This window comes from Salmo salar, chromosome 02, assembly GCF_965601325.2.
Source record: "Salmo salar chromosome 02, fSalSal1, whole genome shotgun sequence".
In the NCBI taxonomy this organism is placed as follows: Eukaryota; Metazoa; Chordata; class Actinopteri; order Salmoniformes; family Salmonidae; genus Salmo; species Salmo salar.
Genome location: NC_138292.1, coordinates 21,021,595 through 21,306,872, shown reverse-complemented (window position 1 = coordinate 21,306,872; position 285,278 = coordinate 21,021,595). Strand labels below are relative to the sequence as shown.

Genomic DNA, 285,278 nt, shown 5'->3' with positions numbered 1-285,278 from the left:
CAGCTGCAGTCAACATGCTTATGTTTTGTGTATTTTGTCTATCAACAGGGTTATTATGAGCGAAGGAGAGGTATTCCATGAGAAGCAGCGACTGGAGTTGTGCGCCATTCATGCTCTGAACAACGTTCTGCAAGAACAAGTGTTCACCAAGGAGACGGCAGATGACATCTGCAAGCGGTGAGGTCACTTAGGTCAGGCGATGAGTGTGTAATGTCATCTTTAGGGGGCGGTGTTTTGGCTAAACAGGGTTCTTTGTGTCAATGATAACACACAGGCTCTTCAATATGCAATCTCTGCATGTAAATCATCAAGTACTGCTATTAGCCTGTGATCCAAAGAGCACCCACCACACTTTCTCCATGAGTTCCAAGAGCATGTGAATCTGTTTTTACCATGTTCCCCTCTTTCCCCTTCCTCCCCAGGCTAGCTCCACAATGTGTGGTGAACCCTCACCGCTCGATGCTGGGCACAGGCAACTATGACGTCAACGTCATCATGGCTGCCCTACAGAGCAGAGAGTTGGCTGCAGTATGGTGGGACAAACGCAGGTCAGACTTCAATACCTCAGGGCCAGACAGATTCGGAAGAGATGATTGGCAATGAAATACACCTGTGTAATAAATTCAAATCCAACCAAGTACTACTACAGGTCACGAAAATCTACTGATAAGGAAACTTCGCCACAGATTCTGTCTACTCCTACTGTTCATCACTGTTCCTACCCTTCACCACCACTCGTGGCTGTTGATTTTAACCCAAAATCTCCTTCCCTTTTTTTCTATTGCTCCCTCAGAACAGTACAGAGTCTCTGTGTTGACAAGGTCCAGGGGTTCATCCTGAACGTTCCGTCACGTGTCTCTCTCGGAATTGTGTCCCTCCCCGTCAAGCGGCGGCACTGGCTTGCAGTGCGCCAGGTTAATGGACACTACTACAACCTCGACTCCAAACTAAAGAGTCCTGTCTGCATCGGGAACGAAGCAGATCTCCGGTGAGTGAAGGGAGCGATGACGACTATGCAGACATGTATTGTACAACTCCTAATCAAAGACACAGTATCCAACTTTACACTCAACTTGTCATGCTTGTTGTTTACAAACAGAAATGTCCCTCCTGTAAAAAAAAAATCATAGTAATCCTGTCAGGAACTCTTGAACGCAGCCCACAATTTCACTGTGGTAGACTACTAGTCAGTTAGAGTTCGATCTCATCCTGTTAGAGGAGTGGTCACATGGGGCTTACCACAGTGTCTGTTTGTACTTTGCACTCTTGTAAACCAGTCTCTCTCACTCTCCCAATTGCTCTCTCTCCTTCACCACACTCCACTTCTCTCTCAGTACATTTCTCAGTGAACAGCTGTCTCTGGACGTGGCAGAGATGCTCCTAGTTGTGAGGAGGGACGTGGAGGAGTACGGAACCTGGCTGAACTCTGATGACCTCAGGAAGTGATTCCTCTGGCCTGAGCATTCCATTCATTCAGCATGGGACTCAAACTCCTGCTCTACTCTGGAAAAACAAATAACATTTTTAGAAAACAAGAGACGCTTAACAAAAAGTACATATTTCAGGAAATGCATTACCGGTTGCTGAGGAGTGTGGGCACTCTTATACACACACACACACACGAAGTTCCAAAGAGAATTTAAGATGACGAGGGATTTCTGTCCCAAATGGCTTGTTTGTAACAGTTTACTGTCCGTTGTTTGGATTTCTACACTACAACTGCATCTATATCCTCTTTCCTTCTCTCTCTTCCTTCTTACGCGGCTATGCACTGCACTGTCGAGGTAGACCAGTTGGAACTGGTTTGTCTTTTAGTTATTCTATGCACTGAGGAGGTACAGAGGAGGTACTGGATGTCATGTTGACACCTGACTGTGTGAAAATAATGCTTCTGTTTGTGTTCTGTCTACATCTAACTATGCATATCCAAGTGAATGGGAGCACTGTCTTTCTGTTACACGTGCTCAAACTACACACAGAGGATATAAAGAAAATGTTATTTATATGTAACGGTGTGTCTCGTTGTCTTTCAGTGTGCATACAGGTCTTTCAGAGGTTCAGCAGTACAGTTCATTCACAGTTGAGTGATTTAAACAAGGCCAAACTTTATTCATTGTTATCATTTTATTTATATTAGACTCTGGAGTGAAAAAGGATGCCATTCAAAAGGAGCATTGATTATAATATACAAACGCAATTCAAGGGTTAACAAGGTCAGTAGGCAAGGAGGGTGTTCAATGAAATCTGACATCACATATGTACATAACATCCTATAAAGACCCCAGAAACCCACTGCTATATAGTTATTATTGCTATTTACGGTAGGGCTACTGCAGCACCAGTGGCAGGAGTTTTATTGCTATGTGCCTACTGTCATTGCACGGGATTTGTAGTTCTCTAATGGTATCGGGTTGGATGGGAGTTGTAGTTCACCATTCAGCCTACAGAGAGGAAGTACTATAGCCCTCTCTTGAATGTTCTTTTTAAGAGCAAAGTTTCATGAGGGGATGGGCAACTCCAGTCCTTGGGGACTTGGTGTCCCTTCTGCACCTGACTCCAATAATCACCTAATCATGATCTTCAGTTTAGAATGCAATTAGTTTAATCACCACTCCAGCCCCAAGGACAGGAGTTGCCCATCCCTGATTTAGATAATGTCATTAACAGTGAAAAGTATAGTATCAGAAGGTAATACAAGGGAGGTACAGAATTTTCACCTATAAAAAGTAAATCAAATAAAAATTGCATGTTGAATACCAAGTGAAGAGACTGCATATTCATTCACCCAAAAATGTGTCTTGTTTCTATGTGTCAGTGTTTCTCTACAACAAGATATAGATATAAAAACGTGAAAATAAATTGATGCTACATTTAAAAAACATAGAACTACAATGTCAATACCATTCTGGCTCGCCGCGCAACTGTTGACACTGGACAGACAACGGGGATTGTAAGGGGTGACTTTGACCAAGTGAACCTGGTTCAGACCTCTTCATAATCATGCGACCTACTGTATCTATCTGACATTAGCTTACTGTGAGGTTCTACAGCAGGCCATTCAACCTTGTTGGTACTGATGTTAGGCACCTTTAATTTACATCTAAAGCTCATATTTTGGGTATTAGTTATTTTTTCTTAATCTCAGTAAAGTGTCCATTCATAAGAAAACGAAGAAAAAAAATCGGTACTTTTTTAAACCAAACAAAATTAGCGTGAATACAGGTTCCTTGAATGGGCGGAGTTGGGGTGTGTTTGACTACCCCCGTAACCAGTCAGCATGCTGGGAGAGTACTGTACTTTCAGAAACAGCATTTTGATTCGATATGGGGGAGCCGCCATTGAAGATCCACAGAGGAGGGTGTGCAGAGAGAAGGGAGACAAGAAAACAACAAGAAATCTCCATTATTCAAATTTGTTTCAAAATCATCTCATGTATGAAGATGAGCACTCACATGGTCACATTATTCCCCTAACAACAGGGGTAGAGGAGGAATAAGTTATTCACAACCACTGATCCAGGGTCTTTACCTCCAAATGGTTAAGGTTAGGAATGGGTGTCAGGTAATCTGATCCCAGATCAGAGGTGGATGGAGGCAACTTCTACCTCAAGCACCAGGGACTGTTGTAAAAGTTAGAACTGGGATGGTAATGCTAGAAAGGACAAAGGTAGGGTAATGGTTAGGGTTAGGTCTCAGGTTTGTGGTCAGAAAGCACTGTATTTACGTCCTTTCTAGCATGTCCAAAGTCAGAGAGATGACAACCGATGGAGTTAGTTGTTAGGGGCAGAAAGTGAGCTTTCCCATTCAAGCGATAGTACACATACTTTAGGTTAGTTGAATAAAAAAAGAATGCCAGTTTACAGCAGGTGCGTAGTCAGAATTTAGTTGGTAGATGGGCCTGCAGAAATGTGGATGGGCCAACACCACCCAGGCCTACACTCCTGCCTTACAGGGTCCTGTGAGGTTGGAGCCACACCATCACAACCATCCCCACTACCATCACCACCATCACAACCATCCCCACTACCATCACCACCACTACCATCACAACCATCATCACCACTACCATCACCAACATCCCCACTACCATCACAACCATTATCACCACTACCATCACCACCACTACCATCACCACCACTACCATCATCACAACTATTATCACCACTACCATCACCAACATCCCCACTACCATCACCACTACCATCACCACCACAACTATTATCACCACTACCATCACCACCACTACCATCACCACCATCCCCACTACCATCACAACTATTATCACCACCAACATCCCCACTATCATCACAACCATTATCACCACTACCATCACCACCACTGCCGTCACCACCATCCCCACTACCATCACCACCACTACCATCACAACCATCATCACCACTACCATCACCAACATCCCCACTACCATCACAACCATTATCACCACTACCATCACCACCACTACCATCACCACCACTACCATCATCACAACTATTATCACCACTACCATCACCAACATCCCCACTACCATCACCACTACCATCACCACCACAACTATTATCACCACTACCATCACCACCACTACCATCACCACCATCCCCACTACCATCACAACTATTATCACCACCAACATCCCCACTATCATCACAACCATTATCACCACTACCATCACCACCACTACCGTCACCACCATCCCCACTACCATCACAACTATTATCACCACTACCATCACCACCATCACCCCATCCCCACTACCATCACAACCATTATCACCACTACCATCACCACCATCCCCACTACCATCACAACCATCACCACCACCACCACCATCATCATCACCACTACTACCATCACCATCACTACCTTCACCACCATCCCCACTACCATTACAACCATCATCACCACTACCATCACCACCACTACCAGTTAGTTAGATCCAGAATGTTTATTATCGACTAACAACAAACGTACAGGCAAATAACACCTCGAGGGACGGTTTACACGCATAGTGATGACAAATGCCACAGATTAGGATGTCACGAATACAAAGGAACTCACAGAGGGGGGTGGGGACTGCCTGTCAGTCAGGGCTAGGCTCTCATAGCCAGGGTTGCCATTGGAGGAAACGTTTGGAGTCCTGTATAGAGACAGAAAGAGAGAGGAAACGAAAGGAAAAGGTGGAAGGCAGAAGAGGAGGAGTAGGAGCAGGAGTGGAGAATGAGTGAGAGAGAGGGGAAAAAGGGATAAGACACATTGAGAAAGACATAAAGAGGGAGGTGGACCAAAGGAGGGAACCGAGGTGGGGTAGGAAGAGAAAGGGAGGAAGAGCGATTAGCGAAATGGTGATGTAGAAACGGACCTCCTTATAACTGGTGGCATTAGTGTTATTAGGGCACTACATCTACGTAGGCAGCGGGATAGCTGGTGGTTTCAGCATGGGGGACACAGACATTATACACACAGTCAACTCCTGATAAGTGCACTTTGGGAAATGCAAACTCATGTACAATGATGAAGTGCACATTTGTGTACAACGTGTACGTGCATTGCAACTTAAAACTTGAGACTTCACCAGTCCCAATTCAAAATACATTCATTTTTAATTGCTCTGGATGTCCACATGCTCCACTTTAGTGCGTGCTTTCCAGACGGCCCCAAACCAGAGAATTTATCAGGAGTCCACTGCATTCTTATTGGTTATTGGGTACCTGGAATCTGAGTTACTTTACTCTGGGCAGTTTGGTCATGATACTGTTACTATTAGATCTAGGCTAGGGCCACTGACGATCAGTGTTTACAGCACCTGAATACAACAACTGGACTTGGCATTTAGTTATGTTCTACATGCTAAGGCATAACGTAGGAAAGTACACTTCTTAGGGCATTAACTGGACTTGCAAAGTATAGAAAGAGAGTGAAAGAGAGGAAGAGAAAGACAGAGAGAGAGTGAGAGAGTGATAAAGAAATAATAAAGGACAGAGACGGAAAGAGAGAGAGGTGAGAGTAATTTGAGAGACTTGATAACATGAGACTTGGACACCACAGTGTGGATGGTGGGTGGGAGTGATGGAGTTTTACCTAGGTCAACTTGAGCCTCATATCTCCGCAGTATTAAGGCCTGTGTCTCAAATGATACCCTATTCCCCATATAGTGCACTACTTTCGGACACTTGGCCCAAAGTAGTGCACTATATGGTGAATAGGGTGTCATTTGAAACACACTCAAGATCTGCGAGTGATCGATCGGACCGGTCTATGTCTGTCTTGGAAGGCGCGACAGACCGATAGACAGACACACAGAAAGACAGACTTCTGGAGTTGTGTCTGTTTCTCTGCCTACCCTGCAGTCCACAGCAGACCTGTCTGTGTGTCTGTTTCTCTGCCTACCCTGCAGTCCACAGTGGACCTGTCTGTGTGTCTGTTTCTCTGCCTACCCTGCAGTCCACAGCAGACCTGTCTGTGTGTCTGTTTCTCTGCCTACCCTGCAGTCCACAGCAGACCTGTCTGTGTGTCTGTTTCTCTGCCTACCCTGCAGTCCACAGTAGACCTGTCTGTGTGTCTGTTTCTCTGCCTACCCTGCAGTCCACAGTAGACCTGTCTGTGTGTCTGTTTCTCTGCCTACCCTGCAGTCCACAGCAGACCTGTCTGTGTGTCTGTTTCTCTGTCTACCCTGCAGTCCACAGCAGACCTGTCTGTGTGTCTGTTTCTCTGCCTACCCTGCAGTCCACAGTGGATCTGTCTGTGTGTCTGTTTCTCTGCCTACCCTGCAGTCCACAGTGGACCTGTCTGTGTGTCTGTTTCTCTGTCTACCCTGCAGTCCACAGTGGACCTGTCTGTGTGTCTGTTTCTCTGCCTACCCTGCAGTCCACAGTGGACCTGTCTGTGTGTCTGTTTCTCTGCCTACCCTGCAGTCCACAGTGGACCTGTCTGTGTGTCTGTTTTTCTGCCTACCCTGCAGTCCACAGTGGACCTGTCTGTGTGTCTGTTTTTCTGCCTACCCTGCAGTCCACAGTGGACCTGTCTGTGTGTCTGTTTCTCTGCCTACCCTGCAGTCCACAGCGGACCTGTCTGTGTGTCTGTTTCTCTGTCTACCCTGCAGTCCACAGCAGACCTGTCTGTGTGTCTGTTTCTCTGCCTACCCTGCAGTCCACAGTAGACCTGTCTGTGTGTCTGTTTCTCTGCCTACCCTGCAGTCCACAGCAGACCTGTCTGTGTGTCTGTTTCTCTGCCTACCCTGCAGTCCACAGCAGACCTGTCTGTGTGTCTGTTTCTCTGCCTACCCTGCAGTCCACAGTAGACCTGTCTGTGTGTCTGTTTCTCTGCCTACCCTGCAGTCCACAGTAGCCCTGTCTGTGTGTCTGTTTCTCTGTCTACCCTGCAGTCCACAGTAGACCTGTCTGTGTGTCTGTTTCTCTGCCTACCCTGCAGTCCACAGTAGACCTGTCTGTGTGTCTGTTTCTCTGCCTACCCTGCAGTCCACAGCAGACCTGTCTGTGTGTCTGTTTCTCTGCCTACCCTGCAGTCCACAGTAGACCTGTCTGTGTGTCTGTTTCTCTGCCTACCCTGCAGTCCACAGTAGCCCTGTCTGTGTGTCTGTTTCTCTGTCTACCCTGCAGTCCACAGTGGACCTGTCTGTGTGTCTGTTTCTCTGCCTACCCTGCAGTCCACAGTGGACCTGTCTGTGTGTCTGTCTGCGTTGCGTGTGTTTGATTCCCCTGATGAAGCGATCCGTATGTGTCTATATGGAGGCAGAGTGAATCTGACTACTCCATCACTGTACATGTATGGGTGGGTGTGAGGTAGAACTATATCCAATGTATTCCCAATGTCAAACGTTTGCCATGTGTGTTCATGTATGCTGACATTACAGGGTGTGGTAAAGTAAATATGTGTGTCTTTTCAAGCTGTGCATCTAAAACCTCTGTGTGTCTCTGTTTTGTGCCTATCCTTTACTTTTGCTCGTTAACATAGCAGACTTAGTCAGTAGGTCTGTGTGTGTTCATGCACACTCCACTACTCTATACTGGGCCTATATGAGTGTCCTAATCTTGTTGGCTTCAATTGGGAGCTTCGAGTTGAAGTTACACCAAGGATCAGATCTAGGATCAGCTTACCCTCCCCCAAGTCTTCATCCTCAGCCACTATAGTAAAAAACTGACCTTAGATCAGTGACTGGGGGAAACTTCCTCTTATTCCCGGGGGGTCTCTCTGAGGCAACTCTGTCTGTCTGTCTGTCTGTGTGTCTGTGTGTCTGTGTTACTCACGGGAGGGGTGGCGCACTAGAAAAGGGAGGAGTCCACCCGGCCCCCTGGTAATTATAGAAGGGGGGCAAGGCCCCTCGCTGAGACCCCACGGCCGGCTGTCTACATGCCTGATGGGAAGTGAAGGGGTCCTCGCTCTCGCTGTCCGAGTCTTCATACTCCTCGGAATCACTGTCGCCCGTCGGAGAGAGGGGAGAGGAGAACTCATGAGAACAACAATTAGGGGTTTTGGTAACACTTTGTTTGAACCTTTAAATCCTATGGAACAGATACGGAACACACTCTTCATGTGTGGAAGACAGACACAACATCGGTGTACTTTTACCCTACTGTACAAGAAAACAAAAAACAATTGTTGTAAAATAGTAGTATATAGTACTGTGTAAAAGTTTTAGGCAGGTGTGAAAAAATGCTGTAAAGTAAGAATGCTTTCAAAAATAGACATGGTAATAGATTATATTTATCAATAAGCAAAATGCAATGTGAGTGAACAGAAGAAAAATCTAAATCAAATCCATATTTGGTGTGACCACCCTTTGCCTTCAAAACAGTATCAATTCTTGTAGGAACACTTGCACAAAGTCAGGGATTTTGTAGGCATATAGTCAGGTGTATGATTAAACAATTATACTAAACAGGTGCTAATGATCATCAATTCATTTCTGCAAATGTTGGGGATTTGGTCAGAATTAATGGTCTCCTCAATACTGAGAAGTACAGGCAGATACTTATCCATCATGCAATACCATCTGGAAGGCATCTGATTGGCCCCAAATTTAATCTGCAGCATGACAACAACTCCAAACATACAGCGAAAGTCATTAAGAACTATCTTCAGCGTAAAGAAGAACAGGGAGTCCTGGAAGTGATGGCACAGAGCCCTGATCTCAACATCATTGAGTCTGTCTGGGATTACATGAAGAGAGAGAAGCACCTGAAGCTGCCTAAACCCACAGAACTGTGGTTAGTTCTCCAGATGTTTGGGCCAACCTACCTGCCGAGTTCCTTCAAAAACTGTGTACAAGTGTACCTAGAAGAATTGATGCTGTTTTGAAGGCAAAGGGTGGTCACCCCAAATATTGATTTGATGTAGATTTTTCTTCTGTTCGCTCACTTTGCATTTTGTTAATTGATAAATATAAACTATTAAACATGTCTATTTTTTTTTAAGCATTCTTACTTTAACAGCATTTCTTCACACCTGCCTAAAACTTTTGCACAGTACTGTATATATATTTTTTTTATCTGTTAAATTAATGGGTTTGTGATGGTGCATTCAGCAATGTCCTTTGGAATACAGACCTCCTGTTAATTTGACATCGATATTCGCAAATAGAAAAAAATGAATCCCCTTGTTGATCCCTGAATCTTTTTTCCCTTCATGTTTCTGGCTGTGACACAGTTGGAAGCTGTTTACTACAGACAGACAGAAGCTCTGACAGACCTGGAGGTACAGTAGTGAACTACATATCCATCCAGTACGTCAACCCACACCTAGAGATGCACCTCAATATAGTACAACCTTACCTTACTGCTGAGCATGTTCAGAGGAAATGTTCAACTATGATGTAGAAAACTTCAGCAACAACATTATGACATCAATAACATATCTCGTTCTCACGCGCGCGCCGCACCACACACACACACACACACACACACACACACACACACACACACACACACACACACACACACACACACACACACACACACACACACACACACACACACACACACACACACACACACACACACGCACACACACACACACCCCGACACACACAGACACACACCTGGGGAAGCTTCTCCAGGCGCCGGGCAGGGAACAGAGGATGGCAGTGAAGGCCAGAGCCGAAAGGAAAGAGTAGAGGGAGAGGTAGAGCAATCCCTCCATCCCGTCATAGCACAGGCCTTTCAAAGAGTCAATATAATCCTAAGAAACAGAGACAGAAAGAGCAAAAAGACTTGAGAAAACAGCAAGAACACACCAGAGCCCATTACACCCCATGTTAAACACTAGGCCTACCTTGTTGAGACCTCGACAGCTGAGTAGAGCCACTAGCTGGTGAAAGTTGCCCTCTGTGGCATTGAGAATCTGCTGAACCTCCCTGAGTGACTTCTACAACGACAATAGGTAAGGATAATATCACACTTAGTTTCATAAACATGTCACTGTGCTTTATATATTTGACAGCCATTTTGTGTCATAGGTTGCACCCTGGCCCAGTGTGACGTACCTCTGCCTTGGGGACCTGTGGGAGAGCATTCCGGTCCAGGCTGGATAGGTGTGTGTGGATGCTGGAAAGGGCCCTCTGTGACTGGGTCAGCAGCTGCAGACAACAGGTCATTGAAAATATTGCTTAGCTTAGCATCATCATGCTAAAACTGTATAATCTATAAACATCCTGATCAGTACCTATCAGAAAATACAAGTTTACTTACTGTCTTATATCAGTGCCACCAGGGTTGGAATTATAGAGCTGCCCAGAAATAATACTAACCCCCATATATTTACATTGGTCCAGCCCACTCATTTCAGGGCACTCAGAAGAGTCCATGTGTTATTGAAACCCTGATCCCCTAACACCACTACGTGAGACACAGCATCTACAGAGAACAGTTCCTACCTGCTGGAATGGGCTGTTCATACGTCTGCTGCAGGTCAGGTAATAATCCAACACGTCTGGATAGGACAGAGGACAGCAGCAGACCATCAATCAGCAATGAATACAGTGTGTCAGGGCATTTCAGCATCAAAATGAATGGCTATATGAATGAAATGATCAGAGACTCTTTGTTAGTGTGCAGCGATGCACTACTGTACCTGAGCTGGTCCCAGAGTTGAAGTGGGTGGAGTTGAGCACAAACGTGTTGGGATCTGTACAGAAGTCACTGACAGCCTGGAGATGCAGAGAGAGGTAGAGGGGGAAGAGAGGTAGAGTGGGATATAGAAAGAAAGACATAGAAAGAGAGAGAGGTGAAGGGGGAGAGAAATTGAGGGAGAGATCATAAGGGAAAAGTTAACAGAGACACACTGACTGAATGACACAGATATCTGACTGCAACACGTGGCCCACTGCCTGCTCTATTGACTTACTGAGTGAATCACATGCAGCATAGATCTACTGTCCCTCTCCATGCTGCATAGACCTACTGTCCCTCTCCATGCTGCATAGATCTACTGTCCCTCTCCATGCTGCATAGACCTACTGTCCCTCTCCATGCAGCATAGACCTACTGTCCCTCTCCATGCTGCATAGACCTACTGTCCCTCTCCATGCTGCATAGACCTACTGTCCCTCTCCATGCTGCATAGACCTACTGTCCCTCTCCATGCTGCATAGACCTACTGTCCCTCTCCATGCTGCATAGATCTACTGTCTCTCTCTACGTTGAATAGATCTACTGTCCCTCTCCATGCTGCATAGACCTACTGTCCCTCTCCATGCTGCATAGACCTACTGTCCCTCTCCATGCTGCATAGACCTACTGTCCCTCTCCATGCTGCATAGACCTACTGTCCCTCTCCATGCTGCATAGACCTACTGTCCCTCTCCATGCTGCATAGACCTACTGTCCCTCTCCATGCTGCATAGATCTACTGTCCCTCTCCATGCTGCATAGACCTACTGTCCCTCTCCATGCTGCATAGACCTACTGTCCCTCTCCATGCTGCATAGACCTACTGTCCCTCTCCATGCTGCATAGACCTACTGTCCCTCTCCATGCTGCATAGACCTACTGTCCCTCTCCATGTTGCATAGATCTACTGTCTCTCTCTACGTTGAATAGATCTACTGTCCCTCTCCATGTTGTATAGATCTACTGTCCCTCTCCATGCTGTATAGACCTAGTGTCCCTCTCCATGCTGTATAGACCTACTGAACCTTTCCATGCTGTATAGACCTATTGAACCTTTCCATGCTGAAAAGACCAACTGTCCCTTTATATGCAGTATAGACCAACTGTCCCTTTCCATGCAGTATAGACAAACTGTCCTTTTCCATGCTGTATAGACAAACTGTCCCTTTCCATGCCTTATAGACCTACTGTCCCTCTCCATACTGTATAGACCTACTGTCCCTCTCCATACTGTATAGACCTACTGTCCCTCTCCATACTGTATAGACCTACTGTCCCTCTCCATACTGTATAGACCTACTGTCCCTCTCCATACTGAATAGACCTACTGTCCCTCTCCATACTGTATAGACCTACTGTCCCTCTCCATACTGTATAGACCTACTGTCCCTCTCCATACTGTATAGACCTACTGTCCCTCTCCATACTGTATAGACCTACTGTCCCTCTCCATACTGTATAGACCTACTGTCCCTCTCCATACTGAATAGACCTACTGTCCCTCTCCATACTGTATAGACCTACTGTCCCTCTCCATACTGAATAGACCTACTGTCCCTCTCCATACTGTATAGACCTACTGTCCCTCTCCATGCAGCATAGACCTACTGTCCCTCTCCATGCTGCATAGACCTACTGTCCCTCTCCATGCTGCATAGACCTACTGTCCCTCTCCATGCTGCATAGACCTACTGTCCCTCTCCATGCTGCATAGATCTACTGTCCCTCTCCATGTTGCATAGATCTACTGTCTCTCTCTACGTTGAATAGATCTACTGTCCCTCTCCATGCTGCATAGACCTACTGTCCCTCTCCATGCAGCATAGACCTACTGTCCCTCTCCATGCTGCATAGACCTACTGTCCCTCTCCATGCTGCATAGACCTACTGTCCCTCTCCATGCTGCATAGACCTACTGTCCCTCTCCATGCTGCATAGACCTACTGTCCCTCTCCATGCTGCATAGACCTACTGTCCCTCTCCATGCTGCATAGACCTACTGTCCCTCTCCATGCTGCATAGACCTACTGTCCCTCTCCATGCTGCATAGACCTACTGTCCCTCTCCATGCTGCATAGACCTACTGTCCCTCTCCATGCTGCATAGACCTACTGTCCCTCTCCATGTTGCATAGATCTACTGTCTCTCTCTACGTTGAATAGATCTACTGTCCCTCTCCATGTTGTATAGATCTACTGTCCCTCTCCATGCTGTATAGACCTAGTGTCCCTCTCCATGCTGTATAGACCTACTGAACCTTTCCATGCTGTATAGACCTATTGAACCTTTCCATGCTGAAAAGACCAACTGTCCCTTTATATGCAGTATAGACCAACTGTCCCTTTCCATGCAGTATAGACAAACTGTCCTTTTCCATGCTGTATAGACAAACTGTCCCTTTCCATGCCTTATAGACCTACTGTCCCTCTCCATACTGTATAGACCTACTGTCCCTCTCCATACTGTATAGACCTACTGTCCCTCTCCATACTGTATAGACCTACTGTCCATCTCCATACTGTATAGACCTACTGTCCCTCTCCATACTGTATAGACCTACTGTCCCTCTCCATACTGTATAGACCTACTGTCCCTCTCCATACTGAATAGACCTACTGTCCCTCTCCATACTGTATAGACCTACTGTCCCTCTCCATACTGTATAGACCTACTGTCCCTCTCCATACTGTATAGACCTACTGTCCCTCTCCATACTGTATAGACCTACTAACCCTCTCCATGCTGTACGGGCCTACTGTCCCTCTCCATTCTGTACGGACCTACTGTCCCTCTCCATACTGTATAGACCTACTGTCCCTCTCCATTCTGTACGGACCTACTGTCCCTCTCCATACTGTATAGACCTACTGTCCCTGTCCATACTGTATAGACCTACTGTCCCTCTCCATGCTGCATAGATCTACTGTCCCTCTCCATGCTGCATAGACCTACTGTCCCTCTCCATGCAGCATAGACCTACTGTCCCTCTCCATGCTGCATAGACCTACTGTCCCTCTCCATGCAGCATAGACCTACTGTCCCTCTCCATGCTGCATAGACCTACTGTCCCTCTCCATGCTGCATAGACCTACTGTCCCTCTCCATGCTGCATAGACCTACTGTCCCTCTCCATGCTGCATAGATCTACTGTCTCTCTCCATGTTGCATAGATCTACTGTCTCTCTCTACGTTGAATAGATCTACTGTCCCTCTCCATGCTGCATAGACCTACTGTCCCTCTCCATGCAGCATAGACCTACTGTCCCTCTCCATGCTGCATAGACCTACTGTCCCTCTCCATGCTGCATAGACCTACTGTCCCTCTCCATGCTGCATAGACCTACTGTCCCTCTCCATGCTGCATAGACCTACTGTCCCTCTCCATGCTGCATAGACCTACTGTCCCTCTCCATGCTGAATAGATCTACTGTCCCTCTCCATGCTGCATAGACCTACTGTCCCTCTCCATGCTGCATAGACCTACTGTCCCTCTCCATGCTGCATAGACCTACTGTCCCTCTCCATGCTGCATAGACCTACTGTCCCTCTCCATGCTGCATAGACCTACTGTCCCTCTCCATGTTGCATAGATCTACTGTCTCTCTCTACGTTGAATAGATCTACTGTCCCTCTCCATGTTGTATAGATCTACTGTCCCTCTCCATGCTGTATAGACCTAGTGTCCCTCTCCATGCTGTATAGACCTACTGAACCTTTCCATGCTGTATAGACCTATTGAACCTTTCCATGCTGAAAAGACCAACTGTCCCTTTATATGCAGTATAGACCAACTGTCCCTTTCCATGCAGTATAGACAAACTGTCCTTTTCCATGCTGTATAGACAAACTGTCCCTTTCCATGCCTTATAGACCTACTGTCCCTCTCCATACTGTATAGACCTACTGTCCCTCTCCATACTGTATAGACCTACTGTCCCTCTCCATACTGTATAGACCTACTGTCCCTCTCCATACTGTATAGACCTACTGTCCCTCTCCATACTGTATAGACCTACTGTCCCTCTCCATACTGTATAGACCTACTAACCCTCTCCATACTGTATAGACCTACTAACCCTCTCCATGCTGTACGGGCCTACTGTCCCTCTCCATTCTGTACGGACCTAATGTCCCTCTCCATACTGTATAGACCTACTGTCCCTCTCCATTCTGTACGGACCTACTGTCCCTCTCCATACTGTATAGACCTACTGTCCCTGTCCATACTGTATAGACCTACTGTCCCTCTCCATGCTGCATAGATCTACTGTCCCTCTCCATGCTGCATAGACCTACTGTCCCTCTCCATGCTGCATAGATCTACTGTCCCTCTCCATGTTGCATAGATCTACTGTCTCTCTCTACGTTGAATAGATCTACTGTCCCTCTCCATACTGTATAGACCTACTGTCCCTCTCCATACTGTATAGACCTACTGTCCCTCTCCATACTGTATAGACCTACTGTCCCTCTCCATACTGTATAGACCTACTGTCCCTCTCCATACTGTATAGACCTACTGTCCCTCTCCATACTGTATAGACCTACTGTCCCTCTCCATACTGTATAGACCTACTGTCCCTCTCCATACTGTATAGACCTACTAACCCTCTCCATGCTGTACGGGCCTACTGTCCCTCTCCATTCTGTACGGACCTACTGTCCCTCTCCATACTGTATAGACCTACTGTCCCTCTCCATTCTGTACGGACCTACTGTCCCTCTCCATACTGTATAGACCTACTGTCCCTGTCCATACTGTATAGACCTACTGTCCCTCTCCATGCTGCATAGATCTACTGTCCCTCTCCATGCTGCATAGACCTACTGTCCCTCTCCATGCAGCATAGACCTACTGTCCCTCTCCATGCTGCATAGACCTACTGTCCCTCTCCATGCAGCATAGACCTACTGTCCCTCTCCATGCTGCATAGACCTACTGTCCCTCTCCATGCTGCATAGACCTACTGTCCCTCTCCATGCTGCATAGACCTACTGTCCCTCTCCATGTTGAATAGATCTACTGTACCTCTCCATGCTGCATAGACCTACTGTCCCTCTCCATGCAGCATAGACCTACTGTCCCTCTCCATGCTGCATAGACCTACTGTCCCTCTCCATGCTGCATAGACCTATTGTCCCTCTCCATGCTGCATAGACCTACTGTCCCTCTCCATGTTGCATAGATCTACTGTCTCTCTCTACGTTGAATAGATCTACTGTCCCTCTCCATGTTGTATAGATCTACTGTCCCTCTCCATGCTGTATAGACCTAGTGTCCCTCTCCATGCTGTATAGACCTACTGAACCTTTCCATGCTGTATAGACCTATTGAACCTTTCCATGCTGAAAAGACCAACTGTCCCTTTATATGCAGTATAGACCAACTGTCCCTTTCCATGCAGTATAGACAAACTGTCCTTTTCCATGCTGTATAGACAAACTGTCCCTTTCCATGCCTTATAGACCTACTGTCCCTCTCCATACTGTATAGACCTACTGTCCCTCTCCATACTGTATAGACCTACTGTCCCTCTCCATACTGTATAGACCTACTGTCCCTCTCCATACTGTATAGACCTACTGTCCCTCTCCATACTGTATAGACCTACTGTCCCTCTCCATACTGTATAGACCTACTAACCCTCTCCATACTGTATAGACCTACTAACCCTCTCCATGCTGTACGGGCCTACTGTCCCTCTCCATTCTGTACGGACCTACTGTCCCTCTCCATACTGTATAGACCTACTGTCCCTCTCCATTCTGTACGGACCTACTGTCCCTCTCCATACTGTATAGACCTACTGTCCCTGTCCATACTGTATAGACCTACTGTCCCTCTCCATGCTGCATAGATCTACTGTCCCTCTCCATGCAGCATAGACCTACTGTCCCTCTCCATGCTGCATAGACCTACTGTCCCTCTCCATGCAGCATAGACCTACTGTCCCTCTCCATGCTGCATAGACCTACTGTCCCTCTCCATGCTGCATAGACCTACTGTCCCTCTCCATGCTGCATAGACCTACTGTCCCTCTCCATGCTGCATAGATCTAATGTCCCTCTCCATGTTGCATAGATCTACTGTCTCTCTCTACGTTGAATAGATCTACTGTCCCTCTCCATGCTGCATAGACCTACTGTCCCTCTCCATGCAGCATAGACCTACTGTCCCTCTCCATGCTGCATAGACCTACTGTCCCTCTCCATGCTGCATAGACCTACTGTACCTCTCCATGCTGCATAGACCTACTGTCCCTCTCCATGTTGAATAGATCTACTGTCCCTCTCCATGCTGCATAGACCTACTGTCCCTCTCCATGCAGCATAGACCTACTGTCCCTCTCCATGCTGCATAGACCTACTGTCCCTCTCCATGCTGCATAGACCTACTGTCCCTCTCCATGCTGCATAGACCTACTGTCCCTCTCCATGTTGCATAGATCTACTGTCTCTCTCTACGTTGAATAGATCTACTGTCCCTCTCCATGTTGTATAGATCTACTGTCCCTCTCCATGCTGTATAGACCTAGTGTCCCTCTCCATGCTGTATAGACCTACTGAACCTTTCCATGCTGTATAGACCTATTGAACCTTTCCATGCTGAAAAGACCAACTGTCCCTTTATATGCAGTATAGACCAACTGTCCCTTTCCATGCAGTATAGACAAACTGTCCTTTTCCATGCTGTATAGACCTACTGTCCCTCTCCATACTGTATAGACCTACTGTCCCTCTCCATACTGTATAGACCTACTGTCCCTCTCCATACTGTATAGACCTACTGTCCCTCTCCATACTGTATAGACCTACTGTCCCTCTCCATACTGTATAGACCTACTGTCCCTCTCCATACTGAATAGACCTACTGTCCCTCTCCATACTGTATAGACCTACTGTCCCTCTCCATACTGTATAGACCTACTGTCCCTCTCCATACTGTATAGACCTACTGTCCCTCTCCATACTGTATAGACCTACTGTCCCTCTCCATACTGTATAGACCTACTAACCCTCTCCATGCTGTACGGGCCTACTGTCCCTCTCCATTCTGTACGGACCTACTGTCCCTCTCCATACTGTATAGACCTACTGTCCCTCTCCATTCTGTACGGACCTACTGTCCCTCTCCATACTGTACAGACCTACTGTCCCTGTCCATACTGTATAGACCTACTGTCCCTCTCCATGCTGCATTGATCTACTGTCCCTCTCCATGCTACATAGACCTACTGTCCCTCTCCATGCAGCATAGACCTACTGTCCCTCTCCATGCTGCATAGACCTACTGTCCCTCTCCATGCAGCATAGACCTACTGTCCCTCTCCATGCTGCATAGACCTACTGTCCCTCTCCATGTTGCATAGATCTACTGTCTCTCTCTACGTTGAATAGATCTACTGTCCCTCTCCATGTTGTATAGATCTACTGTCCCTCTCCATGCTGTATAGACCTAGTGTCCCTCTCCATGCTGTATAGACCTACTGAACCTTTCCATGCTGTACAGACCTATTGAACCTTTCCATGCTGAAAAGACCAACTGTCCCTTTATATGCAGTATAGACCAACTGTCCCTTTCCATGCAGTATAGACAAACTGTCCTTTTCCATGCTGTATAGACAAACTGTCCCTTTCCATGCCTTATAGACCTACTGTCCCTCTCCATACTGTATAGACCTACTGTCCCTCTCCATACTGTATAGACCTACTGTCCCTCTCCATACTGTATAGACCTACTGTCCCTCTCCATACTGTATAGACCTACTGTCCCTCTCCATACTGTATAGACCTACTGTCCCTCTCCATACTGAATAGACCTACTGTCCCTCTCCATACTGTATAGACCTACTGTCCCTCTCCATACTGTATAGACCTACTGTCCCTCTCCATACTGTATAGACCTACTGTCCCTCTCCATACTGTATAGACCTACTGTCCCTCTCCATACTGTATAGACCTACTAACCCTCTCCATGCTGTACGGGCCTACTGTCCCTCTCCATTCTGTACGGACCTACTGTCCCTCTCCATACTGTATAGACCTACTGTCCCTCTCCATTCTGTACGGACCTACTGTCCCTCTCCATACTGTATAGACCTACTGTCCCTGTCCATACTGTATAGACCTACTGTCCCTCTCCATGCTGCATAGATCTACTGTCCCTCTCCATGCTGCATAGACCTACTGTCCCTCTCCATGCAGCATAGACCTACTGTCCCTCTCCATGCTGCATAGACCTACTGTCCCTCTCCATACTGTATAGACCTACTGTCCCTCTCCATGTTGCATAGATCTACTGTCTCTCTCTACGTTGAATAGATCTACTGTCCCTCTCCATGTTGTATAGATCTACTGTCCCTCTCCATGCTGTATAGACCTAGTGTCCCTCTCCATGCTGTATAGACCTACTGAACCTTTCCATGCTGTATAGACCTATTGAACCTTTCCATGCTGAAAAGACCAACTGTCCCTTTATATGCAGTATAGACCAACTGTCCCTTTCCATGCAGTATAGACAAACTGTCCTTTTCCATGCTGTATAGACAAACTGTCCCTTTCCATGCCTTATAGACCTACTGTCCCTCTCCATACTGTATAGACCTACTGTCCCTCTCCATACTGTATAGACCTACTGTCCCTCTCCATACTGTATAGACCTACTGTCCCTCTCCATACTGTATAGACCTACTGTCCCTCTCCATACTGTATAGACCTACTGTCCCTCTCCATACTGTATAGACCTACTGTCCCTCTCCATACTGTATAGACCTACTGTCCCTCTCCATACTGTATAGACCTACTGTCCCTCTCCATACTGTATAGACCTACTGTCCCTCTCCATACTGTATAGACCTACTGTCCCTCTCCATACTGTATAGACCTACTAACCCTCTCCATGCTGTACGGGCCTACTGTCCCTCTCCATTCTGTACGGACCTACTGTCCCTCTCCATACTGTATAGACCTACTGTCCCTCTCCATTCTGTACGGACCTACTGTCCCTCTCCATACTGTATAGACCTACTGTCCCTGTCCATACTGTATAGACCTACTGTCCCTCTCCATGCTGCATAGATCTACTGTCCCTCTCCATGCTGCATAGACCTACTGTCCCTCTCCATGCTGCATAGACCTACTGTCCCTCTCCATGCTGCATAGACCTACTGTCCCTCTCCATGCTGCATAGACCTACTGTCCCTCTCCATGTTGCATAGATCTACTGTCTCTCTCTACGTTGAATAGATCTACTGTCCCTCTCCATGTTGTATAGATCTACTGTCCCTCTCCATGCTGTATAGACCTAGTGTCCCTCTCCATGCTGTATAGACCTACTGAACCTTTCCATGCTGTATAGACCTATTGAACCTTTCCATGCTGAAAAGACCAACTGTCCCTTTATATGCAGTATAGACCAACTGTCCCTTTCCATGCAGTATAGACAAACTGTCCTTTTCCATGCTGTATAGACAAACTGTCCCTTTCCATGCCTTATAGACCTACTGTCCCTCTCCATACTGTATAGACCTACTGTCCCTCTCCATACTGTATAGACCTACTGTCCCTCTCCATACTGTATAGACCTACTGTCCCTCTCCATACTGTATAGACCTACTGTCCCTCTCCATACTGAATAGACCTACTGTCCCTCTCCATACTGTATAGACCTACTGTCCCTCTCCATACTGTATAGACCTACTGTCCCTCTCCATACTGTATAGACCTACTGTCCCTCTCCATACTGTATAGACCTACTGTCCCTCTCCATACTGTATAGACCTACTAACCCTCTCCATGCTGTACGGGCCTACTGTCCCTCTCCATTCTGTACGGACCTACTGTCCCTCTCCATACTGTATAGACCTACTGTCCCTCTCCATTCTGTACGGACCTACTGTCCCTCTCCATACTGTATAGACCTACTGTCCCTGTCCATGCTGTATAGACCTACTGTCCCTCTCCATGCTGCATAGACCTACTGTCCCTCTCCATGCTGTATAGACCTACTGTCCCTCTCCATGCTGCATAGACCTACTGTCCCTCTCCATGCTGCATAGACCTACTGTCCCTCTCCATGCTGCATAGACCTACTGTCCCTCTCCATGCTGCATAGACCTACTGTCCCTCTCCATGCTGTATAGACCTACTGTCCCTCTCCATGTTGCATAGATCTACTGTCTCTCTCTACGTTGAATAGATCTACTGTCCCTCTCCATGTTGTATAGATCTACTGTCCCTCTCCATGCTGTATAGACCTAGTGTCCCTCTCCATGCTGTATAGACCTACTGAACCTTTCCATGCTGTATAGACCTATTGAACCTTTCCATGCTGAAAAGACCAACTGTCCCTTTATATGCAGTATAGACCAACTGTCCCTTTCCATGCAGTATAGACAAACTGTCCTTTTCCATGCTGTATAGACAAACTGTCCCTTTCCATGCCTTATAGACCTACTGTCCCTCTCCATACTGTATAGACCTACTGTCCCTCTCCATACTGTATAGACCTACTGTCCCTCTCCATACTGTATAGACCTACTGTCCCTCTCCATACTGTATAGACCTACTGTCCCTCTCCATACTGTATAGACCTACTGTCCCTCTCCATACTGTATAGACCTACTGTCCCTCTCCATACTGTATAGACCTACTGTCCCTCTCCATACTGTATAGACCTACTGTCCCTCTCCATACTGTATAGACCTACTGTCCCTCTCCATACTGTATAGACCTACTAACCCTCTCCATGCTGTACGGGCCTACTGTCCCTCTCCATTCTGTACGGACCTACTGTCCCTCTCCATACTGTATAGACCTACTGTCCCTCTCCATTCTGTACGGACCTACTGTCCCTCTCCATACTGTACAGACCTACTGTCCCTGTCCATACTGTATAGACCTACTGTCCCTCTCCATGCTGCATAGATCTACTGTCCCTCTCCATGCTGCATAGACCTACTGTCCCTCTCCATGCAGCATAGACCTACTGTCCCTCTCCATGCTGCATAGACCTACTGTCCCTCTCCATGCTGCATAGACCTACTGTCCCTCTCCATGCTGCATAGACCTACTGTCCCTCTCCATGCTGTATAGACCTACTGTCCCTCTCCATGCTGTATAGACCTACTGTCCCTCTCCATACTGTATAGACCTACTGTCCCTCTCCATACTGTATAGACCTACTGTCCCTCTCCATACTGTATAGACCTACTGTCCCTCTCCATACTGTATAGACCTACTGTCCCTCTCCATACTGTATAGACCTACTGTCCCTCTCCATACTGTATAGACCTACTGTCCCTCTCCATACTGTATAGACCTACTGTCCCTCTCCATACTGTATAGACCTACTGTCCCTCTCCATGCTGTATAGACCTACTGTCCCTCTCCATGCTGTATAGACCTACTGTCCCTCTCCATGCTGTATAGACCTACTGTCCCTCTCCATGCTGTATAGACCTACTGTCCCTCTCCATACTGTATAGACCTACTGTCCCTCTCCATACTGTATAGACCTACTGTCCCTCTCCATGCTGCATAGACCTACTGTCCCTCTCCATGCTGCATAGACCTACTGTCCCTCTCCATACTGTATAGACCTACTGTCCCTCTCCATGCTGCATAGACCTACTGTCCCTCTCCATACTGTATAGACCTACTGTCCCTCTCCATGCTGTAGACCTACTGTCCCTCTCCATGCTGCATAGACCTACTGTCCCTCTCCATGCTGTATAGACCTACTGTCCCTCTCCATGCTGCATAGACCTACTGTCCCTCTCCATGCTGTAGACCTACTGTCCCTCTCCATTGTAGACCTACTGTCCCTCTCCATGCTGCATAGACCTACTGTCCCTCTCCATAGTAGACCTACTGTCCCTCTCCATAGACAAACTGTCCCTTTGACCTACTGTCCTCTCCATTGTAGACCTACTGTCCCTCTCCATACTGTATAGACCTACTGTCCCTCTCCATACTGTATAGACCTACTGTCCCTCTCCATACTGTACAGACCTACTGTCCCTCTCCATACTGTATAGACCTACTGTCCCTCTCCATGCTGCATAGACCTACTGTCCCTCTCCATGCAGCATAGACCTACTGTCCCTCTCCATGCTGCATAGACCTACTGTCCCTCTCCATGCTGCATAGACCTACTGTCCCTCTCCATGCTGCATAGACCTACTGTCCCTCTCCATGCTGCATAGATCTACTGTCCCTCTCCATGTTGCATAGATCTACTGTCTCTCTCTACGTTGAATAGATCTACTGTCCCTCTCCATGCTGCATAGACCTACTGTCCCTCTCCATGCAGCATAGACCTACTGTCCCTCTCCATGCTGCATAGACCTACTGTCCCTCTCCATGCTGCATAGACCTACTGTCCCTCTCCATGCTGCATAGACCTACTGTCCCTCTCCATGTTGAATAGATCTACTGTCCCTCTCCATGCTGCATAGACCTACTGTCCCTCTCCATGCAGCATAGACCTACTGTCCCTCTCCATGCTGCATAGACCTACTGTCCCTCTCCATGCTGCATAGACCTACTGTCCCTCTCCATGCTGCATAGACCTACTGTCCCTCTCCATGTTGCATAGATCTACTGTCTCTCTCTACGTTGAATAGATCTACTGTCCCTCTCCATGTTGTATAGATCTACTGTCCCTCTCCATGCTGTATAGACCTAGTGTCCCTCTCCATGCTGTATAGACCTACTGAACCTTTCCATGCTGTATAGACCTATTGAACCTTTCCATGCTGAAAAGACCAACTGTCCCTTTATATGCAGTATAGACCAACTGTCCCTTTCCATGCAGTATAGACAAACTGTCCTTTTCCATGCTGTATAGACAAACTGTCCCTCTCCATGCCTTATAGACCTACTGTCCCTCTCCATACTGTATAGACCTACTGTCCCTCTCCATACTGTATAGACCTACTGTCCCTCTCCATACTGTATAGACCTACTGTCCCTCTCCATACTGTATAGACCTACTGTCCCTCTCCATACTGTATAGACCTACTGTCCCTCTCCATACTGTATAGACCTACTGTCCCTCTCCATACTGTATAGACCTACTGTCCCTCTCCATGCTGTATAGACCTACTGTCCCTCTCCATGCTGTATAGACCTACTGTCCCTCTCCATGCTGTATAGACCTACTGTCCCTCTCCATTCTGTACGGACCTACTGTCCCTCTCCATACTGTATAGACCTACTGTCCCTCTCCATACTGTATAGACCTACTGTCCCTCTCCATACTGTATAGACCTACTGTCCCTCTCCATACTGTATAGACCTACTGTCCCTCTCCATGCTGCATAGACCTACTGTCCCTCTCCATGCTGCATAGACCTACTGTCCCTCTCCATGCTGCATAGACCTACTGTCCCTCTCCATGCTGCATAGACCTACTGTCCCTCTCCATGCTGCATAGACCTACTGTCCCTCTCCATGCTGCATAGACCTACTGTCCCTCTCCATGTTGCATAGATCTACTGTCTCTCTCTACGTTGAATAGATCTACTGTCCCTCTCCATGCTGTATAGACCTACTGTCCCTCTCCATGCTGTATAGACCTACTGTCCCTCTCCATGCTGTATAGACCTACTGTCCCTCTCCATGCTGTACAGACCTACTGTCCCTCTCCATGCTGATAGACCTACTGTCCCTCTCCATGCTGTATAGACCTACTGTCCCTCTCCATGCTGTATAGACCTACTGTCCCTCTCCATGCTGTATAGACCTACTGTCCCTCTCCATGCTGTATAGACCTACTGTCCCTCTCCATACTGTATAGACCTACTGTCCCTCTCCATACTGTATAGACCTACTGTCCCTCTCCATACTGTATAGACCTACTGTCCCTCTCCATACTGTATAGACCTACTGTCCCTCTCCATACTGTATAGACCTACTGTCCCTCTCCATACTGTATAGACCTACTGTCCCTCTCCATACTGTATAGACCTACTGTCCCTCTCCATACTGTATAGACCTACTGTCCCTCTCCATACTGTATAGACCTACTGTCCCTCTCCATACTGTATAGACCTACTGTCCCTCTCCATACTGTATAGACCTACTGTCCCTCTCCATACTGTACAGACCTACTGTCCCTCTCCATACTGTATAGACCTACTGTCCCTCTCCATACTGTATAGACCTACTGTCCCTCTCCATACTGTACAGACCTACTGTCCCTCTCCATACTGTATAGACCTACTGTCCCTCTCCATACTGTATAGACCTACTGTCCCTCTCCATGCTGCATAGACCTACTGTCCCTCTCCATGCTGCATAGACCTACTGTCCCTCTCCATGCTGCATAGACCTACTGTCCCTCTCCATGCTGCATAGACCTACTGTCCCTCTCCATGCTGTATAGACCTACTGTCCCTCTCCATGTTGCATAGATCTACTGTCTCTCTCTACGTTGAATAGATCTACTGTCCCTCTCCATGTTGTATAGATCTACTGTCCCTCTCCATGCTGTATAGACCTAGTGTCCCTCTCCATGCTGTATAGACCTACTGAACCTTTCCATGCTGTATAGACCTATTGAACCTTTCCATGCTGAAAAGACCAACTGTCCCTTTATATGCAGTATAGACCAACTGTCCCTTTCCATGCAGTATAGACAAACTGTCCTTTTCCATGCTGTATAGACAAACTGTCCCTTTCCATGCCTTATAGACCTACTGTCCCTCTCCATACTGTATAGACCTACTGTCCCTCTCCATACTGTATAGACCTACTGTCCCTCTCCATACTGTATAGACCTACTGTCCCTCTCCATACTGTATAGACCTACTGTCCCTCTCCATACTGTATAGACCTACTGTCCCTCTCCATACTGTACAGACCTACTGTCCCTCTCCATACTGTGCAGACCTACTGTCCCTCTCCATACTGTGCAGACCTACTGTCCCTCTCCATACTGTACAGACCTACTGTCCCTCTCCATACTGCAGACCTACTGTCCCTCTCCATACTGTATAGACCTACTGTCCCTCTCCATACTGTACAGACCTACTGTCCCTCTCCATACTGTATAGACCTACTGTCCCTCTCCATACTGTATAGACCTACTGTCCCTCTCCATGCTGCATAGACCTACTGTCCCTCTCCATGCTGCATAGACCTACTGTCCCTCTCCATGCTGCATAGACCTACTGTCCCTCTCCATGCTGCATAGACCTACTGTCCCTCTCCATACTGTATAGACCTACTGTCCCTCTCCATGTTGCATAGATCTACTGTCTCTCTCTACGTTGAATAGATCTACTGTCCCTCTCCATGTTGTATAGACCTACTGTCCCTCTCCATGCTGTATAGACCTAGTGTCCCTCTCCATGCTGTATAGACCTACTGAACCTTTCCATGCTGTATAGACCTATTGAACCTTTCCATGCTGAAAAGACCAACTGTCCCTTTATATGCAGTATAGACCAACTGTCCCTTTCCATGCAGTATAGACAAACTGTCCTTTTCCATGCTGTATAGACAAACTGTCCCTTTCCATGCCTTATAGACCTACTGTCCCTCTCCATACTGTACAGACCTACTGTCCCTCTCCATACTGTATAGACCTACTGTCCCTCTCCATACTGTACAGACCTACTGTCCCTCTCCATACTGTACAGACCTACTGTCCCTCTCCATACTGTACAGACCTACTGTCCCTCTCCATACTGTATAGACCTACTGTCCCTCTCCATACTGTATAGACCTACTGTCCCTCTCCATACTGTATAGACCTACTGTCCCTCTCCATACTGTATAGACCTACTGTCCCTCTCCATACTGTATAGACCTACTGTCCCTCTCCATGCTGTACGGACCTACTGTCCCTCTCCATGCTGTATAGACCTACTGTCCCTCTCCATACTGTATAGACCTACTGTCCCTCTCCATACTGTACAGACCTACTGTCCCTCTCCATACTGTATAGACCTACTGTCCCTCTCCATACTGTATAGACCTACTGTCCCTCTCCATGCTGCATAGACCTACTGTCCCTCTCCATGCTGCATAGACCTACTGTCCCTCTCCATGCTGTATAGACCTACTGTCCCTCTCCATGCTGCATACGGGCCTACTGTCCCTCTCCATGCTGTACGGACCTACTGTCCCTCTCCATGCTGTATAGACCTACCGTCCCTCTCCATACTGTGCAGAACTACTGTCCCTCTCCATGCTGCATAGACCTACTGTCCCTCTCCATAATGTGCAGACCTACTGTCCCTCTCCACTGTACAGACCTACTGTCCCTCTCCATAATGTGCAGACCTACTGTCCCTCTCCATACTGTACAGACCTACTGTCCCTCTCCATAATGTGCAGACCTACTGTCCCTCTCCATAATGTGCAGACCTACTGTCCACTCTCCATAATGTGCAGACCTACTGTCCCTCTCCATAATGTGCAGACCTACTGTCCCTCTCCATAATGTGCAGACCTACTGTCCCTCTCCATACTGTATAGACCTACTGTCCCTCTCCATAATGTGCAGACCTACTGTCCCTCTCCATACTGTGCAGACCTACTGTCCCTCTCCATACTGTGCAGACCTACTGTCCCTCTCCATGCTGCGTAGACCTACTGTCCCTCTCCATAATGATGCAGACCTACTGTCACTCTCCATAATGTGCAGACCTACTGTCCCTCTCCATACTGTATAGACCTACTGTCCCTCTCCATAATGTGCAGACCTACTGTCCCTCTCCATACTGTGCAGACCTACTGTCCCTCTCCATACTGTGCAGACCTACTGTCCCTCTCCATAATGTGCAGACCTACTGTCCCTCTCCATAATGTGCAGACCTACTGTCCCTCTCCATAATGTGCAGACCTACTGTCCCTCTCCATACTGTATAGACCTACTGTCCCTCTCCATAATGTGCAGACCTACTGTCCCTCTCCATGCTGTGTAGACCTACTGTCCCTCTCCATACTGTATAGACCTACTGTCCCTCTCCATACTGTATAGACCTACTGTCCCTCTCCATACTGCATAGACCTACTGTCCCTCTCCATACTGCATAGACCTACTGTCCCTCTCCACGCTGCATAGACCTACTGTCCCTCTCCATGCTGCATAGACCTACTAACCCTTTCCATGCTGTATAGACCTACTGTCCCTCTCCATGCTGTACGGGCCTACTGTCCCTCTCCATTCTGTACGGACCTACTGTCCCTCTCCATACTGTATAGACCTACCGTCCCTCTCCATACTGTGCAGAACTACTGTCCCTCTCCATGCTGCATAGACCTACTGTCTCTCTCCATAATGTGCAGACCTTCTGTCCCTCTCCACTGTACAGACCTACTGTCCTTCTCCATAATGTGCAGACCTACTGTCCCTCTCCATAATGTGCAGACCTACTGTCCCTCTCCATAATGTGCAGACCTACTGTCCCTCTCCATAATCTGCAGACCTACTGTCACTCTCCATAATGTGCAGACCTACTGTCCCTCTCCATACTGTGCAGACCTACTGTCCCTCTCCATAATTTGCAGACCTACTGTCCCTCTCCATAATGTGCAGACCTACTGTCCCTCTCCATAATGTGCAGACCTACTGCCACTCTCCATAATGTGCAGACCTACTGTCTCTCTCCATAATGTGCAGACCTACTGTCCCTCTCCATAATGTGCAGACCTACTGTCCCTCTCCATACTGTATAGACCTACTGTCCCTCTCCATAATGTGCAGACCTACTGTCCCTCTCCATACTGTGCAGACCTACTGTCCCTCTCCATACTGTGCAGACCTACTGTCCCTCTCCATGCGTAGACACTGTCCCTTCCATCTTATAGACCTACTGTCCCTCTCCATAATGTGCAGACCTACTGTCCCTCTCCATAATGTGCAGATCTACTGTCCCTCTCCATACTGTGCAGACCTACTGTCCCTCTCCATACTGTGCAGACCTACTGTCCCTCTCCATGCTGCGTAGACCTACTGTCCCTCTCCATAATATGCAGACCTACTGTCACTCTCCATAATGTGCAGACCTACTGTCCCTCTCCATAATGTGCAGACCTACTGTCCCTCTCCATAATGTGCAGACCTACTGTCCCTCTCCATAATGTGCAGACCTACTGTCCCTCTCCATAATGTGCAGACCTACTGTCCCTCTCCATAATGTGCAGACCTACTGTCCCTCTCCATAATGTGCAGACCTACTGTCCCTCTCCATAATGTGCAGACCTACTGTCCCTCTCCATACTGTATAGACCTACTGTCCCTCTCCATAATGTGCAGACCTACTGTCCCTCTCCATGCTGTGTAGAGCTACTGTCCTTCTCCATACTGTATAGACCTACTGTCCCTCTCAATGCTCTGTATACCTACTGTCCCTCTCCATGCTGTGTAGACCTACTGTCCCTCTCCATGCTGTGTAGACCTACTGTCCCTCTCCATGCTGTGTAGACCTACTGTCCCTCTCCATGTTGCATAGACCTACTCTGCGTTTCTCTTTCCATCTCGCTCTCTCCCTCTCTCATCCTGCTTTTCTCCTCTCTCAACGGTTTCCTCCCTTTCTCTATTACTATCATCCTCTCTCTCTTTTCATTTACATCAATCCCTTCCTTTTTCCTCTCTCCTGACTGCCACAATGTAAAAAGAGCTGCAGGCACACAGACACAGAGCAAGGGGCAGGCTGACCAGGAGAGGGAGTGAGAGACCCAGACACACACAGAAAGAGAGAGAGTCGGTCCAGGGCAGTTTAGACCCACAGCTGGGTCATTGTTTGTCTGTCAGTGGCCAGGGACAGAAGGGCTCTGTGTGGACCGCTGGACGGGCTCTGAGACGTCTCCAGCCAGCTCCACATGACACTGGTCTGCTTGAACCCCTCTCCCTCCAGTCCTAGCCTTTCAACCTTCCTTCATAGACACAGGGGCGCGACAAACTTCCAAGGCATGGATTTGGAATGGGACAGTTTCAAGAAAGAACACTCCCTGGCAGTTCTCAGCAAATGTCATCAACAGTTCTATATTCTTGGCTCGCTGCCAATTCCTTATCAAAGCAATATTGAATAAAGATCTCTATTCCCTCCAAATGTTTATTTTATTTTTATTTAACCTTTATTTAAATGACATAATAATTTGTTGCTTTGCTGTAATGATGTGTTATGGTCTGTGGTGTTGTGGTAGGCATCAATCAATAGAATGGCCAAGATTGTGTCATAGCATAGAATCAAATGGCGTTTTTACTGTCACTGGCTGTCCCACTTGTCCCATTTCTACACCACCCTAAACAAACACTTTCTCCAACCCCCTCTCTTTCTCTCTGTGGGTTCTGGTGAGTATTTGGAGAAGTTCTCCCTACCTCTCTCTGGGACTGACTCACTCACTCACTCACTCACTTACTCACTCACTCACTCACTCCCTCACTCTCTCACTCCCTCACTCTCTCACTCCCTCACTCTCTCACTCCCTCACTCTCTCACTCTCTCACTCTCGCTCTCTCTCTCGCTCTCTCTCTCTCTCTCTCTCTCTCTCTCTCTCTCGCTCTCTCTCTCTCTCTCTCTGAAAGCACTTATGTTCTTCTTCCATCTCCCTCCAAGCCATACGCCCACACACAAGTTAACATACATTAACATGTACTACTTACATACACACGCGCCCACACACACACACTGCTCACAAACACACAGAAAATACACAGAACACACCTATACACTAATTTCTGCCCCATTTTCCCTCCTTCTTGGTCCCCTGCCATGACTACAGTGTTCCCTAGGAGGCTAGTCTTTTCACAGTTTAGCACAATGGGCACAGAGACACACTGAAAGCAATACAGAAACACATACACACACATACAGACAGACACCAACAGAAGTACACAGCCATTCTGTTCTGCTCTGGCCGGGACTTCTTTAAGACATTCCTGAGATACTCTCTAGCCAGCCATGAACGATCAACTCCCTCCCTTCCCCTCATCAACACACACCACCCTTCCTCCTCTCCTCCCTTTATCCATCAGTCCTCACCACCACAGTGGCAGTCTCCAGGCCCAGGGAGCCCCAGCTCAGGAACAGAGCCAGCCAGGCCAGCACCGTCATCCTGGGAGGAGAAAAACCACACACACAGGGGTCAGCTAAGCACCAAACACACCTCCTAGGAACCATCATATATTACACAGCCTACATGACACAGAGTCACAGAGCATTACAAACGCAGTGTTGTTCGATGCAATACAACACACAGGGTTTAACTGTCGGTCTGTCTGTGTGTGTGTGTGTGTGTGTGTGTGTGTGTGTGTGTGTGTGTGTGTGTGTGTGTGTGTGTGTGTGTGTGTGTGTGTGTGTGTGTGTGTGTGTGTGTGTGTGTGTGTGTGTGTGTGTGTGTGTTGTGTGTGCGTGTGTGTGTGTGTGTGTGTGTGTGTGTGCGTGTGCTTACAGGATGAGGAGCCAGCGGACCTGTTTGGCTAGCCCCAGCAGGATGAACAGACACACTAGGAGGTCCAGCAGCAACAGCAGCACGTAGGACAGCCACCTACAGCCCAGGAGATAACAGCCATCTCAGCAATAGGACACCATAGAACCACACAATGCAGGGAATACACTTCCAAATACATTTCTATGGTGCTGAACGCAAAACTCAATCTTTCAGCAAACCACAAGGGAGTGATTTACTGGCACACCCTATGTGTGTTCTTAACACTCAATTTAAAACCTTGAAGAAGAAGACACTCCCACTCCCTTCTCTCACCTGTAGTCCTCGTTGACCATCAGTGTGTTGGCTGCCCAGCCAGGGGAGAAGGGGCTTGGCATGACCCCTCCGACTGGTGCCACTGTGGGGGCCATGGAGGGGGGCACAGGGGTGAGGGCCGCTATGGGAGGATCTCCGCTATTGTTACTGCTGTTCCAGGCACCCCCGTCAGAGGAGCGAGCCATGGTCAGAGAGGTGAGCAGGAACACCACGTTCTCTGACAGTCTCCTACAGTTCCGGGTGGACACCAAGTAGGGCTTACTGCCTGTAAACAGCTCCTCCATGGTGGTCAGGGGCCCAGCGATGGACAGCTGTAGCCCAGAGATTGTGTCTGAAACCTGGGGAGGCAGAGAGGGAGGGGTGGGGCAGGACAGAGAGGTGGAGGTTATAAGTCATACAATCAATCTCATGGTCATGTAATCATAGAGAGTTTGTAGTTGTATAATCAACAACATGGGGTGGGTGGAGATTGAATTACAATGAAAAACATGTACAGAGGAAAGAGGGCATCCATCACCCAGACATATAAACCACTGAGTGACCGCGTGGGGACAGACATATAAACCACTGAGTGACCGCGTGGGGACAGACATATAAACCACTGAGTGACCGCGTGGGGACAGACATATAAACCACTGAGTGACCGCGTGGGGACAGACATATAAACCACTGAGTGACCGCGTGGGGACAGACATATAAACCACTGAGTGACCGCGTGGGGACAGACATATAAACCACTGAGTGACCGCGTGGGGACAGACATATAAACCACTGAGTGACCGCGTGGGGACAGACATATAAACCACTGAGTGACCGCGTGGGGACAGACATATAAACCACTGAGTGACCGCGTGGGGACAGACATATAAACCACTGAGTGACCGCGTGGGGACAGACATATAAACCACTGAGTGACCGCGTGGGGACAGACATATAAACCACTGAGTGACCGCGTGGGGACAGACATATAAACCACTGAGTGACCGCGTGGGGACAGACATATAAACCACTGAGTGACCGCGTGGGGACAGACATATAAACCACTGAGTGACCGCGTGGGGACAGACATATAAACCACTGAGTGACCGCGTGGGGACAGACATATAAACCACTGAGTGACCGCGTGGGGACAGACATATAAACCACTGAGTGACCGCGTGGGGACAGACATATAAACCACTGAGTGACCGCGTGGGGACAGACATATAAACCACTGAGTGACCGCGTGGGGACAGACATATAAACCACTGAGTGACCGCGTGGGGACAGACATATAAACCACTGAGTGACCGCGTGGGGACAGACATATAAACCACTGAGTGACCGCGTGGGGACAGACATATAAACCACTGAGTGACCGCGTGGGGACAGACATATAAACCACTGAGTGACCGCGTGGGGACAGACATATAAACCACTGAGTGACCGCGTGGGGACAGACATATAAACCACTGAGTGACCGCGTGGGGACAGACATATAAACCACTGAGTGACCGCGTGGGGACAGACATATAAACCACTGAGTGACCGCGTGGGGACAGACATATAAACCACTGAGTGACCGCGTGGGGACAGACATATAAACCACTGAGTGACCGCGTGGGGACAGACATATAAACCACTGAGTGACCGCGTGGGGACAGACATATAAACCACTGAGTGACCGCATGAGGACAGACAGATAAACCACTGAGTGACCGCGTGGGGACAGACAGATAAACCACTGAGTGACCACATGAGGACAGACAGATAAACCACTGAGTGACCGCGTGGGGACAGACAGATAAACCACTGAGTGACCGCGTGGGGACAGACAGATAAACCACTGAGTGACCGCATGAGGACAGACAGATAAACCACTGAGTGACCGCGTGGGGACAGACATATAAACCACTGAGTGACCGCGTGGGGACAGACATATAAACCACTGAGTGAGGACAGACAGATAAACCACTGAGTGACCGCATGAGGACAGACAGATAAACCACTGAGTGACCGCATGAGGACAGACAGATAAACCACTGAGTGACCGCGTGGGGACAGACAGATAAACCACTGAGTGACCGCATGAGGACAGACAGATAAACCACTGAGTGACCGCATGAGGACAGACAGATAAACCACTGAGTGACCGCGTGGGGACAGACAGATAAACCACTGAGTGACCGCATGAGGACAGACAGATAAACCACTGAGTGACCGCGTGGGGACAGACAGATAAACCACTGAGTGACCGCGTGGGGACAGACATATAAACCACTGAGTGACCGCGTGGGGACAGACATATAAACCACTGAGTGACCGCGTGGGGACAGACATATAAACCACTGAGTGACCGCGTGGGGACAGACAGATAAACCACTGAGTGACCGCGTGGGGACAGACATATAAACCACTGAGTGACCGCGTGGGGACAGACATATAAACCACTGAGTGACCGCGTGGGGACAGACATATAAACCACTGAGTGACCGCATGAGGACAGACAGATAAACCACTGAGTGACCGCGTGGGGACAGACATATAAACCACTGAGTGACCGCGTGGGGACAGACATATAAACCACTGAGTGACCGCATGAGGACAGACAGATAAACCACTGAGTGACCGCGTGGGGACAGACAGATAAACCACTGAGTGACCACATGAGGACAGACAGATAAACCACTGAGTGACCGCGTGGGGACAGACAGATAAACCACTGAGTGACCGCGTGGGGACAGACAGATAAACCACTGAGTGACCGCATGAGGACAGACAGATAAACCACTGAGTGACCGCGTGGGGACAGACATATAAACCACTGAGTGACCGCGTGGGGACAGACATATAAACCACTGAGTGAGGACAGACAGATAAACCACTGAGTGACCACATGAGGACAGACAGATAAACCACTGAGTGACCGCGTGGGGACAGACAGATAAACCACTGAGTGACCGCGTGGGGACAGACAGATAAACCACTGAGTGACCGCGTGGGGACAGACAGATAAACCACTGAGTGACCGCGTGGGGACAGACAGATAAACCACTGAGTGACCGCGTGGGGACAGACAGATAAACCACTGAGTGACCGCGTGGGGACAGACAGATAAACCACTGAGTGACCGCATGAGGACAGACAGATCCATATCACACCTGACAAGTTTACACCCCACTTTCTCTCCCTCTCCACCAATATATCAACCACACACACACACACACACACACACACACACACACACACACACACACACACACACACACACACACACACACACACACACACACACACACACACACACACACACACACACACACACACACACAGCAGGATAGATATTGTACATGTCTGAAATTTGCTGGGAGGGAGGAGCCAGAGTACTCACCAGCAGATCGATGGAAGCCAGTGTGTAATTGGCTGTGAGAAGAGACGAGGTCAACTGATATATCCCATCATTAGCCTCACTGTTGCCATAGAAACCAACGCCTACAGCAACACTGCGAAAAGGGGAACAGGGATTGAGGGAGAGAGATTCATGTTTAATTCAGTTTGTACTGTAAGTACATATAAAATGAATTTGACACAAGATGGAACTGGTAAGAGTGATGTGAAATGTGAGAAATGGATGAATGAACGATCGAACGAACAACCACAGGAAAACATAAGATAGCTTGGAAGAGTCTTAGCAGTGCCTGCATCTGCAGTCTTCAGTCGGCGTGATATTAAAAACGTAAAAAATAATCACATATATATCTCTCTGTTATTCAAATATTCAGATTAAGGCTTAGGCCAGATGTTCACCAAATCCCCTTGCACCCGAGAGCAATGGTATGACCCAATCTCCCTCAAAGTATGTGACCCAGATTAGAAAGCGGGAAAAAGAGGAGGGGGTGTTTCATACAGTCAAACGTGTATGTTTTCTATGACAGCATCATGTGTGTCATATATGTGCTCTGATGCACAACTTGAAGAATAGGATGTCATTTGAGATTTTCCCACAATGCATTTCTAAAACTAAGATGTCTACTACCATGTCTCCCTTTTTCATCTAAACAGCAAGAAGGTCATGTATCAGAGAGAGAGATGACATCATCACGGCCACAGGGGGGAACAGGACCACCATAACACAAACACCTGCAAAATGATGACATCACTGAAGTGGAAATCAGATCTGGAGCACATTGTGCTGTTTGATAAAGCAGTGACATCAACTCAGGCTGACAATGCAATCCGATAACATGTGACATATGACAGCGCTATGCTGCTGAGACGGGAGGGGACATCCAACATCACGCTGCTGAGACGGGAGGGGACATCCAACATCACGCTGCTGAGACGGGAGGGGACATCCAACATCACGCTGCTGAGACGGGAGGGGACATCCAACATCACGCTGCTGAGACGGGAGGGGACATCCAACATCACGCTGCTGAGACGGGAGGGGACATCCAACATCACGCTGCTGAGACGGGAGGGGACATCCAACATCACGCTGCTGAGACGGGAGGGGACATCCAACATCATGCTGCTGAGACGGGAGGGGACATCCAACATCATGCTGCTGAGACGGGAGGGGACATCCAACATCACGCTGCTGAGACGGGAGGGGACATCCAACATCACGCTGCTGAGACGGGAGGGGACATCCAACATCACGCTGCTGAGACGGGAGGGGACATCCAACATCACGCTGCTGAGACGGGAGGGGACATCCAACATCACGCTGCTGAGACGGGAGGGGACATCCAACATCACGCTGCTGAGACGGGAGGGGACATCCAACATCACGCTGCTGAGACGGGAGGGGACATCCAACATCACGCTGCTGAGACGGGAGGGGACATCCAACATCACGCTGCTGAGACGGGAGGGGACATCCAACATCACGCTGCTGAGACGGGAGGGGACATCCAACATCACGCTGCTGAGACGGGAGGGGACATCCAACATCACGCTGCTGAGACGGGAGGGGACATCCAACATCACGCTGCTGAGACGGGAGGGGACATCCAACATCACGCTGCTGAGACGGGAGGGGACATCCAACATCACGCTGCTGAGACGGGAGGGGACATCCAACATCACGCTGCTGAGACGGGAGGGGACATCCAACATCACGCTGCTGAGACGAGAGGGGACATCCAACATCATGCTGCTGAGACGGGAGGGGACATCCAACATCACGCTGCTGAGACGGGAGGGGACATCCAACATCATGCGGTGTCAGAGCTGAAGGTGTTTAACTGTGGGTTTACTATACGAGAACCCAATCTGACTCAGTAAACCCTGCAAATTCTAATCTGGACCAGATCCATTTCATTATTCTCCTCTAATCAGGGACTGATTAAGACCTGGGACACCAGGTGGGTGCAATTAATAATCAGGTAGAACAGAAAACCAGCAGTACTCCGGACCTCGTAGGGTAAGATTTGAATACCTGCTGCCATCTCCTCATGCAAACTTAAAATGAACATCCTGCCACAATGTGACTAAATGCCCTCATGACAGTGGATGACAACATAGTCACCAGAGAGGGAACAGAGGAGAGAGGATTCAATACGCTGAGATGGAACTTATGACATCATCGTCACGGTGATAGGAAACCACGATTCAATTTCCAAACCACAAACATGCTGTCACAAGCCCAAACACCGAACCTCAGACGCCTGGTCCCTGTGGTCAAACCACAACTTGACCACGGTCAGTTAGGTCAACTGTCTGTGTCAGATATTGCCGGGAACAAAATACTAACACATTGTAAAGCAGGGACTGGACACTACTTTCTACAGTGCTCTGAAAATAACTTACATCAAAACACACACATGGTTATTGGACTATTGGGAAATAACGAAAGTTAGAAGATGGTACTTCTGTATTATAAAAAGGATTCCCTTTCCTCTATCCTTGTGACAAATGGTCATATGGTTTGGTCACAGTTCATGAATACAACACTCATGACACTGATGTCACAAAGACGACAGGACATCACAATGACCCTCATGACATCACAACATCCCAATGGCCCGCATAAAGAGGTCACAATGACATCACATTGACCCTGGCAGTGATGTCACAATAACCTCTCTTACTCACCAGCACAGTGTGACAGCCGCCACCGACACCCAGGTGATGCAGCAGATACCCCGCCCTTTCTTGCCTCCGTATCCGTGGCCCGTGCTGCCCTCTTCATCCTCCTCCTCTTCCTCAGATCCCTCGCTCCGGTCACCACGGCGACAGCAGCAGTAGTGTATAAGGAAGGAGATAATGACGAGGAGGGAGAGAACGAGAGCAATGGCCGAGAGACTAGAGAGGACCAGTAGAGTCTGAGAGAGTGGGGGGGGGGGGGGGTCAGAAAATCAAATTAAACACAGCACTTTACAGACTGATTCTTATGGTAACACTGTCACTGTACTTGATTGCACAATGGAAATGCATTGCTAAGTAACATTATCCCTCTGGGCAAAAACCGGACATAACGTAAAATCAATGTCCATATTCGGTTGATATTTAATTGCATTGCTAACGTGAATAAATCAACCCTTGAAATTCTGTTGTTGATTTACGGTGGAAATCTGGTTCAAATTTGTGTATGTTTTATTTCTTCATTTTTCAACACATCATGCACCACTGTCTAACTAATAGAAGGAATGAAACTCCCATGAGCCTCCTCCACACCATTTGAGAGTCAAATATTGAGCCCAGACTGTAGCAGCTAGGGCTGGGTAAATGTATCAATATACTGTGTTATGAATAACAACAGGGATTCAGAGCAGCTGGGAGGTGCACGTGTTAGTCATGAGGACATCAGTGTAGTCCCAGCCTTTAACATGGGAACCTCAATATTCTGCAAGAATCCCTACAGTGTATTTATGCAAAAGAGCTAAATAACAGGTTGATATTGTGATACTGAAAATCACAACTTTTATTCAAAGCAACTTACAGTCATGGGTGCATACATTTTATGTCTGGGTGGGCCCGGGAATCGAACCCATTACCCTGGCATTACAAGCGCAATGCTCTACCAACTGAGCTACAAAGGACCACAACAACGTACCACAATATTTTTTGGTCCTATAATTCTACCGTGACAAATGGCATACAGCCTACCTACCCAAGCAGTGGAAGTGAAAGGTGATTAGAACATAAAGTGTATAAAGTTATCCAGGGGACATCAACTAAAAAGCTGGAGGCTTTTCACACACACACACACACACACACACACACACACACACACACACACACACACACACACACACACACACACACACACACACACACACACACACACACACACACACACACACACACACACACACACACACACACACGTATGACTCCATTCAGAAGAGCATACCTACTGCATTCATTAACCAGTAATTGAATGTAATAATATCATTCCTGACTGTTTAACATACTGAACGTGATAAAGGGTGAAAATCTACCTTGTATCACCACGCTACTACCTCAGCTGCAAGCTGTAGTGAACATTAACATTAACGTTACTAAGCCCTGTCACATCTCTCCTGTATCTCATCATCAGCCTGCACTCTGACATACTAACATCTATCATTCTCAACTTTACTGGAGAGCGCATTTAGCCAGAACACATATCTACAACATTATCCCTCTCCATCTGCCTGTCTCACTCTCTCCCTCCCTCCCTCCCTCCCTCATTTTCCTCTCCTCCACCTTATCTCTTATCCCTCTCTCCACTGCCTCCTGCTCTCTATAGCCCCCCCACCCATCCATGTTCCCCCTTTTCCCTCACCTACTTTCTTTCCCCCACTCCCTCTCTCTCTCTCCCCTCCCTCTCTCTCCCCCCACTCCCTCTCCACACTCCCTCTCTCTCTCCCCCTCCCTCTCGTCCGCCTTCCTCTCTATCCCCCTACCTCTCTCCCCCTCCCCTGCTCTCTCCCCTTTCCTCTCGCTCTCCACTCTCCTCTCGCTCTCCCACTCTCCTCTCGCTCTCCCACTCTCCTCTCGCTCTCCCACTCTCCTCTCGCTCTCCCACTCTCCTCTCGCTCTCCCACTCTCTCTCGCTCTCCCACTCTCCTCTCGCTCTCCCACTCTCCTCTCGCTCTCCCACTCTCCTCTCGCTCTCCCACTCTCCTCTCGCTCTCCCACTCTCCTCTCGCTCTCCCACTCTCCTCTCGCTCTCCCACTCTCCTCTCGCTCTCCCACTCTCCTCTCGCTCTCCCACTCTCCTCTCGCTCTCCCACTCTCCTCTCGCTCTCCCCCTCTCCTCTCGCTCTCCCACTCTCCTCTCGCTCTCCCACTCTCCTCTCGCTCTCCCACTCTCCTCTCGCTCTCCCACTCTCCTCTCGCTCTCCCACTCTCCTCTCGCTCTCCCACTCTCCTCTCGCTCTCCCACTCTCCTCTCGCTCTCCCACTCTCCTCTCGCTCTCCCACTCTCCTCTCGCTCTCCCACTCTCCTCTCGCTCTCCCACTCTCCTCTCGCTCTCCCACTCTCCTCTCGCTCTCCCACTCTCCTCTCGCTCTCCCACTCTCCTCTCGCTCTCCCACTCTCCTCTCGCTCTCCCCCTCCTTCTATCCACGCCACTGCAACTCTATTAATAATCTGTGACCTACTTGTATACATTCACTGCCACCCTCACTTTCTCTATCCCTTTTTACTCTCTTTCTGTCCTGTCTTCTGTTCCCCACTACCTCCTCACGTTACTCATCCTCTCCTTTTACTCTCTCTTTCTGTCCTGTCTTCTGTTCCCCACTACCTCCTCACGTTACTCATCCTCTCCTTTTTACTCTCTTTCTGTCCTGTCTTCTGTTCCCCACTACCTCCTCACGTTACTCACCCTCTCCTTTTACTCTCTCTTTCTGTCCTGTCTTCTGTTCCCCACTACCTCCTCACGTTACTCACCCTCTCCTTTTACTCTCTCTTTCTGTCCTGTCTTCTGTTCCCCACTACCTCCTCACGTTACTCACCCTCTCCTTTTACTCTCTCTTTCTGTCCTGTCTTCTGTTCCCCACTACCTCCTCACGTTACTCATCCTCTCCTTTTACTCTCTCTTTCTGTCCTGTCTTCTGTTCCCCACTACCTCCTCACGTTACTCACCCTCTCCTTTTACTCTCTCTTTCTGTCCTGTCTTCTGTTCCCCACTACCTCCTCACGTTACTCATCCTCTCCTTTTTACTCTCTCTTTCTGTCCTGTCTTCTGTTCCCCACTACCTCCTCACGTTACTCACCCTCTCCTTTTACTCTCTCTTTCTGTCCTGTCTTCTGTTCCCCACTACCTCCTCACGTTACTCATCCTCTCCTTTTACTCTCTCTTTCTGTCCTGTCTTCTGTTCCCCACTACCTCCTCACGTTACTCATCCTCTCCTTTTACTCTCTCTTTCTGTCCTGTCTTCTGTTCCCCACTACCTCCTCACGTTACTCACCCTCTCCTTTTACTCTCTCTTTCTGTCCTGTCTTCTGTTCCCCACTACCTCCTCACGTTACTCACCCTCTCCTTTTTACTCTCTCTTTCTGTCCTGTCTTCTGTTCCCCACTACCTCCTCACGTTACTTCTTTTTCCTCTCTCTTTCTGTCCTGTCTTCTGTTCCCCACTGCCTCCTGTCGTTACTCGTCCTCTCCTTTCTACTCTCTTTCTGTCACTGTCTTCTGTTCCCCACTACCTCCTCACGTTACTCACCCTCTCCTTTTACTCTCTCTTTCTGTCCTGTCTTCTGTTCCCCACTACCTCCTCACGTTACTCACCCTCTCCTTTTACTCTCTCTTTCTGTCCTGTCTTCTGTTCCCCACTACCTCCTCACGTTACTCATCCTCTCCTTTTACTCTCTCTTTCTGTCCTGTCTTCTGTTCCCCACTACCTCCTCACGTTACTCACCCTCTCCTTTTACTCTCTCTTTCTGTCCTGTCTTCTGTTCTCCACTACCTCCTCACGTTACTCACCCTCTCCTTTTTACTCTCTCTTTCTGTCCTGTCTTCTGTTCCCCACTACCTCCTCACGTTACTCATCCTCTCCTTTTTACTCTCTCTTTCTGTCCTGTCTTCTGTTCCCCACTACCTCCTCACGTTACTCACCCTCTCTTTTTACTCTCTCTTTCTGTCCTGTCTTCTGTTCCCCACTACCTCCTCACGTTACTCACCCTCTCCTTTTACTCTCTCTTTCTGTCCTGTCTTCTGTTCCCCACTACCTCCTCACGTTACTCATCCTCTCCTTTTACTCTCTCTTTCTGTCCTGTCTTCTGTTCCCCACTACCTCCTCACGTTACTCATCCTCTCCTTTTACTCTCTCTTTCTGTCCTGTCTTCTGTTCCCCACTACCTCCTCACGTTACTCACCCTCTCCTTTTACTCTCTCTTTCTGTCCTGTCTTCTGTTCCCCACTACCTCCTCACGTTACTCATCCTCTCCTTTTACTCTCTCTTTCTGTCCTGTCTTCTGTTCCCCCCTACCTCCTCACGTTACTCACCCTCTCCTTTTACTCTCTTTCTGTCCTGTCTTCTGTTCCCCACTACCTCCTCACGTTACTCATCCTCTCCTTTTACTCTCTCTCTCTTTCTGTCCTGTCTTCTGTTCCCCACTACCTCCTCACGTTACTCATCCTCTCCCTCTCATTCTCTCTCCAAGTGCTTTCCATTTCTTTTGTCTTTCTCTACTGGCGGATCATTTGAGAATCCCTCTCTCGGTACCGTAGACATGTTGTAAACATGCAATGTGTTTGACGTAGGGAGTAGAGACATAGAGCCACTGGAAGGGAATGGTGAAACCTAGAAATGAACAACAACACAACAAAATGGTGTGTTTTCTACCACAAAGACAATATAACATGTTGCTGTTACTACTACAGTCTCCAGATTAAAACACTCAAACCAAATCCTGCTCAAACCGTACTGTGGAACTGCATGTGGAATTGCATAACGATGATGAGAATGAATGTGAAATAAGATGGCGTCTGTAGTGGAGCTGAGTGATGTAAACTGAACTGTGCTGGAGATGAGACAGAACAGTGTAATTAAGTGCTAACAGTTTTGAGGAGAGACAGCCAGGTGATGTAATATTTCTGACGAGTTGAAATCCAGGTCAAGATTCTTCTGAGTGGTCTGGGCTCGTTTCTCTGTCAATAACTAGGCCACTTGCACCACTAGCATGAATAAGCTGTTTAAATGTTCTAATAATACCACTAGGATTCTGCAGATGTCGCTGTGCAAAACAGAGAGGGTTCTTTATGATGCAGTATTTAACATGAGGGGTGGGGGGGTTCTGTATCATTGCGGTATCAGACTTGGTTCTCATTCTTACCAAGTGCAATACATCTTTTTCATTGAATCTTAGCTGTCTTTTATTGTCGATCTTGTTGTTTGAACCAAGAGATAACTTGAGATAAATATGAATCAATCAGTCAACTGTGATTGGCCAGTTGTAGTTTGCGATGGATGTGATTGTCTGTGGGCGTTTTCTGTTACCTGTTGGTACTCCCAGCTGTCGGGGATGAAGAGGTTGTCTCTCATCGTCATGGTGAGGTCCAGCCGGGGGAGGGCGTGGCACATCCTCACCCATAGCGAAGGGGTGTAGCTGGGCACGGTCGCCATGGCAGCCATACTCTATCGCCTAACCCCCCCTCCTCCACCCTGTTGAAAGGAACTAAGAGGAGAGAAGGGTTAGAAAATCAAAGGTGTGTAAGTGATAGACATATTCCACATTTCCACACCAGTGGCGGACCAATGATAAATACTATGAGTAAACAAAGCCTTATGCTGTATGTGGTGCCGGGTGATGGCTATTGCAACTGAAATGTTGTCTGTCTACCACTCCTTCTTACACACTGTGGTCGAGCCAGGGAAGAAAGATAAGATGTTTCAGAACAACCCTGCTGAGGAGGGAGGGAGGGAGGGAACTAGGGGACATCACCTCACCAACCACCCCCCCAGTCTGTGGGAGAGCCAGCCAACGGTTGAACAGTTGTCAGACATGCTCATGTTCACTGAAACTTCCTATTTCATCAATCAGTGTACTGTAGGTGGGTCAGGACAATGTGAAGTTTCTCCTAGACTCTGATCTAAGGTGATGTTTACACTGTCTTCTCCTAGACTCTAATCTAAGGTGATGTTTACATTGTCTACTCCTAGACTCTGATCTAAGGTGATGTTTACATTGTCTTCTCCTAGACTCTGATCTAAGGTGATGTTTACATTGTCTTCTCCTAGACTCTGATCTAAGGTGATGTTTACATTGTCTTCTCCTAGACTCTGATCTAAGGTGATGTTTACATTGTCTTCTCCTAGACTCTGATCTAAGGTGATGTTTACATTGTCTTCTCCTAGACTCTGATCTAAGGTGATGTTTACATTGTCTACTCCTAGACTCTGATCTAAGGTGATGTTTACATTGTCTTCTCCTAGACTCTGATCTAAGGTGATGTTTACATTGTCTACTCCTAGACTCTGATCTAAGGTGATGTTTACATTGTCTACTCCTAGACTCTGATCTAAGGTGATGTTTACATTGTCTTCTCCTAGACTCTGATCTAAGGTGATGTTTACATTGTCTACTCCTAGACTCTGATCTAAGGTGATGTTTACATTGTCTACTCCTAGACTCTGATCTAAGGTGATGTTTACATTGTCTACTCCTAGACTCTGATCTAAGGTGATGTTTACATTGTCTACTCCTAGACTCTGATCTAAGGTGATGTTTACATTGTCTACTCCTAGACTCTGATCTAAGGTGATGTTTACATTGTCTACTCCTAGACTCTGATCTATGGTGATGTTTACATTGTCTACTCCTAGACCACATCAAACTCATTCCACAGAGTTCTGAGTGTCTGCGGGTTTTCGCTCCTCCCTTGTACTTGATTGATGAATTAAGGTCATTAATTAGTAAGGAACTCCCCTCACCATGTTGTCTAGGTCTTAATTGAAAGGAAATAACAAAGACCTTCAGAAACTAGGCTGTCCGTGGAATGAGTTTGACACCCCTGTCCTAGACTCTGATCTAAAGGTGAGGTTTACATGGTCTTCTCCTAATGCTTATTAAAGTAAGGAATTGTGAAAGTCAAGGTAATCTAATCCTAGATCAGATCTATGCCTAAGGGCTTGTACCTGGAGCGAGGAGGTATGCAGGGTGAAACCCTGTGGAGCAGAAACCACAGAGCAAGAGCAGACATTGCTAGTTATTTTTGCTCAGCTTCTAAGCTACATTTGGATGACGGTCGTGGTCAATTCCATTCCAATTCATTCAAGAACTGAAGTGAAATTCATCTGGCTGAACTAACTGAATAGAAATGGGACCTGCCCACACCTGGATTGGATGTGCGTGATTCCTCTCTTATCCAGGGGACATCAACTTAACCAACTACCCTGTCGTCTCTACTAACAACCTACTTCATCATGCTCCTCCACCTATGGGAGCAGAGGAAGGGAGATAGTGGGAGGTCCAGTGGCAATCTCAGCCACACCACACAACCAGCACTATATAATGGAGGCAGAGTTGGGTCAATACAAGAGGGAGATTCAACCCCCCTCAACCATCCTGGAAATTAGAAGATACTATGACAGATAGTATGTCTACAACAATGATGCACTGTAGCAGCAACCACCCTCCAAAGGGAAGGAGAGGGGGGGGGAAACAAGGGAGAATAGGCCAGGCTTCGTAGCCAAACTCCACCACCACACCCTGCTGAGAGACACTGCTTCCCCTCCTGTCCTAAAGCCCAGCCAAGGGGAGAAAGTAGGGTAAATACAAAGGGAAATCCGGTTATCCCAGATAGACACCGCAATCTACATTACAATCACAGAGCTATGAAGAGGGGATGAGGGGTGATGGTAAGGGGGCCACGACACTGATTGTGCAGATTAAGAGAATACCAGGGTTTTACAGTTGAAGACAAGAGGGTTTCAATAGAGCCTATAAAATGAGACCAGCACAGACTAGACCATTGACAGGAGTTGTACTGAGGAGTAGAGACAGGGAGTTGTACAGTAGAGCAGTACATACAGTGAGACACAGACGAACGTTGAGTAAAGACACAATAGTGTACTTGATAGCATCTAACAGGGAGGGATTCTTAGATTTGGATTCTGCACCAGGCTCCAATCTTGGTTTTGCTGTCTTTGAATGTTTAGAACATTCAGCACTGTATCACATGAATTCTCAGCCTTTTTAATGATCCATCTGTATGAGCACACAACACTACATTTGAATAGAAGCACTACACAATACTAAATATGATCAAGAATCGCATATGACCATATCTGATCTATTTTACAAATATCAATCCAGTCTTTTTACTGTAGCAGCCGTTTCAAATCAATGACGTCTCAATGGACATAATAAGTCCAGGTGTTGGGGTCATTGTTTGAGATGTGTGTGTGTGTGTGGTGTGCGTGCATGTGGATTTGGGGCATCCCTGGCCCAGAGAGGGTTAAACAGACAACCCAGACAGTCAATCCCAAGCTCATTAGAATAAGCCTGTTCACCTTAATGGCTCCAAACCCCCAACTGTCAGTAACAAAAATCAATGACAACACTCTGTTTCACTTCTGAACAGTGGGAGCAGAATGGTTTCACACACTGCCGTCCATCCCCTCACAGTGAGGCTGTCAACAGACTGGTGTTATTGTTGTAGTCTCACATTGTTATGACCAGACTCTTATGGTATATCAACAAACAGGATTTTTCATGTTATAGTCTTGAATTATTCGGCTGTGAGGGTGGTAGAGGATGTTGTCACATTAGGTGAATTATAGGAATGTTGTTGTGTGGTTAGACTACAGCGTGAATTGAAATTCAATTCATGTTACTTGGAAAAGTCTACATTAACAATATTTGGCAATTATCATAAATCTGTCTGTCTGTCTGTCTGTCTGTCTGTCTGTCTGTCTGTCTGTCTGTCTGTCTGTCTGTCTGTCTGTCTGTCTGTCTGTCTGTCTGTCTGTCTGTCTGTCTGTCTGTCTGTCTGTCTGTCTGTCCACAAGCAGATGTAGTGTCAACAATGGGAACTAGTGCTAACATGAACCCAGAAAGGGGATGAGGGGGCACCAGGGAGGGAGCACCTTGTAGGGAGCAGCCTTAGCTGATCAGTGGTCCAGCAGTAGTTGTCAGAGGGAGGCAGGGAGGCAGGCTCAAGTTGACGTGATGCTTCCTGCCAGCTTGTTATCATGCTGGTTACCATTGCATAACTGAAGGAAAATAACAGGGAGTTTGCACTCATGTGATAGGGGGAGCAAGGAGAGAAGGGGAGAGGAGAAGGAGACGGAAGAAGGAAACCCAAACTACAGCCTTCTGTGCTGTGCACTAGCTGCTTCAAAACCAACAAGAGACTCTCAGGAACAACAAAGCCGAGGAGAAATGGATAGAATACAGTAGAATAGACGTCAACTATCTGTCACTGCACTGAACCAAGCTGACCGACTCAGCCCTGGGAATGGCTCTGTTATGAAACAGTCACTCAGCTATTTGTATTGAGGGAGACTCCAGAATATGTTTCTCCACGAGGCCATTTTGTAAGGCGGTTAATGAGGACGACTGAAGATTTGCAGCTGGGAAGAAAATCCTCTTTGGACAGTAAAGCCACCTTCTCCTTTATCATGTATTGCACCACATATTCTCATTACTACACATCACAAACAACAGCTTTCCTCTGGGCCACTGGGTATGAATAATGACATGCAAAAGAAATCATCATGCCACACGTTAAGGCCCAATGGTCCCCCTAACGACCACTTAAGGACACTCTTAATGATTGGAGTTTGAGACAGTTATATGGCCCTGTGATACACACCACAGCCCAGTTATCATCAGTCAGTGGGGACATGAATGGCCATTCAGTGACGACTAATGTATCTACACTACCGTTTAAAAGTTTGGGGTCACTTAGAAATGTCCTTGTTTTTGAAAGAAAAGCATTTTTTTGGTCCTTAAAATGACATCAAATTGATCAGAAATACAGTGTAGACATTGTTAATGTTGAAAATGACTATTGTAGCTGGAAACGGCATATTTTTTTATGGAATATCTGCATAGACATACAGAGTCCCATTATCAGCAACCATCACTCCTTGGTTCCAATGGCACGTTGTGTTATCTAATCCAAGTTTATCATTTTAAAAGGCTAATTGATCATTAGAAAACCCTTTTGCAATTATGTTAGCACAGCTGATAACTGTTGTGCTGATTAGACAAGCAATAAAACTGGCCTTCTTTAGACTAGCTGAGTATCTGGAGCATCAGCATTTGTGGGTTCGATTACATGCTCATAATGGCCAGAAACAAATAACTTTCTTCTGAAACTCATCAGTCTATTCTTGTTCTGAGAAATGAAGGCTATTCCATGCGAGAAATTGCCAAGAAACTGAAGATCTCGTACAATGCTGTGTACTACTCCCTTCACAGAACAGCGCAAACTGGCTTTAACCAGAATAGAAAGGGTAGTGGGAGGCCCCGGTGCACAACTGAGCAAGAGGACAAGTACATTAGAATGTCTAGTTTGAGAAACAGACGCCTCACAAGTCCTTAACTGGCAGCTTCATTAAATAGTACCCGCAAAACACCAGTCTCAACATCAACAGTGAAGAGGCGACTCCGGGATGCTGGCCTTCTAGGCAGAGTTGGAAAGAAAAAGCCATATCTCAGAATGGCCAATAAAAGATTAAGATGGGCAAAAGAACACAGAACCTGGACAGAGGAACTCTGCCTAGAAGGCCAGCATCCCCGAGTCGCCTCTTCACTGTTGATGTTGAGACTGGTGTTTTGCGGGTACTATTTAATGACAATAGTCATTTAGGGGTTAGGATAACAAAGAAAAAATAAATCCATTCAAAATCCTATTTTCCCTAACCTTAACCCTAACCCTTATCCTAATTGTAACCCTAACCCCTAAGCCTAAAATAGCCTTTTACTTGTGGGGACCAGCAAAATGTACACACTTGTCCAAATTTTGGATACAAGGATAGTTAAACCAAACCATACCATACCCACATTCACACACATTTCCCCAAATCAATGAAAGATTGAGTGCATTCAGCTGCAGGCTACTCACTGCTTGTAGAATCAATAAATCCAACATGGAGCTTTGGAGTGAACAAGAGTATAACATACAACCTCATTTAGAAGCTTGCACAAAGTCAAATGTAGCATTTGAGAGAGGTTTGCTGAAGATGAAGCTAAGCAAACTATTCAGTGACATACAATGTGATATTTTATTAATATAAATAAAATATCTCTTATCAACTATGATAAAGTAGAGAGATGGACAAAACAATCCAAAACAGAGTGAATCAAACTAACATGGTTCAACCTCAATGTTTTATAAATCATTTCCTAATTGCAACATCAGCCAATGCACACACATTGCGTAAATATCCAAACATTTGATGTAAAACCCAGGCTTCTCTCCACTTTCCATCATTGAACATAAACTGCAGTGGTCTAACAGTGCATGAAGAATCTATTTCACTTGACTGCCCATTAATCTTGTAGAATACACAGACAATTCACCCATGGTGAATGAGTGATCCGTTTCTTACCTTTGACTGTAGCGTTGGGAGGGTGTTCTGCTATCTCTTGCTCTTCTCTGGTGTTCCGTCAAATATCTACACTCACTGAAGTATACCGTTGCCAACCATCAGCGCTGGATCCTCTTGGGAAAAATACTCATCCTGAAATATATTGGTTTAGGGACATGAACCCCAAAAATATGTAAAATGTAAATAAATAACAGGGTCTGTTTTTGTTTTTGAAATATTAAACCCGCCTTTGATTGTATGGTTGTCTGGTAACAGTGGAGAGGTGCTTGTGTTGATGGATAAGAGAGGAGCCCTCAGCGCAAGAGAGAGAGGAGAGAGAGGAGAGAGAGGGAGGAGAGAGAGGGATTAGGATTGAGAAGACACCCCAGAGGGACCCTTATCGTCATGTCAGAACCCCATGCAGGCAGCAGATCGCTCAGCCAGGCGACTTCACAACAAGGCAGCGACACGATTGTGCCCAGCGATAATGAATCTGTTAACGGGGACTAGGGCTCCGTCCACTCTCAGCTCACACAAAAGATGATGCTGCTGGGCGATACAGACACAGCTCTAACTGAAACCCCCATCAACACCCAGTCACACACACACACAACATACCAATCTCTACACTCTCAGATTAGGAGGCAAAAAGATGACCAAAATCAACAAATCATCACAAAAAAAATCTACGATTGTCTAAATGCAAAAATACAAAACGAGAAAAAGGTCAAATTATTCAAGTTTGAGTCACATTTCAGATTTGTGCACAAAAACTCCACAAAATATTTGTTGAAGAAATCTCCTGTGTGGTTAGGCAGGGCAGTGTTTGGCTGTGTTGTGCAGAGAGGAAAAGAGAGGGAGAGGTAGAGATCAACATATATTTAGGCAGAAGCAAATAAGCACACCACTTAGATGGATACTGAGAGCAAGAGAGAAGGGGAGGGAGGGAGGGCAGGATGGAGGGTGCAACAAAGATATTGTGAATAGGAAAAAAGATGGGTTGTCAACTGGGCAGTGAGTGAGCGTGAGAGAAAGAGGGAGGGATGGAGGGTGAGCGATGAATAGAGGGAGGGGAGTTGCAAAACCAGTTTCGAGTGGAGACTGCAAAATAGTATCAACACCATGATTCAACAACAACCAGAAAAAGCAGAGAATGAGAGATGCTCTTCCATGATTGTGGGTGATTTGACTGAAAAAGAGGGGGATTACAAATAAACAATAAAAACAAAGTGAGAGCGGGTGGAATGAGAGACCAGGGTGTTTGTGTGCCATTGGAGGATGGGGGAGAACGAGAGAGCGAGAGGGAGGGGTGGCGTTCGTTTTTCTGTGTCACTGAAAGGGAGTGGGGGAAGGGAGTCAGAGAGATAATGCGAGCAAGGGAGCGTACGGGAGTGAGAGAGAGAGAGAACACACTAGTGTGCGTGTATCTAGGAGGAAAACGGGGGAGAGAAAATTATATTACGTATGCAAGAGTTACTCAGAGAGAGTTAACCGTGCCTCCATTCAGTCCCAGCACTATACTGTAGCAGCCATCCTCTCTCCTCTATTTCCTCTCTCAAGCCCCTCATCTTATCCTCCCTTTATCATACATCCCTCTTCACTCTCCATCCCCCTCTCTCCATCTATTTCTCCTCTACATCCCGCTCTCTCCTTTTTCATCCCTCCCGCTCCTCTCTCCCTCTCCCCCATCCCTCTCTCTCCTTTGTCCATCCAGCTCTCTATCCCTCTATCCTCCCCCCATCCCTCTGCTGTTACACAGAAATATCACCACTCAGACATTCACAAAAATTACAAGTTCAATATTTAATGTCCTTGGCAATCCAAATGTCATAATTCTTTGTAAAAGCAGACATTTTACATGATCAACGTAGCAGCGATCAGTGGGTTTCTGTTGGATTATATTAAAATATTCATATTAAATTCATCTTATTGCAATTATAAAATCATGTCTGTAGACGCAAAGTAAGAATTGATTGGTTGAGATGCAGTTACCCTGATGGAAGTAAAAGACACAACAATGAAACTTAAGAACAGTGCTATTTCTATGCTTCCCGTTCTTAAGTTTCATTGTTGTGTGTTTTACTTCCGGTTTTGTACACCAGCTTCAAAAAGCTGAAAATACAATATTTTGGTTATTGAAAATATATTTTACAGCGGTTTAGATGGTACAATGATTCTCTACACAAAACCAGCAATGATTGCTTGTTTGGTCACAAACTGAAATTAGGCATTCTATTTGAATTTCAGCAACCAGGAAATGGCGGAGCGATTTCTGCATATCGCACCTTTCAATATAAAACTATGGAGACTGTGAGGTGTGGAAATGTGGGTTCTGTGCTTTGTAAAATAGCACCTCCATACCTAACCAAACACAAACACAGACCAAACACAGTGTCTCATAAAACCCATCCCCAGTCATCCCCATGCTACACAGGTGTAGCCTATTTATAGGCAGTCACCCATAATTCACCCCCTTATCCACCTTCAGCTCCCCCACCCCCTCAAACACCCTCGCCCCCTCCCGGTCCTTCACCTTGGCCAGGGTGAGATGGTAGCGTGGGTTGAAGGAGTCCCTGTGCAGCCAGCCCTGCTCTCTGAAGGCCTCCTGTAGGCCAGCATTTAGCTGCTGGAGGTGGGGCTGAGGCTGAGGGCTCAGGTAGAGAATCTTCCCACCAAAGTGCTTCAGTTTCAGGGGGAAGGAGACGGCCACAGGGGGGTTGCGGTCCAGGTAGGCAAAGCGTTGGAGCATCTCCCCAGCGCCAGTGACCTCGGCTGGGCCGGGGAGGACCAGGAGACAGAGGGTGACGTGGAGGGAGGAGGGGGGCAATCAATGAGGGGTGGATGAGGGGAGGAGGAAAGTGAGCTCCTCCTGAAGGTGCTGGAAGGAGGGAGTGTTGGCCCGGAAGGTGATGAAGTGGGTGGGCTTACGTTTGGAAGGCCGGCCTCCACCCCTCTCTGTTCTCTGCTCCACAGGCACAGACGGACACTGGGCTAGGTCTGGGCCTTTCTCTCCATCCCAGTAATCTTTCCATTCTTCCTCCTTCTCACCTTCCTCCCCCCTGCTCTCGCTTTCTCTCTGGGATACTATGACGACTAAAACGGAATCCTTCCCAACGTCCTCTTCCAAGGGTTCTGATTATTTTCCTGCTTCCTGTTGGTTCAGTGGAGTACTTCCTGTGCCTGGTCTGGTCGACTCAGGCATCTGAATAATTGTCTTGCTCTGATTTCTTTCCTCCAAGTGTCCGTTTTCAACATCCTGTTTTATCAGGGACTCTTCACCCTCCTCTGTAGTGATGACTCCATCTTGTTCTTCTCTTGATTCACGGTGGTCGTTTTTGGGGTCTTGTTGTTCAACATCTTGTGTCCCTGTCCCTGCCAACAAGCAGATTTTGAAGGTTAACCAAACATAATGACAAAAACATGTTATAGACTAACAAAGTGAAGTAGAACAATATGTTAATCCAGGTTCTAGAGCTGTGGAACTCCCTACCTTCCTCCCTTCCCTCCCTCTCTCCCTTCCTCTCTCTCCCTACATTCCTCGACCTCTCTCCCTACCTTCCTCGCCTCTCTACCTACCTTCCTCGCCCTCTCTACCTACCTTCCTTGCTCTCTCTACCTACCTTCCTTGCCCTCCCTCCCTCCCCTCCTCCCTCGCCTTCTATCCTTCCTTCCTTCCCTCCCTCGCCCTCTCTCCCTACCTCCCTCCCCTCTCTCCCTACCTCCCTCCCTCCCCTCCCTCTCTCCCACCCTCGACCTCTCTCCCTACCTTCCTCCCTCTCGCCCTCTCTCCCACCTTACCCTCTTGCCTTCCTTTCCCTCACCCTCTCTCCCTACATTCCACCCTCCCTCGCCCTTGCTTCCTCCTCGCTCTCTCTTACCCTGCTCTTGCTCCTCCTCCTGCCCAAAGGGGGCCACCAGACACTGTCCAGTGGATCCAAACACCCCGTCAGTCCTGTTGTTGCGGTCCCAGACTCTACGCCCTCTATGGGTGAAGTAGTGAATCCTGTGTCTGGGCAGGAGTAGCTCAGAGGAGTAGTCACAATCGCAGGGGTCGATGTCCCAGTTGAACTCAGAGAAGGGCCACTCCAGCACCCCAAGCGGTCCACGTACCCCACCACAAAGTCCGCCGGCTCCACCGACGGGTCTCACAGTATCCGAGAGATGACATCATCGGCTGTACACATGCAGAGCTTCTTGGTTGATCCTGAGGGGAGAACAAAATAGCATATTGTTCTGTATGTTATTGCAGTCCCTGAAATAAATATTAAAGAGCTGAAAAGATAATATAGAATTTGTATTTATTTATCATTGTAACAGTTTAAGGATCTACAGCTCTCAAAATATGTTCTCTGTTTTTGTTCTTTCTAATTCCAGGCCAAGCAGCAGACCTGTCAGCCATGCAGGCCAGGGACAGCCAGTGAGAATGAGAACTCAGGTACAGTATTGAAAGGGCTTAATGATGACAGATCTTTGAAGAGTTCATATTTGCTCTGAAGTGTCTCTCTAGCCCAGGAGGCCAGACTGAGTGCCAGTGAGAGAGGTGGAGGAGCTGAAGAAGGAGAATGCTGGTTAGAAAACACACAAAATGTAGTCACTGCGCCACATTTACATTTTCTTTACAGGTGTAGGATTACTGTGTATACTATATCATATAATGTGAAATAACATACAATGTGAAATAACATACATGAAATTGTATTCACAGACAGGCCAGAAGTGGCATTCTACGTTGCTTTGACTTACTCTGGGAGGATAGGACCCTTCAATGCTGACATCCCACTGGTCTACAGTAAAGTCTTCCCCAACAAATCAGAAAGGCCTACAACTCACTTACAGGTAATAGCTACAACTACCTACCTACCTACCTACCTACCTGTATGGACATGAGAGTACATTCTGGGCCAGCTAACGTTACTGAGTGCTGATGGAAATTGTTGATCTCTTCCTGTTTCTGCTCTGGTGCAGATATAAGTGATAAAAGTCGACTAAATCAGATTCACTTTAATGAGCCTGTCGTTGTGCAACTTCTGATTAGGACAAGCAGGACTCATTATGTCAGGGGTGTCAGACTCATTCCATGGAGGACCTAGTGTCTGCTGGTTTTTGGTTTTTCCTTTCAATTAATACCTAGACAACAGGGTTGTTAATTAATCAACAAAGGAGAGAGAAAGACAATAGAGAGATAATAGAAAAGTAATAACAGGTAATAATACAAGCAGATCTCAGAGAGATCATACTGTCTGATGAATACACTGTTAGATTCTGGGTTAAACTTGGAACATTGTTATACTCAGAAGTATAGTATCTGAGGAGTGATAGAGACTGGTTTTTACATCAGAAGTTAATGGTTATCTATAGGAGTCAGATGGCTTTGGAATGTGTTGGGTGGACAGGAGGAAGTCACAGGATTGCTATAGGGGATACGGGTGGAGATCTTTGGATTAGGCATCAAGGGGGCTGAGGTCAGGTCAGATCCCCTTAAGGGAGAAACAATGGTTTATTACCCTATAACTTCGTCTTCCTGTCGAACCATAAAATATGTACCGATTAGAGAGAAGGAAGAGTGCCTAAATTGGAGTATATATACTTGTGTTGGTGGAATCATGTTTTGTCTAATGCAGCTGTATTGATCCTCTGGGAAGAAATAAACTTGGTTAAGCTTTCATGGTGTCCGTTGAGTTATTTACTCTTGAGAATTAGAACTTAACAACACAAATCAAATCAAATCTTATTGGTCACATACACATGGTTAGCAGATGTTATTGCGAGTGTAGCTTAAGATACAATCAGTGTGGAACATATCGTTACTCAGGCAAACCCAGACTTCCTTTAGAGAAGATGAGGATGGGGTGAACACCAGTGGAGGCTGGTGGGAGGAGCTATGGGAGGATGGTCACATTGAAAAGCCTGGAATGATATCAAGCACATCGCACATATGAAAACCACGTTTGACTCCGTTCCATGTATTCCATTCAAGCCATTACAATGAGCCCATCCTCATATAGTTCCTCCCACCAGCCTCGACTGGTGAACACCCAACTTCCTAGGTACCACGATATTAAAAACGGTCCTTCATAATTTGACCATACCTAGATAAACTTCAGTATTGTGTAATTATCAAAATATGAACACTCTCTTTCACCGTCATTTCTGCTCTGCCTCTAAAGAAGCGTATATGCCCTAGTTAGGCCTACATCTCATATGTGTACACGTACCAGCAGTGCACACAGAATCCAACTGAATGACAAAACATTACCTGCCGTCACCTGAGGTCCATCTTGGCTGGGACTGGCTGGGACCTCTGTCTTTGGCCCCTCTGTAGCTCTATGCTCCTGTGCTCTCCTGTCCTCCAGGTTCTCAGCAGTCCAAAGGCACACCTGTCTCCTCTGACGCCATAGTCAATCAACCTGTGGGTGTAAAAGATTATTATACAAAAGTGTTAACTCTGTTTTTTTTGTTTTTTTCACCTTTATTTAACCAGGTAGGCTAGTTGAGAACAAGTTCTCATTTGTAACTGCGACCTGGCCAAGATAAAGCATAGCAATTTGACACATACAACAACACAGAGTTACACATGGAATAAACAAAACATACAGTCAATAATACAGTAGAACAAAAGAAAACAAAAAGTCTATATACAGTGAGTTAAGGCAATAAATAGGCCATGGTGGCGAAGTAATTACAATATAGCAATTAAACACTGGAATGGTAGATGTGCAGAAGATGAATGTGCAAGTAGAGATACTGGGGTGCAAAGGAGCAAGATAAATAAATAAATACAGTATGGGGATGAGGTAGGTAGATAGATGGGCTGTTTACAGATGGGCTATGTACAGGTGCGGGGATCTGTGAGCTGCTCTGACAGCTGGTGCTTAAAGCTAGTGAGGGAGATATCTCTGAAGCTGGAGACTCATGTTTGCAGTTCGTTCCAGTCATTGGCAGCAGAGAACTGGAAGGAAAGACGACCAAAGCAGGAATTGGCTTTGGGGGTGACCAGTGAAATATACCTGCTGAGAGGTAGCCTGCCCTAATGAGGATGTAACTACAACACACCCAAGAGTTAAGATAACAAGTTATACAATGCCACCAACATGTTAAACATTAATAAAACGATACTGTAGTACTGTATAATATATGCATTATGACACATTATTGTTGTTAGTTACCTGAATGTACACCCTCTAACTTGTTCACAGATTCTGTCTGAAGCTACCGTAAATGTGCACTTTGACCTTTGGTATGTTTGTACTGAGGGGGCTTGTGGGAAATGTAGGTCTATGTACGTCAGTGATGAGAACTGGCTTTCTTCTCTTCGTTTAAATAATCATTCAAATCCTCAAAACAATTGATACTATAATATTTTCTATACTAGGCCGTTTATAAATTGACAATAGTTTGTTATAATTTCTTACCGAAGAGAGTATACCAAAACTGTGCGTCATCTGTGCGGTCCTCCTGGATCCAAAGCGCGTGACTCCCCTCATCACATGACGACAACCACTAACCTAGAGAGCGAGCGTACCAGAGCAGTGAAAAAGTATAAACAAAGGCTAATACAGCAACAAGACTACTTTTGTGAATAAACTAGAAATTAGAACTTGCGTGTGCATTGGCGACTTATTTCCCATGCTTTTAAGAAAAATGATCATGATCTGTTTTCGGGACATTTGTTCGTGCTGTGCTAGGGGTTAGCTTGTCAGTAATGTCCTTTTGTGATGTTTTGATGCAATCTGATCGCCTGTAATTTGTTGCAGTGATTGTTCACGCTGCTTTAATCAAGGTAAGTGTGCTTGATTTATAGGTTTCCATTTAGAAAGGTTGTAGGAAACTTTCCCCAGCAATTCAACTTGATTACACAGAAAGGTAATACATCATCAATGTTTACACTGAATCCAAAGACAAAGTATTGACAATAACACACCTCTGATCACCAGTCATCTCTCCCAGGCCAGGTGTTGGCCGTTCTCTCCCAGGCCAGGTGTTGGCCGTTCTCTCCCGGGCCAGGTGCTGGCTGTTCTGCCGCTATAGGCCAGGCAAAACAAATTGTCGACCTCCTATACCCCCGCCAAACTAGAATGGTCCCAGTAAACAAAATTACGTTAAAAAGCCATCTAACATATATATTTTCCAGACGTTGAAGTTAGGTTTATTTTAGGTTAGGAATGAAAAGTGAAGTACATCGGTGGAGTACATTAGAGTAAAGTAGGGTACAATACAGTATACTGTACTGTGCTACTGTACTGAACTATACGTTCCTATACTGTGCTCTGCTGTATTATACTGTACTCTAATTTTCTTTACTGACCAAACTTGTGAAACATAGATGTCTATGATTGGTACAGATTTGGTCTGGTAAAATGTTTGGGTCCGGACCGGATCTAATCTGAACCAATTATAGATGTCTATGTTTGAGCCAAATATAGGCTGGTCAGGACCATATGTCCGTGGAGGTTGAAATCAAGCCTGGACCGGACCAAATATAAATGTCTATGTTTGGTTCAGATTTGTTTTGGTCCATGGGTGTTGAAAGGCTGGTCCTACATTTTTTTTTTTAAAGATGCGGGTTCGAACAGCACCCAAAGAAGACGTTCAAAAGACATTGACCCATGCTTACTGAGGTGTAGCCTACAGTTTAGGCCCCCCTTACATTTTTAGAATGCCCATCCATGTGGTAGGCCTACCTTTTGTAAAACAGGCATTTGCATTGGCTTTATTAATCCTGATTCCTGTGACTAATCATTTTGGCTCCTTAAGCTCTGAATATCAACTACCAAACTTTATCAGAAGTTGTCCAGAGCCTATATGTAATGAGAATCAATGTGTTTACACAGCGGGAAATGCAGAAGTATTTTATTTTTCGCTATGATCATCTCATCAAAAATGTATGGATACAAACATGAAGCCACTGATTATCATGACAATTTAGCCCACTGGGTGTAACTCCTAGACAGTAAGTAGGCTTGGGTGGTATCCAGATTGTCACAACTTCGTATGGTCCCGTGTGGCTCAGTTGGTAGAGCATGGTACTTGCAATGCCAGGGTTGTAGGTTTGATTCCCACGTGGGACCAGTATGAACAAATATGAAAATATATGCACTCACTACTGCAAGTTGCTCTAGATTTCTTTTATTATTTAACTAGGCAAGTCAGTTAAGAACAAATTCTTATTTACAATGACGGCCTACCCTGGCCAAACCTGGATGACGCTGGGCCAATTGTGCACCGCCCTATGGGACTCCCAATCACGGCTGGTTGTGATACAGCCTGGAATCGAACCAAGGTCCGTAGTGACGCCTCTAGCACTGAGATGCGGTGCCTTAGACCGCTGTGCCACTTGGGAGCGTCTGCAAAATAACAAAGAAAAATGTTTTTTTAAATACCAACCTTGTGCGATTCCAGGAAATTCGGTAATAGCGGCATTGAACATGGGGTGCTTTTTTCAAACCCCACTAATACACTGAAATCCGAAGGTTAGCGTGTTGTTGGTACTTGGTCAGTTTAGCTTTGAAAATGCCGCCCTCGTCAATCTGCCACTGTAGGCGGCCTAATCCTGCCTAATGGGTGGGCCGGCCCTGTTCTCTCCCCCTTCAGATGAATGCTCTGGTAGCTCTCTGTCATTTCTGTGAGCTCCATGGCCCCCGAACCCTGTTCTGCACCGAGGCGCTGCACCCCCCGTCCCCCACACCCTCCCAGGCTGGTGCCCCCATACCCGGGGACAGGGAGTCGGACAGAGAGGGAGAGGGACTCACCATGAGGGCAAACAGCTCAGCTACACAGAGAGGAGACATGTGCGAGGTGAGGGAGATGTGTGTGTGAGATGAGTGAAGGGCTGAACAGACAGAATAGAAATTACATTGACTAATTTGTTTTGTCTAATAACTATTCTTTCTGGCCATCTCGTTTTCTCTCCCTCTTCCCCCCACTCACTCACTCACTCACTCACCTCACTCACTCACTCACTCACTCACTCCCCCCCCCACTCACTCACTCACTCACTCACTCACTCACTCACTCACTCACTCTCTCTCTCTCATTCACTCCCTGTCTCTCTCCATCTCTTTGTCAGGGCTGCCGGTCTCTCCCAGCGTCTCACCCTGGCTTCGTCAGTGTGGACAGTGAGACAGGCATCCGGTTCCTCAGCCACCAACACCCCAGGCAACCCCAGCTCTTCAGTGTGGTCCGCCAGGCCTGCGTACGCAGCCTCAGCTGTGAGGTAACCACCTGTGTGTTTGTTTGTGTGTGTATGTGTGAGCGTGCGTGTTGCCATTTTTCTTGCATTAAGACTCATGACTGTTTGTCAATACACAAGCCTTAAGTTAAGGGTGGCAGGTAACCTAGCGGTTAGAGCATTAGGACAGTAACGAAAAGGTTGCTGGTTCTAATACCCAAGCCGACAAGATAAAGAATCTGTCAATGTGCCCTTGAGCAAGGCATTTAACCCTAATTATCTCCAGGGGTGCTGTACTATGGTTGACCCTATAAACAAGACATTTCACTGCAGCTATTCGGTGTATGTGACAATATATAACAGGGGTCTCCAACCTTTTCTAGCGTGAGAGCTACTTTAAAAAAAAAAAAGTTTTTTTTCTCAAGCTTTCAAATAGGCACATTCTTCTTCTCTCCCCTGCAACTCTTCCGTGTCCTTACTGTACAATAGAAAGTAGTGCACTATGTTTTCTGTCAATATACCTGGTAAAATAATGGTTAAACAACTCTAAGGGGGGCCCTATAAAATATTTTATATATAGTTGAAGTCGGAAGTTTCCATACACTTAGGTTGGAGTCATTAAAACTAGTTTTTCAACCACTCCACAAATTTCTTGTTAACAAACTATCGTTTTGGCAAGTCAGTTAGGACATTTACTTTGTGCATGACACAAGTCATTTTTCCAACAATTGTTTACAGATTATTTCACTTATAATTCACTATATCACAATTCCAGTGGGTCAGAAGTTTACATACACTAAGTTGACTGTGCCTTTAAACAGCTTGGAAAATTCCAGAAAATGATGTCATGGCTTTATAAGCTTTTGATAGGCTAATTGACATCATTTGAGTCAATTGGAGGTGTACCTGTGGATGTATTTCAAGACCTACCTTCAAACTCAGTGCCTTTTTGCTTGACATCATGGGACAATCAAAAGAAATCAGCCAAGACCTCAGAAATAAAATTGTGGACCACCACAAGTCTGGTTCATCCTTGGGAGCAATTTCCAAACACCTGACAGTACCACGTTCATCAAACAATTCAAATCAAATTCATTCAAACAATAGTGCGCAAGTATAAACACCATGGGACAATGCAGTAGTCATACCGCTCAGGAAGGAGATGCGTTCTGTCTCCTAGAGATTAACATACTTTGGTGTGAAAAGTGCAAATCAATCCCAGAACAACGGCAAAAGAACTTGGTACAAAAGTATCTATATCATCAGTAAAACGAGTCCTATATCGACATAGCCTAAAAGGCCGCTCAGCAAGGAAGAAGCCACAGCTCCAAAACCGCCATAAAGCCAGACTACGGTTTACAACTGAATATGGGGACAAAGATCATACTTTTTGGAGAAATGTCCTCTGGTCTGATTAAACAAAAATAGAACTGTTTGGCCATAATGACCATCATTATGTTTGGAGGAAAAAGGGGGAAGGTTGCTAGCCGAAGAACACCATCCCAACCGTGAAGCACAGGGGTGGCAGCATCATGTTGTGGGGGTGCTTTGCTGCAGGGGGGTCTGGTGCAATTCACATAATAGATGGCATCATGAGGAAGGAAGCAAGGAGGCCTACAAACCTGACTCAGTTACACCAGCTCTGTCAGGAGGAGGGCCAAAATTCAACAAACTTATTGTGGGAAGCTTGTGGAAGGCTACCAGAAACGTTTGACCCGAGTTAACCAATTTAAAGGCAATGCTACCAAATACTAATTGAGTGTATGTAAACTTCTGATCCACTGGGAATGTGATGAAAGAAAAAAGCTGAAAGAAATAATTCTCTCTGCTATTATTCTGACAGTTCACATTCTTAAAATAAAGTGGTGATCCTAACTGACCTAAGACAGGGAATTTTTACTATGTAGTAAAAATTATGTAGGATTAAATATCAGGAATTGTGAAAAACTGAGTTTAAATGTATTTGGCTAAGGTGTATGTAAACTTCTGACTTCAACTGTATATTCCCAAATTATGTTCTCAGTTTGAATTTTCACTCTGAAAATTACAATTGTTCATAGAGAAACAATTCAATTGGATGTACTGAGTCCATGTCAATGCTTAAATCACAGCAGAAGACAATTTTTTGGGGGGTCTGGAAGAAAACAAAAAACGAATTATTTTGGAGTGTAGTTCCACTTTGCGCCTCTGGCCCTTTTAATCGTGCATCTAGGGTGTGAGGAATGTGCCGGTCAAGCGATGGTTCTGCGCTGCTGCTGCTCATTTCATGGCAAAGTTAGCAAATAACCAAATAATAGATACAAATGATATACTTACTCATGATATACTTCTGCCAGGTAAGCCTGGAATTGAGAAGGTTTTTGGGGAAGTGTTTCTATCAACCCACGAGATGGTTATCACATCAACTGGCTACACACGGAGTGATGAACAAATCTGTTCACCACACAGACAGACCGGTACAATATTGATGGAAATGAATTGGCAGCTATTGGGTGTGGCTTTTTAAGCCAACAGGGCATAACATTTACTTTTTAAGCCAAAATAACATTTACTTTTTGGGCCACCAGCCATTGTGGCAGGTAGATAAAAAAAATCTACCAGCCACACAGAATTTTGACCAGGCAAAATATTTTTTCCCCCGCTAAAATTACACCAACCAAACACTCAAAAAGAGAGCGCGCAACAGGACACTGTACTGTCTACACTTGGTTTGTTGTTTACATTAAAACGTTTTCATTAAATCGATTTTAATCCGAACTAAAGTTTTGTTACTAAGGATTCCACAACGCGGTTAGCCTTTACGGCTGGGACTGCAAGTTTGTGTTCCTTTTTTGTTGTTGCGTGGATTCCGCGAGTGCTAGCTGGCTGTACTACAGACACCTGTCGTCATCGTGGGAAAGACTCATTGTTATCTTTTTGTAAAACAACTGGTTGCAGTATAGAGCCAATCTGGATACCAAGCAGATCCTGAGGGAAATCGACGAGTACCAACAGCTTTACGCTATGGAGGAACAACATACCCCTTCGTGGAAAGATCCAACCACCTCACAAAATAACTTTAACACGACAAAAAAAAAGAAAAACAGATTTATCTACAGACACGGATGATTTACTTACCATTGAGGTAGAGGCTAGTGCTCTGGCTGGAATCCATGCAACAATGGAAAAGTTGTGTGAGGAGGTAGCAGGGCTGAGGGGGAGTTTGGAGTTCAGCCAGAGTGAAATTCTCAAGCTCCAAAGAGAAAACAAGACACTCACAGCCAAGGTAAAAATACACGATTCCAACATGGATTGTCTACTCAGGGAAAACAGGGTGATGAAGGAGACACTACTAGACATACAAAGTCGTAGCATGCGTGAAAATCAATTTTTTTCTGGTATTCCTGAGGACGCATCTAATAATCCAGAGGGCGCGATCAGAGAATTCATGTAATCCACATCGAAACTTCCTATAGAGACAGTAAACAAGGTGGCTTTCCACCGAGTACACAGACTTGGAACTCGGAGCGACAAGACCAAGGGTCCCCGACCGATCATCGCAACATTTGAACACTACCAACAAAAGGAGCTGATCAAAAGCAGAGGAAGGGAGCTTAAAGGGACCAAATTCGGTCTCAGTGACCAATTTCCAAAGGAGATAAACGAAAGTCGTAAGAGACTGTATCCGGTACAAAGACAACAAAGGATGGATGGTAGGCGTGCCTTTATCATTGTGGACAAACTCTTTATAGATGGACAGCTATTCTGAGACAGCTCCATAACACCATGGCTGTACTAAATTCTACAGGGACTTCAGGTTACGAAAAAAAAGAAGGTATGGGAACTGTTTAAAATATCTGAACATTATGAGGTGGATATGAACACACACGTACTCAACTACATGCTTGCTTACACATACGGACCTATACATACACACACACCTGATCTCGCTCTCTTCTCTCACTCCCTCTTTCTCTCTTTTCTCTTCTCTTCTCTCTCTCTATTGTCGAGAACTGTTTTATAATTCAATGTGTTTATTGTTTGTCTATCTTTTTATGTATTTGTCAACAAGTTTATATATATCAAAATAGGGGCATTGGTGAATAATAACATATTGTACGGAATACATTTGTACTGTTGTGAAGCCATCTCTAGAGTAATGCAAGGTCTCTCATGATCATGTGAAACGTCAATTGCTATGGAAATGCTGGGATGTGTTTTTCAATTATGTTAAAGGTAATTATGATGCAACTATGATGGTGATACGATATGGATTACAATTATGAATATTAAGGCTATGCGCACTACATGTTACACACATAGACACTCAAACATGCAAATTGGCAGAGTTATTATTTATTTGGACATCACACATTATAGTCTTACTCTTATACAGACATCATACACACTCTCATTATATCATATCCAATATCATACACGTCAACCTACTCAGATTTGTTACACACATAATTTGTCTAAATTTTCGAACATCTGTGGCATTGGCTCACAGGCAAACAGGCAAGGGAATAAAAAGAATATTGCTAGAACCTATTTCTTGAATTCTAAATATCAGACATTTGAAAGCTCTAGTTATGACCTTCAATATACCTCTGGTGGCAGTAACTTTACAATCACTAATTATGGTAAATTTAGCCTGAGAATAGTATCTAGTTATGGTAAGGGGTGAAATAAGTATAGCTAGTTATAATTGTAACGGTTTGGCAGATTATTAAAAAAAGATCAGTCTTTACATGGCTAAAAGAAAAGGAATATAACATATACTGTTTACAGGAAACTCACTCTACATCTTTAGATGAAGTTGCATGGAAAAAGGAATGGGGTGGTGAAATAATGTTTTGTCATGGACAAAGGAACTCAAAGGGTGTGATGATATTAATTAACAAAAATTTCGATCTGAATGTGCAAAAAATCAGGAATGATTCGCAAGGAAGGTGGATCCTTTTGAAAATGAAAGTGGACGAAAAAGACATTTGGCTCATTAATCTATATGGTCCAAATCAGGATGATCCACACTTATTCGAAAACATTTATACCAATTTATTGAACTTACAGGCAACAAATGATCTAATCATTATGGTAGGAGACTATAACACAGTGTTAAGTACCTCAATGGACCGTAAAGGTAATCACTCTACAAACTATCATCACCGTGCCCTTAAGGAAATCACAAATATTATGGACACATTAGAAATAGTGGATATTTGGAGACTAAAAAACCCCGACCTAGTGAGATATACATGGAGGAGACTTAATCAAGCTAGTCATCTTGACTACTTTCTTGTCTCTTTCTCTCTTGCATCAAAGGTTACAAAAGCTTGTTAATGGAATTTTATATCTTAATGATAATAATTAGCAATCAATAAACTTTGACTAATCCCCAAGGTTTGTAAGACAATGGGTTAATAATTAGACAAAGACTCAGCATCTGCAAAAGGTACATTCGGCTTTATTCAGAGAACGTTCTGAGGTCCAAATAACAAAGACATTTATTTTATAGTTCCCTCCCTGCTAAAGCACATACAAACTTCACAAGCACTAGATATATGAAACACTCCTCGGATTTCTCACAACCCAGCGCTGTCCGTGCTCCCCCCCCCCCCCCCCCCCCCCCCAGATTAGAGAAACCTTGGAGAGGTACCTCCCGGTTTTCTCCAAAGTCTCTCCAAGTTTCTAGGTCGGGTCAAACAGATGCCTACTGTTCTCTTAGGCCCACTAAAACACATACACATTTTGTCCCGGGCCTCTACTAGGCCTTATGGGACTAGCCATTCAGTACCTTAATTATTCATTATCCATGCTACATAACTATTAATTAATAATGGATTATTGATTAATTTACCTTTATTAGATAATTCTCTTATCATTCCACCCTTAAATGATTAAATAATACACTTTGATAATCACACGCTATATGAAAACACTATTAATCACACGCTATATGTAAACACAATTAATCACACGCTATATGTAAACACAATTAATCACACGCTATATGTAAACACACTTAATCACACGCTATATGTAAACACAATTAATCACACGCTATATGTAAACACACTTAATCACACGCTATATGTAAACACAATTGTGATACAAGAGTTAACAAAACCAATACATGAATATACATCTGATACTCATCAATGACTGTCCTGGACCTATTTCCAATTATGACACTTCATTTACAGGATTTTCATCATAATCATCATTAAAGGAACAGTCAACCTAAACGTTGAAAACGGTTTCATCAAACATTGGCTCCTCATGGTTAAAAGAAACAGAGCCATCTTCAAGGCCTGGAGGCCCGTATTCGCCATCCCACTAGTCGGAGCGCGGAATCGGTCCATATCTCACCATCTGCTGCGTCATCGATCTCTCTGAAGCTCTGGTGATTAAACCTCTCACACATGGGACAAGACAACATCCACACAACACAAGCACACTCACACAGGTGAAAGCAGCCCACAACACAGTACTCACAACACCTTTCCATTTCCCGAACATTTTATCAAACCATCCTGTCAGGGAAGTATCCACCCCCGAATTCTCTGCTAACTCATGAGCTAAGGTGGTTAAGCCAGCCAGGGCCTTAGTCACTGATCCGTCTGGAGCTGTGTTATCGGGGATGAAAGTACAGCATTCAGGTCCAAATATCACACACACACCACCCTTCTCAGCCAGAAGCATATCCAAAGCTATCCTATTCTGCAATACCATTAAAGTGGTCGCAGCTGTCTCTTCTGCTAACCCTTGAATCGCATCCCTGGTATAGTTGATGAACCGCTGTTGATTATAATAAATTTATCCAATCCACATTTTTATTGGTGGTCGACCACCAAAAAAAACTTGATTCCAATCCAGCCCATATCTGATTCCTAGCTTTGAACTCATCAGGCACCCCCCTTGGAACCGCAATGCTATCAATGTAAATTCTATCGTCGAAGGATCCTGACGGAGCACTCCTTCTCTCTCTTCTACCTGGCACTAGGTCATTGTCTTTGATAAGGGTGAGAGGCATTCCGAATTGTACCAATGCACAAGTAGTGGTCCAATTTGTAGGCAGGCTAGGCCACAGCTTCATACCCCCACACAACCACCAGACATCCGCTCTAGGCCTTTTTATCTCACTAAAATCCTCGAGACTCAACCACCCAGTCAGATCCCTCATTGTCTCAGTTGTCGTCACGTTCTCTGTCCTATTGCATGTCCTTACAGCACTCACGGGTGGGATGTAGGGGAAGTATCGGGCCAGACAATAATAGTCTCCTCCCGCGACTGTGAAAGAGGGAAGTCGAGACCTAGTGGGCACATGGGGATACAAATAATGCAATTCAGTACAACTGTCGTTGTCTGGCTTCCCTGTTTTCATGAACAGCTTTACCATACACGCCACACCCCTGGGTGAATTACTTCCATCGAGTGGAAAGGGAATGGTTGTCAACTGAGGTTTGGCTGTTGCGCATGCATAGCATTCTTCCTTGACCACTGACCTAGCGGTATACTGAATCCATTCCAACCATAGGTTAGAATCCCCAAACCCGGTTTCCACCTCTATCACTTTCTTTAGATTTTTCGCCTGAATTATTCCTACCGGTCTTTTGACTCTGGACAGCACCATGGGGGATATCCATGTCCTCAGGGGTTGTGCTTGTATTCTGGCTAGTCATGGAACTATCTCTCACCTCTAGCTTTCCTACTCTGAATGATACCATAGTGTCAACCGACGTCTGGTCAAATCCAACATACCATATCCCTAAATCCTCTTTCTTTACACTTTTAATGGCTATCCGTACCTTTATGCAATACTTCCCTTGCTCTGGGTTACAGTCAAAAACCCTGACCTTTACGATGCTCCATCTGTTTCTATATTGGGTGTGTGGATTGACATAGCCCTCTTTTTCTGTGTGAGCTATGACCTGATTCCATGAGTTACACAGGGATTTGCACAGATATCTTCCCCATGAAGTCAGAGTCCTAGACTGCCAGGAGGTTAAGGACCCCATTTGATCTACATAGAACTCTATTGAGACATCCTTCCCTAACTCTACTCTTACCTCCTTTCTGACCTGGTTATCGGTTCTTCTCCTAACTCTGTGTTTGTTCGACAGTGTCAGTGTGTCTTACCCTCTTGCAGTGTGTAATATGGACCCATGTGGCTCTTTCTGCTATTCGTACTGCAAAGGCTGTCACCAGTAGCACCTGGTATGGTCTGTCCCACCGTGGCTGTTTCTAGTCCTTTTTCTTGAGGGATTGGACCCAGACCCAATCTCCCGGTTGGACCTTATGCGTCACCTTACTCTGCTGCTCACCTGTTGGGCATAAAATCTTTGACATACGGGTGTGGTTATTAAATAATTTCCTCATGTGTTCTGTAATGGTATCTTCTGATTCAACATGACCCTGGTCCAGCTCTCCTAACTCAGGCATTCTATAAGGCCTCCCGAACACCTTCTCGAATGGAGATAATCCATCTTTGTCAGGGGTTATCCTTATGGTCATTAACACTATGGGTAAGCATTGTACCCAATTTCTACCGGTGCTTATGTGAGTCTTTCTTAACCTGCATTTAATAGTACCGTTCATGCGCTCGATCAGTCCGACGGATTTCGGACTATAAGAACAATGTTTCTTCATATTTATACCTAATTTCTGTCCAATGTTATCTATAATTTGATTGGAAAAATGGGACCCATTGTTGGAATAAATGGTTTCTGCTAGACTAAATCTAGGAATGATATCATGGCATAATTCCCTGGCCACTGTCATTGCATCTGCGGAGGAGGTGGGAAAAGCCTCTACCCATTTAGTGTATTTATCTATGATAGTTAGACACCACTTCTTTCCTTCACTTTTAGTGAGTTCAATAAAATCAATTTCTAGTTGTTGGAAAGGGTATTTCGCCTGGGGATATTCTCCCTGTTGTACCCTTTGTCTACCTTGGTGATTATTCTGTGCACAAATAACACATCTGGAACATTTTTTTAAAGTAGTTTGTGATTCCGTATGCTACAAAGTGTTTTCTTATTATTTCCACCATCCCTCCTGTTGACACATGGCTTTGCCCATGTATCAGTATTGCTGCATATCTAAACAATGACTTAGGTAATATGGGCAAGTCATCATGATACCAAATCTCATCCCATTTCGAAATCTCTTTTACTGGCGCTCTAGACTGGCAATCTTTTAATATGGTTCCATCTATAACTGCTGCCTCTTTTAAGAACTGCTGTGTCGGTGGCTGTGGCTTGAGGCCTGCCTTCTTTGCTTCCTGATCAGCTCTTCTGTTACCATTGCTAATACTATCTGTCCCTGTAGTATGTGCATCACATTTACAAATGGCAAACTTTTCTGGTAGAAGTACAGCATCTAAGAGATCCAAAATCAACTGGGCATGCGTAATTGGTTTACCAGAAGTGGTTACCATTCCTCTGTTTCTCAATTGGGCTGCAAAGACGTGTACCGTATTAAAAGCATAAGCACTGTCAGTATAAATGGTTACTCGTTTACCTCTCCCCAACTGACATTCACGGGTGAGTGCAACAATCTCAGCCTGTTGTGCTGAATAGTTTCTAGGTAGGGGCTCTGCTTCCAAAACCTCAACTTCTGTTACTACAGCATAACCTGTTGCATTTGTGCCGTCAGGGTTCTTCCTTGATGAGCCATCTACAAACATAGTCAGTTCCCCGTCAGGTAAGGCTAGATCTGTCAAGTCAGGTCTTGGTAAAACAACTTTCGCAGTCTCCGTTACAATCATGTGGGCTGCCATCTGTTTCAATTCGAACCAATATGGAGGGGTTCAAAGTGGTACAACGTTCAATTGTTAAATTAGGCATATTTAACAAAATTATCATACATGACAGATGTCTTGCTGGTGACATGTAAGCCATTTTGTGTTCTAATAGCAAAATGGATACTGCGTGCGGTACCTTTAGGGTCAGATCATGATAAAGTACCACTGAAGCAGAGTCTTCTACTGTCTGTGCGGCTGCCACCACAGATTGCAAGCACTGTGGCATAGCCTGGGCTACTTCATCTAATCGGGAGGAGTAGTAAGCGATTGGCTTATTTTTCCCCCCATGTTTCTGTGTTAATACAGACGTCATGAACCCCTCCCTACAATCCACGGTTTGTGTAAAGGGTCTATCATATCTGGGAAATGCTAAGACAGTGCTGGAAGTTAACAGCTTCTTGATGCTAGTAAACTGCTCTTCTGCTTCTCTAGTCCATGCTATCTTCTCTCTGGCTGCCATAGCTTTACCATATATTAGCTCACTGAGCTTTCCAGTCTGTAATGCAAAGTGGGGTATCCACGCACGGCAATAGTTGATCATACCAAGAAAACTCATCTGTTTTTTATTGAGTGGTTTCGGTGCTCCTAAAATTGCTTTTTTCTGGTCAAGTTGAGTGTTCTCCCTTCCTGTGTTATGGTGTGTCCGAGGTAGATGACCTCCTCCCTCCACAGCTGCAACTTTTTCCGGCTGACCTTATGGCCCTGCTCAGCCAAGAACTTTAACAGAGCTAGAGTGTCAGCTTTACAGCCCTCTTGAGAGGGGTTCGCCACCAAGATGTAGTCTACATATGTCAAAATGTGGCTTCCTTGTGGAGGGTCAAACTGGCCTAGGTTTCGGGTAATAGCCTGATTGTAAATCGTCGGACTTTCCGAAAATCCCTGGGGAGTCCTCGAGTACGTCCATTTGCTCCCCAGAAAGGTGAACCCAAACCACCCTTGACTATCGGGGTGTACTGGAATGCTAAAGAAAGCATTCGCCAAGTCTATCACTGTGAAGTATGCATTCTCGGGTTTCAATTGGTTTAACAATGAATGTGGATCTGGTACACATGGAGCCCGTGGAATGATACTCTTGTTAACCCCTTGTAGATCCATTACCATCCTCCAATCCGTACTTGGAGCTGCTTTTTTAACTGGGAACAGGGGAGAGTTACAAAATGCTTCATCACCTGGGATGATTACCCCTCCTTTCCTTAATTGCAAAAAAATTGGAGTAATACCTTTTATTGCCTCGGGTTTCATGGGATATTGCTTCTGATACGGCCTATGATCCAATTTAGGTACAACCTGTATTGGAACTACCCCTTTAATTAATCCTACATCTGCTGGACCTTTTGACCATAAGTGTTCAGGGACTTTTTCCAAATCTATTTCCTGTTCTTCTGTTAACAGGTACTCCTCCCCTCCAGTTTCTGACACACTCATCCAGATGTACAGCAGGAACACTATTTGCTCTCCAATTTAGTTTCCTGCGATACCTCTCGGTTGAGGGACTGTGTTGATCTCCACTACTCATGTCTACCCAGGTCATGATTCTCCTCCCCTGTGACACCCACTGGCCCATGTCCTCCCACCTTTCCGAGGGCTCCATGGCAAGAGATACATGGGGGCTCCATCTTTCTCGGAACAATGTCTGGTTCTGTGGAAGTAGCGCCACTTCCGCAGCAACATGAGTGCTGTCATAGTGTAACCACTTTAACCCTATAGTTCTCTCTGGGGTTTTAAGTAATGCTTCCTCATAGACAGGATCTGGACCTGGGTGTTTGTTATAGCAGAGAGTACAGTGTAAGTCATCGGGAGACATTTTAATTAGTCCTGGTACCAGTTGGTCTGAGAGTTCCATCAAGGTTTTAGGAATATCTGTTATCCCCCCCCCTCAGCAAATCCTGACTGTAACAATAACATGGTTCCCCGTCCCCACAGACGACCATATTGTCTCTAACAATGTATGCCTTCATTCCCCTCTCAGTGGGAGTGACTGCCACATTTAGTTTCGTCATCACATCTCTGCCCAACATGTTTACTGGGCATAGTTTAGATATTAGAACAGGGACAGTGGCTTCCCCCCAATTTCTAGCAACTTGTCCTATCTTGTGACAATTGAAACACTTGTATTCCTCTTTCTCTCCTGTCCTGCTATTCCGTTCTCTTTTGTCACCTCTACCCCTCTCTGAAATCTCTCCTAGAGTGGCCATCAAATACTCTGCTCCATTCCGTTCCTTCTCTTCTTTCTCACTTTTTCCATGCTGCTCATAGTGTACTGCATATCTCTTTACTTCTCTCAGATCTGCTAGCCCCCACCCTACGAGGTTCTGTTTGATGGCACGACTTATCTCGGGACACATTCCACTGAGGAAAGCAATTTTTAATTGCTGATAATACGGGGCATCAAATCCATCCACTACCGGGGGTTCTATTAACCCACTATTTGCGTTGAACACGTCCTTTAATCTCTCTACGTATTGGCTTATAGTCTCACTGTCTTCTTGTTTACACTCATGAACCTTAGAGAAATCTGCATGTCGGTGATAGTGGTCCCTCAGATTATTACACAGCTGTGTGATTTTCTCGACATACTGTCCATCTATCGCCCAGGGCACTACTATCAAATCACCATGTCCTGGTACCCAATTTCCCTGAACTGCTGCCCAATCTTTTCCCACCAGCTGTCTAACTGCTCTCTCTACTTCACCCGTGTTAAGTTTAAAGCTGGCTGCCAGAGCCTCCAAATAGCTCTTGAACCCATCCATTCCTGTCTTGGGATGTCCTACCCCTTCTACTGCCCTGGCTATATCCCTCTGAGTCCATGCTCTATATACCTCTAGTGTCGGCCCCTGTCCGTCATCCCCAGCTCGGGGGTTAGGTAAGGCTATCGGAGCGTACTGTCTGACTGTCCTCTCCTTCTCTTCTATCCATTCCGAATCATCCCCACTTTCCTCTTGTCTATTCCTATCCGGACTTTGGTTATGGGAAACGAGTCTACTGAGGGCTCTGGGTTGTGCAGCACCACTAACACGCTCTCTTCCCCTAGTTCCCATCTTTCTCCCTTCCTCTGTTTCTATCCACTTTCTCAATAAAGTTGCTAAATCCTGTCCTCCTTCCTGTGTCTCTTCCTCTCTAACTCCCTCAGCTCCCCGAGGACCAGCATACGGGGGAGGGGGTAACGGTACGGGCGGCACTTGATGTGGTTGTCTCCGTCTCACTACCACCACCTCGTTATCTGGGTTTTCCCGCCACCCCTGGTCTGCCAGGGAAGGGTACAATTTGGGCTTAGGTGGTGTCTCTGTGGGAGCCGTGGGAGTCCTCTCTGTCTGCTCCTGGCTACCCAAATCTTCATTCTTAGTAACTCCCTTACTCTTGGCCCCCTCCGCTCTTTTTCTAGCTTCTGCCAGCCAAACACGAGCGGTGTCAAGGCCTTCTGTACGCTGCTTCTCTGTCTTATCCCCACAGACCCTATGTATTTGTTTAACCAATGATTCCAATCTTTCAACATTTAAACAGCCATCAAAACCGTACTTCTTCCTCCATTTCGGCCCAAAATAGATGTTCCTCTTATCTTTTCCCAGCATAAAACGTTCATCTCCCGTTAGTACCGGGATCCCCTTAGAGGATTTACTACCCATGTTTGTTAAATTACTATCGTAGTTATTCTGCTCCTTCTCACAATCTAGAATTTTAGAAGGAGTATTCGTATGAATCCTGAATTATCTTTTATTCTATGTGTCTTTTACAATCTGTGTCTACTTGCAATTAATCTTTATGTGTATGCTATTTACCGTTGTTAATCTAGAATTGAAGAATAATTATTCGTATGGACCCTGACACGTTGTTTATATCTCACGCGTAGACGAACCAGTACCTGTCTTTTCTCGCGACTGTTGACTGAACAATATATTCACCTCACGCACGACTAATTATCTTTTACCGTTATTAACCTAGAATTGAAGAATAATTATTCGTATGGACCCTGACACATTGCTTCTATCTCACGCGTAGAAGAACCTGTCTTTTCTCGCGACTGTTGACTGAACAATATATTCACGCAACTAATTATCTTCCCCCTCCATGTGTGTGTTTCTAAAATTCTGATTATAACTCAATTTAAAACTTCTATCTGTAATTATCATATGTATTCCCTTCTCACAATATAGAATTTTCCCTCTAGAATGATCATTGTATGGACCCTGACACACTGTTTATATCTCACGCGTAGACGAGCCTGTCTTTTCTCGCGACTGTTGACTGAACAATATATTCACCTCACATGCGAACAATCATCCCAGGATAATCACTCTCTCTCTCAACTTTTTCTACAGAGGTGTCTGTTGATCGGACACTAGGTCGCATACGACTATGCTATTTTCCAGGGGTCGTAAAGCCCTAGTTAACAGCCTACTTTTCTGTCGTTCCTTGCAATTATTGACTCTAATATCCTGTATCTCACTCCTCTATATTAGGTTTCCCTTCACAATGGATAGGGGTTCCGCTAGCGGAACGTCTGTCCTCAACAGGTTAACTACTCCTATAGAAATGGTAGTCTGTCAGGTACTCAGCAGGAAGATCTGATTTCTCTATTATTAAAACAAGACCCAGATGGCAAATATAAAGACCCGGTCTATCTAAAAAAAAGCTGGAGGCCCCTTACCCAATGTTGTGATGCAAAAATACTAGCAAAATGCATAGCACTAAGAATTAAAAGGGTTTTTACAAGGTATTGTTCGTCCTGATCAGTTTTTTACATGGATGATACATTGGAGATAATATACGACAACTACTAGAAATAATAGAACATCATGAAACATATAAGAAGCCAGGAATGGTATTTATAGCAGATTTTGAAAAGGCATTTGATAAAGTAAGACTGAATTTTATTTATAAATGCCTGGATTTTTTCAATTTCGGTAATTCTCTTATAAAATGTGTAAAAATAATGTATAGCAACCCCAGGTGTAAAATAGTAAATAACGGCTACTTCTCAGAGAGTTTTGAATTGTCAAGAGGAGTTAAACAAGGGTGTCCGCTGTCACCATATCTATTCGTTATGGCCATCGAAATGCTAGCTATTAAAATCAGATCCAATAACAACATTAGAGGATTAGAAATCCAAGGCTTAAAAACAATAGTGTCCATGTATGCCGATGACGCAAGTTTTATGTTAACCTGTTATGGCTAGGGGGCAGTATTTTCATGGCCGGATAAAAAACGTACCCGATTTAATCTGATTATTACTCCTGCCCAGAAACTAGAATATGCATATAATTATTAGCTTTGGATAGAAAACACTCCAAAGTTTCTAAAACTGTTTGAATGGTGTCTGTGAGTATAACAGAACTCATTTGGCAGGCCAAAACCTGAGAAGATTCCATGCAGGAAGTGCCCTGTCTGACAATTTCTTGCCCTTCTTGATTATCTCTATCCAATATAGGGGATCTCTGCTGTTACGTGACACTTCCTACGGCTCCCATGGGCTCTCAGAAGGCGGCAAAAAGCTGAATCGTGGCTTTGCAGGCCCCGACTGAAAAAAAGTAGCGCGTTTGGATAGTGGCTAGAATTTTAGAAGGAGTATTCGTATGAATCCTGAATTATCTTTTATTCTATGTGTCTTTTACAATCTGTGTCTACTTGCAATTTTTCTCTCTCTTTGTACGTATACACGCTTTCCCGGTCGGAATATTATCGCTTTTTTACGAGAAAAATGGCATAAAAATTGATTTTAAACAGCGGTTGACATGCTTCGAAGTACGGTAATGGAATATTTAGAAATCTTTTGTTACGAAATGTGCCATGCTCGTGACCCTTATTTACACTTCGGATAGTGTCTTGAACGCACGAACAAAACGCCGCTATTTGGATATAACAATGGATTATTTTCAACCAAACCAACATTTGTTATTGAAGTAGCAGTCCTGGGAGTGCATTCTGACGAAGAACACCAAAGGTAATCAAACATTTCTAATAGTAAATCGGAGTTTGGTCAGGGCTAAACTTGGTGGGTGTCTAAATAGCTAGCCGTGATGGCTGGGCTATCTACTCAGAATATTGCAAAATGTGCTTTCACCGAAAAGCTATTTTAAAATCGGACACCTCGATTGCACAAAGGAGTTCTGTATCTATAATTCTTAAAATAATTGTTATGTTTTTTGTGAACGTTTATCGTGAGTAATTTAGTAAATTCACCGGAGGTTTGCGGGGGGTATGCTAGTTCTGAACGTCACATGCTAATGTAAAAAGCTGTTTTTTTATATAAATATGAACTTGATTGAACAAAACAAGCATGTATTGTATAACATAATGTCCTAGGTGTGTCATCTGATGAAGATCATCAAAGGTTAGTGCTGCATTTAGCTGTGGTTTTGTTTTTTGTGACATTATATGCTAGCTTGAAAAATGGGTGTCTGATTATTTCTGGCTGGGTACTCTGCTGACATAATCTAATGTTTTGCTTTCGCTGTAAAGCCTTTTTGAAATCGGACAGTGTGGTTAGATAAAGGAGAGTCTTGTCTTTAAAATGCTGTAAAATAGTCATATGTTTGAAAAATGGAAGTTTTTGTATTTTTGAGGAATTTGTAATTCGCGCCACGCCTATCATTGGATATTGGAGCAGGTGTTCCGCTAGCGGAACGTCTAGATGTAAGAGGTTAAGCCCGCAAGCTAGATCCCAACAATGTCTCATTAAAGATCTAAACTTTTCTGGACTAAAACCTAATTATGATAAGTGTACAATATTACGTATTGGATCCTTAAAAAATACAACTTTTACATTACCTTGCAGCTTAGCTATAAAATGGGCTGATGGTGAAGTAGACATACTCGGTATTCATATCACAAAATATATAAATAAGCTCTCCACAATGAATTTCAATAGAAAACTTGTAAAAATAGACAAGATCCTGCAACCATGGAGAGGTAAATACCTGTCTATTTATGGAAAAATTGCCCTGATTAACTCCTTAGTCATTTCTCAGTTTACTCACTTACTTATGGCGCTGCCTACTCCTGATGATTCGTTTTTCAAATCATATGAGCAAAAAATATTTTGCTTTATCTGGGATGCTAAACCAGACAAATTAAAACAAGCCTATCTACATAATGAATATGAATTGGGTGGGTTGAGATGATTAAATATAAAAGCACTAAACCTCTCTCTAAAAGCTTCACTCATTCAAAAGTTTTATTTGAACCCTAAATAGTTCTCAAGTAGATTAATAAGAAAAGCTCATCCATTGTTTAAAAATTGCCTTTTTGCCTTTGTGCAGATTGCCATGTCTCATTTTCGATTAATTGAAAATGATACTTTTTTCAAAGTATCTGTCTTTTTCAAACAAGCATTGCAGAGCTGGCTACAATTTCAATTTCATCCCACCGAAAAGATAGAACAAATATTATGGCTGAACTCAAATGTGCTGGTTGATAAAATACCTGTATTTATGGGAAAGATGTTTGAAAGGGGTATTTTGTTCTTAAATTATATTGTAGAGTTATGTCCTTCATGGAGTTATCAGAATTGTACGGGAAGGTCTGCTCAATCCAAGAGTACAACCAATTGATTACAGCATTGCCCCAAAAATGGAGGAGGCGGGTGGCAGCGGGAGGAGGTAGGGAACTGGTCTGTCTGCCCAATATAAAGGATCAAAACTAGCGGAGGAATAAAAATAGCATAAATAGGAAAGTATACCAGTTTCATTTGACGACCAGGATGTTGACAACTGTGCCATACAGATTGCAAAATAGTTAGGAACAGATTTTTTATGTACCGATTCCATATTGATATATAAAACAACGCAACATTCAAGACATATTATATATGTTACGGATACAGGTATCCTGTGTGTGTTTGTTTTCTCTCCTTCTGCCCTAGTTACAGGTGGCAGTCATCAGTCGCCAATCTGAAGACACACCTGCTCCTTTTCCCTTACCCAATCACATCCCCTTTCCCTTGGTTTAAAAGAAACCCAATCAGTTGTCTCGGGAGCTATCTCTCTTTTGTATTTGCGCCTACATCTCACATTGTCCGTTATCATGTGAGTATGTTTTGCTGTGGTGTATGGCTGTTTGTTTGTTGGTGGGAAAAGGGGATACCAAGCCAAGTCACCCTTGGGCATACATTACCCGTAGGAAAACTTTGTCTAAGTACCCTAGTTAGAACTGGGGTACTTAGAACTGGGTGGACCACCCACTGTATTTTATTGGTTAGTTGGCTAGCTGTTCTTGAAGCAGGCAAGACTAGCCTAGGTTTCTTTTTTAAATATTTCCTTGGGTCCAGCTCAGCGCCCCCCCCCCCCCCCCATTACCGTATGTTTGAAAAATAAACCTAAAGTGTTTGACAGTAGGTTTAGGTTGTCTGTTTTTAGTTCTCACTGTTCCTTTTCACTGTTATGATTTGCATGAGATATGTTACGGGTCTTGTTTCCATCCCCCCCTAGACTGCAGGGCCAAAGGGGTTCGTAACAATATAGAATTCTTGCCACCAACAAAATGTTGAATATTTGGGGAATAAAATCATCGAAGCTCAGCAGATTTTGTTGTGAGGATACAGAATCAATAGACCATTTATTTTGGTATTGCCCTCAGGTAGCCTGTTTCTGGTCTCAGGTTCAGGAATGGCTGAAAATGCATAGCATTGATCTAAAATTGACCCTAGAAATAGTACTGTTAGGAGATCTGGAGAGACCGGGTCAGTCAATTACTAATATACTAATACTCTTAGTAAAAGTATTTATCTTCAACACACAATCTGTAGATTCTATTCGATTGGATAGATTGAAATTGTACGTTAAACATCATAGCATAGTTGAAAGATATGTGTTGTGTAGAAACACGAAGTGGGTGGCCAGCAGAGATAGATGGGATGGGCTGAGGGAAGCTGAGGGTTGGTATGTGGAATTGGAGACAAGTGGGAGTGGAGTTGCTGTGTGAGAGAGAGAATGATGGTCAAAAGATAAAGGGGGGAAAAAAGTCAAAATAAAACATAATAAAAGTACATTTGAATGACACTAAGTGGCAGTGTTTTTACAACTTTTTTATTTTTTAAATTTCACCTTTATTTAACCAGGTAGGCTAGTTAAGAACAAGTCTATATACAGTGTGTGCAAATGGCATGAGGAGGTATGGCAATAAATAGGCCATAGTAGCAAAGTAATTACAATTTAGAAGATTAACACTGGAGTGATAGATGATGATGAGCAGATGATGGTGTGTAAGTAGTGATACTGGTGTGCAAAAGAGCAGCAAAGTAAATAAAAACAGTATGGGGATGAGGTAGGTAGATTGGATGGACTATTTACAGATGGACTATGTACAGCTGCAGCGATGGGTTAGCTGCTCAGATAGCTGATGTTTAAAGTTAGTGAGGGAAATGTAAGTCTCCAGCTTCACCGATTTTAGCAATTCGTTCCAATCGCTGGCAGCAGAGAACTGGCAGGAGAAGCGGCCAAAGGAGGTGTTGGCTTTGGGGATGACCAGTGAGATATACCTGCTGGAGCGCGTGCTACGGGTGGGTGTTGTTATCGTGACCAGTGAGCTGAGATAAGGCGGAGCTTTACCTAGCATAGACTTGTAGATGACCTGGAGCCAGTGGGTCTGGCTTTAACTAAGGCCGGTTTGCCTGAGGCTGATGCCATGCAGGTGTTTGTACACATGCATATACACACACTCTCATTCAAATAAACTCATACAAGAACACACACATACATGTAATAGTGCCAGACATGCACACAAACATATAAAGTAGGCATTGCTGTTATGATTTCAGTTGTCCTTGATGTCCTTTGTTTTAAATTCATTCTTTTTTTCTATTTTTTTTTCATTGTTGTTTGCTGTTTTCTTCTGTCTTTTCCTTTTTTCTCTTTAGTTCATTCTCTTGGTTGTTGGTGCATTGGGGGGTTCTTGGGGGTGGGGAATGGAATTAATTGTATTTTTTTATTTATTTTCTTCCGGGGGTGGGGGGTGACTGTGGAAGGGGTCTCGAATGGTTGAGGGACAGCTATTGGGGAACTGTGGGGGGATCTTGGAGGGTTCGGGTTTCACAAGATTGTGCATGAAAAAGGAAACTATGACATACATATATTTTATATCACTATCATGCACACGCACCCTCACACATAAGGATGGCTCTGTTGCAGAAAAAGACTGGTACATGTTTGATAGTGTCTTGATGCTGTAGTGTTTGTCCTTCATGTTCTAATACTTTAATGTTACCCCTTCCTTGTGTTTTTTTGTAATAAATAATTATAAAAATGTAAATAAAAAAAAAACACTCAAACAGATGACATTCTTTTTAATGTTTGTAGTAAGAAGTAATTATATTGTTTAATTTCATTCTTTTAACCAAAATATCACAGATGAGACAAAAATGTTCACCTGCACCTTTATGGTAACGTGACTTTAGGCCCTGGTGACTAACCAGGGGTGGGATAATGTCAATGTTGCGTTGATTAGATAGTTGCTGGGTGCTTGCGGTGTCTGAGTCTACTTCTGAGATTTGTTTGTGGTGGAACACGTGAAAATTGCATGTACTTTCAGAATTGTTTGGCGAGCTACTTATTGGTGGGCTGCGAGCTACTGCGTGATCTACCTGTTGGAGACCCCTGATAGATAGATAGATAGATAGATAGATAGATATCACAGGAGGTTGGTGGCACCTTAATTGGGGAGAACGGGCTTGTGGTAGTGACGGGAGCGGAATCAGTGGAATGGTATCAAATACATCAAACATGATTTCCAGGTGTTTGATGCCATTCCATTTGCTCTGTTCCTAATGTCTGTTCTCCCCTCAGTACCCTCCCTCTCTCATCTGCCTCTCTCCCTCCCTGCCTCTTTAGGTGTGTCCAGGTCGTGAGGGTCCTATCTTCTTTGGGGATGAGCAGCATGGTTTTGTGTTTTCTCACACATTCTTCATCAAGGACAGCCTGGCCCGGGGCTTCCAGCGGTGGTACAGTATCGTCATGGTAGCCATGGACAGGATCTACCTCATCAACTCCTGGCCCTTCCTGCTGCGCCACCTCAGACTCACTATACAGAGTCTCCAGAGCACAGCACTGAAGGTAAGGACACACACACACAAACTAACACACCATGTTAAATGTATGGGACATAGATATATACACACACATTAAAACACACTTACTATTCATAACGTGAACATAAAACATAAGACAAATAAACATGAACACTAACTCTTACTATCAGACAGAATAGGGGGGCCATGTTTGACTTCTCTCCCTCTTATTTCTCCCCCCTCCCCCTATCCTCTACAGGTGTTTGACAGTGAGCAGTGTGTGTGTCCTCAGAGGGCGGTGAGGATGAACAGTGTGTTCTCTCCTGCTGTCTTCCCCCACCAGAGGAGTGGTAACGCGGCCCGCTCCCTGCCCTCCCTCACACAGCACACCAACCTCTGGGCCAGCCTGCACTCCTCCTTCAGCTGGTGAGACAGCTAACTGTCGCTAATGATCACTAAGGTTAATCTAAACAATAGCAGACATACAGTCAACATCAGGGGTGGTCGTGCAGTGTTCTGTCTATCCCAGTTGTTTGATACACTCTCTTGTGTTTTCTCCTCTCCTGCAGGTTACTGAAGGCCTGTGGTAGTCGTCTGACAGAGAAGCTGCTGGAGGGAGCTCCCACAGAGGACACACTGGTGCTCATAGAGAGACAGACAGGTACGCACTGGTGCTCATAGAGAGACAGACAGGTATGCACTGGTGCTCATAAAGTGACAGACAGGTACGCACTGGTGCTCATAGAGAGACAGACAGGTACGCACTGGTGCTCATAGAGAGACAGACAGGTACGCACTGGTGCTCATAGAGAGACAGACAGGTACGCGCTGGTGCTCATAGAGAGACAGACAGGTACGCGCTGGTGCTCATAGAGAGACAGACAGGTACGCACTGGTGCTCATAGAGAGACAGACGGGTATGTGCTGGTGCTCATAGAGAGACAGACAGGTACGTGCTGGTGCTCATAGAGAGACAGACAGGTATGTGCATGTGCTTATAGAGAGACAGAGGTATGCGCTGGTGCTCATAGAGAGACAGACAAGTAGGCCGAATGTTAGACAGGTACACGCTGGTGCTCATAGAAAGACAGACAGGCAGACAGACAGGATAACTCTAGAGGTGGGAGACACCGTGAGACCAGTTTAACACTAGTCAGAGAGACATATTACCCCATATGGCTCAAGTTAAAAGAAGTGAATAAAAAGGGTGTGATCTGATATCAGGGTAAAGCGTTCCTGACTGCATTATCATGAGAAGTCATGTGTTTTCCCAGTGTGTCAGAGTGGAACAGGAGTCTGTATCTACAGTAAACGTGTGATTAACACGGTTAGACCATGAGGACAGAGAGCTACAATGTGATTCACTCAACCATATCACACACATTCCATTCTGATTACCATTTTTGGGACAAAAATGTTTCCATTGCTCCCCCCTGTTCAGCTCTATTATTGCAAGTCACTATGACACTTGAATACTTCCAATCAGGAAAATAGTTGCAATTGTTACTTTGTTCACTATCCTGGCTAAATCAATTTAAATAAAATAACAGTATATATACAGTATATATCTTGGAATAAGTCCCGATATTGGGTGTTTTGTAGGTCTTTTTAACAATGTCCTGTTGTCTTCAGAGCAAGAGGAGGAAATGAGTTGCTGGGAAGGAGCAGAAGGGGGCGGGACTAGACCCCAGTGCCACCAATCGGAGAGCGAGCTGTACAGAGACTTCTTGTTTGACGAGGGGAAAGCAGAGGGGTATCCTGGTCCAAAGTTCAGGTCCTTGAGACATTTAAGACAGGTAAACATTGGTGTGCCTTTCTCCCTACCACATCATGAACACTTTCATTTCTAGCACATCATATGTCATACTTAATTCTGTTAACCACTTGGTTTCAAAAGAAACAACTTTGTGAACCAATTGGTTAAAGAGGGAAACCAATATCAACTTATTTTGTGAATGCATTTCCTGGCTGTTTCCTTGTGATGATATCTGTTATCTGATTGGTACACAGGTACTCGGTACCACTGATTTCCGCCAGCTAGCATGGCACGTGCTCATGGGAAATCAGGTCATATTGAGAGGGGCTGACCCAGGGCTCATCCATTCAGCATTCACCATGTTGAAGGTCAGCCAATCAAAAGTTTACTCATCGTATCCCCCTTTAAAGAATATTCCTCCTAACATTCATCGTTAATCACATGGTTTGGTATATATCCCATCAGGCCTTGCTCCCGGTGGGCTGTGTCCGCTCTGTGACGTACAGCGCCCAGTATGAGGAAGCATACCGATGTAACTTCCTGGGCCTCAGCCCTGACGTGCCCATCCCCACACACGTCAGCTCCTCAGGTACACAAACCCAGAATACATCACTGTGGTTACTGCTCTATTTGGAGGTCTGCTTATAATCACTATTACATATGATAGTAATATGCTAATAATAAAATACTGCGTGATAATGATATTAGTTATAAGTGCGAACAGAACAATTTAACAAATAAAAGGTTTTCATAAGGTTTCAAATCCTAAAATACGTCCATCTTGCTGTGTCCCTTCCCAGAGTTCTCAGTGTTGGTGGATGTGGTCAGTGTGGAGAGGGGCTCTCTGTACTCTGCTGCTTGTGGAGAAAACATCCTCTCACTCTATCAGTTCAACATCAGCAGTACCAACTCACAGCCTACAGATAAAGGTGAGGATATACCCCATCTGGACAATATACATCATCAACATGAAGGTATACATTATACATGTCTTCTTCAAGACGCCTCTAGTTGTTAACAATCATGGCAAAGGTCAAAGAGATGCAATTAGTCGTGTGAAATTTCCCTCCATTAACTTTCCAGTTTCAATCTATTGACCTGCATCTCTCGTGCTCTCTCCCTGTCTCTCTTCACCCCTATCATTCCCTTGCTCTCTATCCTTCTCTTTCTTCCCCCCACCCCTCTCTCAGGTCCCACTTTGTTGAATAAGATCGAGGTGGCGTTGTCCAATGAGAACCTGTCAGTGGATGTGGTCTCTCACTGTCTGCTGTGTCTGAAGGAGGAGTGGATGAAGTGAGTAACAACAACCCCTCTGATAATCAGGGAATTTCCCTAAACTTTGAAGTTTCATTTCTTTGGCTTTTTCTAAACAGAGGTATGTAGGTATGCAACTGTAGATAGTGGGGCATTAAAGAGTCAAACAAGTCCCCCTATGAAACCCCCCAAAGCCCCAGCCTGGTTACATTGGCTGTGCAGTACAGGATGATGTGGAATGCTTAATGTAGTCCAGAATCATTGGGAAATTCCAATAACTCCTCTCCCTCCCACTTCTCTCCATACCCATCCTCCCCTTAACCCCCCCTCTCTATCCCTTCAATTCCTTAGTAAAGTGAAGGTGCTGTTTAAGTTCTCCAAGGTAGATGGGCGTGGGAGGGAGGACACCCAGAAGGTGTTGGCCCTGCTGGGTGCCACGGGGCCTGGGGAAGAGGACAACGTCAGGCTGCTCAAGTTCTGGATGACGGGACTCAGCAAGACCTACAAGAGCCATCTGATGACCGCTGTCAGAGGAGGGGAGAGGCCCCTTAGCCAGTGAGAGAGCAGTGGAGGAGAAGATGAGAGGTAGTGGGAGAGACCATACAGCTGGAGTGAAATATACTGTATCTCAGTATAGGAGGCTGGTGGGAGGAGGTATTAGGAGGGTGGGCTCATTGTAATGGCGGGAATGGAATAAATGGAACGGAGTCAAACGGGATTTCCGTATGTTTGATGTGTTTGACACCGTTCCATTATTCCTTTCCAGCCATTACAATGAGCCGGTCCTATAGCTCCTCCCAGCACCCTCTGCGTGTATCTACTACTGTATTTCGAACGGACAGAGAGAAAGGGAAAGAAAATGAGTGTGAATGAGTGAGTAATGACAGATCGACTGACTGAGGGATATGTTTGTGTCCAGGTGCTGACTTGATTAAAATCCATCCTTCACAATAAAGAACAAAAAGCCACTTCATGGGTCAGTTTTAAATTAATAATTTATTCAGATACATTATGTAAAACGTAATAAGTAATTAGTATCTGTTTTTTTTGTATTAATCAAAGGGAATTATTATTGGAACACTATCCACAACTTTATGTCTAACTTATTATAAAAGTTTCAATAGTTTGTTAACACATTGTACAGAGATATTCAAATAAAAGAACTGCTTGAGCTGAAACAGTGGTGTGTCATTCATCCTTTTCCCAACTGGCACCATCTTGTGGAGACTCATTAAATCAAAGAAAGAAGGGAGAAGAAAAAGAGTGGAGGGTGAAAAAAACTTGTGTCCTTTGCCAGTTTCCTCTCACATGCTTTTTTACAATGAGTGGCTGTCAGCCAAGAGACCTCAAGTGGTGTAAAACAACAGTTCTAGGTCTTTGGGTGACACGCAACATAAAAACCCTTGCATAACGAGCTCTGTCCCTCAACATATCATTGTGTTGTACACTATCACATCAGCAGGAGGCTTCTTCACTAACGAGCTAGTAACTCATTATTAAAACTAAATAACTGCAAAGCTTTTTTTGTTTTCGCAGTTATTTGATCCCTTTCAGAAGACTTTTGGTGAATTCTGCAGACTTGTAAAATCCACTGGCAGGAGGCTTTGTTTTTATTATTTTTACCTCGTATGTACAGTACCACTCAAAGGTTTGGACACACCTACTCATTCAAGGGTTTTTCTTTATTATGACAAATTATGAAATATAGATTTTAGATTCTTCAAAGTGGCCACCCTTTGCCTTGATAACAGATTTACACACTCTTGGCATTCTCTCAACCAGCTTCACCTGGAATGTTTTTCTGACAGTCTTGAAGGAGTTCCCACATATGGTGAGCACTTGTTGGCTGCTTTTCCTTCACTCTGCGGTCCAACTCAGCCCTAATCATCTCAATTGGGTTGAGGTCAGGTGATTGGAGGCCTGATCATCTGATGCAGCACTCCATCACTCTCCCTCTCGGTCAAATATCCCTTACACAGCCTGGAGCTGTGTTTTGGGTCATTTTCCTGTTGAAAAACAAATGATAGTCCCACTAAGCGCAAACCAGATGGGATGGCGTATCGCTGCTGAATGCTGTGGTAGCCATGCTGGTTAAGTGTGCCTTGAATTCTTACAAAGACACGGCGGTTGGAACCAAAAATCGCAAATCTGGACTCATCAGACCAAAGGACAGATTTCCACAAGTCTAATGTCCATTGCTCATGTTTCTTGGCCCAAGCAAGTCTCTTCTTCTTATAGGTGTCCTTTAGTAGTGGTTTCTTTGCAGTAATTTGACCATGACTCCTCTGAACAGTTGATGTTGAGATGTGTCTGTTACTTGAACTGTGAGGTGCAATCTGAGGTGAAGTTAGTTGCCAATTTCTGAGGCTGATACCTCTAATGAACTTATCCTCTGCAGCAGAGGTAACTCTGGGTCTTCCTTGGCTGTGGCGGTCCTCATGAGAGCCAGTTTCATCATAGCGCTTGATGGTTTTTGCGACTGCACTTGACAAAACTTTCAAAGTTATTGACATTTTCCGGATTGACGACCTTCATGTTTTAAAGTAATGATGGACTGTCGTTTCTCTTTGCTTATTTGAGCTGTTCTTGCCATAATATGGACTTGGTATTTTACCAAATACCACCCCTAACTTGTCACAACACAACTGATTGGCTCAAACGCATTTAGAAGGAAATAAATTCCACAAATTAACTTTTAACAAGGCACACCTGTTAATTGAAATGCATTCCAGGTGACAACCTCAAGAAACCAGTTGAGAGAATGCCAAGAGTATGTGTGCAAAGCTGTCATTAAAGCAAAGGGTGGCTACTTTGAAGAATCTCAAATATATTTTGATTTGTTTAACACTTTTTTGGTTACTACATGATTCCATATGTGTTATTTCATAGTTTTGATGTCTTCACTATTATTCTACAATGTAGAAAATAGTACAAATAAAGAAAAACACTGAAATTAGTATGTTTCCAAACTTTTGACCTGTACTGTATATAATGATTGTGCAAATTACTGCATATTATAACAAACATTTTTGTGTATTTCTACTTATATTATAGTTCTTAAAAATAGTGGGAGAGATTTGCGAGCTTCTTTTTTTACATTTTTATAAATGGTATGTACCAGTGAATCATACTTACTTAAAGGATGTTTCCAACACAGAACAAAGGAATACAGTTGGTAACACATGACCCAGTCAATGTTTGATTTGATATTGTAAACTGCTGGTGGAACGTTAGGTCTTACAATATAGTAGAGTAGACAATAAAACAAAGTTACAGACACAGAAATATCATACCCCCAAGACATGCTTACGTCTCACCATTACAATAACATGGGAGGTTAGCATTTTTGGGGGTGTGATATTTTGAGTCTGTAACTTTGCCCATCATTATTTACGACTAATTCAGGACTATCTGTAATCATGGTAGCATCCACATTAATGTAGAAGTGTTTATAAACATGTTATTCTTATTTACAATAAAAGTGACTCCAAGTCACAAGCTTGATGTAATCATTGCGTGCTAGGAATATGGGGCCAAATACTAACTACACTTTTGACGACTTTAATACACATGTAAGTGAATTTGTCCCAATACTTTTGGTCCTCTAAAATGAAGGGACTATGTACAAAAAGTGCTGTAATTTCTAAACTGTTCACCCAATATGGAGGAAAATACCTTCAAATTAAAGCTGCCAGTCTGCACTTTAACCTAATAGTCATTGTATCATTTCAAATCCAAAGTGCTGGAGTACAGAACCAAAATAATAAAAAAAATGTTTCGCTGTCTCAATAATTACAGAGGGCACTGTATATACACTCTGGGTAGAAGCTCTTAGACACAGATCTCGGACCATCTTATCCTTCCCACATCTTAACCTGAACCATAACGGAAGAATATGCTAAACTGACCTGAGATCAGGGATGATCCTACTGCCCTATGCAGAGGACCAAGGTGAAAAGAGTTAGGACTGATGGTGCCTCTTGGAGGCTAAAGAATGTTGGTCTGTTGGACTGCAGAACTCTGTCTTCCTTTTCCCTTTGGATCTCTGGAACATTCACTGTTTCTCTTGGCCCATGTTCAAAATGGAAGTGACACAAGAAGTAGTACTACAACAATGACTACGTAAAACCTGAACATGACAATGTACTAATTGATCTACTTCTGATCCCCACTCACTTTCCCAATACTAGTTTGTCATAACAAAAATATCTGAGTAGCACTTTAAATAATAAACTAGTGTACCACAAATTAAAGTGCTATCAAAATGTGAGGAAGTATCTAAGCCTCCAAACTGTAGGATATTAAACTTTTCCACTTCAAATCAACTGTCATCAGCTTCACTGTCATGATTATTATTGACTTTGCACACTTGAATGACTTGCAGCCTAAAAAAAATACAAGATCATTCTTGATTTATGAGATTCCGTCTGTGTGGTGACTCAACAGGGTGAGTATTACTAACTAGCTCACTGGAGACAATGAGACAGGCACACAAGCTCATGGGTGTGGGAGGTGGATTGAAAACATATGGCATGACTTAAGCCTTCTGAGGCCTATTTTGGATTGGGGGTGGGGGGGGCAGAGAGTGAGAGGAACTTTTGTGAGTGTACTGTTTACTGTTTATTTTGTATTGTTTATCTATTTCACTTGCTTTGGCAATGTAAACATATGTTTCCCATGCCAATAAAGCCCCTTGAATTGAACTAAGAGGGAGAGGGGGCTTGGTCAGTCAATAGGGAAGTGAAATAACTGGTGGTGGGAGGGGCTGAGAGATTTACAGGGAGCAGATATCAAGCACTTTCACTTTCAGGCTAGTCTCTGTCTGAGTTCACACAGACAGACTGCCCAGAGGGCGAGAGAGAGAGAGAGGGTCTGTTTCTCTCACTCTGTCCATTAGCCAATTTAAAGGGTGAGCAGAGAGTGAGGTCTGTAATATACTGGGTCAACAGGGAAACAGAAAGGGAAAGGAGAGTGGGAGAGAAGGAAAGGGAAAGGCTGCAGCTTGACAGGCTGAGAGGTCGGAAAATCCAAAGTGAGAGCACAGTGCAGATTGCGTGAGAGAGAGAAGGGGGTGAGGAGATTTGGAAAGTACCAGGGAGACAAAAGGAGGAATTCTAAAAGAGAGGTCAACTAAACTGGAGTCTCAACAGTAGAGGAAAAAGAAAAGACTCAGAGCTCTCTCGCTCTCTCTGTGTCACACACTTGACGGAACTGCTGAGGAAACTTTGTCTACTCAGACCAGAGGACTTATTTGATCTGCGTATTGCATGCTTTCAACCACAGAAATGGAGAAGTGGCCTTTCTCATGAAGATAAAAGGATGTCACGGTCAGGTAAGAGGAATTCAGTGTTTACATCAATTCAGAGTATACAAAAGTTAATTGATTGATTCGTGGATTTGTACTTGTTTGATTAATTTCACCACATTACCATTGTACTGTAATTCATATAGTGGTTCTGTAATTTAGGTTTGTAGTTAATTTTCGCAAGTTAATATGAAGTCATGATGTTTCTCATTAAGCATGTGGCTGGAACCACATGGGCAGGACACAGAAATGTTCCATCCATTAACCTGCTGCATCGCACTCTCTCTCTATACTTCAATCTCTCTCACACAGTTTTACTGTTGCTATCAATATTGACACTCCAAGGTAGTGGATGTGATGACTTTTTGAGGGATGTTGTCAAGAATCTTCAAACCACCCTTAACTCAGACCACGCTGGATTTGTGAGTTGAACATTGTGGCAATCCTTTTGTACCTGCATGCACCCTGAGTAATGACAGTGGTTTAAACAAATATGCTTTCACTTCCTAGTGGTTACATGTTTTATCAATTTGATGTTTTGTCTATTGGCATAGATACTTTTGTGAATACTGTGATTCCTGAAACTGTTTTTTCCTCCAAGCGTAAGGTGTTTCCTAAAAACTATTGGATTTCCCACCACTACAATGCCAACCTGCTGTGCAGCACTGATCCGGTGAGGCACCATCTATTGATTAAATGACACCATTTTAGTAAATGATTTATTCTCGTGTTTTATACAAACATGTCACACTTAGTGTATCTGCTATGTCTATCATTAAATCCTTCATTCTGATTCTCTGTTGAGCAATGCGGGAGGACCGGCTCATGGTAATGGCTGGAGCGGAGTTTGTGGAATGGTATCAAATATACAGTATCAAACACTGGTTTTCCATGTGTTTGACGCAATGCCATTCGCTCCCTTCCAAACATTATTATGAACCGTCCTCCCCTCAGCAGCCTCTACTGGTTCCAGTAATCTAAAGTCTAAATTTGTGTTGTCAGCGTTACTGGGCAGGATAATCAATAACTATGATCAGCACAATGATGATCAGCTCTGTGTTGTGCTCCGTTTATTCAAATCATCAGCGTAACCTCTGTCTAAAATCCTACTTCTGCCTCGGCTGTCCCTCCAGTGTTGTGTGTTCCGAGCTGCGACTGTTCTCTCTGACTCCTGGCTCCAGCTGCGCAGCCAGCTGTGGCCAGAGCACCATAGCTTCAAATACATCTCCAATCTCATACAAGCCCTGGATGACAGGGGCATGACAAAAGGGGTAGGTATACTTTACAATGTCGTGGACATACTCTAGTCATTGTCGCAGGAAGTATGCTATAGTAGTCTATATGAACTGTTTTGGAAAGAGAGAGTGTACTGTAGGTTGCCAGAGGGGCTGAACACGTAGCAGCATGTACTCAAAAGAGACGCACACAGCAGCCTTAAACATTTTGAACTAAGTACTGTAAAAATAAAACATAACTGTGCCCCTGCAAATGCAACAAAACACTATAAAGATGCCGAGAGAAAAGGGCTAAAACAGGGGAGAATAAAGGGTTTTTTCCTGACCATGTGGCTTGACTGTGCTATAACCAGTGCATAGTTTTCCTGTTCAGGTCACCGATAATGTACGCAATGTATATCAGAGGTTAACTCCCCAGAGAAACAGCTATCAATCAATGACAGTGCTTGCACTGTATGTTTGTTTAATAACAACTCCTCTCCTCCCTTATCCCCCTTTCCTCTCCTCCCCTATCACATCCCTCTCTCACAGAGATTTGAGGATCCTGACCCTTCAGTTCTTCCCTCTGTCTCCTCCTCTCCAGAGAAACTTCTCAACTTCACTTCATCTGTTTTCTCCAAATGGCTGGAGCTGGGGTGCTCAACCCCGGTGGATACTTGTCCCTTCCCCACTCTGGCCTCTCCTGCTGGGGAGGAAGAAAGGCCAGCTCTGGAAAGTAAAAAAGTGAGGTTATTAACCACACGAGCAGTTCACATACAACACAGGGAGAATGAAGGGGAAACAGGGATGAGGTTACACACACCTCCACCAACCAATAGGAGCCCACCATCCAAAGGTGGGCTCCTATTAGTTCTTTCTGGGTCTTTATATATATTTTTTTACCTTTATTTAACTAGGCAAGTCAGTTAAGAACAAATTCTTATTTACAATGACGGCCTACATTGGAGCCTCCTGTTATGTGGACTGCCCTGGATGCTACTGTAGAGCGGTTGCTATAGTTACTGAACTGACATGCACATGTAATTGTTGCACTGAAAGTACAAATGCAGTCAAGATTATGTATAGAATAACAACCTTTTAATTTACTGTCTGCACACCAGAGTTCTATTATCATAGCTATAAGAAACCGTTACATACCCATACAACATAGCCATATGTATAAAAAGCCATATTCTATGCAAGCTAACTAAACACTAACAAGTGTTTTATATTGAGCAAGCTACAGCACATAAATTATTGTCCAATATTTCTGATCAAATTCATAGGATGTTTACAATGCAGTGGAATGTGAATATTTTTTTGTTGGTCTTCAATGAATGTTTTTTTTTCTTTTTCTATGAACTATTGTACATACTGCATCTTGTAAATAAAAACCATGCAGCCGTTATGAGTTTCTCTGATGTAGTCTTGTGTAGAGATTCCTGAGTGCTGACTGTTACCATCCCCAGTGTGGGGAGTATTGTGCAATTGCTACAGAGCTGCACTGCTGTCTGATTCTCAACAGCTATCATTTTTCTTTCTGTCTCCTACAGGAAGACTTCTGTCAAAAGTAAGTTGTAGTTCAATAGAATTTTTATATCTGCAATTACTGGGTAGGCCTACAACTGAGCCAAATCACTCACATTAATCACACCCATCAGGTATATGTACAGGTATATGTACAGTTTACATACATTTAGGTTGGAGTCATTAAAACTTGTTTTTCAACCCCTTCTCAAATTTCTTGTTAACAAACTATAGTTTTGGCAAGTCAGTTAGGACATCTACTTTGTGCATGACAAGTCATTTTTCCAACAATTGTTTACAGACAGATTATTTCACTGTATCACAATTCCAGTGGGTAGACGTTTACATACACTAAGTTGATTGTGCCTTTAAACAGCTCGGAAAGTTCCAGAAAATGATGTCATGGCTTTAGAAGCTTCTGATAGGCTAATTGACATCATTTGAGTCAGTTGGAGGTGAACCTGTGGATGTATTTCAAGGCCTACCTTCAAACTCAGTGCCTCTTTGCTTGACATCAAGGGAAAATCAAAAGAAATCAGCCAAATAATTGTAGCTCTCCACACATCTGGTTCATCCTTGAGAGCAATTTCCAAACGCCTGAAGGTACCACGTCCATCTGTACAAACAATAGTACGCAAGTTTAAACACCATGGGACCACGCAGCCGTCATACCGCTCAGGAAGGAGACGCGTTCTGTCTCCTAGAGATGAACGTACTTTGGTGCGAAAAGTGGAAATCAATCCCAGAACAACAGCAAAGAACCTTGTGAAGATGCTGGAGGAAACAGGTACAAAAGTATCTATATCCACAGTAAAACAAGTCCTATGTCAACATAACCTGAAAGGCCGCTCAGCAAGGAAGAAGACACTGCTCCAAAACCGCCATAAAAAAGCCAGACTACGGTTTGCAACTGCACATGGGGACCACGTCATACTTTTTGGAGAAATGTCCTCTGGTCTGATGAAACAAAAATAGAACTGTTTGGCCAAAATGACCATCATTATGTTTGGAGGAAAAAGGGGGGGGGCTTGCAAGCCGAAGAACACCATCCCAACCCTGCCACGGGGGTGGCAGCATCATGTTGTGGGGGTGCTTTGCTGCAGGAGGGACTGGTGCACTTCACAAAATAGATGGCATCATGAGGCAGGAAAATTATGTGGAAATATTGAAGCAAAATCTCAAGACATCAGTCAGGAAGTTAATACTTGGGTCTTCCAAATGGACAATGACCCCAAGCATACTTCCAAAGTTGTGGCAAAATGGCTTAAGGACAGCAAAGTCAAGGTATTGGAGTGGCCATCACAAAGCCTATAGAAGATTTGTGAGCAGAACTGAAAAAGTGTGTGCGAGCAAGGAGACCTACAAACCTGACTCAGTTACACCAGCTCTGTCAGGTGGAATGGGCCAAAATTCACCCAACTCATTGTGGAATGCTACCCGAATCGTTTGACCCAAGTTAAACAATTTTACGGCAATGCTACCAAATACTAATTGAGTGTATGTAAACTTCTGACCCACTGGGAATGTGATGAAAGAAATAAAAGCTGAAATATATAATTCTCTCTACTATTATTCTGACATTTCACATTCTTAAAATAAAGTGGTGATCCTAACTGACCTAAGACAGGGAATTTTTACTAGGATTAAATGTCAGGAATTGTAAAAAATTAAGTTAAAATGTATTTGGCTATGGTGTATGTAAACTTCCGACTTCAACTGTATGTATGCCAATACATGCACACACCCTGACACATCCATGCATGCACACGCACACTTTAGACAGAACACTTGCAACATCTTTGATACAAAAAGGAGCCCCTTTTTTCTTGCTTTTTAAGACAGGACTTCCATTAAACTCAGCCAGGTGCTTTCTTTAATGCACACAAACTTTAAAAAGCAAGGCTCAGAGACCGACAACAATACCCCCAAGGCATGTCTCACTTCCTTTTGTAAATGTAGAGGCAGCAAAATGAGCATCAGCCTTTCTGAGAAACTATGATAAACCTCTGCAGACACAGTTGAGAGAGAGAGACACAGTTGAGAGAGAGAGAGAGAGAGAGAGAGAGAGAGAGAGAGAGAGAGAGAGAGAGAGAGAGAGAGAGAGAGAGAGAGAGAGAATGTTGCACAACATCAAAACAGACAGAGTCAAACAAACAGATGCACACAGATAATGTTTGCTGTCCTATCATGAGGAGAGGACAACCACAGAGAGGACAGAGAGCTTTCACTTATTTGTTCTGTTTTAATTAACTGCTTCATAGCCCCGGGTGTTGGTAAATAACATAAGACAGCAAAAATACACATTTCCTATGCAAATTTGACAATAAAGTTGTGTAGGGCCAAGGGAGTTCAGGGGGACTGCAGTAAATACCATAGAGATAGATAGAGGACTCATCTTTGTATCTGTGCAGTTATTGCATCTGTGACAGCATGGGCAGCGCCATTGAGGCAATCTCCATTTTGAAATAGCAAATTTTCTTCTTCAAGGTTGACTGATCCCTCCTGATGATGTGGTTGAACATGACTCCAACAGGGTCACCAGGAGGGATCAGCAAATGAAGTTGGAAGTCCCACCCAGTTGACTACATTAGAGAGAGATAGGGGGCGGCAGGTAGCCTAGTGGTTAGAGCATTGGGCCAGTAACCGAAAGGTTGCTAGAATGAATCCCAGAGCTGACATGGTAAAAATCTGTCGTTCTGCCCCTGTCCTAGGCTGTCATTGTAAATAAGAATTTGTTCTTAACTGACTTGCCTAGTTAAATAAAGGTAAATAATAGTAATGGTGTCTTCTTGTAGGCATTAACTCCGCCATGGTTGGACAAAGCCTATGGGGAAATTAATGGACTTTTTGGAGGATCTTTGTATAAATGCCGAAAATAAGGTCTGTGGTAAATACAGGCTTGAAACGTTTTGTTCCATGAGGTAATCTTCATCAGCTAACAGCACTTTTTGTGAATTTTGAAGCATTCATGTAATCAAAAACGCACTTAAAGCACATAAAAGGCTTCATAATTCATAAAGATCATGTTAACTGACTGATATTATCTCAGAACAAAAAGTATAAGATCTCTGATCTTCAAAGCTTGTGTTAACCTTATTTGTGGCATTTATTACAAAACCTTATCGTTTCCCCATTCATTTTCCAAATAGAAATGGCTCAAGGAATCTGGGGTAACTCATTTCTGTTTTTGAGGACTACAAGCTGGCAAGCTCTATAGCGCTGCCTATTTTAATATGACCTTTTGGCCACTAGAAACCTCAATCCTTCTCCACAGTAAATACCCATCACCATTACACCAGAAGTAAACATGATGATATGTGGTATAGTATTGATATTGCATGACTGAAATTGCAATGATAATGCTCAGGTTCAGCAATGCAAGTGGCTGGAGTTTGGACAGTAGTCTCAGTGGCGATTTTAGCATGTAAATCTTGGTGGGGCAAACTCCCCAAAAATGTTTTTGATGCATGCCAGCAAAGCCAATACACAACACAACACAAACAATACATTAATTCCACTATAATGGTAACAAACGGTGCCACAAAAACTGTTAGGGCCTACATGAAGCTGTCCCAATAGCAGAGCCTTCCTTTCAGCACCATGGAGTGAATCCTTACCACCGCTACACCTGGCTATCAGCTGTGCCTTGTCTGGCAGCGAAACAGTTAATTCAGCCTAATTGACTGCCTTTTTAAAAAACATGCTGATATGGCTGACTTGTTTAAACAAATGTGGTTTCTACTAACAATTGATAAGCGCAAACTATGGCATAAGGGAACGATAAGTGGATAAGAGGCAATCCTTAATATCGATTAAGACAATGAGTGAGCTAAGACGGATGTAATCAACAAAACTATTTGTTCAGCACTTTTGAAATGTAGAGCCAAAGAATTCAGAACCTGGGCCGTTCTCCCTGTACACAAAGTTAGAACCGTAAGATAAATAAAGGGGGCATACTGTATAAGCAGACAATGAAAGCTCTTAAAATATTAAATAATTACATCTCTCTAAAACAGGCTATATGCTACATGTGCACCATCAAGTCAGAACAGTAGGCTAAGTTATGAGGGGGAAAGGGACCAAGTTATTAGTGTGAGGCACATGGGCTGCTAACAGCTTACTACACTTATGTATACTTTAGCTAAGAAAGTAATTCTATCTCCCTGGCATATTACATCATTTATGCAGCAGCATACAAGACATTTTTGGACTTACTGTTGTGCTGTGCTCACTTGAACAGGAAGGTGGCACGGGGATCCTTCTTGTGGGCAAATTTTGTCTGGCATTCTCTGGATTTATGGTGCTTCAAGACAACTGGGAACTCAGAAAAAAACAAGGTTGAATCATGACGTCAGTGATCTTCAGGTCGGAGCTCCCGACTTGGAATTCTGAGTTGGATGACCGTTGAAAACATATTTTCCCAGTCGGAGCTTGTTTTTTTCCGCAGAGTTCCCAGTTGCCTTGAACTCACTAAAGTCTGAGATTTCCCAGTTCCGAGTTTCCAGTTGTTTTGAACGTGGCAGAAGTCATTCTGGGTGGACAGCATGGACAATGTATTCAGCCTTTTCTGGCCTATTGTGCTGCGTGTGAATGTTTATCCTTTTAAGCTTGGAATAGAGACCCTTAAACCCAGACTTGGACCACACACCCTGTCCACCGAATAGAAGGCTAGTGATTGCTTTGCAACACTTGCAGTTAGCCACGGATTCCTTCCAAACCACTCATTGTTGAATTTGCGATTTCCAACTTTCTGTGTAATGTTTGTCCAATGGCCGATGAGCACCGATATGTTTTTTCTATAATTCTCTTCATATGACAAGAATTGAAAAGGATTTTCCAGTAGATTGTCGACTTGATTCATGATGATGCCTGCTTGTCTAACTTGCTAGCTAAGATTTTTAAAGCATGATGTTGATTTTTATCAGTCCAATCAAAGCTACAGTAGATATAACGTGATTTTACGTCATTTTATCTGTGGCCAATGACCTTGAGCCTTCTTGGATGGGCACTTTTAATGTAAATTTTGGGCAGCACCCAAGGGGCTTGAACTTTCTAGCGCTCCCTGTAGATTTTGCGGTGACGTAGTGTCCCCATGAGTGACAGAACACTGAGCAAATCATGGCACAACTAGAGAAGATTACCAACTCCTACGCTCTGTATTTTTCGCTGGCTGCCCCTCCACCACACAAAGCACTGAGCTATGCTGAAACACCTGCATTTCTGATCTGCCTTATTCAAGAAAGCAAAAAAGAGACTGTTTGTATTCGGCTTTATTAACCCAATATTTGTTTTACATTGTTTGCAAACTGATATGTGACACGTACTAATGCCAAAATAACATGCGAAACAGGGGAAAAAATATTTTAGCTAAACAGGTGGGGCTCAAAACCCCACCTGCCCTGAACGGGTGGCCACAATCAGCTGTTTTCAAAGCTTGTTCACTTTACATTTTGTAATACTTTTTGTTTATCCATAAGATTACAGTAATTCCTTCCTTGGTTAGATGCTTATAGAATTAGTGGACTTTACTGGCAGTAGCAAGGGTCAGGCAAAATTCCAGACTGTCTGCCAAAAAGGTCAGGAACAGAGGGGGCACATCAGCTGAATTATCGTTAATGAGCGAGAGAGTGAGCGAGAGATAAACCACGTGACCAATCCACCGGAAGTAAGCAAAGCCTGGCCCATCTCAAAATGTCGGCGCCCGGAGAAGACACGCTTCCGAACGAAGATGGAGGAAATGGAAGGGGGTGGCAGCGACGAAGACGAAATGGAAGAAGAGGGAAAGGATGGAGAACAGGAAACTCAAGTTTATGTCCCCGGAAAACAGCCTCTCCAACCCGGAGAGGAGCTTGAGATGGACCGGTCAGCTTACCGCATGTACCACGAGTGTCAGACAGGTTGGTCTAACAGTTAACTAGCTAATAGAGCTATTTTATTGCCCATCAAACAAATTAATTTGAATGTTTTAAACTGACAAGTGCTTCTTGCCTGAGCTTCGACGTGTTGAAAGATGCGAATGGAGACGGCAGGGAACAGTATCCCCTCTCTATGCTGCTCTGTGCAGGCACACAGGCCGACGCTGCCCTCAGCAACAGGTAGCTGTCACACCCACCGATCCATAACAATGACACTCAGCATACCCTCAGACTGCCAACAAGGGTTTTTCCACGAAGTACTAAGTCATGTTTTGCAGAGGTTGCTGGAATACCCATCCACGACCCATTTTCAATGCCCTGGCTGAGGGAAGGATGTTCTCACCCAAGATTTGACGGTACATGGCCCCGTCCATCGTCCCTTTGATGCGGTGAAGTTGTCCTGTCCCCTTAGCAGAAAAACACCCCCAAAGCATAATGTTTCCACCTCCATGTTTGACGGTGGGGATGGTGTTCTTGGAGTCATAGGCAGCATTCCTCCTCCTCCAAACACGGCGAATTATTACATACATTGCAAATTATTACATACTTCCAATAGAAATGTAAAAAATGATTTTAATTATGAATTGAACTTTTAATTAAATGAGTTGACTCTTCACATGGAATGATTTCACTGAACAACAAAAGAAAAGGAATATTGAATGATCCCCAATGAGCCATTGCAACCAAAAATGTTTTCAACATACATCTATCTGTAAAATGATATTCTAGAAACAAAATCTTTGGTTGTCTTCCTCTCAGACTTCCACGTCTTCTTCCTGGACCTCATCATTGTTCACCTCTTGAACATCAGACTCTGAGGCCTCATCTTCACTGTCACTTTCCAACCTTGTTGAGGATGGCTCGTTGTCAGGCAGCCAATTTGGGTGGTCAATCCTTGTATTGGTCAGCCTGCTGCGTGCTTTGGTGTGTGTGTTCCCAAACAAGGACCAGTTGCGCTCTGAGGCGGCTGATGTTGGTGGGATATGGAGCATGATGGAGGCAACGGGAAAGAGCCTCAGATCCACAAAGTCCCTTCCACCAGGTGGCTGATGAGATTTGTTGGCACGACTGTCATATTGCATCTCCATCCCAAAGCCCTTGCTTGGAAGTGTACTTCGCCAGACTGCCAAGAACCTTTCCCTCATCCAGGCCAAGGTGGTAAGACACGGTAGTGATGATATCATAGGCCTTGTTGATCTCTGCACCAGACAGGATGCTCCTGCCAGCATACTTGGGGTCCAACATGTACGCTGAGGCGAGTATGGGCTTCAGTCAGAAGTCTTCACGCTTTTTGATGTATTTCAGAACTGCAGTTTCCTCTGCTTGGAGCAACAGTGAAGTGGGCAGGGCAGTATGGATTTCTTCTCTTACATCTGCGAGCAGAGTCTGAACATCAGACAGGATGGCATTGTCTCCCTCAATCCGTGCAATGGCTTCTGCTATAGGTTTCAGGAGTTTCAAGCCGTTACCACACTCTCCCAAAATACATAATCCAGAAGGATCCTCTTAATGGGCCTGTCCATATCGGCAGGCTGTGATATGGCCATTTCTTGGAGAGGCTCCTTCCCCTCCAGGAGACTGTCAAACATGATGACAACACCACCCCAACGGGTGTTGCTGGGCAGCTTCAATGTGGTGCTCTTATTCTTAGCACTTTGCTTGGTGAGGTAGATTTCAGCTATAACTTGACCCTTCACATACCTAACCATTTCCTTGGGTCTCTTGTAGAGCGTATCTATTGTTGTCAGTGCCATGATGTCATTGAGGAGCAGATTCAATGCATGCGCAGCACAGCCAATGGGTGTGATGTGAGGTTAGGACTCCTCCACATTAGACCAAGCTGCCTTCATCTTCACAGCATTGTCTGTCACCAGTGCAAATACCTTCTGTGGTCCAAGGTCATTGACTGCCTTCAGCTCATCTGCAATGTAGAGACCGGTGTGTCTATTGTCCCGTGTCTGTGCTCTTTTAGAATACTAATTGAGGGGTGGAGATGATGTACTTAATTATTCCTTGCCCACGAACATTCAACCACCCATCAGAGATGATTGCAATACAGTCTGCTTTCTCGATGATTTGTTTGACCTTCACTTGAACTCCGTTGAGCTCTGCATCCAGCAAATGAGTAGATAAAGCATGTCTGGTTGGAGGGGTGTATGCTGGGCGAAGAACATTCAGAAATCTCTTCCAAGACACATTGTCTGTGAGCATCAGAGGGGAACCAGTTGCATACACAGCTCGAGCAAGACATTCATCAGCATTTCTCTGACATTCCTTCATTGAGTCAAAAAAACAAATGATTCCAGAAGGACCATGAGCTGTTGCTATTGGTAAGGTGTCTGATTCATCATTTTCACCTTGAATAGAAGTAGAGGGACTTTTGTCAACGGTTGCTTGTTGTGAGCACTGAGGGAACTTTATGCACTTGGCCAAATGATTCTGCATCTTTGTTGCATTCTTCACATATGATTTGGCACAGTATTTGCAAATGTACACCGCTTTTTCTTCTACATTAGCTGCAACTTTAAATAGCATTTCCGGGTTAAACAGGAATACCAGGATGGTTGCAATTTTCTCAAAGGTATTTTTAAAAATATTTTCAGGAAAATATTAAACCCATAAAAAGGAATGGAAGCAATGCAAATACCATAAATACCATCTTTGCATCATTATTGCACCATCTGGGTTGGTTTGTTTGGGTTTAAAATGGCTGCAGGCCTAACACTCTAACAGATTAATCCTCACTGCATGCCACTGCTGTTGAACAATCACACACTGACATCAATCTATACCTGTGTTTTCTGTGCATCGGACAATAATCAAATCAAATTTTATTAGTCACATACACAGGATTAGCAGATGTTAATGCGAATGTAGCGAAATGCTTGTGCTTCTAGTAACGCCCGTGCAGTAATATCTAACAATTTCACAACAACTACCTTATACAGTGGGGCAAAAAAGTATTTAGTCAGCCACCAATTGTGCACGTTCTCCCACTTAAAAAGATGAGAGAGGCCTGTAATTGTCATCATAGGTACACATCAACTATGACAGACAAAATGAGAAAAGAAAATTCCAGAAAATCACATTGTAGGATTTTTAATGAATTTATTTGCAAATTATGGTGGAAAATAAGTATTTGGTCACCTACAAACAAGCAAGATTTCTGGCTCTCACAGACCTGTAACTTCTTCTTTAAGAGGCTCCTCTGTCCTCCACTCGTTACCTGCATTAATGGCACCTGTTTGAACTTGTTATCAGTACAAAAGACACCTGTCCACAACCTCAAACAGTCACACTCCAAACTCCACTATGGCCAAGACCAAAGAGCTGTCAAAGGACACCAGAAACAAAATTGTAGACCTGCACCAGGCTGGGAAGACTGAATCTGCAATAGGTAAGCAGCTCGGTTTGAAGAAATCAACTGTGGGAGCAATTATTAGGAAATGGAAGACATACAAGACCACTGATAATTTCCCTCGATCTGGGGCTCCACGCAAGATCTCACCCCGTGGGTTCAAAATGATCACAAGAACGGTGAGCAAAAATCCCAGAACCACACGGGGGGACCTAGTGAATGACCTGCAGAGAGCTGGGACCAAAGTAACAAAGCCTACCATCAGTAACACACTACGCCGCCAGGGACCCAAATCCTGCAGTGCCAGACGTGTCCCCCTGCTTAAGCCAGTACATGTCCAGGCCCGTCTGAAGTTTGCTAGAGAGCATTTGGATGATCCAGAAGAGGATTGGGAGAATGTCATATGGTCAGATGAAACCAAAATATAACTTTTTGGTAAAAACTCAACTTGTCGTGTTTGGAGGACAAAGAATGCTGAGTTGCATCCAAAGAACACCATACCTACTGTGAAGCATGGGGGTGGAAACATCATGCTTTGGGGCTGTTTTTCTGCAAAGGGACCAGGACGACTGATCCGTGTAAAGGAAAGAATGAATGGGGCCATGTATCGTGAGTCTATGAGTGAAAACCTCCTTCCATCAGCAAGGGCATTGAAGATGAAACGTGGCTGGGTCTTTCAGCATGACAATGATCCCGAACACACCGCCCGGGCAACAAAGGAGTGGCTTCGTAAGAAGCATTTCAAGGTCCTGGAGTGGCCTAGCCAGTCTCCAGATCTCAACCCCATAGAAAATCTTTGGAGGGGGTTGAAAGTCCGTGTTGCCCAGCGACAGCCCCAAAACATCACTGCTCTAGAGGAGATCTGCATGGAGGAATGGGCCAAAATACCAGCAACAGTGTGGAAAACCTTGTGAAGACTTACAAAAAACATTTGACCTGTGTCATTGCCAACAAAGGGTATATAACAAAGTATTGAGATAAACTTTTGTTATTTACCAAATACTTATTTTCCACCATAATTTGCAAATAAATTCACTAAAAATCCTACAATGTGATTTTCTGGATTTTTTTTCTCATTTTGTCTGTCATAGTTGAAGTGGTGACCTGATGATGAAAATTACAGGCCTCTCATCTTTTTAAGTGGGAGAACTTGCACAATTGGTGGCTGACTAAATACTTTTTTGCCCCACTGTACACACAAGTGTAAACGAATGAATAAGACTCCTTTACATATAAATATATGGATGAGCGATGGCCGTGCGGCATAGGCAAGATGCAGTAGATGGTATAGAGTACAGTATATACATATGAGATGAGTAATGTAGGGTATGTAAACATTATATAAAGTGGCATTGTTTAAAGTGACTAGTGATACATTTATTACATCCAATTTTTAATTATTGAAGTGGCTAGAGATTTGAGTCAGTATGTTGGCAGCAGCCACTCATTGTTAGTGATGGCTGTTTAACAGTCTGATGGCCATGAGATAGAAGCTGTTTTTCAGTCTCTCGGTCCCAGCTTTGATGCACCTGTACTGACCTCGTCTTCTGGATGATGGGTGGGGTGAACGGGCAGTGGCTCGGGTGGTTGTTGTCCTTGATGATCTTTTTGCTGTCCCTAGGAGGTGTGCGTCACTTCAGTGGGTTGAGTCACTGACGTGGTCTTCCTGTCTGGGTTGGCACCCCCCCCTGACACTTACTCTTGAGTTGCTGACTTGTTGCACCCTCGACAACTACTATGATTATTATTATTTGACCATGCTGGTCATTTATGAACATTTGAACATATTGGCCATGTTCTGTTATAATCTCCACCCCGGCACAGCCAGAAGAGGACTGGCCACCCCTCATAGCCTGGTTCCTCTCTAGGTTTCTTCCTAGGTTTTGGCCTTTCTAGAGAGTTTTTCCTAGCCACCGTGCTTCTACACCTGCATTGCTTGCTGTTTGGGGTTTTAGGCTGGGTTTCTGTACAGCACTTTGAGATATCAGCTGATGTAAGAAGGGCTATATAAATACATTTGATTTGATTTTGTCCTTCCTGTGACATTGGGTGCTGTATGTGTCCTGGAGGGCAGGTAGTTTGCCCCTGGTGATGCGTTGTGCGATAAGTCCTCTTGTCTCCCCCGCCCCTTCTCCTCTACACCCACAGTAATCCTGTCCTTTCCTGTATAATGGCATTTCAAGATGTAGGTGGAATGTAGAGGAAAAGTTGGCTCCCACACACTGGCCCTCTTTTTTTAGCTTCGAGGTTTAGAGATGTGATATTACTCTGATGTGCTGGAGGAGCACCAAATCAACAGTGGTTACATGGTCTGACTCGTATTGCGCTTTAGAACCCTTAACTTGGGAGGTTGCCCATAGGACTGGTCTGGGGTCAGTGTGTGTTTTGACAAGGCAGATCTTAGAGATGGTTATGCAGTTATTCTAAACCAGAATGCTCACAACAGAAGTGAGGAGAGATGATTCTAAACCATAATATTATCTACCTGTGCTTTCAGTCGGGCCGGCCGGTGGCTAACTTCAAGCAGCACAGCGCGCCAGTGACATCAGTAGAATGGAACCCTGTGGACTCCAGCGTGTTCGCCGCCTCTGGAGCGGACGACGTGGTCAGCCAATGGGACCTATCGGTAGAGTCATGTGATGTGGGTGCGAGGGCGGAGGGGGTGAAGGACCTGCCGCCCCTGCTGCTGTTCCTGCACCAGGGTCAGACAGAGGTCAAGGAAATCCACTGGCACCCGCAGATACCCGGGGTGATGGTCTCTACTGCTCTGTCAGGCTTCAACGTGTTCAGGACCATCTCTGTATAGTTGTGTGTGTGTGTGTGTGTGTGTGTGTGTGTGTGTGTGTGTGTGTGTGTGTGTGTGTGTGTGTGTGTGTGTGTGTGAGAGAGAGAGAGAGAGGGCGGGAGAGGGTGTGTGTGTGTGTGTGTGTGTGTGTGTGTGTGTGTGTGTGTGTGTGTGTGTGTTTTTTACTTATCAGTCCCCTCACTGCTGTGTTGGCATGCATTTACCACGTACTGTGCATGCATGTTATTCCTTCTGGCCTTCACATGTAGCATGTGTACCAACATGTTCCAAATAAAATACTACCAAATTACTGTTTTGTTGTATATTTTTTCTCAACCCAACAAAATGCCTGTTGGTTGACATGAAGGAATGAGATCATGAGCTATTCATTTCCATTAATGTACACCACCCTTTGTCTGTATTTGTAGAGTGATGCTAAAATTACATTTTGCTTTTAGATCAAAGGGTTTAGTACAGTGACACCTTTTATTTGAGGGTATTTTTATATATAGCTGTGGAAAAAATGAAGAGACCACTGCAAAATTGTCAGTGTCACTGGTTTTACTATGTATAGGTATGTGTTTGGGTAAAATGAACATTTTCTTTTTATTTGAAAGTCTACTGACAACATTTCTCACAAATAAAAATATTGTCATTTATTTGCAGAAAATGACAACTGGTCAAAATAACAAAAAATATGCAGTGTTGTCAGACCTCGAATATTGCAAAGAAAACAAGTTCGTATTCACTTTTAAACACCGTACTAATGTTTTAACTTAATATTTGATGGAATAACCCAGATTTTTCAATCACAGCTTTCATGTGTCTTGGCATGCTCTCCACCAGTCTTTTTCATTGATATTGGGTGACTTTATGCCATTCCTGGTGCAAAAATTCAAGCAGCTTGGCTTTATTTGATGGCTTGTGACCATCCATCTTCCTCTTGATCACATTCTTGATCTGGTGGTCCTCCATCCACACCTTGATTGACCTGGCTGTGTGGCATGGAGCTGCTGGATAAACCAATCCTCGCATTACTGATCCTCCACCAAATTTCACAGTGGGTACGAGACACTGGCTTGTAAGCCTCTCCAGGTCTTGCACCGGTGTGAAATTTGGTGGAGGATCGGAGATGATCTGGGGGTGCTTCAGCAAGGCTGGAATCGGGCAGATTTGTCTTTGTGAAGGACGCATGAATCAAGCCACGTACAAGGTTGTCCTGGAAGTAAACTTGCTTCTTTCTGCTCTGACAATGTTCCCCAACTCTGAGGATTGGTTTTTCCAGCAGGACAATGCTCCATGCCACACAGCCAGGTCAATCAAGGTGTGGATGGAGGACCACCAGATCAAGACCCTGTCATGGCCAGCCCAATCTCCAGACCTGAACCTCATTGAAAACCTCTGGAATGTGACCAAGAGGAAGATGGATGGTCACAAGCCATCAAACAAAGCCAAGCTGCTTGAATTTTTGTACCAGGAGTGGCATAAAGTCCCCCAACATCAATGTGAAAGTCTGGTGGCTAGCATGCCAAGACGCATGAAAGCTGTGATTAAAATCAGGGTTATTCCACCAAATATTGATTTCTGAACTCTTCCCAAGTTAAAACATTAGTATTGTGTTTAAAAATGAATATGAACTTACTTTCTTTGCATTATTTGAGGTCTGACAGCACTGCATATTTTTTGTTATTTTGACCAATTGTCATTTTCTGCAAATAAATGCTCTAAATGACATTTTTATTTGGAATTTGGGAGAAATGTTGTCAGTAGTTTATAGAATAAAACAAAAATGTTCATTTTACCCAAAACATACCTATAAATAGTGAAACTGATAATTTTGCAGTGGTCTCTTAATTTTTTCCAGAGCGGTATATGCATACACTGGTCTTATCCAAATACCCATAATAGCGTACTACATACTTAAAACTCCATACTATTCACTCACCGTTGCATTCTATTTTGCATGTACCGTTTAGTAAAAAGTATGCGGTATGCCACAGCTGCAACTCTGTAGCGGCTCCTGATTGGCTGAGTAGGTGGGGTAGAGTGTGGTTGGATATTTTCCAAATTCAACAGACATGCATTACATTAACCAGCCTGATAATAGTTCATTTCCAATTCGATTAATTTCTCTAAAGTCTGAGTAAAATAGGAATGGAGTTATAGGCCTACTCAGGTTGCTTATAGTAGACTATCACATTAGACCTACACCAAACTAGACCATATAGCTCATCTATCCTATTTAAGGACTGAAGACAAACTAATTTGGTTCCATTTCAACAAAGTGCTGTAACGTATAATAATGAAATCAAACAGCCTAGTAGTGCACACAAACGTTTAAAATGTTCAAATCAAAGGGCTATTGCACATAAAACGTGGACAGTTGGGTGCATGCAAATTCAGAACTGCTGGACAGCACCATAATAAACTAAAGTACTGATCATTGAGAACAAGATGAAGGCTTGATCCATTAATTAAATAGATAGCCACGCCTACAACACTAAAACAATCCATATGTTCAAATCAAAAGGCCTGATTAATATGACATCAATAACACGGCCACATCCCAAGTCCCTGGTGCCTACACATTCACAAATCAAAAGATGGTTTAGTATTTAAAAGCTCTGACGAAGGCCAAGAGAACAATAAACAGTTTTCAATTAGAAAACATCACTCCACGTACTTTTTAACCTCTATGGGCAAGGCGGGACGAATTCGTCCCACCTACGTAACAGCCACCTGAATTCAGTGGCGCGATTTTTGAATGTTTGAAATACTATTACTTCAATTTCTCAAACATATGACTATTTTACAGCATTTTAAAGACAAGACTCTCCTTAATCTAACCACACTGTCCGATTTCAAAAAGGCTTTACAACGAAAGCAAAACATTAGATTATGTCAGGAGAGTGCCCAGCCAGAAATAATCAGACACCCATTTTTCAAGCTAGCATATAATGTCACAAAAACCCAAACCACAGCTAAATGCAGCACTAACCTTTTATGATCTTCATCAGATGACACACCTAGGACATTATGTTATACAATACATGCATGTCTGTTCAATCAAGTTCATATTTATATCAAAAAACAGCTTTTTACATTAGCATGTGACGTTCAGAAAAAGCATACCCCCCGCAAACTTCCGGGGAATTTACTAACAGTTTGCTAAATTACTCACGATAAACGTTCACAAAAAGCATAACAATTATTTTAAGAATTATAGATACATTACTCCTCTATGCACTCGATATGTCCGATTTTAAAATAGCTTTTCGGATGAAGCACATTTTGCAATATTCTAAGTACATAGCCCAGCCATCACGGCTAGCTATTTAGACACCCGGCAAGATTAGCCTTCACCAAAATCCTATTTCCTATAAGAAAAATGTTCTTACCTTTCCTGTTCTTCGTCAGAATGCACTCCCAGGACTTCTACTTCAATAACAAATGTAGGTTTGGTCCCAAATAATCCATCGTTATATCCAAATATCCTCTGTTTTGTTCGTGCGTTCTAGACACTATACGAATGGTAAATAACGGTCGTGCGCATGGCGCATGGCGTGACAAAAAATGTCTAAATATTCCATTACCGTACTTCGAAGCATGTCAACCGCTGTTTAAAACCAATTTTTATGCCATTTATCTCGTAGAAAAGCGATAATATTCCGACCGGGAATCTGCAATAAGCTAAACAGCCGAATGAAATTTCTCCACGTGGGCGAATCGTGCACGCGCCTCATTCAATGGTCCTCTGATCGGCCACTTGGATAAGGCGATAATCTGTTTCAGCCAGAGGCTGCCTCGTCATCGTTCAGGTTTTTCCCGGGTTCCGAGAGCCTATTGGAGCCCTGGGAATTGTCACGTTACAGCTAAGATCCTTACTCTTCAATAAACAGATGCAAGACGCACGACTCCTTGTCAGACAGGCCACTTCCTGCATGAAACCTTGTCAGGTTTTTGCCTGCCATAGGAGTTCTGTTATACTCACAGACACCATTCAAACAGTTTTAGAAACTTTAGGGTATTTTCTATCCAAACCTGAACAATAATATGCATATTCTAGCTTCTGAGATGGTGTAGGAGGCAGTTAAAAATGGGCACATATTTTTTCCAAAATTCTCAATACTGCTCCCTAGCCCAAACAGGTTTTAAGGAGAAAAAAAGACTAGTCTACGTTGCGATACTCGTTATCATTGTAAGAACAAAAACGGCATTTGAACAGCACCGCCAACAACCTGGTCTCAGAGCATTTTGTAGTATTCTGTATTTAAAGCAGACACTCCATTTCGAACGATGTATGTATTTATTTTTGGACGTCCATTACCGATTTCATAACTTACGAATTTGCAAAACGTATGATATGTTACGAATTCTAGCTAGGTAGCTAACATTAGCTAGTCAGGGCGTTTGGGTTAAGGTTAGGGTTAACGAAAGGGTTAACTAACATGCTAAGTAGTTGCAATGTAGCTCAAAAGTAGTTGAAAAGTTGCTTTGGGTTGCCAGACGTTCACGTTATATGCCAACCCATCCTAACCACACGACCAACCACCCTCCTTTTGTTTTTGACTTAAGTAACCATCTGTCTTATGTAACCATACCAGACGTAACATATACTAAATGAAGTGTCCCGGATAAACATACAGAATAATATGAAATGTTCTAAGACCAGGTTGTCGCAGAAGCTTGCTATTGGGCATCTTCCCAATTAATAATAGCCTAGTTTTGTTGGAAGAGAACTAGGGGCTTATCACTCGCAGCCCACCTCTTCCAATGCATTGTGGAAAAGTGTGCATCGAATTTTACTATATGAAGAGCCAAAATTAGCACAACATCCTGGCATTTAAACCATACACGATTTAAGAAAATTCACATAATATAACGCTTCGAACACACCGACTGCGTCATGGCATCACTGCTAAGTAACATTTTGCGCAGCTAGGCAACAATACAATACTGATGCAGGTATCTTTTGCAGATGGTCGCATGCGGTTGGACACATGGAGGAGAGAATCATTTTCGCAGTACCCTCAAAACCGTTTCTTTTTGACACAACTGCTGACAGCTACATAAACACAGAAAATGCTGCTTGGAGACAAGTGTCCACGATAGTAGGATTGCCAGGTCAGTTTAGTAGTGAGCTTGTGCTAGATGTGGCTAGTTAACGTGACCCACAACAATGGGTCCTGGAGAAGATTAGCCTACCTTCATCAGAGCAGAAGGCACACCAATTTTCTTTTCATTTGGTAACATTGCATAATTAAAAAAGGATTCTAAACCAACTTTGGGAAAAGTTATAGTCCTACTGAACATTCTGTAAAAGTACATCTGATGTCAAATAGGGATTATTAACTAGAGAGCCCTTTAGCTAGCTAGGTTGCACATAAAAACAATGTCAAATATCAATCAATTATGGTATCAAAGGCTTTAAAAATGTACTAGAATGTATCTTACCGGAGACAAATCGCCAGGCGTTCAACTGGGCTAATGGACTCCCGGTAGTTGGTATCCATCCGGATGATCCTGGCTCCAACCATCTGGAGCAGGTGATCGAACTGGCTTCGGTCCAGACGAAAGTAACTTCGGAATTCCTCTCCAAACAGTCGAAGCTCTTGAATGAGACGGTGGAGCTCCCCTGCCTGCTTTCGGGACTTTAACCATCTCTGGACCCACACAGACCTGCGCTTTTGGCGGGGCTGGTCCCGGCCCAACAGCGCGATCAAGACCATCTTCCTCAACGTTGGCCCCATTGTTGAAAGAGCCGACTCTGCTATCTTGACTAGTATGCATTTCGCTCCAAAGCTGCATTTTGGAGGGAAATTATATTATAGGCTCTCACAATTAATTTGTGGATGTCATCGAATAAATAATATACTTGGCAAATAAATGTATAAAAAATATAATGAAATTCTCCAGTCAAACTGTTTTTATTATGTAATCCAACATTTTTGTTTTACTGGATATGTGTGCAACAAAAATTCAACATTGACATTTTGCCACTTTCTGTCGTCTACGCATACAATTTGATGCATACGTTCGATAAATCGAACATATGCACCACACAGAACGCACTGCAACGCAATGCTGCAAGGCAAACGCAGCGTTCCATTGGAAATGAATGTACTTCTGGTGTATCGAAACGTAATAACACAGTCGGTGTGTTCGAAGCGTGAAACGTGCTATTTTCGCATACTGAGAATGCGTCATGCTGGACTGCATGGTTTCGCATTATTGACTAATTTCGGTAGCACATCCCTATTGATTATCAGCTGTTGTCAAAGCCGAAATGAGTATGACATCTGCGCATTTAAAGTATACTCGATTTTGAAACGTCACATACTATAAAATTGTATATATTTTTTTGCATACTCAAACGGCCTATTAGCAGTTGTGGAAAAAGTACCCAATAGTCATACTTGAGTAAAAGTAAAGATACCTTAATAGAAAATCACTCAAGTAAAAGTGAAAGTCACCCAGTAAAATACTACTTGAGTAAAAGTCTAAAAGTATTTGGTTTTAAATATACTTAAGTATCAAAAGTAAATGTAATTGCTAAAATATACTTAAGTATCAAAAATAAAAGTAAAAGTATAAATCATTTCAAATTTCTTATATTAAGAAAACCAGATGGCACCATTTAATATTTTTATTTACTGATAGCCAAGGGCACACTCCAACACTCAACAGACATAATTTACAAACGAAGCATTTGCATTTAGTGAGTTTGCCAGATCAGAGGTAGTACCCGGATGACCAGGGATGTTCTCTTGATAAGTGTTTGAATTGGATCATTTTCTTGTCCTGCCAAGCATTCAAAATGTAACGAGTACTTTTGGGTGTCAGGGAAAATGTATGGAGAAAAAGTTAATTATTTGCATTAGGAATGTAATACAGTAAAAGTTGTCAAAAATATAAATAGTAAAGTAAAGTACAGATACCCCCAAAAACGACTTTAGTACTTTAGATCAGTGCCTATTAGGACACAAGTATGGGTATTCTGACATGACCACTAACTACACCAAGTTTGTGACTACAAACTTCTTGGATGCATAGACCCTTTTCCAGTACACGACACACTGACGTCATGCACAAGAAAGCCATCGCCATCTGCCCATTCGACATACCCTAGATTTACGTTTTTATTACTTCTAAACAAAATAACTTTTTGGGGTTCTCATACGCTTACAATTACGTTTTTATTCTTGCTTGAACAGTCGTTAAGATTATATTTGGGTTGGGATCTTTGCAAAATAACTCATTTTGGATGCAGCAGTTGTTAGCTAGAATGCTAACGCTCGTTGATATAGGCTGTAGCAAAAGCTAGCCGAAATATCAATTTTACTGGTTGAAGTATAATGCAGTTGATTTGCGATGATGACACAAACATTATATTAAGCAGGACATTCATACGAGCCTTATAATCCAATCATAATCCATAAGTAGTGTGAAAGTCACTCATAAACTACATGTAAATAGGCTTTTTTTGTTGTTGCTGGTGTTCTATAAGAACTCCCCCTTTTTCTGCCACCAACTTGCACAGCTTGCGCACAGCGCCCTCGTGCGGCAATATTTGTAAACACAGAAAGGGGTCTATTTACAGCTTGTTTTGGTTGTGTTTCGGGCGATGTTTGTCCAATAGGAAGTGAATGGTGAATAATGTACTGTCATTTGAGACACTTTTATCGTAAGAATAGGTGTTTGTGAACACCAACATGAATAAGAATGCTAAGTTTCTCACTCATTATTCATTAATGATTTTTCTTAATCATGGTATTATCAGGATTGATTTAGAAGTGTTCAGAAACATTGTATCTACTCACTTAGAAAATTACTCAAGTCATCATTCTATTGGGCAAAACAAAAACAAAACAAACTGCAAATGCATCCAATGAGTTTGTAGTCACAATTTTGATATAGTTAATATGTGCTAGGAATTTGGGACCAAATATTAAACTTTTGACTACTTTGGTAGACTAGAAGTGAAATTTGTCCAAATGCTTGACATCTTCAAATGGGGGGAGGAACTAGATCTATAAAGTGCTTTAATTTCTAAACAGTAAAATACCCTCAAATAAAAAGGGGACATTCTGTTCTGTCACCTCATATGAAACATTATCTCAAATCCAAAATGCTGGAGAATATAGCCACATTTTAAAGGTTGGCATCCCTGTCCAAATACAGACGTAGGAGAGTGTATTCTCGCATTCATATTCCTGCCATCTTTCCACATAAGTTAATGAGTACACTGACACAAGGAAACACTTTGCTGAAACATTACGCTTTAAGGAAATATGTTTATTGAAGTAACCAGCATATCCAAGAGGATCCATCAGGAGATAAAGAACATGTCCAGAGGCATTTCTTTCCAGACCCCCTCCCCTACTCCCTTCAGCATTACTTGTAAGGGGAAAGGGGGATACCTAGTCAGTTGTACACCTGAATGCATTCAACTGAAATGTGTCTTCTGCATTTAACCCAACCCCCTTGTACAATGTTGGTCCAAAAGAAGCATTAAATATAAGGTCATTCATGCTTTGCAACTGAAATTCAAAACATGAGATGAAGCACATCAATTTCAGAGATTGTCAGTGGTTGTTAAAAACAATACTAAGAACTTTTGTAATTTGACTACACAGGCTAAATGCATTAAAATAAAAATAGGCCTACATTGGATGTAATTTAGGTCAGAAAAATTCTGACTTGAGAAATTAAATATTGGAATGTGAACAGTTCACAGTAAAAAGAAAAATAGGAATGATAGATTTATTTCATAAAAACACCATAGATATTAAAGCTCTAAATAAGAGGAAATTCTTAAAGTGAGGTATCCATAAACAGAGTAGGGTTGTTCCATGAAATGAGATGCTTTTGCATCCTTTTGATATTTTAAGTAGAAATTGTGCACCAATATTGGATTTTAAAAGCCTGTTATATTAAATGAAGTAGACCACATGGAAAATTCTATAAATCGGATTTTTTTTATATGAATAAAATTCAGCATTGACATGTCCCTTTGTGCACTGACTTCTCAGAAGATTTTAATCCGCTTCTCCCCAAAATTGTAAAACCCTAGTTATTCTGTTGCTTTGACAGTAATTTATGAATAATTTTTATTTATTTCATGAGATTAGTGAATCATTAAGGTAAAAAAAATTAAAAAGTAAAAGAAAAATAAAGAAAAGTCCTTAATTTTAAGGTCAACCCTGTTACGTGAACCGAACTTGTCTTAATATCATGAAACTATTCCTTTTTAAATATTTTTTTCAAAAATAAACTAATAGCCAAATCATAGTGTAAACGCAGGTGAGCTGGTTCTACTCTTTTTGGCCATTTTCTGGTGTTGTGGTGGAAAACTGAGTGGGTCGAGATTTAACTCGTCAACCCTGCTACCCATTGCTACAGGCTAATAATGCTTAATTTAATAAAATGTTGTGAACCTTGCATTCAATTGCCCCTCCCTGTTGCACGCAACAAGCTTCCATTCCCCCTGTCACAAGGGGATTTATGGCTGATTTAAGATGAAATCATTAACCCTGTTACGGTCAACCCTGTTACTTTATTTGGCAGTTATAGTATTTATTTTTTATTTAACCTCTTGAGATGGGAAAACATGTTTTATTAAGTTGAAAATGTGCTCATCGTTACAGAATGTTATATATATCTCCAAATTACAGTACCTAAAAAGGACTCATTTCGTGGAACAACCCAGTGGCATTTAACAATAAAATCACTCAGAAAAAAACTTTCCATGAATTAGGTGGAGAAACAGGTGGCAAATAATTCTATATTTGTCCTAAAAAGGCTGGTTCATTTAGTTTGTTTCTAAAGAGCATTAAGATGCAATGCAAAACGGACAACAAAGCAATTTGCTCTGAGCAACATGATATGAAAATACAACATAAAGAAGGAAGACATGGCTATAGTAAGTTAAAGCACAAGGATATGAACAATACAACTCCCTTTAAGGCACCGTCAGCATAAGATACTAGTCTTTCTGTATCATATGCACTTTCTCTTAAGAAACACCTTTGACCTGGTAAAAACTAAAACATGTTTGTTAAAACATTTCAATTTGCCTTAATCATTGTCATTTAAAAAACTGTCATCATCTTTTACTGAGCATTGATTTAACAGTAAAGCTTCCAGTTTCTTGAAATGAATTAAAGTGCTGCAAACTAGGCTATTTATTCACTGAAAACCTGCTTGGCCTAAAACAATACTACACTATTCTTTGTGTATTTTGAATTGAGACATAATAAATTGAAGTACAGTGTCTGTTAAAAATGTAGCATTTCAAATCTGATGTCAATACTAGGTGGCTATTTCAAAGGTCAACATTTTTCTGTCCATTCATTGGAGCTTATAAGATTGATTCAATGAAACGGATTCCTGTAGTAACTGTTGACTAACTGCATGTCTATGACTGAGGATCAAAAGGAGCAATTTGGTCCCAAAAACATTTCAACAGAGACTCTTCAAACAGTTGTTGTTCTGAAATACTTAGCTTTGCTTAAAGCTCTCTTTTGAATGATAATTTGCAGAACAATGCATAGAGGAAGTAAACTGTACATAGTTCACAACCAACGAGGAACCATTTTATCCTCTGATTGATTGACGTAAGATGCCCAATAGCACACTTATAGGCCGATTTCATCATCAAACTCATCTTCAAATGTGTAGCCCCGTCCATTGTCTTCCTCTTCCTCGGAATCAGTCTCTGAGTGACAGTTGTCAACCCTCCTCCTGTCCAATGGGGTGACACCCTCATACTCTGAGCTGTGTGAGGAGGCGGGACTGGAAGGTGAATCTGCCTTGTGATTGGTGGGCTGTACCTCTATTCCCGCGATTGACACGCTGATGACTTTGTTCCCCCTCTCTCGATCTTCCTCGGTGGGACTCACACACTCTTCCTCAACATCTAACCCCTGACCTTCCTCCTCCGACGCTTGGCAAATTATCTCCTCTCGTTTGTCGCTGAATCTCACCTTCGGCCTCTGCCCTTTGGCCTTGATCCCTCCAGTCCCCTCTATTATCCTTCCATCTCCCTCGATCCCTAAAAGCTTCTTCTCATTCAGCTCGTTCCTTATGCTGACAGACTGATCCTCCGCCGCCATTTTAAAATTCTCCACTTCCACGACAAGACTTTTGCTTGGACTGAAGACGTCTTCCTCATTAGCGCGAGTCCTAGTCCAGTCTGAGTCCAGCCCCAGTCCATCCATCACCCCCAGCACATCACCCATGATGGACGGACCCAGGTCGAAATCCATATCGAGTGTGAAAGACGACACCGACTCGGAATGCTGAAGCTCACTGTTCAGTGGGCTTCCGAAGCCATCCGTGACATCATCAGTGTGGTTAAGTGGCGTCTCGGAATCAACGGGCGCCATTGAGTCGTTTGTTGCCGTGGCACCCGGAGACCCAGGTTCAGGGCTGGGGCCGACAGTAGCCAGGAAGGAGGTGTCACCGAAAGCATCTCCGCCCCTCCCGATGTGCATGGTGTGGCGGAAGTCCCCCAGCGGAGCTGAGATCATGGTGGGGTCCAGGCGAGGTGCCTTGTGGGACGACTTGTGGAGTGGCATGACAGCTGAGAGAGGGAGAAAGAATTATGGAGAAAGGAGGCAAGAGAGAGAGAGGAGATGGGGTTCAGAGGAAGAGAAAAAGTGGTGTAGAGAAGAGAGGGTGGGAAAAAATGAAAGAGTGACAGAAATAAAGAAAGAGGCCAGAGACGGGAGAAAAGAAAACCATTTGGATGAGACAACACGTCAAGCAGAAACATGATATTCTATGCATCAGAAAACACACGGGAAGTCTAAATGAAACTAACGATCTACCTTGATGTTCTTACTTTGACGTAATCTATTTATGCGGACACTGAGCCAAGTTCAGTCAGTGTGAGACAAATACCAACTCAATAAACCTATTTAGAAAACACATAACAGAAATAAAATACCTTCACAAAAAGGTATTGTGCCAGTATATAAACCTACAGTGAACAGAGAAGTCCATTCTAGACTGTCAACATAGATAACAGAGAGAAAGTGAATATGAGGGGCCCAGAGCCAAACTGTCACTGAGGGGCCATTTCCCTTGATTAGTGTCACTATACAGGGCAGGACTTCTATGGTCTTATATACAGTGACCTGTCATGACAGGCCTACATGAAAACATCACTGTTGTGCAAGAGTGTGAGAAACCAACGAGTCGTTTGGCATTGATATTTATGCCAAGGCCATGCTGGGACTTGCAAGTGAAACATACTCATGCAACACAAGAACATACTTCTGGATTCCTTCCCTCGGGGTAGGAGACTTTAAAGCCATAGACAAACACCATCTAGGGCAATACTAAAAGCAATTACAATGATTCCCTATTGCATTGAATTGAAAACTATATTGAAAACCGGTGTTGCTGAGCTTTTAAAAACAATGAGGTAACCCACATTTAAAAAGCAGTCTGACATTACTGTCATATGTTTACTATTTACCAATAACTTTCATCAGAGGATGAAACAGTAAGCGGGTGAAAGTTAATTAGTCCCTATGTGCGTCCCCTTGTCCTTGCAAGTGACATGCCTCATCAAAACAAAATCAACAACTCCTCCTAAAACTGATCGCTTTTATGCGGCAAGGCAGGCTACATTATGTCATACTTACTGCCAGACATAGCTCGGGACCCCATTTCAACAAATAGCGAATGTCTGCTAATTGAACTCTAAAACGTATCATATAGATTGTTTAGCAGTAGTATTCTATGTAAGGCCATATTGAGTGATGTGAATGGGGAGGAAAGGGGGCAAAACTTGAGCTCCGCCGATCAAGTTTCTGAGTGGAATGTTTCCAAAGCAGAAAAAGTATGGGAAACTTACTTTGATTACGCTCGTGTTTCGCTTCCTCCCGCCTCACTATCCCTCTTTTCATCAGTCTTTTCTTCTTTATCTTCTCTTCTGGCTTCTTCTCGCTCTTTCCCAGCGTCGTTCGGCCCTTTCTAATATTTATTTTTCTAAGGGATTGGCAAGGAAGTGACGCGATATTTTATTAGGGAGTGTTTTACAGGGGGAATGACGGGGTCCAGGGTCCACATCAAGTGCACACGTAATCAAACAATCAATAACTAAATGTTTTTGATACAAGGTTTTTGTTACTGGTATGATGCATAAGGGGCTCCCGAGTGGCGCGGCGGTCTAAGGCACTGCATCTCAGTGCAAGAGGCGTCACTACAGTAACCTGGTTCTCTACAGTAACCTAGTTCGAATCCACCCAGTCACTACAAAGAGACAGGAGTCCTTCATGACTCAGTTGCCGGAGAGGAAGGAAACTGCTCAGAGATTTCAACATGAGGACAATGGGGACATTAAAACAGTTAGAGTCTAATGGCTGTGATTGGAGAAAACTGAGGATGGATCAACATTGTAAGTTACTCCACAATACTAACATAAATGCCAGTGAACAGAAGGAGGCTTGTACAGAATATATTCCAAACGTGCATCCTGTTTGCAATAAGGCACTAATGTAAAACTGCAAAAAATGTGTCAAAGAAATTTACTTTATGTCCCGAATTCAAAGTGTTATGTTTGGGGCAAATCCAATACATCACTGAGTACCACTCATCATATTTTCAAACATGGCGGTAGCTCCATCATGTTATGTGTATGCTTGTCACCGGCAAGGACTTGAGTTTTTTTTTGTTTGTTAATAAAAATAAATGGAATAGAGTTATGCACAGGCAAAATCCTAGTGGAAAACCTGGTTCAGTCTTCTTTCCAACAGACACTGGGAGACATTAATCTTTCAGCAGGACAATAACCTAAAACACAAGTTGCTTATCAAGATGACATTGAATGTTCCTGAGTGGCCTAGTTACAGTTTTGACTTAAATCGGCTTCAAAATCTATGGCAAGACTTTAAATTGACTGTCTAACAATGATCAACAATCATCCTGTCAGATGTCAGAGCTTGAATAATTTGTTTAAGAATGTGTAAATATTGTACAATCCAGCTGTGCAAAGTTCTTCGAGCAGGTGAGTCAAACTCATTCACATGGAGGTCCTAGTGCCTGCTGTATTTTGTTTTTTTTACTTTCAATTAAGAAAAAGGTATGAAATGGTATGAAATGTATGCATTCACTACTTTAAGCCGCTCTGGATAAGAACATCTGCTAAATGTCTAAAATGTAAATGTAAACGTATCACATCCGGCCGTGATTGGGAGTTCCATAGGGTGGCGCACAATTGGCCCGGGGTAGGCCATCATTGTAAATAAGAATTTGTTCTTAACTGACTTGCCTAGTTAAATACAAATAATTAGGCTACATTAATGAGAGCTCTTCTCTCTGTCTCTCCCTCAGCCAGTCAGGTTGGTGTCATTCCTGTACATGATAGAAACTTAGCTAATTACTATGGGTGTAAGAAATTGGCTACAATGCCTCCCTTTTCGGGAATGCTGTCAGGCAAGTCAGTCATCATACTCAACCACTGAGCAGCACAACATGCTTTGTCCTAGAGAGCACTGCCTGTGGGGTCTAACACTCAGTTCCTCTTCGCTCATTTGGATCAGTCCGCTATTATCCATCTTGAAAGGGGACTTGAGGAAATCCTGCCCGCTGCTGTAGGAAGACCTTCCGTTTGCTGTGGGACAGGAGAAACTATCTCTCATCTTCCTCCCCATTCAGCCCCATATCACTCATACTTCAGGGAATCACACAATGATGAGGCATGGAAGTGACTCACTGTTTTGTGGGATATCGTCACCCAAGGTTTACATAGCTGTGGGAGGTGTCCAAAGGTTCAATTGAATGGCACACCGTGGGAATTGAATTCAATCAGGGAAAAGTAAAGTGTCTTCTACTACCCATCAAGTCCCAAATACAACCTCTGGATGAACCAGTAGACTATCAGGAACCAGTGGTTTGTGGTCAGACTGATGAGTGCCTATGGGAATGTTTTAATTTTTTTTATTTAACATTTATTTAAATATTGATATAGGATATTGCATCTGAGTCCTTGCTCTCTATCTCTGTCTCTCTGTGTCACACACACATCATACAATAGTAAGATATCCTCCTTTGCTGACCATTTGTGTGCGTGTGTGTGTGTGCGTGCGTGCGTGCGTGCGTGTGTTTTGCAAAGACACTGTGCTTAGGGTTGTGAGTATGAAAAGACGTACATCCTGCAGCAGTCGAGGTGCAGGGCAGGAAATAGAGGGAACAGCAGGGGGAAGGAGGAAAAGGGGAAATGAGGTACAAATGTATGTGTGTTTATTACGCCATAATACTCACCTCTCCCGTGCTCTATTCTGTTTGCCAAACATGACCTCATAAATAGAATAGAGCCATTTGGGAAATCAGAATTTGCTCAGTAATAAAAAATATATAATTATTTGCTCTTATCTGACAGAAGTTGGACTTCTGTCTCGGGTGACATGACCTAGCCATTAACCCAATAATGTTTAAAATGAAAGCCATGGGATTAGTGGCCCATATAAACTTTTTTTTAATCGTGTCTGCTGTTCAGTTCAATGCCACATGAGGACACTATTAATCTTTTATAGTGCTTGATTCCACCCGATTGTATTATCTACTGTCACTGTAAATCAACTATTATGGTTCATGAGTCAATGCATTTAAGACACTACAACATAGTGTCAATGTGTCTGATAAAACAGTGTAGGTTACGCATCAGTCATAATTATTTCTATGTCTGTCCTTATATTGTTCATGTGTGGCTCCGTAGATGGGCTCATCGCTATTAAGACACTGACGTCTTGCTCCCAGACAAATTAAACAACTTCTTTGCTCGCTTTGAGGACAATACAGTGCCACTGACACGGCCCGCTACCAAAACATGTGGGCTCTCCTTTACCGCAGCCAATGTGAGTAAAACATTTAAACGTGTTAATCCTCGCAAGGCTGCCGGCCCAGATGGCATCCCTAGCCGCGTCCTCAGAGCATGCGCAGACCAGCTGGCTGGTGTGTTTACGGACATATTCAATCAATCCCTATCCCAGTCTGCTGTTCCCACATGCTTCAAGAGGGCCACCATTGTTCCTGTTTCCAAGAAAGCTAAGGTAACTGAGCTAAACGACTATCGCCCCGTAGCACCCACTTCCGTCATCATGAAGTGCTTTGAGAGACTAGTTAAGGATCATATCACCTCCACCCTACCTGACACCCTAGACCCACTCCAATTTGCATACCGCCCCAATAGGTCCACAGACGATGCAATCGCAATCACACTGATCACTGCCCTAACCCATCTGGACAAGAGGAATACCTATGTAAGAATGCTGTTCATCGATTACAGCTCAGCATTTTACACCATAGTACCCTCCAAACTTGTCATTAAGCTTGAGACCCTGGGTCTCGACCCCACCCTGTGCAATTGGGTCCTGGACTTCTGACTGGCCGCCCCCAGGTGGTGAGGGTTGGAAACAACATCTCCACCCCACTGATCCTCAACACTGGGGCCCCACAAGGGTGCATTCTCAGCCCTCTCCTGTACTCCCTGTTCATCCATGACTGCTTGGCCACGCACGCCTCCAACTCAATCATCAAGTTTGCAGACGACACTACAGTGGTAGGCTTGATTACCAACAACGACGAGATGGCCGACAGGGAGGAGGTGAGGGCCCTCAGAGTGTGGTGTCAGGAAAATAACCTCACACTCAACGTCAACAAAGGAGATGATCGTGGACTTCAGGAAACAGCAGAGGGAGCACCCCCCTATCTACATTGACGGGACAGTAGTGGAGAAGTTGGAAAGTTTTAAGTTCCTCGGCGTACACATCACGGACAAAGTGAAATGGTCCACCCACACAGACAGAGTGGTGAAGAAAGCGTAACAGCGCCTCTTCAACCTTAGGAGGCTGAAGAAATTTGGCTTGTCACCGGAAACACTCACAAACTTTTACAGATGTACAATCGAGAGCATCCTGTCAGGCTGTATCACCGCCTGGTACGGCAACTGCTCTGCCCACAACCGTAAGGCTCTCCAGAGGGTAGTGAGGTCTGCACAACGCATCACCGCGGGCAAACTACCTGCCCTCTAGGACACCTACACCACCCGATGTCACAGGAAGGCCAAAAAGATCATCAAGGACAACAACCACCCGAGCCACTGTCTGTTCACCCCGCTATCATCCAGAAGGCGAGGTCAGTACAGGTGCATCAAAGCTGGGACCCAGAGACTGAAAAACAGCTTCTATCTCATGGCCATCAGACTGTTAAACAGCCATCACTAACATTGAGTTGCTGCTGCCAACATACTGACTCAAATCTCTAGCCACTTTAATAATAAAAAATTGGATGTAATAAACGTATCACTAGTCACTTTAAACAATGGCACTTTATATAATGTTTACGTACCCTACATTACTCATCTCATATGTATTTACTGTACTCTATACCATCTACTGCATCTTGCCTATGCCGCTCGGCCATCGCTCATCCATATATTTATATGTACATATTCTTATTCATTCCTTTGCACTTGTGTGTATAAGGTAGTTGTTGTGAAATTGTTAGATTACTTGTTAGATATTGCTGCACGGTCGGAACTAGAAGCACAAGCATTTCACTACACTCGCATTAACATCTGCTAACCATGTGTATGTGACCAATAAAATTTGATTTGATGTGTAGGGTAACGTGAAGGTAACTAGCTCCCCTAAGAACAAAGTCCAATTGCTGACACAAAAAGCAATGTTTTTTGTTTCAGCAAAAAAATGATCTCCAAATCATGTCAAAATCATCCTAAAGTATCGGGGAAAAAATTACTGCGTAACTCAATGAAGTGAGTTGTAGATTATTTGGACATGATTTGGAAAATCCTAATTTGGAGCAAGTTGCCGCATTGGAGGATGGGCCAATTGCCCCCAACACACTCACCTTAAATGTTAGTGCTCTATGAAACATTTATTAAAATGTGTATCTCTAAACAAGTGGCTAGTTTTTTTTAGGCTCCCCTAATGGTATATATATATATATATATATATATATATATATATATATATATATGTATATGTATATATATATACGAGGACCAGCTGCCTCTAATTGGAGATCATCCCAAACAAAACCCCAACATAGAAATACAAAACTAGAACCTAAACATAGAAATAGAAAACATAGAGAGAGAAAAAAACCTGTCACGCCCTGACCTACTCTACCATAGAAAATAACATGGTCAGGACGTGACAATTAAGTTAGATCTATCAATGTTTATACACACAGATCCCAACTTTTCTTTTTATAAAAAATGTATTAATTCAGGCTACAAGAGCATAGACCCAATGACAATCGCTGAATGTCATTACACTTTTTGGTGTTTTGTAACAGATTCATCAAATTGCGTGAGTGCACAGTGCATTGTTTCGATGCTTGAGTGGATGAACATGCGCAGGTAGCCTACTTTTTTAAGTGATTTGTTTGACAATAAGATGAAAACATCATGACTGGTTGTGTTCATGCTAAATGAAAAACAGACAGTTAAATATCATGTCTTTACTATTAGGCCCATAATTTTTTTGTGCACACATAGGAGGTCCCATGAAATAAATAGAGACTCCCGAATGTCACGGTATAATTCACACACTGCGAACAATGTTGCTATGACCCAAGTCAAATATTAAAATTGAACTGGCTGTATTTAGACCAGAGTTTAGACTAGGGATGGGCAACTGGCAGCCCCCTTTTGTAGGCCCATGTATCCAGGACTAGGAAAGGCCCAGTGGGTTAAAGGCCCAGTGCACTACTTTTAGACTCCAACCACCCAAGCCATAGACAATTTTTTTCTGCTGCCGCACGGCAAGTGATGCCGGTGCATGAAGTCTGACACCAACAAGCTCTTGAACAGCTTCTATCCCCAAGCAATATGATTGATAAATAGCTAACAAACCTGCTTCATGGACTATCTGAGTTAACTGTGTAACTTTATTGTCTCTATGCACATTCACAGGACCCTACACACTAACACACACTGTCACTCCAACACACTCACAAATACTCACTCCATCATTTGCTTGCTCACACATAATATGCACAGACATTTATATGGACTCCACACACTTGCACACCCACTCACATACAAGTTGCTGCTACTCTGTTTATCTTATATCCTGTTGCCTAGACACCTTAACCTTTTACAAATCTACCTCCATCACTCCAGTATCCCTGCACATTGTAAATATGTTATTGGAACTGACTTTTAAAAATATTCTCTGTATATAGTATGCTTACTTACTTATTTTATTGTGTATTTCTTATTTCTTATTCTTTTTTCTTGTGTGTTTAAAAAAAATAGTAATACATTGTTATTGATTATTGCATTGTTGGGTTTTGAGGTTGCAAGAAAGGCATTTTACCATACTTGTGCATGTGACATTAAAACATCTAACTTTTGTGAGAATTTTTTTTTTATTAATACTTTTTTACTTTCAGATTTTTCAGGGGGCACCCTCAGCATACCTGCTTCCCACGGCTATATGCGGATCAATTTTCCAAAACGTAATAATAATAATTTATTTTTTATTCAGAAACACTGTCGGGGTCTCGAATTACTGTTTAGAGTTAGAATAGTAGAATACACAAGGTGCAATTTTTGGTTGTGGATCAGCAGTTTTTCTCTTGTTATGTCAGTCACTACACTGTCACTCAATTAGCTCATGTCAGATATTTTTTTTAGATTGGTAAATTAGTCGAGCCAGCTATCTAAACTTGTAGTAATCATGGTCGAATTACCGACTGGGGGGCCACTTAGGGCCCCCAAAAGGCTATGGCCGGCTCTGACTGCACGTGTGGGTATGGATTTGGGTACAAAGACCAGCGAGCTACTGCGGCCCCTCATGATGAGTTCAGATTTTTTGTGGCCCCCACCCCCATCAAAGTTGCCTATCCATGGTCGAGACTATCTGATCACATTCACCTTGCTTGACAGTTGTGTGGTGGAGGATGAAGAGTCTTAAATATATATATTTATTTTACTTATAACAGCTTTTCACCAGAAGGGAGAGTAAAAACATGTTTTATTCAATATTATTCTGCAACATCAAGGGTTACGGTGTAACAACAATAACTTTATTACGCAAGTAGTAGCAATAGTGATAATGAGAAGGCAAAACTTTGAAATCTAGGAACAAAGTAGGTGTGTATTTTCCTCCAATGAGAGGAGGCGAGGCAAAGGAAACGGAAAGCGAGGCATACGTTCCATATCTAATGCAACTGCCATTTTGTTTTTCAGTTGAAGATCCATTGCAGCTACGGTTGTTCTTGTGAAAATGGTGTTATTCGACGTTTAGATATTGCTTTATAGTGTGTTTTTTTCTTAAATTTAAAGACTGTCTTGTTGAGAAGTAGTGGATGGTAGTGTAAAAGACCAACTTTCCTTGTATATTGTGATTTAATTGTTCTTGTTTACGTTAGGGTCTTCTGGCCGACGACGTTCTATTATATTGGTACTGTAGCCAGCTAGTTATCTCGGTGGCAAAATGGCGTCGAATACGACCCAGACAGCTCCAGCTGCTAACTGGTAAGACTTACAATTATCAAGTTAAACATATCGAGCTTTCGAATATGTTCTCACTTTATTTTGACCTGTATTCTAGCTAGACATTGACATTTAATAACGTTCGAAGAAAGCCTGCGATTCGCAGAGTTCTTCTCGTTCCGTTAGTTAACGTAACTAACGTTACCTAGCTAACGCTAACTAGCCAGTACGTTAACGTTAGCTAACTCCTACTTTCCTGCAGCTTTGTATTTGCTAGGCTTCTGTACTAGCAAACACCACCAAGTATGTAGTTATGATAGACAAGGTAATTAGTCCAGTAACCTAGTAACAGACTCTCACTAAGTTTACGTTATCTTCCAGGCCGGGTCACAACTTCTAGTATCAACACGATTTTCATGTCTACGATGGGTCATCAAGAACTGGTGTAATAGGGCTAATGGGTTGATTCCGGACCGGGCAGTTGAGCTACTCTCTCAAGGCTTGGGCAATATTGTCTAACTTGTCATTGAATCACTTCTATAAGATTTGGAAATGGTCTAGTTAATTGTCAGAAAAGTTATTGTCTCTTAAATATAGGCAGGGCCAGGCGATGACTGTTTTATTCTGTACGAGCCAGGGGTTCTTGCTATTCTTCATGTGGAGTCAAAGCACTCTTATTTTGAGCTTCGCTCAACATACCCTCTGCTGACAGACATTTATTTCCCATCAATGAGAATGTCCCATTTTATTTAGGGGCCACAGAAATAGCAGGCTTTGAATTTTATGTGTCTGGCAGGGCCATGCTCAAGCAGCTGAGATGCTCATTCAACAGGTTACCTTACTAAAATGTATTCATATACACTGAGCAAAAATATGAACGCAACATGTAAAGTGTTGGTTTCATGAGCTAAAATAAAAGATTCCAGAAGTTGTCCATATGCACATAAAGCTTATTTATCTAAAATGTTGTGCAAAAATGACATCTGTTAGTCATCATTTTGCCTTTGCCAAGATAATCCATCCACCTGACAGGTGTGACATATCAAGAAGCTGATTAAACAGCATGATCATTACACAGGTGCACCTTGTGCTGGGGGCAATAAAGGGCCACTCTAAAATGTGCAGTTTTCTCACACAACACAATGCCACAGATGTCACGTTTTGAGGGAATGTCCACCAGAGCTGTTTCCAGATCATTTAAGCTTTATTTCTTTACCATAAGCCACCTCCAATGTCGTTTTTAGAGAATTTGGCAGTAAGTCGAACCGGCCTCACAAACGCACACCGTGTAACCACGGCAGCCCAGGATTTCCAGCTTCTTCGTCTGCAGTATCGTCTGAGAACAGCCACCCGGACAGCTGATGAAACTGGGCTTGCACAAACTGTCAGAAACTGTCTCAGGGAAGCTCATCTGTTTTTATGGTGTCATTTGGGCAAGTGATTTGCTGGTGTCAGCGTTGTGAACAGAGTGCCCCATGGTAGCGGTGGAGTTGTGGTAGGGGCAGGCATAAGCTACGGACAACGAACACACAATTGCTTTTTATCGATGACTGTTTCGATGCACAGAGGTACCATGACGACATTCTGAGGCCCATTGTCGTGCCATTCATCCGCTACCATTACCTCATGTTTCAGCATGATAATGCACGGCCCCATGTCGCAAGGATCTATACACAATTCCTGGAAGCTGAAAATGTCCCAGTTCTTCCATTGCCTGTATACTCACCAGACATGTCACCCATTGAGCATGTTTGGGATGCTCTGGATTGACGTGTATGACCGCGTGTTCCGGTTCCAGCCAATATACAGCGACTTCGCACAGCCATTGAAGAGGAGTGGGACAACATTCCACGGGCCACAATCAACAGCCTGATCAACTCTCTGCAAAGGAGATGTGTTGCGCTGCATGAGGCAAATACTGGGCACACCAGATACTTACTGGTTTTCTGATCCATGCCTTTTTTTTAAGGTGTCTGTGACCCAACAGATGCATATCTGTATTCCCAGTCATGTGAAATCCATAGATTAGGACCTAATACCTTTATTTCAATTTAGCTGCTGGGTTCCGTTTTAGCTCGTGGTGTTCTCAATTTTTATTAATCATCTGGGAAATGGGATGCAACCAGCAAAGTTGCATCTATATGCAGATAGTCATACAGTACCAGTCAAAAGTTTGGACACACCTACACATTCAAGGGTTTTTCTTTATTTTTACTATTTTCTACAGTGGTGAATAATAGTGAAGACATCAATTGTGAAATAGCATATGAAATCATGTAGTAACCAAAAACGTGTTAACCTGTTAGGGCTAGGGGGCAGTATTGACACGGCTGGATAAAAACCGTACCCGATTTAATCTGGTTACCACTCCTACCCAGTAACTAGAATATGCATATACTTATTACATATGGATAGAAAACACCCTAAAGTTTCTAAAACTGTTTGAATGGTGTCTGTGAGTATAACAGAACTCATATGGCAGGCCAAAACCTGAGAGATTCCTTTACAGGAAGTGGCCTGTCTGACCATTTCTGGAACTTCTTTGCCATCTCTATCTTTTACTAAGGATCTCTGCTCTAACGTGACACTTCCTACGTCGTCCATAGGCGCTCAGAGCCCGGGAAAAACCTGAATGTCGTCATCCCAGCCCCAGGCTGAAACACATTATCGCCTTTCTCAAGTGGCCGATCAAGGGACTCTGGGCTTAGGCGCGTTACCTGACCACCCCCGTCTTTGATTTTTTTCCTCTGTTTGCCGAAAAGGAGATTCCCGGTCAGAATATTATCGCTTTTCTATGAGAAAAATGGCATAAAAATTGATTTTAAACAGCGGTTGACATGCTTTGAAGTACGGTAATGGAATATTTAGAATTTTTTTGTCACGAATTGCGCCATGCGCACGACCCTTCTTTACCATTTCGGATAGTGTCTGGAACGCACGAACAAAACGCCGCTATTCGGATATAACGATGGATTATTTTGGACCAAACCAACATTTGTTATTGAAGTAGCAGACCTGGGAGTGCATTCTGACGAAGACGACAAAAGGTAATCAAACTTTTATAATAGTAAATATGATTATGGTGAGTGCTAAACTTGCCGGGTGTCTAAATAGCTAGCCCGTGATGCCTGGGCTATGTACTTAGAATATTGCAAAATGTGCTTTCACCAAAAAGCTATTTTAAAATCGGACATATCGAGTGCATAGAGGAGGTCTGTATCTATAATTCTTAAAATAATTGTTATGCTTTTTGTGAACGTTTATCGTGAGTAATTTAGTAAAATGTTAGCGAATTCCCCGGAAGTTTGCGGGGGGTATGCTAGTTCTGAACGTCACATGCTAATGTGAAAAGCGGGTTTTTGATATAAATATGAACTTGATTGAACAAAACATGCATGTATTGTATAACATAATGTCCTAGGGTTGTCATCTGATGAAGATCATCAAAGGTTAGTGCTGCATTTAGCTGTCTTCTGGGTTTTGGTGACATTATATGCTGGCTTGAAAAATGGGTGTCTGATTATTTCTGGCTTGGTACTCTGCTGACATAATCTAATGTTTTGCTTTCGTTGTAAAGCCTTTTTGAAATCGGACAGTGTGGTTAGATTAACGAGAGTCTTGTCTTTAAATAGCTGTAAAATAGTCATATGTTTGAGAAATTGAAGTAATAGGATTTTTAAGGTTTTGAAAATCACGCCACAGGCTTCAAGTGGCTGTTACGTAGGTGGGACGAATTCGTCCCGCCTAGCCCATAGAGGTTAAACAAATCAAAATATGTTATATTTTAGTTTCTTCAAAGTAGCCACCTGTCATGACGTTGGCCTGTGGGTAAGGTTTATGGACCCCCCCCCATAACTACCTTTCTCCCTTCCCTCTGACTCTACTGAAGGACTCTTGAATAGCCTTTGTTAAACATAGAGAGTCAGGGAACATCAAACAAGTGGGGGGAAAGGAACCATATTTCGGTAATAGAACCAGTTGAAAATATGCGTTGGTACTTAATGAATATGATGTCAGTTCGGTTGTCATCTGAGACATTATGACGACTGACAGGACGCCATAAACTGTATCTGGGAAAGTCGACACATTCTAGTTATCAGATTCACATGGAATTGTTGTGTAATTTAAATGAAACTATTTGCGAAAAGATTAAATGAAATTTTAGCAATTTTAGAGAATTGGGTTTTCATAAGGTTAGAGCCCTGCTCAATCAGTGGCCCACCCCTGTGAAGAGACATGGGTTATAAACTATGAAACGCACACTTCTCTCCCTCCACTATATAAGCCCTTGACGAAAATGTAACCACCTGTTCCGAGGACGATAGGACGACGGTCCATACGTTAAAAAGGACTAACATGTCAACTACAGAACTAAGCCAACCTCGGCGTGAGCTTTGGTTGTGAATGGTATGAACTTTGAACTCTAATTCACTAAAGAAGTGAGACCTCCTAGCTGTTGAGTTAGCAACAGCAGCTGTAAACGTGGGCTAGGAAAGGACGGACGACATATCCAGTCTAACACACAACGAAGATACTACAACGTATCCAATTTACCACCAGAGACATTCTTCCGAGGACAGGAAGATCTCTGTTGGCCAGCATCTACGACCAACCTACCGAAGCGCAGCTTAGAGTAAATATTTATTGCATTTTCCTTTTCCAAATGGGCGGTAATTTAGAATGCATATGATACTGTATTTACGAAGCTTAGCTTCTCCCTTTGTTCCTCAGTCTCCCGCTCTTTCATTCAAGCCCAACCCCCTCTCTTTGTGTAACAAGCCTTCATACAGGTTCGTCCACCAGGGACGTTTTCTGTATGACATAATTTGCATTCTGTGTATATGTAATTCTCTGTGATTAGTTAGGTATTTAATAAATAATTAAACTCAATTTTGTATTGCTGATTCAACTTGTTAGCCAGGGTTTGTGAAGATAACCAATAATTTACAACTTTCAGATGAGACTGAAATAAGGTGACTATTAATATTGACTGCTATTGATGTAAAATATTACTCGATCTTTAACCTGTTATGGATAGGGGGCAGTATTTTCACGGCCGGATAAAAAACGTACCCGATTTAATCTTATTATTACTCCTGCCCAGAAACTAGAATATGCATATAATTATTAGCTTTGGATAGAAAACACTCCAAAGTTTCTAAAACTGTTTGAATGGTGTCTGTGAGTATAACAACTCATTTGGCAGGCCAAAACCTGAGAAGATTCCAAACAGGAAGCGCCCTCTCTGACCATTTCTTGGACTTCTTGATCATCTCTAACCAAAACGTGACACTTCCTACAGCTCCCATGGGCTCTCAGAAGGTGGCAAAAAGCTGAATGGTGGCTTTGCAGGCCCTGGCTGAAAAACATTAGCGCATTTTGATAGTGGTCAATCAGAGACTGGAGGCGCGTGCACAAGGCGACCCCATGTTTTTATTCTTTCGTCTTTGAACGTAAACAACGACTCCCGGTCGAAATATTATCGCTTTTTTACGAGAAAAATTGCATAAAAATTGATTTTAAACAGCAGTTGACATGCTTCGAAGTACGGTAATGGAATATTTAGAATCTTTGTGTCACGAAACGCATCGGGCGCGTAACCCTTCGTCACCCTTGGATAGTGTCTTGAACGCACGAACAAAACGCCGCTATTTGGATATAACTATGGATTATTTTGAACCAAACCAACATTTGTTATTGAAGTAGCAGTCCTGGGAGTGCATTCTGACGAAGAACAGCAAAGGTAATCAAACTTTTCTAATAGTAAATCGGAGTTTGGTGAGGGTCAAACTTGGTGGGTGTCAAAATAGCTAGCCGTGATGGCTGGGCTATCTACTCAGAATATTGCAAAATGTGCTTTCACCGAAAAGCTATTTTAAAATCGGACATAGCGAGTGCATAAAGGAGTTCTGTATCTATAATTATTAAAATAATTTATGTTTTTTGTGAACGTTTATCGTGAGTAATTTAGTAAATTCACCGGATGTTTGCTAGTTATGAACGTCACATGCTAATGTAAAAAAGCGGGTTTTTGATATAAATATGAACTTGATTGAACAAAACATGCATGCATTGTATAACATAATGTCCTAGGGTTGTCATCTGATGAAGATCATCAAAGGTTAGTGCTGCATTTAGCTGTGGTTTTGTTTTTTGTGACATTATATGCTAGCTTGAAAAATGGGTGTCTGATTATTTCTGGCTGGGTACTCTGCTGACATAATCTAATGTTTTGCTTTCGCTGTAAAGCCTTTTTGAAATCGGACAGTGTGGTTAGATTAACGAGAGTCTTGTCTTTAAAATGCTGTAAAATAGTCATATGTTTGAAAAATGTAAGTTTTCGGATGTTAGAGGAGTTTGTATTTCGCGCCACGCCCATCATTGGATATTGGAGCAGGTGTTCCGCTAGCGGAACGTCTAGATGTAAGAGGTTAAAGATGCACTTCTCGTTAATCCAATCACATTGTCCGATTTCAAAAAGGCTTTACGGCAAAAGCATAACATTAGATTATGTTCGGACAGCGCCTAGACAAGAAAAACCACGCAGCCATTTTCAAAGCAAGGAGAGGCCTCACAAAAACCAGAAATACAGCTAAAATGAATCGCTAACCTTTGATCTTCATTAGATGGCACTCATAGGACTTCATGTTGCACAATACATGTATGTTTTGCTCGATAAAGTTAATATTTATATCCAAAAACCCAATTTTTACATTGGCGTGTAATGTTCAGAAATGTTTTGCCTCCCAAAACTTCCGGTGAATGAGCACATCAATTTACAGAAATACTCATCATAAACGTTGATAAAATATTCAGCTGTTATTCAAGAATTATAGATACACTTCTCCTTAACTTCTCTAGGGCCAGTGGGACGATTTCGTCCCACCTACGTAACAGCCAGTGGAATCCCGTGGCGCGTTATTCAAATACCTTAGAAATGCTATTACTTCAATTTCTCAAACATATGACTATTTTACACCATTTTAAAGACAAGACTCTCGTTAATCTAACCACACTGTCCGATTTCAAAAAGGCTTTACAACGAAAGCAAAACATTAGATTATGTCAGCAGAGTACTCAGCCAGAAATAATCAGACACCCATTTTTCAAGCTAGCATATAATGTCACATAAACCCAAACCACAGCTAAATGCAGCACTAACCTTTGATGATCTTCATCAGATGACAATCCTAGGACATTATGTTATACAATACATGCATGTTTTGTTCAATCAAGTTCATATTTATATCAAAAACCAGCTTTTTACATTAGCATGTGACGTTCAGAGCTAGCATACCCCCCGCAAACTTCCGGTGAATTTACTAAATTACTCACGATAAACGTTCACAAAAAACATAACTATTATTTGAAGAATTATAGATACATTACTCCTCTATGCACTCGCTATGTCCAATTTTAAAATAGCTTTTCGGTGTAAGCACATTTTGCAATATTCTAAGTAGATAGCCCGGCATCACAGGGCTAGCTATTTACACACCCACCAAGTTTAGCCCTCACCAAAGTCAGATTTATTATAAGAAAAATGTTATTACCTTTGCTGTTCTTCGTCAGAATGCACTCCCAGGACTTCTACTTCAATAACAAATGTTGGTTTGGTTTCAAATAATCCATAGTTATATCCAAATAGCGGCATTTTGTTTGTGCGTTCAAGACACTATCCGAAAGGGTAAAGAAGGGTGACGCGCCCGACGCGTTTCGTGACAAAAAATTCTAAATATTCCATTACCGTACTTCGAAGCATGTCAACCGCTGTTTAAAATCTATTTTTATGCCATTTTTCTCGTAAAAAAGCGATAATATTCCGACCGGGAATCTGTGTTTTAGTACAAAGAGAGAGAAAATAAAAACATGGGGTCGCCTTGTGCACGCGCCTCTGTGTCATTGTCCTCTGATAGACCACTTACCAAAGGCGCTGATGTTTTTCAGCCAGGGGCTGCCTCGACATCATTCAGCTTTTTCCCGGGTTCTGAGAGCCTATGGGAGCCGTAGGAAGTGTCACGTTACAGCAAAGATCCTAAGTTTTCAATAAAAAGAGTCAAGAAGCTCAAGGAATGGTCAGCGAGGGCACTTCCTGTACAGAATCTTCTCAGGTTTTTGCTTGCCATATGAGTTCTGTATTACTCACAGACAGCATTCGAACAGTTTTAGAAACTTTAGGGTGTTTTCTATCCAAAACCAATAATTATATGCATATTCTAGTTTCTGGGCAGTAGTAATAACCAGATTAAATCGGGTATGTTTTTTATCCGGCCATGCAAATACTGCCCCCTACCCTCAACAGGTTAATGCAACCGCTGTTAGATTTCAAAAAAGCTTTACGGCGAAAGCAAGTTTTGCAATAATCTGAGTACAGCGCTCATATCAAAACAAGCCATATAGATACCCGCCATTTTGGAGTCAACAGAAATGACAAAAATTACATAAATATTCACTTACCTTTGATCTTCATCGGAATGCACTCCCAGGAATCCCAGTTCCAGAATAAATGTTTGTTTTGTTCGATGAAGTTCATCTTTATGTCCAGATACCTCCATTTTGTTCGCATTCAGTCGAGTAATCCAAAACCACTGTGCTCGCGCAGTGAGTTCAGACAAAGTCAGTTATATTACACTTCGTAGAAACATGTCAAACGATGTATAGAATCAATCTTTAGGATGTTTTTATCATCTTACATAATATTCCAACCGGACAATTCCTTTGTCTTCAGAAATTAAAAGGAACACAGCTAACTCTCACGTGTGAGCGCGAGATTGAGCTCATGTCATTTTCTCAGTCAGATTCCAATGGCTCTTATTCTCTCCCCATTCACAGTAGAGGCATGAAACAACGTTCTAAAGACTGTTGATATCTAGTGGAAGCCTTAGGAAGTGCAAAATGACCCCATTGACACTGTATACTGGATAGGGAATCACTTGAAAAATTACAAACCTCAGATTTCCAAACTCCCTGGTTGGATTTTTTTCTCAGGTTTTTGCCTGCCATATGAGTTCTGTTATACTCACAGACATCATTCAAACAGTTTTAGAAACTTCAGAGTGTTTTCTATCCAAATCTACGAATACTAATAATATGCATATCCTACCTTCTGGGCCTGAGAAGCAGGCAGTTTACTACGGGCACGCTTTTCATCCGGACGTCAAAGTACTGCCCCTACCCCGATGAAGTTAGATAAAAAAATATATTTCCTTTATGAACTGTAACTCAGTAAAAGCTATGAAATTGTTGTATTTATATTTTTGTTCAGTGTAGTTACACATTTCCAAAAATAATCAATCTTATCTCTTGAGAAATGGTGTGCTGTAAATATTGCTGGTTTGGTGGTAGTATTTTCCAAGTTAACAAACCTAAAACTTGGTCATGTTAAATGAATCAGACATTTGTTTGCTTTCCATACTGAATGACTGACAGTCACGTGTCTCCTGTCTGTTGTAGGTCGTATGGCGCAGCAGCAGGTCCAGAGGGCCAGACAGTCTCGGAAAACCCAGAGTGGGAGAAGGCCAGACAGGCACTGGCCTCCATCAGCAAGACCCAGAGCGCCACCAAGACCGCTCAGGCCAACCGGACCACTGCACAGGTGTGTGTTAGCTTATGTGTCTGTGTTTTCCTTCTTGGATGCGTTTGTTCACTTACTGTAAGGCACGTTGCCTACGATAATGAAGTAAAATTCTGCTTAGGAAGGGGTTTCATATCTGGCAGATGGCAGTTCTATTTGTCTAATTCAGGGGTTCCTAAACTGTTTTGGCCCGCGACCCATTTTGATACATATAAAAATGCGACACAACCATGTAAAAAAAGTTATGTCATCAACTGCAAATGTTCACTTTTTAAATTGGGGCTATGACAGTTTATTACAAATCAGCCTGACAGTACTTTTGACTAGGGATGCACGATATATTGGTGAACATATCGGAATCGGATGTTATTAGCTAAGAATGCCAACATCGGTATCGGCCCGATGGCAAAACCGATGTCAAAGCTGATGTGCATACCTATATAACGTAGGTACATGACGTAATGACGCCACGTAAAATTTTGCGCTACACATGCAACACAGCATTCCTAACCTAGCCCACAATGTCTGCTGGTGTGGCTCGAGCAGTCAACAAGTCAAAAAGTCATTTGAAAGAGTAAGAACATTTCAGAGAGAGAACTCAAAGGCGAAATCCATTTACGCCAAGATAATGGAACTCATTGCCTTTGACAGTCAACTGTTCTCTGTCGTGGGTGATGTTGGCTTTCGCCGACTGGTCGAGCACCGGTACACATGTTGCCCTACCGGAGTTACACAGTAATAGCGTCACTGCTATTAGCTTCACGACGTACTATGGAACACCGTTTGGGTCTTTGCGTGTCAAAAAAGATGAGTCAAATGACACTATTTGACGAGTCAAATAAGCTTTTAATTGGTGATGCACCGATATGACATTTTTGGCCGATACTGATATCTGATATTTTCCTTACCAAAAAAAAACGATACTGATAACCGATGTTTAACATTTCTGTGGCCTTTTAAGCATATTAGTACAGTTAAATAGTTAACCTCTCTAGGGTCGGCGGGACGAAATCGTCCCACCTACGTAACAGCCAGTGGAATCCTGTGGCACGTTATTCAAATACCTTAGAAATGCTATTACTTCAATTTCTCAAACATGACTATTTTACCATTTTAAAGACAAGACTCTCGTTAATCTAACCACACTGTCCGATTTCAAAAAGGCTTTACAACCATAGCAAAACATTAGATTATGTCAGCAGAGTACCCAGCCAGAAATAATCAGACACCCATTTTTCAAGCTAGCATATAATGTCACATAAACCCAAACCACAGCTAAATGCAGCACTAACCTTTGATCTTCATCAGATGACACACCTAGGACATTATGTTATACAATACATGCATGTTTTGTTCAATCAAGTTCATATTTATATCAAAAACCCAGCTTTTTACATTAGCATGTGACTAGCATTCCCACCGAACACTTCCGGTGAATTTACTAAATTACTCACGATAAACGTTACCAAAAAACATAATTATTTTGCAATATTCTGAGTAGATAGCCCGGCCATCACAGGCTAGCTATTTTGACACCCACCAAGTCTGGTACTCACCAAACTCAGATTTACTATAAGAAAAATTGGATTACCTTTGCTGTTCTTCGTCAGAATGCACTCCCAGGACTTCTACTTAAACAACAAATGTTGGTTTGGTTCCAGATAATCCATAGTTATATCCAAATAGCGGCGTTTTGTTCGTGCGTTCAAGACACTATCCGAAGGGTGACGCGCCCGGCGCGTTTCGTGACAAAAAAAATCTAAATATTCCATTACCGTACTTCGAAACATGTCAAACGCTGTTTAAAATCAGTTTTTATGCTTTTTTTTTCTCGTAAAATAGCGATAATATTCCGACCGGGAAACCCTGTTTTCGTTCAAAGACTGAAAATGTAAACATGGAGTCGTCTCATGCACGCGCGCCCCCGTCTCATTGTTCTCAGATCGACCACTTACCAAATGCGCTACTGTTTTTCAGCCAGGGACTGCAGAGTCATCATTCAACGTTCTGGCGCCTTCTGAGAGCCAATGGAAGCCTTAGAAAATGTCACATTACAGCACAGATGCTGTATTTTCGATAGAGAGGCTACAGAAGGACAATAAATTGTCAGACAGGGCACTTCCTGTATGGAATCTTCTCAGGTTTTGGCCTGCCATATGAGTTCTGTTATACTCACAGACACCATTCAAACCGTTTTAGAAACTTTAGGGTGTTTTCTATCCAAATCAAACAATTATATGCATATTCTAGTTACTGGGCAGGAGTAGTAACCAGATTAAATAGGGTACGTTTTTTATCCGGCCGTGCAAATACTGCCCCCTATCCCCAACAGGTTATCTGACTTGCCTAGTTAAATAAAGGTTACACACACACACACACACACACACACACACACACACACACACACACACACACACACACACACACACACACACCAAACTAACCAAAAATGTATTTTGTTGGCATTTACCTATGTCCCCATTACCAGTAAAACATAATCAAAACCTATTTCTTTCACTTGCTGTGCTGTTTCGTTGTTCAGTCGTTTCATTCTCAACCAGGATTTCTCATACTATGGAAAGCCCTTTAGGTCTTTGCGTGTCAAATAACACTATTTGATGTGTCAAATAACACTATTTGATGTGTCAAATAACACTATTTGATGTGTCAAATAACACTATTTGATGTGTCAAATAAGCTTGTTGACCAATCATAGGTTGATAACTTGGAGTCACGCGATGATATGGTGTGTGTGGTCCGCCCACTACAACTCGGGAAACCATGCAGTTTACTAGGCTACAGATGAAGTAAATTATGAAAGTGCACGCTATGAGCTTGAACCTCCTTTACAGTAAATATCGAGGGTCTTATTCTGGTGACATGATGGATTGCTTGACTGCCATTTGACAAATACAAATATCCATAATATAGACTATCCTACCTGCACAGCGTACCCACACTGTATCTGCAAGCTGTTGTCTAGAGTGCATGTGCCAAGACCAGAATAGGAAAATGTTATTTAACGCAACAGTTTTTGTGACAAAACTATCGGTAGAGTTGAAGATGCAATGGAAACACACTGAACGCTTCGTTTTTATTAGATGCATGAAAACTTAAGCGAAAAATTACGTTTTGTGTGCACTACGTCATAAAGTACAGATTTCTCTTTGTGGATTTTAGGATATTCGCGTTAAAATCTGTTGCCAATTGGATGGAGATCTAACTAATGTTGTTTTTCCCCCAGTCTGATTTAATGCCTGTTCGTCCATTCTGTTCTAATGAGTTCTGCGTGACTTGTGGGCATTGTAGAGTGAAACAGAATGCACATATACTGCTCAAAAAAATAAAGGAACACTAACATAACACATCCTAGATCTGAATGAATGAAATAATCTTATTAAATACTTTTTTCTTTACATAGTTGAATGTGCTGACAACAAAATCACACAAAAATAATCTATGGAAATCCAATTTATCAACCCATGGAGGTCTGGATTTGGAATCACACTCAAAATTTAAGTGGAAAACCACACTACAGGCTGATCCAACTTTGATGTAATGTCCTTAAAACAAGTCAAAATGAGGCTCAGTAGTGTGTGTGGCCTCCACGTGCCTGTATGACCTCCCTACAACGCCTGGGCATGCTCCTGATGAGGTGGCGGATGGTCTCCTGAGGGATCTCCTCCCAGACCTGGACTAAAGCATCCGCCAACTCCTGGACAGTCTGTGGTGCAACGTGGCGTTGGTGGATGGAGCGAGACATGATGTCCCAGATGTGCTCAGTTGGATTCAGGTCTGGGGAACGGGCGGGCCAGTCCATAGCATCAATGCCTTCCTCTTGCAGGAACTGCTGACACACTCCAGCCACATGAGGTCTAGCATTGTCTTGCGTTAGGAGGAACCCAGGGCCAACCGCACCAGCATATGGTCTCACAAGGGGTCTGAGGATCTCATCTCGGTACCTAATGACAGTCAGGCTACCTCTGGCGAGCACATGGAGGGCTGTGCGGCCCCCCAAAGAAATGCCACCCCACTCCATGACTGACCCACTGCCAAACCGGTCATGCTGGAGGATGTTGCAGGCAGCAGAACGTTCTCCACGGCGTCTCCAGACTCTGTCACGTCTGTCACGTGCTCAGTGTGAACCTGCTTTCATCTGTGAAGAGCACAGGGCGCCAGTGGCGAATTTGCCAATCTTGGTGTTCTCTGGCAAATGCCAAATGTCCTGCACGGTGTTGGGCTGTAAGCACAACCCCCACCTGTGGACGTCGGGCCCTCATACCACCCTCATGGAGTCTGTTTCTGACCGTTTGAGCAGACACATGCACATTTGTGGCCTGCTGGAGGTCATTTTGCAGGGCTCTGGCAGTGCTCCTCCTGCTCCTCCTTGCACAAAGGCGGAGGTAGCGGTCCTGCTGCTGGGTTGTTGCCCTCCTACGGCCTCCTCCACGTCTCCTGATGTACTGGCCTGTCTCCTGGTAGCGCCTCCATGCTCTGGACACTACGCTGACAGACACATCAAAACTTCTTGCCACAGCTCGCATTGATGTGCCATCCTACCTGAGCCACTTGTGTGGGCTGTAGACTCCGTCTCATGCTACCACTAGAGTGAAAGCACCGCCAGCATTCGAAAGTGTCCAAAACATCAGCCAGGAAGCATAGGAACTGACAAGTGGTCTGTGGTCACCACCTGCAGAACCACTCCTTTATTGGGGGTGTCTTGCTAATTGCCTATTATTTCCACCTGTTGTCTATTCCATTTACACAACAGCATGTGAAATGTATTGTCAATCAGTGTTGCTTCCTAAGTGGACAGTTTGATTTCACAGAAGTGTGATTGACTTGGAGTTACATTGTATTGTTTAATTGTTCCCTTTATTTTTTTGAGCAGTGTATATGTTCCTGAGTCTTCTGTTTCAGTGATGGGGCCATAATATTTTGTAGCTTAAACCATTCCAAAAGCGAGCCATATTTATAGTAAAAAAAAACGAAGCCGCTCGGTTTATTTCAACCCCATCTTGCAGCTACTGAATGTTGCTGACGTAACCCCGGTTCTATGAACCAAGCACCTTTTTCTTTCTTGTTTCTCCCGTGATCCCGTTTTTAAATGAAATGCTGGTCTAATTGTTGCAATTATTGGCATAGTAACAGTGCCTTTTTTTTTAAGCCGGGTGGACACCATGACTTTCAAAATCCTAACATCGCTGAGCCTCTAAAATTAAAGGATTGTCTTTCCTGTAGGTTTTTTGTCTTGCCAACGTAGTGGTGCGCACAGACGGGGTCACATACTACAAGATTGTTGACCTGGTCGTGAGGATTCTCCTTACCATGCTGTCTTGCCAAAATAACAATGATGTGATTACATTTAACGTAGCTACGAACTATGGCTCAAAGCAGCCTGATAAACGTTTTGTCATTCACGCTTCCCATTCAAATTTGAAATAGATAACTTGCGTTTTGAATTAAATAACATTGCTTGTGAGCTTCAGCGCTTTAACAATTTGACACTTTGGTTAAAGGCAAGTACAAACACATACTAGTAGTAGTCATCTGACTGGCTTCTCTGGCGAGCTCTCATTGGCTATTGCTGATCATCGTTCTCAACTTGTCGTTGCACATCTCACACTACAAGACCATTGCAGATTTGGTTCCGATTAAATCAAACATGTTGGAAAATATCGGGACGTCTGGGATTGCTCAAAGACGAGATCAGTAGCCCTCAGATTGAGTCTCTGACCCGCTCACATTAAACGACGGCCACGGGCCCCGGGTAGGCAATGACATGGAGCTTTTATCTCAATCTCAAAAACTTGTTTGGGACAGCTAAATCGGAGCCAAAATAGTGTAGTGTAGACCCGGCTTTAATCTCACAGGCGCTTGTTATTGGGTACAATATATTACCTCAACAGTTATCTTAACTTGACGAGCTGTACAGCATGGACCATTTTTTTCCCTTCCTGACACACACACACACAACTGTCTGATCTGAGCTCGTATCCACAAAGCGTCTCAAAGTAATAGTGCTGATCTAGGATCAGGTCCCAACCTGTGTAATGTAGTCTTATTGATTAGGATTCTAAAAGGCAAAACTGATCCTAGATCAGCACTCCTACTCTGAGGCTTTGTGGATACGGGCCCAGGTCTTCTTAGCTTTTTACCCGAATATGATTCAAATGGACGAGTAGGCTTTTGTTCTGATTTAATCTCTCATCACTTAGTAGTTGTCTGTTTGTGTTTCCAGGCTGGTCAGTTTCAGCCTGCAGTAACTGAGTCCGCAGCCATACAGCAGCAACAGCAGCAGTACTACCAACAGTGGTACCAACAGAACCAACAGCAGCCGTATCCTGGGTACACGTACCCCTACAATTACTACTACCCCATGGCGCCGGGCCCCGTACGTGTACATATCCTTGCACCCTCCACATTTCACCCCCAAAGCCAATTCCTCCTTCGGCTGCCTCTCCTTCCAGTTCTCTGCTGCCAATGACTGGAACGAACTACAAAATCTCTGAAACTGGAAACACTTATCTCCCTCACTAGCTTTAAGCACCAGCTGTCAGAGCAGCTCACAGATCACTGCACCTGTACATAGCCCATCTATAATTTAGCCTAAACAACTACCTCTTCCCCCACTGTTATTTATTTATTTTGCTCCTTTGCACCCCATTATTTCTATTTCTACTTTGCACTTTCTTCCACTGCAAATCTACCATTCCAGTGTTTTACTTGCTATATTGTATTTACTTCGCCACCATGGCCTTTTTTGCCTTTACCTCCCTTATCTCACCTCATTTGCTCACTTTGTATATAGACTTATTTTTCTACTATATTGACTCTGTTTGTTTTACTCCATGTGTAACTCTGTGTTGTATGTGTCAAACTGCTTGCTTTATCTTGGCCAGGTTGCAATTGTAAAAGAGAACTTGTTCTCAACTTGCCTACCTGGTTAAATAAAGGTGAAATAAAATTTCAGTTGAACTGTAATGATAATAATCCTTGGCAATGATTTCCCCGACACTGATGCCGGCTTTATGCACTATAGCGTTTAGATAAGGAATTGGAATTGTTAGATTTAGCCAACACATTACAAAACCGGCACTTTACGACAAAAAAAAAATATGAACTGTTAACACATGATACACCGACCGAATACACAACTTGAAACCATTGGTTGAAGCCAAGCCAGTACCATATTTTAAGTGTGTTTTCCTCTGATTCTCCAGTATGGTGGTGGTGGCTATCCTCCTCAGGGCCAGTATGGTGTACCTCCAGGACCTTACCCCTCTCCCACCACTCCAACTGGACAGGTAACCATCAGAAAACTGCTACTGTTGCTACTTAAATCAATCAAGTTTTCAGTTTACTTCACTCTTCCTCTATTGCAGTTTATGAATCATTGACTAAATGATTCCCCAGTGCCAGGCGTTTGTGTAAATGACATTCTGTTTCCGGACAGAAGTGCGCCAGGAATCAAACGAATGAATTAAGATGTTATTGATGACTGGCATTTGAATAATGTTCTATTTCTACCCTGACGAGCGTCCCTAATTATCTCTCACTGTCAGGTACAACCCTACACTGTTGATTGGTCAATGCGTCATGCTGCCTTGTTGACAAAATGACTGAGTGGCACAGATTACTGTTAGGTTTGAGAAGGGGCACAGATTACTGTTCGGTTTGAGAAGGGGCACAGATTACTGTTCGGTTTGAGAAGGGGCACAGATTACTGTTCGGTTTGAGAAGGGGCACAGATTACTGTTCGGTTTGAGAAGGGGCACAGATTACTGTTTGGTTTGAGAAAGACGCTCCTCCCTCCCCGCTTTCGACCGATGATGTAACGGGCCTTTACCCGGTGCCTCGCGGCTCAGCATAATGTAATCCTCCCACTAAGAATATATCTGGAGCTGAAGTCTGTTGCAGTTAGAACGTTTTGCTCTGCAGTTCTCCTTTCATATTGAGATATTCTCAGTTTGAAGTTTTTGGAATCTCTGTAGTTTATTACCTTTCCTTCACAAGTTTCTTTTCCCCCATCTCTTATTTGTCCCTACTTTCCCAGCCTCCATCCCTGCCCGTGATGGATGACCAGTCCTCCAGCTACCCCTCTCAGCCCCAACCCCCTCCTCCTGCTGCCCCTCAACCACCCCCCCAGAGCCCCACAAGCTCTGAGCAGCCCCCACCCCCCCCTCCCCCAGCCATCCCTCCCCCTCCCAACTCCCAGTACCCCCTTCCTCCAGGGCAAAACTCCTACAACCCCAACAACCCCATGCCCTACCCCAACAACGACCCCAATCAGATGAGAGGTTACAACCACAACCAAGGCAGGCCCAGCTATGGGCAGAGCTACCAGACTCAGAACTCATACCAGCAGCAGCAGAATAACAACCAACACCAGCAACAAGGACAGGGTCAGTATGGACCAGGAGCTGGGAGAGGAGAGGCCAACAAAAACAAGAACCATCAACAACAGCCACAGCAGCTCTGGCACCGCATGAAACGTAAGTGTGTGAGGGTATTGAGTTGTGTGTGTGTGTGTGTGTGTGTGTGTGTGTGATCAGATATCTCAAGCATGTTTTTTTCTGTCAGCTTATCTTGGTGTTTGTTTCCTATCACTTGGTGTTATTGTCTTTGTTTCAATGCCTTCTTTGTCTTCCACAGAGGCACCTGGAGCAGGTGCGATGAAGTTCAACATTCCCAAGCGACCCTACGTCATGACCAATCAGAGTTTCCCTCCTGGGGAACAACCCACCGGATTGGCTGCTACTCCTTCCTCCCCAGCTGCTGCTCCTGCTGCACCTGGCGGTGCCCAGACACGGTGAGGAGACAGCTACTAATGACACCAATATATCTGTCTGTTCTATCCTTAATACCTACTGGGGAAGAATGAAGTATCTCTACTCATGATCAGAAGATGACAGGGGTTTCAAATCTGCATCCAATAGATTTCAGAAGTACCATGTCCCGCTTTCTCAAACTAATAATTAGTCACTTCAAATTGACCTAATACTCACAAACCAGTTTCCTTTCCCCCTGATTTATTGTTGCGATGCTGATTATAAAAATGATTCCCTCAGGCCCCAGGACTGGCCCCAGGCGATGAAGGAGTATGTTCAGCGCTGCTTCACAGCCTGTGAGAATGAGGAGGACAAGGACCGCACCGAAAAGGGGCTGAAGGAGGTCCTACAGAAAAGACTACAGGATGGGTCTGCCTACACCATCGACTGGGACCGCGAGCCTCTGCCTGAGTGAGTGGAGCAGTTGTTCTTGGAACTTAGCCTGATATTTCACTGTCTTGGAACTCAGCCTGATGTTTCACTGTCTTGGAACTTAGCCTGATGTTTCACTGTCTTGGAACCTAGCCTGATGTTTCACTGTCTTGGAACTTAGCCTGATGTTTCACTGTCTTGGAACCTAGCCTGATGTTTCACTGTCTTGGAACCTAGCCTGATGTTTCACCGTCTTGGAACTTAGCCTGATGTTTCACCGTCTTGGAACTTAGCCTGATGTTTCACCGACTTGGAACTTAGCCTGATGTTTCACCGTCTTGGAACTTAGCCTGATGTTTCACCGTCTTGGAACTTAGCCTGATGTTTCACCGTCTTGGAACTTAGCCTGATGTTTCACCGTCTTGGAACTTAGCCTGATGTTTCACCGTCTTGGAACTTAGCCTGATGTTTCACCGTCTTGGAACTTAGCCTGATGTTTCACCGTCTTGGAACTTAGCCTGATGTTTCTCCGTCTTGGAACTTAGCCTGATGTTTCTCCGTCTTGGAAGTTAGCCTGATGTTTCTCCGTCTTGGAAGTTAGCCTGATGTTTCACCGTCTTGGAACTTAGCCTGATGTTTCACCGTCTTGGAACTTAGCCTGATGTTTCACCGTCTTGGAACTTAGCCTGATGTTTCACCGTCTTGGAACTTAGCCTGATGTTTCACCGTCTTGGAACTTAGCCTGATGTTTCACCGTCTTGGAACTTAGCCTGATGTTTCACCGTCTTGGAACTTAGCCTGATGTTTCACCGTCCGCCGAACTTAGCCTGATGTTTCACCGTCCGCCGAATTTAGCTTGATGTTTCACCGTCCGCCGAACTTAGCCTGATGTTTCACCGTCCGCCGAACTTAGCCTGATGTTCTATTTTTTATGTATTTTATTTTAGCATTTTCCAATTAAGAACATTCTAAACAAAAGTGAAAAGATATTAGACAACAATAGGACAAAGATAGGACAAAGTGACAGTAACAGACGAGCGTAACAAAAAATGTTAAATAATTATATATACAAACATACTATAAATAAGTCATAATAACGAGTAAAATAAATAATAATAATGAGATATTGGATCATATGGTAAGCTACATATTATACATTATGTGTGAAACATTATATAGAGATTCAATGTGATGTGGGGGAGATTCACCATATAGTCAAAAGGTTGCCAAATTCTGTAAAATGTCTAACTTATTCCTCAAGCAGTAAGTGATTTTCTCCAGTGGGATACAACTATTAACTTATGATAGCCACATTGCAACTGGCAGGGAGGAATCCGATTTCCATTTCAAGGCAATACATTTCTTGGCAATCACTAGCAATATTTCTGCTAGCTTTATAGTATGGCTTTGCCTAAGATTGGTGTTAGTAAAGTTACCCAGGAGACAGACCTCCGGGTTTAAAGGGAATGCAACCCCGTGAATTGAGGATATGTATCGCATACCCCCTGCCAGAAACCGTGTCGTTTTGAACACTGCCAAGTAGAATGGAGGAATGTTCCTTCATCTGAGCCACATCTAAAACATGGGGAGGAAATATCAGGGTTGAACTTGTGCAGTCTAGATGGGGTGATATAGAGCTGATGGAGGAAATTAAACTGGATCCGTCTGTATCTGGAGTTCAATGTGGATGTAACACCATCCCTGCATAGGTCACTCCATAGACCCTCATCAAGATCAATACCCAGATCTTTTTCGCATCTAAGTTGGGGTTTATCTAGCTCAGGCAGTGTTAGTCCTGACATAAGAGCATCGTAAACACAGGAAATGGTCTTGAACAGTGGTTGGTCTACGTGGCAGAGTTGTTCAATAGGTGACATCTTAGGTAGGTTCCATTGTCCCTTGAGAGTCACCCTAATAAAGTCTCGTAGTTGTAGGTAGCTAAAGAAGTCCCTGTTAGGCAAGTGGTATTTCTGTTACAATAGATCAAAAGACATAACTCCCTCATAAATGTTCCAGAAGAGTGATACCATGGTCTAAAGTTACTATTCTGGAAAAACATGGGGATCAATCTATTGTTCCATAAAGTGGTTTTAGGGGAAAGGAATCCCCCCTCGTCTGAACAGCTCATGCAGTTTGCACCATGCCAGGACAGAATGTATGATTAAAGGGTTGTCTGATGGTTTTTATAGATTTTCTGTCCCATTTGTAAAACAATTCTGCCCCAGTGTCATCATTTACCTCAAGCTTTTCAATGTTCAACCATGAGGGAGAGGGACCATTGTCAAACCTCTGAGCCAGAAACCTAGACTGTGCAGCCCAGTAGTACATTCTAAAATTGGAGTTTTAAGCCCCCTTGACCGTAATCAAGGGTCAGTTTATCCAGGCCAACCCTAGGAGTTTTGCCGTGCCAGATAAACCATCTGGTCAGCTTGTCGAGAGAGGAAAAGAATGCTGCGGGAACAGGGATAGGGAGAGATTGAAACAAATATAGAAATCTGGGCAGGACATTCATTTTAATTATTGATTCTACCCAGTAGAGTGAGAGGCAAGTCCATCCAATTACAAAGGTCACCCTCCACCTTTTGCAACAAACTGGCCAGATTGAGTTTATAGAGGTTGTTCAGATTACCATCCACCATTATGCCCAAATATATGAAGCCCATAGGCGACCATCTAAGAGGAAACTTGTGCTTGATAGTATGATGGTCAAAGACAGACAACGGTAAGATTTCTCTTTCATCGAAATTGACCTTATATCCAGAGAAAGAACTATAACACTGTAGTAGGACCTGCAAGTGAGAGAGGGAGTGTTCTGAGTTCGCTAGAAATAAGATAAGGTCGTCCGCAAAGAGTGATAACTTATGGGTCTGGGGGCCCACCTCAAAGCCATGTATGTCAGGGCCTGTTCTAATAGCCTCAGCCAACGGTTCGATGGTGAGGGCAAAGAGGTGGGGGCTAATTGGGCAACCTTGTCTGTTCCCCCTATAGAGAGGGAAAGAGGAGGAAATAATCCCATTGGTAGCAATCCTAGCTTTAGGAGATTTGTAGAGTGATTTTATCAAATTTACAGACACGGTACCTAAACCAAACTTTTCCAAGACGCGAAAGAGGTATGGCCATTCAACCCTATCAACGGCCTTTTCAGCGTCGAGGGAGACTGCGACACTAGGTATTTTGTTTTTGTTAGCAAGGTGAATTATATCAAAGAACCTTCTGACATTATTGGAAGACAATCTATTAATTATGAAGCCAGTCTGATCTGGGTTGACCAACAGGGGAAGACATGACTCCAGTCTCTTAGATAGCATCTTGGTGACCAGTTTAAAATCTGTGTTAAGGAGAGAGGTTGGTCTATAGGAGGCGCACTTTAGCGGGTTTTTCCCTTTTTTGTGGATTACAGTAATCACTGCTTGAGAGAAAGACTCTTGAAAGCAGTTGTCTTCCCCGGCTTTTTAAGTATCTCCATAAGGTAGGGTACCAAAAGCTCCCTAAATTCTTTATAGAACTCTGGAGGGAAGCCAATCCTCCCCAGGAGATTTATTAGAAGGTAAGGATTTAATGGCCTCCAACAATTGAGACGTGTTCTGAGAAGTGTTCACTCAGGCGCTGTCTGTCTTCCCCTGACAGGCATGGGAGGTTGAGAGAGGAGAGAAAGGAGTCGATCTCTGATAGATCGCTTGATTGGGAAGTGTAGAGGTCTTCATAGTATTTCTTAAAAGTATTATTAATTTCAGTAGGGTCGAAAGATATCTCATTAGTAAGAGCATTAATTGTCCTCTTACTTTCCTCTGCTTTCAGTTGCCATGCCAATACTTTGAGCTTTCTCTCCAAGCTCGTAATAACGCTGTTTTGATTTAGTGATGGCCTTCTCAGCTTGATATGTGTTCAGAATATTTTATTTCAGTTTTTTATTTACCAAAAGCCTGTATAGATCTTTAGTCGGGCCTCTTTGGTAGGTTTTCTCTAACTCGGCGATTTCAGATTCAAGGGCACTCAGTTCCGCACCGTGTTTTCTCTTCAGCCCTTTAGTATAGGAAATGATCTGTCCCCTCAGATAGGCTTTCAATGTGTCCCAAAGAATGAAACTGTCAGGGGCGGAGGGTTTGTTTGTCAAAGTAAAAATATTGATCTGCTCTTTGAATGCACCAAATTCAGGTTGCTTTAGGAGTGTAGAATTTAGTCTCCATCTATATGCTCCATTTACCTTGGTAGGAATGGAGATTGATAATACCAGAGGAGAATGGTCACTAAGCAATCTGGGGAGATACTCAATATCTAACACTCTATGAAACAGTTGGATCGATAGTAAAAGGTTATCTATGCGTGTGTCTTGTGGGTGTGAATAAAAAGAGTAGTCCCTATCCTGTGGGTGCGACTGTCTTCAGATGTCTAGCAAATTAAGATCTTTCATGAATGACATGGTGAGCTTGCCGGCTTTGGTAAATAGTGAGGGTTTATCAGAGGACCTATAAAGAATTGTATCTAAACAAAAATTTAAATCTCCTCCAACCAGTAGCCATCCTGGTGGTGCTTGTGCGACCTGAAGGAAGACATTCTGTATAAACATATGGTCATCCAAGTTAGGAGCATAAATATTCAATAGGGTCCAAGACTCTGAAAACATATGCCCCTGCACCAAAACAAACCTGCCCGAGGGATCAGAGATGGTGTTGTTGAAGCAGAAGGGGATGTCTACTTATCAAAATTGCAGTTCCTCTTGCTTTGGAGTTAATAGAGGACGCAAAAACTTGTCCTACCCATTCCCTCTTCAGTTTCTTGTGTTCACTGGCTGTAAGATGTGTTTTTTGTAAAAACACAATGTCAGCCTTTAATTTCTTAAGGTATGTATAGACTATTTTCCTTTTAATCGGGCTGTTAAGACCTTTTACGTTGAATGTGACACATTTTAATGGATTAAGCATAGGTTGGGTTTCAAATATGTAACCGATTGGAAATCTCTCATATGGAAATAGTCAGGAAATGTTTCAACTTTGGTTTGAACACAGAAGTGACCTATGTGTCTCTTTAGGAAGGAAACAACAATAAACACAGGGGAAAAAATCCCACCCACCCCGATTGTCAGACTAACACCACAATCCCAACAATCAAACATGAATACACTTGTAGAGATATGTTGCTGCTCGCTTTCCATCTTGCTCTTACTAGTTAAACCTTGGCGTAAACTAAAACCTGCGAGCTCTCTAAGTTGAAAACAAACGTTGTGAAGAGACATTTATGGCTGAATATTTACTGCCCACGGTAAGGGCTGCTTGAGTGTCTTTTCGGGAGAGGAGAAACATAAATGGGAGGTAAAGCAGTGGGCCTATGCCCACTTCTTTGCTTCGCTCAGTGGATATTGACTAAACCAAAATATACTCTCCTGTAAATGTAATAGGACTCACCCCGGGGAAAATACGGTTAGTTGAAAATGTACAAATCAATTATAGCGACCGGATAGCGGGGTAAACGGATCCAAATTCCAAGAAGATATCAGCAGTTCAGTCCGGATAAGAGAAAACAAACTGCATCTTATCCCCCAGAGAGACCGTCCTGGTTCAGACGCGGTTCAGTTCTTTGAGAAAAGTGAACACTTCTCCCGGTGTGTTGAAGAGATGGCTTCAGCCTTTGTACTGAACTTTCATCCGCCCAGGGTGGATGAGGTAGCCGGTGATGTTCTTCTCCTTCAGTGCTTTGGTGGTAGGTCTGAACTGCTTGCGACGTCTGGCGAGATCCGCGCTCATATTCGGGAAAAGGCTGACCCTCTTGTCATCGATGGTGATGTCCCCTTTGGCTCTTGTGAGTTGCAGTATCTTCTCTCTGTCTTGGAAACGGAGGAACCTGACCAGGACGGCCCGTGGGGGCTCATCTGGCCCGGGTTAGGGCGCTGATGTTCTGTGGGCGCGTTCGATTTCCAGCAGCTTGGTGAAGTTGATTATGCCTAGGACATCCGGGATCCATTGAGTGAAGAAACGGACCAAGTCACGGCCCTCGCTGTCCTCTTTCAATCCCACCACACGGATATTACTACGTCTGCTCTGGTTCGCCATCTGGTCTACCTTGTTTTTGAGGTAGGCATTGTCCTTCTGCAGTTGTATCAGAACCTGGTCATGTCGAGCGACGGTATCTTGAACTGTGCTAATGCGCAACTCAGCCTCGGTCATTCTCAAAAGGAGATAATTCATGGAGGATTTCAGGTCGTCAATGGAAGAATGGAGTTCAGCTGATTTCTTGTCCAATTTTCATAAAAAGACCTTTGTTACCATCCTGAATTTCCCAGAGGAGAGTAGCTAGCATGTCGGCAGGCTCGCAACAGTCTGGAACTGTCGTCTGAGTTATGAGGGCTAATGCTAAACTTGCTAGATGTAGCGTTATCGCCCGCCGAACTTAGCCCGATGCTTCGCCGCCCGCCGAACTTAGAAAGCCTGAATCCCCTTTTGGAGACCAAATGCCTAATTTCTGTCTAAGCCCTATCAAGAGGTGCTAGTCATTCTAATCCCTTCTCTCCTGTCTCTCCGTCCAGACTGAAGGCCAAGCAGTCTCGCTGGGAGGCTGTACCCACCCGGAGGACTCTGGAGAGTTCTGTGGGTCGTGGTGGGGGTACAGGTGGGGCTATGCGTGGCAGGGGTGGTGGGGCCAGGCTGGGGCACTACAGGAACGTCTTCTCCCAGAGAAGCCCCTCATCCAGCTCCTCAGGCTCCTCCTCTCGCTCCCCCTCTCCCTCCCACAGCCGACACAGGGACCGCAATGGCCAGAGACACAGGCGCAGGTGAGTGTGTTTTGGGTTAGTCCAGCGATTTGTTATTTTTTTTTAATATATATATATATATATTTTTTTAGAATTATATATATTTTTTTCTTTTTTTTCCCCATGTCATAATTGGCTAGGTGTATTATTTGTCCCAACCTGCTTTGTTATAGGTCAAATATTCCCCTTAATATAGTATAATGATAGCCACTCTAAAAAGAGAAAGTACGCTGTGTAGTTTTGTTGTAATGTCCTGTTCGTTCTCCTCTTCCAGTGACTCTGAGTCCCAGTCGGACAGCAGCATGTCCAGTGACCTCCGAACCCAGCTTCCCCGGCGCAACCAGAAAGGAGGGCGTGGCCGTGGGGGCGACAGGGACCGAGGCAGAGGGGGTGGAGAGAGGGGACGAGGAAGGGGCGGAAGAGGCAACAGAGGACGGAGGTAAACAAGCATATTTTGGCCAAAAGAGAAATTCCAGCCGAAATGTTTTGCATGTCAACAATCAAGTTTTCAAGATATACAACTTTCAAAATACAGAAATATAGCCGGAATTATTCATTCTGCATCATATTATGCCAAACTGCAAAATGCGGACAAAATGCGCCATACCGGCAGTATTTTGAAAGTGGTACATCTTGAAAACTTGATTGCTGACATGCAAAACATTCTGGGACTATATCAACAATGGACTAATGAAACAAATACCAAAAGCTAGTCATTGGCCTTGACCCACCCACAAACTAATATTCACCTTTCCCTGATTCTCATTGTGCTGATCACATTTCGGCTTCTCTTCTCAGAAACATGGATGACGCTAACTCCACCGTCCTGGGCAAGAAGAGGAAAGGTGGGAACGCCGGCCTGGACTTCCACGACCCCCACCGGGAGGCCAAGAAACAAAGCCGAGCGGCACGCTTCCACAACACCAAGATGCGCTCAGAGCCCCTGGTGCTGTCCATCAACAACCTGGAGCTGCCCAAGGAGGACCTGAGCTGGGACGACTGCCCCATCGTGGGCACCTGCCAAGAGATCACCAAGATCTACCTGAGACTCACCTGTGCCCCCGACCCTGCCACCGTGCGTCCCGTATCTGTGAGTATCGCCTGTCACGTGGAATGAGAGGATCCTTATTTGAGGCCTCCCTTCAGATGTAGTGAATCTCGTCTCCTAATCCCCTGTCTCTGGCCAGGTGCTGAGGAAGTCTCTGTTGGCCGTGAAAGCCCACTGGAAGACCCGTCAGGACTACCCCTACGCCTGTGAACAGATGAAATCCATACGACAGGACCTCACGGTCAGTTTACATATCCTTTTTAGTTTTGTCGAACAGGCACTTTGTCTTATCTCGGTATTTGAGTCCTATTGTATGAGGATATGAAAACAGGAGGCGTCTCTTCTCATTTCAGGTCCAAGGAGTTCGTACGGAGTTCACAGTGGAAGTATACGAGTGCCATGCACGCATCGCTCTGGAAAAGGTGAGGGGTCCTTTCCATACATTGTCCCCCTTCGCTACCTCGTATTTGACGTCAGGCGTCGTATTTGAGTTTAAAGTTGCTGTGTCGTACTAATGTGTATTCTTCTCTAAATGTTTGCGTTGTTACCAGGGTGACCACGCAGAGTTCAACCAGTGCCAGATGCAGCTGAAGGCCCTGTATAAGGACAACCCGTCAGAGAACATAGGGGAGTTCACTGCTTACAGACTACTCTACTATATCTTCACTAAAAACTCTGGAGGTAACTTACCACCTGCCTGATATTCCTCATCAATCATTATATTTCTGCATTGCATTTTGGCTCGCATAGAATTGAGCTTAATGTCCTGATTTTCTTGGTTGCGTGTTTGTCCCCCACACACAGACATCACGACTGAGCTGGTGTACCTGACTGCGGCGCTGCGGGCGGATGAGTGTGTGTCCCACGCTCTCTCCCTCCGCGCCGCCTGGGCTCTGGGAAACTTCCACCGGTTTTTCCAACTCTACCGGAGAGCCCCACGCATGGCATCCTACCTCATAGACAAGTTTGTAGAGAGGGAGAGGATGATCGCTCTCAGGGCCTTATTCAAAACGTATGTCAGAGGCCTTTCATCCAAACTCCATGGTTCCGAACAATTCATCATTTTACGTAGTTGTATGTAGGATAGAAATGCTCCAACTTTAAATTGCCTCTCCCCCTCTGTGTTTTCCCAGATTCAGACCAGACTTGCCGGTGGAGTATGTGCAGTCCAGTCTGGGCTTCCTTTGTTTAGACTCTTGCATGGCCTTCCTCACAGGCCTGGGGGTCACCTTCTTCCCCTCTGACCCCAGCAAGATAGACTGCAAAACCAGCTCAGCCTGTCTGGCAGCCTCCTGAGGGGGTGGGGGGTTTACCGGGGAGGGGGGAAAGCACACTAAAGGGAGATACTGAGAGATAGACCGGGTCAGGAATGTACCCTACAGTTCTTCTGCACTACACTTCAGGAGGGAGACTAGTAGTTAGACTGAAACTACAATTTAGTCCTGTAGAAAGAGGGAGATATGCACTAGGATGCACTAAATCACTTAAGGCTGAAATTCAGTGAGGATCCCACCCACAGATGCACTGTACTCACAGATATGGACTGTATAACAAGAGTGGGCGAGATTATCTGCATACATGCTGCACATCAAATACATTTAGAATAGCTTAGCCCCACACATCTCTGATCAGCTCAAGATATTAATTATACCTTCGACTTAGAACATTTTAATGACGAACAGATGATGTTAGGCATTAGTTCAGTTTAAGACCCGAAGATCAAGCGCCAACTCACACAGATCAGGGAAGAGCGTAGCCTCAAGGTCTCCCATCCACTATCGCTCTCAGAAGTGTTAAGCTAACAGTGTTCTGTTATGTTTTTCCTTCCCTCAAGTCAACAGCCTCAAACTCATGCGAAGACGAGCCTTGAGAACCCAAGAGAGAGATGAAAAATAAATGAGCTAGAGTCATCCCTCAAGCCCTCATCCAACAGGCTGCTCATCCACTCCAAAACCAAACCATCAATCAGAGAAGAGGTTTGTCTGTTCAGGTGTTCAGCTCTAGAGACTGTGCTAGCCCTTTGCTGCTTTCAGGAAGCCTTTGTGATCCAGCGTCCAATCCGGGAGAAGAGGAGATGGTGGTTTGTATGTCCTGCCCCCCCCTCCCCCAAGCTGTCTACGATTGGCGATCAGGTGGGGAAAGTTACCCCCACTTCCTGTTCCTGCCTAGCCCTGCACACTTGGCACCCCTGAAAGGTATTGACTGAGAAATCTGAAGGTTATGATTGGCTCCTTGCCCAGGTTGGCCACATCCATCCTTACCCCACAGTTGTCCGCTACCCACAGTCCCCTGCTTCACCCTTCAACAGTCTGTCACCCAGAGTTCACCAAAGTTTAACCACAAAGTTTACATCCCAGTTATATCTGCTCTCTAATATAGTAGATCTCCAAGCCTGGCGTCTAGTCCCTTCTGGTAGGCATTGACTTATAAAGTGTGATGGTGGATACAGTCCCCTAATCTTTACCAAGAATGGCCTCTGCAATCCCTCGGTATGTGTCCAGGAGGCAGGATATCCACCTATAGTCCATCTATCCCCTGAGAGCAGACAAGGAGGCAGTCTCCCACCCCTTAAGAATACCAAATAACCAAGTTGAGGCTCTGGGCGAGCCTGTGGTGTTTCCTGAGTTACCCGATCAACAACACCCTCAGCAGCATGGAATAGCAGTCGTCAAGTACTCCCACCACACAGGAAGAAGTCAGCTCTATCAAGATGGTGGCAAAGTCTCCACCTTCAAATATGGTGGCTGGATCAGTTCCGACATACAACAGATGGAGATGAGATCGCTGTCTGTGCAGATGGCGGCAACGTCTGGGTTTGTATGCTCCACACTCCGTTCAATAAGGCTGAGTATGTATGTACGGCTGGTAAGAAAAAGGACTCTTGGTGTGCTGGAAGGAGGTGGATGACAGCACGGCAAAGATCACCTGGTATTCACTATTGGCTCATTCACAAACACTAACCATTGGTTTGGGTTAAGGTGTATGATAATTGCTTAAATTCCATCCACATGATGATAGTGTGTCTGAAATTGTGATATAAAATGAAGGGTGACAGTATTAACCCTTGGGGAACACCCCTCATTTGCAAGACAATGATGAAGTCAAATTGTGCAGGTGCAGATACCTTTTAAACCTGAATTTGTGTAACTGTCTCAATTGAAAATTGACATTCTGCCACAAAACATTAATTTAGGACATTAATGTTGACGGCTAAAGCATACAGGACTCTGCTTATCAAATGTTTGTCTGTAATCAAATAATCTGCTTATATATTTAAAGCTAAGAAATCACCATGTGATATTTTTAAAACCCCATTGCAGACATTTTGGTTTTCAGTAAATGCAGGTGAGAGAAGGATTGTAGAGTAGTTATTTTGGGGTCCTATCAGCAGTTATACATTAAGCTACATCCCTGCGTATACTCTTGATAAGATCTGATGCGAGGAGATTAGTGTTGAGAGTTAATTGTAAATCAACATAATTGGCAATACATAAATAGAACATGAGTTGGTGATATCAGTTGATCTAATATCAGCGTATATACCCCTTGTTTTCAGGCATGACCTTGAAGAGTATTAAGTTGATTCACATCAAAGCTTGAGGTATTTTAGTGAGTTCAGTGCCATTGCGGAGATACCAAATTTATTTGTCACATGCACTGAATACAACAGGTTCAGACTGAAATGCTTACCTGCGAGCCCTTTCCCAACAATGCAGAGTTAAAAAGTAAGAAAAATGATATAAATAAAAAGGGATTTGGTAACACAATAAAATAACTAACGAGGCTATATACAAGATGGGACTCTACTTTCAGGATGAACAGAAGTCTGTAACAAATGTCCTGTGTGCTCATCTATAGAGTAGATCTGTCAGTATCTAATGTACATTGTTGTGGATTCAGTTGACCTTTTTTCTTCTCAGTAACTGGTCATTTTGATATGTTTTATGTTTACCAGGGCAAGTGTAATTTTGACAGAAACGTATATGGTGAATGAGAAGCTGAAGCGTTTTAGATATGGGTAATAAACAATTAATTCTTTAATTCAATTGATGTGAATATGTAAATTATAATTACAAATCTAAAAAGTTGGATGATTTGGAATACATTGCCTGTTTTTGATATTGCCGTGGATTTAAATGGGGAATTGATAGTAACTGCTTTTTGTAGTGCAAACACTTGCGTGATTTCTACCCTATTTTTGGCCGCTTATTCAATAAGTGTGCAGGACAGAAGGTTTATATTTTGGGCTTTTACAGGGATTGAAAATGGGATATTTGCTGTATAAACCAAATTTTTCTTGCCACATTTCCCTTAGATATGCGCACTTGGTTGACCACTCATTTCTGACTCATTTTTTAACATGCTCATCTTCTGTAAACCCATTTTTCTTTAGATTTTATTTAATGCATTTCTGTGTCTTCTCAAACTTTCTGGCTATCTGTACTCATGAACTCCTTAGAGCAGTGGTATTCAAAGTCAGCATCGCAACCCATGAGGGAACTGCAGTGGGGTCGCCAAAATGCGAGAACATTCATAGGTCATATTGTATGGGACACTATATAGAAACGTTTTTGAGAAAGGTCATTTGAAAAATTAATTTTTATTGAGTAAATGTATTTATTGGTATATTTTCATTTCGATGAGATGAACACGTAATGAATAAGGGTGTCAGTAGGTTTGGAAATTCTACCGGCCAAAAAAATTTGTCCCCAGAAATTCTGGTGGAAAGATTGTGTCCCCGCTGAAAAAGTTTGCATATCACTGCCTTAGAGATAAGTAATGTACTAAAACCACCACACAACATCCTAATGGCAAGAGAAAGGTTGGGTTGAAGGCACTGCACTCCCATCAGCCAAGAAACAAACTGTTACTGTGTGTGTTTGTGTTGCTCAAGGCTCCCGTTTGTCAATTTCTTTGGAAGTAGTTTGTCAGAGTAAACCCAGACCTGTTTCAGATTAACAGTGACTTGGCTGTTTGGCTGGTGTGAGTCAGTGTTTTGATATGGTAACATATCAATATGGTACTGTCATTATGTTATTAATATTCTTAATGATTGGATTGAGAGAGCGTGTGAGGTGTGTGTGTGTGTAATATATATATATATAGTCCTATGACTGCAGGATCAGTTTCAATATGAATGTCTGGATGAGTGATCAGTCTTCTCAGCAACTTGTCTACCCATTTATAGATCCCTTTGTTTCATTTGACTGGCACTATTTTGTCTATGTGCTCTTGTTTCGGTCACTTCGGTCATTAATTTCAGAAGTTGTACTCATGACTCAACTTGTCCCTTCTCTCCTCATCTTCCTATCCTCTGTCCCTCTTTGCTTTTCCCCACTCCCTTCATCAGTCCTTTTCTCTTATTTTTCTTCTTGCAGTACTGCATTACAGGAGCAAAAGGAATGTGAAAAGAGAGCACCTCCTCCCAGCCTCCAGAAGCAAGCTGGAGAGAGGGAAAAGTGTGAGAAATGCAAGACTTGATACTGCCAACTCAAGTTCAAGCCATTTTGTCAATATGACCTGAAATGTTGCGTTGTCTTATACATGGGAGGCTGACTTCAATTGTTTTAATCAAGGCCTTTTGAATGTATTTTATTTGACTATTCTTAACTTGAATCAAGAAAACATTCAATGTCAGATTTTTTTCCACTCTATAGTTGAGGTTTGCCAAAAAATCTATGTCTATAGTTAGGAAGGCGTATACCTTTAAACCATCATGTGTTAATGTATACTGTTTGTCCAGAAACATTTGCATGCGTTCTTGTTTTTCATAACCAGGGTGTTCCCTAGAAATTGCTTTGTCATTATGTCAACTTCTCGAGTACAGATCAATATTTGGTAAGGCAACCTTTGTTTGTCAGTGGATTTTTGGCGTCTCTGTAACCTTGATGTATTTTGTCAGCTGCCTCATGTGGTCTACCTGTAAATTAATTTGCCCGCATTTGGTATTTGTCGTAATACAATGGGAGTTATTTTAACTTGGAAACACATTCATAAGTATCTCTAGCATGTAAACTACTTTTTGGGATTTGAAATGGATCTGGACATACAGCATACAATTTTCATTATATCAAGGAAAGTACTCTATTCCATTCTAGATAAATTTTTTTCTTATCTCCTTATATTTGGCCACATTCCTGTCAGTTTTGAGTAGTCCGGTAGTAGTTGGCTCCCATATCAGAATGTTGCTCTGTCTTGCTCTGTACCTTTCCTAAACAGGATGCTTTTCTGTCTTGTCTCTGTTGATTTCAGACACCTCTTCAACAGTGAAGTCTCCTGGTCTGATGTGTTTAACATTACAGAACCTCTCATATCTCACATTAATGCTTTAGTTCAATAAGTTTAACTGTACATTTCCTTTTAACTAACTATGCTTCTCCTTTTTAAAATGTGCTGCTCCTTCTCTTACTCAACTGTTCCTTCTGACACCTGTGGGTTTGTTTTTTCCTCTCTTGAACTTCTTGAAGCCCATCAATGTGTAACTCCTGCCTCCATATGTCCTATTAGACTGCACTTGAACAATTCCCTTTTCTTACTTCAGCCTGATGCATCGGTTCATTTTTCATTCTTTAGTGGATTTGTTCTGTTGCTCCTTTTCTCTCCTCACTCTCCTTACCTGCATGTGTCCCCTCCCTCTTCCCTTCTATCAGAATATCTCCTTTCTCCACCCTCTTCATGTTGAGTATCTGTTTGCTCGTGACCATTGTTGCTGAGTAACTATCCATTCTCGGTAGTAAGTATTGCTTCTACGCTGCTCAGGTGGTTTCTGTTGCAGCTAGCTGAAACTAAAGGATATACTTGCAAAATATCCCTCCTCCCCAGTCTCAACCCTCCCTGGATTGTATTTGAAATGAAATACTCCTGTTTTGTAAATACGTATTTTGTTCTTGAAGAACCTAATAAAATAAGTTTAGAAATAAGTATTGTTTGTCTTGAGTTATAGAAATGACACGTTGCACTATTACTTAATGTAAAAATTGCTGCTCAAGATTGATATTGTATCAAACCCAGAAGACTACTCAAACTGAACATTGTTAAAGGCATTTAATTTATTTAAAAAAAATCTGAACTAAGAGACAGCAATGGACAATCAATCATATTACAGGGACAGTTCAGTGAGTTGATTGACATCAAAGTCCTGAAATTCTGGCTTTCATGTCACTGATCAACATGATTGCACTGTTTCTAGGGATTGGCACTGAACTTAAATTCAAGGAACAATATTAAATGTCAAAAGAAGGGCCGGAGTAAAGAATAGCTCACAGTATGACCAGAGAGCAGTTGGAAAAGGCATGCAAAATAAGAGGAAATTGAGTAGGCTGATAGCTATAGGGTAAAGAAGCTACAAGCCACAGAATAGCAATAGAAATCCTCAGAATGTCTTCTACAGAACTACAGATAGGTGGAGAGGAAATTCTACAAGATTCATCTCTTCAGATGTGTAAATTCATAATGAAGGAAAATAAGTTCTAGGAAGAGAAGAGCACACATGAATAGAATGTGACAGATGTGAAAGCTGGTACAAGAGAAAAGAGCTGACTTCAGAGAAATTAAAGCAAGGGGCATGAGAGGAGAGGGAAGATTCTGACTAGACTGAAAGATGAAAGCAGTTTTTCACAGGAGCTCAGACAGGAAAGCATTCAGAACAGGTGAATGGAGAAGAAAAACATAACAGAAACTAAACACAGCTGAAAGAGGAGGACCTAAAGAGGGACAGAGTGGAGCAGAGGAAGATCTAATTAGGGTCAGAGAGGAGCAGAGGGAAAGAGGAAGAACTAAAGTGTGTCAGAGGAGCAGAGGGAAAGATAGGAACAGAGGAGGACCTAGAGAGGAGCAGAGGGAAAGAGGAGGACCTAAAGCGGGACAGAGGGAAAGAGGAGGACCTGAAGAGGGACAGAGAGGAGCAGAGGGAAAGAGGAGGACCTGAAGAGGGACAGAGAGGAGCAGAGGGAAAGAGGAGGACCTGAAGAGGGACAGAGAGGAGCAGAGGGAAAGAGGAGGACCAGAAGAGGGACAGAGAGGAGCAGAGGGAAAGAGGAGGACCAGAAGAGGAACAGAGAGGAGCAGAGGGAAAGAGGAGGACCTGAAGAAGGAAAGAGGAGGACCTGAAGAGGGACAGAGAGGAGCAGAGGGAAAGAGGAGGACCTGAAGAGGGACAGAGAGGAGCAGAGGGAAAGAGGAGGACCAGAAGAGGGACAGAGAGGAGCAGAGGGAAAGAGGAGGACCTGAAGAAGGAAAGAGGAGGACCTGAAGAGGGACAGAGAGGAGCAGAGGGAAAGAGGAGGACCTGAAGAGGGACAGAAAGGAGCAGAGGGAAAGAGGAGGACCTGAAGAGGGACAGAGAGGAGCAGAGGGAAAGAGGAGGACCTGAAGAGGGTCAGAGAGGAGCAGAGGGAAAGAGGAGGACCTGAAGAGGGTCAGAGAGGAGCAGAGGGAAAGAGGAGGACCTGAAGAGGGACAGAGAGGAGCAGAGGGAAAGAGGAGGACCTGAAGAGGGACAGAGAGGAGCAGAGGGAAAGAGGAGGACCTGAAGAGGGACAGAGAGGAGCAGAGGGAAAGAGGAGGACCTGAAGAGGGACAGAGAGGAGCAGAGGGAAAGAGGAGGACCTGAAGAGGGACAGAGAGGAGCAGAGGGAAAGAGGAGGACCTGAAGAGGGACAGAGAGGAGCAGAGGGAAAGAGGCAGTAATAGAGAAACAAAAAACAGAAGAAATAGACAGCACAGTAGAGTGAAGGAAAGTAATGACAGCTGAGAAATAAAAGAAGATGGACAGAACATTTAGAAAACTTTAAAATAGGAAAGCAAAATAAATGACAGAAAACAGAAAAAGAAGAAATTGGAAATGAGTTATAGCTTAAAGCAAACAGAAAGATAGAACTCACATGTCAGGTAAAAGAATCAGGATGTTGTAATGTTAGTATAAGGAAGTAGTTCATGTTAATAGAGAAAGTATATACCAAAGTGTCGAGCGAAGCAGAATTACAGAAATGATCAAAAACAAGAAATGTAAAAGTGGCACAGCTAGATGACTACAAGACAGCTAAGAGGACAGTGTGTAAAAAGCAAAAGGAGAGTTTAGAAAGAAAGAGTAAATCTGAAACAATGAGGAAAGAATTGGAGAATATCAGTAGCAGACAAAAAGTAGAATAAAATTCAGAAACAGAAGTTGGGAAAAGAAAAAGCAATATTGTGTAAATAGAAGACAGCAAGAGGAAAGATGAACCTAGAAAAAGGACAATTTAGGGGAAAATAAAGGAGAAATGCTGTTGGAAAATAGAGAAGAGGACAGCAGAAGTAAGAGGCGAGGAAGGTAACATTACAGTGAAAGAAACTAGGAAATGTACAATTTAGAGAAATACATGATAAGATACAGAGTCAAGATGGTGAGGAAATTATTTGAAAGCATCAAAGCAGAGAAATAAAGTTTAGAAAATGAAGACAAATGTGTCAGTAAAGAAGAAGACAAAGGGTGAAGAAAGAAAGCCTTCAGATTAATACAGAAAAGGTGAAACGGATCGAGTGAAGAAACACGAGAAACAATGTAGCTAAATAAGTTTAAAATTGCTATTAGATTGAAAGGGGAAATTATAAATCTGACAGCCATACATAAAGAAAATAGGAAAATAACAGACTTGAAAGCAGAGGAGTTTGAAAGAGCGAGAGATAGAGAGAGGACAGCAGAGTAGAAGTAAAAAGGCATATTTTTCCATATTATACATTTTTACTAGATGTAAAAATACCCTGATGAAGGCATCACAGTCAAACCGTTGTTGAAATTGAATAATACCATGGTAAAGTGTGACTTTAGTTTCTATTTCAAATTGATATTGTAGGCATGGTTATCCAACCCTCAATTATATCTCGTAGGGTTAAGGTTAGGGTTAAGCTCCCCTTAGAAATAGTGGGAAAAACCAGAACAACAACAGTAAAGCTTGGAAAGAGAAGTCTTTTTCCACTTCCAAGAAGATAGGAAAACGAAGCAGTAAAGAAAGAGGGGAAATTAGTATACAAAAACTAAAGCTGAACTTTGCATAAAGAAGAGGTTTAGCCCATAGGTTGAAACACACGCAGTAAGACCACACACTAAAGCAAGGCAGGCACAGGGCTGGGTGTCTAGGTACTATACTGTAGCCCCTCTAGAACCACACATACAACATTTGAGAAACTAAACTCAAATATGAAGTTATATGCGCTGATCTTACATTAAGATTCAGTCCATACAGTACAAAGGTACTGAACCAGAAACAGTTGCATAAACATATGCAGACAGTCATTTCTGTAAAACACTCACAACCTTCTTGCACTGGTATCAGTCAGCCTCAAAACTTACAGTTATAGTTGAGAAAAGGAACACGGAGAATATAAGTTTGAGCAGAAGAGTGAAGGACTGCAAAAAGAGGCATTGAAAAAGAGAAAGGAAAATGACATGAATCAAAGAGAAGAGAGGAAAGGGAAAAAGAAACAATGTTTTATTGAGAGGTCAACAGCAAATAAACAACAGTGAAGCTAGAGTACAGGATAGAGAAGGAGAGATGGACCCATAGAACTAGAACTCATCTGATTCTTTCTATGGATGGAACACAGATTCTCAAACAGAATGGAGAGATGCAGGCGAGAGAACAGGAAGAGGAAACCAGACACAACGTCATAGAGTTTAACAGGACAGAGGAAATTAGGGAAAGCACCATAGAGGTTACAGGCTCGTCAGGCAGAGCGAAGTAAAACCCAGAATGAGGCTGCCATAGAAAAATGATAAAGTGGGTTAGGGAAGTTTGTCGAATAGCTAGTATTTAGCATTGAGCATTATGTAAGCAGAGAGAAGATGGATAGAAGCTCAACAATGAAAATAAGAAAAAATGTTTTGTTGCAGTTCATTTGTTGACAGAGAAGTAATGGCTCCTGAATGCTTTTTTGACAAGTGAAACATTTTTAGAATCAGAGGTAGATTGTTAGGAAAGCAAAAACATACGTACATTTTATGCAAATGACAGTTTTAGGGTTCTAGAAGCATTTAAAAAAAGATTACTGTGCACATTAACAATACCAGTGACATTGCTGTCTCTCATAGCTTGTGCTTTGAGTATTGATGTTGTCACATACTTCCACACACAAGCACACACACACACACACACACACACACACACTTCAACGTCCTCAAACAGTGCGCTACATCATTGACAAAACCAGTGTCATCAAAAAGAAGTAATTTAACTGTATAAAATGTCATTGTACTCTACAATTTGACTCTTGAAAAGTCAAAAGCTCAGACGTTGATCAAAACCTTTTTTACAAAGGTCACCATGTAGAGAAACCAGTATTGTTGTGCCACTTGAGTTGCAGTATTGCACCATGAAGTCCAGCCAATGAAAAAGAAAATGGCTCACATTCAACTCTCTCTGTTAGAATAGTGAAAGAGTAGCTTATAACCCAGGTACGGAGGAAGAAATCTTTACATTGTTAAACCCTGGAACAAATCAGTGGCACAAACAATACAGATTAAGTGTAAAATAAAGGTTTTAAATAACTGTCTATACATTAGATCAGGCTCTTTATCCTATATGTATTCTCTGATAGAATAAATAGTGAAAAGCTACTACAGTATTTACACGTCCAGTCGGTTGGATTTGACCGTCTCCAAGTGGAGGGAGTCAGACAGGAGGTGACACAGAGTTCAGTGATGTCATAACCTGTCCTGCGTTGTTGTCCTGGGACTGGCCAATTCCGGAAGAGGTGGCGGGGTCACAGAACGGCTTCCAGGCTCCCATTGGGCAGCTCAGTAAGGGGTGAAGCGGTTGTATCCTCCTCTGTACAGACTGGCCTAGAAATAAGTACAAGATATGATAAATTATGGTGGATCGGTGCCCACTGGCGGGTTGAGACTGATTCCTTTTTGAGGCTCGATTAAAGTCTGTCTCGTGGCTAGAAACAATGGTCTGGATGACTTAGTGGGTCACACACTTTAAACGTTGGTACTGCTTTTGAGTTTTAAAGAGGCTCACCATTGTTCCGACGCCGTATGTTGCCGTGGGTCCCACTGAATGGTGGTAGGGATCCGTTGCAGCAGCATAAACTCGGCCATATCTGATGGACAGACAAAACAAAACCCCAAATGAGAAAACATACTAAACCAGCATGGTCTCATAGACTAGACGTAACATAGTAAACAAAAATCCGGGACACTCAAATTAGTATATGTTACGTTTGGTACAGTTACATAAGACAGAAGGTTACTTAAGGCAAAAAGGAAAGGAGGGTGGGCGGTTTGGAGTGGATGGGTGGGCGTTTAATGCAAACGTCATGTTCGAATTTCGTCACGGACAACTTTGGCATTTTAGCTAGAAACTTTGCAATTACTTACTACTTTTTAGCTACTTTGTAACTACTTTGCATGTTAGCTAACTCTTCCGCTAACCCTTTAACATAACTCCTAAACCCTAACCTTAACTCTAACCTTAACCCCTAGCCAATGTTAGCGACCTAGGTAACGTTAGCCACAACAAATTGGAATTAGTATCATACGTATTGCGAATTCTTAACATATTGTACGAATTGTTGTCATTCGTAACATATCATACATGTTATGATGATGGACATCCACAAATGAATACATACCATACCAAACGTATCATTCTAATTTGAGTGTCTTGGATTTTCGTTCACTATGTCCGTCCAGGTTACTAAACAGGTGTGCTAGTATTGTGTTAGAACTAACAGTGAGACCCCATAGACCAGACTTGAAGACCACAGAACCTCAACATTAGAGTGCTGCTTATCTCATGTTCTAAGTCCCTTTTGAAGGAAAAAGTCCTTGAAATCCTCATACAAACACAGTCACATTGTCAGTCATTGGGCACTGCTGCTCACCCATCACTGTATGTTGCTGTGGCAGCGGATGGTGACTGGGCAACTCTGTACGCTGCAGGATACCCGCCCTGATAGGGAAAAAGACATTCAGAGACAAGGTAAGCTTTTAGCTAAACACAAGGTAGACAGCCTGAAATAAGTTGAAATCAGAAGAAAAATGTCCACTTACATAGACTTCAGCTCCATATAATCCATCTTGGTACAGCACACTGAAAGGAGACATTCTATCATTCACACATTAAACAGTGAAAATTAAATAATTTACTTACACTCACAATGGAAATGGTTATTCATTTTAAAATAGATTTTTTGAAGATAGAAATGATCTTACCCAGGGTAGGCGGGCATGGCAGTGGGTGCGGCTGCGGCAGCTGAGCGAATTGTGTTGTAGACAGCCCGGCCCCGCCCACGCAGTGGTGAGCCCCGATAGGCCAGGGTGGGAGCAGCTACGGGGTAGGGGAAACTGGCAACTGAGGAGAGAGAGAAAGAGAGAGAGCTTACAGTACCCACTAGGATATGTACTGTAGCCACCCTGCCTTTATAAGCAGGTTTATTGACTACCCCAAGGGAGCATGCTTTCTTGGAGCCATCGATAAGAGAGATTGAGTATCACAGGTGGGATCTAAACCTGGGTCTCCCGCTCGGGAAGCCCACGTCTTAACCATTAGACCAACATAGTATTCCTCCTTGGTGATGAGGTAGCAAGGCCTCATCACAAGAGTCTGACTGACCTCCGCTACAAGGGGTCATGAATTCCGATTGGGTTTGATAGGGATACAGTACAAGTACATATATTACAAGGACAAACTAATATTGAAGTAATCAAACTCACCCGAAAACTCACATTGAAACTCACCGGTGTAGAGTTCAGGTGCATACATCGCTCCCATGACAGGGTTGATCTTCCATCCAGGGGCTACGGAGAGAGCGAGAGAGAGCGAGAGCGAGAGAGAGAGAGAGAGAGAGAGAGAGAGATGTTGAGAGAAGGAGAGAGAGAGGAGAGAAATAGAGAAATAGAGAAAAGGAGGGAGATAAGGAGAGAGAGAGAGAGATGTTGAGAGAAGGAGAGAGAGAGGAGAGAAATAGAGAAATAGAGAAAAGGAGGGAGATAAGGAGAGAGAGAGAGATGTTGAGAGAAGGAGAGAGAGAGGAGAGAAATAGAGAAAAGGAGGGAGATGTTGAGAGAAGGAGAGAGAGAGATGTTGAGAGAAGGAGAGAGAGAGATGTTGAGAGAAGGAGAGAGAGAGGAGAGGAATAGAGAAAAGGAGGGAGATGTTGAGAGAGGTTAAACAACAAGTAAAGGAAGAAAGAGACAGTGGAGATCATGGAGATTAAGGGGAACACACAGACACAGTTCAGAAGTACAGGGTGCATGTCCAACCCCTCCCACATGCCACGGAAAGATGTGTCCAAATAACTTTAGGTATCTTACTTGAAACCTCACCATTCACAAGAGGTGTTTGGGGCTTCTTGGTGACTATTCTGGCTGTAGCATTGTTCACCTGCACAGACAGAGGGTACAATTTCTTAGACAGACAGACAGATAAACAGATATTCAAGATAGACATACTATAGATAGTTATTCCTCACCTCAACCTTCCTTCCCTCAACGATAGTTCCATTCAGTTTTTCCCTTGCTCGGTCTGCCTCCATTGCGCTCTCAAAGGTCACGAACCCAAAACCCTGAGAGACGGAAGGAGAAACATTTCTGATTGTCCAACTTGTCATTGTCTTGGTAAGGCAAAAAACAATAGGGCAACCAGGTTTCATTCGTTCAGTTTGTAATTTCTGATATTGAGGGGTCTCTCACCTTTGACCCTCTCTCATTAAAGATAATCTCCACATCCAGGATCTTGCCAAATTGCTGAAAGACAAAACCAGATCACAATCTTGTCCACAGGTTATCACTGAGGTTATAAGAGATTACAATGTTTCGTAGGATGACATGATGTCTCGTAGGATAATAAACCTGGACATAACCACTAGTTGTGTCTCTCACCCCAAACATCTGTCTGAGGTCCGGGTCTCTGAAGCGGAAGGGGATGTTGGAAACATGGAGACGCTTGGGCTGGGCCTTGCCTGACCCCTCCTCATCGCTACCACTTCCTGCTCCGCCCCCTGATGACACTGACACGCTCAGAGCCTGGGAGTCAGAGGTCACCGGAACCAGGGCATTGTCCTGGGAGACAGAAGAGGAGGAGGAGAGGAAGAAGAAGAGGAGGAAAAGAAAGAATAGAGGAGATGAGGAGGAAAGAAAGGAAGTGAAGGAAGGGGAAAGGAAGGAAAGGAGTGAAGGAATAAGAGGAGAAAGAGAATAGACAGAGGAAGAGCAGTAGAAGATGAAAAAGGAGGCAAGGATGGGGAGAAGAGGAGGATAGAAGGACAGAGAACAGGAGAAGAAGAAAAAGAAGGAGGAAAGGATGGGGAGAGGAGGAGGATAGAAGGACAGAGAGCAGGAGAAGAAGAAAAAGAAGGAGGAAAGGATGGGGAGAGGAGGAGGATAGAAGGACAGAGAGCAGGAGAAGAAGAAAAAGAAGGAGGAAAGGATGGGGAGAGGAGGAGGATAGAAGGACAGAGAGCAGGAGAAGAAGAAAAAGAAGGAGGAAAGGATGGGGAGAGGAGGAGGATAGAAGGACAGAGAGCAGGAGAAGAAGAAAAAGAAGGAGGAAAGGATGGGGAGAGGAGGAGGATAGAAGGACAGAGAGCAGGAGAAGAAGAAAAAGAAGGAGGAAAGGATGGGGAGAGGAGGAGGATAGAAGGACAGAGAGCAGGAGAAGAAGAAAAAGAAGGAGGAAAGGATGGGGAGAGGAGGAGGATCGAAGGACAGAGAGCAGGAGAAGGATATAAAAAAGGTTTCAAGGGAAAGGCAGAGAAAGAAGGGGGGGAGATTACAGAGGAAACTAAGGACATGTTGCCAATTGGTCCATGCACTTGTACACCTCTGAATAGACAACTAATTTACAATTTAGTAAAATGATTCTGAGATAAAAACAGATTTTTTTCCACAGAATGTTTCTTTAAAATCTATCAAAACAGTTCACATGTTCTGGTACAGTGTCCCATTACAGAGGCATCACATTGCATTGGAAAAATGGTGATAATTTTAATTGAATCAAGTAATCACAACTCAGTCCAAATAAGCATTCAGCACCCAGTGATCCTTCTCAGGCAGGAGTGAGGAGGCGTGAACAGTACCTCATTTTAGTGAGGCATTTAAATACATGCCCGTTAGAAAATCTAAAATAATATGTACAGCAGAGGAGGCTGGTGGAAGGAGCTATAGAAGGATGGTGTCAATGTAATGGCTGGAATGGAATATTTGGAACGGAGTCAAATAAGTTGTTTCCATGTGTTTGGTACCATTTCATCTATTCCATTCCAGCCATTACAATGAGCCTGTCCTCCTATAGCTCCTGCCACCAGCCTCCTCTGATGTATACTAACAAAATATTAAGCTACATAGTCATGTTGATTCAGTTATAACAACCAGCCAATACCGAAAGTAACAGCTCCCCCAACATAAATACTTTGGAGGAACTGTAACTAAATACAATATCATACTGAACATAATTGTGATGAATTATACTTAGAAATTCATAATAACTAGGTAGTTCAGGTGACATAGATTATATAGACACGTAAACAGTAAGCCTGCAGGAATACATTTTCATAATATAATCTCATTAAAATGCCCCCATGCAAAACCATACAGGATATAGTAATGTGCTTCAAAACCAAAACATCCACTATCCCAAAATGCACCACGATGCCAGTGTCTGTCTATTGGTCCTCCAAAAACCAAGGGATTATATGAGTCCAAACAAGAAAATTAAGGTGAAAAAAATATTACACCAAAAAATTTGTGAGCGAGAGCAGTGGGGGAGATAGGAGAGAGGGAGCAGAGTGCAATGTGAAAGGAAGAAAAAAATGGCAAAGAAAAAAATAGCAAAAGTGAAAAATATCTTTAAATTGAAAATCAAAGTGAATGCAGGCTTGAAAGAAGTCAGATAAATATTAATGCAAATCAAAATACAGATCCTAATATGCAGAATAGAAAACACAGGTATTATTAGCATTATAATATAGGAAGGCTGATAGAAAGAGATGTGCACAATGTCTTCAGAGCAACGATAAATAATAAATTAAACAAAAAGATAAAGTGAACAAGGCAGAAACTTGCGCAAAAAGCTTAGGTTGGGGTGAGGAGTGGGAGCTGGGAGGCATAGTGCCGGGCAGGGTCAAAGTTGAACGTTCTAAATGTCAGTTTGGGGTCACGGTGCTGCTTTTTTCTGCCAAAGGTTAAAGATCATTACTCAAGATTCCGAGGGGGCATGTATTAATAAGTGGGGTAGAAACAGAGGGAGAGGGATAGAGAGACACATTCACGCAGAGAGAGAGAGAGAAAGAGAGAGAGAGAGATTCACACAAACACATACAGTACATACAGGCTACTGCTGTGTTGTTATATACTGGCTTCCCATGGCAGCATGGTTCACACAAACACCACCTCCTCATCATCCTCACACACACACCAGAAACAGGCTTTGGGGAAGTGGGACAGTGAAGAGAGGGGAGGGGGGAGTGGAAGAAAGGGGTGGGTGGGTTGGGTTGGATGTTGGTGTCATGTCACGATGCAAAATTGATTTCTGAACCTGGCCGATATTTCGGAGGGGGAGGGGTCACCCGTTCGGCCTCCCCCGTTGACCCCACCTCCATGATGTGTTGCGGCGTCTCAACTTTCCCCGAAAATCAGGACGGACCTTGTAAGTCAGGGGCTCTAGTGATGGAATATATAAATGTGGCCATGACATCAGAAAGAGCTGCTGAGGCAGGGAAAAGGACTTCACAGTCACAATGCATTGACCTTTATTCACCATTCACCTCTGTCTTTGTCTAGAGTAATAACCTACAGTATATAAAACCTACCAGGACCCTGGACATAAACATTCATGTTCATGTTTTCCTCATTATAAGTTCATAAACTGGGCATTGTTCCTAATGAAAATACATAAGATCCCATCAAAGACATGTCATTTTGTGCTGTAGGCTATATGAAAATAAATAGTAGGAAATATTACATTGAACCCTGATAACCCACCTAATAACTTATGCCATACAATATACCAAAATACATTTAAATTATAATCCTACATTTAAATACTGTGTTGTTCCATTCTCCTGTGTTTTCTCCTGTAACTTCTCCTTTCTCAACTTTCTTTACCCCAAACCCCTACCAGTAACCCGGTGCATGATTTTACACAGACATACTGCATGTTAACGGCTTTGGGATTACCTGCTCTATTTCCAGATAAATGGGAGAGGGAAAGAGAGAAGGAAAGAGAGAGAGAGAGAGAGAGAGAGATGGGGGGGATTCACTTTCAAAAATGAATCTCCTCTCAGCTGCCCCTATCTGCTCTGCTGTGCGCCAGAGGAGATTCCCCTACATGGGCACAGGAGTGGAGGTGGGGAGCTAAACATAGAAGTAGCAGGGGCCTCTGTGTGTGTGTGTTCCATGTTACTGACAAAGAATTTCCTCAAACTTTGTGTGACATGTTGTCGTTGATTAGAATAAAATCCCCTCCTAGAAATAGGTTACAAACAACATGTGATTCCCCCATACACACATACAGTAGCTACATATCTTGATTATAAAGTATCTCTGTCTCTCTATCTTTCCTGGACACTATTTCTATAGTCCCACACCTCCAGTCTATCATGTTGTTCTTACCGTGCTAATGGCTGCCAGAGTGTCAGCCCCTTCGTGTTGCGGGCCCTGATAGACTCTGAGCTGGTGATGCTCCTGGTACTCTGAGTTGGGGTGGGCGGAACTATAGTCTAGAGGAGGAAGTCTGCCTGCGGGTGTGGGAGGAGCTTGTCCTGGTGGAGGGTATGAGGGAGGCTGGGCATAGACCTGGGGGAGGGTGGGGTCACCACTGCCGGGGCCGGCCTCCTGGCCAGGGCCTCCCTGTGATTGGATGAGAGAAGAGAATCAGTCAATAATCAATCAAAATAACATTGTCATAGTATATATCCAACCTAGCTGTAGGATAAACCATATTGAAATTGTAATAGTGAGTGTGACTCTTGTTATAAGAAACAAAATAATCAATTACTATCACCAGATATTCATTAATTACATTAAAAATATACCTTTTTGATTCACAGCATACATTCATTGACAATGTGTGACTGCCCATAGAATCATCTCTAATGTAAGCACAAAGACCTCGGGCTTCATAAAAGTCATTTTCTCTGAGTCTTTGAGTCTAAATATCACCTGGGAAATGTCTTATGGTTGAGTGGTGCTGGGCAGCTTAGATTTGCACAGCTGGTACAAAACTAGAGGACCTTAAGAAAGATCCACACAACAAACCCATTCATACAGTACAGCTCACTGTGATATGTATACTATTCCTTTTGAGTATTCATTCAGGATTCAGCATCCTTTGGAAAAGAGTATCTGGCAAATATCCAATACTTTACCACTTATGCCAAAACAGTGCACCTACAAACACTTAATTGTAATGAAAAATCAACTCAGAACGAAACTGATTCCAGACTAATACCTTCAACATCATCATAATCATATAATCAATGTACCAAATCTATTCCAATCCATTGATTCTTCAAAGTACCAAAATAAACAGCAAGAAAGCAGAGAGTTCACACAGTGAGGTGACCAGTTCTCACACAATGAAAAGTGATAGTGGTGACACAGACACAACAGGAGAATAGATGATTGTCTTACCCCGTCACTGCATATCTGATTCTCTGGTACATTGTCCAACAACTGCCACATGTTTTAATGCCGGCTTCCACCCGCCCACTACACCATAAGTTCTACTTAACCACCAATCACATGACAGGAGTTCTGAGAGGAGGGGGAGCTGGGGGGGCTATGCCAGCTGTGGACATTTGTACCTGTCAATAACTTTTAACCGCCTCCCCCTCCTCACAGAAACACACTAAAAACTTAGGAGAGCTACACAAAAATTTGTCATTTCTACATTAAAAGCTAATACTGTAGCCGTACTTCAACTTGCCCACTAAAAGGTCACCTCTAAGAATACTATCCTTATTATTACCCTGTAATTGCTGACGTATTGCCTTTTAAATATTCCTATGTCTTGTAAATATTCATATCATTCCAGTACCTTCTTTTTGACCAGACTCTTTGAAGACACAAAAGCAGGCAGGAAACATTTGGGTAGTTTTACATCTTTTACATTAAAATACATTAATAAAACCCTTATATCTCTACTCTGAAACTGACCAGAGGTCAACCAGAAGATTGGCAGAGCCATTAGTAGATTTTTATGTTGTCCTTTACAGTTGTAAACATAGTAAGTGTCACAAGGTCTAAAGGTAATTTAATACAGATTCATGTTGTTTTCTCCAACCGCTTCTCCTCCTCCTCCCCCCTCTCTCTATCTGTCCATCAGCTGTTGCACTCATCGGATGGGGGGAGATAGGACTGATGGTGAAATTGAAGAGGGCGAAGTAGAGGGAAGGTATGAAAGCTGATCTGATCATTTAAGCCTTGTACGATCAGCTGATATGTAACACAGGGAGAGTGTCCTACATTCTCATAGGTCTAACAGGACAGTGTGGCTACTGCAGGTAAAACCGCAGCATCAAAGGTCTTACTAAAATATAAACTAACACTCACACTTGTCTTTTCCTACTAGCACCGACTTTGCTGATAACTTCATTTATTGAGGAACAACGTAGTGGCTATGACTGTGATGTGTGGTTGTCCCACCTAGTTATCTTAAGATGACTGTAAGATAACTGTAAGTCACTCTGGATAAGAGCATCTGCTAAATGACTAGCATGTAAATGTAATGCTAAATAGATATACTATCTTAGTTCACTAGAAATGGAAAAGGAACACCTTGTCTGTGTAGGTCTTAGATTCTTCCTATCAAACATCAGGGGTTTTAGTACAAATTACAGGATTTCTCTTCACAGATCACACAGGTGTTCCTCCTATACCTCTGAATTCTTACTTTAGAAATTCCACTAGAAGATGGTCAGGAATGAGACTGATACCATCTTGAATGTATTAGGTCTCTAGAATAGATTTACAGGCATATCATTTACAAGGTTAGTCATTTAGCAGATCATCTTACATACATAGTGCTTTCAAATGGGCCAAAACAACAACCATGTAAAACATCATAGTAAAACCTTTCAAGATAAAATGTTTTTACATGTACTACTCTGCATCCTGTCTGCTAATATTGGAAGGCATGGGTGTTGTATATCTGGGTTTATTCCAGGGTTGACGCATAATAATTCAGAAACTGTCCTTTTAGCTTTCACATGGCAGATCCTGGCGATCAGTACACACAGTAACTGGGCCATGTTAGAGGACATGTCAACACCGACACACATGCCTGTATTGTGTCCCCCGCCCCACCTCACCCCCCCAATATCTGACCTTCCCAAGCTCACACCATACATGGAGAGTGTCTGACAGGGGGAGATAATAGAATCTATTTGATACTAGCACTGGCCACCTTCACACACTCTCTCTCTCTTTGTCTCCCACTCCCAGTACAGTATTACATTGTCAGCAAACAAACATTATACACAGTATCTCTCCATGTGTCTCAACTTTATTCCTTGCTGTCTTTTTTTGATTGCCATTTGTTCCCCTCTGTCCTTCCTCCCCCTATTCAGCTGTCAGGTCTCAGGGTCAAAGGTCACCGGCTCTGAGACAGGTGGTTGCTGGGACAGCTGCTGGAGGATTTACACTCTGAAGACGACAGGAAACTGCTGATGTGCCCTTTAAGAGGGCTCATATAGTGGGGGATACAAACGCACAGACAAAAACACTGACACACCCTATGGCCTACTACATTCACTATGTTTACACTGAGTGTACAAAACATCTTTCCATGACACAGACTGACCAGGTGAATCCAGGCGAAAGCTATGCTACCTTATTGATGTCACCTGTTAAAACCACTTAAGTCAGTGTAAATGAAGGGGAGAAGACAGGTTAAAGAAGGATTTGTAAGCCTTGGGACAACTGAGACATGAACTGTGTCGGTGTGCCATTCAAAGGGTGAATGGGCAAGACAAAATATTTAATAACGGGGTATGGTAGTAGGTGCCAGGCGCACAGGTTTGAGTGTGTCAAGAACCGCAAGGCTGCTGGATTTCACGCTCAACAGTTTCCCATGTGTATCAAGAATGGTCGACCACCCAAAACACATCCAGCCAATTTGGCACAACTGTGGGAAGCACTGGAGTCAACATGGGCCAACATCCCTGTGGAATGCTTTCTACACCTTGTAGAGTCCATGACAAATTGAGGCTGTTCTGAGGGCAAAAGGCGGTGCAACTCGATATTAGGAAGGTGTTCCTAATGAGTTGTACACTTAGTGTATATTAAATACAGTATACAGTAATATTGAACAGGTAATATGATCACAAACACAGATCGTCAGACATTTTACTCCGCTGGTATGTTCTGATCATAGCACAGTACACTGGTCCTCATCCCCCTACTTAGGCTACACACTATCAGGATATCAGTGTCCCCCTTATCTGCATGACAGGGGAGCCTTCTCTCTCTGTGTTAATCTACTTTTCAAGGAACAGGCTAAAAATACAGGGGCTGTGACACAGAGACAAGGAAGACAGATTCCAGACACACATCATATCTGTGCTGGCATTCACCAACGGGTTGTCAAGGACTCACACACACACACACACACACACACACACACACACCTGCTGGTACCACTGAGACCTGCAGATTAAATATAACTGCCAGTGTGTCATTGCATTTAAAACCAATGGGTTTGGCCCTATCAACAGTATTTAGGCCTCGATGTAGCTGTTTGCAAACAAATGACACAAATCTACACTACATTATGTGAACAACCACATAATTTTGCTGTGAACTACTCTGAACTAAACATCATAATTTGGATTATTTTGAAATCTAGTTCAATAAACCACTTTGCTATCATCATCATGACAAACACAAACAGTTTCATTTATAATGTGTAATACCGGGCCTGAATACATTTAATCTGAATGTCCCTTTCCATTTCACAAACAGGCCCTCCAACCTGTTGTTTGTGTCATGATGACATGTCATTCCCCGGGCCAGTGATTCAGCATATCCAGTGACTCAAAACCAAACTATCTCAATGACGCTTGACATGAGAGCCATGTACGGGTATACAGAATTCAATGGGGACCATGTTTGCACCAACAGCTATGCAGGATAGTTTGCTGATCTCTGTATGTGGCTCTGGGTCTACTGACAGAGTACCAAGAAAGACATCCAATGCTACACACCCGCCCTAAAACATGGTAGGAACAAGGAGAGAGAAGGAAAAGGAAAACAGAGGGATTGAGAGAAAGAGACAGAGGTAGATTACCTGTACTAGGCTGGGGTAACATTGGGCTCCCTGGGGATAGACGGGCAGTCCGTAAGGCTGAAGAATCATTGTAGGAGAAGAGAGCATGGTGCACAGCCCGAAAACCACCAGGAGAGAGGGAACGGTGGGGAGATGGGAGGACAAGAGAAGGTGAAGGGGGAAAGGGAGAGGATGGTATGCTCAGAGGAGATGAAAAAACAAGGCAGGAAAATCTAAGAAGAGAGAGTAGAATCCAAGTGATGAAAACACAGAAGGTCCAAGTGAATGAGAGGAAGAGCTGTAAAGTCAGAAAGATAACTGTCAACAGTCAACCTCTCAGCTTTAAAAAATAAAAACAAACTCCCTAAACTAAGAAACAGCCAGCCTGTCTAGGTAGGAAGACAGGATATGGCAGAGAAGTTAGAAAGAACACTGCTGTGTGTCTGTCAGCCTGTCTGTTGGTCGGCCTGACAGACAGAAACACATGTAAAGGGTCTCGTTTCAGGGTGTTATAAATAGTCCCCGTCTCTCTCCCTGCCACCTCCACCGTCTCTCTCAGTCTGTCAATTAGCCTACTACTAGGTACCATATGCACGCTCTTCTGTTGTGAGCGCACGTGCAACATGTCGTTTGATTGGGTGTGGTGGTTAGTAGGCTATCACTTTTCTAAAAGCATTAGCTACCCTTACAAAAAAAATGAATGAATCAACACACTCAGACTGGTCCATTTGTTGTGTGTACATGTCTTCGCTCTGTCTCCCAGTAGCACTGACAGTGGTGGCTGTCAGAGATTTGTGACAGCTGGGTTTCTCACACACACACACACACACACACACACACACACACACACACACACACACACACACACACACACACACACACACACACACACACAGAGCCCCTACATAGGATGCCAGGCTAACACACATAACGTTACACTTTTTTTTTTTCTAAACAATGTTCAATAACCGAACAGAGGCCTACACAACAGCTCACAAAATAATACATGGCATACCTAGGTGATCCAACGTTTATTCCGTGTAGTATACTAGACTAGATAGTTGTTTGAAAAGTTAGTTGTTCATGTTCAGCAAGTAAACATAAACGGTTTTAGTTTGACGAACAAAGCTGTAGTTTTAAAGTTGAACAACAGATGGAGCTATTTCACCAACTGCTACTTTGAAGTGGTGTCGTCACATATTTATGGGAAATGTAGTTCGCGGGATCCTTATAAATACTGGAGAAATCCAATTTGACTTCCTCTTTATCGTGCTGGCCTGTGGAATACAGGTAATAACGTACTATGCGCTTTAGTCTGTTGTTTTTCAATAAAAGTAGGGTCGCAATGTTGAGAAGTAATGTATTAATACGCTTAGTTGTGCATTTCGGTAACATCGACCAACATCTTTTGTATATTTTTGGCATAACTTCTGCCTTATTCGATCATGTCAGTCGTACACGCACTGTACAACGTGGTTAGCTAGCTAGCTAGCTAGCTAGCAAGAGTGACATATCGCCGGTCTGGCCTGACGTTACTGTGCTGTAGTTCTCTGCATCTTCTCAAAAGCTTTACACTATCAAACTACATTTACAGTTTGCAATTGTATATGTGGGGGGGAAAATGCCCTAATATAAATGGTCTATTTATATGAATCCGTTGACGCTAGTTAAATAGTTAACAAGTTCCCGCTGTTGCTTTCGCCAGCCAAGTTACGGAGTACCAGTGTATTAATGGGTGTATGACTTGATGGTCTGCAGAATAATTAACATGGGTTGAAATTCAGTTTAATAATTTGTGTAATCGCAATGTTGGAACTAAACAGCCATATCAATTCTTATTCCCCAGGCACTTTGATCCACTATGCCCGTTGCCAGGAGTTGGGTTTGTCGCAAGACATACGTCACCCCCCGCCGCCCCTTCGAGAAGTCTCGTCTCGACCAGGAGCTTAAACTTATCGGTATGTGTGCAAATAAGCAGATTCAATATAAATCAAAACTTGCTGTCTCTAAATACCATGTATTTTTTTCAGTAAATTGACTTTAATCTCTCAGGGGAGTATGGTCTGAGGAACAAGCGTGAGGTGTGGAGGGTGAAGTTCACCCTGGCCAAGATCCGCAAGGCCGCCAGAGAGCTGCTCACTCTGGATGAGAAGGACCCCAAGCGTCTTTTTGAAGGTACGCCACAGCTAGATTGTCCTTTGAGCTTTATTTTGACTGTTCGTAGAAGTCCTTTGAGCTGTTAGCTAGTGAGATATCGGCCAATGATTTAAATATTCGATATTCAGATTGTCTGTGGTGTCAAGAATTCCTCGTGAATGAGGCCGTCAGTCAGATTTCCAGATGCCTTAAATCGGGGATATTCAGATTTTACCCTAAGAGGTCCAGATGACTGCTGGTTCTGTTCTACCTGAATTAATTGCACCCACCTGGGGTTCCAGGTCTCAATCAGTCGCTGATTAGGGCCAGATTAGAGGGCCCTATGTTGTGATCAGTGACAGAATTTCTGCATCCTGTCTCCTAGGTAACGCCCTGCTCAGGCGTCTGGTGAGGATCGGTGTGCTGGACGAGGGCAAGATGAAGCTCGATTACATCCTGGGCCTGAAGGTGGAGGACTTCCTGGAGAGGAGGCTCCAGACGCAGGTCTTCAAGCTGGGCCTTGCTAAGAGCATCCACCACGCCCGCGTTCTTATCCGCCAGAGGCACATCCGGTAAGCTGTTGGAGATGGTCACTAGATGGCCATGCTAGAAAGGACAAGTCGATAGATCATTACACTGGTCTGTTATTTTAAGTGGGCTTTGAACTTGTGACCGGTAGTTAAACCATTTGTAACATGTATATTTCTAAAATTCTCACATGCCTACAATAACTGTTCAGGTAACTAATGAGTTGAAACTGCACGACTTATGAGTTACTTTCTCCATCCTTAGAGGGCCTCACAAACGATAGCTCATCCCTGAGTGTGGTTTAACATTCCAGCAAGGTCAATTCGGTAACAAACCGTATACCTTGTCTTTGACTGCCCAGAGCCAATCCTGCTTATTAAGAGTGGGTTTAGAGTTTCAGCAAGGTCAATGCAGTAAGACTGTATACCTTGTCTATAAGACTGCCCAGAGCCAAGCGAGAGGCAGACCGCTACTGTCTTATTTGCTGACAGGTAATGTATGGAGGATTGCACCTCGGGCAGATATGTGGACCAATGGTCACGGCAAACTGTCAAGTGTATTTGACTTGTAAGGCAATCGCATGGTCTTCAATTTAGTTTGGATAAGAGTACTTTACCTCAGGCAGGCCGATGATTACAAGTAATATTCAGACTTCCTGTGGTGTCAAGAATTCCTCGTGAATGAGGCCTGTCATTGATGGAAAACTATTCTAGATGGTTATTTGTCTATGCGATTAAGTGGGGAGGAACAAACCACTCATTGAGGTCTCCTTTCTCCCTCTAGTGTGCGCAAGCAGGTGGTCAACATCCCCTCCTTCGTGGTGCGCCTGGACAGCCAGAAGCACATTGACTTCTCCCTGCGTTCACCATACGGTGGTGGACGCCCCGGCCGCGTCAAGAGAAAGAATGCCAAGAAGGGCCAGGGTGGTGCTGGAGGAGCTGATGAGGAAGAGGAGGATTGAAATGGAGGATGACTTGTCTGACACTTCGTGTTTTTCAATAATAAAAACATTTGACCAAATTTAAGTGATCATTTTTACTTGGTATGTGGTGGAAACTACTCTTGTTAAGGCCTCTGCACAATAATTGACTACACCTAATGACTACATTAGGGTTATAGATGTGTGATTGCTGGACATTTATAGGGATCATGTAATTCTGACTTGCTCAGTTGTCTATTGGGAGTGAGAACTAATCACATTTGTAAACAGGTGTAGACTAACTGAACTGCTTGCTAATGGGCTGTTCCCAACAGTGGTGAATGAATAAGACTAACAGTAACTTGGCTAGAGACATAGTACCAGGTTAATGTGCATGGGGTATTAAGGAATTGAAGTAGATGGTAAGTGACTAGGCAATGGTAACATGTCAAAAGGGGTGAATGCAGATCATCTAGCTCTTGGTTAACTAATTAGCAGTTGGACAGCTTGTGGGTAGGTGCTGTGCAGGGTCTTGTTGGTTCCAGACTGCATCAGTTTTCCCTGTTATCAGAACTGGGACTTGGGTGGCTGGAGTCTAACAATTTCTAGTGCCTTCCTGACACCACCTGGGTTAGAGGTCCTGGATGGCAGGGAGCTCGGTCATACGCACTACCCTCTAGTCTTGCGGTTGGATGCTGAGCAGTTGCCATACCGAGTGGTGATGCAGCCAGTCAAGATGCTGTCAATGGTGCAGCTGTAGAACTGGGGGCCCATGCCAAATCTCTTCAATCTGAAGAGAACTTGAAGCTTTCGACCTGCTCCACAACATCCCCAACAATGTGCGTGGGGGCATGCTCGACCCTCCGTTTCATGTAGTCCACGATCAGCTCCTTTGTCTTGCTGAGGTTGTCCCGGCACCACACTGCCAGGTCTCTGACCTCCCTGTAAGGCTGTCTCAAGAATAAGCAAATAGCACAGGGTAAGTGCACTGTCTGCCATAACTCTCCAATAGGATTGTGGATTCATAGGGAATAAAGGTAGGTAAAATGCATGTTTATCAAACAGCCTAGTTAGACTGACAATATTCATATTTGGCACTTGAAATGTAGGCCAATCTGCAGTTAAAATGATAAAGCAGTCATCCCTCCACTCCTTTACGGGGCTGGAGAAATGTAAACACTCATTCATAGACAGCTATGGATGCAAGGAACTAACATCCATAAAATGAAATGATATTCACCATGGCTTATGAGCTTATTTTGGGTCCTGATGGGGAATATACAATGAATGGCATAACAATGGCCTCAGGATCTCATCACGGTATCTCTGCATTCAAATGGCCATTTATAAAGTGCAATTGAGTTTGTTTTCCCGTAGCTTATGCCTGCCCATACCATAACCCCACCGCCATCATGGGGCACTCTGCTTACAACTTGACATGACCAAACCGTTCGCCCACATGACGCCATTTGCCCGGTACTGTTGAAACTGAGATTCATCCATGAAGGGCACACTTCTCTAGCATGCCAGTGGCCATCGAAGGTGAGCATTTGTCCACTGGAGTCGGGTCAAGACCCTGGTGAGGATGACAAGCACGCAGATGAGACGGTTTCTAACAGTTTGTGCAGAAAGTCTAAGGTTTGCAACAACAAAAAGGTTTAATGAGCTGTCTGGGTGGCTGTCTCAGACAATCCCGCAGGTGATGTCCTGGGCTGGCTTGGCTACATGTGGTCTGTGGTTGTGAGGCCTGTTGGACATACTGCCAAATTCTCTAAAATGATGGAGGCGGCTTATGGTAGAGAAATGAACATTCAATTTTCCGGCAAAAGCTCAATTGGACATTCCTACAGTCAGCATGTCAATTGCACGCTCCCTCAAAACTTGAGGTATCTGTGGCATTGTGTTGTATGACAAAATTGCAAATTTTAGAGTGGCTTTTTATTGTCCCCAGCACAAGGTGCACCTGTGTTATGATCAAGCTGTTTAATTAGCTTCTTGATATGCCACAAATGTCAGATGGATGTATTGTCTTTGTAAAGGAGAAATGCTCACTAACGGATGTAAACAAATGTGTGCACAATTTGAGAGAAAAAAAGCATTTTGGAACATTTCTGGGATCTTTTATTTCAGCTCATGAAACACGGGACCAACACTTTACATGTTAAATTTATATTTTTGTTCAGTGTATACTGTATCATTGGGTACGACAGTTGAACAAAGCTTATGAGACATTAAGAATATTCCTCAAGAATCAATGGGTTCGCTATATTAATGTAAAATTCCAAATCATTTCAAGCAGAATGATTATTTTTTAAACGTACTGCCTTAATTTATGGACGGGGCAGTGTCCATGGGCGGGGTTTTGGTTGTGAATGACACGTTGTTGCGGTAGTAGGAAGTGGGATTTACCAAATCATCACTGTGCTTGAATATTTGTTCCAGGGATTGTTAACTATATTGAATGTCGGCCTGATTTTAAACGTGAGTACGTTTATTCTAGAAGTTTAGCTACATCCTTTGAACAGAGATGTACATCTACAGGGAATACAATCATTGAGCTAATAGCTAACGTTGGCTGCTACTGTAGCAAGTTAGCTCGTTGTGGTCTTGGGGGATAGCTAGGCACATTTTTTTGCGTTTCTAGAATATGTAATTTATCGCCTATAGAAGATCCTCTAGAATAAATATTTCCCTTGTCTTCTGTCACTGCGGTACTTCCTCTTGTGTCACGCAAGGCTGCAGTAGCTGACTAGCCTAGCGTGTGCTAACATTTAACGCGTATGTTGCAATTCTGTGATTACTCCATCCATGGCATGATCAGGCGAGCTCTGATTCAGTCCACACACTAACTCACGTCAGTGGTGTAAAAATGTTGTCATGACGTTGTGTTGTTGAGGCATGTGTATGATAAACACTTTCTTATACTACTTATCTTGTACCAATATTTGTGTATTGAGGAACCAACATGCATAGCAACTTCGAATAGAACAGACATGAAGTTGTCGATCACAGGATTTATCACTGTCATAATGTTGCTGTTTGCAAACTGCAGTCAAATTTCTCATAGCATTTTCCATGGACCTATTTTAGTTACCATGATCATACTGTGTGTGTGTTGTGTACCTGTGTGCAGAGAGATGTCTCCTGATGAGCTGGTCTACTTGGGAATTCTCGCTGCTTCCATCCCCATCGGGTTCCTATTCCGGTACCCGAGTGAGTATTCTATCTGGGCCGTCGAATAAATTCACCTAACCTATATGGCGTCTCCTAGAATAGATGAACACTGAAAAACACAATTCTTTATTTTCAATACATTCTGGTAACACGCAGGACAGAAGAATTAAAAGGCAGTTGCAATCACGATAACATGTCAAAAAAAATTTGCACATGATTTATAATAGGCCTATCTGCTCTGAAGGTTTATTGTGAGTGAAATGTGTGTGGATATTATTGTTGCTGTAGGTCCTCCAGTGAAGCAGGGGGCAGCGTTGCTCTTGGGCCTCTCGATCACCATAGCAACCTGTCAGGTCCATGCCCTCCACTCGCTGGTGACAGTGCTTGGAACATGGATCATCATCAAGAGCAACTGGCGGTGAGACATTAGTGATGGGGGGAAGAAATCCATGCAGTTACATACCGAGATATTACTTTTGACGATATGTTGTATCGTTTTGACAATATCGCAATATAATTTTTGGCGCTAGTTGGCTGTACCTGCAACAAAACTCCAGTATCTTTTCTTCATAACTTCTTCTACATCTTCTTTTTAAATCCGGAGCCAATTTGTTTTCAGCACTTTTATTTCCATGACTGATCACAACTTGTGTTCTCAAAGGCTCTCTCTTGTCCTTTTGCAGCAGACATGGTGAGCAGTATGTTTGGAACATCGAATTGCAATACATATTGTATCAGCGCCAAAGTATCGTGATAATATCTTATCGTGAGGTCCCTGGCAATTCCCAGCTTTAAGAGACATTATTCAAAATATACAAATGATATACAGTTTAAGTCAGAGGTTTACATACACTTAGGTTGGAGTCATTAAAACTCGTTTTTCAACCACTCCACAAATTTCTTGTTAACAAACTATAGTTTTGGCAAGTCGGTTAGGACATGTACTTTGTGCATGACAAGTCATTTTTCCAACAATTGTTTACAGACAGATTATTTCACTGTATCTCAATTCCAGTGGGTCAGAAGTTTACATACACTAAGTTGACTGTGCCTTTAAACAGCTTGGAAAGTTCCAGAAAATGATGTCATGGCTTTAGAAGCTTCTGATAGGCTAATTGACATTTGAGTCAGTTGGAGGTGTGCCTGTGGATATATTTCAAGGCCTACCTTCAAACTCAGTGCCTCTTTGCTTGACATCAAGGGAAAAATCAAAAGAAATCAGCCAAGACTTCAGAAAAAAATTGTAATTGCATACTATTGTACAAACAATACTATGCAAGTATAAACACCATGGGACCACGCAGCCGTCATACCGCTTAGGAATGAGACGCGTTCTGTCTCCTAGAGATGAACATACTTTGGTGCGAAAAGTGGAAATCAATCCCAGAACAACAGCAAAGAACCTTGTGAAGCTTGTGGAAGGCTACCTGAAACATTTGACCCAAGTTCAACAATTTAAAGGCAACGCTACCAAATACCTATTGAGTGTATGTAAACTTCTGATCCACTGGGAATGTGATGAAATAAATAAAATCTGAAAGAAATAATTCTCTCTACTATTATTCTGACATTCCACATTCTTAAAATAAAGTGGTGATCCTAACACAGGGAATTTTTACTAGGATTAAATGTCAGGAATTGTGAAACTGAGTTGAAATGTATTTGGCTAAGGTGTATGTAAACTTCTGACTTCAACTGTATCAACAGACACTGTAGAACACTCCGGTGTCGTAATGGTGTGCCACTATTTAGTGTGACAGTCAGGAACTTCTCTCTCTCACCCATTCCCGTTTACCTTCTTCAGGAGTGCCCCAGCTCTCTCTCTGGCCTGGACCTTCCTCTACCTCCTCTTCTTCAGACTGGTCACATGGTTCGGCCTGCCGCCGCCAACACCCTTCGCCAACGCCATCCAGCTACTCCTCACTCTGAAGGTACATCTACAAGAAGAGATGGAGGACATACACGATTACTGAAATGCAAGGGCATAATGATGTTGTTTACAGTAACAACCCACTTGTTTTCATTCAGATGGTCAGTCTGGCCAATGAGGTGCAGAGTTTTCACCTGGAGAAGAAACAGGAAGTGAGCTCATTCTCTAAGTCTCCTGTGGTTGGTGGACTGTCCCAAGAGCCTTCCCTCTATGATATGATAGCCTATAGCTACTGCTATGTGGGTATAATGACAGGTAAGGCTGTCTAGCCCCATTACCTAGTTTGTTTCATCATACAGGGCTACTGTCAACATATCCACAGTTCACCCATTTCTCTGGACCTCTTTTTGATATGGAGACAGGTGAATGGCTTCAGTGTGTATGTGGTGTAAATGTACCATGTATCTAGTATGATTTGCCACTAATTTGCTTTTGCACCCATTTTAACTGTTGTTTCTCTCTGTCTTTATATCTGCCACTAGTAAAATATTGTGAGTCTGCTTACGTTCTCTTCCAGTACACGACCTTCCTGTAACTCCTTCCTTTTTTTACTCACCCCCTTCGTCCATCACCCATTAACACTACTCTTCCTTGCAATCTATCCTTTTTGTCCTCCAATGATCCCTCTCTCTCCTTATTGTCTTTTCTAACTTGTACTATTCACCTTGTCTATCCTACCACTTCTCCCTCAATGCTCTCTCTTCATCCCTTCATTTTATCCCTGCATCTCCCTAAAGGCCCGTTCTTCCGGTTCCAAACCTATGTGGACTGGCTGAGGCAGCCCAGCTCCCTGGACCTTCCTGGCTGGGTACCCTGCATGCTGAGGCTGAGGTTGGTGCCTGTCTACGGAGCTCTGTTCCTGACCGCTAACATGTACTTCCCCCTGGCATACGTCCGCACTGAAGAGTTCCTGGAACATCACTTTGTCTTCAGGTAGCAAAACAGCACTCTTGATTTTGTAAAAATGTTGTTAAATAAATTGCTTGTATCAAATACTACCGTTCAAACGTTGAGGTCACTTAAATTAGTTTTTTAAAGAAAAGCACTTTTTTTGTCCATTAAAATAACATCAAATTGATCAGAAATACAGTGTAGAGATTGTTAATGTTGTAAATTACTATTGTATCTGGAAACGGCAGATTTAAAAAAAAAAAAAATATCTACATAGGCGTACAGAGGCCCATTATCAGCAGCCATCACTCCTGTGTTCCAATGGCACGTTGTGTTAGCTAATCCAAGTTTATCATTTTAAAAGGCTAATGGATCATTAGAAAACCCTTTTGCAATTATGTTAGCACAGCTGAAAACTGTTGTACTGATTAAAGAAGCAATAGAAATGGCCTTCTTTAGACTAGTTGAGTATCTGGAGCATCAGCATTTGTGGGTTCGATGACAGGCTCAAAATGGCCAGAAACAAAGACCTTTCTTCTGAAACTCGTCAGTCTATTCTTGTTCTGAGAAATGAAGGCTATTCCATGCAAGAAACTGAAGATCTCGTAGAACGCTGTGTACTACTCCCTTCACAGAACAGCGCAAACTGTCTCTAACCAGAATAGAAAGAGGAGCGGGAGGCCCCGGTGTACAACTGAGCAAGAGGACAAGTACATTAGCGTGTCAAGTTTGAGAAACAGACGCCTCACAAGTCCTCAATTGGCAGCTTCATTAAATAGTACCCGCAAAACACCAGTCTCAACATCAACAGTGAAGAGGCGACTCCGGGATGCTGGCCTTCTAGGCAGAGTTGCAAAGAAAAAGCCATATCTCAGACTGGCCAATAAAAGATTAAGCTGGGCAAAGGAACACAGACACTGGACAGAGGAAGATTGGAAAAAAGTGTTATGAACAGACGAATATACGTTTGAGGTGTTCGGATCACAAAGAAGAACATTCGTGAGACGCAGAAAAAATTAAAACATGCTGGAGGAGTGCTTGACGCCATCTGTCAAGCATGGTGGAGGCAATGTGATGGTGTGGGGGTGCTTTGGTGGTGGTAAACTGGGAGATTTGTACAGGGTAAAAGGGATCTTGAAGAAGAAAGGCTATCACTCCATTTTGCAACGCCATGTCATACCCTGTGGACGAAGCTTAATTGGAGCCAATTTCCTCCTACAACAGGACAATGGCCCTATTGAGCTGTTGTGGGAGTAGCTTGACCGTATGGTACGAAAGAAATGCCCATCAAACCAACTTGTGGGAGATGCTTCAGGAAACATGGGGTGAAATCTCTTCAGATTACCTCAACAAATTGACAACTAGAATGCCAAAGGTCTGCAAGGCTGTAATTGCTGCAAATTGAGGATTCTTTGACGAAAGCAAAGTTTGAAGGACACAATTATAATTTCAATTAAAAATCATTATTTATAACCTTGTCAACGTCTTGACTATTTCCTATTCATTTTGCAACTCATTTCATGTAAAACAAGGACATTTAAGTGACCCCAAACTTTTGAACGGTAGACTAGATTTTTTTTATTTATATTGAGTTGGCATAACAGAATTGTGAGTTCATTCACCGCTGTCTTTCGCTCTCCAGAGAGCTACGTAGTTATACATTGAGGTTTCTCTCTATTCCCCCCTCCAGGTTGTTCTACATGACGGTGGTGTTCTTTGTGTTCCGGATGCGGTTCTACGCTGCATGGTGTGGGGCAGAGGCTGGCTGCATCAGCGCAGGACTGGGCTGTTACCCAGAGGGGGCGCTCTCCAAGCCGGGAGGGGGACCCACTGTCAACTATAGGCAAGTCTCACACAGGATATTCAGTCCAGTTGGGGAAAACAGGAAAGTACATTCATTCATAATTATTTAAGTGTTTAATCTTGGTTTTGATCCTTCGGTCTCTCCAGCCCTGACCCTGAAAGTCCGGTTGTGTACGACTTCAAAACCATCCAGAACATTGACCCATACAACACTGACTTCTGTGTGAAGGTCCGCCACGGGATGCGCTACTGGAACATGACTGTGCAGTGGTGGCTGCATCACTACATCTACCCCAACTCCCCCTTCAAGGCTTACGCACTCAAGTAAGGGCCCTATGTAGGTTCACTAGAGAAGGCATGTGTATTGTGTCTAAAATAAACTGTCTCATAGAAGTCTGTTAAACTACAAAACTACAGTCAACTTTCAATATATAGAGTATACAGTCAAAACTGTTCGCTGCTCTGGCACCCCAATGGTGGAACAAGCTCCCTCACGACGCCAGGACAGCGGAGTCAATCACCACCTTCCGGAGACACCTGAAACCCCACCTCTAAGGAATACCTAGGATAGGATAAAGTAATCCTTCTAACCACCCCCCCCCCCCTTAAAAGATTTAGATGCACTATTGTAAAGTGGTTGTTCCACTGGATATCATAAGGTGAATGCACCAATTTGTAAGTCGCTCTGGTTAAGAGCGTCTGCTAAATGACTTAAATGTAATGTAATGTAAATGTAATATATTTGTAACTGCCAGATAAGATGTCCCCTGAATGTCACTTGATGCATACGTTTCACAATTCTCTCTCTCTCTCCCAGGGCTGGATGGACCATGTTCATCAGTGCATACTGGCACGGGCTTCACGCTGGCTACTACCTGTCATTCCTCACCATTCCCCTGTGCATTGCAGCTGAGTCGGCCATGGAGGCGTCGGTCAGGGCCAAGCTGGGGCCCCGGGGTCAGAGTGCCTTCGACTGGGTCCACTGGTTCCTCAAGATGAGGGCCTATGACTACATGTGTATGGGCTTCGTCCTGCTGAAGGCCAGCGACACCGTCCACTACTGGACCTCCATCTACTTCATCATCCACATCATTGCCCTGGCCTGCATTCTGTTCGGGAGGCTGATGAAGGGAGGAAAGAGGGAGAGAAAGAAGAGTGAAAAGGAGGAGAAAATTGAGGGGGAGAAGAAAGAGGTGAAGCAAGAGGACGTGAGAGAGAAGACAGAGTGAGAATGGATTGATGGGTGGGAAGATGTACTGTATGGGGAGGATTGGTTTACTAAAAAACAACTATTCCCACAATGCACTGTCTGTCACTGATCTGTATGGGTCACTTTTGTCAGTTAGGTCCAGTGATGTCTCCCCTGGTAGAGAAGAGTTATGTTTGATCCCAAACTGGCCCCTAGACCCTACTAGGGTTTGATTTGCAGTTGGGAGGTAGAATAGATGAAGTTGTAGGATTTCCCTAACCAGGAGACATCATTGGACTATTAGCTGAATACAGTGAATCCTTATGAACATCGTTGTAACCCAGTAACAGTTGCCATGGTGATATTACATTACAAACCACGTGTACATACAGGTATAATTGGGTGAAAGAATGTTTGCTTAATGAATGTTATTTTTGATGTGCGAATGGCAAAAAAGTTCAGGGGATGTAGATTATTCAGCTACTTCACTTGTGTGTGTGATTATTTCAAAATCAGTCAATTTTCATACAAATTTACTTCAATTAGTTTAGAGGACACAAAATTGTATGTTCTAAGGCTGTAGGTTCAAGATGCTGCCTTGAAACAGAATAGAAAGTACTGTATAGCCACAGCGGCACATCCCTTGAATCCATTCATAGAGCAAGGACTCAATTTGAACTGGGATCTAAGTATGTTACTCAGTCTGTAATTTTGCCTAAATCTCTAATCCCATTGACATCAGTGCACGATTTACTCAAAGTTAAATACAAGTCACAGGCATTTATCGCAAGGCATGACCAGATCAACAATGCATTTTCCCGGGGAAACAAGACTTTCTGCTTCTTTATATTTGAGTTTTCATTGATCAGGCCGTTCCTATGATCAGTTTTCTGCACTATTCTATAAATGAACTTTGGATAACCATGAGTACATAGTGAGGTATACTTGTCTCGTTTTAAAAGGCATATAGAGGATCCAGTCATAATGAATGTGGCAGTTGTATACGTTCTCTTTCCTCAACATTCTTATTAGGATTTGGATTATGATAAGATGATCATTTCTCCCTTAGCTCCAAGTTGAAAGGAAAACAAATTCTGTCATTATTAAGTGGAGCCATCCTCAGTGATTTGTTCTCAGAGTAAAGACCAAGAAACTTGAAATAACTTTCACTGTGTCAAGAGGGGCTACTGGAACCAAAAAGACCAGCGCACATTTCAGAATGGAATCTGTGGTTTAGAAAAATACATGAAAATTGCTTAAGGTATTTGCTATGTTGATTTTAATCTGAATTTATTTTACTGCATTATTTAAAATGTCGTTTTGGGTGATCTTCTGAAATGTTATCTTTTGATTTGACTTGGCCTGTAAATGAGCATTTTACTCATCTATTCTTCTTTACAAAAATGATCTGTCCTGCATTCCGTAGTCATTAGTAATCTCTTGTGGACAGATGCACGTAACATAAATAGAGCATCTGCTGCAATTACGCCAGAATTGAGTTCTGGGTGTCTGAGATTATTTGATTAGAGATGTAATTCTATACTGTATGGTGAATATGTATTTATTGTTTTTTATTGTTGTCTGTATCACTGGCTACATCTCAGATGACACCTGGCTATTCCCCAGACAGTGCACTACTTTTGGTCAGACCTGGGCCAAAGGTAGTGCACTATAGGAAATAAATTGCCTCAATCAGAACATTTTGGCAGTGACTGAGGACTGACTGACAAGGTAAGGTTGTAGAAAGACCAAGCTACCTTACCAGTCAGTCCTCAGTCACTGCCAAAATGTTTGACTGCCATCTTATTACAAATGTAATGGTATTACTATATACTTTTTTTTTTCATATAAATTGTGCTGACAGTAGAATAAAAAGTTATTTGGAATTATATTTCTTGTAATTTAATTTACTAGATAGCATGGAAGCATTGTATTATAATTGTTTACCACAATCTGATATATCCAAACCCTCCCTCCTTTTCCTTGTGCCAAAACCCTAGCCCCAAAGAAACGACTACCTTGTGTTTTTTTATCAGCCAACTCATTTCAGTTCATGACCAGTATAGAAAACATTCCTTGATGGTTGCTTCTCCATCACATGTAATATTTAGTTTTTCTTGTGTATTTTTGTTTGTTTCGGAATGGTTTCACCTTGATACTATGATGATTGTAACTCTCCCTGCCTTGTAACAGTTCAGTGTTACCAACGGAATACATGTCTCAGCTATTCAACACGTCTGAAGTCTTGTTCCTTATTGATGTTTTGTTCATGGATGTTGGCTGTAGTTGTTTTATTAGTGCACATTTCTCTTGCAATTTCTGATCTGACATGGTTCATTCTATGGTTTTTACTTACTATAGGAGTTGTCAGACCTGAAAATGATCAACGTTCCCCTATCCCCTTGCACATACTCACACACACAGCAACGAACACACAAATCCCGCTGTTCACAGGCTTGCCTCTATGGTTACCTAACATGTCACATCAGTGCACAGACAGGTTTATGAACTGAAGCACAGACAGTAAACACTCCTACATGATTAAGTTATGGGTCTAACCTGTAACCAGTCATCAAATGTCTTGTAACACCCCAGCTTGTTGATACTGCATTAGTTACTAACGTAAGCTGAGTGGAGTGTAACCTAACGGTCTACCAGGAGTGAATGGGTTAAACGTACAAGGAAGTATCTGTGGCAGAGATGGTTATTTGCATGGAGCAAAGTCTGAGGGGGGAGTGATTCCTGGATACTACCTTGTAAAAGAGCTAGCCCTGTACGCTGGATTAACTATATATTAGCATTGTAATTAGCAGTGAGATACGGAGGACTGCTTGTTTGATTGTAGTGTTTCTGAAGTGTTGGTGGAATCCTCCGTCTCATGGAGTTCAGTGAGCTACAAAGACAGAGCTCCACTATAGGTAAGCCGTGCGACTAATGTTTTGTAGGTGTGGTATGTTCGGTCTCATCGGTACAGGTGTGCCTTTGTGTTCAGTGAAATGCTTCCTGGTTACTTGTTTTGTACTATACAAAAATATGCTATTACATGGTAAAGGGAGATTTTCTAAGAATGTATACTTTAAAATATGCTTGAATTATGTGTACCACACAAGTATAATGCAACAACAGATTGCAACTCTTCCAAAACTACAACCAATCAACTACACTGACTCTGGGCTGACTCAGGACATCACTCATAGTTTTTCTCTGTATATATCTTTGCCCTCCTCTGCCCTCTCCAAGCCCACGGTTACCATGGTGCCCAGCAGTTGATGAGGTTACAGAGTAAGTCTGTAGTGTCCAATCAGAATGGCCCTCAGTTCAACTGGGGTTCTCCCCCCTCGGAGGGGGGAGAGGAGGGTGACGTGGGTCCCCCTAAGGACCTCAGAGAGCGGCCTATGACCATGCGCCTGAAGAGAGCGATACGGTATGGGACCTCAGTGATCATAGTAGTTACTAGCGTCTCTGCCTCTGTGCAATTCCTTTGTTGTTGTCCTGAAGGTGGCAAACATACTATACTCCCTCACTTCTCTCCTCTCCCAAAAAACATACTATACTCCCTCACTTCTCTCCTCTCCCAAAAAACATACTATACTCCCTCACTTCTCTCCTCTCCCAAAAAACATACTATACTCCCTCACTTCTCTCCTCTCCCAAAAAACATACTATACTCCCTCACTTCTCTCCTCTCCCAAAAAAACATACTCTCTCTCTTCCAGGGAGGTGCAACAGATGCGTGTGCCTGTGGTGACTAGCTGGCAGTCGTGGAAGAGGAGCAAGGCCAAGTCCCTGAGCAGGTTCAGAGCAGATGCAGGGGGAGTCATGTCCTATGTAGCTCTGTGGAGAAAGGCTCTGCATAAGATAGGAGGTGACAGATTTAATCACACTGTATCACTCAATAAAATCAGGCAATGGTTAATCCAATACCAACTACATACACATCTATATCCTGGGCTGTATGTACAGTTGAAGTCGGAAGTTTACATACACTTAGGTTGAAGTCATTAAAACTCGTTTTTCAACCACTCCACAAATTTCTTGTTAACAAACTATAGTTTTGGCAAGTCAGTTAGGACATCTACTTTGCATGACACAAGTCATTTTTCCAACAATTGTTTACAGACAGATTATTTCACTTATAATTCACTGTATCACAATTCCATGGGGTCAGAGGTTTACATACACTAAGTTGACTGTGCCTTTAAACAGCTTGGAAAGTTCCAGAAAATGATGTCATGGCTTTAGAAGCTTCTGATAGGCTAATTGACATTTGAGTCAATTGGAGGTGTACCTGTAGATGTATTTCAAGGCCTACCTTCAAACTCAGTACCTCTTTGCTTGACATCATGGGAAAAATCAAAAGAAATCAGCCAAGAACTCAGAAATAAAATTGTAAACCTCCACAAGTCTGGTTCATCCTTGGGAGCAATTTCCAAACGCCTGAAGGTACCACGTTGATCTGTACAAACAATAGTACGCAAGTATAAACACCATGGGACCACGCAGCCATGATACCGCTCAGGAAGGAGACGCATTCTGTCTCCTAGAGATGAACGTACTTTGGTGCGAAAAGTGCAAATTAATCCCAGAACAGAAGCAAAGGACCTTGTGAAGACGGAGGAAACGGGTACAAAAGTATCTATATTCACAGTAAAACGAGTCCTATATCGACATAACCTGAAAGGCCGCTCAGCAAGGAAGAAGCCACAGCTCCAAAACCTCCATAAAAAAAGCCAGACTATGGTTTGCAACTGCACATGGGGACCACGTCGTACTTTTTGGAGAAATGTCCTCTGGTCTGATGAAACAAAAATAGAACTGTTTGGCCATAATGACCATCGTTATGTTTGGAGGAAAAAGGGTGACGCTTGCAAGCCGAAGAACACCATCCCAACCGAGAAGCACGGGGGTGGCAGCATCATGTTGTGGGGGTGCTTTGCTGTAGGAGGGACTGCTGCACTTCACAAAATAAATGGCATCATGAGGTAGGAAAAATATGTGGCTATATTGAAGCAACATCTCAAGACATCAGTCAGGAAGTTAAAGCTTGATCGCAGAATGGGTCTTCTAAATGGACAATGACCCCAAGCATACTTCCAAAGTTTTGGCAAAATGGCTTAAGGACAAGAAAGTAAAGGTATTGGAGTGGCCATCACAAAGCCCTGACCTCAATCCCATAGAAAATGTGGGCAGAACTGGAAAAGTGTGTGCGAGCAAGGCCAACAAACCTGACTCAGTTACATCAGCTCTGTCATAAGGAATGGGCCGAAATTCACCCAACTTATCGTGGGAAGCTTGTGGAAGGCTATCCAAAACGTTTGACCCAAGTTAAACAATTTAAAGGCAATGCTACCAAATACTAATTAAGTGTATGTAAACTTCTGACCCACTGGGAATGTGATGAAAGAAATAAAATCTGAAATAAATCATTCTCTCTACTATTATTCTGACATTTCACATTCTTAAAATAAACTGGTGATCCTAACTGACCTAAAACAGGGAATTTTTACTAGAATTAAAATGTCGGGAATTGTGAAAAACTAAGTTTAAATGTATTTGGCTAAGGTGTATGTAAACCTCCGATTTCAACTGTATGTGACATACACAGAACTTAACTACACTGCTCAAAAAATAAAGGGAACACTTAAACAACACATCCTAGATCTGAATGAAAGAAATAATCTTATTAAATACTTTTTTCTTTACATAGTTGAATGTGCTGACAACAAAATCACACAAAAATAATCAATGGAAATCCAATTTATCAACCCATGGAGGTCTGGATTTGGAGTCACACTCAAAATTAAAGTGGAAAACCACACTACAGGCTGATCCAACTTTGATGTAATGTCCTTAAAACAAGTCAAAATGAGGCTCAGTAGTGTGTGTGGCCTCCACGTGCCTGTATGACCTCCCTACAACGCCTGGGCATGCTCCTGATGAGGTGGCAGATGGTCTCCTGAGGGATCTCCTCCCAGACCTGGACTAAAGCATCCGCCAACTCCTGGACAGTCTGTGGTGCAACGTGGAGTTGGTGGATGGAGCGAGACATGATGTCCCAGATGTGCTCAATTGGATTCAGGTCTGGGGAACGGGCGGGCCAGTCCATAGCATCAATGCCTTCCTCTTGCAGGAACTGCTGACACACTCCAGCCACATGAGGTCTAGCATTGTCTTGCATTAGGAGGAACCCAGGGCCAACCGCACCAGCATATGGTCTCACAAGGGGTCTGAGGATCTCATCTCGGTACCTAATGGCAGTCAGGCTACCTCTGGCGAGCACATGGAGGGCTGTGCGGCCCCCCAAAGAAATGTCACCCCACACCATGACTGACCCACCGCCAAACCGGTCATGCTGGAGGATGTTGCAGGCAGCAGAACGTTCTCCACGGCGTCTCCAGACTCTGTCACATGTGCTCAGTGTGAACCTGCTTTCATCTGTGAAGAGCACAGGGCGCCAGTGGCGAATCTGCCAATCTTGGTGTTCTCTGGCAAATGCCAAACGTCCTGCACGGTGTTGGGCTGTAAGCACAACCCCCACCTGTGGACGTCGGGCCCTCATACCACCCTCATGGAGTCTGTTTCTGACCGTTTGAGCAGACACATGCACATTTGTGGCCTGCTGGAGGTCATTTTGCAGGGCTCTGGCAGTGCTCCTCCTGCTCCTCCTTGCACAAAGGCAGAGGTAGCGGTCCTGCTGCTGGGTTGTTGCCCTCCTACAGCCTCCTCCACGTCTCCTGATGTACTGGCCTGTCTCCTGGTAGCGCCTCCATGCTCTGGACACTACGCTGACAGACACATCAAACCTTCTTGCCACAGCTCGCACTGATGTGCCATCCTGGATGAGCTGCACTACCTGAGCCACTTGTGTGGGTTGTAGACTCCGTCTCGTGCTACCACTAGAGTGAAAGCCCCGCCAGCATTCAAAAGTGACCAAAACATCAGCCAGGAAGCATAGAAACTGACAAGTGGTCAGTGGTCTCCACCTGCAGAACCACTCCTTTATTGGGGGTGTCTTGCTTATTGCCTATAATTTCCACCTGTTGTCTATTCCATTTGCACAACAGCATGTGAAATTTATTGTCAATCAGTGTTGCTTCCTAAGTGGACAGTTTGATTTCACAGAAGTATGATTGACTTGGAGTTACATTGTGTTTAAGTGTTCCCTTTATTTTTTTGAGTAGTATATATGCACTTGTTAATGCATACACAATCACCTCACATAGATTAAGTTTTCTCGAGGCTTTCAGCAATATCTAAAACGCCTTGGTTCCACACACTTCTACTGCATTAGGCTAAATCAGGGTCACACAGTGTTTCTTGGTAGCCTTAAGCAAATCTCCTTTGAAACTAAAATACACACCTCATACACATGGTTATGGGCTTAAAACAAAGAAGACACCTATACCATGTCACATATAGGAGATGAAATGTATTACATTCTGACATTGCATCCCAGTATATGTTATTTTCATTGAAATTAATTATGAAATTATGAAAAATATGAATAACATTCCAGGGCTACTGTCGTTGTTAATTATGTTGCCTTCGCATTCACCACATGGCCCTGTGACCCCTGTCTTTGCAGGTCACTTTGGCGGTGGTGTCCAGTCCTACTTCATGTTCCTGCGCTTCCTGGTGGTGCTCAACTTCCTGTCGTTCTTGCTGATTGCTGGGTTCATCCTCATCCCCAGTATCGTGTTCAGATCCACCAGCACCAGTAACATGACAGTGGACAGCACTGGTAAGGCCAGCACTGGAGGATGCATTTTCAAACCAGGTCTATGATTGGTTAAAGGGTGATGGCATTGGAGTGACATTCACTATCTCTATTCCAGTCCAGTCTATTAACATTATTCTGTGTGTCTCCAATATAAAAAAATGTCTTCTCACTGTTCCCTGTAGCAGTATCATAGCAACAGATCTGCCTTAGAGCATGGGCTTTTAATTGAATTGAGGGATTGAAACTGCAAATATTGCAGCAGTTGTTACTGGGATTCTCTCACGGGTTTGAGAATGGAGTCCCTAACAAAGTAGCAGGTCATGGAACTGAGGTATTCGGTGCCAAGGCTGCGGTGGGAAACATGATCAAATGTGACCTTGGCTTATCTTCAAACAGCTGAGAATATGTGTGTGTGTGTGTGTGTGTGTGTGTGTGTGTGTGTGTGTGTGTGTGTGTGTGTGTGTGTGTGTGTGTGTGTGGTGTGTGTGGGGGCTCAGGTCCAGAGGTGTGTAAGGTCTATGATCCAAATCTTCAAGGTCTGGTGGTGTTTTACCAGTACTTCCTGGACTTACTCTCTGGAACGGTGAGAAAACACAACATGTGTAATCTAGTCCTGTGTACCACTGGTTATAGATATACTGAATACAGCACAGAGAACAACACTTCTCTGAAGTTCAGTATGCAAAACCATGCAGCTCTGTTTTAAGTGGCCTTTCACACACTTTTGTCTGTCTGTCTACACATCCGTCTGTCTTTCTGCCTGTGTATGCTGGGGATTCTCTGATCCACCTCTACGCAGATGACACCATTCTGTATACATCTAGCCCTTCTTTGGACACTGTGCTAACAAACCTCCAAATGAGCTTCAACGCCATACAACACTCCTTCCATGGCCTCCAACTGCTTTTAAATGCTAGTAAAACTAAGTGCATGCTCTTCAACCAATTGCAGCCCGCACCCTCCCGCCCGACTAGCATCACTACTCTGGACGGTTCTGACCTAGAATATGTGGACAACTACAAATACCTGGGTGTCTGACTAGACTGTAAACTCTCCTTCCAGACTCACATTAAGCATCTCCAATCCAAAATTAAATCTAGAATCGGCTTCCCATTTCGCAACAAAGCCTCCTTCACTCATGCTGCCAAACATACCCCCGTAAAACTGACTATTCTACCGAACCTTGACTTTGGCGATGTCATCTACAAAATAGCCTCCAACACTCTACTCAGCAAACTGGATATTGTCTATCACAGTGCCATCCGTTTTGTCACCAAAGCCCCATTTACTACCCACCACTGCAACATGTATGCTCTCGTTGGCTGGCCCTCACTACATATCTGTCACCAAACCTACTGGCTCCAGGTCATCTATAAGTCTTTGCTAGGTAAAGCCCCGCCTTATCTCAGCTCACTGGTCACCATAGAAACACCCACCCGTAGCACACACTCCAGCAGGTATATCTCACTGATCCTCCACAAAGCCAACACCTCCTTTGGCCACCTTTCCTTCCAGTTGTCTGCTGCCAATGACTGCAACGAATTGCAAAAATCTCTGAAACTGGAGTCGTATATCTCCCTCAGTAACTTTAAGCATCAGCTGTCTGAGCAGCTTACCGATCACTGTACCTGTACACAGCCAATCTGTAAATAGCACACCCAACTACCTCATCCCCATATTATTACTTACCCCTCTTTCTCTTTTGCACCCCAGTATCTCTACTTGCACATCATCATCTGCACATCTATCACTCCAGTGTTAATGCTAAATTGTAATTATTTTCACCTCTAGGGCCTATCTCCCTACATTTGCACACACATAGATTTTTCTATTTTTATTTTCTTTTGTGCTATTGACTGTACGTTTGTTTATGTGTAACTCTGTGTTGTTGTTTTTGTCGCACTGCTTTGCTTTATCTTGGCCAGGTCGCAGTTGTAAATGAGCACTTGTTCTCAACTGGCCTACCTGGTTAAATGAAGGTGAAATAAAAAAAATAACGTACTGCTTGTGGGTTTGTGTGTTTGTGTCAAGTCTGGTACGCTTCTAGTCTAGTAGGCTCCACTCTCACCACTTCCCACCCTCCACCTATCTCCCTCTCCCAGGGTTTCATGGAGTACTCCTACATGTTCTATGGTTACTATAACAACACCGTGGCAGAGAGCAGTGGCTTCCACTACAACCTGCCCCTGGCCTACCTCCTCACCTCCGTCTTCTACTTCACCTTCTGTCTCATCTGCATCGTCGCACGGTACCTTCTGGAATGCCCCACACTTCCATCTGCATAGAAATAAAATGGATAGAATGGACATTAACCATAATGACTTACTGACCCCCCACTCCGATTGGTCCCTTATACAGAATGGGGAGCGCACTTCGCGTTGCTGTGGCAACAGGCAGCGGTGCTGCCGGCAGTTACAGCAAGATGGTGTTCACTGGCTGGGACTACGGTTGCCAGGGAGATCGGGCCACCAAACTCAAACAGAAAAGCATCCACTACCAGCTACAGGTAGGAGCTCTGCCTCTTACTGCATGGTCACTGAAGATGCACTCCTCTTTCCTCCCCTCTAATTTCTCTGTATGATCTCTCCCCTTTATTCCTCCCATCTCCACTCTCTCTCCCCTCTATCTGTCTCCTCCCTCTGTCAGGTGGATCTGGAGGAGGAGAGGCTACAGAAAAAGGCTTTGTCTCTAACCTTAGGTCAGACAGTGGGTCTGTGTTCTCTACACATCTTCCTCATGCTCGTCTCCCTCGCCCTCATAGGAGGAGCTTTCTTTGGCATCTTCAAGGCTACTGTCTTCAGCCAGGTCAGTCAAAAACACAAAGAAACAAAACAAAAACTATTGATTGGATGTTTGGCCTTTCATCCTCTCCATGTCATATTGAGTCAGTACAGGGAGGTGGGTATCCTGGGGCTGATCTAACCTTTTCTGGATGACCTTTGCCCCCTCTCCCTGTGGTTCCTAGGCGCAGGTTGGAGCAGAGGGCATTCTGGGCCTGTTCTGGGTTTACCTTCCTTCCATCGTCATCACAACAGGAAACTTTGTTGTGCCCTTCATGTGTGACCAGATAGCCCTGTTTGAGAGATATTCTCCTAGTACCACCATCATCATGGCACTGTTCAGGTGTGTGTGTGTGTGTGTGTGTGTGTGTGTGTGTGTGTGTGTGTGTGTGTGTGTGTGTGTGTGTGTGTGTGTGTGTGGAGCCTCTGCCGAGTCCCTAGTTTCAGGCATTTCTTTTACGCCTGCTACGTTAGGTTAGTGTGTGTGTGGCCTTATCGCTTTGCTAGAGCTTCACTCAACCAGTGTGTGCGCGTGCATATGTGTGTGTATGTCTCTGTGTGTGTGCATGTGCTCGTGTGTGTGAATATTGCCTGTGTCCCTCCCTCCTGTGTTCAGGTCAGTGTTTCTGCGTATGATAAGTCTGGGAGTGCTGCTGTTTACTCTGTGGAGTCAGATCACCTGCTTTAAAGACAGTCCAAAATGTGAGCTCTGCCAGTACAACAACAAGGAATATCCGGTAACCACTCTCTTAATACGGCATGGTAGCCTGGGTAGCAGTCAGGGTCTAATTTAGCAGATTGGTCTAGAAAAGGCTGAAAAGATGATATCTCCATCCGATTCTACCTACAGTACAGAACCGGTATCAACCATGTTGCATCATCTTCTATTCTTTCCCACCCATGCTATGTCCGTCTGTCTTGCTGCTGCCACCCAGTGCTGGGAGACGCGTGTGGGACAGGAGATGTACAAACTGGCCTTGTTTGACTTCCTCATTACCATCGCCATGCTTTTCCTGGTGGAGTTTCCACGCAGGTAGTGTACACTATACACCCTACTGTGGTGTAACTCAATCTATGAGCTAGTCATCCTCTATCACATTTATTGATAATCTCTTATTCCATACTGTGGCAGGTTGGTTGTGGACCACTACTCCTGTGCACTGACCCGCTGGGTAGGTCGTCAGGAGTTCTTGGTGCCTCCCAATGTGCTGGGTCTGGTCTACGGTCAGACAGTGGTGTGGACCGGAGCTCTGTTCTGCCCTCTGCTGCCTCTCATCAACACACTCAAGTTCTTCATCCTCTTCTACTGCAAGAAGGTCAGGCTGCTCTCCATATTGTACCAATAATGGAAATGTAATCAATTCATTTTCTGAAAGGTTTCTCAAGTTAAAGTTTGGCCCCAGATCAGTTGCCCTTCACTACACAACCCCCCCCCCCCCATCTCTCCTCCAGGTCACTCTGTTTTCTAACTGTCGTCCGGCGGTGAAGACGTTCCGCTCCACCACCTCCACCATCTTCTTCCTGGTGGTATTGCTGTTCGGCTGGGGCCTCGCCCTCGTCGCCATGATCTACAGCCTGGCCCAGTGAGTGACTCTGCCTACGTCTGAAATGACACCCTATTCACTATATAGTGTACTACTTTTGACCAGGGCATATAGTCAAAAGTAGTGCCCTATATAGAGAATAGGGTGCCACTTTGGACGCAGCCTCTATCTCTACTGCAGCAGGAAGGAAGCCTGTTATACAGTGCAGGGATAGTAGTGGCAGATGGACCAGGTGTAGTAGTGGTGGTAGATGGTGAGGGTGTTGATATGTCATCCTCAGGATCCATCCCTCTATGAGCTGTGGTCCGTTCCGCTCTCTCACTATGATGTGGAGTATCGTTCCCAACACCTTCGACACTCTCTCCCTGACAACACAGGACTTCATCTTCTACATGGGCTCCCAGGCCTTCTCCATCCCTCTCTTCATCTTCTCCTGGTGAGTCACCTTGTTTTACTGATCTATTCATTTTCTCCTGGTGAGTCACCTTGTCTTACTGATCTCTTCATTTTCTCCTGGTGAGTCACCTTGTCTTACTGATCTCTTCATTTTCTCCTGGTGAGTGATTTAGTCTTACTGATCCGAGTGTCCATTGCAGGTACATGGGTCAGTGTGTTACTGTCTACCTTGTGTTTGATGATGTAATATTTCTTTGTAACTCAACAAATGGGAGGCCCATATCTGCATAGACTCATATGGTCAGCATGGGTTATTTCCATGTGTTCAGATTCCTGTACATAACATTCTGCTGTGTTTGTTGCATAAACATTGCTCTCCTCTGTCTCCCTGTCCTGATAGTGTGGTGCTGTGTTACGTAGCAGCTCTAGCCGCAGTCTATGGGAAGAGTGTTGATCTGCTAAAGGCCCAGCTTAAACTGGTAAGTGATGGATGGGGAGAAGTCCTACATGACATGAGAATGATGCAAAAAAATATATGTTTGAAACAAAACCATGTCCCATACTCAAGCTTAACCTTGTATAACAGTGTGTTTAACTCTAACAGGAGGGACGTGATAAGCAGTTCCTGGTCAAGCAGATTGAAGAGCTGAGTAGAGAGATGGGGGTTCCAACAAGGGACCAATTGGACACATTTGACACTGGTGCAGCAAACTGACTCAGACACCAGACCCATATCCCGGCCCAAGGCACTTCTTGTAGATTTGAAAGGCTTAGATATGTGCTATTGCCACATGCAAAACCTATCTACACCTTCACAAATCACTTTACAATTGTCACTCTCTAGTGTACGACAGCTACATTTATTGAGGCAAAGTTTTACTTATTATGATTGAGTGGTGGTTGTCTCACCTAGCTACTGTATCTTAAGATGAATGCACCAACTGTATGTCACTCTGGATAACTTCTTGGGGCTATGTGGGACGCTAGCGTGCCACCCGTGGTGCACCCTATCAACAGCAGGTGCATTTCAAGAGCAGCAAATTTGAAACCAAATAAATGTCAAAATTCAAATTTTTCAAACATACAACTATCTTACACCCTTTGAAAGATAAACATCTCCTTAATCTAACCACGTTGTCCGATTTCAAAAAGGTTTTACGGCGAAAGCATAAAGTTAGATTATGTTAGGAGAGTACATTGACAATAGCTGTGTGTAATGTTTTGTCAATTCAAAGACAGGCGTCACCAAAACCATAAAACCAGCTAAAATGATGCACTAACCTTTTACAATCTCCATCAGATGACACTCCTAGGACATTATGTAAGACAATGCATGCATTTTTAGTTCTATCAAGTTCATATTTATATCCAAAAACAGCGTTTTACTATGGCATTGATGTTGAGGAAATCGTTTCCCTCCAATAACCGGCAGTCAAGTCAGCACCACAAATTAAATAATTAAAATTAGAAAACATTGGTAAAATATTATATTGTCATTTAAAGAATTATAGATTTACATCTCTTGAACGCAATCAACTTGCCAGATTTAAAAATAACCTTACTGGGAAATCACACTTTGCAATAATCTGAGCACTGCGCCCAGAAAAATATGCTTTGCTATACAGACAAACGGCCATGTTGGAGAGATCTAAAATCGAAAATACTATGTAAATAATCCATTACCTTTGATTCTCTTCATCAGATGTCACTTCCAGGAATCCCAGGTCCATAACGAATGTAGTTTTGTTCAAAAAAGCTCATCATTTATATCCAAAAAGCTCCGTGTTGTTAGGACATGATCTAAGCCAGCCGGACTTCTCGTCATGAACGAGGGGGAAAAATATATTTACGTTCGTTCAAACATGTCAAACGTTGTATAGCATAAATCATTAGTGCCTTTTTTAACCAGAACATGAATAATATTCAAGGTGGACGAATGCATTCTCTTTTATAACGTATTGGAACGAGGGTACCCAACATGAACTCGCGCGCCAGAGTCTAATCGGCCATCACCGTTCCATGGCTCTTGTTCGGTCAGATCTCACAGTAAAAGACTCAAAACACTTTGTAAAGGCTGGTGACATCTAGTGGAAGCAATAGGAAGTGCCAAAACATTAATCAACCCCTGTGTGTTTCAATGGCATAGGCTTAAAGGTAATTCAACACATCAGGTATCCACTTCCTGTCAGAAAATGTCTCAGGGTTTTGCCTGCCAAATGAGTTCTGTTATACTCACAGACACCATTCAAACAGTTTTAGAAACTTTAGGGTGTTTTCTATCCATATATAATAAGTATATGCATATTCTAGTTACTGGGTAGGATTAGTAACCAGATTAAATCGGGTACGTTTTTTTATCCAGCCGTGAAAATACTGCCCCCTAGCCCCAACAGGATAAGAGCTTCTGCTAAATGACTAATCTAAATGTGGAGACTACCATGGGGCTATGGGTTAGTATATTAAATATTTAGTTTGTTACCCTATTTCTCTCTCATAATACCTGTAACAGCAATTGCCATGTTCATTGCCTTTGCATTCTCTTACTCACCTCTTGCCTAAACATCAGACTGTGACCGTGTTTACCCCATGGTTATTCAGTGTGAAAGAAGTCGCCCTAAAAAAGACGCAAGAGTCTCTACAAGCCAGAATGTTGAATACAATTATATTTACACTTACCGGTTGTCCATGCTGTTGGTCCTTTTGACAGTAGGAAGTGGAGATACAATATCCACAGGAAAGTATTGTTTACCCGACTTTTTGCGGCGACAGAATTCGCTTGTATTTTCAATCTCCCGAGGCATTGTTGCACATTATGTAAACAGTAGCCGAACGTTGTCGACCGAAACACGTTCCCTCGCAGTCAGCTGGGTATAATTTGTGGAACGTTCCAACAGGAATCTGTTCCAAAAAGTTCGTAAATAACAAGGTTGCCAGCAAACAACGGATACAAAATTGTATAGCGTCAGAATAAGATACCGGGTAGAGAGTGGGCTACTTCATTAAGTTTTTCACTCACCACGTTTATTCCGAAAAATGTCTGTCCTCACTGGACAACCGAGGTAAAGACAGTTCAAGTTGGATATTCGCGCTTTCAAACCACTTGAGCCACAGACTCCAAATAAGTGTCATGATGTTGGAAAAATTGCGCACAACATTGCACAGGTCTTATTTTCACGATTTGGACATTACTTCGCTTTCCAAAGCTAATAAACATGTGCAAATGTGAGCAGCATTTTGTATTCCAAGTTGAATTAGTTAGGGAGCGTAAACAAAGTACAAACTTTTTTTACATTCAAATTTCAATAGCTCCTTGGTCATGTGGCCTACTGACTTCAAACAAGGTTCAGAATGTCCACTGACTACCCTTCTATATTGCACACCCTTTAGTTTGTCCATTTTCATCTCACAAGATTTTACATTAATTTTTCAAAATGTAAAGTTTCAATAGCTCTTTGGTCGTGTGACCTAGTGACTTCAAACAAGGTTCAGAATGTCCACTGATTGGGCCTACAGATTGTACACCCTTTCGTTTGTCAATTTTCATCTCACATGGTTTTACATTAATTTTTCAAAATGTAGAATTTAATAGCTCCTTGGTCATGTGACCTAGTGACTTCAAACAAGGTGCAGAATATCCACTCAGTGGCCATACACATTGCACACCCTTTAGTTTGTCCATTTTCATCTCATATGGTTTTACATAAATTTTTCCAAATGTAGAATTTCAATAGCTCCTTGGTCATGTGACCTAATGACTTTAAACAAGGTGCAGTATGTCCACTGACTACCCTTCTATATTGCACACCCTTTAGTTTGTCTATTTTCATCTCACATGGTTTTACATTAATTTTTAAAAATGGTTGAATTTCAATAGCTCCTTGGTCATCTGACCTGGTGACTTCAAACAAGGTTCAAAATGTCCACTCAGTGGGTCTACACATTGCACACCCTTAAGTTTGTCCATTTTCATCTCACATGGTTTTACATGAATTTTTCAAAATGTAAAATTTCAATAGCTCCTTGGTCATGTGACCTAATGTCCGCTGACTACCCTTCTATATTGCACACTCATGTTTGTGTACTGTAAAATCATGCGGTGTAACATACATTTTTTATAGTTTCACATTTGCAATAGCTCCTTGGTCATGTCAACTACACACCTAAGAAGCATGCAGTGGATATACACCCATATTGCATAACCTCTAGTCATGTATCTTCTATATTGTTGTACATTAATATTAGTTTGACAGTTAGGGGGTTCAGTCCAGTGTTGTGTTTACCCTTTTCTTTATATTTATCTATAATAATTGGTAGTTCTAAGTACTTATTTTCCCTGTTTTTTATTTTTCCACAGTATTTAACAGTGGTACACAATAGAGAGACAGATAATATCTCCTTTCGTCATTAATATCAACCATAAAGAAAAAGGGCAAAGTATGAGAGTCATGTTATTAATTGTTCAAAGCAGGGATGGAGAGTGAGCTAGTGAGGTAGGCTGCAGTGGGTTTGCTGGTCAATGCATATACTGAACATGTAACCACAGTAATGGTGGCCAGTAAATCAATGAATAAAAATGTAATATTGGCAAATTAAACAGAAATTGTAGACCTTTAATCTTTTCCAACATGTCAGACACTTAATTCAAGTCTGAAACATTTCACAGTGTTAACTTTCTCCCTGGTTGATGTACATTTCAGAGCCTCTTCAGTGTGGATTTGTATTTATTTAACTAGGCAAGTCAGTTAAGAACAAATTCTTATTTTCAATGAGGGCCTAGGAACAGTGGGTTAACTGCTTTGTTCAGGGGCAGAACGACAGATTTGTACGTTGTCAGCTCGGGGATTCGAACTCGCTCTAACCACTAGGCTACACTGGGGTATAGCATACATTTTCAACAACAAAGACTGCACTTCCAGTTTGTGTTCTTTACTCTGTTGAACTCTTTTGTCTTCATTCCTAGGCACAGCACATGGAACCACCGTCGGCATGCAAAACATTCAATCTAAAACAAAACAAAGCGTAACACGTTATAAATAATATCAAATATCAATGCAGTATGACAAATGATGAATTAGCTATCCATTGTGTTATATCATAAATTGTCTTACATGCCGTCACTGTTGTCAAAAGATTATGAACATGTTAAATAAAGTTACTAACCCAGTCAGTCTTTGGGCCACATCCAGGTTCTTTATCAGTGGCACACGTGAAGCAGTTGTTGGCTTTGTTGAACTCTGAAATCATAGGCATGAACTGAACATATGGCTGTCCCACACAACTACATAAAAATAAAGAATTTACATTTACTTTGAATTAAATGTCATTACATACCAGACATTTTTAGTATATCCTCAGCCATTTCTTTTTGCAGTTGCTCCATGTGTTTTTGAAGGTTCCATATGCATTTGGGAGGGGATGTTGGAAGTTCTGTGCAACTTCCTTGGCCAACTACACCAAAAAATAAAATAGAGTTCTTGACCTAATTGTCACATAACAGCTAACCATTCATTATTGAAAATATAACTATCAAACCTGCATTACAAAGACCCCACAGCTGAAGGTGTCCTGCTGCATGGTGTGAGTTATTTCCCCTCATTTCCACTTTATGTCCGCCCAGTCGTCTTTTCCATGGCAGGATCTTCTCATTTTGAAGTATTCTCTTTTTTATGTAAACATAATGGAATTATGATTAGTTATAGGCAAATGAATACACAAGCCAAATGTATATGTTGTTTTCATTATCACTATAATCTAGTAGTAATTTCTTAGTAGAGGTAATTTCCTTTATGCCTCCTTCTACACACAGCCTAAATTATATGCGCTGAACCATTTACAGGACAATAATAAAAGTAGCATATAGGATCCAACCCTATCACAGAGTGAATAAATGTAGAGCGTTTGTAGACTTTAAGAACAAAAATATGAAGTGACAGTTTCATCAGTACGTGCTTAAAGAAAGTCACATCACAAAGATCACAGATGACAGTGTCCACCAAATCTATGACAATAGAGAATGAATTGTAAGCACCAAAGTGTTTTTGTCAAAATAATATCTGAAAATGTCAGTTGTTAAACATAATACCTCTATTTGCAATAGCAACTTATGATCTATGCAGTTGAGGAATATTCCATGTACCAACACTACATGTAGGATGGACATAAGACATTCCCACTGTCATGACGTTGCCCTCTTTGAGTACAGGGAGGACAGTTGACCCCCTCCCCCCTTGCACCATCCCCCAACCTACCTCCCCCCACCCAGGCCCTGTGTGAAGGGGTTGTAAAATTCCAGAGGAGAATCTCCTGCCACATGGTTCATAGAGAGACACAGGAAATTCTTCAAACTCACAGAATTGGGGAACCGAATGACATTTATGTTCTGGAGAAGGTATAAAAGATTGGTGAAGAATCCAGCTACGAACTGGTCCGCTTGGTACAATTTTGTGATACTCAGAAGAGACAATATAGCCATATTACCATAAAACTGTTTATATAATAGCCTCAGCTATGGGACTTGCATCCAAATGGTTGTATAGAATGTATTAATAAGGATAAAGCTATTTTGTAATACATTGAGATGCTGTGTACTGATGTTAATGTGATAGAATTAATTTATGTTCAAAGATTAAATCAGTCATCGGCACGCCCCCAGGGACACAGACAGGACCAGGCGTCATGTGACAAGCCTGTTCTATGTTCACTATAAAACCCCACCCTGATTTACTTTCTTCAGACCAGGCCTCCACTCCATTGCGAGTTGGCCAATAGGTTTGACCATCCAATTCCTCTACTGAAAGTGAACTACACCACGTGGTTCACTTTTAGACTATCGATACCGACAGAATAAGAACAAGTCTTTGATATTAATTAATAGTCTGCAGCTAGAAATTATATCCTTGAACGCGAAGACCGACGAAACATCCATTCTATGACGACATTAATGAATGTCGCTTTGAAAGATCCATTCTAACCGAGAGAGAGAGAGAGAGAGAGAGAGAGAGAGAGAGAGAGAGAGAGAGAGAGAGAGAGAGAGAGAGAGAGAGAGAGAGAGAGAGAGAGAGAGAGAGAGAGAGAGAGAGAACTCTCCAACAGAACGACTCTCCAACAAGGATCCCGACGACACACTGAGCGTAAATATATATTGATTGCAATTGTTCCCGAATGAGTGAGCGTTCATGTGCAAAAGATTAGCATATCAATTGTTAATATTAATGAACTCTGTGTGCCTCCTCAGCTGACCTTTTATGACCCTTTGTTTAACAGGCCGCCATGCCTGTTTAGCCCACTAGGGCACATTCCTCTACCATTGCTTTGTAACGATACCTACTGTTTTGTATGCTTTCTGTGAATTACTTAGTTTAGTAAATAAATGATTTTAAGACAATTGATGTATGGATGATTTTAGTAAAGGCTGGATTCGTGCAGATACAACAATTTACGACGTTTGGAATGAGACTGGGCGCGAGGTAAAATACACCATTTAAACCAGAAGATAATCGGCCTATACTATAATAGAATATAATATATAATATAGGAAAGTTATATTAGGAAAATTATAACTTTGTAATCTGAATATTTTCCTTGGTGCCCCGATCTCCTAGTTAATTACAATTAAACGATTAATCAGTTAAATCGCGTGATAATAATTACAGGGAGTTAATTGATAAACATGTCTTCAGTTTAATGGTACCCCAAAGACACGACACCACATACAGTATTTGTAAAATTTTATTTCACCTTTATTCAACCAGGTAAGACAGGTGAAAACAAGTTCTCATTTACAACTGCGACCTGGCCAAGATAAAGCAAAGCAGTGTGACACAAACAACAACACAGAGTTACACATGGAATAAACAAACGTACAGTCAATAACACAATACAAAGTCTATATACAGTGTGTGCAAATGAAGTAAGAATAGGGAGGTAAGGCAATAAATAGGCCGTAGTGGCGAAATAATTACAGTTTCGAAAATAAACACTGGAGTGAGATGTGCAGAAGATGAATGTGTAAGTAGAGATACTGTGGTGCAAAGGAGCAAAAAATATAAAAATATAAATAAAATAAATAACAATATGGGGAAGAGGTAGTTGGATGGGCTATTTACAGATGGGCTACGTACAGGTGCAATGGTCTGTAAGCTGCTGTGATAGCTGATGCTTAAAGATAGTGAGGGAGATATGAGTCTCCAGCTTCAGTGATTTTTGCAATTCGTTCCAATCACTGGCAGCAGAAAACTGGAAGGAAAGGCGGCCAAAGGGGGAATTGGCTTTGGGGGTGACCAGTGAAATATACCTGCTGGAGTGCATGCTACGGGTGGGTGCTGATATGGTGACCAGTGAGCTGAGATAAGGCGGGGCTTTACCTAGCAAGGACTTATAGATGGCCTGGAGCCAGTGGGTTTGGCGACGAATATGAAGCGAGGGCCAGCCAACGAGAGCATACAGGTCGCAGTGGTGGGTAGTATATGTGGCTTTGGTGATGAAACAGATGGCACTGTGATAGACTGCATCCAATTTGCTGAGTAGAGTGTTGGAGGCAATTTTGTAAATAACATCGCCGAAGTCAAGGATCAGTAGGATAGTCAGTTTTACGAGGGTATGTTTGGCAGCATGAGTGAAGGATGCTTTGTTTTGCGAAATAGGAAGCCGATTCTAGATATAATTTTGGATTGGAGATGCTTAATATGAGTCTGGAAGGAGAGTTTACAGTCTAACCAGACACCTAGGTATTTGTAGTTGTCCACATATTCTAAGTCAGAACCGTCCAGAGTAGTGATGCTAGGCAGGTGGGCAGATGCGGGCAGCGATCGGTTGAAGAGCATGCATTTAGTTTTACTTGCATTTAAGAGCAGTTGGAGGCCACGGAAGGAGAGTTGTATGGCATTTAAGCTTGTCTGGAGGTTAGTTAACACAGTGTCCAAAGAAGGGCCAGAAGTATACAGAATGGTGTCGTCTGCGTAGAGGTGGATCAGAGAATCACCAGCAGCAAGTGCGTCATCATTGATGTATACAGAGAAAAGAGTCGGCCCGAGAATTGAACCCTGTGGCACCCCCATAGAGACTGGCAGAGGTCCGGACAACAGGCCCTCCCATTTGACACACTGAACTCTATCTGAGAAGTAGTTGGTGAACCAGGCGAGGCAGTCATTTGAGAAACCAAGGCTGTTGAGTCTGCCGATAAGAATATGGTGATTGACAGAGTCGAAAGCCTTGGCCATGTCAGTGGATACGGCTGCACAGTATTGTCTTTTGTGGATGGCGATTATGATATCGTTTAGGACCTTGAGCATGGCTGAGGTGCACCCATGACCAGCTCGGAAACCTGATTGCATAGCGGAGAAGGTACGGTGGGATTCGAAATGGTCAGTGATCTGTTTGTTAACTTGGCTTTCGAAGACCTTAGAAAGGCAGAGTAGGATAGATATAGGTCTGTAACAGTTTGGGTCTAGAGTGTCTCCCCCTTTGAAGAGGGGGATGACCACGGCAGCTTTCCAATCGTTGGGGATTTCAGACGATACGAAAGAGAGATTGAACAGGCTAGTAATAGGGGTTGCAACAATTGCGGCGGATAATTTTAGAAAGAGAGTGTCCAGATTGTTTAGCCCAGCTGATTTGTAGGGGTCCAGATTTTGCAGCTCTTTCAGAACATCAGCTATCTGGATTTGGGTGAAGGAGAAATGGGGGAGGCTTGGGCAAGTTGCTGTGGGGGGTGCAGAGCTGTTGACCGAGGTAGGGGTAGCCAGGTGGAAAGCAAGGCCAGCCATAGAAAAATGCTTATTGAAATTCTCGATAGTAGATTTATCGGTGGTGACAGTGTTTCCTAGCCTCAGTGCAGTGGGCAGCTGGGAGGAGGTGCTCTAATTCTCCATGGACTTTACAGTGTCCCCGAACTTTTTGGAGTTTGTGCTACAGGATGCACATTTCTGTTTGAAAAAGCTAGCCTTTGCTTTCCTAACTGCCTGTGTATATTGGTTCCTAACTTCCCTGAAAAGTTGCATATCGCGGTGGCTATTCGATGCTAATGCAGTACGCCACAGGATGTTTTTGTGCTGGTCAAGGGCAGTCAGGTCTGGAGTGAACCAAGGGCTATATCTGTTCCTGGTTCTAAATTTCTTGAATGGGGCATGCTTATTTAAGATGGTGAGGAAGGCACTTTTAAAGAATAACCAGGCATCCTCTACTGACGGAATGAGGTCAATATCTTTCCAGGATACCCGGGCCAGGTCGATTAGAAAGGCCTGCTCGCTGAAGTGTTTTAGGGAGCGTTTGACTGTGATGAGGGGTGGTCGTTTGACCGCGGACCCATTACAGACGCAGGCAATGAGGCAGTGATCGCTGAGATCCTGGTTGAAGACAGCAGAGGTGTATTTAGAGGACAGGTTGGTCAGGATGATATCTAAGAGGGTGCCCATGGTTACGGATTTGGGGTTGTACCTGGTAGGTTCCATGATAATTTGGGTAAGATTGAGGGCATCTAGTTTAGATTGTAGGATGGCCGGGTGTTAAGCATATCCCAGTTTAGGTTACCTAACAGTACAAACTCTGAAGATAAATGGGGGGCAATTAATTCACATATAGTGTCCAGGGCGCAGCTGGGGGCTGAGGGGGGTCTGTAATAAGCGGCAACAGTGAGAGACTTATTTCTGGAAAGGTGGATTTTTAAAAGTAGAAGCTCAAACTGTTTGAGCACAGACCTGGATAGCATGACAGAACTCTACAGGTTGTCTCTGCAGTAGATTGCAACTCCACCCCCTTTGGCAGTTCTGTCTTGGGGAGAATGTAAACACATACATAGAGGCATTTTTCAGCTGTGATTTTACCACTCAGAATCCAGAATGGATATGACAATGGGGCCAGCACAGGACGTAATACACCCTTACAACAATCTACTTTTTGATCTTCTTGACTTCTTATCGGGTAAACTGCTACTATGTGTCAAGAAAAGAGCCCCTATTAGGGGGTAGTGTACTCCAGTAAAAAAGGGCTGGTTTAGATTAAAAACTATTGCCCTGTGTCCCGTTCATAGGGGCATGAGAGACTAGTCAGTGGTAGAATTGAGTTGGCACTTTATTGGCCCAAACACCCATAGGCCCACAAGGTTGAGGTTACTCATGGACAGGAATTAGTAATATATATTTTTTTGCATTGATGCATTGTGTCTTCTAACTCTCCAAGAATAGGATCCAAAGTGTAGGAAATATTTGTTCCCATAAATACAAAGGAGGATGTCTCTCCTCATACCTCTGGCACTTTAATCAGACTGCCAGACTGTGCACCACAGAGCCAATCAGGAGAGAATACATACAGGTCAACGGTGCCAATTGAAAGTCAAGGGGTGTGTCTGTGTCTTTTGGATTACTCTCTCTTTACAGAGAACCCCTGTGGTTCAAGTCTGCTCTGCGCATGACTGAAAGTGACAGAGCCAGCAGCCAAGAGAGTTTTTCACAGTATGTCATAAAAAAGTATTACACTTATGAATGTATGTAAAATGCTAATATGTATTAGATCCATTACAATAGAATAACTAATAGCTGAATTTGAATGCAGCGTGTTCCGATTCCTCCTTCTCTTTCTGTCCAGCAGGGTCAACCAAAAACACTTGGCCTGATGGTTCATGCAGATACTGGGGAAGCAATATAGAAATGTATTGATCCCTTAAATGATTTTACTCTTAAATGATCCATATCACAACCCTCAGACCTATTCACAAAAATGTACCTAAATCAATTTTGGAAAAAGGATTTTACTCACAAAAGACGTAGGAATTTATTTTCCCAGTTAGAAATAGTAGGCCATGCATCAAATAACTATTTTCATCAGAAAAACTAACCCTCAAATGCAATATTGCATTTTGTAAGTTGTCTGCAGGTGGCTTGTTGTGAATACACTCAAATATCAAGTCATTATCAGGTTATGTAAACTACGTTCTAATACAAAACGTAGAAGGATTTGTCTTAATGTACAGTATATGAAAGTGATGCTATGAAAAGGATTCATTCACGTTATGAAGCTCACTGTGACTGACAAATCACTGCCTATTACTGTGATTAAAAAGAGCATATGGAACATTGTTTTTCATGAGGCCTACCTGTGCGCCTTCCTTTAAGCACCTATGTTCTAACACCTCTCCTGTCCTTGATCCATTCTGAACCTTGTTTGAAGTCACCAGGTCACATGACCAAGGAGCTATTGAAATTCTACATTTAGAAAAATTCATGTAAAATCATGTGAGATGAAAATTGACTAACTAAAGGGTGTGCAATGTGTGTCTATGCCATCGGGTTAGCTACAACCAGTTTTGAAAGTGTTAGGAGTAATGGTTAAAGAGCTATTGAAATTTGAAAAATTGGATTTGTCACTATGTTGATGATCCCTAACTGCTGTTGGTGGACGTAAGGAAAACCACAAAATAGATCCGTCGAATATCCAACCTGAAACTGTCTTTACCTCGGTCTATGGACAAACATTAAGAATAAGCTACGTGGTGAGTTGATGCCTATTCGGCAGCTAGTTAAATAGGTGAATTTATCATGTTAGTTTGTATACAATGTTATACTTTGCGAAATTTTTGGAACAGATTTCTGTTGGCACGTTCCACAAATTGTACCCATCAGCTAGAATTGCTTGTGGAATTTGCCAGTTGATTGTGTGGGACAACGTTCGGTCTGTGATTCAGTTAAGCTCGGCCATTACTTACATATTGTGCAAGTGTTTGTCATGTGAGAATTGTGTCAGTATTGAAAATACAAACGAATATACAGACCAGTCCAGCGTATTGATAGTCAGGTTAACACTTCCCTGATGATATTTTGTTTGTTACTTCCCGACATAACGACACAAGATTGTGTCGTTATGTCGGGAAGAAACAAACAAAATATCACCAGGGAAGTGTTAACCTGACTAAGCAAGTTAAAATACATTTTATTCAACATTATGACTTGTAATGGGACTGTTCGGGAATGCTGAACCTACATGTTAGATACAAGAGTGTAAGTCTTTCACTCTCGGATTTTAAGAGGCTACCTCTAGCCCACCTTTACAACATTAAATGTGTTTATTTTTCTAAATTGATTCAAATATTGTTTACATATTTATGTTCTTCAGTTTAACAATTTCTCTCTCTCATATATATATATATATATATATATATATATATATACTGCTCAAAAAAATAAAGGGAACACTTAAACAACACAATGTAACTCCAAGTCAATCACACTTATGTGAAATCAAACTGTCCACTTAGGAAGCAACACTGATTGACAATACATTTCACATGCTGTTGTGCAAATGGAATAGACAACAGGTGGAAATTATAGGCAATAAGCAAGACACCCCCAATAAAGGAGTGGTTCTGCAGGTGGAGACCAAAGACCACTTCTCAGTTCCTATGCTTCCTGGCTGATGTTTTGGTCACTTTTGAATGCTGGCAGTGCTTTCACGCTAGTGGTAGCATGAGACGGAGTCTACAACCCACACAAGTGGCTCAGGTAGTGCAGCTCATCCAGGATGGCACATCAATGCGAGCTGTGGCAAGAAGGTTTGCTGTGTCTGTCAGCGTAGTGTCCAGAGCATGGAGGCGCTACCAGGAGACAGGCCAGTACATCAGGAGACGTGGAGGAGGCCGTAGGAGGGCAACAACCCAGCAGCAGGACCGCTACCTCCGCCTTTGTGCAAGGAGGAGCAGGAGGAGCACTGCCAGAGCCCTGCAAAATGACCTCCAGCAGGCCACAAATGTGCATGTGTCTGCTCAAACGGTCAGAAACAGACTCCATGAGGGTGGTATGAGGGCCCGACGTCCACAGGTGGGGGTTGTGCTTACAGCCCAACACCGTGCAGGACGTTTGGCATTTGCCAGAGAACACCAAGATTGGCAAATTCGCCACTGGCGCCCTGTGCTCTTCACAGATGAAAGCAGGTTCACACTGAGCACGTGACAGAGTCTGGAGACGCCGTGGAGAACGTTCTGCTGCCTGCAACATCCTCCAGCATGACCAGTTTGGCGGTGGGTCAGTCATGGTGTGGGGTGGCATTTCTTGGGGGGCCGCACAGCCCTCCATGTGCTCGCCAGAGGTAGCCTGACTGCCATTAGGTACCGAAATGAGATCCTCAGACCCCTTGTGAGACCATATGCTGGTGCGGTTGGCCCTGGGTTCCTCCTAATGCAAGACAATGCTAGACCTCATGTGGCTGGAGTGTGTCAGCAGTTCCTGCAAGAGGAAGGCATTGATGCTATGGACTGGCCCGCCCGTTCCCCAGACCTGAATCCAATTGAGCACATCTGGGACATCATGTCTCGCTCCATCCACCAACGCCACGTTGCACCACAGACTGTCCAGGAGTTGGCGGATGCTTTAGTCCAGGTCTGGGTGGAGATCCCTCAGGAGACCATCTGCCACCTCATCAGGAGCATGCCCAGGCGTTGTAGGGAGGTCATACAGGCACGTGGAGGCCACACACACTACTGAGCCTCATTTTGACTTGTTTTAAGGACATTACATCAAAGTTGGATCAGCCTGTAGTGTGGTTTTCCACTTTAATTTTGAGTGTGACTCCAAATCCAGACCTCCATGGGTTGATACATTGGATTTCCATTGATTATTTTTGCGTGATTTTTGTCAGCACATTCAACTATGTAAAGAAAAAAGTATTTAATACGATTATTTCATTCATTCAGATCTAGGATGTGTTATTTTAGTGTAACCTTTATTTTTTTGAGCAGTGTGTGTGTATATATATATGTGTGTGTGTGTATGTAGATCTCTGAAATAAATACAATGCTATTATTTCTGTCATGTGCAACGTGCGTCCCCTGCTGACCCGTGAGAGAACTTCTACAAAATAGATTTAGTTACGTAGACGTAATGACGTAACTATATTTTCGGGTGTGTGTATCCGGTTGTGGTTGAATTGCTTTTTGGTTGCTTGTTTACCTTTCAGATGTGTTAAATATATTTTCTTTGGTTTTATGCAAATGTTTTATTCATTCGGTAACAGCTGTACAAAACCCAGTGTCAGAATTACATCTCTGTGATTGAAATAGCTGTAAAAAAAATATATGTTTTTACAGGAAATAGGTTTAGACTAGCTAACGTTAGCTAGCTAGCGAACTGGAGTTACAGTGCAGACAGACTGAATTGCAAACAGAAGTCAGGGCATGTTACGTTTTTGACACATTTTTGGTTAACTGTACAAGCCCTGGTCAAAACAAACACTCGACTTCAGGAGAAAAATGAATATTCTACCTAAAAAGAGCTGGCATGTTCGCAACAAGGACAACGTCGCGCGCGTTCGTCGGGACGAGGCACAAGCCGCAGAAGAGGAGCGAGAGGTCCAACGCCGTGTGGAGCGAGCAGAGCAGGAGGTAACCATAGCAACGTTGCATCCCCAAATTGCAAATTGATACATTACTCATAATTGATTTAGTATGGTCTGAAGTGACAACCAAACTTTGTGTGATACAGGAATGTTACGATGTATGACGTGCGATTTTGTTAAGAGAAGCGATGTAAGAGGCATTGTTAAAATAGTATCAAGTCATAAAAGTGCATACAAATGTGTAATGTACTTCATTATTGCCATTGAATGTTATGTAAGTAACCTCTTTGCTGTAGGCACGAACAGAGCACCTGAGACAGAAGTCACGAGCTGCACTTCAACAGTCTGGAGGATGGAAGGATGAGGGAGGTGAGAGAGGAGGGGAGGTGAGTGGAGGAGTGGTGGAACACCTCAATCTATTTCCTCTGGAGGAGTCGTCTGAGAAGAAAGGAAATGCAGAGTACCTCAAAGACCAGAAAGATGAAAAGGTGACCTTTCTGTTATGCTTTTCCCCCTTCACCTGTGTTGAAATCAAGTTTCTTTGTGCACATGGCTACTGGTTTTTGCATCCCGCTCTACGTAACAATGTTTACCTTCATGGCCTTGTTTCTCTCCACTTCAAAGCTTTTCTCTAGTGGATCTAGCCAGCCAATGACAGTGCCTGGTTTATTTAGTCCAGAGCCATTTCTAAACAGAGATCTGCCAATTCAGTTTAAGATTTTGAATGTAAATGGGTACCATGTTGGCAATTGAGAATGCATATTGTAATTTAAATATCATGGAGTGTTCGATGCTAATATGGGAAAAAATGTAACAGATTTAATGGACTGATGCTTATCACATCAATGGAAGGATCAGAGAATGAGATGTGAATAAATGTATTGAACTTTCCAGATAGTACACCTGAGATGGTAGCTGGTCCTGATTCCTCCCACAACAGATCATTACTTTGAATGAGAATATTCTACTTATTCTAATGCTATGGTGATTCTGTTGTTGTAGGAGCGCGAGGAGCGTGCTATTGGTCTGCTAGTGTCCCTAGGCCCCCAACCTGGGACAGAGGTAACTCCATGGTACATGAAAACAGGCCATGAAGAAGAGAAAGATGAAGAAAAGAAGAAAGAGAAAGACAACAAAGGAAAGAGACTGCCACTCAGTCAAGAGGAGAAGGAGAAGAGAGACAGACGACTGAAAGACATGCTGGACCCCTTGAAAGAGATGAAGAAAGCACTGGCGGTGAAGGATAGAAAAGAACATAAGAGTAAGAAGAGGGATAGAGGGCAGAGGAGAAGCAGTGGTGGAGAAAGGTGAGAAGTTTGAGTCTTTATCAAGACAAGGTGTCTTATCTGTATGTCTGGGGGTGTTTTGTGTTTCTTTGATCAATCATAAGACCAATTAGCTTTGACCTGAAGGGGCAATCAGCAGTTGCTACATACATTTTTGGAATTGTAAATTAATAATATGTACCAATTAATTCTTGAAGAATGTACAGTTGAAGTCGGAAGTTTACATACACTTAGGTTGGAGTCATTAAAACTCTTTTTTCAACCACTCCACAAATTTCTTGTTAACAAACTATAGTTTTGGCAAGTCAGTTAGGACATCTACTTTGCATGACACAAGTCATTTTTCCAACAATTGTTTACAGACAGATTATTTCACTTATAATTCACTGTATCACAATTCCAGTGGGTCAGAAGTTTACATGCACTAAGTTGACTGTGCCTTTAAACAGCTTGGAAAATTCCAGAAAATGATGTCATGGCTTTAGAAGCTTCTGATAGGCTAATTGACATCATTTGAGTCAATTGGAGGTGTACCTGTGGATGTATTTCAATGCCTCTTTGCTTGACATCATGGGAAAATCAAAAGATATCAGCTAAGACCTCATTACAAATATTGTAGACCTCCAAGTCTGGTTCATCCTTGGGAGTAATTTCCAAATGCCTGATGGTACCACGTTCATCTGTACAAACAATAGTACGCAAATATAAACACCGCTCAGGAAGGAGATGCGTTCTGTCTCCTAGAGATGAACGTACTTTGGTGCGTAAAGTGCAAATCAATCCCAGAACAACAGCAAAGGACCTTGTGAAGATGTTGGAGGAAACGGATACAAAAGTATCTATATCCACAGTAAAATGTGTCCTATATTGACATAACCTGAAAGGCCGCTCAGCAAGGAAGAAGCCACAGCTCCAAAACTTCCATTAAAAAAAGCCAGACTACGGTTTGCAACTGCACATGGGGACAAAGATCGTACTTTTTGGAAAAATATCCTCTGGTCTGATGAAACAAAAATATAACTGTTTGGCCATAATGACCATTGTTTGGAGGGGAAAGGGGGAGGATTGCAAGCCGAAGAACACCATCCCAACTGTGAAGCACAGGGGTGGCAGCATCATGTTGTGGGGGTGCTTTTCTGCAGGAAAGACTGGTGCACTTCACAAAATAGATGGCATCATGAGGATGAAAAATGATGTGGATATATTGATGTCTTGATGTTGCTTCAGTCAGGAAGTTAAAGCTTGGTCACAAATGGGTCTTCCGAATGGACAATAACCCCAAGCATACTTCCAAAGTTGTGGCAAAATGGCTTAAGGACAACAAAGTAAAGGTATTGGAGTGGCCATCACAAAGCCCTGACCTCAATCCCTTAGAAAATTTGTGGGCAGAACTGAAAAAGCGTGTGCGAACAAGGAGGCCTACAAACCTGACTCAGTTACACCAGCTCTGTTAGGAGGAATGGGCCAAAATTCACCCAACTTATTGTGGGAAGCTTGTGGAAGGCTACCTGAAACATTTGACCCAAGTTCAACAATTTTAAAGGCAATGCTACCAAATACTAATTGAGTGTATGTAAACTTCTGACCCACTGGGAATGTGATGAAAGAAATAAAAGCTGAAATAAATCACTCTACTATTATTCTGACATTTCACTTTCATAAAATAAAGTGGTGATTCTAACTGACCTAAGACAGGGAATTTTTACCAAGATTAAATGTCAGGAATTGTGAAAAACTGAGTTAAAATGTATTTGGCTAAGGTGTATGTAAACTTCCGACTTCAACTGTAAGTTATAAATGCATCATTAGCTTAGTTTAACTGTCTTAGCGCATCAGAACTATTTTACTCTTTGTAAACCAACTATATGTAAACAAATACTATATTGCCCCAACTTTGTTATAACTCTAATTTTGTGGATGGTCAGTCCTTGCATCCATAGCTCTATGAATTTAAGTGGTTACATTTCTTCAGCTTTTTACCGAAACGGGTGGGGTGGCACTTTGAAACAATAACAACTCCACTTGGATGCATAACCAAGAGACCAAGTACACTGAGCCAAGTGGATAAGTGCAAAACCAAGTGCTCTGGATAAACATGTATTGTTGATGGTAACCACCTCTTCTCTCTTTTCTAGCTCTATTGAAAGGTTGCGAGCAGAGCGGCTGCAGAGAGAGGCGGAGGAGAAGAGGAGAGCCCAGGCCCTGCTGGACCAGAAGAATGGAACAGGGAAAGAGAAGGAGCGACCAAGGGAGACAGAGGAGAGGGAAATGCCGTACAACAGTGCTTATTTCCCAGAGCTGGCCCGCAAGAGGCAGAGAAAAGACCGCAATGCCTGGAAAGATGGCATTTTTTGAAGTCATACAGCATGCACTCTCATTGTTCGGGCAACAGACACAGAACATTGAGGCATTCAAGATACATTTATTAGTATGTGAAAGACACCGAAGACTTCGACAAGGACTAGAGAGCCTGGAAGGTTATTCAGTTGTATTGTTGTGAAATGTGAGCCAGTGCTTTTAGCTTATTCTTGCAGTAACATGGAGGAGTTGTGCGTGTAAGTATATACTGTAAGTTGTTGAACTAGTGAAGATGTGTACAAAAATAGCTCAAAATGCTACATTGTTTATTTATATAACATCTAGGCTATCCTGAGTATCCTAGGCAGACGTATTAATGATTGTTGTCATTGAATGATCAATGTTATTTCTAATGAGGTAGAAAAGGAAAGAACCAATCAAGGGATTTGGGACAGCTGAGTGTAGTGTTGGTGTCTGTCTGGCACCCTGCTCAAGTGTGAGACAATACAGAGAACATTTTGCTCCACAACACAAGACCACTGTTCAAGTTGGAGTGTGTTTGATGTTTTACTATTGATGACAACATTGTGTCACAAATGTAATTGTGTCAATTCAAGTCTGTCAAGTCTATTTTGTTTCTGATAATAGCATGTGCCAATTTGGGAGGTGTGTGTGTACATGCATCTGTTCTATTTAACTATCCGATGTAGACAGAGTTTAGGGTGGTTGGCCCAACTATTATTGCACATTTTCCATTTCAATTAATTCAATAAAAATGATAGGCCTGCCAAATATCAAAATCATGTGTTCTCCGTTTATTTTGCTTATTTTATACATACCCCATATCCATGCACCACCCAAATGATTAACCTAAAACATTTTACTATAGCAATGTCAATAGATTGTGCTACAAAACAGAGTTGCGGCAGTATAATACATTCATTTGTCTAGCAGGTGCATACATACACAGCACCGCGAAATAAAACGGGCCCGAGACAGCAGAGTGTAGAAGCGAGACAGACGCACTCGAATGAAACCACGGGCAAACCATGATAATGCAAGCTCACTTTTGTCTGACGTAACCGACGTTTAACGGGAGATAAATACTACAGTCGCCCTCGTACTGGTGTCGGGGGGGAAAGAGCCGAAACGGGAAAAATAGCGGATGGTTTGACCTCATTGGGGTTATTTGTTGTTTTCGTTGCCGTTTTTGTGGAGAGACCACTGATGTAACGGTTCTGGATTTGATGGGTTGGGTTGGCAGGACGAGATGCACAAAAGAGCGTCTCTTACACCGTGTTTAGTTGCGGATTAGGAGAGGGGGATCAAACGGAGGAGGGGAAGAGGGGAACACAACAACAAGGAGACGTTCTTTATTAGCGGGGGAAGACAGCGCCAGACCAGGATACGGTAGCGGAGAGAAGAAGACCGAAAGCGTCGCTCGAATGATTGTGCGGTGGTGGATCCCGCGACGATGCGACGACACTGCTGGGTGATAGTGCTGGCGGGGATGTTGTCGTACTTCAACCCGGAGAGAGCCCTTGGAGCCCCGCAGAGAGAAGGTGAGTGGTGTCGGTGAGCTGGAATGATATTGACGCTGGGAGAAAGAAGAGAGGGGGAGGTGGGAGAGGGGATAGATTAGACGGTTATGAATAGGTACTCGGAAATATTACGGCCAAAACACACTGACACAGCCTCAACAATAATACTATATATGTTATCTTTCTTGGCTGATATGATTAGGCTATGGTAGGCAATATGCCTTTATAACACGGGATGAAATCAAAAAGACAATGGCCACATTATTATCATCAAGTAGCCTGGAGAATTCGGTAGGATCTGCGACCCTATTTCGGTGGCATTTATCAATAGCATCGATGGCATGTCAAAACGGGAATTTGCCCAATGAATGTTAAATTAATCGCCACAGTATCATTCATGTGTATATCTAACGTATATTATGCCACCTGAGTTTAATTATAAAAATCTTAGAATTTCCATTTAAAATCCACAAAATCCGTTTTATTTTGTCCTCCTTTTATTAGGCATCGCAGTGTTTTGTTTGTCGTTTGCAGTCATGGTGTTCTAGTGTATTGTTTTGATAAGAGCTGTAAACTGGAGCTGGTGGAATAGGCCCCTGCTATGTGTACCTATTTATATGCAGTGTATGTCTGGACAGCTGTCTAGGGATAGAATAATAGAATTGCCCAGGAATTGTGCATCTATACTGCCGATGGATAGGCTACATAAAATATTATTGTATTCTACATAGACTTATGTGAAAGAGTTTGAATTTCATATAGGCCAACATGTTTTTCCTATTTTAACAGTTTCCAATGTAATTCTACTGCCAGGCCATAGGCTTGCATAGGCTGCAGTCCAATCCAGTACATAAATCAACGAAATTATTACACATTTATGATGAGTCAATAATTCATGTATCTTTCTCAAATTCATACTCATGATTTTTAGTAGCCTTTCTTACTTAGAATTTACACGTCACTCTTGAATTTGTTAGAATAACATGGACCATTCTGTTTTTAGGCCTTCATAGAGGTCTGAGTGTTTTTCTCATAAAACAGCCATTGGAGGATGGAGTCATACAGCATATCATTTCTGAGCTCAACACATCCTTAATGCTAATTACAATGTTCAATTATGTTATTTATATATTTAAAGCAGTGCTCAAAGTGCTTTATAAATGTCTTTTTTAGGGGTAACTTGCATTTTCCACTCATGAATGATCTCATGAAAATATTCCATTGATCAGAAAAGTCTATTTGTGATTGGATTCCCTTTCAGTGTGTTATTGGACGTCTCTGTAAGGTGTGTGTACTGTCTAGAGGGAGAGGCAGAGGAAAGGATGTGCCAAAATTGTTAATCACAGTTAAGCTTACACATTGATCTACCAATAGGGTAAACATCAATTAAAGCCTTTTGTTTTGACTATTACTGGACTGTTGATGCATCTTCACGCCATGCTTTCAGTAATCAATGAGCTCATGAAATGGATGGGGAAACGTACATTTGGTTTTGCATTATTCATTACTGTGCCGTAATAGTGAGTCAATATCTAGAAGTAGTGATGAATACAGGGCATGGTGGAATAGGATGAGCAGGGGAAAACAGAGTAGCTCTGGTACTTACATTTTCTGGTTCCAATGACACTGAAAATGCTCAAATTGTGGTTGATATTCATAAGTACTGTACTGAATTGGCACTTGACCTGCAAGTGTATTGACAAGTATGTGTACTCAGAGGTTCACCTTCGGGAGTTGGAGAAGTGTTTTTTGTAAAATTGTATATGGGGGAAAAACTAATAATATTGACAACAAGTTCATCTAGAAATATGCATTTTTGATTGTGGCGATGCTGGTTTTGATTTGAGGATTTAAAATGTAAAGATACAACAAACAAGTAGTAGCCTACTGTTGTGAAGGGTTTTTAACCACCCTGCCCTCCCCCTTCTCTTTTTCACAGATGGTTCGCTCCTCACAAACGGCCAAGTTGAGGTACAAATATATAAAAAAACGCCCCAAACTCCTCCTTCTCACCTAGGTAGCCAACCTCCCTGATTTGAGTGATTCTTTTCCAATTTTCCAACCCTCCCCCGGTAGCAATTTCCCCAAAATGACAACGCCACCCCTCCCTGCTTTTCAACTGTGTTTCCTGGAAGGAATGTTGTTTTTTCCTCCCCCCTCTTTCCTAACCGGAATGGTAGACTTCCCTGATTTTAACTTTAATTCCGATCTCACCTCTCTTTTATTGATTCCGAAGATGGTTTCCTGACTTTCCTCCAAAGTTGATTTCCTTTTCCTGCTTCTCCCAAAACTCCAATGACAGTTGTTCATTGGGGATCCTCCGCTTTGTCTCAAACTTACCTCTATTGAAACAATTCCAACGGTTTTCCTCCTCAATCTCAATATGTAACAATGACTTTGACCCTTTTCAACCCAATTCTCCGAAGCCTCTCTTTCCCCCACTCACTCATCCACTCACCAACACTTCAACCTAACAACTGTGTGTTTCCTTCAGGAAGTACTTCCTGGCTGATTAACCGTATTAACTTTTTCCTCTCCTCCTTTTCTCTCCCGCCATATCTCAGTCTCTCAATCCAGGGCTGCGTCTCTCTCTTCTCCGCCCTACGTCGTCATTCTCATCTCTTGCTCGGGGCTCGTCTCCTTTGTTTTACTGCTCTTCACCTGTCTGTGCTGTAAGAAGGGAGGAGTGGGATTCAATGTAAGTCTCCATCATGTAAGAGACTTATTCACACGTCTTGTCTATTGTGTTGCACTGTCTGCATGCATGTTGTGTAGATCAATAGATATAGGCATCATATTACACATTGGCCCTTAGGGAAACCCTAAACATTGAGGGCTGTAACAATGTTATAGCATATGGGAATGTCCTGACTTGTCATGGAAGGGCCCAGCACCCCAGGGGCGGTGGGCATCCCCATAATTCAAACCCTCTATGAATCTATTGTCTTTGAATCTGTGATCTTCGGATGGTTCATTGTTTCTTTGGCTGCATGTGCAGCACCACATTTTACCAGAACTATTACAGATGTTGCATGAGCCAGAAAGCTTAGGGTCTGTTTACATTTAATAGATTTCCTCATATTAAATCCAGATAGGCCTTTCTTTGTGACATTTCAGCCAGCACACTGGGTGCATCTCAATTATCTAAAGTGGTTCCCCTCCTTCATCTAAACTGATGTGAAAACACAGGCAACAAGGGGAAAGTAATATGGTGTCTGCCCACCAGTTATTTGTTTACACTTTCCCAATTTCTTTAGAAACGTAAACCACTTTAGGCTATTGACACAGCCACTAGAAAAGCGGTCACTAACCCTCATCCTGGAGAGCTTCGGGTGTGTAGGGTTTTGTTCCAGGACAGGCCAGAACTAACACACTGGATTCAACTAATCAACTACGGTAATAAACAAGAGTTTAATAAGCTGAATCTGGTGTGTTGGTGCTGGGCTGGAACAAAAACCTGCAAACCCTGTATCTCCCGGGACCAGGCTTGGTGATCACTGCTTTTCAAACTTACAATATCTCTAAAGCTTCTACGCTTCCTCTGTTCTTTCCTGTCAAATCAGGAGTTTGATAATGCAGAGGGGGAGGAGTGTTCTGGTGGTTCTAGCCCCGCCCAGGAGGACAGTCTGTCTTCTTGCCCCTCCCTCCCGGAGGTCTACACCCTCCCACTCAGAGACAGGGCTAACTGTCCCGCCCTGCAGGATGGCTCAGGTAACTAAGGCAGACTCTCTGTAGCTGGAGCTGATGGCAGTATATAGCACATGAATATTAGCAAGCTTGATGGATATCAGAAAACCCCAAATCATGTGTCTTTCTCTTTTCATCTCCTCTATTCTGTCTCTAAAGACTCTAAGTCGAAGTACTTCCATAGGCACACTCTCAACTACCTTCAGGAAATAGGAAATGGCTGGTTTGGAAAGGTGAGATCACCAACTCATACCTCCACCCTCAGTTGTGATGTCATCATGTAATGGTGGTAGCTGGATCTGGCAGTTCTTCCAAATGTCTCTCAACCCCATGTTTCCTCTAAAAGACACATCCTTTTAACAGCTTCTCAGTAAATCTAATATTGGCTTCCTACCAGCTCTCATGAGTTATGTCTTCTTCCTACACCACTATATTTCTGATCTCTCTCTCTCTCCCTCTCTCTCTCTCTCTCTCTCTCTCTCTCTCTCTCTCTTTCTCTTTCCCTCCTCTCCTGCTTCCTCTCTCTCTCCTTCCTTCTCCTCTCTTTCCCTCCTCTCCTCCTCTGTCCCACATCTCTCTTTCTCCTCGCATCTATCTCCCCCTACCTCTCTCCCTCTCCTTTCCTCTCCTCTCTCTCCCTCCTCTCTATCGCTTTCCTGTCTGTCCCACATCTCTCTTTCTCCTTACCTCCTTCTCTCTCTCTCTCTCTCTCTCTCTCCTCTCCTCCCTCCCCCCCTCTCTCTCTCTCTCTCTCTCTCTCTCTCTCTCTCTCTCTTTCTCTCTCTCTCTCTCCCTCCTTCCCTCTCTCTCTCCCTCCCTCAGGTGATCCTAGCGGAGGTGCTGTGTGACTGCAGCTCCTCCCAGGCCGTGGTGAAGGAGTTGCGGGTCAGTGCCAGCCCTCTGGAGCAGAGGAAGTTCTTGGCTGAGTCTGAGCCATACAGGTCAGAGAAACTGACATTTTGTGTCATCAGACACTTTTATTTAAGTTATTTGTTTTTGTGGTTTCCTGAGTGTACAAAACATTAGGAACACCTACCTAGTATTGAGTTGCACCCTCTTTTTTCCCTCAGAACAGCCAGGGCATGGACTCTACAAGGTGTCAAAAGCGTTCCACAGGGATGCTGGCCCATGTTGACTCCAATGCTTCCCACAGTTGTGTCAAGTTGGCTGGATGTCCTTTGGGTGGGGGGCCATTCTTGATACACATGGGAAATTGTTGAGTGTGAAAAACCCAGCAGCTTTTCAGTTCTTGACACACTCAAACCAGTGTGCCTGACATCTACTACCATACCCTGTTCAAAGGCACTTACAGTGGGGGAAAAAAGTATTTGATCCCCTGCTGATTTTGTACGTTTGCCCACTGATAAAGAAATGATCAGTCTATAATTTTAATGGTAGGTTTATTTGAACAGTGAGAGACAGAATAACAACAAAAATATCCAGAAAAACGCATGTCAAAAATGTTATAAATTGATTTGCATTTTAATGAGGGAAATAAGTATTTGACCCCCTCTCAATCAGAAAGATTTCTGGCTCCCAGGTGTCTTTTATACAGGTAACGAGCTGAGATTAGGAGCACACTCTTAAAGGGAGTGCTCCTAACCACAGCTTGTTACCTGTAAAAAAGACACCTGTCCACAGAAGCAATCAATCAATTAATCAATCCGATTCCAAACTCTCCACCATGGCCAAGACCAAAGAGCTCTCCAAGGATGTCAGGGACAAGATTGTAGACCGACACAAGGCTGGAATGGGCTACAAGACCATCGCCAAGCAGCTTGGTGAGAAGGTGACAACATTTGGTGTGATTATTCGCAAATGGAAGAAACACAAAAGAACTGTCAATATCCCTCGACCTGGGGCTCCATGCAAGATCTCACCTCGTGGGGTTACATTGATCATGAGAACGGTGAGGAATCAGCCCAGAACTACACAGGAGGATCTTGTCAATGATCTCAAGGCAGCTGGGACCATAGTCACCAAGAAAACAATTGGTAACACACTACGCCGTGAAGGACTGAAATCCTGCAGCGCCCGCAAGGTCCCCCTGCTCAAGAATGCATATTCATGCCCGTCTAAAGTTTGCCAATGAACATCTGAATGATTCAGAGGACAACTGGTGAAAGTGTTGTGGTCAGATGAGACCAAAATGGAGCTCTTTGGCATCAACTCAACTCGCCGTGTTTGGAGGAGGAAGAATGCTGCCTATGACCCCAAGAACACCATCTCCACTGAGAATATCTTCAAAGAGGAGTGGGACAAAATCCCTCCTGAGATGTGTGCAAACCTGGTGGCCAACTACAAGAAACGTCTGACCTCTGTGATTGCCAACAAGGGTTTTGCCACCAAGTACTAAGTCATGTTTTGCAAAGGGGTCAAATACTTATTTCCCTCATTAAAATGCAAATTATTTTATAACATTTTTAACATGCGTTTTTCTGGATATTTTTGTTATTCCGTCTCTCACTGTTGAAATAAACCTACCATTAAAATTATAGACTGATCCTTTCTTTGTCAGTGGGCAAATGTACAAAATCAGCAGGGGATCAAATACTTTTCCCCCCCACTGTAAATCTTGCCCATTCACCCTCTGAATGGCACACATACACAATCCATGTCTTGATTCTCTCAAGGTTTAAAAATCCTTATTTAAGCTCTCCTCCCCTTTATCTACACCGATTGAAGTGGATTTAACAAGTGACATCAATAACGGATCATAGCTTTCACCTGGATTCACCTGGTCTGTCTATGTCATGGAACGAGCAGGTGTTCCTAATGTTTTGTACATTCAGTGTATATAAATCACAGTTCTTGGGATTAACTTCACAGTTAACTCCCAACCTGTACTTCACTCTGGTTGATTTGGTGCTGTTTGAAAAAGATCTACATGGACCAAGTCACATCAGTAGATGTGTTTAATTGTCGTGTGTCATATTGAGATGCTGGTAGTTAGAGACTGCATGCTGCATACAAGTGGTGCAGTGTTAGAACTGTAACATGGAGTGACAGATGACTACTGGTCTGACCTATTTATTATGCTCAACTTAGATTAAAATGACACTTGGCCTGCCATCTCTCTCTCTCTCTCTCTCTCTCTCTCTCTCTCTCTCTCTCTCTCTCTCTCTCTCTCATACACACTTACAGTTGCCTCTTTCTCTGTCACATATAGAAACACATGTTTCTCTTTCATCTTTCTCTCTCGCTCCCCCTCTCTCTAGCTCTGTCTGTTTTCTTTCGTCCTCTCCACTTTCTCACTAACAAACCCACCTAAGTAAACATACACAAACAAATGCGCCCAGATGTTATCCCCCTCTCCTCTTCCCTCATTCACTTTAACTGCATATCCTCTGCTGCATTGCCTCTCTCGTTTCATCATCTTCCCCTCTCTCCCCCCTCTCTCTATTTTCTTGCCTTCAGGAGTCTCCAACATCCCAACATCCTTCAGTGTTTGGGCCAATGCAGCGAGAGCATTCCCTTCCTGCTGGTCATGGAGTTCTGTCAGTTGGTGAGGGCCATGTTGTTTTTACTACTATTATGAGATGGAGAAGAAGAGGAGGGCACATTGTAGAGGAGATCCAAAGAGAGGCCATTTTGTTTTGAACGGATACATTTACTCCATTCCTCTTGTTTGGTCTCATCATTGTGTTTCTATCAGAGACTGATTGATACCTGAGCAACCAGCTGATTGGACTCTCTGGTGACTGGTCAATAAATGAGTCAAATGGATCAATTAAGTGACAAACACCAGACTGTAGCTTCCGTACATGGAAATAGATGTTTGGTTAGTTTCCTTTCCCCCCATCAAATAACCATGTAAATACTTGGTGACTTTTCACACTTAGATATACCTTTTGTAGTATAATGTTATGCCAGTCGTTTCCAGCTCCAACACTCAACACCTGCTGCCTCTGTTTGTTTGCTTTCATTCTTGCTCTTTAATGAAAGACCGATTGAGACCTGAAATCCCAAGTGATTGGACTCTGTGGCCAATCAATGACTCAAACAGATCAATTAATGACCAGGGATGGGAGAGAAACAATACCGCAGCCCTTTACCAGAAGAACATAAGCTATAAATCCTCTGTACATTGAAACACACATCCCTTTATCATTTGAAGTATCTTATTCTCCTGTCCTACCACCAGTACAACCTCTATCTCTCTAATGATATTAACTCATTACCAATTCCCCTTCTGCTTTTGAGGACCTTCAGGTTCAGGAAAACACTTAGGAGAGGGTATTTCTCCAGCATAAATGTACAAATGTACTTCATTTATAGCTGAATATGTCCGATCAAAGTCATAAACTATGTTAATTGTTCTTCTGATTGTTTTAAGTATCACATACTGTACATGATATTGGTAATGCTCATTGATGGTGTAATAAATTAATGATATTGGTAACACTCATTGATGGTGTAATAAATTATATTTGTGATGTGTTACCAGGGCGACCTGAAGAGGTACCTGAGAGCCCAGAGGAAGTCAGATGGGATGACCCCTGACCTTCTGACCCGGGAAATGCTGACCCTGCAGAGGATGGCGTTTGAAATCACCTCTGGCCTGCTGCACCTCCACGAGAATAACTACATCCACAGGTCTGTGAGGTCATATCCTGGCTCTCTGGCTCCAGTGATTGATTGGTTGGTAATTGAGTGATTGATAGTAAATGGATTATGATTGTTTTGTCTCCAGTGATCTGGCTTTGAGGAACTGTCTCCTTACCTCTGACCTCACTGTCAGAATCGGAGACTATGGGCTGTCTCACAACCACTACAAGGTATGTGTGTGTGTGTGTGTGGGCGTGTGCGCTTACCCATGTACTTTGCTTGAACCACCACAATCTGTTGACAAGTTATATCCCTTATACCATGCCATTGTTGGATTCGATTTTCATAATAGCAAACTAGGACTCAAATTTGGTTAGCTAAACTCTATGCGTTCTCTGCAAAATAATGCAACTCCGTGGAAGGTCAGTTCCGCTCCTTTAGCGTGTCATGGAACACACCTTCCAGGTGGTTCATTATCTTCCAGAGAACACATAGCCCCTTGTTGATTATCCCTAACGTATTGGATGTCCCTAATGGCTTATCTTCAAGTCCATGCATCCCTCTGTGTGTGTTTATCTGTGTAGGATGACTATTACCTAACATCAGACAAGCTGTGGATTCCCCTGAGGTGGATAGCGCCAGAGCTTCTGGAGGAGTACAGAGGATCTCTGATCGTCACTGACCAGACCAAGACCAGCAATCTGTGGTACCTACCATAACACAACCTGCCTCTAAAACGGACAAATAAACAACTGAATATTTCAATAAGCTGTATTCTGTATTTCTTATCTAATTTGATTATTTCTCTATCCGCCAACTCTCTCTCTACTCCTATTTTCTATCTCTCCCTCTCTTTCCCCTCTTTATCCCACATCTCTCCCCTCTCTTTCCCCTCTTTATCCCACATCTCTCCCCTCTCTTTCCCCTCTTTATCCCACATCTCTCCCCTCTCTTTCCCCTCTTATTCCCACATCTCTCCCCTCTCTTTCCCCTCTTTATCCCACATCTCTCCCCTCTCTTTCCCCTCTTTATCCCACATCTCTCCCCTCTCTTTCCCCTCTTTATCCCACATCTCTCCCCTCTCTTTCCCCTCTCTCTCCCCCCCCCCCATCCCACATCTCTCCCCTCTCTTTCCCCTCTTATCCCCTCCCCCCCCCCCCCACCCACTCTCTCCCCTCTCTTTCCCCTCCCCTCTCTCCCCCCCCCCATCCCCCATCTCTCCCCTCTATTTATCCCACTTCTCTCCCCTTTCTCTCCTTTCTCTCCCCTCTCTCTCCCCTCTCTCTCCTTTCTCTCCCCTCTCTCTCCCCTCTCTCTCCCACTTCCCTCTCCTCTCCCTACCACTTCTCTCCCCTCTCTCTCCCACCTCTCCACCCCACTCTCCCCTCTCTCTCCAACTTCCCTCTCCAACTTCCCTCTCCTCTCTCTTTCCCATTTCTCTCCTCTCTCTCCCACTTCTCTCACACTCTCCCCTCTCTCTCCCCTCTCTCTCCCCTCTCTCTCCCCTCTCTCTTTCCCCCCACTCTCTCCCATTTCTCTCCCCTCTCTCTTCCTTTTCTCCCAGGTCTCTGGGGGTGGTGATCTGGGAGCTGTTTGAGTTTGGTTCTCAGCCTCACAGGCACCTGAGTGATGAGGAAGTGTTGACCTTCGTCATCAGAGAGAGACAGATCACCCTGGCCCAGCCACGGCTCAAACTCTCCCACGCAGACTACTGGTCAGTGGGCCATTTCTTGACTTTTGGTTCTCTAATGATATCTGCATTTGATGAAGAAAGTAGTCGATTACAGATGTGTTACTTTAAAGGCCTACTTTGCCAATAGATCATTAAGGTCAAAGCTAATATATGCAACCCCCTCAAATCTTATTTTTTTGGGGTGGGGGTAGATCAGCTTTAATATTGCAGAAAGATTGTAGCTTCCATCAATGTAATTGTCTGCATCATTTCCAATCCCCCTTATCTTTGTGTTTGTCTTTCCTGTCTTTCCTCTTCCAGGTATGAGATCATGCAGTCCTGCTGGCTCCCTCCTCCCCAACGCCCCTCCATCGCTGAGGTATTCCTCCTTCTCTCCTCCCTTCTGGCTGCTGAGCGAGGGATGTCCCGAAGGAGCGTGGGAGAGGATGAGGAGGATGAGGACGAGGAGTATGAGGAAGGGAGAGGAAGAAGAGGAGAGAGCGATGAGTCATTTGAGAGACGGTGGGATTCTCTCCGTCCTCTGGCCTTCCAGGCTGCAGCGAGTGAACGACAGAGAGAGAGGGAGTATGGGAGGGATGACAGGGGGAACTCCTACCCTCTACTGGACCCCGTGGGGAACTGCATCACCCCATCCTCCACAGAACTCGATGACATCCTGACAGTCACGGAGACCAGTAAAGGGTTAAATTTTGAGTACTTCTGGGAGAAGGCCCATGCAAGGCGGGGCTGCCAACCACTTCCTCCTCCCCAGCCAATCCCGATGGTCAACCCCTCCCACAGACAATCCCTGGACACACCCACTGTTGTCCCTGTGATAAGTGCACGTAGCCCCTCCCTCGCCAGCGAGTACTTCATCCGATTGGAGGAGCACACCCCTCAGGATAAGTCCCCATCTCTTAAAGGGAAAGCGCACTCTTTCCGTTCTGACTCGTTGCGTCCTGGAGATCTGGAGCTAGTGGAGATACGCAGCGGAATGCTGGGCAAAGAACGTGCGCCGTACAGTTCTGATGAGGAGTACACTGGGCGAGGTGGGAAATCCATCCAGACCGTCCGATCCAGCGAGGTCCAGCTAAGGGTCCCCAACACTGGGGTGGCAGAATTCAAAGACATTTCCAGTAGGGTGACTGACTTCTCTGTGGTGGATTTAGGAGATGATGATGAGGAAGAGGAGGGTGAAGGAGACAGTAAGTCATCCACTGGTTCTCAGGCCCCTGTCCTGCCTCCCAAGCCACGTTCTATGTCAACCTCCTCGGGCAACCACCTCCACTCGCGCCCCCTCCCTGCGCCTCCGTTGGGCTACCACCGAGTAGGGCTTGGGCTGGGTCACTATTCCATGAGTGGTAAGATAGAAACGATGGACCCTCTGATGGGCAGCTGCCTGCCATCATCATATGATCACTTAGGGTTCCACCGTCCTCGTCAGACCATGCCCCCCTCCCCGTCACTCTCCCCCTCCCTACCCCAGTCCAGCCACCCCATCTACCCCACTCCCCAAACATGTCCTCCCCCTCTCCCACCCCACTACAAGCCCCAAAGGGGCCTGTATCACAGCTATGGTGTAGGTAGCTTCTCCAGATACAGTAAGCCCCAGATGTACTCTCAAAGAGACCCACTATCCTGTGACTACTCAGACCGACAAGGTGGTGTACGGCGCACAGCATCCTTGCACAACACAAAGGGAACATCCAATTTCCACTCAAAAGACTTTGACTCTCCCGTACGACGCCAGAACGTATTTCGCCCTGTTTACCGCAACATCTCCCACTCTGAGTCCGGGGTCCACAGAATTGAGAGGCACTCGTCCTCCAGTCCCACCTATTCAGATGAGGATGACTCCCCCTTTATGTCCCCTGAGAAACCCAGTGGGGGAGGGACAACCGTCCCGACCTCTAGTTTGTCAGAGGATGCGGATCCGGCCACAGCCGAGCTCTTCTCCAGGGGTATGAAGAGGACCCAGTCGCGCCTCGCCACCATCCTGCCTGCCATCTGGAGGGAGGACGCGGAACTGCAGGCAGATAGCGTAACCGACACCAAGATATCCCCCATGCACCTGTTTCTGACTGAGATCTCTAGTGTGTCAGAGTCAAATGATGCCAAGTCCAAGGAGGGGAGGACCTCATGGGAGGGAGAGACAGAGCGGGAGAAGAAAAGGGATGGGGAGAGGTCAGGGAACTTCCTCCAGCCCTTGAGAGGGGGGATGCGTCGGTCCCGGTCGCTGGTCACAGAGCTGGGCTCTGCAGAACAGACATTGGGGCCAGACAGAAACACACAGATGGGGACAGAGGTGGAGAGGGTGAGGAAAGGTTCCATCCAGAGAGATCTATTCCTCACTGAGATCACAAACACAGGAAGGATGGATGCAGGCATGGAGAGAGATCCGGTGAAGTTCCTCCACCCTCCTGGCTCCCGATCGCGTCCCTACACCTACACCTGCGCCCCCGGCCTCCCGTCCTACGCTGAGGCCGAGGAGGCATACTCCAGGGGCATGAGGAGATCCCGATCCCTCCTCTCCGAAATCACAGTGGGGAGTCAGGAGTCGGAGTCACAGGAGACAGAGAAGGAGACAGAGAAGGGACAGATGACCAGAGAGGAGTTCCTGAAGGAGATCCAATCAGCAGAGACCTTTTTGACGGAGATCATATCCAGACAAAACGCAACCGCCTCCAACAAGCATTGCGAGGACTTGTCTCAGTCACCCACTCCAATGTCACCAGAATACGAGTCAATATGCATAGATCCTGACTCCTCTCAGACCATCCGTTTCCAATCAGAGAGTTCCATACGTACATCAAACAGAGGCAAAGACGATGTAGCACCGGAGGCCATTTACGCCCAAGTGACTAAACGGGCAAAAAAGAGTGAGATAAAGGTCACTATACGGCCTGAGATCCCAGTACTGCAAATAGGATCAAATAAACAGTCTGTCAAACAGGAAGAGGAATGTCCCACAGACACGACCTGCCTCAAGGACTCACCCAGCTCACTCACAGATCCCACCGCTGACACCAACTCTCAGCCAGACTCTCAGCCCCAACCTGGTGACTTTGTGTTCTCAGAGATAATGCCAAAAAATGGCCTCCTCCTTTACCAAACATTCCCCAGTACAAAAACAGAGGAGGACGTTTCAGAAGGTCCAGCCCTACCTGTAAGAGGAACACAGAGAGTCAGAGAAAGGGTTGAGCTCTCAAGACAAGCTCAAGTTCAGTCTTTATCTCAAGACAGTGTTACTGGAGAAGTGGAAGAATCTGAAAAGAAACCCTGTGATGATGAGTCACCTATTTCTGTAGATGAGAAAGAGAGCAGGGGTCAGAATAATGTTGGGGAAAGGAATTGTGATAGAATGAAAGGTGATGCTGAGGTCAGAGATACAGGGCAAGGATGTCAGAAGCAGGAAATTGTTGATGACATTTTACATGACTTAACAACAGAGACATCAGAAACAGATAGAGAATGTCAAATTGAATCTAAAGATCACAAGGAAGAAGGGTCAGAGAGTTCAAAAGGTTGTGACAGTCAAATGAAGAACGACACATCACATTGTTCTACTGCTCAGTCACATAACCCAAATGTTGAAAGCTATTTACAAATCAACAAACATAATTCACAGATCAACCAGGAAGGAAGGTCAGACCCAAGTCAAAAGAGCCCTACAGCCGTTCCCACCACCCCAGACTGGGACCCATCCTCTGACCTCTCTCTCTCCACCATGACCCCCTCAGACTCATTCCTGTCATCTTTGACCCCCAGTTCAGCCGACTGTCTGACCCCAGGTGACCCGTGTGTTGGAGGTGAAGGACCAGGTGGTTGGAGGGTGCTGGGGACAGAAACCACCCACAGAGACTCCGCCTACTTCTCTGACAGTGACTGGGAAGGGGAGGGGCTTAGCAGGAAGGGCAGTGATGGACTGAGTGTGACCAGACCCGGCAGCGGACGAGGTGGAGAGAGGGGGACGCTGACAGGAATAGAAGAGAAGACAGAATTAGAGGATGAGGGAGAAACCGGGGGAAAGAATCCCTTGAAGAGGATTTCAAATAAGGGAATTGACATTGAGAGGGAAAAGGAGACAGTTCTTGAACAGAATGCTCATGTGCAGGATATCTCTCAAAACAGTGATGATGGATATAAAGACATATCGAGTATTCAGGAGAACGATCTCAGTCTGAAAGAAGTAGAACATAAAACAGGGTTAGAATCAGAACAGAGAGAAGATTCTGGAATGTTCCACAATGAGAGCGGAGAGTCAGATGAAAAGGGCCTAGTCCATCCGGGACTACTGTCTGATAACTCACAGACCAAGGAGAACAATGAGTTTATAGCTAAGCTGTTCTCTAATTTAGATGATACACCTCTCAAAGGGTTCTCTTACAATGATGGAACTCAAATTTGTAATCATTACACAGAAGGTGTGATTTCTCATGTGGAGTCGAATGATTTTAGATTCCATGACTCCACAGACAAAGACTTGACATTGCCTTCTAATAGTACCACTAAGACAGATTGTTTGAAATTAATATCTGCCATTCAGACAAAGGATAACAAACTTGAGAATGAAGAACTTCCAGGTATTGAAGAGAGAGAAAATGATAATTCCATGAAAGACACTACGGAACCAGTGACAGCGTTACATGGCGACCATGATAACAGAGAATCCAGGCTATCTAGGTTCTACGGTATTCAAACCAGCGAGGTCAAACTCAGTGACGATATTCCAGTAGTACTGGAGCCCAACGACGGAGAGAGCACCAATGACGAAGAGAGCAAACTGGCCTCTTCTTTCTGGGCCGAGGGGGACACTGAGGGGTCTGAAAGAGAAGACGGGCAAGGTCTGGAGATTCAACACACAGACGCCAATGAGCTTGGCCTGAGAAACTTGTGTTACTCAGAGGAAAGCGAAGACGAGAGGGCCAAGGCCAAATCAGAGACAGAGAAACAGCTTGCCGCTGGAGAGCTGTGTAACGCCATGAAGGAGAAATCTCCTCAAAGAGGACCAGTGACGGGGAGCCAGAGTGGGTCTTTGAGCAGGGATGGGTCTGCTGAGACTGTGGACAGGGAGTCATCTAAGGATCTGGAGTTGAAGGCTAAAGAGCTGTGGAACACTCTGGAGGAGGGGGAGGGGAGAGGGGGAGGAGTGGTGAGGGGCGAGTTTGATTGTCACCGTTTCCAGCAGGGAGACCTGCACCTGTGGCCATCGGAGAACGACCAGTGGGCCTCGCCGGAGAACAGAAACCAGGAAGCTGAACTCGGATTGGAATTCTTCTCAGCGTTCGGAAAGACCTGGGAGGAGAGGGAGCAGCTGGTGGTAGGCCGGGAATTCTGGGAGGCTGAGGAGAACGATGAACTGGCGGGGAGTGAGCCTCATCCAGCCATCCTCCAAGATAGTGAAGATACTTCTAATGACGAGATGCAGGGACGGGTAGCCTACCTGGAAATAAAGGGAGAGTTGTCCCAGAAACAGGCTCTCTCCAGTAGCATTGACAGCCAACTATCCCAGGCACTGGATGTACAGCAAGAGGAAAATATAGAAAATCCAGATAGGTTTGACGATGATGATGAGCAAAATTTTGAAGGTGATCAGCTAGTGGTTGAGGTGGAAAACCGAGAAATCCCAGAGCATGAGACCTTTGCAAGAGGGAGGGAGCAGTTCAGGTCACTCACTGAGACGGGTGGAGACAGTGAAAGTCAAACTGCATCTCTTCTAAACGACTTGGATGGAAACATTGCTCAAGATGAGGGAAATCAGAACTTCAACAGGTTGAATCATCTCAGTGAAGTCCAAATGGAAGAAGGGGCAATGGCCGAAAATAACATAGAAAAAGGACAGGACTTTGAATTAGACAACCATCTTGCTCCCACAGTAAAGAGTATATATTTGGGTGTATCTATCTGCCTCACTGGAGTACCACAGGTAGATTTGTCAGGATTACAACATATTGAGCCAAGCATATGCATTGAAGAAGCTGACTCTACTCGCCAGCTTGTGGGGGAGGACAGAGAAGGGGGAGTAGACATTGTAAACTCAAGTGAGGATTTGGGAGACATATCTCTTCATATCTTGTCTTATCCCAATGATAATGACTTGGAGGATATAGCCTCTTGTACAGATCTGTCTGGTTCACAAGGAGACAACTTTCAGTTCAGTTCTGTAGACTTTCCCAGCCCTCCTCCTAGCATAGATCTTGATATGCAAGAAGACAGGTTGCAGAGTTTAGATGATTCTTTTCCTAGTCCCCCACCTTCTGTCATAGAAATAGACGATGATCACGGTCTTATAAACCTTGATTATTTCGGCTCAGATTTCATTACCAGTGCTGAGAGAGACCCAACAATGCCCCCCACTCCTCACACTGATATCTCAGAGCCGCCCCCCTTACCACCCACCACAACCCACAGCAGAGGGATCTCTGCAAACCTCAACCTTTCACCTGTACATCCAACACTTCCATTATTATTCTCAGGTGAAAGCCAGAACCAGAGCCGCCTCACATCAAACATGTCCGAGGATGACAGAAATAACCTGTCCCAGAAAAACACAACCACCACACTCCCGTCATTCCCCCAGAGTCCCCTCAACACCATCCCAGAGCTGTTGATCTCTGAGTGGAAGGATTTGGACGAGGAGCCTCTGGAAGATTTCGAGAAACTGGAGCAGCTGTGCTGCATATCTGGGGATGAGGAGGACACCCTGGGTGACCTCTTCCTGGGGAATCTGGAGCTGTTGGAGTCTATGAAGAAGACGCCTGAGCAGAAAGCTAAGGGTTCTGGAGAGAGCGATAAAGGTGAAGAGACCTGTGGGACCTCCATGCCTGAGGGGAAGAGGAGAGTGGAACTGAAAGAGGAAGTTGACGGAATCTCTGAGAGCGCTGACTGGCTGGCCAGGTCGGTTCCATCGGCGGTCCAGGACATCCCAACTGGGGCTAAACTTTCACCTCAGGAAGAGAGGCGTGAACTACAGTTCCCATCAGCCCTTTCACCATGTCATTCTCCTGACTCCAAGGACCAGAGGTCACTTTCCAAGATGCCCACTAAAAATGGCCTAATGATGCAGGTGAGCATTAGCCTTGCATTTTAATCCCTTTTGCACAACTTTGTAGATGTATGAAAGTATAAGCCTACACAATTTACAATATCCATTTTCCTGAATATGTTTAAACATTCATACCCCTATTATCTTCTTCTGTTTCCCTTTCTTCAGGTGTGTGAGGAGAGACTGCAGTTCTCCCTCTGTGAGAATGTTAAAACCAATGTCCTCCGGGGGACGACAGTGAGCGACAGCGTCATTCTCCGCCCATGGGGAGACCAGCCCTTAGATGGGGGCGGAGACACAGTCAGTGTGAAGGATGTAGGAAGGTATGCTCTCTCTATCACAGGAAGTTGGTGGCACCTTAATTGGGGAGGAGGGGTTTGTGGTAATGGATGGAACAGAACCGGTGGAATGTCATCAAATACATCAAACACATGGTTTGATGCCAATCCATTGGCTCCGTTTCATCCATTATCATGAGTTTTCCTCCCCTCAGCAACCTCCACTGCCCTCTATGTATTTTGAGATTTATCAAACTGTTGTGTTGAATGATGGCAGGCAGACAGATAATAAAAGAAGAGATCTTTTTTTCTGTTCTTAGCGAAGAGGAGCCGGACACCGAACCCAATTCTGAACCCCAGAGTGAGTCTGATGCGACTGACAGTGAACCACTGACTGTGATCCAGCAGCCAGAAGTTACACCCCCTCAGCCTGTGGCAAACCAAGCAATGAAAGGTACCTCCAGACTTTTCTCTGTGTGAAAATGTGTATGAATAGAATGCAGCATTGTTCACGTTCACCCACTCTGCAGGTGTGTAAATGACATGTTCTAATGGATAGATTGGTGCTTTTTGACACCATCTTTCATGTCTCACTTTATCTATTCCTCTCTTTTCTTTCACAGCCAAACTGGCTCGCCTGTCCCTCTCCCTCCCTCCTCTCCCTCTTGCTCTCCCTCTCTCCTCCAGTCCCAAGGGAGGGTTCAGGGAGGGCGGGCTACACCGAGACAGGAGTGGGAGACGGAGGGGTGCGTCCCCAGGAAGTGACCCCGATGAGGATGAGGAAGAAGAGCAGGAAGACGAAGGCTCCAGGAGAGTGATTGTTGTCACGGAAACAGACGTTGGCAAAAGGGTGGGGCTCAGGAGTCTGCTGAAGTCGCCAAGGGAACCGATAGACAAAGAGAAAGACAGAGGGAGAAACGTGTCGTTTTTTGATGATGTCACTGTCTATCTCTTTGATCAGGTGTTTGTTTAGTTTTTCCCCTCCTCATATATTGAGTCCCATGTTACTCTTGGGCTTTTAACACTTTCACTATATTGGATGTACATGTACTGTCTCTGCTCCTTTTCAGTCCCTGACTCTTCCTCTCTGTTTCTGAAACAGGAAACTCCAACCAGTGAGCTGAGTAGTTCCACCCGCACCAGTCCAGCTCCAGCTCCTAACAAAAGCACTAAATTTGATTTACATGGTACGTACTACGTATGCATGCATGTTGCTATTAGAAACCATATAACGGTCCTGTACATCATTCCCTTCTGAGAGCCAATAGAAAGCTTTTGATGAAATCACTACAATAACAAGCACCCATTGGACAGCTCCCATCTGATCCCTGCTCACTGAAATTGAGAACCCCTCACACCAACCCCTTTTCTAAATATGCGCCCCCAAAATGTATCTCTTGTAATTATCCCCCACACACTATGACATGGGGAATGGAGTGTGGACATAAATCTGGTGCTCAACAATGCACGTCTAAGATGTGTTTTCCACCCTGTCTCCAGAAGCCATCAGCTCTGTCTCTCCCACTGATCGCTTCATTTCACAGAATAATGAGAGTTTGGCTGATCCCCTCTGGGTGTTTTGAATAGACTGTATGTAGAAAAGCATCAACACCAAAATGATCTACTTTCATGATCTCTGTCAGCCTGCAGAGTTGAACAGTTCAAAGCTTTGCAAGGAGAAAGTTTATTTTTAACTTGGGAGTGTGGGCCTTTTTGTGCTTCGGTTCTACAAGAGGATGTTTGTACACACGTATAGATTATTTTAACTAATGATATACCATTTGTGTAATGTTTTTATCCTACATATATTTTTTAAATAACATTTACAGTTGTATGCTTTTGTTTATGTTTTGTGTTGCAGGGGTCAATTCGATGTCATGAAATGTGTTAGAATGTATCCCCTGAATTAAAATAGTATTTACTCCAACCCTAGTACAGTATATTTGTGTATGGCATAGTTGTAGTATTGTAATTCCTTAATTCCCTTACTTACACCATGCTCCTGTCTTTCTACCAGGAGCAAACAGCAAAGGCAAAGACTCCAAAAGAAAAGGGGACTTGTCAGTCAAACCGAGGTCGCCCGTGGGGGCCAACCCAGTGACATCCTCGCGTTTTACCGTCAGCCCAGCCGATGACCCCCACTTGGTGTGAGGCAGGGTTCCGGAATCCTCTGAGTTGTTCTGTAACCCTCAGAACAGGGACCTTCTGAGAGTGGCCAGTGGATTCCCCTCCGTCCATAACCATTCTCAGAGGCTATTTTTTTATCGATCAGGCAACAGAAAGAAAAGACTCCCGTTCTAAAAGCTGGACACATTCCAGGTTTAACCAGGTACCAGTCCTTGTACGAAAAAGGTTGTTGATATAATAACTCCTCCCTTTGCCACTGTATCCTAGGGTCGATTTATAGACACTGGCTGGAAGTGGTTGATGGCAAAGGCAGTTTGTCCTAGGCAAAGAAGAGTCTGGAGCTTTGTAAAATCTGAAACGGATTTGACGGCTATGCAATGGGAGTCATTGTGTACCAGCTTACCTTCTCTTTACCTGCTTCTTTCGGTTGTCTTTACCCAGTATGTACTGGGGGATGCACTTTCTTTTAGTCATGTATCTGTCTATGTGTAAGCTTGGATTGAAATCTTAACTTTGTAAAAACGATTTTCATTGCAGTCAGTCATACTTGTAGGCAGCAGTTGGGGCCAGAAAACAATCTTAGCTCCTGTATTTCAGAGTACTCATTCAACATTTGTACAAAGATAGTGATACAAGTGTATACAATATAATTTTAGAGCTGTTTAATTTAGATGTAATCTTAGACTGCACGAAAAGATGAAAACAAGCTATGTTTCTATATACTTTTATTCTAAAAGACTATGTCTAGCTATTATTTATTGAATTTATTCATTATTTATTTAAAAATAACTTCCATGCTTTGTAAATATTGTTTATTTATTTTGGTGCAATTAATTTATCTTTCAGAATTGTTTGGGACAAAATGCATCTAAGTAATAGCTTCTCGGTTTAATTATTCTTCATAACAAATAAAGCAAGATATTTTCCCCAACCCCCAAAAATATTTTATATAATTTCATGTCTTTATAACTGCCATCCTGTGCTTAACTTATGTCCTCAACTTGCAGGGTTTCCCAAACTCGGTCCCGAGGCCACCTTCTGGGTGCATGTTTTGGTTTTTGTCCTAGCACTACACAATTGATTCAAATAACCAACTCATTATCAAGCTTTGATTATTTTAATCAGCTGTGTAGTTGCCAGGGAAAAGGTCAAAACGTGCACCCAAGGGCGGCCCCAGGACTGAGTTTGGAAAACCCTGCTCTAATATATATATAACATGTTTCATTATTTTCTAATATGATTCAATGTATAGTTGTCTTGTCATAATTTTACTTTGTTTGAGGACAATTGATGTACCTTAGCATGATAAAATGGAAGCTTCTCATCGGTAAATATCTCCAAAAGTTAATGTATTTGTTGATTTACATTCATTTTCTACTATTAGCAACCCATCATGCAGTCAAGCTCCAACTAGTCCCTTTGTTTAGTCTGTTTCAACATCCGTTTAAAACCTGTATTGTTGAAAGAATGGGTTTCATGGGATACTGTATAAAACCAGGGGAAATAAAAACAACATAAAAACTGTGAAACATTTATTGAACTGTTTGATGAAAATAAATTGTACTGTCTTATATTCTTAAGTCAGAGTATTCCTTTTGGTGTTCGAAAAGTAGGTCTTCTCTCGATGCTTTATTCCATTTCTTTCTGAAATGAAGGATCAAACTACTGTATTATGTAGCTAACAATGGATGGCTCAAGGGATGTTGCATAACAATAGCTAATCTTATTTCCCATCCCCCATCTCTGGTTATGGGGGCCTGATGCTTATTATGAAATTGGGACAAAGGATGGTGAAGGATAGGGTGAATAACTAATCTCCAAAATACTCTACCCAAAGTAAAACACGGAATGACTAGCCCTTGAATATAGAATGCATTAAGACTGGAAATATGAGTGAGAGAAAGACCATTCACATGTATCCAGGTCTGATACTGGCCTATACTACAGATAAAAACAGCAATTCCCATAAAGCCTTGATCAAGGCTCAACGTTACAAACCTCTGACCACCCATTGGATTATTTATGGATGATGCCTTTCGTCTGCGACTCGCTATAGAGGCGACGTTGATAGCACAAGCAAACATTTTTAACGTCGAACGCATTTCGAAAGTTGTTGGATTTGTAAGGTTTCTTTTGACGGTAGGAGTTTCGAACTCCGAAGGTAAGTTCTCATAAGTTTGTGCCGTATAATTTCAGCTAACTTGCGAACGTTCCCTGTTATTTAACTAGCTAGACTTAGCTAGCTAACTGCTGTTATAGTTACAGTTATCCAGCGAGGCCAGCTTTAAAATATATATATATATATATATTTATTTAACTAGGCAAGTCGGCTAAGAACAAATTATTATTTACAATGACGGCCTAACCCGGACGACGCTGGGCTAATTGTGCGCCACCTTATGGGACTCCCAATCACGGCCGGTTGTTATACAGCCTGGAATCGAACCAGGGTCTGTAGTGACGCCTCTAGTACTGAGATGCAGTGCCTGAGACCGCTGCGCCAGCCACAGCTAACGTTAGCTAGCTATAAATTAATAAATTAACCACAACCAATTGTTTTTATGGTAAAGCTTCTAGATTCTCACATTTAGCCTTTGCACACATTTTTACTCTAGGTCATTTACACTCGTGTGTGTGTGTGTGTGTGTGTGTGTGTGTGTGTGTGTGTGTGTGTGTGTGTGTGTGTGTGTGTGTGCTCAGCTAGGAATTGACTTCATATCCCTCCCCATGTCACATAGCCTTGTCCCACATTGTCGTTCCTTTCCTGCAGATGTCTCTGGCCGATGAGCTCCTGGCTGATCTGGAGGAGGCGGGGGATGAGGGGGAGGATGGGCTGTACCCGGGGGAAGAGGGGGAGAGTGATGGGGAGGCAGGGGAGGGACAGGTAGAGGGAGGTTTGGAGGACATCCCAGAGGAGATGGAGGTGGACTACAGCGGAGCTGAGAGTGTCTCCTCCATCGCTAAACTACGCAACAGCAAACAGGTCAGGGCAGTGTGTGTGGAGCTGGGCGCAGTCACTATACTAGAACAGGGTTTCCCAAACTGGGTCCTGGAGCCCCCCGTGGGTACATGTTTTAGTTTTGCCCTAGCACTACATGGCTGATTCAAATAACCAACTCAGCAAGCTTTGATTATTTAATCAGCTGTGTAGTGCTAGGGTAAAAACCAAAACGTGCACCCAGGGGGGGCCCAGGACTGAGTTTGGGAAACCCTGTTCTAGAACATATAAGCGATTTCAAAGGTTTGTTTTGAAAACCCACAATTTGTTTGTTTTACAGTTCTCAGAGATCATGGACAAAATTGCAATCTATGTCGAGAAGCAGCGCAAGAACTCTGAAGGTGATTATTGACTGTTTCTATGTTTTTGTTGTCACACACCGGATAGGGTTGTTTTACTGGGTCAGTTACTTTGCCAATGCTCTAACCGCTAGGCTACCTGGCGCCCTATTGAAGACACAGCAGCTCTATAATTGTCTGTTTGGATATCTCGTTCTGTGGTTTATGTTCCACTCTGAATACAATGGTTTCTGATCCTACATCTTGTGGTTTTACTGACTCTCCCCTCTTCTCTTTCTCTTCAGTCTCCGGTCCGGTGGAGGCAGACCCAGAATACAAGCTGATCGTTGCTGCCAATAACCTCACAGTAGAAATTGAGAATGAACTGAGTGAGTCCACTAGGTTCATAAGTGATTGTGTGTCAATATGCTACCGTAATTTGTTTGCATTGCGTTATGTCTAACGGTGTCTTTGTTTGTCTTTGTCAGACATCATTCACAAGTTTGTACGTGACAAGTATTCTAAGAGGTTCCCTGAGCTGGAGTCCCTGGTGCCCAACTCTCTGGACTACGTCCGCACTGTCAAGGTGAGCTGATGTTAGAGGAGAATTCTCTTCCACATCATAATGTGTCTACATTGTTTAAACTCTTGTCTACTATTCATGTCCCTGCTGTTGGGCTGAACACTGTGTGTGTAGGAGCTGGGGAACAACCTGGACAAGTGTAAGAACAACGAGAATCTGCAGCAGATCCTAACCAACGCCACCATCATGGTGGTCAGCGTCACAGCCTCCACCACACAGGGGTAAGAGCAGGGACACGTCACAGCCTCCACCACACAGGGGTAAGAGCAGGGACACGTCACAGCCTCCACCACACAGGGGTAAGAGCAGGGACACGTCACAGCCTCCACCACACAGGGGTAAGAGCAGGGACACGTCACAGCCTCCACCACACAGGGGTAAGAGCAGGGACACGTCACAGCCTCCACCACACAGGGGTAAGAGCAGGGACACGTCACAGCCTCCACCACACAGGGGTAAGAGCAGGGACACGTCACAGCCTCCACCACACAGGGGTAAGAGCAGGGACACGTCACAGCCTCCACCACACAGGGGTAAGAGCAGGGACACGTCACAGCCTCCACCACACAGGGGTAAGAGCAGGGACACGTCACAGCCTCCACCACACAGGGGTAAGAGCAGGGACACGTCACAGCCTCCACCACACAGGGGTAAGAGCAGGGACACGTCACAGCCTCCACCACACAGGGTAAGAGCAGGGACACCTGGGTTGAAGAGGTCCACCAATGGGACTGAGAACTTATTCGGTGGAGTACACATTTACAGAATGTTCAGATAGAAATATGATCAATAGACTTTACATTATCTACACAACAGGGAACCGTAACAACCATTTGGTTGCAGACCACCTTTCCATCTCAATGATGTTGTAAAAGCAACATGACTTGTTTCCAGGACGATGCTGGGTGAGGATGAACTGAAGAGGTTGGAGGAGGCCTGTGACATGGCGCTAGAGCTGAACCAATCAAAACACAGGATCTATGAATATGTGGAGTCCAGGATGTCGTTCATCGCTCCTAATCTGTCAGTCATCGTTGGAGCCTCAACCGCAGCCAAGATCATGGGTCAGTGATTATAAGGATTTAGTTTTTTATATAATTTACAGGATTCTGACAATCATAAGGTCGTCTTCCTCCCTGTGGTGGTAGGTATTGCTGGGGGCCTGACCAACCTGTCTAAGATGCCAGCCTGTAACCTGATGCTACTGGGAACCCAGAAGAGGACCCTGTCAGGGTTCAGCAGCACTGCTGTGCTCCCACACACCGGCTACATCTACCACTGTGATGTGGTCCAGACTCTACCCCCGGTCAGTGTGTGTTCCCAAGAGCTTTGGTTGACTGTGGCTTTACCTAAGTTAACAAGAGTTATCCCTGTGTTGTAGGACCTGAGGAGAAAGGCAGCACGTCTGGTTTCAGCGAAGTGCACCCTGGCATCCCGAGTGGACAGCTTCCACGAGAGTTCAGACGGCAAGGTGAGGACTGGAAGAGGGAAGAAAGAAGGGGTATATAAACGTCTGTTACATATTAACTCTGGTCTTATTCTCTCTGTGCAGGTGGGCTATGACCTGAAGGAGGAGATCGAGAAGAAGTTTGATAAATGGCAGGAGCCTCCACCGGTGAAGACTGTCAAACCCCTGCCAGCACCGTTGGACGGACAGAGGAAGAAGAGAGGAGGGCGGAGGTGTTTACTTTAGGGATGTGTAGATAACTGGTCCTGAGTTGGAATTCTTTTCAAAGTGCGACGTTAAACAGTATTGATGGTCTTATCTTTTGTCTGTCCTTGTCCAGGTATCGTAAGATGAAGGAGCGTCTGGGTCTGACAGAGATCAGGAAACATGCCAACAGGATGACCTTCGCAGAGGTCAGAACTGCTAATGTCTTTCAGGACAGCTGTTACTATATTTTACTATGTGTAATTCCAATAAATATGTATTGGTCTTTTTAACCAACCACCCTCTCTCTGTTTCTCTCAGATTGAGGATGATGCGTACCAGGAGGACCTGGGTTTCAGTCTGGGCCAGCTGGGGAAGTCGGGCAGCGGACGTGTCAGACAGGCTCAGGTCAACGAGGCCACCAAGGCCAGGATATCCAAGTCCCTACAGAGGAAGCTGCAGAAGCAGAACATGACGTATGGCGGCAGGTCCACAGTCGGCGGCAGGTCCACAGTCGGCAGCAGGTCCACAGTCGGCGGGAGGTCCACAGTCGGCGGAAGGTCCTCGGTCAGAGACAACTCCTCAGGAACAAGTTCCAGCGTAGCCTTCACTCCACTACAGGTAGGCCAAATTGGTTTTGTTTTCACATGGAAAAAAAGCTACACGTATTTGATTTTATCATTTCAACAAACGAAGCACTTCATCACCAGTAACGTTAGCGTTTACCAGCAAGGGTGGCCTCCTCGTTTCTGTTTGTGGGTGAATTGTACTTGAACTGAACTGTGTTCCTCAGGGACTGGAGATCGTGAACCCGCATGCAGCAGAGAAGAAGGTGGCTGAAGCCAACCAGAAATACTTCTCCAACATGGCAGAGTTCCTCAAGGTCAAGAAGGAGGGAGAGGGAAAGTGAGGAGTACACATACAATTTATCATACACATCCACACATATACTTACACACAGGAGAGACTGATATACAGACATACCAACTTGTATTTCAAAATGAATGCAGATGGAGTGAAATGCATACACAGACTGATTGATCAGGCATCATTGCATAACCATGGGGAGAAGATTGACCATGACCTTGAAGAAAAATATATTATGTAGATTGTATATTTGTTTTAGAGCATGTTGTGCTTTTTTTCTTACGCTTTGACTCCATTTTGTTCCATTTTAATAAAACGAAACTAATACGTCCTTGTCTCATTACTGAAAAGTGCTTTCGGAAAGTATTTAGACCCCTTGACTTTTTCCACATTTTGTTATGTTACTTATTCTAAAATAGTTTTCCCCCTCAATTTAATCAATCTACACTCTACCCCATAATGACAAAGCAGAAATGGGTTTTTAGAAATGTTTGCAAATGTGTGTCTGTGTACGCACACACAGAGTACCAGTCAAGTTTGGACACCTAATCATTCAAGGGTTTTTATTTTGGACTTTTTTCTACATTGTAGAATAATAGTGAAGACAAAACTATGAATTAACTACATGGAATAACCAAAAAGAAGTTTAACAAATCCAAGTATATTTTGAGATTCTAGTAGCCAACCTTTGCCTTGACAACTTTGCACACAATTGGCTACGTTGAAGATATACAATTTGTTTTGTGTAATGCTTTTTTTGGTTACTACATGATTCCATGTGTTAATTCATAGTTTTGATGTGTTCACTTATTATACAACGTAGAAAAAAGTACAAATAAAGAAAAACCCTTGAAAGAGTAGGTGTCCAGACTTTTGACTGGTACTATATGTATTTTGTATTTAATCCATTTTAGAATAAGGCTGTAATGTAACAAAATGTGGAAAGGGGAGGGGTCTGAATGCATTGTAGCATTGGATTGCTTTTTAAAAATAAAATGTATTTGGCCTTAACTAGGCAAGTCAATTAAGAACAAATTCTTATTTGCAATGACGGCATACCCTATGTTGCTTTGAGCAGCATAGAATAGTGTTTTTAGGAATTTGCTATTTATGAAATAGGATCTTCTAATACAAAAGTGTTACATGTGAACTTATATTCGTCACAATTTCAGAAAAGTATTTTATTGAAATTTTACAATCCTGTTTTTACCCATGCAGAAACATGACAACTTCATTTTAATAAAACAGCCTGTAAATAGTTTATTTTCTTGAGAAATTCACATTTCAGCCTTCCCTTTCTCAAAAGCCCAAAAATAGAATTTATAAAAGGCAAAACTCATCTCTCAATTCCTTTCTCCAAAAATCTTTCAGGAAAGAACTGAAATGTCTATGTTCTCAGGGACAACCTCTAAATCACCAGAGACCGGTCATGATGGATGAATCATTTGAATATGATTAAACTATCTAGCCCCCAAGTTAAATTCACCACCAGCTTTTTCAGAACATTCTAGGTTGAATGGTTGATGCATGCTTCACATTATGAAAACAGTATTTCAGTAAACCATTTTTTTCACTTGGTGTCAACGAGGAATACATTTAATGCAGTGTTGCAATCAGTGAATGAAGCTCGATTCAATCTACCGCTGAAGTGTTACAAATGGTGCAATAAAAACTTAAAAGTAAATCCGATTGATGCGACATGTGCAGCGTTTTATCGTGAATGCAGTCTGCCAACGCGGGAACATTGCCTTTCCATTTTTATTAGACTCTAGCGCTGAACTTTTGAGATCTGGATTGAACAGAGCCCTGAATGGTGAAACCAGGTTTTGTTTCAATAAGGGTCCTTTGGAAGCGATTTAAATTAACACAGGATAAAATTGAGTTGAACAGATTACTACACGCAAGGCTGAGAACTGTTGACACCCTTTTGAGTAAATATACACCGACTCAAAGGGAATTATCCTATTTCTACTGTTCTCATCCTTCCACTAGTAGTTACACTGAAGGGCAATAGTGGCTGTTGCTTCATGGTATAGAAACCATGAACATGATCAGCCAGACTTCATGTCAACACAACTCTGCTTCTTTCAGGTACAAATCCTTTATTAGCTAATCTCACAAACATAATGCCCCAATGACGATGCGTTTCCTTTCACAGTTAAACGTTAAAATATTTTATTTGTAAAGAGAGAGGGAGGCAGAGACCAGTTCAATTGCATAGCAATTTAATCCAATGTCCAATAATGCCTCTCTATCCCCATCAAAAGGAAGAGGCCATGTGGTCATTCTCAATCAGAGCGTTTTATCGACCAAGACAACATCAATAAAACTACTGATAATCACTCACTATCCCTAATAGTGACCTTAATCAACAGGCATCATAACATTTAAAAGGAGCCCAGTTTGCCCTGTCTGCTGGCTAGCTAGACAACTGTATGTCTCCATTCTAAACCACTAATTAGTCAATTCAAGCAAGATGGGCTTTTTTCACTTGTTGTTGTTTAGTCCAAGGCTTCTATACTCCAGTTGGGGGCAGTACAGAGTTTGTTGTTGAAACAAAGAAAAACATAACATGGGGAACATGCATGGAGCTTCCTAATGTAATGCCACAAACTGAGTGCTCACACAGACAGGCACAGATCTGTAATGACTCCCTACTCCCCCCAGGACACTACTTCTGACCAGGTATAGGTAGGGGGTTCTATTCCCCACGTACTGTAGTGCACTACAAGGGCTTTGTGCCGGAGTAGTACACTATGTGGGGAGTAGGGTGCCATTAGACGCAGCCTATACAGACAACATCCTCCATTTTAGGAGCAGGGTTCTACTACACATCACAATCTCTATCCACAGCATGGAGTTAGGTCAGTCTGGGAATGTCAACAGCAGCACGCTTCTCCTCCCTCTGTCACTGCAGGTCTCGGTCTTCCAGGTACCTGTACTCAAAGGTGAACCCCTCCTTCTTCCTCTGACCCCACTTCTCATAGTCAAAGTAGATGTAAGTGCCCTGAGGGAGGAGGACAGTATTAATCACTCACTCTTTATGTTGGCTCATCATTGGCTCATTGTTCTATACAGACCCATGGTGCCTCCAACACTAACATTTACATTTAAGTCATTTAGCAGACGCTCTTATCCAGAGCGACTTACAGGTACCAAGGTTCTACTGTACCTGTTCAAACTCATCAGTGATAGTCTTGGGTTCTTCGTGCCTCTGGAACCACATCATGTACTTGGTGTGGAACCTCCACGACTGCTTCTTCAGAGCCTTGGCTGACAGGTACTGAGCTTTAGTGCCCTGAGAGAGAGTAAACGAGAAACACAGAAAGGAGAGAGTGAGCAATTGGACCCCGCAGTGACAAAGCAAGAGCGGACAGATGGGTGATGGTGTGTGTGTTACCTCCAGGTAGTAGAAGATGAAGAAGAGAGTCTCTGTGGACAGTCTCTGGTAGAACTCTATAGAGTCTGAGTGGTGGGGGGGCATCTGATGATGGAACGGCAGGGTGGGGCATGGGTTCCTCATCAGGTATTGCCTACAGGAGAGAGTAGCACAGACGTGCATGTTAATATCTCCTCAGAGAAAGCCCAGTGTCTACACCCCAGTATTCCGGCGGACGGCGTTCTGTTACCTGATCCTCTCGGAGTCTGAGGGGTGCGGCATGTGTGTCCAAGCAGACTCCTGCATGGTCTGCTGGTACACCTGGTCCTTGGAGAGGGGAGTGGGACCCAGGGGACACACCCCCAGGGAAGGGGGGATGCTCACCTCCGATAGGGAGGGCTGGGGGGCCGCGGGCGTGCCGGGGGCAGCCGACGAACCAGAGAAGATGTCTGAGGAGAGACAGGAGGGGATTGGTTGAGTTACAGCTGGTGGGGATATCATCAACACAGACAGACAATTAGAAGTTATGTCACCTGCAACTGGCGTGTGCTTTGTCAAACTGCATGAATGTTTATTTGTGTAATGCCTTAAAGATGTGATTTGAAACGTGTTCATTGAGTTGATTCTGACCTCTGTCTGTGAGGTGCAGGTTGGGGTTCTCTCCATCCAGACCTGATCCTAATGCTGCTCTCTCAGCCATCGCCTTCAGAGAACTCAGAGGCTCCGGGGCCTGAGAGAGAGAGAGAGATGGAGGGAGGGAAAAGGAGAGATGGATGGAACAAAGAAAGAGTGGGGTGAGGGAGAGTTTGGAAGAGCAAGGGGCAAAGATAAAAACTGTGAATTTATGAAAACCAATAGACCATTCAACAGTTCTTCCACCATGAGATACTAGTAGAAGCTTGGTACCAGTCCACCATCCATTCCCTGTATGGTGTGAAGCAACACACTCCTACCTGCAGCTAGAACCCCCACGGCCAGCCACAGTGACTGCACCAACACTGGCCAAATAAACCTGCCAATTCAAGATCCCATGGAGTCCTTACTAATTCAACACTATACACAATCATTACAAATACAGGCTCTTCAATCATATATCTTTTATGTTCTTGGTGTGTGGTGGAGGAACTAATCCAGCCACTTGGTAATGTCAATTTCACTGTGACACAGATTGTTTTTGGCTAGCACTGATATCTGACTACCTCAAACTTCTGTCTATATTTTTGGTGTGTAAGCGTGTCTGTGTCAGAGTTAGAGATTGTGTGTATTTAAATCTGTGTCATCTTTCTGTTTCCTGTGTTAGTGGCTTTGGGGATGTGTTTAGGAGTGAGTGTGTAAGTTGAGTATGAATGTGTCTATTTCCGTGTGTGTGTGTGGGTCTCTACCTGACACTGCTTTCTCTTTCGTGTGTTAGTGGCTGTTGCCATGGCCCCTGGCGGCTCTGGGGCCTGCGCTGACATTCTGGGCTCCATCAGTATCTGACGGAGGTCTGTAGGAAGCTGGGGACAGAGGGCAGTCTCTACAGGTTATTCTAACCTTATTACAATGCTATCATACATGTTCATTAACTAGGAAACAGAAACATGGTTATCTAGGAGATGCTTCATCATTGGAAATCTCCTGAATAGCTGACAAGATTTGGTGTGAATGGTGAGGGAGTTTTGTGATCTACAGCACGTTTGATGAATTTCTTTTTCTTTATGCTGAGAAAGTTTGGAAAATTGTGTTAATTTCCAAACTATCAGTATTTTTGTGGGTTTGTTTGTTTCCAAGTTGTATTTGTATTTTAGACAACCACAATTGGGTCAAAATGGCTGCCGTGGAGGTTCTAGTGTTCACCAAACACTGTGTTCTCATACTGTTAAATGGCCAACTGTCTCCATCTGTTGAACTGTATAAAACCTCTCAGAGCCGAAGGGAAACAGTGGAGAGGAGGCCATTTAAGAACATCAGGACAAAGTGCTCATCTCAGCCTCACACCCCTGTCTGCCTGTCCTTCCCCTCTGTCTCCCCTCACCTTGAGGCCCTCAGAGGCCTGTGTGTAGGAGTGGGGTCCGTTGAGCAGACTCCCACCACCGGGGATACTGTCCGAAAACGAGGGGGACGGAGAGCTGGGGGGCAAAGTGATGGAGCTGATGAGGCTGGGACCGTTGTCCATACTGAGGGAGAGAGAAGACATAAGGACATTTTTATCATCTTAAATGAACAGATGATTGTGGTCTTGGATGAATTTGACATCACTTACGGCTGACTGGCTGAGGAGGTCAGCGAGGAAGGCTGGCTGCTCTGTGATTGGCTGGGTGTGCTGAAGGCGGACTCTGCTGTGCTCTCTGCCACCACAGCACTGGAACCTGGGCCATGGGAAAGACGGCAGAAACAGTACTACTAATGCTCAGTCCCAAATCCAGGAAAGGTGCATAAAGAACCCAGACAGCCACACAGACAAAGTGAACATACTTGTGTTTCCGTTCTGCTTCAGTCCACTGGGCGGTCTGGCAGGGGCTGCGTTCGACCCAACTCCTCCTGCGATTGGCCCCATGCTTCCTCCGTTTCCTCCCATCATCCCCACTGCCCCTCCAGGGGCAGCACCGACCGGGCTGAGAGGGATCTGAGGGGGCCCAGGGATCACACTCTGCCCAGGCACCAGGCCCAGGATCCCCCCAGTCAGGGAGCCGTGTGCTGGGCTGGACCCCAGCAGGCCCAGGCCTGTCCCAGCCCCGTTGGTGGTCACTCCACTGGAGCAAGAGGTGGGGATGGAGGAGCTCTCCACTGAGACACTGGACTGGGTGGTGGTACTCAGACCCAGGCCTCCCAACGCAGCTGCCTGGGCGTAAGGGGCATGGGTGGACCCAGAGAGCAGGCCTGCCATGGTGTTCAGAGAGGCAGACATCCCAGTCAGGCCCAGACCAGACATTGAGTTGGCACTGCTTGTTCCCGTCATGCCAACTTTGCCCAGGCCTAACCCAAGGCCTAGGCTGGAGTTGAGGATATGACCAGACGAGACCTGTGGCAGGGAGTTTGGGGAGGCTGAGATAGGTGTGGTGGGTGTGGGGAGAGAGGGGGCGGTGGAGAGGAGGGGGTGGCTGGGTGGGCTGGGGGTGCAAGGTTTTGTTTGGGGTTGTTGTGGTTGTTGCAGTGGCTGCAGGACTGGTTGCTGTGGAGGTTGAGGCTGATGTTGTTGCACGGCGCTGCTGAAGCTTCCTATTAGACTGTTGCTTGTGGGAATCCCAGGGTTGCCTCCGACAACGGCGGCCATGGAGACAAGAGAGGAGGAAGAAGAAGAGGACCCGGAATTGGCGGACGAGGAAAAGGACAACAACAAGGAGGAAGTGCCGTTCTTCGCAGGAGACTGAAAATGACACAGCATCAGTTTAGTACAAACAGAACAGGGAAACAGAAACTACATTTCTGAAGAAATCCAGTTCTCTATTGAGCTATAAACATATGATATTGCAGAAGCTCGGTCTCACCTGACTAACGTCACTGTCTGTCGACCGCCCTCTCTTCTTATCGTCCTCAGAGTTCTCCTGCAGAACACATTCAGGCACAAACAGTGCATGAGTAAGTATCAATGTACTTTTATGACACTGATCAAGTAAGTGATTGTAGTTGTTGTTACAGTTCTATACAAACGACCAATTAGTGAAGGCAGATGTGCTTACAGCAGTGCAGGTGGCCGGGGATGGAGGGATGGGGGAAGAGGAGGTGGTGGAGGTGGGAGTGCTGCTCGAGTGGAGGAACATCTCATCCTCTATGTTCCCCATGCCCGTCGGAGAGGTGGCCACCAGCGCTGCAGCTAGAGAGGGAGAGAAAGAGGGATAGAAAGAGTGAAGGGCATAAATCAGGGAGAAAAGGCTACTGGTTTATTTCAATTTTAAGATTTTCAGGGGAAATCTAATATATAAATGTTTTTTAACAATCAACATCCAGAGCCACAGAAACACCACAGATCAAGCTCTTCTAAACCGACAGTCAACCCAGCTAACAGATGTTGATTAGAGAACATCCATCCACCCAGACCCAACAGACGTTCATGAGGGACCATTCATCCAGACCCACAGCTGATAGCATGAGCATCATCATCATGATCATCCCAGGACTCGTCATCGAGCTCCTGGCTGTCCATGGGCGACTCACGGATGTCCTCCAGATCCAGGTCGTCGTAAATGAACTCGTTCTCCTCAAAGTCTGGGTCCTGTGACGACTCCATGTAGTACTCCACGTCGTCCTTGATCTTCTGGATGGAGTCCACCTGCACCGAGTCGTTGTCTAGCATGCGCAGGATGGTCTCCAGCATGCGAATGTGGTACCTATGCCTTTCTATAAACCTCTTTAGCTCCTCAATGCGATCCTGCTTCTACGAGACAGCCAGAGAAACAGGCACACGTGGTTATAAACTGTTCGGGTGACTTCTGTAATGCAGGTAGAAGTCATTCTTAGGCACAGATGTCAGATCAACTTGCCTTCCCCAAATCCTTTTAGGGGGAAATTCAAGACTGACCTTAGATCAGAGTCTAGGAGCAACATCATCCAACCCAATATCTGACTCATTATTATAAACTGGGTGGTTTACATTTACATTTTAGTCATTTAGCAGACACTCTTATCCAGAGCGACTTACAGTAGTGAATGCATACATTTCATATTTATTTTTTTCCTGTGCTGGCCCCCCGTGGGAATCGAACCCACAACCCTGGCGTTGCAAACACCATGCTCTACCAACTGAGCTACAGGGAAGGCTTTGGTTTGAGCCCTGGATACTGATGGGCTGACAGCTGTGGTATATCAGACCATATACCACGGGTATGACAAAACATGTATTTTTACTGTTCTAATTACGTTGGTTACCAGTTTATAATAGCAATAAGGCACCTCGGGGGTTTGTGGTATATGGCCAGTATACCACGGCTAAGGCACTCCGTGTTGCGTCATGGCTGAGAACAGCCCTTAGCCATGGTATATTGGCCATATACCACACCCCGGGCCTTATTGCTTAATTAGACTACATACACAGCAAAAGTTAATGTATAGGGAATGAGATGGAAGGAGACTGACCTCTTTCTCTCCTTTCTTCTTCCTGGTTTGAATGAAGAGGGATTCCACCTCACTCTCAAACTGGTCCACCTGCATATTTAGAGTGTCTATCGTATTCTGGGGGAGAAAAAGAGAGAGTGGGGGAAAAGAACAGATCACCACCCAGAAAATAAGGCCGAGCCAGTGTGAACCATCCACCCCGACCTATCGTTCACTATGCATGAGTCAAAATACCAACGGCTCAGAGGCTGTTACCGTTAGCCAGTTTCCCGTCTCTTCTTTCTCCCTCTGAGCTGGGTCCACTTTCAGGGCGAGCCCCAGGCCTTCTTTAGAGTAGGCCTTCGTCTTTGTCTCCCGCTCTACCACCTTAAACCGCTCCATTTGCTAAAGGAGAGAATGTCAGATGTTATGTCAGCCAGGATCGCATACCCTCTCCATGAGCACTGAGATGAGTTCAAAGTAGGGCTGTGATGATACCAATATCACACAATTTTTCCATGACAAAAATAAAAAAAACTAAGCAGACCAAACTCTTTGGTTAAATAACATTTTATGTGTCACATGCACTGAATACAACGGATGTAGACTTTTCGTAAAATGCTTGCTTACGAGCCCTTCTCAATGATGCAGTTGAAAAATAATAATACAAATAGTAACACAAGAGGAATAAAATACACAAGAATGAAGCTACAGTACATGACCAAAAGTATGTGGACACCTACTCATTGAACATCTCATTCCAAAACCATGGGCATTAATAAGGGGGGATCCCTTTGCTGCTATAACAGCCTCGACTCTTCTGGGAAGGCTTTCCACTAGTGTTGGAACATTGTTGCGGGGACTTGCTTCCATTCAGCCACAAGAGCATTAGCGAAGTCTGGCACTGATGTTGGGCGATTAGGCCTGGATCGCAGTCGGCGTTCCAATTCATCCCAAAGGTGGTCGATGGGGTTGAGGTTAGGGCTGTGCAGGCCAGTCAAGTTCTTCCACGACGATCTCAACAAACCATTTCTGTACGGACGTTACTTTGTGCACGGGGGCATTATCTTGCTGAAACAGGAAAGGGCCTTCCCCAAACTGTTGCCACAAAGTTGGAAGCACAGAATCGTCTAGAATGTATGCTGTAGCGTTAAGATTTCAATTCACTGGAACTAAAGGGGCCTAGCCCAAACCATAAAAACAGCCCCAGACCAATATTCATCCTCCATCAAACTTTACAGTTGGCACTATGCATTGGGGCAGGTAGCGTTCTCCTGCCATCCGCCAAACCCAGATTAGTATGTCAGACTGCCAAACGGTGAAGCATGATTCATCACTCCAGAGAACGTGTTTCAACTGCTAAAGAGTCCAATGACGGCAAGCTTTACACCACTCCAGCCGACGCTTAGCATTGCACAGTGATCTTAGGCTTGTGTGTGGCTGCTCGGCCATGGAAACCCATTTCAAGACGCTCCAGACGAACAGTTCTTGTGCTGATGTTGCTTCCAGAGGTAGTTTGGAACTCAAAAGTTAGTGTTGCAACCAATGACAGACGATTTTTATGAGCTACGTGCTTTAGCAATTGGCTGTCCCGTTCTGTGAGCTTGTATGGCCTACCACTTCACGGCTGAGTCGTTGTTGCTCCTAGACGTTTCCACTTCACAATAACAGCACTTACAATTGTCCGGGGCAGCTCTAGCAGGTCAGAAATGTGACGAACTGACTTTTTTGAATGTTACTGAGCTCTTCAGTAAGGCCATTCTACTGACAATGTTTGTCTATGGAGATTGCATGGCTGTGTTCTCAACTTTATACACCTGTCAGCAGCTGGTGTGGCTGAAATAGCTGAATCCATTAATTTGAATGGGTTCCACATACTTTTGTATATATAGTGTATATACAGGGAGTACCAGATCAATGTGCAGGGGTACAGTACAAGGTATTTGAGATATATGTGTACAGAAAAGGCAACGTGACTAGGCATCAGAATTGATAATAGTAAGAATAAGAATAATGAACAGAGTAGCAACAGCAAATGATGAGTGTGAAAGTGTGTTGTGTTGGTATGCGTGCATATGTAGTGTATGTGAATGTGTGTGGGCTGTGTGAGTGTCAGTGTAGTGTATATACACTGAGTGTACAAAACATTAGGAACACCTGCTCTTTCCATGACAGACCAGGTGAATGCTATGATCCCTTATTGATGTCACCTGTTAAATCCCCTTGAAATCAGTGTCGATGAAGGGAAGGAGACAGGTTAAAGAAAGATTTTTAAGCCTTGAGACGGATTGTGTATGTATGCCATTCAGAGGGACAACGGGCAAGACAAAAGCTTTAAGTGCCTTTGAACAGGGTATGGTAGTAAGTGCCAGACGCACCGGTTTGAGTGTGTCAAGAACTGCAACGCTGCTGGGTTTTTCACGCTAAAAGGTTTCCTGTGTGTATCAAGAATGGTCCCCCACCCAAAGGACATCCAGCCAACTTGACACAACTGTGGGAAGCATTGGAGTCAACATTGGCCAGCATCCCTGTGGAACCCTTGACACCTTGTAGAGTCCATGCCTGACCAATTTAGGCTGTTCTAAGGGCAAAAGGGGGTACAACTCAATATTAAGGTGTTCCTAATGTTTTGTGCACTCAGTGTATAGTGCGTATATATAGTCTTGTGAGTATGCATAGTCAGTGCAAGATAATAATAGTTAACCAATAGCTACCTGGACTATCTGCATTGATCCTTTTTGCACTAACTCTTTTGACTCAACACATACGCTGCTGTTACAGTTTATTATATATCCTGTGGGCATAGGCCCACCCATTTGGCAGTCAGGCCCACCCACTGGGGAGCCAGGACCAGCCAATCAAAATAAGTTTTTCCCCATAAAAGGGCTTCATTAGTGACAGAAATACTCCTCAGCCCCCCCCCCCCCCCCCCCCCCCCTCCCCTCCCCAAATTCTCTAAAACAACTTTGGAGGCAGCTTATGGTAGAGAAATTAACATTTAATTCTCTGGCATCAGCACTGGTGGACATTCCTGCAGTCAGCATGCCAATTGCACACTCCCACAAAACTTGACATCTGTGGAATTGTGTTGCCTTTTATTGAACCCAGCACAAGGTGCAACTGTGTAATCATCATGCTGTTTAATCTGCTTCTTGATATGCCACACCTGTCAGGTGGATGGATTATCGTGGCAAAGGAGAAATGCTCACTAACAGGGATATAAACAAATGTGTGCTCATAATTTGAAAGAAATAAGCTTTATGTGCGTATCGAACATTTCTGGGATCTTTTATTTCAGCTCATGAAAACATGAGACCAACACTTTACATGTTGAGTTCATATTTTTGTTCAGTGTATATGGTTGTACACATCTCAATTAGCTCGTACCCCTACACATACTCAGTACTGGTAACCTGTGTATATAGCCAAGTTATTGTTACCTATTGTGTATTTATTCCTCATGTTATTACTTTTCTATACTTTCTCTCTGCACTGTTAGTCTACACCGATTGTTTACAAAGCATGTGCCAAATAGAATTGGGATTTGAGATAGGGTTAATGTCCATAGAACCATTTAATTAACTATTTAGCAGTCTTATGGCTATGGTCCTTTATAACCCTGCTGTATGTAAAACACAGTGTGCTATAGCTTGGAAAATAAATGTCCCTCTGGACAACAATGATATATATATATATTTTTTTTAAATCAGCTTCGTGTTTTGTTTCCTTGCCACGGCACTAACGAGTATTGTAATACTGGTATCGTCCTGGCCCTAGTTGAAAGGTAAACACAATATGGTGGAGACCTATCCGCTCTTTTCTCCTATCAGTGTTAAACAAAGATGCTATTTTGGAGAGTATTACCGTCTCTATGACCTTGCGATTCTCCACTAGCTGCCTTTTGTCTTTGATCTCATTTGATGCCACCCATGTTTTTATCTGATCCCTCAATCGCTGCAGGAGAGATGACAAGAAAACAACAATTACAACTTAAGTAAAGACCCATAGCTTTATCAGTGTGAGCAGACAACATGTGATATTAAGACAGCTTCATATAATGCTTACTATTAGTAAGCAATTAGTCTTACCTGTAGCTTTTTAATCTCTTTTTTAAGGTCTGCCTCATATTTTTCCTTTTGGTTGGCATTGGCTGCATTGTGAAGCTGTGAAACAAAGTGACAAAGATCAGTTTGTTTGATAGGAGACAAGTCCTTGTTTCATGCACAGTGAATATACAATGCATAGTGTTGTTAAGGAGTCCTCACCTTCTGCCAAATGTCTTCAAACTGTTCTACGCCTTCAGCTACCTTTTTCAAACATCTGTCAATTTCACCTGGGGAGAGGAAAGAAAGAGGTCATTATGAAAATATGCCAATCTATTGTATGTTAATATTACATTGAATCTCAAAGATTAATCCAATCATTTAAATAACTGATAATCGAAAGAGTGTGAGAGGTCAGTGTCCAGTCCATTACGTCCATCATCGCTCTATGCTAGTTACCTTGGAGTTTTCTCTTATCAGCCATGGCTTCACTACGACAATGTCCTCATACCGTCTTTCATTGAGAGAAGGAGATAACAGATTAACGTTAGCTAAAAACATAATGCAAACAGACACAATGAACATTGATTGCATTGTATCTAAGTCCCAAAGCTAGCTTCCTAGCATCAACTAGCTACAGATAATACAAACACTTGCAGCGAAATGTACCTCGGTTTAGCAAAGAATTAACATGCTTATAATTTTAGCGTACATCACTATTTTCATCAATCGTAAAACAGTTCAATAGATGTCTCGCTGGAAATGTCAGCAACATTAGCCAGCTAGCTAACGTAGCCAATTCACATGCTGTTTGGCAGGTTTCGACAACTCATTCCAATGCAATTGCTATTCAATGCATTATTATGCATGAAGTGTATATATTGCGATTATATTTTGGGCACATTTGACGTTGTTGGTAATTGTTATAATGCTAGCAAATGTAGCTAGCTACTGCAATCACAATGCTAGCTAGCTGGTAATTTATGAAAATTAGGGAAACTGTGTCAACCAGCTAAATTCACATTTGTTTTAGACATTTACCTAGGGTTTGGGCTTTTCGTTTGTCTCTTTCAATTAGAACTAAAACTATTTCCCCAGTCTTCTTTACTTCAAAATTTTGTTTTCTTTTCGTCAATCTGGCTGTACAGTACACTAAAGATGGACGGTAGCTAAATCCCACCCACAAAATGTGGATTCCCGCCCTAAACCTTACCTCCAAGCTATGATAGGACCAAATTCTCCACCGTCGTTGGACAACTTCCGCAGGTATACTTTCCTGTGATTGGTTTATCAGATGATTGATGGGTCAATGGTAAAATATATAAAAAAACGGAATCCTGAAGTTCTGAATAAACATTTTATACGGAACATTTAGTAAGCATCAGGTCGACAAACAATCATAAAACATGTTCAGAGTATCCTGATAAAAGATTCACATCAATACATGTACTGTCAAGACCACGCATTCTCTACTCGAGCAGAATGGGTGGATTACCATGGTCAAGACCTTCAGCCATTTCCACAGATCATAGTTGTGCATAAATGATAATCATATCCACTACGTTTTCATTTCTATCTGCAAGGTTCTGTAGACAGCATCCGCATAGTAGAACCTTAGATCGGGTGTAGCTTCATCCTATTCCATCGTTTCAGGACTCAAGCCCAATACAACTTTCAGAACATCCCAAAGAGACCTGGCTGTATCTGTTTCAGTGACATCACGTCTGGGGAAGTGGGAGTCCAAGCAACAGAATGCTGCTTCATTTCTCCTCCCACTAGCAGCCGGCCATTCCCCTGGTCAGTGAGACAAAGCGGTTGGGCTGGGAAAGTCACTGAACTGCGTCTCTGCCAACATGGAGATGTCTGCTTCAGTCTGTGGAGAGGAGTGAAGATGATGTTAACAACAGAACCATTGTAGGGAAACAGACTGACAGATCTGTTGTCTGCCAGACTGGAGAACGCTGCAGTGCAATCTGTTCCATATGCACAGAATAGAATACGCAATGCACTGTCAGTGTAAAGGAAAAGCTGTCACATTTCTCTGCACATAGTCGCAAACATTTCACCACTACAGTCTTTGTTCATTCATTTAGTTTGGGTGTGCACGTTCATTTCACACTCAAGGTTTCTGAGTGCGTCTCACACACCTGTGGGTCTTTCTCCTGTTTTGGAACTCGATACCTCTTCTTCTTGGATCCCACTGTGGATTGGAAAGGGACAGGGGGGGAGGAGCTAGGAAGGTCATTCAGCCTATCATCTTCTGCTCCTGGGCCGATGTCTAAATGGGCACCAGACTCTTCCTGAAACAACAGTGTTGCTTTTAGTATAAAGATATATATATAGTATGTGGGGGGAAAACTCAGTTTCAGAAGAGTTCTCCAGTTTCATGCCAACAGAAAACCGTCCACTTGACATCTTCTGCATCACCATCAAAGTTAATGGTGAAAGATTGCATAATGAATCTTAGTTACATTTCAATATACTATAACTGTATATCATGGAACTTTGCTGGTTTATTATTAAATAAACACCTTTTTACTTTTTGAAAATCTCATTCTCACCTCAAGCGATATGGTGAGCTGTGCATTTCTATAGTCATCTCCATGGGCGTCGAGGGTCTTCATTAGGAACCTACAGTAGGAAAGTTCAGTTGCTGTTGTAGTTGAGCTAGCCTGTATTTACGATGGAGAGGCCAATAGACCATAGACTGAAAAAGACATGAACCAATGAAAGGACAGACAGAGCTTCAGTCCTTTTTTACCTTCTCTCTTTCTTCATGCGACGTGTTAGTCTTTGTACCTGGTGAAGGCGACCAAGGATCTTCTCATTCACCTGCAGAGAAAATTGTGAAAGGATTAGGGATGCAAAATTCCTGGAACGGTCAATAAATGCCCTGGTTTGCCCAAAATCCTGCTTTGTGGATTCCCGGAATCAGGAGGGAATAAGTAGGAAATCCAGAAACCTCCAACCAGGATTTCTGGAAAACCAGAAAATGTGTAGAACATTTTGCAACCCTAGAAAGGATTCATTATCATGCATTTCTTTATGCTACATGTGTGCACTGGCATTACCAACAGCAAACTATATGTTCACAGATGCTCATCCATATAACTTGGTTCTTAAATAGAGCACTACCTGAAGATACGATAGTAAACTCGCAATAAAAATCCACACTTGGCAGGGTCGTACAATCACACACACAAATGATTCCCCACAGTCACTCACCTGTTCGATCTCCTTACACCTCTTGATCAAAGCCAGGTACTTCCTCTTCTCCAATTCTCTCCTCTCCTTCTGCTGCTGCTCTGGCCTTGTTCCTGACCCTTGACCTCTGCCCTCTAGCAACTCGCTGACCCCAGGGCCAAGCTCTACCTAACGATAAAAACTGTCATTTAGCACACACCATTTTTGTTTCTTTCATCATTCCCCTCTAAGCAGAGACTGATTTAGACCTGGGACGCCTGGGGTGTGCAATTCATTAACAGGTAGAACAGAAAACCAGCAGGTTCTGGACCTCGTTGAGTAAGAGTTGAATACCTCGGCTCTAGCACCATATTCCATTTCCAACCGAGCCACTGGAATCATAATAGTCAGACTTAGAACTCTTACTTACCTCCCCTGGGCCCAGTTCCACCCCACCTGGCTCCAGCTCTGCTTCCAGGATGTGGCCCCCAAAGAGAGGCGGCAGGGCCAGGCCGGAGAAATCCTCCATCATCTGAGTGAGGGGTGGAAGGAGGAATAAGATCGTTCACCCCCTCATAAATGACGTCCTAGACGGTGTCACGAATCTACACTTCATTTGACTCGACCTGACAACACATTTTCTTTAGCCCTACACCAAAGGACGCCTCGTCCTATGTGGGGTTAATCTTTAGGCATGTTATAGCAAGTTACCATAATAACTATTTGCTTGCAGACAGCATTAGCTAATCAGCTACACCTTCCTCAACCCCAAATAAAACTACATTTAGGTGACTTAAGTTTGATTTGGTTAACGAAATCACAACTCGTTAACGTGAGCTTTTCTTGAAAACGATTAAACCGAGATGACAACACATTCGACTAGCTAATATTAGCCTTACTTGCTAACGATGTTACTGAAAAGCATCTAACATGCGCAGCATTTTTGAAGATTTACGACTCACTACTGTATCTGGATGGTCTGACGACACTTTAAACATATGTTTACCCGATCCATTGACTGCAGCGCTCAATGCATCACCGCAGATTTCACGCTGTCAAACAACCTTTTTGTGTTGTTGCAACTGGCGCAATAATTATACGACATTATGTAGACTACCGTTCCCATGTTCCCCAGCCCAGCAAAACTACAAAGAGCAACATGGCAGGTGGGTGAACTTTGCTATTAGCAAGCTAGCTAGTTGTCTCGTTTTATGCTTGATTCCTCTGTCAAGCAAACACTGGTGTTCTGATAATGCTAGTGTATGATTAATTGTAACTAAATATTGTATTCAACTCTAATTTTGTATGCATATTTTAATTTACCATGCCAAACGAATAATGTGACCTTGGACCAACATAGTGTTAGTCGATTTGTTTTAGCTGCATGTCACGTCTCCACTTCATTCTTTACCTAACCTTTTTTAGGTCAAAGCTCAAATCAAAATGTAGTAGTTTGATCATTAAATATCACCAATCTGAATCGCTTGCATTCCACAGTCCACTGCTCTCTTCTGACTGAGCTGAGTGTAAACCTGGGCCACGTTCAGTTGTCGAACTTTGCAGATAGAAATCTTATTAATTAGAGCTGATGTGATTCTTATTCTACATGTCAGAGAGGCATGTTTGTTGTACATAGCGTATTTCTATCCGAACGTTCCAAAACGCTGTGTCCTGCTTACCCTGGTGTAAACAGAGCAGTTGGATAGGGTTGATCTTCTAGCTTCATCTTCAGTATTTATCTGCCCAATGCTGTCATGTTTACAATACTGTATAGACTAAAACAAATGGGCATATGACATGTAGTTTCAAGTCATATAAGCCCAGCTAGCTATTTGTACCTAGCTATATCCTTAATACATTCATCAATCACTGGATCATAGATCATGCATAACACAGTGTGCATTTGTGCCGCTGTAACTTAAATGTCTGTTTGCTTCTCCTGGCAGGAATTGGAGCTTTCCTGAAGAATGCGTGGAATAAGGAGCCGGTGGTATTGGCCGCCTGCGCAATTGGACTTCTCGGTCAGTACATCTCTCAAAGTATACATCACAGGTTGTAATGCTCATATCTTACAATATGCTAAATTCAACTGTAGTTACACCTTATGGATTCTGACATTACATGATACACATAAAATAAACTTGTGTGCACTGCCCTTCAGCCCTCCCTGAATTGAGTTGTGTGTTCACTTGGTGTAACATATCATTGATATTTCATGTATTTCTTCCCAGCCGTTACTGTTCCATTAGTGAGTCCCTTAACAAAGTACTCAGGCATGATGAATGCAGCTGTGCCATACAACTACCCAGGTAAGCCATTAAACCATTATGAGCAAATCATTAAGTCTGGCCCTAGACAGTTGGTGGCATAAACAAAACCTTTTTCCTCTCTCCCCAGTCCCTATGCGAAACAATGGCAAGATGGACGATGTCCCCAGCCACCCTTGTGACCCTAAAGGACCAAACCTGGACTGGATTAAAAGCCTGTAAACGTCCACATTCCCTTCCCTGTACAGACCACAGCCCGTTGTTCCTGTCTCTCTGTGTCTGCTTCTCAGTAGATGGCCCTCAATAAAGATGATCTATTTAATACCACCAACTTTGCTCTTGGATTCTGTTGGGATGTTATTTGTTGTCAGTATGATTTGGCCATTTTTATGAATATTGTAGCATGTGTATTGTATTGTGAAACAACACATATTTCCTTTTTAATAAAATGACTTATTCAAAAGGTATTCAGAACTTCATTGGATTAATACACCCTTGATTCAATTCAGAAATTAATGTTAGGAAACCTATTAATATACAATGTATACTGCATTAACCTATTTTGTACTTTTATACAATTGGCAACAGACTTTAGAACTACAAGCGACTAGCCCTACACACACTTCAGACATTACACAAGAAATGTCTGGCAGTCAAGTGGATTTGAGATGATGGATGATCACAAAAAAGGGGTGGGAAATTAGAATTTTAAATGTGGCTTTGACATCCAGAAAATGTATTTTTTTTTTAAAGAATCTGATTACAAAGCCCTCTGATATCATCCCGTTTGGGAAGTATTGGTTAATTATGGCACCGTTGGTCCGTGCTTTGTGTCCATAAAGCTCTCTGCTCTCTCTTATCTATGGGTCTCCTGGGGGTGTCTCTGTCTGTGTTCAGGTTACACCTCTTCCTCACGGGGCTGAGGACCACTTTATTAACCAACCTCATGTCACTGAGGAACTCACATAACTCTTGGCAACACAGAGAGAGCTTGAAATTAACACCTGGTCCAAATCTAGAATCTACAATCACTTGTTATTTTTTCTCCTGGGATATGATGTGGAAAGCAGTGGTACTAGTGTGTATCTGCTGGTGGCTGGGCTGCAGACGATAGACAGAAAAACATATAGAGTGCCACTGTGTGGTTGAGAGTTCATTCGAGTGGTCATCTTCACCTGTGGAGGAAGACGGTCACTCAGTACAGATGAGGCATGCTGCTGGCTGGAGAAGCTTTATCTCAGCTGGCTTATAGCTCAGTGTTTCTAAGTGTTGCACATTTTATTCTAGCCCAGCACTAATACACCAGATTCAGCTAATCAATGGCTGTAAATGTTTAGTTGAGTAGCTGAATCAGGTGTGTTGGGCTGGAACAGAAGTGGTGCAACTCTGGTGCCTGGAACTGGAATACAGTATCTGACTACCTATTACATCCTGATAGAGACAGTTAACTGGTGTGATGAAAGAAGTTTGAATGCCGATCCAGCTAGTTTTTAGTTACGGAATTACAGCAATCTTTGAGTTTTGAACAGCATGAGAAACAGTCAAGATGCTACACTGTATTTCAGGAGACTTCCCTCAAGACCCCTTCAGCTCCCATGACAAGGACTCATCTAAAGGCTGGAACCCAGACTCGACCCCATCCAGCAGGTCACCTCCTTGGGGGCCCCTGGCTGGTCCAGAGAGTTCCAGGAGGCTGGGATGTTCAGCAGTCCAGCCCGCACCCTTATCTCAGAGGAGGTGCTGGAGGCTCTTCGTACATCTGACTTTCTGTGTTTCCCCACCAGCCACATATATGGCCACACTTAAGAATTACATTTGTTTATAAAATACATGAAATAGATTACATTAGAAAAATGTTATTGTCCATGCAATGTGGAAATGTGCTTTTACACATAAAAACATAATCAGGGCATCAGAATGCTTTATCATCAAGAACATAGACTACTGGGGCCTCCCGAGTGGCGCAGTGGTCTAGCTGCCTAGCTGTGCCACTAGAGATCCTGGTTCGAGTCCAGGCTCTGTCGCAGCCGGCCGTGACCGGGAGACCCATGGGGTGGCGCACAATTGGCCCAGTGTCGTCCGGGCTAGGGGAAGGTTTGGCCGGCAGAGATGTTCTTGTCCCATTGTGCTCTAGCGACTCCTGTGGCAGGCCAGGCACAATGCATGGTGCAGTGTTTCCTCCGACACATTGGTGCGGCTGGTTAAGCAGGCAATTGTGTCAAGAAACAGTGCGGCTGGGTTGTGTTTCGGAGTCCATACAGGAGTTGCAGCGATGGGACAAGAATAACTACCAATTGGATACTGTAAAATCAAAAAAAGACTACTGAAACTATTGCCTACAGTAAAACTGTACTGATTATGTGCATAGGGTCTTATGGATTAAGGAGTATAAGGGATTTGTGGCCACTTAATTCTACTAATCAAATACCTACAAAATGGTTTGGTTGTTCAATGTGAAGATGAACACTGGGTATAGTGATTAACATGTTTATTGAAGTTTTCATTGGAAAGAAATACAATAACAGTGGTATCAGGAATGTATCAGGAATGTGTGTGTATCCAAGGTTTTATACTGTGACCATGATTGTTGTGTGACTCGGAAAGGCAATGCTGTTTTAAAGAGAAAAAAAGCTACAGACGAAGTAACAAAAAAATATTATAACAAAACAAATTAAAAGACCGAAATAAAAGTAGGGGCAGAGGCAATTGTTTCGTTCTTAAACACGTATTTAAGACAATCTTACTAACAGAGGCATCCTGAATAGAAGATCCTGAATAGTCACCAAGGCATCATTTTTCTTTTGACTTTTACAACTGGATCCCATTCTCATACAGCTAGATTGACATTGAAAGGTCATATTTTGAAGAAGGTTAGGACGGTGAAAAGAAAAGGTGCAAGGTTAAGGAAAAACAAAGTTAAACAAGATAAAAAAAATGTTGTTTTTTTTGTTGCAATTTGTACAAACATAAGTAAACTTCAACTATGTGATTTCACTATACTAAGTATTTAAATCAACAGCAATGTTATTTATTGGGTGTTAGAATTACCATAGCAACAAAGTCAATCATTTCACAGGCTAGGTTAGAGATGCAACTTAATACGATACAGAAACATGAGGAGAGAAGGAACTATACACTGTAAGGGCCGGAAATCAGAATAAAGATCATACAGAGAAACTCAATTTACCCAGCCACATATTTCCACCCTGAATCTCTCAACTGCAGTTTTGTAGATGACAGAGACACTAGCGAGATACCAGACTAGAGAGATACCAGACTAGAGAGATACCAGACTAGAGAGATACCAGACTAGAGAGATGCCAGACATGGAGAAAGTGAAAGAAAAATACTACTTTCTACATCTAGTTTACCATTGACACTTGCTCACACACTGTTCCACTTTCCAAATACTTTCAACACTTTCAAAGTTAGACTTCATAAACACAATCAGTCTTCGCCCTTTAAATACGGTTCTGTACGGTTTGCAATTGGTAAACGTGCAGCTAAAATCTGCTAGATGTGAACAATCTGTTGGAGTCGAATTCAAAATCAATCGAGAAGACACTAGTAAAAACAAACGAGCTGAATCCATCTCTTTTCTTATACTTTTATCCCTCAACACAATGCCAATTTCTCAAACCTACTGTCCAGGAAAAGCCATCCTCCAAACCCTCCACTGTTTCTTTCCTCTTCTACATGTCCAATACAAATAGAAGTACAGTTCACCCCACAGGGATGCATTGTTACAGATGTAAGATCTTAATTTTAGCCAGTTGCAGGAAAATAATCCTGCAGCAACAAGAAATGTGAATTAATAATTTTTTGTAGGGGTTGATAGACACACTTTAGAAGCCTTTTTAAAACTAAAATACACTACAAGTTTGCATTTCCTGCTATGCAGGAACATTCTCACCAACAAAAGAGTGATCAAATAAAGATCCTACATCTGTACGGTTGCTCCTTCTTACTTCTATTAATACGTTTCTGTAGATAACAGAGACTCTTGAAGGTAAACGTTCAATACAATCTACACATCATAAACTAGCAGCAATAGCTTTGCAATGCAACATATTTCTGTGTATAACATATCAATTGCCTTTGTAAATTGATCAGTTGATCTTAAAAATATAATTCCTTATACAAATCCTACCGCACATTAAAACAAATTATTATTAAAAAAATATTGGTGTTTAAACTTGAACTATTTCCTACCCAGCATTGTGCTGATGACATCAGTAAGCAACATCAATACACTTTTCTTTAAATCTCCATACAGAGAACATGTAAATGAAGTTGTACAAATGTGATAAATCAACAAGTGATTGGTAGGTCTGCATCTATCGTGAAAATACATCTGCCTAGCTAACAATGTGTTTAAACATACTCTTATTGAATCCCAACAATGGGAAAAAAAAGACAATTCTTCAACATGGCTCATACACACATATCTCTGCATAACTCTTCTCAAAAATCCTCCTCAATGAAAATACTGATAAAAGAGGAGCCTGTCCTTTAAGACAATTCCTAATGGTACAAGTAAAGTATGATATAATTCATTCAACTATTACCCGACTACAGGCTGCTACCAGGAACCAGTCAGACAAAAAAACATAATAAACATTTTCTACCAAGGTTACTTCTAGAAAAGTGTTGTAAAATGAAAATAACATTATAAAATTATCAGTAATGCCCAGGGCTCAAATGTTAATGTTGGACATGCCGACAAAATGGCCGTCATCTGTTTGTGTTTTTACTAACATCACAGAGCTTTTTAAATTCCAACTCCCACACTCATCTTTTTACTCTATAATTCTCAAATACTATGGTGGATTTTTATTCAAGATCTCATTTTGTCCAAAGGGTCTTTGACAATCACTGTTATGTCACTCAAATTTCAGCTTTGATTCTTCTATCTTCAAAATAACACCACATAAGTGTCTGTAGTTTGACTTAGGCCTGATTAATACACATCTAATAAGCACTTGTAAATAACCAACATGAACAGAAAGGTTTACTTAAGGCTTTCTCTTAAGGCTCAACAGTTGAGAACTCAACCAACACAGTTACTGGACTCTGAGAACAAATTCAAAACACATGAATGTTTCCTATTAACACCTCTCCATTGGTTGTCTGTTCAAGGAGACCATGTCCTATTCGATGATGGGTGCAGAGCGATCGTTGGTCACCGTTTTTCTGAGCCGGACATGGGCAAATGGGTTGGTCCTGCCAGGGAGACAATGTGCATATCAGGCATGACAGAAGCTTAGACACGTTTATCGACAGTCATCTATCTAAAGTGGGCCAGGGTTGGTGACTACTGCAATGCAGTATGTCTACTGTTTAAATAATATAATGAATGCATTTACCAGGTTGGGGAGGGTGGAGGAGAGGTGAAGTCTGAGGAGAGCTGTAGTAAAAGTGATGAAGATCCTAGTGTTATTAACCCATTACATATCATATCTACATTATATTCTGTCATTATAAGCCATCTATACCTCTTGCATCAGCATTGACAGAGCCGGTCGGTCAGGGGGCCCTGCCCACTCTACCCCTTCACCTCTGACCTTCTGCCTCAGGCTGACCTGGTTGGAGTCGGCCATGCTGTATGGGCGCGGGCGGAAGGTGCTGACCCTCTGAGGGGGGAATGAGCGCTCCTCCTCGGACTCAGGGGTCAGGGCAGGCAGGCCAGGAGAGACCAGCTTGTCTAACTGACCCGTACTGGTACTGTTGACCTTAGAGAGGAGCGGGGAGCTGGAGAGAAACCAGTGGTAAATGGTTCATTTTCAAGTGTCTTGCTCAACTCAATATCCTTAATGACAATAGCAGGCATATTGTTCTGACATTTCAGACTGAGGATAAATGGAGGAAAGTGGTCACGCTAACTCATCAACTGTACTGTTGATCTTGGAGAGCAAAGGGGACCTACGAGGTGGTAGAAGATTAGGACAGAGCTTAGGCAGATGGAAATAATGAGGGTCATTCATTTTTATTCCTCTCTAAAGGCCCGGTCTCTTTGCTTGGCATGGACACATCAAAATTTAAAAACATATCTGTGTCAAAGTGTCAGTGATCTCTCTCAGCTTCCTGTGAATAAGCCAAAATCATCACTGCCAGTTTGTAGACATCGCTATCATACTGACAGACAATAATGTTGACAACGCTGCAGCTAGGCTGTTAGATCAGAGTCAATACAGGGAAGGGTGGAGAGCATAGCGGAAGGATTTCTAGAGTTACAGTGTCAAGATTTAATCATAACCCTACAAAGTTGACTTCCATTTAAGACAATAACATTTTGAGGAATGAAATGACAATATCATAACAGTTCCTTGTTTCTATGGTGACAGACCTGCTGTCGAGGGAATCCAAGGTGTTGGGGTAAGGCTGAGTGAAGGAGAAAGGGAACCAGCCTTTCCTGTAAGGGAGAGAGGGAGGAATTGTTTTGGTATTATCCGTATATAACCTAGAAAACCCATGGATTGCCTGAAGATGTAATTCCAGAACAGTCCTCAGTTGGTGTTTGAAGAATTGTAGGCTTTTGTACAGCTGAATGGTGGGTTCTAACTCTTACCGTCCCGTCCGTTCATTCTGGCCATAGTGCCACCCGTCTCTGGGCTCAGAGATGAGGAGGCTGAGAGCGTCGCCTGGCAGGAAGTGAAGTAAGCAGGCCCCGCCCACTCCACTGCCCTCTGAACCCCCAGGAGCGTGGGCAAATATGGCTTCCACACGAGACGGGCTGGAGAGAGGGAGAACTCTGTCTCTGGGCAGAGTGGAACCTGGAAGATAGAGAGGGACAGAGGAGAGAGGGAATGTGAAATGAATTAAATAGACATCACATTGGGAAAGAAATGGACAAGATGGCAAATAAAAAGTGAAGGTGGGGTATCAAAACCTACCCATAAACCCTCCCACCCGGGCCTCGCTGACTGGTCTCCTAGGCAATGGCAGTGTAGACGTTCCGTACATCTCCGCTGCCTTCATCAGCATGGGATTATGGGACAGCAATGGTGTGTTCCCTCCTCCTAGCACTCCCTGGTGGTGCAGCGAGGGGGTTATGGCTCTGGAGAGAGGTGCACTGTGGGGTAGTGGAGGACTGTGAGGGGCACTGAGGGACAGCGGCAGGGCCAGGCCCTGTAGGGAGGAGTAGGATGGGGAGCCCTGGCTGAGAGAAAGCACAGTGGAGGGGATCAGACTAGGAGAAAGGCTGGAGGTGCTGGTGGCCAGGAGAAGAGAGGTCTGCTGGGCTTGGATGGAGCCAACCGTGGAGGAGGTGGATGAAGTGGTGGGAGTGTTAGCAGTAGTGATAGCATTAGCACTTGTGTTGTTGTTAGCATTGGAGCTAGCTGAGGCACTAATAGGCGTGCTGGTCTGCTGAGGGGAGCCTGCCCCACTCTCTCCAATAGCCCCTCCAGTGGCAGCGAGGGAGCGGAACGTCTGGGGTCCGGAGGAGTTTTGGGGAGGGGGGATGTCACTCTGGGAAGAAGAGGGGATGGGTCTCTGCTGCTGGGAGCCACCATTCAACAAGGGAGGCACCTCCTGTACTGACAGCCTCTGAAAGAGAGAAATGGTAAGAGAGAGAGATAAGACAGAGAGATGAGAAGAAACAATGGAATTTTGCTAAATGACTGAAAACCATCTGAATGCTGTCTAAATAACAGAATAGCCTAATCTTATAATAATTTCACTTTATCTTCTGAAGTACATGGAATTCAGACATTTGTCTGTGAATTCCTACTAATGAACTGAAACCCCTTGCCCTCACCTGTTCTGGCTGTGCAGCGCCCAGTTTGGCGTGTCGGAGGAGCTCAGCTATCCCAGATGCCCCAGAGCCCTGAGGAGCGGTGTGACGCAGCAGGTTGAGCGCCCGTTCAGGTAGTCTGGTTGGCTGGGAGCATGACTGTTGCCATGAGGACAGCTTCTGTGACAGGAGCTCTCTCACCTGGACACAGGGAGGAAGGAGAGGCAGGTTGGCAGTTGGATGGGGGTCAGGGACAGTGTGTGTGTGTGTGTGTGTGTGTGTGTGTGTGTGTGTGTGTGTGTGTGTGTGTGTGTGTGTGGTGTGTGTGTGTGTGTGTGGTGTACCTTGCAGTGGTAGTTGATGAGCAGCTTGGTGACGGAACACTGGCGGTCCACCAGGAAGCAGTATCGTCTCCTCTCCTCCGTCAGCGCCGAGCGGTAACCCACAGCAACCAGCGTGTCCAGCTCAGCCTGACGACGACTCATTAGCTCCACATACTGACAGAGGTTAGTAAACACACACATAGAAACAAATGCAGAATAACAGAGGCAGCGGAGTAGGAGATATGTGACCTTTATAATACACTGTAGGGAGAGAGGCCCATCGGAGGGACCAAAAGGACATGAAACTAAATCCTAATCACAAAATATTATCCCTCACCTTCCTTAACCTTTTCTTCCATTGTCCACCCCTTCTTATTTCCTGTTTTCTCATTCCTAAGATTTCTCCTCTTTCTCTTCCCTATCCCCCTCTTTTACTTCAGTAAGGACTGGAAGCCAAATCAGCTGAGCCAGATTGCTGTTTAATCTCATCCATACTTCCGCACACACAGACTGTACATACACACACACAAACACTTGACTGTGCCTTGTAATGCTGAGTAAGATGCTTTAGTCTGGTGGTGTTTCCAAGAAAATCACACAAATCTCAAGTGTCAAAACACCACTGTAAGTGTTTCACCAATGCACAAATGCATTGTTGAAACCTTACACACTAAGCACTACTGACACAAAATGGTGTTGTTGGATGCCAGTTACCTGCATCTCCCTATCTCCGTACTTGTTGGGGTGGCGACTGCCCTGGCTCTTCCTGCGCAGCTTCTTGAGCTGTGATTGGCAGCGCTCGATAGATTCCGACTTCGACTTGCGCTCACTCTGATATTTCTTCAACGTGGCCTGAGATCGAGAGAGAACGGGAGCGAGAAAATCCGATTGAGAGAGAAACAGAGCAACAGATAGAAAAATAGTTAGTCAGAAAAGTGGTTGCGCTGTAGAGAGAAGGAAATATGTTAAAGGAAAATGCATAGATAAACTCACGGTAAGATATTTAATGTCCAACTCCAGCTTTTGCTCCAACTGGGACAGCAGCTCAGAATGGAACAGCTTCAACTGTAGATCATATTCCACCATCATTCATACAGCATCACAATATTTAACAATCAATCATATCACCACACACACACACACACACACACACACACACACACACACACACACACACACACACACACACACACGGTAAACACTCACCACGTCCTCCAGTTGAACCTGAATCTGCCTGTGCACCTCGGCCATCTGGAATAACGTGTCTCCTGGAATCCCCAAGAAGACACAGGATAGAGAATACGTCATCAACACAGGGATACAGAGCGGGATAAAAGGGCTGGGAAAAAAACACTTGTTGTGACTTCACATCGTCGGTATGTGCAATATTGTGTCTGAGGTGTCGGATCAATAAAGTATTATCTTATCTCACCTGGAGCTGTTAACTGACTGAATGATTGTATCTCTCAACTTCTCAGCCTATGATGTCAGCTGTGAGTCTGCCAATGAGGTAAAGGCTGTGTGTGTCTCTCTCCCACAGCACAGTAGTTTGTGGTGTCTGGCATTTCTCCCTCCCTCCCCCCTTCCCGACTGTTTGCAGCATTACAATGAGATCATGTGGTGTTGTTAATCTCTCAACAATCAACCCACTCTGTCCCTCAGTTCCCTCATGCTCGCTCTCTCTCAGCTCCCTCCCTCACTCCCTACTTTCTCTTGTTCCTCCACTCTCTAGCTCGCTTCTTCTCCCATAAACACTAAGGGACTCTCACCCCACCCACCGGTCTCTCTCTCTCTCATACACCCACCCAGTCACTCACCCAGTTCTTTGGACCCTTGGCTGTCGCTGGCCAGTTCTCCCAGTTTGACCAGACCATCAAAGTATCCCTTGGCTGCTACCGTCACTCCTGAGAGGAAAACACCTTCAGTGAGGGGCACCATGTAACAAAGACTCTCTAAATGGGCTTTAGGATTGGGCCTGGGTGGAATGCAGCTTCTATGCCAGAAACCAGAGAGACATCATTAAAATGTCCAAACAAACATGCCCTACCAACATGCCCACCCAACGCCACTAGATATACTACACCACACATTACACAGTATACTGTGTGCACACCACTCTCTCACCGGTCAGGGCTTTCTCATAGTGTTTCCCCATGGTCACAAAGTTCTTCAGACTGGGGTTGAACTGGTCCAGAATCCCCTACAACACACATGACAACAAGAGACAATATTCATGTCTCCTCTTCAACTTACCACTTAGTCACAGTCTGTGATCATTGCTGCTAGCAGACTGAGTTTCAACAAAAGCGTTATATAGGGCACTCGCCTGACTACATCTACAGACTAATTCATTGCTCTTGGAGACAACAAACCTACACACACTGTACCTTATACACGTTTTCTGTCATCTTGTTGACCTCGTCTGAACGAGACATGGTGTTTCAGAATGTTTACGTCTTGTAGTCTCCTCCCCTGTATCTTAGGGAATTAGGCGTTTACAACAGCAGACTGAAGTCCCCTGGAAACACAAAGATGGAGAGAAACAAGTGTTGGCAGGTAGCCTAGCGGTTAAGAGTGTTGGGTCAGTAACCAAAAGGTTTCTGGTTCAAATCCCAGAACAGACTAGGTAAAGAATCTGTTGATGTGCCCTTGAGCAAGGCACTGATCCATAGGAACATACAGGAGCAATGGTTAAGAGTGTCTGTTAAATGACTGAAATGTACAATTAATTCAAGTATAAAGAACTTCTATGAGAGGTCTAACCAGACACCCAAGAGAGGTATTCAGGCCAAGGTGTTTGGAGGTGACCTGGCAAATCAAACTCACCCATACAGAGTGAGATGGAGGGTTTTCATCTGCGGTCTATTATCCATACAGGAGGCAAGGACCAGACAGTTTATCCCTAAACTACCACCCTGCATACCAAACATGTTTGTGCTGTGACCCATCTTTTAGAGTTGTTTGGGACTGTGTTCAGTCTATTCCCAAGACTTCTAGCAGTCCTATGCCGTGACCCAAGAGGAATAAACCACAGGCCACCAGTGGGTCCGGAGCCAGTATTTGGGAACCCCGGCTGCTTCTCATCAAGAGGGTGACCTTCCAGAGCTAATGACTGGAAATGTTGACTTTATGTCCTGCTCCATTATCCGATATGGGTCAACATTTTTCATGTAATCTCTGTAGGATAACAAAGGAGGGCTGTAAGGGGAAAAGCTGAGTTGAGCATGACTTTAGCCATTTAATCCAGGGGGGAATTCTGTCACCGAACAGCTTGGTCAGTTCAGCACCGGTTCTCTCTCTGTGGTCCAATGTTTATTCAGCGCCATGACACTTGTGCCTGGTGTTGGAAAAGTCCATTGTTCTTATCTGAGGGGTTATGAATGGTCTGAAACAAACTGATAGCAGAAACATTTGGCTTGCCCTAATGTAGGGTAGTGATAGTCATTGGTGGACTCAAATCGCAAAAGTTAAGAAGTGCTGTGTAATTAACATCCATATGGAAGCAGGAAATACAACCTCAGGGCCTGGAATCAAAGGAGGGTCTGACTGCTGTTTTAAGACACGTTTTGGTAATAATGTTTTATGGGGGGGTTACATTTTTTTATTTCATTTACATTTTAGTCATTTAGCAGATGCTCTTATCCAGAGCGACTTACAGTAGTGAATACATACATTTCATGCATTTTTTTTTTTGTACTGGCCCCCCGTGGGAATCGAACCCACAACCCTGGCATTACACACACCATGCTGGCGTTGCAAACACCATGCTCTACCAACTGAGCCACAGGGAGGCCAGTGCAAAAGCAATAACAGACATCCAGATGTATCACAGATCACATGACTAAGCAAAATACACCAGGGTATCACTGTATAATACATGATGTCTGCAGTGGTGGAGCACCTACTGGAAAAAACAGCATTTGTTACTCTAACATATAATCCAATCAAATCAAAGTATTTGTCCCATGCACAGGATACAGCCCGTTTAAACGGTACAGTGAAATGCTTACTTGCAAGCTATAGCACACTGAGTAACGGGCCATTCTAACTGTTCCACTATAATGCCTAACCTATTACATGACACAATCAGAAGATGGGTAATATAGACCACTTTAAGCAATACTTGTGTCATGCTTATGACACTTCATTACATGTGTTGGTGGAAATAGTGGGCAGAATAGACATAGTTCTGATACGGTATTGTAGAGCATCTCAGAAATAATTCTAGTCATTCAAGTTCTATTCTGTAAACCTACAGTACTCTAGCCATGATGAATGTACAGTGGCTCTCACACAAGCCTCTTCTCTCTAGTGTTACAGCACGGTGGTCCTCGTGTGGGACAACACACACACACACACACACACACACACACACACATCTGACCTCACTCTACACTAAGGCTCACACATGCTCCTTTCAGACAACATCCTGTGTGTGTGGCATTCTGCAGCATGTCATGCATTGGCTCACTTGTTGATGTCAGTGGATGGTCATTGGGTAGACAGACATGTGTTGGGTAACACTGACTGGTCAGGCTGCTGTTGAATAGACCTGATGATATCATTTGATTCCACAGATGTATGGGTTACAGCTCTGTACAGTACAACTGACCTCCCATGGACTTTTTGCAAGTACAACTATTGTTACCAATGTTCAAGGAGGCTCTGAGCTTATGTTAAAGACGTCCTCTAGCAATTTGACGTTTTCCTGTTGAATATCCCAAGTATAAATACAGTAATGTACACACAAAATAGTGTTTTTTTAGACACAACTGAAAATGTCAAGTAGTATGGCATTCAAGGAGTTACCCTTACAGAAAAGTACAGTTATGTGTAAAATCTTGATTACAAGTGAAATTTCACATATGAAATAATGTGAAAATGTGTTTTTGGAACACTTCAAATGTGATCACGTTTTCACATGTATAGTTTCATGTTATCACATATTGCTTTCCATGTTGTCGCATTAACTTCACAATTCACATGTGATCATGTGAAATTCATGTGTTTTTTCCTGTAAGGGTTGGTCTGATGGTCTGAGGTGATGTCATTGGCCTCCCCCCTTGTTAGAGGAGCAATAGAGAACCAAAGAGGAAAGGCCCACACCACACTTGTGTCATGTCATACCTGGACCACCTATTGAGATGTGCCTTTTGGTAAGTAAATCAGGTGTTGTGTGAGGGGAAAAGGAAACTGGAGTAAGACTAATTGGGTAAGCAGAAGTGCACAAAGAACTGTTATCAATATCTGAAGAAATCCAATAAAGAATGTCCTTGATCAATATCCTATTGTTGACCGGGCAGAAACACCTTTTTTGGGGTGTCAGGTAGCCTAGTGGTTGGAGCATTGGGCCAGTAACCGAAAGAGTTGTCAGCTTGGGATTCGATCCAGCAAGGTAAAATACAACATCAACAACAAAACAAAATAAATGTGTCTTTCTGCCCCTGAACAAGGCAGTTAACCCACTGTTCCCTGGTAGGCTGTCATTGTAAATAACAATTTGTTCTTAACTGACTTGCCTAGTTAAATAAAGGTTCAATTAAAAACCCAGGATTTCTTTCTAGCCAACTCAACACACTACCTCTGGTTCCCCATAAACGCTGATCTACAATCAGTTATGCTTCTTATGTCCTGACGGTTAGGATTGGGGTTTGGTAAACTGACCGTTAATCTGCAGATTGGGGCACATTCTCAAGGTCCAATTTAAGAGGTTCATTCATGTCTTGTTATTCAAACCAGGTTGGTCAATTGGGAACCAATTTTCATACGCAATGACAACATAGCCAAATATACAATTACACAGCAAAACTATAATCAATGTACTAAAACACAAATGACCTGAAATGGCTTTTGTAATGTAGGTATTGAAATACAATTTCGTTGCCAAAGATGTTTGGAAAACAGCTACTAGGCCTACATAACGTCAACAACTGAAAACTCCTGCAGAGCTTGTCAGTATAAGTGATTACACTGGTATTGGCAACAATTACAAGTGTGACAGAGATGTGAAAAATCATAGGTGAAAAATATCATAAACAATATCATAAACAAATGTCTGTGAAACAGATTGGAGGATTTAAGGTTGTGTTTATCACTTTGACTCGTATTGGCATACATAACTAAAATACGAAACATCTTCTCTAAACCAAGTTAAAGGAATTATCGAGATGTGAAAGTGGACGAAATGAGAGACATTACTCTCTCAGCAAATCAGTATCACCAGTCTATAGCCTCATTCAGCAACACCTGTTGATCTCTAGGCTTACATATAAAACTCAGCGCAATTCATTCAAAGTTAGATAAGCAGCAAAATAGTTGATACAAAGTGGAATTGTACCTTTTCTGAGCTCATTGTTGAAGAAAAAAAACAGATGACCGAAACGCCGTTTGCCTTTTGTTCTATTGCTTTCCCCTTCGTTAGTGGGGGGTTGTTTCACCCAGCAGTGCACTAAATCTCAATCTCCCCCCCGCATTTGTGTTCTCTCTCTCTCTCTCTCTCTCTCTCTCTCTCTCTCGCTCTCTCTCTCTCCTTTTTTACTCACACAAATCGGCGTCAGATTTTTGGTGCCGTTCTGTACCTCTACTCACTGTTGAGCTGATTAGCAACATGCCTTCACGCACACACCCCGGACAGAAAATTCACCGCGAATAAACCCAGACCGCTACATCAGACTCCCTACGGTTAGAAGCCTCCGTTCTCTTCCGTTCTCTGTCTCTCTTTACCACTCTCCCTTTCTCTCACAATGTCCTCACTCTCGTTCACTCTCTCGCTCACTATCCCTCTCTTTCTCCCTCTCTCATTCACTCACTCACTCGGGCAGAATAACAATGAGCAAACGGGACCCGGGCTGAATAGCGGTAGAGAGAATAATGACTTGAAACTTTTTAAAGCAAGGATGGCAGACCCCGCAGTCACGTATCATTGGCCTACATCCGCAACCCCCTTCTCACATTCCCTCCATTCATTCTCTTAAGTGGGCAGTAGCCCTTTGGTTTATTATTCACATAATATTAAATATGTTGCATCTAGCCAATTACTTTAAACATGTTTTGGGGTGAGAGTGATAAATCAATAGGAGTAAAAAATATTTGGCTAAAACGTTATAAAATGCAAAAATAGTTTTTACAAAAACGTTCAATACTTTTCAGGTGATTCATCTGTTTGGTATGTCAAGGGGTTGAGCCAGGGTTGAATATCGGTCTAAAGCAAAGGTTAGTGTTAGGGTTATGCCAAGATAATGGTTAGAGTTAGGGTTACGCAAGGCTAGGGGAGGGATCCCATTTCCCTGTGCTGCCCTCAGAAGGTAATTCCTTGAGTGAAATCCATGGTAAAAAAAAAAGTGAATCATTATGCCAAGATTAGGGTTAGGGTTATGGTTATGCCAAAATGGGTTAGGATTAGGGTTAGTGATAGGAGTGTTAGGGTTGTGATTGAGGGTTAGGGTTAAACATATAGCTTTGGGTCAGTTTAAGTGGGTTGTAGTAGCTACCACTGACCAACAGATGGCAGTTGTGTGACGATAATCAGTGCAAAGCAACAAGCAGAACAGAAGCTGCTCATGAATTGGTCCATTTGGTAACTACAGTAGGAATAGGTGTGAAACTGTGTTTGTGTTTCTGTGTCATTAGGTCTAGCTCTATGGAGGTGTTGGCCTGCTAGTATAGGTGGTTGATTGCCTGGTCTCGTGAGCCGGTGCCCTGGCACCTTGTATCTGAGCTGTAAAGCGGTTTGTCTCTGTTCACTTCCTCAGGCCTACTTTAAGTCTGACAGACGGCAGCACTACTGGCCTAATAAACACCAGAATAACTCATCTAGATCTCTCTTTCTCTCGAGGTCCCTCACAGTCTCTCTCTCTCTGTCCTTTTCTTGCTCTTTCTACCTCTGTCTGTTTCTTAGTCAATTCAGTTGAAAGGGCTTTATTGGCATGGGAAACATATGTTTACATTGCCAAAGCAAGTGAAATAGATAATAAACAAAAGTGAAGTAAACAATATAAAATTAACAGTAAATATTACAGTCAAAAAGGTTCCAAAGGAATGGAGACATTTCAAATGTCATTTGTCATATTATGGCTATATACAGTACAGTGTTGTAAAGATGTGCAAATAGTTAAAGTACAAAAGGGAAAATAAATAAATATGGGTTGTATTTACAATGGTGTTTGTTATTCACTGGTTGACCTTTTCTTGTTTCAACAGGTCACAAATCTTTCTGCTGTGATGGAACACTGTGGTATTTACCCCAGTAGATATGGGAGTTTATCAAAATTGGATTTGTTTTTGAATTCTTTGTGGGTCTGAGTATGTCTCTCTCTATCTAGCTCTTACTAGCTCGGCATTATAATGTCTCCCTCTGTCCCTCTCTCGGTCACATCCTGATCGCACACATCCGCTGCATCAGTGTTACGTTCTACTGAGGCTGACTTCTTTCTTAGAACTTGAAGGAAGTCTACCGTGTGTGGCGCTAGATGTGGGTCACCTAGAGCTGTTTTCCTGGACAATGTCCCAGTGTGTCAAATGTGCACCTAAGGCCAATCTCAGGTATTTTGGATCAAACAGTCAATTATTATAAAGCCACATTTAGGGGGGGGGGGGGGGGGGTCAATGTTCAAACCAAAGCAGGGGGGGACTCCACATGATTATTGCATTTTCATTCTGGGTTTCTTACTGTATGTTGTGTTTACATTCAACAGCAGCCACATGAACATGCATAGTGTTGACGTCAGACAGAAGGACCAAGGACACGGATGGTAAACACATGATTCTGCCAGTGTCTGTCGGTGCTGTTGAGTATCTTCGACTAAAATGTTAGACTCAACCTTCCTATTTGTTGATAATATTGGCTTCAGTCTGCTGAAGGCACATGGACCAAGGACAGCGATGGTTGCTGTTATCGTATCCTTTAACTTCCTGATGTTGTGAGATTCTCTCTGCTGTTTACAGAACACTGGTGCTGTGAGATCAGGATACCAGGGCTGGCTTAGAGAAGCAGTTGTAGCAGTGGTACTTCTGTCCTTGAGCTGTTCTTGTCTATTAATGTTCTGTATTATGTCATGTTTCATGTGGACCCCAGGAAGAGTAGCTGCTGCTTTAGCAGGGGATCCTAATAAAAAAGATACAAAATACTCATTATATCACACAATCACCAGTATGTCTGACCTGGGGTGAGACTTGTATCGAAGGACATGATCTAACAGTCTGTTATTATAAGGTGGAGGGTAAAGAAAACCAAAACAGGGCCAAATGTAGCACCTCAGACACTATAAATACCACACAGGCCTCAGATTGTGAATTTGACTTACAGGTCAATGTAACCTACTGTCTCAAATCACATTTTATTGGTCACATACACATTGTCACAGGTGTCAATGAACGGTGAACAAAATGCAGCGGGTATAGTGCTCATCTTTCTTCTTTATTTGAAAGAACACTCAAAACAAAATAAACAGCCAACGAAACAGTTCCATAAGGCACACAGTCTATACAGAAAACAACCACCCACAACCCACAGGAAAAACAGGCTGCCTAAGTATGGATTCCAATCAGAGACAACGAAAGACACCTGCCTCTGATTGGAAGCCATACCTGGCCACACATAGAAAAAGAAACATAGAAATAGAAAACTAGAACCAAAAAAAGACAAAACACACAAACAAACACCCCCTGACCATACTACAATTACAAATGACCCCTTTACTGGTCAGGACGTGACAGTACCCCCCCCCCCCCCAAAGGTGCAGACCCCGACTGCACCTCCAAAACAAACAAAAAAACACAAAACCAACCCCAAACCTAAAGGGAGGGAAGGGAGGGTGGCCACAGTCAACGACGGTTCCTGTGCTACACCCCCCCTTCGCCAATCCTCCCACTACGGAGGTGGCTCTGGCTCTGGGCGTAGCTCCCGTTCCGAAGACTCTGGGCTGAGAGGCGTCGCTGGAGGCCCCGGGCTGAGAGGCGTCGCTGGAGGCCCCAGGCTGAGAGGCGTCGCTGGAGGCCTCGGGCTGAGAGGCGTCGCTGGAGGCTCCTGACTGGGGAGCGTCGCTGGAGGCTCCTGGCTGAGGGGCGTCACTGGCGGCTCCGGGCTGAGTGGTGTCCTCGGAGGCTCCATGCCTTCTTCACCACGCTGTCTGTGTGGGTGGACCATTTCAGTTTGTCCGTGATGTGTACGCCGAGGAACATAAAACTTTCCACCTTCTCCACTACTGTCCCGTCGATGTGGATAAGGGGGTGCTCCCTCTGCTGTTTCCTGAAGTCCACGATCATCTCCTTTGTTTTGTTGACGTTGAGTATCTGTAAGTATGTAACCAGGTATTCATCTCTCATTATGTAAGGAGATCAGAGTGACTTATCGCTTCACACTGGGATTGACTCAGTGGGTTATATGTACGAAGTCCTATGACAGAATTCCAACAGGGATATTTTCTGGCAGAATTGTCATGGTGTTCCAGAATTCTCATGATGTTCTATGGCAGAATTGATATCATGTGCTTATAGGCGTGTGTCTCTCTCTTTTTCGGTTACAGTCCTCTGTGACAGTGAAGTGTCGTGTGTGTCTGTTACAGTGCAATGTCGTGTGTGTCTGTGTAACAGTGCAGTGTGTGTGTGTCTGTGTATGTCTTTGTCTGTCTGTGACAGTGCAGAGTGTGAGGTATTTCCTGAACAGTCACTCTGAGTGTACCATGTGTTGGAGGCTAATAAAAGCTAACCAGGTTGTTCACCACCTCTCAGAGAGGGATTCTGCTTCAATCTGCCTAATCTGATCAAATGGGATATAATAAAGTGTGAGCGCTGGCACGGTGTCTCAACGCCAGCTGGCCTGACCAGATGGCATCTTATATAGTAAGGCATCTACAGAATTCTACTTTCATGTGGATCAAACTCTGTAATTATTAGATACAATTCAACCTTGGTCTCTCTTGGAAATGTGAAATGTGAATTCAGTTAGATTTTTTTATTTAAAAAAATAATAAAATTCACCTTTATTTAACCAGGTAGGCTAGTTGAGAACAAGTTCTCATTTGCAACTGCGACCTGGCCAAGATAAAGCATAGCAATTCGACACATACAACAACACAGAGTTACACATGGAATAAACAAAACATACAGTCAATAATACAGTAGAACAAAAGAAAACAAAAAGTCTATATACAGTGAGTTAAGGCAATAAATAGGCCATGGTGGCGAAGTAATTACAATATAGCAATTAAACACTGGAATGGTAGATGTGCAGATGATGAATGTGCAAGTAGAGATACTGGGGTGAAAAGGAGCAAGATAAATAAATAAATACAGTATGGGGATGAGGTAGGTAGATAGATGGGCTGTTTACAGATGGGCTGTGTACAGGTGCGGGGATCTGTGAGCTGCTCTGACAGCTGGTGCTTAAAGCTAGTGAGGGAGATATGAGTCTCCAGCTTCAGAGATTTGTGCAGTTCGTTCCAGTCATTGGCAGCAGAGAACTGGAAGGAAAGACGACCAAAGGAGGAATTGGCTTTGGGGGTGACCAGTGAGATATACCTGCTGGAGCGCGTGCTACAAGTGGGTGCTGCTATGGTGACCAGTGAGCTGAGATAAGGCGGGGCTTTACCTAGCAGAGACTTGTAGATAACCTGTAGCCAGTGGGTTTGGTGACGAGTATGAAGCGAGGGCCAACCTACGAGAGCGTACAGGTCGCAGTGGTGGGTAGTGTATGGGGCTTTGGTGACAAAACGGATGGCACTGTGATAGACTGCATCCAGTTTGTTGAGTAGAGTGTTGGAGGCTATTTTATAGATGACATCACCAAAGTCGAGGATCGGTAGGATGGTCAGTTTTACGAGGGTATGCTTGGCAGCATGAGTGAAGGATGCTTTGTTGCGATATAGGAAGCCGATTCTAGATTTAATTTTGCATTGGAGATGCTTAATGTGAGTCTGGAAGGAGAGTTTACAGTCTAACCAGACACCCAGGTATTTGTAGTTGTCCACGTATTGTAAGTCAGAACCGTCCAGAGTAGTGATGCTGGATGGGCGGGCAGGTGCGGGCAGTGATCGATTGAATAGCATGCATTTAGTTTTACTTGCATTTAAGAGCAGTTGGAGGCCACGGAAGGAGAGTTGTATGGCATTGAAGCTCATCTGGAGGTTAGTTAACACAGTGTCCAAAGAAGGGCCAGAAGTATACAGAGTGGTGTTGTCTGCGTAGAGGTGGATCAGAGAATCACCAGCAGCGAGAGCGACTTCATTGATGTATACAGAGAAGATAGTCGTCTCGAGAATTGAACCCTGTGGCACCCTCATAGAGACTGCCAGAGGTCCGGAGAACAGGCACCTCTCCAATTCTATGATTAATTATCATTATAGTTCAATTCTACTCCATTATGTATTCCAGTGAATGACAACAGTCGGGGCAGTCAGGACGTCAACATCATCAGTTAGAACTCTAATAAATGTTTACTTGTTGAAGACTCATCTCGGTTAACCCAGAGCTAAAATCTTGCGTAATTTGGTCAGATGCACAGTTTGTGTTTAGTCTGTCCACAAGAGATTAGTTGAAGACCAAGAGTTAAACATGGCCAGGGGCTAGTTGGGTGTATAGACAGTTGTATTTAACTACAGTGCATTTGGAAAGTATTCAGAACCCTTGACATTTTCCACATTTTGTTACATTACAGCCTTATTCTAAAATGTATTAATATTTTTTTCCCCCTCATCAATCTACACACAATACCCATAGCGAAAAAATAAAAAACAGAAATTCCTTATTTACATAAGTATTCAGTTCCTTTACTATGAAACTCGAAATTGAGATCAGGTGCATCCTGTTTCCATTGATCATCCTTGAGATGTTTCTACAACTTGATTGGAGTGCATCTATGGTACATTTTATTGATTGGACATGATTTGGAAAGGCACACACCTGTCTATATAAGGGCTCACACTTGACAGTGCATGTCAGAGCAAAAAACAAGCCATGAGGTTAAAGGAATTGTCCGTAGACCTCAGAGACAGGATTGTGTCGAGGCACAGATCTGGGGAAGGGTACCAAAAAATGTCTGCAGCATTGAAGATCCCCAAGAACACAGTGGCCTCCATCATTCTTAAAATGGAAGAAGTTTGGATCCACCAAGCCTCTTCCTAGAGCTGGTAGCCTGGCCAAACTAAGCAATCGAGTGAGATAGGCCTTGGTCAGGGAGGTGACCAAGAACCTGATGGTCACTCTGACAGAGCTCCAGAGTTCCTCTGTGGAGATGGGAGAACCTTCGAGAAGGACAACCATCTCTGCAGCACTCCACCAGTCAGGCCTTTATGGTAGAGTGGCCAGACGGAAGCTGCTCCTCAGTAAAAGGCACATGACAGCCCGCTTGGAGTTTGCCAAAAAGCACCTAAAGAACACTCAGACCATGAGAAACAAGATTCTCTAGTCTGATGATACCAGGATTGAGCTCTTTGGCCTGAATGCCAAGCGTGATGTCCCAGATGTGCTCAATTGGATTCAGGTCTGGGGAACGGGCGGGCCAGTCCATAGCATCAATGCCTTCCTCTTGCAGGAACTGCTGACACACTCCGGCCACATGAAGTCTAGCATTGTCTTGCATTAGGAGGAACCCAGGGCCAACCGCACCAGCATATGGTCTCACAAGGGGTCTGAGGATCTCATCTTGGTACCTAATGGCAGTCAGGCTACCTCTGGCGAGCACATGGAGGGCTGTGCGGCCCCCCAAAGAAATGTCACCCCACACCATGACTGACCCACCTCCAAACCGGTCATGCTGGAGGATGTTGCAGGCAGCAGAACGTTCTCCACGGCTTCTCCAGACTCTGTCACGTCTGTCACGTGCTCAGTGTGAACCTGCTTTCATCTGTGAAGAGCACAGGGCGCCAGTGGCGAATTTGCCAATCTTGGTGTTCTCTGGCAAATGCCAAATGTCCTGCACGGTGTTGGGCTGTAAGCACAACCCCCACCTGTGGACGTTGGGCCCTCATACCACCCTCATGGAGTCTGTTTCTGACCGTTTGAGCAGACACATGCACATTTGTGGCCTGCTGGAGGTCATTTTGCAGGGCTCTGGCAGTGCTCCTCCTGCTCCTCTTTGCACAAAAGCGGAGGTAGCGGTCCTGCTGCTGGGTTGTTGCCCTCCTATGGCCTCCTCCACGTCTCCTGATGTACTGGCCTGTCTCCTGGTAGCGCCTCCATGCTCTGGACACTACGCTGACAGACACAGCAAACCTTCTTGCCACAGCTCGCATTGATGTGCCATCCTGGATGAGCTGAACTGCCTGAGCCACTTGTGTGGGTTGTAGACTCCGTCTCATGCTACCACTAGAGTGAAAGCACCGCCAGCATTCAAAAGTGACCAAAACATCAGCCAGGAAGCATAGGAACTGAGAAGTGGTCTGTGGTCCCCACCTGCAGAACCACTTCTTTATTGGGGTGTCTTGCAAATTGCCTATAATTTCCACCTGTTGTCTATTCCATTTGCACAACAGCATGTGAAATTTATTGTCAATCAGTGTTGC

At 43.8% G+C, this 285,278-nt stretch overlaps 17 protein-coding genes and 1 long non-coding RNA gene across 59 annotated transcripts in view; 11 read left to right on the top strand and 7 right to left on the bottom strand.

Annotated features, from left to right (window-relative positions):
- LOC106575176 (josephin-2) overlaps positions 1-2,010 on the top strand; it is a 2,446-nt gene extending 436 nt beyond the window's left edge. The window contains exons 2-5 of the mRNA XM_014151466.3: positions 49-177; positions 423-548; positions 794-988; positions 1,335-2,010. Of these exons, the coding sequence (XP_014006941.1) occupies positions 56-177; positions 423-548; positions 794-988; positions 1,335-1,446 (555 nt within the window). The 5' untranslated portion in view covers positions 49-55 and the 3' untranslated portion in view covers positions 1,447-2,010. The remainder of the gene's footprint in view (positions 1-48; positions 178-422; positions 549-793; positions 989-1,334) is intronic.
- A 95-nt stretch (positions 2,011-2,105) lies between these two features.
- Positions 2,106-50,154, bottom strand: LOC106605768 (protein tweety homolog 1-like). 9 transcript variants are annotated; one of them, XM_045699740.2, is made up of 16 exons: positions 49,915-50,154; positions 49,318-49,582; positions 43,255-43,432; positions 37,919-38,148; positions 35,211-35,322; positions 31,841-32,178; positions 31,529-31,624; positions 31,120-31,192; positions 11,082-11,157; positions 10,885-10,940; positions 10,495-10,587; positions 10,284-10,376; positions 10,051-10,190; positions 8,261-8,428; positions 5,055-5,133; positions 2,106-3,291 (listed from the first exon to the last, which is right to left on the bottom strand). In XM_045699740.2, exons 3-16 carry the CDS (start codon positions 43,387-43,389, stop codon positions 3,208-3,210), a joined length of 1,773 nt encoding a protein of 590 aa, XP_045555696.1. In that variant the 5' UTR covers positions 43,390-43,432; positions 49,318-49,582; positions 49,915-50,154; the 3' UTR covers positions 2,106-3,207. The 9 variants fall into 9 exon arrangements, with proteins under 9 accessions (XP_045555696.1, XP_045555699.1, XP_045555710.1 ...); XM_045699743.2 differs by lacking the exon at positions 49,915-50,154 and adding an exon at positions 3,529-3,651 and having other exon boundaries at positions 49,318-49,891; XM_045699754.2 differs by lacking the exon at positions 49,915-50,154 and having other exon boundaries at positions 2,106-3,296; positions 49,318-49,891.
- A 926-nt stretch (positions 50,155-51,080) lies between these two features.
- Positions 51,081-56,800, bottom strand: LOC106577145 (uncharacterized). 10 transcript variants are annotated; one of them, XR_014380291.1, is made up of 5 exons: positions 56,463-56,567; positions 55,553-55,703; positions 53,685-53,845; positions 53,175-53,500; positions 51,081-52,668 (listed from the first exon to the last, which is right to left on the bottom strand). It is a non-coding gene; the product is annotated as an uncharacterized LOC106577145 (long non-coding RNA). The 10 variants fall into 10 exon arrangements; XR_014380287.1 differs by lacking the exon at positions 53,685-53,845 and adding an exon at positions 56,077-56,245 and having other exon boundaries at positions 56,463-56,538; XR_014380285.1 differs by lacking the exon at positions 53,685-53,845 and adding an exon at positions 56,116-56,245 and having other exon boundaries at positions 56,463-56,538.
- Positions 56,777-84,435, top strand: LOC106577129 (folliculin). The gene is made up of 12 exons (XM_014154888.3): positions 56,777-57,076; positions 58,888-59,091; positions 59,363-59,509; positions 80,072-80,293; positions 80,507-80,673; positions 80,817-80,908; positions 81,880-82,043; positions 82,258-82,371; positions 82,469-82,592; positions 82,804-82,932; positions 83,194-83,296; positions 83,609-84,435. Exons 2-12 carry the CDS (start codon positions 58,888-58,890, stop codon positions 83,814-83,816), a joined length of 1,674 nt encoding a protein of 557 aa, XP_014010363.1. The 5' UTR covers positions 56,777-57,076; the 3' UTR covers positions 83,817-84,435.
- A 3,602-nt stretch (positions 84,436-88,037) lies between these two features.
- On the top strand, positions 88,038-103,671 carry LOC106577146 (uncharacterized). The gene is made up of 7 exons (XM_014154954.3): positions 88,038-88,589; positions 88,875-88,984; positions 89,164-89,235; positions 89,696-89,833; positions 90,329-90,520; positions 91,330-91,346; positions 103,074-103,671. The coding sequence occupies exons 1-7, from the start codon at positions 88,577-88,579 to the stop codon at positions 103,117-103,119; spliced, it is 588 nt and encodes a 195-aa protein (XP_014010429.3). The 5' UTR covers positions 88,038-88,576; the 3' UTR covers positions 103,120-103,671.
- A 10,043-nt stretch (positions 103,672-113,714) lies between these two features.
- LOC106577156 (uncharacterized) lies at positions 113,715-116,388 on the bottom strand. Its single transcript, XM_014154968.3, has 2 exons — positions 116,227-116,388; positions 113,715-114,945 (listed from the first exon to the last, which is right to left on the bottom strand). The coding sequence occupies exons 1-2, from the start codon at positions 116,276-116,278 to the stop codon at positions 113,999-114,001; spliced, it is 999 nt and encodes a 332-aa protein (XP_014010443.3). The 5' UTR covers positions 116,279-116,388; the 3' UTR covers positions 113,715-113,998.
- A 7,183-nt stretch (positions 116,389-123,571) lies between these two features.
- LOC106577165 (leukocyte receptor cluster member 8 homolog) lies at positions 123,572-155,803 on the top strand. 3 transcript variants are annotated; one of them, XM_082960652.1, is made up of 16 exons: positions 123,572-123,879; positions 124,219-126,884; positions 133,291-133,432; positions 139,653-139,805; positions 140,635-140,718; positions 141,468-141,906; positions 142,067-142,223; positions 142,483-142,653; positions 149,135-149,380; positions 149,634-149,798; positions 150,158-150,449; positions 150,547-150,648; positions 150,761-150,829; positions 150,959-151,088; positions 151,212-151,419; positions 151,541-155,803. In XM_082960652.1, exons 4-16 carry the CDS (start codon positions 139,791-139,793, stop codon positions 151,701-151,703), a joined length of 2,241 nt encoding a protein of 746 aa, XP_082816778.1. In that variant the 5' UTR covers positions 123,572-123,879; positions 124,219-126,884; positions 133,291-133,432; positions 139,653-139,790; the 3' UTR covers positions 151,704-155,803. The 3 variants fall into 3 exon arrangements, with proteins under 3 accessions (XP_082816778.1, XP_014010455.1, XP_045555665.1); XM_014154980.3 differs by lacking the exon at positions 124,219-126,884; XM_045699709.2 differs by lacking the exons at positions 124,219-126,884; positions 133,291-133,432.
- Positions 155,804-160,853: 5,050 nt separating this feature from the next.
- Positions 160,854-174,093, bottom strand: LOC106577172 (RNA binding protein fox-1 homolog 1-like). 8 transcript variants are annotated; one of them, XM_014155049.3, is made up of 12 exons: positions 173,675-174,093; positions 169,000-169,236; positions 165,271-165,450; positions 165,082-165,135; positions 164,862-164,954; positions 164,716-164,773; positions 164,128-164,187; positions 163,603-163,741; positions 163,441-163,495; positions 163,272-163,339; positions 162,407-162,488; positions 160,854-162,225 (listed from the first exon to the last, which is right to left on the bottom strand). In XM_014155049.3, the coding sequence occupies exons 1-12, from the start codon at positions 173,759-173,761 to the stop codon at positions 162,181-162,183; spliced, it is 1,158 nt and encodes a 385-aa protein (XP_014010524.1). In that variant the 5' UTR covers positions 173,762-174,093; the 3' UTR covers positions 160,854-162,180. The 8 variants fall into 8 exon arrangements, with proteins under 8 accessions (XP_014010524.1, XP_014010505.1, XP_014010534.1 ...); XM_014155030.2 differs by having other exon boundaries at positions 164,116-164,187; positions 173,675-174,092; XM_014155059.3 differs by having other exon boundaries at positions 163,441-163,480; positions 173,675-174,090.
- Positions 174,094-174,834: 741 nt separating this feature from the next.
- On the top strand, positions 174,835-177,337 carry LOC106577194 (small ribosomal subunit protein uS4). Its single transcript, XM_014155075.3, has 5 exons — positions 174,835-174,943; positions 175,500-175,611; positions 175,706-175,828; positions 176,175-176,361; positions 177,101-177,337. Exons 2-5 carry the CDS (start codon positions 175,515-175,517, stop codon positions 177,276-177,278), a joined length of 585 nt encoding a protein of 194 aa, XP_014010550.1. The 5' UTR covers positions 174,835-174,943; positions 175,500-175,514; the 3' UTR covers positions 177,279-177,337.
- Positions 177,338-179,590: 2,253 nt separating this feature from the next.
- On the top strand, positions 179,591-188,457 carry LOC106577207 (membrane-bound acylglycerophosphatidylinositol O-acyltransferase mboat7). Its single transcript, XM_014155119.3, has 9 exons — positions 179,591-179,717; positions 180,370-180,449; positions 180,699-180,828; positions 182,215-182,341; positions 182,439-182,595; positions 183,078-183,273; positions 184,922-185,074; positions 185,182-185,358; positions 185,852-188,457. Exons 2-9 carry the CDS (start codon positions 180,374-180,376, stop codon positions 186,261-186,263), a joined length of 1,428 nt encoding a protein of 475 aa, XP_014010594.3. The 5' UTR covers positions 179,591-179,717; positions 180,370-180,373; the 3' UTR covers positions 186,264-188,457.
- Positions 188,458-188,872: 415 nt separating this feature from the next.
- Positions 188,873-203,830, top strand: tmc4 (transmembrane channel-like 4). 2 transcript variants are annotated; one of them, XM_014155088.3, is made up of 16 exons: positions 188,873-189,141; positions 189,464-189,647; positions 189,940-190,088; positions 193,809-193,964; positions 194,441-194,526; positions 196,046-196,191; positions 196,302-196,449; positions 196,590-196,748; positions 196,909-197,066; positions 197,340-197,460; positions 197,659-197,756; positions 197,856-198,039; positions 198,176-198,306; positions 198,548-198,703; positions 199,064-199,142; positions 199,268-203,830. In XM_014155088.3, the coding sequence occupies exons 1-16, from the start codon at positions 189,102-189,104 to the stop codon at positions 199,376-199,378; spliced, it is 2,106 nt and encodes a 701-aa protein (XP_014010563.1). In that variant the 5' UTR covers positions 188,873-189,101; the 3' UTR covers positions 199,379-203,830. The 2 variants fall into 2 exon arrangements, with proteins under 2 accessions (XP_014010563.1, XP_014010572.1); XM_014155097.3 differs by lacking the exon at positions 188,873-189,141 and having other exon boundaries at positions 189,524-189,647; positions 189,953-190,088.
- A 7,218-nt stretch (positions 203,831-211,048) lies between these two features.
- On the top strand, positions 211,049-218,365 carry leng1 (leukocyte receptor cluster (LRC) member 1). Of its 2 annotated transcripts, XM_014155141.3 has the most exons (5): positions 211,049-211,147; positions 213,860-214,027; positions 214,278-214,469; positions 214,984-215,288; positions 217,403-218,365. In XM_014155141.3, the coding sequence occupies exons 2-5, from the start codon at positions 213,896-213,898 to the stop codon at positions 217,620-217,622; spliced, it is 849 nt and encodes a 282-aa protein (XP_014010616.1). In that variant the 5' UTR covers positions 211,049-211,147; positions 213,860-213,895; the 3' UTR covers positions 217,623-218,365. The 2 variants fall into 2 exon arrangements, with proteins under 2 accessions (XP_014010616.1, XP_082816771.1); XM_082960645.1 differs by lacking the exon at positions 211,049-211,147 and having other exon boundaries at positions 213,540-214,027.
- A 162-nt stretch (positions 218,366-218,527) lies between these two features.
- Positions 218,528-240,043, top strand: LOC106575105 (uncharacterized). 3 transcript variants are annotated; one of them, XM_045699666.2, is made up of 16 exons: positions 218,528-219,127; positions 221,671-221,804; positions 222,670-222,817; positions 222,953-223,026; positions 223,616-223,734; positions 226,211-226,298; positions 227,241-227,389; positions 227,487-227,571; positions 227,926-228,047; positions 228,906-229,055; positions 229,335-236,079; positions 236,227-236,381; positions 236,657-236,790; positions 236,960-237,297; positions 237,439-237,523; positions 238,354-240,043. In XM_045699666.2, the coding sequence occupies exons 1-16, from the start codon at positions 219,040-219,042 to the stop codon at positions 238,485-238,487; spliced, it is 8,748 nt and encodes a 2,915-aa protein (XP_045555622.2). In that variant the 5' UTR covers positions 218,528-219,039; the 3' UTR covers positions 238,488-240,043. The 3 variants fall into 3 exon arrangements, with proteins under 3 accessions (XP_045555622.2, XP_045555623.2, XP_045555618.2); XM_045699667.2 differs by having other exon boundaries at positions 221,671-221,819; positions 238,364-240,043; XM_045699662.2 differs by having other exon boundaries at positions 221,671-221,819.
- Positions 240,044-240,474: 431 nt separating this feature from the next.
- Positions 240,475-245,167, top strand: prpf31 (PRP31 pre-mRNA processing factor 31 homolog (yeast)). Its single transcript, XM_045699650.2, has 13 exons — positions 240,475-240,624; positions 241,234-241,446; positions 241,742-241,802; positions 242,045-242,128; positions 242,228-242,325; positions 242,437-242,543; positions 243,217-243,386; positions 243,471-243,628; positions 243,704-243,793; positions 243,875-244,002; positions 244,110-244,182; positions 244,295-244,594; positions 244,767-245,167. The coding sequence occupies exons 2-13, from the start codon at positions 241,234-241,236 to the stop codon at positions 244,881-244,883; spliced, it is 1,599 nt and encodes a 532-aa protein (XP_045555606.1). The 5' UTR covers positions 240,475-240,624; the 3' UTR covers positions 244,884-245,167.
- A 1,881-nt stretch (positions 245,168-247,048) lies between these two features.
- LOC106577238 (CCR4-NOT transcription complex subunit 3) lies at positions 247,049-258,469 on the bottom strand. 6 transcript variants are annotated; one of them, XM_045699586.2, is made up of 19 exons: positions 258,314-258,469; positions 257,732-257,786; positions 257,495-257,562; positions 257,318-257,392; positions 257,094-257,183; positions 253,506-253,634; positions 253,272-253,367; positions 252,276-252,573; positions 251,879-252,012; positions 251,687-251,743; positions 250,674-251,565; positions 250,462-250,567; positions 250,234-250,375; positions 249,602-249,715; positions 248,850-248,949; positions 248,470-248,668; positions 248,241-248,373; positions 248,013-248,138; positions 247,049-247,847 (listed from the first exon to the last, which is right to left on the bottom strand). In XM_045699586.2, exons 2-19 carry the CDS (start codon positions 257,754-257,756, stop codon positions 247,749-247,751), a joined length of 2,883 nt encoding a protein of 960 aa, XP_045555542.1. In that variant the 5' UTR covers positions 257,757-257,786; positions 258,314-258,469; the 3' UTR covers positions 247,049-247,748. The 6 variants fall into 6 exon arrangements, with proteins under 6 accessions (XP_045555542.1, XP_045555559.1, XP_045555552.1 ...); XM_045699603.2 differs by having other exon boundaries at positions 252,354-252,573; XM_045699596.2 differs by having other exon boundaries at positions 252,276-252,567.
- A 146-nt stretch (positions 258,470-258,615) lies between these two features.
- tfpt (TCF3 fusion partner homolog) lies at positions 258,616-261,579 on the bottom strand. 6 transcript variants are annotated; one of them, XM_045696096.2, is made up of 7 exons: positions 261,462-261,579; positions 260,886-260,987; positions 260,498-260,644; positions 260,034-260,104; positions 259,834-259,903; positions 259,420-259,572; positions 258,616-259,145 (listed from the first exon to the last, which is right to left on the bottom strand). In XM_045696096.2, exons 1-7 carry the CDS (start codon positions 261,468-261,470, stop codon positions 259,071-259,073), a joined length of 627 nt encoding a protein of 208 aa, XP_045552052.1. In that variant the 5' UTR covers positions 261,471-261,579; the 3' UTR covers positions 258,616-259,070. The 6 variants fall into 6 exon arrangements, with proteins under 6 accessions (XP_045552052.1, XP_045552045.1, XP_045552042.1 ...); XM_045696089.2 differs by having other exon boundaries at positions 259,420-259,472; XM_045696086.2 differs by having other exon boundaries at positions 261,418-261,551.
- A 9-nt stretch (positions 261,580-261,588) lies between these two features.
- On the top strand, positions 261,589-263,181 carry ndufa3 (NADH:ubiquinone oxidoreductase subunit A3). The gene is made up of 4 exons (NM_001141206.2): positions 261,589-261,621; positions 262,402-262,476; positions 262,687-262,764; positions 262,853-263,181. Exons 1-4 carry the CDS (start codon positions 261,615-261,617, stop codon positions 262,942-262,944), a joined length of 252 nt encoding a protein of 83 aa, NP_001134678.1. The 5' UTR covers positions 261,589-261,614; the 3' UTR covers positions 262,945-263,181.
- A 2,012-nt stretch (positions 263,182-265,193) lies between these two features.
- Positions 265,194-277,644, bottom strand: LOC106577252 (BAR/IMD domain-containing adapter protein 2). Of its 2 annotated transcripts, none has more exons than XM_045699573.2 (15): positions 277,118-277,644; positions 273,168-273,298; positions 272,905-272,980; positions 272,598-272,684; positions 271,987-272,048; positions 271,774-271,845; positions 271,495-271,632; positions 270,802-270,954; positions 270,482-270,658; positions 269,616-270,270; positions 269,291-269,495; positions 269,069-269,134; positions 268,218-268,473; positions 268,089-268,129; positions 265,194-267,945 (listed from the first exon to the last, which is right to left on the bottom strand). In XM_045699573.2, exons 2-15 carry the CDS (start codon positions 273,213-273,215, stop codon positions 267,873-267,875), a joined length of 2,109 nt encoding a protein of 702 aa, XP_045555529.1. In that variant the 5' UTR covers positions 273,216-273,298; positions 277,118-277,644; the 3' UTR covers positions 265,194-267,872. The 2 variants fall into 2 exon arrangements, with proteins under 2 accessions (XP_045555529.1, XP_082816766.1); XM_082960640.1 differs by having other exon boundaries at positions 277,323-277,644.
- Between the last annotated feature and the right edge of the window lie 7,634 nt (positions 277,645-285,278).

Coding starts and splice junctions, on each gene's coding strand:
- ndufa3 (NM_001141206.2), top strand. Junction 262,477..262,686: donor CTGCGCAATTGGACTTCTCG/GTCAGTACATCT, acceptor ATTTCTTCCCAG/CCGTTACTGTTCCATTAGTG. Junction 262,765..262,852: donor TGTGCCATACAACTACCCAG/GTAAGCCATTAA, acceptor CTCTCTCCCCAG/TCCCTATGCGAAACAATGGC.
- tfpt (XM_045696083.2), bottom strand. CDS start 261,453: ATGTTTAAAGTGTCGTCAGACCATCCAGATACAGTA. Junction 259,904..260,033: donor CGCATGAAGAAAGAGAGAAG/GTAAAAAAGGAC, acceptor TTCCTACTGTAG/GTTCCTAATGAAGACCCTCG. Junction 259,146..259,419: donor AACAGGAGAAAGACCCACAG/GTGTGTGAGACG, acceptor TCCTCTCCACAG/ACTGAAGCAGACATCTCCAT.
- LOC106575105 (XM_045699662.2), top strand. CDS start 219,040: ATGCGACGACACTGCTGGGTGATAGTGCTGGCGGGGATGTTGTCGTAC. Junction 226,299..227,240: donor TCATGGAGTTCTGTCAGTTG/GTGAGGGCCATG, acceptor ATGTGTTACCAG/GGCGACCTGAAGAGGTACCT. Junction 236,080..236,226: donor AAAATGGCCTAATGATGCAG/GTGAGCATTAGC, acceptor CCCTTTCTTCAG/GTGTGTGAGGAGAGACTGCA.
- leng1 (XM_014155141.3), top strand. CDS start 213,896: ATGAATATTCTACCTAAAAAGAGCTGGCATGTTCGCAACAAGGACAAC. Junction 214,028..214,277: donor TGGAGCGAGCAGAGCAGGAG/GTAACCATAGCA, acceptor TCTTTGCTGTAG/GCACGAACAGAGCACCTGAG. Junction 214,470..214,983: donor AAGACCAGAAAGATGAAAAG/GTGACCTTTCTG, acceptor CTGTTGTTGTAG/GAGCGCGAGGAGCGTGCTAT.
- LOC106577238 (XM_045699586.2), bottom strand. CDS start 257,756: ATGGCTGATAAGAGAAAACTCCAAG. Junction 257,563..257,731: donor TGATAAGAGAAAACTCCAAG/GTAACTAGCATA, acceptor TCCTCTCCCCAG/GTGAAATTGACAGATGTTTG. Junction 251,566..251,686: donor CAGACAGTGACGTTAGTCAG/GTGAGACCGAGC, acceptor TGTCATTTTCAG/TCTCCTGCGAAGAACGGCAC.
- LOC106605768 (XM_045699740.2), bottom strand. CDS start 43,389: ATGGCTGCCATGGCGACCGTGCCCAGCTACACCCCTTCGCTATGGGTG. Junction 10,191..10,283: donor GCTGTCGAGGTCTCAACAAG/GTAGGCCTAGTG, acceptor TCTGTTTCTTAG/GATTATATTGACTCTTTGAA. Junction 3,292..5,054: donor GGCAGTCCCCACCCCCCTCT/GTGAGTTCCTTT, acceptor CTGAAAGTACAG/TACTCTCCCAGCATGCTGAC.
- LOC106577129 (XM_014154888.3), top strand. CDS start 58,888: ATGAATGCTCTGGTAGCTCTCTGTCATTTCTGTGAGCTCCATGGCCCC. Junction 80,674..80,816: donor CTGCACTCCTCCTTCAGCTG/GTGAGACAGCTA, acceptor CCTCTCCTGCAG/GTTACTGAAGGCCTGTGGTA. Junction 83,297..83,608: donor CTGAAGGAGGAGTGGATGAA/GTGAGTAACAAC, acceptor TCAATTCCTTAG/TAAAGTGAAGGTGCTGTTTA.
- LOC106577165 (XM_014154980.3), top strand. CDS start 123,839: ATGGCGTCGAATACGACCCAGACAGCTCCAGCTGCTAACTG. Junction 150,450..150,546: donor CCACCGTGCGTCCCGTATCT/GTGAGTATCGCC, acceptor GTCTCTGGCCAG/GTGCTGAGGAAGTCTCTGTT. Junction 151,420..151,540: donor CTCAGGGCCTTATTCAAAAC/GTATGTCAGAGG, acceptor GTGTTTTCCCAG/ATTCAGACCAGACTTGCCGG.
- tmc4 (XM_014155088.3), top strand. CDS start 189,102: ATGGAGTTCAGTGAGCTACAAAGACAGAGCTCCACTATAG. Junction 194,527..196,045: donor TGGACTTACTCTCTGGAACG/GTGAGAAAACAC, acceptor TCCCTCTCCCAG/GGTTTCATGGAGTACTCCTA. Junction 198,040..198,175: donor TCCTCTTCTACTGCAAGAAG/GTCAGGCTGCTC, acceptor TCTCTCCTCCAG/GTCACTCTGTTTTCTAACTG.
- LOC106577252 (XM_045699573.2), bottom strand. CDS start 273,215: ATGTCTCGTTCAGACGAGGTCAACAAGATGACAGAAAACGTGTATAAG. Junction 271,633..271,773: donor TGGACATTAAATATCTTACC/GTGAGTTTATCT, acceptor TCTCGATCTCAG/GCCACGTTGAAGAAATATCA. Junction 270,271..270,481: donor GCGCTGCACAGCCAGAACAG/GTGAGGGCAAGG, acceptor TCTCTCTTTCAG/AGGCTGTCAGTACAGGAGGT.
- LOC106577156 (XM_014154968.3), bottom strand. CDS start 116,278: ATGAAAAGAGGGATAGTGAGGCGGGAGGAAGCGAAACACGAGCGTAAT. Junction 114,946..116,226: donor GAAACACGAGCGTAATCAAA/GTAAGTTTCCCA, acceptor TCCCTCTCTCAG/CTGTCATGCCACTCCACAAG.
- LOC106577146 (XM_014154954.3), top strand. Junction 89,236..89,695: donor TGCTGTGCAGCACTGATCCG/GTGAGGCACCAT, acceptor CTGTCCCTCCAG/TGTTGTGTGTTCCGAGCTGC. Junction 89,834..90,328: donor ACAGGGGCATGACAAAAGGG/GTAGGTATACTT, acceptor CCTCTCTCACAG/AGATTTGAGGATCCTGACCC.
- prpf31 (XM_045699650.2), top strand. CDS start 241,234: ATGTCTCTGGCCGATGAGCTCCTGGCTGATCTGGAGGAGGCGGGGGAT. Junction 243,387..243,470: donor AACCGCAGCCAAGATCATGG/GTCAGTGATTAT, acceptor CTGTGGTGGTAG/GTATTGCTGGGGGCCTGACC. Junction 244,595..244,766: donor TAGCCTTCACTCCACTACAG/GTAGGCCAAATT, acceptor TGTGTTCCTCAG/GGACTGGAGATCGTGAACCC.
- LOC106577207 (XM_014155119.3), top strand. CDS start 180,374: ATGTCTCCTGATGAGCTGGTCTACTTGGGAATTCTCGCTGCTTCCATC. Junction 180,829..182,214: donor ATCATCAAGAGCAACTGGCG/GTGAGACATTAG, acceptor TACCTTCTTCAG/GAGTGCCCCAGCTCTCTCTC. Junction 185,359..185,851: donor TTCAAGGCTTACGCACTCAA/GTAAGGGCCCTA, acceptor TCTCTCTCCCAG/GGCTGGATGGACCATGTTCA.
- LOC106577194 (XM_014155075.3), top strand. CDS start 175,515: ATGCCCGTTGCCAGGAGTTGGGTTTGTCGCAAGACATACGTCACCCCC. Junction 175,612..175,705: donor CCAGGAGCTTAAACTTATCG/GTATGTGTGCAA, acceptor TTAATCTCTCAG/GGGAGTATGGTCTGAGGAAC. Junction 176,362..177,100: donor ATCCGCCAGAGGCACATCCG/GTAAGCTGTTGG, acceptor TTCTCCCTCTAG/TGTGCGCAAGCAGGTGGTCA.
- LOC106577172 (XM_014154998.3), bottom strand. CDS start 173,761: ATGCTCTCTTCTCCTACAATGATTCTTCAGCCTTACGGACTGCCCGTC. Junction 165,451..168,999: donor CTCTGGCAGCCATTAGCACG/GTAAGAACAACA, acceptor TCTGTCTCCCAG/GACAATGCCCTGGTTCCGGT. Junction 164,774..164,861: donor TTGAGGGAAGGAAGGTTGAG/GTGAGGAATAAC, acceptor CTGTCTGTGCAG/GTGAACAATGCTACAGCCAG.